The sequence below is a fragment of the Ochotona princeps genome, chromosome 15 (genome assembly GCF_030435755.1).
Source record: "Ochotona princeps isolate mOchPri1 chromosome 15, mOchPri1.hap1, whole genome shotgun sequence".
Taxonomy (NCBI): Eukaryota; Metazoa; Chordata; class Mammalia; order Lagomorpha; family Ochotonidae; genus Ochotona; species Ochotona princeps.
The window spans coordinates 2155969-2414192 of NC_080846.1; the positions used below are offsets into that span (position 1 = coordinate 2155969).

Consider the following 258224-nt stretch of genomic DNA (forward strand, 5'->3'; position numbering starts at 1 on the left):
ACGGTCCCCAGCCCTGTCCTTGGCTGCCCTGCCCCCCTACCTGAAACTCCCTTCCCCTCCTGCCCTCCTCCTTCTCCCATAATGCCTGCCGCCTGCCGGATGCTGGCCAGGGGCTGGGGGGGTTCTCCCCAGCCCCACTCTGAGCACACCCCCAGGCTGGACCACCGGCACTGTGCCCTTCCCAGAACACGGGCCCGCACTGGCTCCGCTTGACAGATGGGAAAGACCGAGATAGTTCCCTGAGATGACTGGTACCCCTGTGGTAAGCAAGGATGCCAGGAGAAAGGCTGGGTGCGGAAGCAACAGGCAAGATGTGGGTAAGACCTCGGGGAGAGGCGGTGAGGTTCGGAGGAAAGGGAGTGGGTGGACTGCTGTCAGACAACAGAGGGACAGGGGGTGTCCTGGGCCAGGACAGCCAGGTGGGGCAGGGCTGTGGCCTGGGAGGCTCAAAGGCCAGGAGGGAGGGACAGGAAGTGGCTTAGGTGACAGGAAGGGCCGAGCCCCCATCACTGCCCTCCGGGAGCCAGCCTCCACCTCGGCTGGTTTCCTTTCTGGGATCCTGCCCCGAGGAGAGACCCTGGGGTGGGCAGGTGGTTAACCAAGGGCACCGGGGAGTGAACTCCAGCTCGAGTCCCACTGTGGCCCACCCTGGGCCCCAGCAGTCACTGAATGTCTCCAGCTGGTTCTCACCCAAGTTCCCCATCTGGGGTCCCGGGGCCCTGGGAAGCTGTACCCTAGGAGGTTGGAGTGTCTGTCCGCATGCGACCAGGCCCTGCTGCTCAGGTGGGTCTCCAAGAGGGAGAGCAGGCTGCAGACCCCACATCCTCCTACTTCACCGTGGCTGGCAGGGCAAGCCTGGGGTGCCCTCCAGAAGCCAGACAGAGGGGTCTCTCCTGACGCCCCACTGGGTATCTCATCTGACCCCGAGATATAGCCTTGCCCTGCTAGGACCACCCGCAGGCTCTGCCCAGGGCCTTACGCAGCCCCACGGAAGGGAGAATACGGAAGATGAAGGAAGCAAAGCGAGGTGGGAGGCGGGGGTAGGGAGAACACCCAGGACCTGAGGGAGTGTGGTTTGGGGTGAATGGAGCTGCCTAAATTAACAGGGTTCCAGAAGATTCCAAAAAGTTCTTGCTCTTCAGCCCTAAGATGGCTGGCTTTGGGCAGGAGTTCTCACCACTTCCTGGCCAACACATTCCCAGCCAGCTTCCCTGTACCCAGACTGCCCACTAAGACCCTCAGAGCCAAGGGACTGTGAGAAGAGATGGGGGAGCAAGGGCTGGCATGGGGGTCCCTCCCAATTTGATTCCTGCTAGTCCTCTGCCAGGATGGGGGTGACTGTGCCTGTGTTGGATGACCAGGCTGAGCCAAGGGCCATTGCTGGCTCCAGGGCCAGGCTGGTGGGGGTACTGAGTAGGCTGCCCCCACAGCCTCTGGGCTGTCAAGGCTGATGCCATGGCTTCGAGGGGCCTGGCAGGACGGGGAGCACCCGCCTGGCCAGCTTAGCGATCGGCCCTGGCATGGACAAGATGACTAAGGCCGCCTCCTCCCGGGTTCCCAGGCCGCAGGGACCGATTACATCTCAACAGCAAACATACAGGGTTGGGGGAAGGCCGCCTGTGGGGACAGCAGTGAGTCAGAGGACTTGCTGGGGGCTCCCTGATGCAGGAAGGGGGACTGTGTGGCCTCCAGGGGTCACCTGGCTGCCCATCAAAGGGAGTCCCTGCCACTTGATTGTCACGCAGGGGGCAGGTGTGCAAAGCGCTCAGCCCTCATGGCTGCGCTCCCCATTGGGGTGCCAGGAGCCTCGGGTCTGATGGTGGAAGGTGTTCTGGGGAGGCCCGGCTCCCCAGGTTTCCACTGTGTTCTCCTAACCTGGCGGTTCCCAGAGGTTCCCTGGCTTCACTCCTGCCTGCCTGGTGGAGGAGCCTGAGGGCCAAGTTCTAGGCCAGAAGGGAGCCTGGCAGAGGACCAGGGTCGGGAGATGCCTGAACCAACCCTGGGAGGAGTCCAGCACAGGCGAGACAGGACGTGGGGAGAGAAGGGCTGTGAGCGCCACAGGGGTCAAGGACAATGTCAGAGTCAAGGCTGGGCAGCACAGGTTCCAGCTCCGGGGAAGCCCCAGGCCCCTCCACTAAGGCTGTGGGTGGAGTGGGGTGGGGATCAGGAACAGTCCTGGGAGGGCTTAGGGGTTGGGGCCAAGTCAGGAGATGATGAGAGCCCACTGTGGCAGCCCAAGTGGGGTGCACGCCCAGAATAAGCAATGGAATTTGGGATGCACTTCCCCAGCCCTGGCAGGTGTTAAGGCCAGGGCAGAGAAGCATGCCTGGTTCAGGCCAGGCATCCCGGAGTGAACAGGAGCCACCCCTCTGGCACGCCTAGGCTGGGGCAGGAGCCATCTCCCCCTCAAACGGAGGCTGGCTGTGCCTCAGTGTCCCCTCGCTGTTCTGGGGACCCAGGGAGCACTCAGCGCAGCCCCCGTCACTCCTCCCCACGCCCGGGCCCAGCAGGGGCAGCCCCCGACACTGGTGAGGACCCCGGAGGCCGGTGCGGTGGTAGAAGGTGCTCTTGGCTGGGCCGGGGGAGCCGTTGACTGTGAGGATGTCCTGAGGCCACTCAGTGTAAGTCGCACATCTCCGTGGCCTCTGTGACCGGCACCTGGATCAGGCTTGGGGCCCAGAAGCCCTGCATCCCAGTCTGTCCTTATGCTCGGGGAACCCCCAGCTGACGTCCCTGCCCCCTCCCCAGGCGCCTTTCACCCTTTGCTGGCCCCTGGCTGAGCCCAAGGTCTGATCATCCCACAATATACCACAGCCATCGACATCATGGCCTTGACCCCAAGTCTCTGGCTCCTTGGCCGGTGTGGCCAGCGACCTTCTGGATCCCCCAGCATTCATGAGTGTACCCCATCTCACGAAGCCACTGTCTCCCCAACTGCCCTTCTCCTGTGGGTCACTGAACTGCCCCCCAACCCTCATAGACCACCCCAATCCTCATAGACCACCCCCCTCAGGTTCACACTGAGCTGCAGACCCTGTGTCCTGTCCCAGGGCAGGCATGGGCATGGCCTGATGTGGCCGTCACCATCCCCTGTGCCCAGCTTCTCGCCCACTCCTCCCTCTCCAGCTGCTGGTTCTCCCCCCGGAGTCCCTGTCCTGAAACTGCCCCTGTCGGCCTCTGCTGGCCCCTCTGGCTGAGCCAGCGCCCCTCAGGCCCCAACGGGGAGGCTGCTTCCTCCGGGACAGCATTGCTGGGCCCTTGATGCTCCCCACCCAGCGTGGCCAGCCTGGTCCTGGGCTGCCTCTGGGAAAGTCTGGTCTCACAGTCACATTCTGGTAGCTTCCCTGCTCCTGTGCGGCTGCTGAGTCAGAACAGAGGGCCTGAGATGTGTGCACTTTCAGTCATAACACACGCTGACGGGCTGGGACAGCTCAGCCTGTCCTCATGTTGCCCCGCCACCTCCTCTCTCCTTGTGGGTCCCTACCAACACCCAGCAGAGAAAATCCCACAGTGAGTGAGCCAGTGAACGCACCAACCAATAAGTAGCTGTGTGGTCACACAGAACTATGGGAGCATGACAGTGAACCAGTGGGGAGAGAATGAGTGAGGCAGACAGTAAATGAATCAATGAATCAATGAAACGAGTGAATGACTCAGCAGGCCAGTAGCTGCATTCGCAGAGGAGCAGACCGGCCACTCCCTCTCCCACACCCCAGGGCCACCCTGGGGCACAGGCAGGATCAACCCTGCCTGGCCACTGGCCTCCACCCTGGCTACCGGGAGCCATAGAACCGCCAGGTGCCCTGCCCAAACCCACAGGAGTGCCGCCCTGGCAGAGCGGCTCCCCACTGGGCCCTGGGCTCCTGGGCTCTCGCCCAAAGTGAGCCCAGTCTCCTGTGCAAACTCTCAGCTGACCATGGAGAGGAGTCAGGGCCGTGCGGCCTAAAAGATGGGCTGGGCCTGCGAGAGCCTGTTGGGCGCCAGTCTGTCGGTCCGCCTGTAGTGGCCCACGGCGGAGTCTGTGTCCCTGAGGGTCCAGTGGGACGTCACACAGGGTGGGACTGGCATGGGCGACAGGATGTGACCCCCACATTCCTTCAGGTCCATGTCCCTGGAGGGTTGCAGAGACTCTGACAGTGGAATCCTGCAAGGATGTAGGGACCGAGCTGGTACCGCCAGCTGTGGTTGCTGACAGAAGGCTACCACCTCCTCCTTGGGCAGAAGCCCGGCAGGCAGACAGGGGCTGGTGCCCATGCCGTGGCAGGAGTGACCCTGGCTGACCCAGGCACGGTGTGCCCGAGGGCAGGGGCGCTGGATACTGGGGACCCTAGTTGCTGGAGCTAGTGTCTCAGTTTGATCTCTTGTAGGGTTTTGTGTCTTCCCCCTCAGAAATAGGGAGCCATCTACCTTGCTGAGTCCTGGGTGCTGCTGGGCATGGTGGGGAAGGGGCAGAGGGATGGTGGGAGCAGCTGGCAGGCTGGCTCAGGTCCTTGAGCCCCACATCACTTACTAAAATCTGCAGAGCCTGTCCACCGCCAAGGGACCACAGGGCAAGAAGCACCTGCTGGCAGGGGCCCCAGCAGATCGCATGGTCCCTGGGCACCCGAGTGGCCAGATCTGGGCACCTCGCATCTGCTGTCAGGCCTTGGAGTGGACAGCGTCCGAGTGCAGTGGGTTCCTCCGGTCGGGTGGGGAGGGAGACATGGGCTCCTGTGTGTGGCAGTGTCGGGGGTGGGGGTGGTTGGGCTTTCCTGGCCCACCCCCTCCCCCTTGGGTAAGGGAGACCCAGGCTTCCTTTTAATTGAAGTCCTGCCCAGCGCCCAGGAAAGCACAAGTGGGGATGCTGAGTAATTAGCCCGACAAAAGGCAGATCCCCTTGTTGGCTCCCGGGCCCAGTGCAGGTTAATTGGCTGACACTCTGGCTTTCCCGCGCCTCCCACTGCTCGCTGACCCCGGGGCCACACCTGCCCGCTGTCTGGCGTGGGAACCCAGCAGGGCGCCTGTGAGCCAGCCCTCTCTGCTCAGTCCCTGGCTCCTCCCTCGTTTGCCTCCATAAGCATCCTTGCAACCCTGTGTGCCAGCCTCCCAGCGCTGACCTAGGGATGGGGGAGGGGGCGGTCTGGGTCATGAGTTTCCCGCCCACCCCCGGCCCTGGATGCTTCTGCTCTCCTGCCCTGATACAGGAGGGCCCGGGCACTCCCTGAGGCATGGCCACTCTGCTTCCGTCGTCCACAGCCACCCATGGGGCACGAGGCACAGGGGCAGACCGTTGAGGCCTCTGGGGCCGGGAGCAGTCAGGGCCTGGCGGGAGGTCACACAGTAGCCAGAGGAGCCTGGATTGGGTCTCCCGAGCCCCTGGTGTGGGGCTCAGAGGTCACCACAGGGCTCCCAGGGCAGCTCCTGCCCGATGGAGGAGTCAGCCCCCGGCCAGCCTGAGCTGCGGCCGCTTCCAGGCTCACAGAGCCGGCCGGAGCAGCTGTTTATTTTTCTTGCAGTAAAGACTGGGTGGTGGGTGGAGAGGGGGCAGCCGGGACCAAGGAGCTGACCTTCGTGGTTCTCACACTGGCCCAGGCTCCCTTGGAGCCGCTGGAGGGAAAGCGGGGGCCTCTGGGCCCAGCTGTTACTGTGAGAGGATGAGGGGTGATGGGCCCGGGGCCTCCCTGCCACACTCCCGGGGCGTCCAGCCAAGGCAATGCGGCAGGCCAGTTCCTGGAGCGGGATGTTGGGGTTTCCGAGGTCGGGAAAGAACTGGCAAAGCTCGGTTCATGATGTCACCAGCCTGGTCTGGCCTGGCCCAGGCCCTGCCACCATGGAGCTGTGGGACAGGGCCTCGGGCAGCACTCAGGTGTCCATCCCGGCCTGGGGGGTGAGGGACGGACGAAGAGTCCCCGGCTGCCAGAGCCCTGGCCCCGAGAGTCCCACACCGGGGCGGGGGGAGCAAGCCCCTCTCAGAGCCCCCCCCCAGCCTGGATCCTCCTCGCAGCCTGCGCTCCACAGTCCTCGGTGGACACCTCAGCCCAGCCAGGCCCCGAGGTGTGGGGGCAGGTGCCGGTGCCAGTGACACCCTTCTCTGCAGCGGGCATGCACAGCAGGAAACACTGCCCCTCATCCTTTCCAGGATTTCCGGAACTTACTATCAGCCCTGTTTGCTCTGAAACGTCTTAACTAACAGGGCCTCCAAGGGGTGGGCTCAGCAGAGTGGGGCAGCCTGAGAGGGCGTCCGACCTGGAGCAGCTCTTAGGTACCCACAGGCTCCTGACCGGCTGCTGTGTTAGCCTGGCCTTACCCCGTCGGTAAAGGCCACAGGCCCCTGTCTGCACTCCCGCAATGGGGCCACACGGCCGACTCCAGGCCCTTGGGCTGAGCGCTGAGCCCGGAGTGGGGGTGTGTGTGCTGTTAACAGTCATGATTCACGCTTACTAAAGAGACTTTAGGGGCCAGTGCTGCAGGTGAAACCGCCACTCGCCATCCCAGCATCCCATACTGGCACTGGTTCTAGTTCTAGCTGCTCCACTTCCAGTCTGGCTCCATGGAAGCTGTAGCTCTATCCAGGTTTCCCACGTGGGGGCAGAGAAGCACTGGCCATCACGGCTCGCTCTCCAGCACGTCAGCAGGGAGCTGGATTGGAAGTGGAGCAGCCAAGACTTGAACTGGATCTTCCATTTTAAATGCAGATGTTGCAAGCCCCAGCTTGCTCTGCTGCTACGGCACCAGGTCCTGAACAGACTTCATGTTTTAGAGCAGAGTCTGTTTCCAGAAGGGTCCCCACAGAGCTCCACAACTTCCTTAGTCACCATCTCACGGGGGCGGGGACGCTCCCTGAAGTGTGTGGAACGCACTGCCGTGTGGGCGGCACAGCGCCCTCACCTGGTTGGATTTCCAAATAAACTAACACCGGGTGTTACAAGGAGGCAGGGGACCTTGCTGCTGTCTCCCCACAGTGACACACACCCACGTCCTCTGTCCCACCTGTGTTCCAAGCGGGCTGAATGGCCATCTGCTGTCCACACGCAGCACCTCGGGGGGCCGGAGTCACTCCCCAAGGATTCAGAGCTCTCTGAAAAATCAGAGAAGCGACCAGTGCCAGCGATGACATACAGGCTGGCACGGCTCTGCCCACATGGCTGCTGCATGCCAACGGCTCTCATGCTTGCCAGGTGGGCCTCAAAGCACCTGCTGAATCCCCGGCAGGCCTCCACTTGGTGGGCAGGACGGGGACACACAGCTCCTTGCCTGCGCCCTGTTCCTCACTGGCATACCACGGGCCAGGACTGCACCTCAGCCCTGGCCCAGCAAAATACAGAGTGCCAGGCCGGCCCTCAGGCTCCACAGTGGACAGAGAGAGGCTGCAGGATCCCCAGGAACTGGGGTACAAGATTTCAGACACAGGTACCTACACAGCCAGTCTGGAAACATCTAGGATGCCAGCACCCACCCACTGTCCAGGGCAACCAGGTGCCAGGGACCAGCGCCTCCCCCTGTGGCTCACAGACCCGAGGTGCTAACTCAGCAGCCCCTCGTGTGGGAGAGCCTGGGTTCAAGTCCCAGCTTTGCCTCAAAGTCCAGGCTCCTGCTAACGCGCACCCTGATGGGGAGGCAGATGACAGCTCAACTAACTGTCCCCGCCACCCCCAGAGGAGCTCCTGGCTCCTGGTGTCAGCCTGGGACAGCCAGGCCTCTGCAGGCTGTGAACAAGCAGGTGGAAGATCTCTCTGTCTCTTTCTGCCAGCTTTTCAGCTCAGCAGACACAAGTAAGTAAATGATTAAAAAAATAAAAAGAACTCTGAATGGGCCCCTGGGGAAAGCAGCTCTGTGGGTGTGGGGAAGGGGTTAATTAAGATGAAAACTGGACATTCAGGGACCTGCTGGGGCCTCACCAAGGTCACAAGGCCAGGCAGAGGGGTTGGGGCCAAGCTGGGGGCCTGACAGCACCTGACCCAGCCCCCCACCCGCCTTGGGCCTCCCAGGTCCCCCCGGGTAGGCCTCCCCACCCCAACCCAGTGAGGTCCCTCCATCAGTAACGCCACACCCAGCAGTGAGGCCACGCCCACCAATAAGCTCCTCCCACCAACAAGCTCCTCCCATCGGCGAGGCCATTCCCACTGGCCAGGCTAACCCATCCTTGAAGGGCCTGCTTGGTGCTGACTCAGCCCTGACTCAGCACGTGGTGCCAGGCTGGAGGGCCTGGGGAACTATGGGGGGCTGTCAGCAGTCATGGCCAAGGCCTTGTTTGTTGGGCTCAGAACGGGGCCGGAACCCCCTTCTTGGGGACAACCGGCACACAGTGCAGGGCTGGGAGGATCCCCCAGGTCCCTGGGGCCTGAACCCTACTCCAGGGAGCACGGAAGAACTGGCCCAACCGGGGCCCAACCCGGCTCACCAACCCAGGCAGCCGCTTCCCAAGGCCGTGGCAGGAGGCCTGGGTTCTTCACACTCCAGGAAGCACTCCAGCGGCTTGGGTTGAGGGGTTCTTTCCTCAGGACCCCTCTCCGGTCCTGTCCCCCAGTCCCACAGGGAATGGTATTAGTTAACCTTCCTGTGGCCCGCAGCAAGCCCTGTTCCATGCCCCAGTTTTCCTGTCTGCAAAACAGAGCCAGCAAGAACTAGCTCCACCAGGCCCCAGTGCCTCCTGCCCTGGCCAAGCAGCCCTGCCTGGGGTCCCAGAGAGACTTCCTGGAAAAGTGGCAAGGAACAGAGGGGCGCTAGGGAGTGGGGGCGGCTAGAGAAGGTGGTCCACAGTATCATCTCCTCTGGGTAGGGACCTTAGCATTGCATGGACCAGGTGTGGCCAGGCTGGGTGTGGCCAGGGTTGGGTGTGGCAATGTCGGGTGTGGCCGGGGTGGGTGTGGTCGGGTGGGTGTGGCCGGGGCGGGTGTGGCCGGGGCAGGCGGCAGAATAAGAAGCAATGAGCCTGCCTGTGGGCAGTGGTTGTGGCACTGACACCCCATGGCCTGGGTACTGGCGAGCCAGGCCGGGGGCAGCCGGGAAGGCGAGATGGGCGCCTGGCACTGCTTCTGGCTTCATTTCCCTCTCCTCACTCAGATTCCAAATTGCAGAGAGGCCTGTGCTGCCTGGGCAGGAGAGGTGCTGGGAGGGGTGGCGGTGAGGCAGAGGCCCCAGGGTGGGGATGCAGGCGGGATGGGGGTCCAGGCCTCAGGAAGGAGCTCCACAGGGGGCTGAGCCAGGGCAGGGCAGAGGAGTGGGGAGGGGGGCTGCTGGCAGAGCAGCAGGTGGGCCGGCACCTGGGCAGGCTGTGCCCCTCACGCAACATCTTAGGAGAACAAGGCACTCCAGAAGGTAGAGCCCAAAGATAACTGAAGTTATTTCTATGTAACTTATTTATTAAACAATGAATGTTTTATCCGTTTGGATGGATCTACCAAATGGTTTTACTCAAAACCTTTCGAAAAAAACTCTTACTTCTGAAATACTTTAAATGAACAATGTCAGCTTCCTGCTGCGTGGGTCCCCACCAGCCGTGTGGGAGCCCCGAATGAAGCTCCCAGCTTGGGCCAGCCCTACATGCATGTTGCAGGCATTTGGGGAGCGACCCAGGGAATAGATTCATGCTCTCTCTCTCTTCCCGCCCGCTGCTGCGGCTGCACGGTCAGGCCCTGCGGCTGCCTGCCCTGTGGGCCTCTCTCCTGCACCTCAGAGCCCTTGGAGTGACTGGCTCAGCTCGTAGGGTTCCGCAGAGCATGGTTTGGGAATGCTGGAGCCGGCACACAGGGCAAGGAGCCTCCTCGTTGTAGCTGCTTGTTTCCTGGCTCGAACAATTAGGGGTCCCGCAGGGTCCCCCTCCTTGTGTCTGCTGTCACTTGGCGGCTGCGTTGGGACTGAGTAAGGTCCTAGCTGGGTAGGCCGGAGGGAGAGAGGTCTGGGCCCGGCCTCCACCAGCATGAGGGGGAACGTGACCTGGGGCTGGGCCGGCTCCCCGGGGCCAGGCCCTTGTGTGCCCCACGCATAGGGGCATTTTCTCCCCTAGAAAGCCCTGAGGGGCCCAAGGGGGGGGCTGGGGGGCCTGCCTGGCGCTTTCTGCGGCAGGATTATCCAAACAGCGTGCCCAGGCAGCCGCGGAGAGGCCGGCTTTGTCAGCCCCGAGAGCCGCAGCGGCCAGGCCCAGACAAAGCGGACGCTGACGCGGCCATTTTCAGGCTGGGCAGGCACACAAAGGCGGCGGGGGTCCCACGTTAGTCACGGCTGCCCGCCTACCCTGAGGCCCCAGCCCCATGGGAATGGCTTGCAGCTGCACCCTGGCCCCAGTGCCGCCACCTGGCTTGGGTGTCAGCACCTTCAGCCACCACATACCTGGACAGCTGTGAGGGTGCCAGGCCGGCTGCTGTCACCAGGGATCCAACCCCCCACAAGTGCAGTGGGGCAGCTGAACCTGACTTTGAGGAACAGCAGTCGGCTGGGACACGAGCCGTGCCCAGGGGCTGCAGCCTGCAGGTTGAGGGTGTCAGGCGCCCAGGGTTGGGGAGCCCCTGACCTTGCCATGCCCCCAGAGGTGCTGCCTCCTGGGGCTGAGTGCTCGAGTGGCCACAGGTGCACCCCAGGGCCCTGCCTGGCTTTGTTCTGGCCCGGTGAGCAACCCCTACAGTGGGACCATCAGGGGAAGGGCTCAGTGCAGGTTGTCCGAGGAGCAGGCCTGTGCCTCCTGGTTGCCCCAGGGCAGGAGGGGGCAGAAGGAGCCCTAGCCGCATGGGGAGCCTGGATGTGATGCAGCTGGAAGGCAGTTCCCTCATGCCCAGCTTGGTGCCAGCCCAGGGGCCAGGACCACTGGCTCACTTGCGTGGTAGCAGCAACCAAATGGGGGTGCTTGGGTCCTAACTAGGATGGACCCCAAGGGCCACTGCTGGATGGGATCAGCCGGGGAAACTGAGACACAAGGACCTAGACCCCGGCTGTCCCCAGGACACTGGTAGTGTCCAGAGGGAGGCTCCCTGTCTCTGGTCTCCAGGGAGGAGCACGCGGGCCAACACCACGCCTTGGACACCGGGCCTGTCCCTGGGGAGTCTCCTGGCCTTTGGCCAGGGCTGGCTTCATCCTCTGCCAGGCAGAACGGGGCCCCCCAAACCAGAAGGTGGAGCCCCCAGCCTCACCCAGCCCTCCACCCTGCAAGGCTGCCCCAGTTCCCATCTGGGACCCATCAGCTCTGCCCTTGGCCAAGAGTGTGTGGCGTCCATGGCGCAGGAGCAGCTGCCGCAGGCCTGGCCACTGCCCAGCGGGGAGGGGGTTCCGATGCGGAAGCAGCTCAGCCCAGCAGCCTGTCAGGTGGTGCATGGGGAGGCCGGCTGTGCCAAGGGCCGGGAGTGTGTGTGGGTGTGTGTGGACATGTGGACCTACCGAGCAGTCAGGGATGAGGGCACCTCCTCATAGGCAATGCGGCTTCCTGGGAGCAGAGCCACTGGGGACCTGCCTGCTGCATTACAGGGGCACACGGATGCCCTTCTGGGCTCCCATAGTACCTCCCCAGGTTCTGCAGAGGACGCTGGGGCCAGCTGGGGCCACAGACCACAAAGTGACCTGGCCTGAAATCCAACCCATCTCTATGCTCTGTCTTGCTGGACTGGGTACAGTCAGGGAGGGCTTCATGGGGGAGGAAGTTGAGCAAATTGTGGGGAAGGAACACAGGTGAACCCAGCTTATAGCGAGGGAAGAGCCAGCTGGAGCAGGGCCAGAATGTGCAAAGGCCTGGGGTGGGGAGGTGTCAGAGGGTGTCCGGCCAGGAGGTGGCAGGGAGGCGAGTGAGGGTGCAGTAGACGTGGCCAGGGACACACCTGGGCAGGTTCCAGGTCACCCAGACAGGTCCCTTTGTGTCCTCCCCCACTGTAGCTCCCAACATCGAAAGTGTGGGTGGCCAAGGTCCCCAGGTCCCTGCCAGATGCACACGGCAGAGCCAGGCTCCCAGGGCTGGGGACCTGCCTGGATCTTGAATCAGACCAGTGGGTGTCTGAGCTGGACTGAAGCGCAGGAGCATGGCGTGCAAGGGAAGCTAAGGCCCTCTAGGGAGCGTGCAGCTGCCGTAGCAGCTTTGCGGCAGCCACCCCCACTCAGAGGACACACCTCCCGGGATGAGCCGGCCGGTGAGGGGTCGTGAGGACAGGAGGGTCTGTCTTACCTACCACTCCCCTGCCCTGCTCACTCTGAGCTCCTGTGGGCAGGGACAGGAACGGTCACTCCCTTGTGGCCTCTTAGGGGACAGCTGGCCTGGGTTCAGCCTCTCGCTCTGGCATCCACACTCCCCTGGCCCCCTGGCTGTTGTGCCCTCGCTGGCTTGTGAGGGTTGAATGCGAGCAGTGCAGTGACCAGCAAGGCCACCAAAGTCCCCTGGCTTGCCTCCCGTCCTCTAGGTCCTCGTGCATTCTTGTCCTGTCCGAGGCGAAGGTTTGGATGGCCTTGTATGTTGTGAGAGGCATGTAGGCAGCTTTCCCTCCTCCTGGGGCACCTGCCCTAGACTCCTGCATTCCTGGGCACAGTGGGCACGATCCCCATAGCCCCACCAGTGCTGCTCCGAGCCTCCCCGTGGCCGCCCAGACTGTGTCCAGAGTCCTGAGGGCCTGCTCTGCCCGTGTGCAGTGCCCATCCTGCGCCCTGCTCTCAGACACACGGCAAGCTCAGCTCTTGGGGGCAGTCAGGCACGGGGCCAGCTGGGCGTCCGTCTCAGGCGTCTGCTTGCGACTGGACATAGTGGCTGCTCTGCCCAGGACTTGGGGATGGACAAGGCCGGCGGTCAGGACGCCTCCAAGCTTGGAATTATGGTTCCCAAATATGTACTTAGTTGGGGTTGCCCTCGAAGAGGTTAGGATTTGAGTCTGGCCCGATAACATGCCCAGCTACACGTGAAATTACAGAGCAGCCTGTCCTGGGGTCTGGCCCATGCCCATGGCTCCGTAGGGAAATGTCCGGCAGGGCTGTGCCACTCTGGGCACTTGTCTTGGCATCCTTGTCATCCAGGCACGGGGGCGGCCTCCTTGGTCTTTCACATGTTCTGTGGGGCTGGGGCCGTCACAGGGAGTGGAGGAAATAGACAGAGACCCACCCTCCTCTTGGGCCCCCTGGCAGCAGGTGCCACACAGGAGCTTTGGGGATGAGGAAGGCAGAAGTGGGGCAGACCCAGGCCATGGGCATCTCTGCACAGGGGCCAGTACATGGCCTGGGGCTGGCAAGGGTGACAAAGGCCACTATTAACATCATCATCATCATCGCCATCACCAGGGAGTTTCCAGCGGGACTGGACTGGGGTGCTCCGCCATACACCCAACTGGGGCTGCAGCTCCTCCATGCGACATTGTCAGGTGACTGAGCCCTGGCCAGCCTGCAGCTCAAGACACAGAGTTCACTGGTCTCTGGGCCTGGGTGAGTTTGGCATTCCGGGAACAGCAGCAGCGGGCCAGGGTGGGGGCAGGTGTGTCTGCTGGGCTTGTGTCTGCCACCTTGACCGGCACTGCAGGTCAGATCTCCCACAGGCTCTGCCATGTGGGGTACGACAGACACCCGTGAGAGCTGGCTTGGAAGTGGCAGGCGCAGGAGAGGCTGTCCCACCCCGTGAGGCCCCAGTCTGGGGTAGTAGGCAGTGGCCACCAGGCATGTGGGGCTGTGCGGGTGCCTGGGCTTTCGCAGCCTCCTGCCCTCACCTGCCAGATGGACGTGGGAAGAGGAGCCAGCGAGGCCCAGGAGCCAGGCACATGGCCATCCCACGGGGCACTCAGGCTGGGTGGCCTGCTGGTGGCTGGGGAGCCCTCCAGCCTGCTGCAAACCCTATTGGGACGGACTGACCACGGCTGCTGGCAGCCACCAGGCGGTCAAGTTCAACCCCAGGCCTGTCTTGCTTCACTGACTTCGGCGTGAAAAACCCAAATCTGAACAAAGCATAGTAGCATCCGCCCCCCAGCGCCTTTGTGTGCCAGCACTTGGGGACATTCATGGCCGCCCGCTGTGGGAAGAAGGGCGAGCTTTGAATAGGATTCACGCCTAGCCTGCATTCACTAGGGGTCCGGGGTCTGGGCGGGGAGACAGGGGAAGGGGAGAAGGAGACGCTTCTTTCAGGCCCCACTGCCAGGAGTTGGTGGTCCGCAGCACTGTGGCCCCAGGGTGGTCCCCATGCCTGTCCTGCCCTTGCTGCTGTCCAGAGGGCCTGGGGCATTGCTGCTGTCCAGAGGGCCTGGGACACCTGCCCTCCACAAGGTCACAGCCATTCTGGTGCATTCTCTGGGGCCCAATAGGCATCCCCTCCACACATCCGCACCCCCCACCCCCCACCCCCCAAACTGTGCGTGGGAGGGGCCGGCCAGAGGCAAACAGTATTTTTTCTGTTCTCTCCTGCACAGATGAAATTTGGCTAGGAAAAAGGAAACCAGAGCCCTTTGAGAAATCCCTGCTGGGGAGCAGCATCCCCCGCCATATCCTGCTGGGACAGGAGTGTCTTCCTCCCTCAGGCCCAAGCGATGAGGGCAACGGGTCGACCTCCCCTGCACGGCAAGCGGGCTGAGCCAGTACTGGGAGGGCTGGGGAAGACGGAGGGGCTTCACCCTCCCAGTCCCATTCCCACACACACGCGGGGCTGGGAAAGCTGACCACCACAGAGCAGGCACAGACGGGCCCCGGTTAAGTGGTGATGCTGGGTGTCCCTGCCCCCACCTCCTTTGTGCCTCCCCAGCAGAGCCACCAGGGCAGGGCGGTCGTCACAGGTGGCTGGCTCGGGGCTGGGGGCAACAAGGGACTGGCCGCCCCCATGGCCTCTGTCCCCAGCTTCCTTCAGAGAAGCTGTCACTGCAAAGCCATCACTGAGATGTCAGGATGGGTAAGAGGAGGAGCAGGGGGAGGAGCAGGGGGAGGAGGCAGCGGCGGCTGATTCCCATTCCGCTCCCACTGCACTTGGCGTGGCCTCGCAGCCGTGGCCCCAGCCCGGGGAAGTGACCCAGAGCCGTCCCGACAGCCGAGCCTCCTCCTTCCTTTGTCACTGGGGTTGACGATTTGTCAAAACGTCCCGTCTCAGGGCAAAAAGCGATCTTGTCTGCAGGGACACATGCACTCCACCTGCAGCTGGTTGCCCCTGGGAGCACTGCAGGGAGGACAGAGGAGCTGGGCGAGAGAGAGAGAGAGAGAGAGAGAGAGAGAGAGAGAGAGAGAGAGAGGAGGAAGGGAGGGCGAGAGAGCAGAGCAGTGCATGGGGGGTAGAGAGCTTTGTGGCCTGAGCTGCAGGACACACAGCAAGGCTCCAGGCACCTGCTGGCTCCTGGGGATTCGGGCCAACCTGAAGCTGAGGGTCCGCTCCAGGAAATGGGCCGGGTGGGCTGAAAACAGAGGCTGGCTCTGAAGAGTCTATTTGCGCCCCCCCACCCCGCAGGCAGGGGAGCAAGGGGAGGAAGGTGGGTGTTAGCTGAGTGTGGTGATCATTGGCTGTGGCATCTGTGCCAGGGGGAGGCTGTGCAAGCAGGGTGCAGCTGGCAGCCAGTGCCCTGGGCCAGAGCTGGTGGTGGCAGCTGGCAGGAGTGCCCTTGTCCCCGTGTGGGCCTTCTCTGTCCCGTGCAGCCCCTTTGATGTTCGGGAACATCTTAGCAGCAGGCGACTCCTCTCACTAATTGGTGCTAATTATAATCTGAGGCGATCTGTCCTGGAGGGGAGGGGGAGTAACTTGGGGGTGGGGCACCAGGGCTGTGGGACCCCCATCAGCAGAGGAACAGGCATGCCTCTGCTGGCAGTGGGGGGAGGGACTTCAACAGGAGGCCCCTGGTTGCCATGGGAACACCTGGCAGGGGGAGATGACTTTCTAGGGGTGTGAAGGACTAAAGGTGGCACTCTGGTTCCTCCCTCCCTCCCCCTGCCCCACTTCCCACCCAGCTCCCTGCTTAAGGCCTGGGAAAGCACCAGAGGACAGCTCAAGGCCTTGGGACCCTGCACCTGGATAGGAAGCCCAGCGGAAGCTCTTGGCTTCTGATCAGCTTTGCTGCAGCAGCTGTGGCCACTTGGAGTGAATACTCACCCTACTTTCAAAGAAAAGTGAATAAACCACTTTGTTCTTTTTAAATGTTTATTCATTCATTACATAAAAGGCACAATGATGGGGATGGGATAGAGAGAAAGAGAAAGAGAGAGAATTTTCTCCTGTTGGTTCACCCTCCACGTGCCTGTAACGGACAGGGTTGGGCCAGGCTGAAGCCAGGAATCCAGAACTCCACCTGGGTCTCTGGGTGTGCAGCAGGAGCCCAAGCACTGGAGCTGTCCCTGCGGCCTCCCAGGGCCTGGGTGGCCAGGGGTGGAGAGCTTTTTGTTTTAATATTTAATTTAGAGAGTAGTAGAGACAAAGTTCTTTCACTTGCTGTTTCACTCCCCAAGTGGCCGCAGTGGCTGGAGCTGTTGATTTGAAGCCAGGAGCCAGAGGTTTCTTCTGGGTCTCTCACGTGGGTGCAGGGTCCCAAGAATTTGGGCCGTCCTCGACTGCCTTCCCAGGCCACAAGGAGGGAGCTGGGTGGGAAGTAGAGCAGCCGGGATTAGAACCGGCGCCCATATGGGATGCTTGCGTGCAGGCAGAGGATTAGCCACTTGAGCCAATGCATCTTCAATAAGGAACAGATATGAAAGCTTATTCAGACGCCCCTTGTGTGTATCTACTGAGATGATCATGGTGTGTGTGTGTGCGTGCGTGTGTGTGCGTGTGCGCGCGTGTGTGTGCGTGTGCGCGCGTGTGTGTGTGTGCGCGTGCATGTGCGCGTGTGTGCGTGTGTGTGTGTGCGTGTGTGTGCGTGTGCGCGTAAAGTGGGAAATCAACCTTGCATTCCTATGATAAGCCAAACTTTCTTTTTAAAAAAGTTTCATTGATTTCATTTGAAATGCAGAGTTATATAGAGAGAGGTGGCTTCCCTCTGTCCACTCCCAGGTTAGCTGCAAGGGCCAGAGCTGGGCGCGGCTGCAGCCAGGAGCTTCCGGGTCTACACGTGGGTGCAGCTGACATTTTTAAATATATTGTTGGGTTCAGATTGTTGAAGTTTGTGATGGACTTACGACTGTCTATGAGGAACTATGCTGTGAATGACATGGGAGAACTCAGTGTTGGGGGAGATTAAGGGAGGGGGCAGGGGAAATCCCAGAGCCTATGCAACTGTATCATAAAACAATATGATAGTAATAACCAAAACTTTAAAAATTTTGTGTCTGTTTATGAAAGGCACTGTTGGGCAGCCTTCTGGTCACGTGCTTGGTTTTGCCCTACGTGGCAAGTTGGGAAATTTTCTTCTTTACTACTCTGAGGGTTTGTGTGGAATTCTGTTTGTCCCATTGATTTCCTAATTATTCCATCAGTTATGGAGAGGGTGTGGTCAACCTGGACCACAGCTACAGCCTATTTCTCCACTCTTTTTGGGCCTTGCCCATTTTGAAGCCCACTTATTGTGTGCCTGAGTCTTTGAGATTGTCTGCCACCGCTATAACTCTGACAGAAGCTTCTTTTTTAAAAAATAAAAAACATCGATTTATTTGAAAGGCAGAATTAGAAACAAAGAGAGAGATCTTTTTTTTTTTTTTAAAAGATTTATTCATTCCATTACAGCCAGATATACACAGAGGAGGAGAGACAGAGAGGAAGATCTTCCGTCCGATGATTCACTCCCCAAGTGAGCCGCAACGGGCCGGTGCGCGCCGATCCAAAGCCGGGAACCTGGAACCTCTTCCGGGTCTCCCACACGGGTGCAGGGTCCCAAGGCATTGGGCCGTCCTCAACTGCTTTCCCAGGCCACAAGCAGGGAGCTGGATGGGAAGCGGAGCTGCTGGGATTAGAACTGGCGCCCATATGGGATCCCGGGGCTTTCAAGGCGAGGACTTTAGCCGCTAGGCCATGCCGCCAGGCCCAAAGAGAGAGATCTTGCACCTGCTGGTCCGCTCCTCAAACAGCCGCATCAGCTGGGTTAGGCCAGGCTGGAGCCAGGAGCCTGGAGCTTCATCCAGGTCTCCCATGAGGAGGGCAGGGGCTCAAGTCCCACCAGGCCTGTGTCCTTCCCCCGCTCTCTGTGTCTGCTCTGCCTCCTAGGGGTCCGTTTCACCCATTTGCTGTGCTGCTTTGAGTGCTTACTGCACACGTTTGGCTCATTGACTTCTACCTTCCCAGGGGGTCATGTCGCTGCCCGCCGCAGCCCAGCCTCAGGGACGGGCTGCCGAGCACGGTGAGGCCGAGCAGCTCTGCCCCCTGAGGAATGTGTGTGCGTACATGTGAGAGTGTGCGTTCATGTGCAGCGACAGGGCATGAGTGTGCATTTGTGCAAGCAATGTGTAGGAGTTCGTGTGGGCATGCATGGGGCACACGTGTGCACACATGCATGAGAATGCATTATACACACATGTGTTTCTATATGTAAGTGTGTGCACTCTGTGTGTGCCTATGGTGGAGGGCAGGGCCTCCAGGAGGGGCCTGGGCCCCACCACTCTGCAGCCCCACACGGTCACTGAATATGGCAGCCGGGGTTAAGCTGGTGAGCTAATCCAGCTTTGATGCTGACCCCTGGCTGTCCAGGGCATAGGGTCAGGACCACCTGCCCGGGCCTGGCTGAAGCCCCGGGCTGAGGCTGCAGCTGGTGGGCCCGACCAGCTGCCCCCATGCTGGCTGAGCCCTGGGCAAGGCCTGGCAGAAGGCAGATGGGGCTTGACTTGGGTTTAAACACAATGATGGGCAGGGGTGCTATGGTGGCCTCACCAGAGGCAGGAGGATGGGACTGGGTGAGTAGGTCCCATGGGTTTAGCCGAGGAGCGGCAGGGGCCAGCTAAGCTGAAGGATGAAGACCTGTGAGTGACTCAGGGTGCAACGCGAGCTGCGGAAACGGCAGCCAACACTCATGTGTTTGGCACCCTGTGTAGGGCACTGGGCACTGGGGTCCTGCTATGGCCGGCCCAGGAAGCATCCTAAGCCCATTGATGTGGAACACTGGGAACTTGGACAGAATCCCAAGGAATGTATGCAGACGCAAAAGACAGAAAACTGCTGGCCCCGCTTCTGGGGCTCTGGAGCCTGGGAGAGTCCAGGGAGGGGAGCCCAGCAGCAGCCGACTCCTAACCCTGCCTGGGGGAGGAGCTGCCGGGCTCCAGGGAGCTGGGGTAGGAGACAGGCAACACCACAGTGGTTCTCTGCAAACCCAGCTGAGGAATGAGATGGAGGGGAGGGGGTGTTCATCTTTACTTGAAAGGCAGAGAGCAAGAGAAAGAATCTTCCACCTGCTGGTTCACTCCCCAAATGCCAGTAACAGCCAGGGCTGGGCCTGGCAGAAGCCAGGAGCCTGGAGCACCAGCTAGGTCACCCACGTGAACGTGGGGACCCGAGCCCTCTGGCCATCATTGACTACCATCTCCCAGGATGCAGCAAGAAGTGGGGTAGGAAGTGGAATACTGGGATTCAAATCAGATGCAGGCGACTCAAGTGGTGGCTTAGTCTGCAGTGCCAGGACATCTGCGCTGACAAGGGGAAGGTTTGAAAAGGGAGAAGTGACAGCCCGGTGGGTGCAGGGAGGGGCTGGGGCCAATCAGGGGAAGGAGTGGGGGCGGGGGAGGGCTCGGCTGGCAGCCAGCTTGGCACAGCTGGAGAGGGGCCTCTGGGTGAAGGGAGGCCCTGGGCCAAGGGGCAGGGCAGGGCAGGGGCCAAGTCACCAGAGGTTGGGATTGTGCCAGGCCAGGATTGCTGGAGAAGATAGGCTGGGGGCTGGGGGGTGTGTGTATGTGTGGAAAGGCGAAGAGGTATGGGCAGAGGTGAGCAGATGAGGCCGCGTTCAGGCCCAGGGGGGTTGCTGGAGTCTTCCCTAACGCCACACGCACCCTGTGCATTCACGGCCTCCTCTGTGCCATGGAAGCCATCGTGGCCTTAGCCTCCTTGTCCTGCTCACCAAGGTTAACTGTGTGGTGCAGACAGGGGCTGGGCAGGGGCGGGGGCTGCATGCTCCTCCCTTGGCCAGGCCACCCCCCAGAAGGCACCACAAGTATGGAGCCCGTGGTGGCATGTGGAGGCCTGGCCCGGGGAGACCCGCTGGGAAACCCCTCATGCATTGTACCTTGTGACCAAAGTCACCAGTCCGAGAGGCCCGAAGCTGCCTGCTCATGGCCGGGGACCTCCACAGGACTTAAGGGAACCCGTGGGGTCTTCATCTGCCGGGGGTGCTCCCGGCTTCCCAGCCCATGGCCACCTGAGGCAGACTCCCACACTCTGTGACTCCAGGTAGGACCCTGGGCCAGGCCTCCACATGCCCCCAGGACCCACCCTTATGCTAGGGCAGAGCCTAGTGCCCAATGCCCAACGCCAGCCGTCCTCAGCAGGGCTCTGGCCCATGGAAGAAAGGTGGGGGGCGGGCAGGGTCCACGGGCACCCTGCCCCTTAAGTAACCTGGCTGGGAAGGGAACCCCATGCGTGTCAGATGCCTGTGTGGGAACCCTATCTGTGTGCGTGTGTGGCTCTGTGCAAGTCCCTCCCGAGGCACGGGCTCCCCAGCTGAGCTGTGGGACTGGAACGCCCGGTGCTGGTGGCAGCTCCAGCCCTCCGCAGCAAACATGACTCATCATGGCAGTACCTCGCGCAGGGTACCCGAGTCACCCCAATTACAGCATTACCCATCCCCGCACTGCCCCGGGACCCAACCCAGTGAAACTGGGGCCAAAGCCAGCTGGGCCGGGCCCCGGGGAGTCCAGCTCGCGGTGAGGGTGGCCTGCCTGGCCGAGCTCCCCCAGCCCCACCCTGGCCCCTGCCAAACCACAGACCTGTGCAGTTGGGGTGTCTGGAGGTGTCGGCCCCATTTGCAGCCACGGAGACTAAGGCTCCCCTGCAGCTTGGGTCCACTGCCGGAAACCCACAGGGCAGCCACTGGAAAGGAGAGCCAGGGCCGAGGGGCTTGGTGGGCTGCGTGCCACCATCTGGGCCCCTGGACTGTCCTGGGGAGGACCCACCTGACAACTGAAGGCCTCTTTCTAGGAACTCACCCCTGGCCAGTCACTCAAGGCAGAGCCCGCCGCTGTCCTGTCTCCTCCTGGTGACCGGCTGCCCTCAGTCCCCCTTCCCTGCCATGCACGCGCACCCGGCTGGGCCCCTCAGCCAAGTCCGCCTGGGGCAGGGCGGGGCAGGAGCCGGCTGCAGCTGGCCCACCCACGAGCCGGTAGTGCTCCCTGCGTTTAATCAGTAAGATATGTTTCTGGAATAGAAACCGCATCAGCATTTTTATTTTCAAGTTCAGACAAGGTTTTTTTCTCCCCCTCTTCCAATTTTCCCTGTACTTGGGCGAGGCTAATGCTCCCGCCCTGATTGACGGCTGCTCACACTCAGAGCTGCCTCCTGCACCCTCCTCCGGGCTATGCGTGGGGCACAGAAAAGGGCCCCTAATTACTAGGGCTCCACAACACACGTGTCCTGGCCCACCTGATGCCCACGGTGCTGCAGACTGCCCTCGCTGCCGTCCCCACACACACCCTCACCTTCCTTCTGGGGGGCCATGGGAGGGGTAGATGCCGGAGTCTGAGTGACCAAGGGCTACCAGGAGCGGGGTGGGGGTGGGAGCGGTGGGCAGCAGGGGCCAGGCAGGTGGGCAGTGGACAGTGGACAGCCGCTGCGTGCCTGCCTGCCCAGGTGCGAGCCAGCAGCTCCTGAGGCGAGAAGGAAAGGGAGCCGTCTCCGGAGTAGTGGAGGCTTCGTCATGGTTACAGAGTAAATATTAGAGTTCCCTCCCCTTGCCCGTCTGTGTCTCAGGGTGCGTTCAAATTAAAAGTCTCTGCTCCTGACACTGAACTTGACTTGTGTTCCTTGACAGGTGGGGGACGAGGGGCAGGGGAGGCTAACCCAGGGCCGTGGTGGGCTGGGATGTTTTCACACGCAGCATCCGGGCAGAGCCGGGCGGAGGCTGACAAGCGACAGCGCTACAGCCCCCATCTTGCCAGGGACAAGACCCAGGAGAGTCTGCGTGTGCTGAGCAGGCTACTCCTCCGCTGCAGGCAGGGAGGTGTGCTTGATCCCAGCCAGTGACCCACTGGGCCTCAGGGACACCCCCATCCTGACAGCTCCTGCTCCCAGGCGTCCCCAAGTGCCCCCTGGTGGGGGCAGGGAGTACTGCTGCTGGGGAACCTCCTGGGCAGGTAACCAGGTGTGCCAACTCACCCTGGGAGGGCCGGCAGCGAGGAGAGAGGGGCAGGAGGGCAGCTGGGCGGCCGGTGACAAATTCAACCAACAACTTTCTCAGGTCCCACTTTCCTTCACGGATGGTCTTCTGTCTCTGCGCCACTTGCGCCTTAACTGGCACCTTCCCTTCACTGCTTCACGCACTGTGCTGGTTTCGCATCTCTCCTCACAGGGCATTGGAAAGCTCCAGCTTCTATACAGAAGCGTCCACGCAGCGCCCCTTCCCCACGTGCGACTGGCAGTCCTTTTAGCCTGCAGAGGCCAGACCTTGCCCCAGTGGGTATCGGGGTCAGTGACGGGAAACCTGAATGCAGGGACACAGGGGCCGGGTGGCTCCAGGGAATGGAGTCCGTGTTGGGCACGCAGTCCTGTAATGCTGGCTGGCCATGGCGCTGAGGGCACCAGCCCTGAACGAAGAGTGCTGGGTCAAGCAGACATGGCCTAAGCTGCACCAAGCTCACAGCAGTCACTGCCCAAGTCCCTCACCTGAGCCGGTGAGAGTGGGAGCCGCCTGCACGGAGCCGTGCGCTGGGCTGCTGTTCCCTGGCTCAGGTCAGACTCCAGAAAACCCGATGTCTCTGTGGCCCCCATTGGGAAGGGGCTCAGGGGCTTGGCCATGTCCTTGTAGAGGGGTGCATACGTGGACACAGCTCAGGGGTGGCTCCCTGGGAGTGGGTGGTTTCAGGACTTGGGGCTTCCACTTGATGACATATACCTCCTGTGCTCTGTTGCCCAGCAGGCAGCTGTTACAGTGTGGGTGAGCACGGTAAGGACAGTCTGTCCAGAGCCCAGCAGTCCCCAGGCCAGCTCTCCCAGGCCCAGATACAGCTCATTCCACGGGGTCGGAGGTCGCTTGCCAGGGTTCTGCTCTGGTGCATAGATGATCCTTGGCCAGGTGGACTGGTGAGCAGGTGCAGTGGCCATTCTGCCCTTCCCAAGTGATAGTCCTGTACAAGAGGGGAAGAAACCGCATGCCTGACACTCTGGGGCTTCTAGAGCCCAGGGATGTGGGGCAGGGCGCAGTCACGTCCCCAGTGAGGGGCAGGCCATCATGGACAGGCAGCCGTCACTGGTGTTGGAGACCTGGGCCCACTCGCTGTGCGCTCTGTCACTGGGCCATGGGATCCTGGGGACCCACAAACCTGAGGAGGTGGCCGTTGTTGGCTGTGGCAGCCCAGGTCCTCAGAGCTCTGTCCTGCCACCCTCCACAGAAGTTTCCTCTCAAGACCTGCCGGGCTGCCCAGTTACCCCAAGTTGACTCCGTGAGGTCAGGGACGCATGACAGCAGCTTATCATCTGGGAGTGGCACACGTGTGTGACGCGACTCAAGTCGACCCCAAGAACACAAAGAACATGAAGAGCTGACTCAAAGGCCCATGGTGGGTCCCTGCATGATAGCCTAGTGGTTAACTCCTTGCCTTGTATGCACCAGGATCCCATATGTGTCCTGCTTTGTGTCCCAGGTGCTCCACTTCCCATCCAGCTCCCTGCTTGTGGCCTGGGAAAGCAGTAGAAGATGGCCCAAAGCCTTGGGACCCTGCACCCATATGAAACTTGAAAGCAGCTCCTGGCTCCTGGCTACAGATTGGCTCAGATCTGATTGACTACTTGGGGAGTGAACCATTGGATGGGAGATCTTTCTTTCCATTTTTCCTTCTCTCTGTAAATCTGACTTTCCAATGAAAATCAACAAACCAATGGGCCCATGGTGCCCATTCTTGCTACCTGGCCTCCCTTTGCCCATACCTACGACTTCCTGGACACTATGGAAGTATCACCCCCAAACCAACAGCTGGGCTACCACGGCTGTTTCCTGGGACAGCCCTTGCATCAGGAAGGGAAGGGGTCCCAGCAGCTCACTTTACTGGGCAGCAGAAATGGCCAGGAGCGCACCCATATGGCAGTTCAGTGGTGTGGCCACTCAAGACTCAGGAGGTCATAACTGAAATGACAAGGACCCATTCTGTGGAATGGCCAAGCTCTCTGAGCCCAGACTGCTATGGAAGGGCACACCAACATAGCGGCCATGGTGGTCAGCAGCTTGGCAATGCCAATGGCCGCTCACCAAGGCTGCCCTGACAGCACTGCACCCCCAGAAAGGTTCCAGTCTCGGGGTCATCAGTCGGCCACTGGGGGCAGGCCACTGCACACCTGCTTCTGCTGTGGTCCAGCCCCAGCTGTTGCAGCCGTCTGGGGCAGGAGCTACGGGATGGAGCCTTTCTTTAGCACCCTGCCATCCGGGCACTGCGGCACACAGAGCCTTTCTAACTCGTTTCTGTTACCAGTGCTTTTGATTTCCACACCAGTTTGCCTTGCTGCGTCCTAGTAGTCACGACCACTAACCAGGTTGGCTTTCTTGAGTGGGCTGACACTGCAAGGCAGCTGGGACAGGCCTACTCCAGGACACTGAGGTCACTGGCCTCAGGGAGGTGGCCTGCAGTCCAACCCTGGGAGCGGCCAGGACTTGACAGTGATCCCAGTGTCCAGGAGGGACTCCAGCTTGCTTCTCCTCATGTGGCCCTTTGGGGTCCCAGAGGGATGGAGGCTTGCCGCTGCAGCCCCCAGGCCCTTGGCTGCTCAGGGCTGTGCCCAGGCAGCCCAGCAGGCACGTCGCTGGGCCTGTCTGCTCTGAGGCCTGGCCTGCCACCCCCTCCTTGCATCGTCGGCTTCCCTGTTCCTTCTGAGATCTCCCCAGGGGCGTGGCTGGGAGAGCCTCATCAAGCAGTGCAGGCTCCTGAGGGGCCCTTTGCAAGGCCCTTCTCCTGTCCCCTGAGCCCACGGAGTAAACAAACTCAAGTCTCAGCTTTACACGCTCCAAGTTAATGGCAGCACCTCTGGCACCGAGCTGAAGGAACAGTGAGGGCTGTTATGGCACGTTTTAGAAAGTTATTTTATTTGAAAGGCAGAGAGAGAGAGAGAGAATGAGAATATGAATAAATAAATCTCCCATCTGCTGCTGCCTCCATGCTGGGCCAGGCCACAAAGCGGAGAGCCACGAGCCCCATGTGTGTCTGCTCTCCCCCAGGGTCCCCCTAGCGGAAGCTGGAGTGCCCGGACTTCCAGGCTGTCTGCATGTCTTGTTGTGGAGACCAACGGCTCATCCCACTGCTCACCTGCCCTGGATTTGTTCTGCAGCTGCAGTCCCTCTGAAACCATCTCCATGTGGGTGAGTCAAAAGCAGAAATGACTGTCCCCTCTCCCTGTCTTCCTTGTCCTCATCATGCCAACCAATCTTGGGGGTTGCTTCTTGATCAGCTATCCCTAAGCTGAGTCCACTGGTGACCCCATGGATTTGGCCTCTGGCACGCACAGCAAATTCCAATCTTTCTCTCCACGGCCACTGCACTTGTTGAAATCACCATCAACAATCCCACCAATCATTTTTCTTCTTCTTGTATCCTGCCTCTCTCCGATTTCCCATACAAGGGCAAGTGGCCATTCCCTACAGCACAGTCCAGCTTCCCAGCAGCTCTCAGGCAAGACCAACCTGCCCCATGGCCTTTTGGGCCTCACCTCGTGGCACAGTGCTCTTCCCAGTGCCTGGGTTCCAGTCCCATGGCCTGTCCCCAACTCCTGACCAGGCGCGGCCTGGGCAGCTTCTGGCCTTAGCACAGCCTGTGCCCTTTCCCCAGATGTGGCTGTCTCAGGAAGGACAACCGTCACCAGCCACTCAGACAAATGCAACACGCTTAGGTGTTTATCTCATGGAATCTTTTAAGTTAAAAAAAAGAGATTTCTTTCTTTTCTTTGAGAGACAGAGAGAGGCAGAGGGAGAGAGAGGGCTCATTGCCCGTCGCCGGCTCACCCTCAGCTGGGGCTGAGCCTGGTCTCCGCTGTGGGCCGTCCTCCACCGCTTCCCCTGGGTGTGTAAGCAAGGACCGGGATGGAATGTTGGTGTCAACTGCGGCAACTTGAACGGCTACACCAGGAGGCCAGGCACTGTCCCCTGAACCCTCCATCATTAGCACCAGAAGGAAGGGGCCACTCCTGTCTGGCATGTGGGCCAGTGCTGTGGTGCGGTTACAGCGTGCCTTGGCACCCTGTTCGGGCTCGCATGTGGCCACAGGTTCCTCCTGGCTCTAACCCCACAGTCACATGCCTGTGGGAAAAGCAGCTCTTCTTTCCTCACGGTCGTCTCTTTGATTAACTGTACAAATTAATCATTAGGCATTCACCACTGCGTGACCTTGGACACGCCGGCTGGGGCTCGCCTTCCTCTCCTACATGGCAGCACGCGGCCATCTCCCCTAGAGCACTCTCCTGAGGCAGGTGGTAGGACAAGGCTGCTGTCCAGGCACACTGGGGGTCCAAGGGCAGGCAGTGGAGCCCACGACCGGGGCTGCAGTGTGCATGCCCCAGGCCATGAACCGTCAGAGTGAGGGCAGTTCCATCCACTTCACACCACACAGGAAACTAGCGCAATGCCACTGCTCTCTGAGCATGTCAAAAACGTATCCAATCTTAGAGATAAAAGAGAACAATGTTTTAACTTAAGGTAAGATAAACAATCATCAGAAACCCCACAGAATTGTACGGCTGTGAGCGAGCTTCCTGTGACCACTGTGTCTAAGAGAGAAATAGCTAAGTTTTAAAAATATTGATTTGCATTATGGATGGCAATCAATTTCAGGTTGTGAAATATCATGCAACACGCGACCCATCCACTCCTAAAACTCAAAGACACAAAAAATGTGTAGAGAGGAGAGGTTGAACCCACTTCCAGACGACAGGGCCATGAACTGGGGCGATCAGAACCCTGGACAGCGCCCAGGCCCAGGGCCGGCGGGCCTCGAGGCTCAGGCTCCAGGCCTCTGCCTCAGCCCAAAAAGCCTCTCCTTTCTGAGCAGAATGTCTTGCTGATGGCATCAGTCCCCTGCAGACGGGTCCCTCTGTCCCAGCAGCCCCGCTGTCCTGAGAGGGCAGAAGCAGGAGCTGGATGCTGTCTGAGCGAAAGGCACAGCCACACTCACTCAGCAACAGGCTCCTCAACATCAGCTCTAAACGCAAAACAGCAGGACATGGTTCACCTGAACAAACCCTTACAGCATGAAAACAAGGAAAATACTTTTGAAATTTTAACATCCATTGCTAAGGCTTTTGTTTTGAAAGGAAGCAGGCTGCAGGGCTCCGCCGCTTGGCTCTGAAAGTGTTAACACAGTCTCCAGCCTTGCTCTGGCCATCCCGTCGGGGCAGCGACTTCATCCACTGCAGGTGTCAAACAAGGGTCTCAGGCTCCAAGTGCCCGGGGAGGGACAGGGACACCGTTGTGCTCAAGTGGGAGGCTGCTGAAGCCATCCCAGGCAGGGCGGGGCAGCGGCCACGTTTCCTCCTGCGACAATAGCCGGCCACCACCCCCTCTGTGTTCTCACAGGCTCCCCTTTATTGACCTGCCTTTGTTATGACTCGGCCCCCTCCACCTCTTGTGTGATGCCACGGGTGTGCACACAGCCATTGAGACAGGAAGAAAGGAGTCGGCCGCCCACTGCTGCTTCCCTGGGCCTCCAGTTTGGACCTTAACCCTTCAGGACCCACAGGGAACACCTTCTGGGTCTCTGCAGTCTCCCTGGGGCTTCTTTTCCTGCCAGACACCTTCACCTGGAAGATGAAGCTGCCACCAAAACTTCTGGGAACCTGTCTCACAGCACACAGCGCATGGGGGGGGGGGTATGCTTCCTGCCTGCCGGCTTTCCCAACATGCATCACAAAGCAATTCTGCGGAGGTGCAGGGTGTACCAGCCACAGCTCCCTCTGCAGCAGCAACTGCATTTCTCTACAACGTGGGGCTGGGTGTTCGCTGATTGGCAGTTACAACATGATTTGTACTGCTGGCCCAGGCGGCTGAGTGGCTCTATGCTCAGTGAATCCACACTGAGTCAGATGGAGAAATGACAGGTAACACACACACACAGACCGACGGGTGGACGGGTGGACAGGTGCTGGGCCATCCCTGAGCCATCCCTGCCGTTCCCGGGCACCTCAGCTATGTCAGCTGAGCGGCTGGGGGCTTGGCTGGGTTGGTGCTTTTTACCCTGAAGGAGGCCCAGGTGGTGCCTGGATCTGCAGCCTGGCAATGCCCGCCCCAGCAAGCAGCCCACTTGTAGGCTGGTCTGGAACAGGAAGAGTTAAGTGCCCGTGTTTCCTCTCCCTTCTCATTCTCTGCCACATTCCACAGGGACAGGGCCTGGGGACAACACAGCCCAGGACCTAAAGGAAAGAGAGAGTTCTCAAATTAATTAGCTGGAAACGAGTGTTGTCAATGTTTTGGAAAGGCAGAAGGGGTGAAAGGAAATGGCTAGAATTAATCACAGTGAGAAAGTGCTTCAATGCCCGCCAGTGCCCTGCGCGCCCAGCGAGAGGAGGAGGGGGCTGGGGCTCAGCCGCAATGTAAAGAAACACACACAAACCAAGCCGACGGCCACGGGAGGGGTCGCCCCCCAAGAGGGACGGTTTTATTCGCTGCCAGAGCTGCCAGCACTATGTAGGAAACTCACATTCCCCGCTGGACAAAGGCGAAGCACAGTGACACGAACACGAGAGAACGACAGGGCGGCTCGTCCACACCAGCTTATCGGCTCTCGGGGCTCCAGAGCCTGCACTTACAGCAATCTTCAAACACTTGCCATTTCACAAACCGCAGAGGACGAAAAAACCCATGAAAACAGCTTCTGAAAACCCAGGCACTTGGCCGGAGAGTTCACTCACTAAGAGGAAACAAACGAGAAGAGGCAGTCAGAGTCCGCCTGTGCACAGGACGCACCAGACAGGGCGACAAGCGAGAGCTCGGGTCCGGGGTGCCAAGCCGGAGAGAAACCTCACACGATCCCGGGGACACGCCGGGCACTTCTGGCTCCTCTGATCACAGTCACCATTAGCTACCTTTAAGGACAACCTAATTCCCACCAGAAACCTAACTGCAGACATGCATAAATTATGACATACCTCTGCCCCAGAACAGGTTTAAATTTTAACTCTTCAGAAAACGGCAATAATGAAGCTAGCACACAAACCGTCGGCAGCAGCATACAGGGGCACAGCGTGGCTGTGTGTGCGCACTCCACCCCATAGCCCACGGGGACATGGCGTGGCTGTGTGTGCACACTCCAGCCCACAGGGCAGAGGGACATGGCGTGGCTGTGTTTATACTCCAGTCCACAGCACTCAGGGGTATGGCATGGCTGTGTGTGCACACCCCAACCCACAGGGCAGAGGGGCACGGCGTGGCTGTGTGCGCACACTCCACCCCACAGGACAGACGGGCATGGCGTGGCTGTTTATACTCCAGCCCACAGCACACAGGGGCATGGTGTGGCTGTGCCCACACTCCAGCTCACAGCAGACCAAGGACATTCTCAGACATACAGGGACAGCTTCTCTGTTAGGCTGCTAGTGGGGACAACGTACACAGGGCGCTGCCACAACAGTATGCTGTGCAGTCGGGGCGGGGTCAAGGACGGTGTGGGTGCCCTGAACACGTGACAGCAGCTCAGGAAGGGCTGGAGTGCCTGCCACCTGCACAGCAGCCAGGGACGATGGAGAACCTCTCCAGCGGGCAGAATTCTCCCCAGGTCAGAGAAGGCCAGGGGGACTGGTGGAGACTACGTACCTCTGGGGTGCGTCACTGACGGGCTTCAGAATCAGCTTGTCGCCCCTCTTTTCAACTTCAAAACCCATTTTTTTGAGCAGGGAGGCATCTGCTAGCCCCTGGTCTTCCATTTTTGCAATCAAATCTTGGTTCTGGATATTGTCTTCGGTAAGATTTCGGATGGCATACACCACCCACTGGGTCAGAACTGGAGCCAGAGTGAAGGGACTGCCAACACATAGTTTTGTTACCAGCACCTGAGCAGTACAGGAAGAAGAGCAGGGCAGAGGAGGGCCCGGAAACACCAAGAGCCAGTGTCGGTACTGGTTCCTTGAGGACGTACCCAAGGGATATGCAAAGTGGGAAAAATCTGGAAAAAGAAAAAAAAAGTATGCACTGGGGCCAAGGTCTGCAAGTCAGATCCTTTGGAGGGAGGAAGCAGAGATTCAGTAGTTCAGTAGCTGGAGCTGCAGTTCTTACATTCACACAGACCCACACACACCTACAACCTCACACACACACACACACACACACACACACACACACCCTCCCTCCCACGTCCAGGCACACTCACTGGACAGCCATGCGGCCACTGGGAAAAGGCAGCCCAAGCACTGAGAACATCACACACACAGGTGAGGGTGACTCAGGACAGCACATGGGTCAAAGGTCCCCAGGGGTCACTGGGGAGGCACAGACCCACGGACATTTATCATCAAAACAGCAGGGACTGCCGGGGCCTGGCACATGGCCTGTGTGGCACGCTGTGTGCCCCGCGGGGAGACGGCCCCATCCTGTCACCCTCTGCAAAGTACAGTGCTTTTCATTCTCAGTTTTAACTTACATAAAGTGGGTAATCTTCCATTTTGCATGATACCGATTTAGAAGGTTAGGGTTTGCCCTCCCAAGCTCCCCCTCTATTTTTTTCCCCCAAATTACGATAAAGCCTATCTATTCACTCCACAATAACAAGCTTAACGTTTCAATATTTAAGGGTGCCATGACCTAGCGAGTAAGAAGAAATAAAAAGGATACATATAATAAAAATAAACTAAAATGAAAATCCCACTGCTCATCAATAGACTCTAGCCAAGCACAGCACCTCCTTGAACACACAGACCCCTTATCCACACCTTGGCCCCCCACCATGCAGGACAGCGGCCGGCTAGCCACCTGCATCTCACAGCTCCACTTTCTCAGTTCAGCCGGAAAACGGGGAGGTGGTGTCTACAGGGGAGATGATGGTGGAGCCAATTCAGACCAGAAAGCGTCTTCCTGGGGAAAGGTGTGTAAACAAAACACCTCATTTCTAAACACCAAGCTCCTCAGACCGCACCACGCTGGCGCCATCACCGTCATGGTCAGCGGCAGGCGCAGGCCTCGGCTCCAGGTTCCCAACACGGCCCCACGTGAGGGCCTGGGTGCTGCTGCTGGCTTCCTACAGGAAACACTGCCTGCAAGGGGCAGCCAGGACTGCCTATTCCTGGAAGCCTCCCGCCCCGCCCATCTACACCAGCCCCTCAGTTTGCTCATGTCCGCTGCCCTGCACACACCTGGTTAGGCTCTACCATCCTCTCCAGGGCAGGAGCCATGTGTCCCTTCCCTCATGGCTGTCCCTTGGATCTCCAGTGAGGGTCCCTGCAGCCCCAGTGAAATGCGCCGCCCCCTCCCCTGAGCTCCCTGTAGTAAGACCCAGACCTTGCTGTTTCTCCCTAGTGGGCATGGGTGTGCCACCTCCCACTTGTTTCTCCCTAGTGGGCATGGGTGTGCCACCTCCCACTTGTTTCTCCCTAGTGGGCATGGGTGTGCCACCTCCCACTTGTTTCTCCCTAGTGGGCATGGGTGTGCCACCTCCCACTTGTTTCTCCCTAGTGGGCATGGGTGTGCCACCTCCCACTCGCTTAAGTGCGAAGGGGCCACGGCAGGCGCCACTGGTCCCTCTTGTTCTCAGTGAGGGCCCCTGACCTGGGCTTTCAGGGGCTGAGAAATAAAAGCAGACTGCCATTAAGTGCAACGCAGGCAGGGGCTGTACTGCACTGCTGTGAAGTTTATGACGGCCAGGCGTCAGGCGGCCGGGCACCCTCGACCAGGCATCAGGTGGCCAGGCACCCTCAGCCAGGCGTCAGGCGGCCAGGCACCCTCAGCCAGGCACCCTCAGCCGGGCGTCAGGCGGCCAGGCACCCTCAGCCGGGTGTCAGGCGGCCAGGCACCCTCAGCCCTGCCCACTGCAGGAGGCACAGGCACAACTTCTTAACAGCAATTCATCCTTGCGTGTTTGGCACCTGATTTCTGTAGGACAGTAAAGATGGATGTGACATGCACCATCCTACATGGGGAAGGAGCAGAGAGGTGCCCAGGTGCCTCCCTGAAGCAGGGGCATCATTTGCCCCACCCCTCCCTCAGAAGCAAACCTCACCAACAACCTAATAAGCACCAAAGCCGAAAGCAGAAAAGGCATTTTTTAGTTTTTTTTTTTTTAAATATTTGAAAGGCAGAGCTGGAGAGAAAGGAAGGAGGTAGAGAGGGCAGGAGGGAGGGAGTCAGGGGAAGAGAGAGGCCCTTCATTTGCTGGTTCACTCTCCAAACGGCTGCAGTGGCCAGTCGGGCCAGCTCAGAGCCAAGGGCCAGGAGCGTCACCTTCACAGAGGGCTGCCATGTGGCTGCAGGCCCATCCTAGCTGCCTTCCCAGCGCACCAGCAGGGAGCTGGATCGGAAGTGGAGCAGCCGGGTCCTGAACCAGGGGTCAGGCACATTGCCAGTGCCACAGGCTCCTGTGTTACCAGCTATGACATGGTGCTGGCACCAGAAAACATAATTCTGTCTTCTCCAAAACTGAACATCTACATGTATGGAGACGCAGCAGGAAGGTGGAGCCACATGGGTGCGCGCCGTGTGAGCAGACACCTGCTGTGGGAAGCCAGGAGGGGTGCCTGCCCTCCGCAGGCCTCACGGGCGGACGCACATGCGTCCTCTCTCCACCTGAGCCTTGTGTTGTGGCGTCGGGCTTGTCCTGCCAGGAATCAAACGCTGCACAGAGCACTCTAACTGGTCCTTTTTCCAACGGGAAGATTTCTGCTGCACTGCTTAAGGTTTCAGACTGAGTAACGACAAAATCAATGTTGAAGAGTTGTTCTTCTCTCAGAGAACGTGAGCTGAAAGGAGAAACGTTGTGAAACACACCCGTAAGAACCGTGCCTAATCCGCCAGCAGGACCATGAATATGGATGCCGCCCCGTTGGTGTGCTGCGAAAGGCAGCCCTGGGCGGCGGGCACAGCCCTGCACAGTCCTCGTGGCACGGGGGAGATGAAAGCAGGACCCGGCTAACGCTCACACTGCCCTCTTGTTCCCGCTTGAAAGAGACAGAGAGCAGGAAGAGTGGGGAGAAAATTAAACAGCTTCCAGAGTCCCTAATCCTCCCCACACTTGAAGCTTTAGAAAGGGAGCTGCTAACGTTTCCATGGTGACTACAAACAGCAGGCGGGAGCCTGTTGCAAAACTGCCTTGAAAGACCCATACAATCAGCACTGGAGGCAGGACTCGATAAGGCCGCCCACCCCTGCCCCTTCGGCGGGCATCCTGGGGTCTTGACCCAGGCCACAAAGACCAGAGGGGCAAGGGGCATCGTGACACCCACAGGCAGGCAACAAAGGGCTCCACACGGGCAGGGTCCAGCCCCGAGCCCCGTGTCCCAGGCCCTGTTAGGGCAAGAGAAAGCAGGCTGGTCAAGAAGTGATACAGCAACGCAGAAGAGCCCAGGCAAGCACAGCTGTGTGCCAACAACCAGGAGGACCTCACCTCACCGAGGGGGACTCTCCTCCTTCCAGAAGGCAAAGGATAGCCCGAGGAGGATAACCACCGACAGCCGAGGGTAAGCCTGTGGTTTTGTAGGGCTGCAAACTGGAAACTGCTTTTACATATTTAAATGGCTGGGGAAAAAAATCAGAATAACAATATTACTGTGTGACACATGAAAACTGCAATCCCCACTGTGGGTAAGCAGAGCTGCACCAGCCCACAGCCACTGACACGCCGGCGGCGGCTGCCGGGGTGGGGCAGCGCAGGGCAGCAGTGACGAGGCGGTGTGATTCGCAGAGACAAAAATAGCCGCCATGTGGCCCTTTACCGACAAGGCTTGCCCATTTCTGGCCCAGATCACGGGAAATAGCAATAAATATTTGTTGAACGAACACACAAACCAACGGTGACGCAGCGAGTAAAGCCACTTCTGGTGACATCAGCATCCCATGTGGGCACCGGTTCAAGTCCCAGCTGCTCCACTTCCATCCAGCTCCCTGCTAATGGCCTGGGAGGGCAGCAGAGAAGGCCCCAAGCCTGGGCCGCCGAATCTACATGGGACACCTGTGTGCAGCTCCTGACGTCAACCTGGCCCAGCTCTGCTTGTTACCACCATGTGGGGAGTGAACCAACCAATGGAAGATCTCTCTCTGCTTCTACTTCCCTACAAGTACTGGAACTTGAAAAAAAAGAGAGAGAGAGAGAAAAGAAAAGAAACTTACAATATTTTAATTAAAACAATTCAAATGCACTAAAAGGTTTCTGCTGATTCTCAGGAAACACACGCTGAAGTGGTTTATGTAACAGACATTGACACCATCAGAGTAGTATCTGCTGCTGATGTTGGCTTCCAGGAGGTGCCTGGAAACTGTCTAAATGGCAGGCGCCCCACAGCACGGGTTGTGGGGTGCGCCTGACTTGCTTGGCCACAGGGCCCAGTGCACCCCGAGCACGTCACTGGGCTCTCACAGACCAAGCGGCTAGCTGCCACGCCGTGGAAAGTTCCTGCAATACAAGGATAAGTACTCCTGTGAGAGCCAAGCAAGTATCTTCTCACTCTACGGCAAAATTACAGACCATCTACAGTGCAAACCAGTTCTGTTTACAACCATCCTGAAACGTTTTACATTGCTGAAACCCAAAATGCTTCTACAAGTGCCGGCTGCTGTCACTCACATAGAAAAAGCAGCTGGGGTGGGAGCCCGAATGGAAGCGGCCTCCCCACGGCCCTGCAGCCCACTGGCCAACACCTGGGGAGGGGGTGCTCCTCACTCGCCTGCCTTCCCCATGGCGGCCCAGGAACCAAGGCACTTCCTGAGGTGTGTCAGGAGAAGAGGGGGGCAGGCAGAGGTCCTGGGGGAAGAAAGCATCTGGGAGCATTGCTGTGACTCGCAGCGGCCCAGAATCAGTCCCCCTCACTTCCGCCTGCGTCCACAGTAATTGCCTTTTGTTCTCAACTCTTGCTTCCATCACTGGCTCAACACGTGCTGCTCTCCCCCTGCCCCCCGCGCCCCCCCCACCGTCCAGGGGAGGTGTTGGCGGTGCAGGCCTGAGGCTGGGCTGCGGGCCTGGCGCTGGACGCAGCGTGTGCGCCCCACCGCAAACCACCCGTCCTGGCTCCCTCTTGCTTCTCCAAATTGTTGGTCTATCTGGTATCCAATTTCCCTCTGCATCCTGTATTTTAATATGAGGGCACATCTGTGCTTCCAGCATTTTCGTCCGGGGCCGCCTCATCTGTTATCTTGATAGCATTTAAAAATCCAAGTTAAATCAGGGCTTATGCATCTTCTAACAGCTGATGGCTAATTGCTAACAGTGCAAACAGCAGCTGGCTAACGGGAGGGCGGGCCAGCCAGGAACCTCCAGGTGGAGGCACGGACCCCTGCCGCTCACACAAGTGTAGAAGGCAGGAAGCAACAGGAAGCAACAGTTTACCTGGGGGAGTCTCCTAGAAACGCCACTGTGCTGCCCAAGACACACAGATGACAGCTGGCGGCACGTGGCCCAGGACACCAGCACCCCACCGCCACGGGAGACGCTGTGGCTGGTGCTGCACCCCAGGAGCACTTGTCCACATGGGCTCGAGTTCTTTCCCACGGCATGGCCTTGTGCACTGCTGGGCCTCGGCAAGGCTCGGGTGGGCGGTGGACCTCACCCGGGCTACACCTGCTCGAGCTAGTGGGCCAGCAGTGGTCACGGCAAGACGACAGGCCTGTCCCCAGATGATGAGTCGCGCACGCTCTCCCCACTCCAAAGCTCCCGCGGCCGAGCAGAGGCGTGCTCACAGGTACCCCACATTCGTGGGCTTTGGTGGCGAGGGATCCCATGGCACTGAAACTAATTCTGTACGTGACATGGGTTCTGGAAGCATTTTCCTCACCACTTCAAAGCTGTGCTGGTGCAAGGCTGTCACAGCCTGGCATCCCTATCTAGCACAGCAGGTTTCAGATCAAGAGCAACCAATACCACTTCTAACTTCACCCACACCACAGGCTTCGGGCAATGGAGTGCTTCCACTGGTATTTGGGGCAGCAATCCAATGTCACTTTGGGACTCCAGCGAGCCACTTCATGTGCTTTGTTCAGCAGAGCTGGCACCGGTGTGGCACGCAACGGACCCTGGCCCATGGTGCACTAACACCCCCTTGAGTTCAGCTGTAGGACTGTCTATGCTAGGCTACCCAATAGGGTCTGGTTCCCCAACTGTCTCAGCTCTAGGCTGAGATGGTACTAAATAAACACATGCAGATACCCAACCATTTTGGGGGGAGGCCTTCAAAGTGCAGGGGAGAGTTTGGGGGAGGGGCATTTGGGGGATAAGAAGCTTCCAGAGACATAGGAACACTGCTGGTAGCAAGCTACTTGACCACTGCCAGACAGGCAGCAGGAGAGGCCCTGAGCATGCCAGAGGTCTTTATGAGGGACCTGCACTGTCTGGGGTAAAACGTCCTCAGGTGGCATTCCCGCCCATGGAGCAGAGCTGTGGAGAGAGCCTAAAGATGGGGTGGCCAAGTTTACCTGCAATGTTTGGGGAGGAGAAACCCAAGCAATTCAAGGTGGTACAGCCTCAGTATGGATGCGGGGAGCCTGGTGCCAGCACGACCCTCCCACACCACTGCAACACAAGGCTGCTAGCCCAGGTCACTGACTACGGTCACCAGGATGGCAAGCGCCTGCACAGAGGAAGAAGAGGCCTGGGAGCCCACCAAGAAACCCCAATGCAACAATAAACGAGCAGACAGCAGCTGAGCAGCTCTACAGCACACCTTGGGAGCCAGCCGATGAGCTCATAGCTGAGCGAAATGGGAAGCATGAGCGGAAAATTCTATCAGATGAAGACTAGCATGGGCCGACATAATGCCTCAGGAGCAACGACCGACAGCCAAGGGTCCAGACAGCTCTCAACAGTCAAGGAGTAAATCAAAGAGACATACAAGATATGGCAGGCACTTTCGTCGGGAACCCCCAGGTCCAACACCTGCTCAGAAACAGGTAGCTGCGAGTTGTCAGTGTCTCTGTGGCACCACAGCCTTGCCAGCCCGCGGCCCCAGCATTCCCCAGGAAGCCAGGAGGGGACACTGATCTCGGTGGCACCACAGCCTTGCCAGCCCACGGCCCCAGCATTCCCCAGGAAGCCAGGAGGGGCGCAGACAGGAGCACTGCTCTGACAGCTCTCGGGGTGCTGTATAGCAGAGAACAGCACCTCACCCCTGGCACTGCTGGCTTCCACTTCCAGGAGTCAGCACACAGAGGCCGGTACTGGAGTGTAGCATCTTAACCCTGTGTCTGTGACAGCACAGCCATGTGCACTGGTTCAAGTCCCGGCTGCTCCATTTACGATCCAGTTCTGCTAACAAGCCTGGGAAAACAGAGAAGGATGGCCCAAGCCATCCATGTAAGAGACCTGAAAGAAGCTCTGGGCTCCTGGCTTCACCATGGCCCAGGCCTGGCCACTGTGGCCAGTTAGGGAATGAACCAGCAGATGGAAGATCTCTTTCTAACTCTGCCTTTCAAACACATTTTAAATAATTCCATGTATTCTGACGATTTCTCTCCACAGGAAGACCATGATTCTAGTTTGTTCTCATCAAGGAACAATACCACCACATCCGTGTTAGGACAGCCTTCAGGAGAAATTTCTAATGTGAAAATAACTCCAACATTTGCACTACAGAAATGCCAGCTTGGTTCTGGGAGACATTAGATTATAAAACGCTTTTCAGACACATGTATATTTTTAAAATTTTAAAAAATCTTGGGTGTTTTGCTTTCAGTATAAAATTCATTCAGTTGCAGAAGTTAATACTTTCTTCTAAAGATTTTTTTTTTTTCGAAAGTCAGATTTACAGAGAAGAGACAGAAGGATTTTACATTTTCTGGTTCACTTCCCAAGTGGCCTCAATGGTTGGAGCTGAGCCGATATGAAGCCAGGAACCCGGAGCTTCTTCCAGCTCTCCTACATGGGTGCAGAGTCCCAAGGCTTTGGGCTGTCCTCTACTGCTTTCCCAGGCCACAAGCAGGGAGAGCAGCCAGGACATGAACTGGCATCCACATGGAATCCCGGCATATGCAAGGCGAGGACTTTAGTCACTAGGTCGGGCCCAGACATACTTTGGACATGGTTTTCTTCACAGACTCCTCAGCAGTCTATGACTCCTAATTGTTGTAGTGGAATCAGAATAAGACGTGGATACAATCCAAAGCTTACATTGTTAATCACACATCTGAATGACTCTATAACTTAATGATGAAGGTCTTACGTGCAATGCTGGGAGGCGGGCTAATTGAGAGGAGCAGCAGTGGCCCTGGCCCTTGTGCCATGTTCATTCTAGCACAGAGGCCCTAACCACAGGAACACTGGGATACTGTGACAGTATGACCTGTGAGACGGGCCATTAGAGGCAAGCACCTCTGGGGATGAGCCCTGGAGCGAAGCCCCAAAGGATGGAGAGTGGTCAGCTGGGCAGTGAGTTCAGCCTTGCCGTGAAGGTGCCTGTGCTCTCTATCAGAGCCCTGGGTTTCATTCCTGGGTCTGGCTCCTGAATCGGGCTTCTTACTAACACAGACCCCGGCAGGAATGGTCTGCTCAAGCAGCTAGGTCCCTGCCACCTATGGGTATCCTGGATTATGCTCTCAGCTCTGGCTGTCGGGGAGGGCTGTCCACCCCCCAAGCTTGGAGTAAAAAGGGGAGCAGGTTGTGCTAAAGCCTGCTGAGCTGAGGAAGAGACAGGTGGCTTGGGGCGAGGCCACGGTGAGTGGAGGTCAGCTGAGAGTTTCTGGGCTACAGGAAGAAGACTGGATTCTAACACAAGGAGAATCCAGACAGTTCCCAGGGACACCTGTATGGAAGGGGATCCACGGAGTCAGAGGTAAGCAGTCCGGAGTCCACAGAGGTGAGAGGAAGACTCTAGAATAACAGTAACTCCGGCCAATGCACACAGGCTCACCAAGGACGGTTCCCTCCTTGGAAATGTGGGCAGGTCACACACAGGAAGAGCAGGAGGGGTCTGCCATGTGACCGGTGTGGCACTTTGAGCACCACACACCAGGGGCACTTTCAGGAATGTGTGTATTTGCTGTACCAGCCGGTCCCCTCCAAGGTTAACTCTTAAGTTTTGTATCCTTTTAGGTGTTATTATAAAAGGAATTCTTACTTTCGATATGGTTGCTCATCCTCGACACAGACTGACTCATGTTGGCTGTCCACCTGGTTCCCCTACTGACTTCGCTAGCTTTAACAGGGCTCTGGTGTAAGTCAAAGGGTCTCCTACAGGCACCATCACCTCCTCTGTAGAGACAGGGGTGCTACCTGATGAAGGAGTTGAGTGCTGCAAGGGGAGAGCGTCCTGGGGCCAGGGCCTGACACCTGCACCTGATGGCTGAGGAGGCAGCCCATCACAGGCATGGCAGCAGGTTCTGGTTCTCCCCTGCTGGCCTCATGTCTGGCCTGGAACATGAATGTGACAGCTGTTTGGGGTTGGAGCGTATCAGCAGGCAGGACACTCCATCTCCCAAACAGGGTTCTAAGGGCTCCTCGGTGAGACTGTGATGTGGGGTGGGGGTGGGGGGACCTTCCTAACTCGGTGGCTGCAGGGCTTGGCTCACGGCAGGCTCACCTGTGGCCAGCAGGCATCAGCAAGTGCCTGCTCTGAAGTCCCATGGACCTTTCTTCACAGAAGCCCTTATGAACCAAAAGCACGTCCCGTAGTTTTTTTTCCTTCAAATGTGCTGGTCTTAGACTATAGCACTTCCTGCTAAGAATGACAATCTCAAAATAAAGCAGCCAATAAGTGACTGTTCACCAGGTCTGAGGCGCTATGGACACCGATGCTTTGATGAGATCTTGTCGTCACTTTAGGCAAAAGTCCTCACTGAAACATGCTGTGCTATGTTAAACCTCAGACACTTGCTCTTTCAAGCTTCTGGCAAAATATATATTCTGTGTGGCAACTGCATTTAAGTACAGCAATAAAAGTTATTTATTAGCTTCATAAACACAGCCACAGCTTTTTATAACACTGAAAAGAAAGACTGGCTAATGAGAAAAAACACCTATCCGAAGAGCAGTGGCCAAAGCCCAAGCGAGGAGTGCAGCTGGCCCCGGGTGAGGGCAGGACTGTCCTGGGGAACACTGTGACCATGGCACCACCAGTGATGCGTCAATGACACAGCCTGAAGACACTGGGGAGAAACAAATACCAACTACTAAACGGACTTCCTTGGAAAAGGAAACTTTGTGATTCCTTTTTAAAGATTTATTTATTTGGGCCCGGCGGCGTGGCCTAGCAGCTAAAGTCCTCGCCTTGAATGCCCCGGGCTCCCATATGGGTGCCGGTTCTAATCCTGGCTGCTCCCATCCAGCTCCCTGCCCATGCCCTGGGAAAGCAGTCGAGGACGGCCCAAAGCTTTGGGACGCTGCACTTATGTGGGAGAGCCAGAAGGAGTTCCAGGTTCCCGGCTTCGGAGCATAGCACCGGCCGTGGTGGCTCACTTGGGGAGTGAATCATCGGACGGAAGATCTTCCTCTCTGTCTCTCCTCCTCTCTGTATATATGACTTCGTAATAAAAATAAATAAATCTTTAGAAAAAAGATTTATTTATTTGAAAGTTAGAGCTAGAGAGATAGACAGACTTTCTACATGCTGGGTCACTCCCCAGATGGCGGACATGGCTAGAGCTGGACCAGGCCAAAGCCAACAGTCAGTAGCTTTTTCCAGGTTTCTTAGTTGGGTGGCAGGGGCCCCAACACTTGGGGAATCCTGTGCTGCCTTCCACAGGCCATGAGCAGGGATCTGGAATAGCCAGGACATGAACCAGCACCCAGTCAGGGGATGGCAGCATTGCAGGTGGTAGCTTAACCCACAATGCCAACCTCACACTCAGTATGACTTAAAAAGGAATCTCAAGGGGCCAGGGTCATACATCAGCTTCTGATACCAGCATTCCGTCTTAGAGTGCTGGTGTGACTCCTGGCTGTTCTGCTTCCAGTTTAGCTTTCTGCTAAATGTGTCCGAGAAGCCAGCAAATGATGGTCCAAGTCCCTGGGCCCCTGACACTCACCCACACAGGAGACCAGGATGAAATTCCAGGCTTCCAGCTTTGGCTGAACTACTCTCTGGAATCAGACCACTCCCCAATACATGGTGCTTCCTGGAACCCAAAACCCAGGGACCATGGTTAGGGTGACAGTCAAGGAATGTTACTCCATGGCCTGACCTCACGGACCACATACATCATTTGTGAAGTACAAAGTCAAGTCTCTGCTTCCCCTGTACAGAGTGAGAAACAGGCGCAGGATGACTAGCCTGCAGGCCTCATGCAAGACGAGGCTCAAGTGACTCAGACTTCTCCATTTCTGCTGAAATTCAGGCTGCGTGAAGGAGGGCACGTCACCCAGCTGCAGGGAGCAGACCCTCAGGAGAGAAATCAAACAGAAGCATACACCCACTTCTGCTGAGTTTTCAAGTGAAGGCAGCTTCCCTCAGCTATTACCTGGGAAGACAGCACAGCAAAGCAAAACACAGAAACCATCCTGTGGGACCCCACTTGGTCAGGAGCAAGATCGCTCAGAGCCCGCCGGGAGCCGGGGTCTCCTGTCCGGCGCTCTGTGCTCAGGACAAAGGACAACGCAAACCATCACGACACGGAGGCACTCTGCCCAGCTGGGAGATCTCGGAAGACGTACGACTCAAGTCTCACAGGAGGAAGGGGCCGGAGTTAGGGGAGCTGTGTCTTTCCCAAGGAGGCTACGGTCTTAGTGATCACCCTTGATCACAGGATGGAAGAGCACAGCGACTGTGTTAGACACAGCCAGTGGGGTTAATTCAACAGGCGGTACACAACGCGGCTGTATCACCTACTTGTCTCTCAAAGTGCCGTTGAAAGAACTCTAAGGAATGCAGCAGAAGCCTGGACATTCAAATTAGAACAAAACCACAGGCCTGGAGTTGACCTACACAAGCTGGGGAAGCATGGGACAGTCACTTCAACTGTGACCTTTAGTTTCCTAATGTGCAAAATGGAAACAGTTGTAACAGAGGGAACTGCTGGGAAAACTCTGCAGGAATAAGCCACGGGTCGAAGACAGGATGTGGGGAGTGTGCTGTTTGGGAGGTCACCCGAGTGCAGCCGCTCCCGGCACCCTCCAGCAGGCAGTCTTTCCAGCATTTCAGAAAGACCTACCTCACACACTCCTTTGGAATCTGCCTCCTTTCGCTCCATCTCATGCTGGCAACATCCCCGAGTGCAACCTGGAAGAGCACCTGCTTCTGCACTGGCGCGTGGTATTCCTGGCACACACACACTGCCAGCTATCAACTTCCTCCAGCACCACGCAGCACCAAGAAGCAGGGCTGCCAGGGCTGTCCAGGCACTTCCTGTCTCAAGGACTTAGTTCTTCCAGGGACACACCTGGGGCACAAGTGCTGTCTGTGGGGTAGGCATTATAGGTTAGCTTCAGCAGGCACTGCCAAAAAACTTTCCTGCCACTGCTCCAACCTGCCCCTCCAGCAAGGTATTAAAGTTAGTTTAAGCTACTCTCAATGCTGGCCAGCACTTGGTGCTGTCAGTAAGGCATTCTGAGAGCCGAGCAGTTTCTAATTATGAATTTACTTAGTAATTAACTAGTGACAGTTAGTTATAAGAACTAATGATATTGGGTCCGGCGGCGTGGCCTAGCGGCTAAAGTCCTCGCCTTGAACGCCCTGGGATTCCATATGGGCGCCGGTTCTGATCCCGGCAGCTCTACTTCCCATCCAGCTCCCTGCTTGTGGCCTGGGAAGGCAGTTGAGGACGGCCCAAAGATTTGGGACCCTGCACCCACATGGGAAACCTAGAGGAAGTTCCAGGTTCCCGGCTTCGGATCAGCGCAGCATCAGCCGTTGTGGCTCACTTGGGGAGTGAATCATTGGATGGAAGATCTTCCTCTCTGTCTCTCCTCCTCTCTGTATATCTGGCTTTCCAATAAAAATGAATAAATCTTTAAAAAAAAAGAACTAATGATATTTAGTTCTATATGTTTATGAACTATTTAGATTTCCTCTTTTGTTAAGTGCCATGCAAGTCTCACACCCATCTTAAAAGCCAAACTGTTTATTTTTCCTGCTTTGTAGGAATCCTTAATCTGCATATTATGGATACGAGTCCTGTGGCAGATGTGTGCAGCGCAATGCTTTTGCTTTTCGTTGTTTGCTCTCTTCCTGTCTCGACTGAGAAAGCTTTGCCCAGCTGAACAGAACACCAGGTTCCCTTGTTCCCCTCGAGCAGCCGCTTCCTGACCCTGTGAGGCACCCTGACTGCCTGCCCATTTCTGCACAAGGTCACGTACGAGTTGCAGGTGAGAGTCCCCCATTACAGACACTGTAATGAGGAAGGAAGCAAAGAAGACACACAAAAGAAGTCCAAAGAACCCAATTTGGAATTCTGATCTCTCTCTGTCCCACCCATCTCCCCCAATAAAAACAATATGAAGAAGAAGCCCACATCAAGGGCAACCCATGAAAACATGGATCAAAAAAGAACGAAAGAAAAACACTTCAAATAAAGTTCAGCTGTTTCTATTTGGAAACAACAACAAAAACCCCCACTTGCCACAATAAACTGACAAATAAGAAATTGACTCTGTGGTAGTGGAACTGGAATTTTCCAATGGCATGGGCTGCTATGTCATTACTGTGGGTGACCCAGAAGTGAGCGGGGTGAACAAACAGCTGGGCTCACATCTCGGAAGAGAGAGACCTTCAGACTCGAGTTTCTCAAGCACTGGGAATCCCAAATGACCTCCAAAACCTACATCCTAACAGCCCAACAGGAACATTTCAGCCCATGAAACCTACATCCTGACAGGCCAACAGGTGCCATCCAGCCCATGAAACCTACATTCTGACAGCCCCATCCCACAGAGGGCCATTTCAGCTGTGGTTGGCTCCAACAGCCCAGCCTGGAGGTCCCAACCCCAGGGCAGCAGAGGAAGGCTCAACTCTCACCCAGTGCTGCAGACTCTGCTCACCAGGCCAGGTCAGAGGGCTCCTGGTGACTGTTGTCCAAGGGGCATGCTCTGCGCCCAGGACTGAAGCTTACCTGTAGTCACCAGCAAGCGGTGGTGTGGTCATGTGGTCATCAAGTGAAATTCAATGTCTGCACTCAAATCTAAAATGTCCAACGTTAGTGAACACAAAAGCACAGCTCATTACAGTTGTACTGCCATTAATGAAACAGCGGGTTAAACCAAACAAATGGGAAATAATACCACTGCTAAACCACAAATATTTAACTCACAAAAAAATCAAGGACTCCATGAGATCAATTTTTCTTGAATGCAGAGCCATCCTTCCCCCAGAATAACTAAATGCAGACATACGCGCGCACCAGCTGGTCTCTGCACAGGCACCTGTTCTTGCCTTTGACTCGTCACCACATTAACAGAGCACTTCCAGGGAACCACCACGTGCAAGACAGTGGGCTCTACGGAGGAGAAAACAAGGGTCCTTGCCTTCGGGGAACTTAGCTAGAGAGCAGGCTGGGGGAAACCTTTGTTGCTGTTGTTTATTTTTACTGGAAAGTCAGATTTAGAGAAGAGAGAGAGAGCAAGATCTTCCATCTGCTGGTTCACTCCCCAAGTGGCCATAATGGCCAGAGCTGATCTGATCCGAAGCCAGGAACCAGGAATTTCTGCAGGTCTTCCAGCAGTATATAGGGTCCCAAGGCTTTTGGTCATCCTCGACTGCTTTCCCAGGTCACAAGCAGGGAGCTGGATGGGAAGTGGAGCAGCCAGGACACAAACCAGCACCCATATGGAATTCCAGAGCATACAAGGTGAGGATTTAGCTGCTGGGCTATCGTGCTGGGCCCTGTAGGAACCTTTTTCCTGGACCATGTGGGTATCTGCAATATCATCTGTGGGCCAAACAAAATTACCACCTCAGTTGTGAGTCCTGGCCAGGCCAGACCAAATGGGTTAAGGGCCTTCTACCAGTCCACGGACAAGACATTTCCCATCTGGACAGGGTCATCAGAAGGCTTTTAGAGATAGACAGTTACACTCAAACGGTGACAGGGCCACTTCCCAGGACATTGGGAGCACCTCTGCCTCTACACAGGAGGCAGTGCTGTGGTACAGGAGGCTGGGCTGCTGCTGCTGCAGACACTGGCATCCCACCCTGGAGTGCCCACTGAAGTTACATCGCTCCCAATGCAGCTTCCTGCCGTGCGCCTGGAAAGGCCATAGGACACAGCCAAGTGCCTGGGCCGTCATCCAAGTGAGAGACCTGGAGGTACTGCCGGGCTCCTAGCTGCAGCCACGTGGGAGTGACCCAGCAGATGGAAATCTCTACCACCCCCTCCAAAGTTCTCTTTTTCAAGTGAATGAATCTCAAAAAATCAAAAAAGTCCATAAGGCTAAAAAGGGAAGTGGACGAGCCTGTAACCCCTTCTCTATAACTGACACATCACACAGTCATAAGCATCCACAGACACTTCAAGGTTTCAACGCCATTTCAGCCCATGACTTAATATATACGCAAGCTCCACTGTGCCACTTCCAGAGGGCGCCATGCTCTTCAGAATACAGGAACCCCAGTGCATCTTTCCTGTCTGGAAATTTCTTTCTAAATAATTGATGGGTCAAAGAAGAAACTATCATAAAAACTATGAAACACAAACTAACACAGCCGAGTCCAGCAATGGAGCTAAATCAGCACACAAGGAGGGAGGAAGGGAGGGAGGAGAAACTGACCAATCCACTGCACACTGACAGCCGCCAGACACCTGCGGGCTGTGTAACAGCTCTGCACAACTCTCCACATCATCACTCTAGTCACTGCAACTTCTGGACCCATTCGGCCGTGGGAGCTTCAAGCTGCCCTTCTGGGGTGATTTCTTCCATGTCTATGAGAGCATACAGGGGCAAGTACATGAGCGTGAGTAATAATAATAGCACTCTTACACAGAGATACATTGGGAAAACTGTCTTGATTAGATCAACACATGTTGGGGGTGGAGTCTGGCGCTGTGGCGTACAGGTAAAGCCATCTGCAACAAGTGCATCCCACACAGGCTGTGGTACTTCCAACCTAACTCCCTACTAATGGCCCGGGAAAAGAAAATGGCTCTAGGGCTTGGGCCCCAGTATCCGCACAGGAGACACCTAAGAACATGTCTGGCTGAGGTCTGGCCTAAACTGGCTATTGAGGTCTTCTGAGGAGCGAACCAGGAGACAGAAAAACGGAAGAATCTCTCCTTTTCTCCCTACCCCCCTCCCCACTTTATAACCTTCTCAAATAAGTAAATAAGCATTTAAAAAAGACAATTTGGGGCCTGGCACAGTAGCATAGTGGCTAAAATCCTCGCCTTGCATGTGGTGGGATTCCATATGGGCGCCGGTTCATGTCTGGCAGCTCCACTTCCCATCCAGCTCCCTGCTTGTGGCCTGGGAAGGCAGTGGGGGAGGACGGCCCAAAGCCTTGGGACCCTGCACCCGTGTGGGAGACCCAGCGGAGACTCCTGGCTCCTGGCTTCGGATCGGCTCAGCTCTGGCCGTTGTGGCCGCTTGGGGAGTGAATCAACGGACGGAAAAACTTCCTCTGTGTCTCTCCTCCTCTCTGTATATCTGACTTTCAACAAGAATAAAATCTTTTAAAAAAAAGTTTGGAAAGCCATTGCAATTAAGACAGGTATTGGCACAGGGATAATAAACTAATGAGAAAAAGAATCACGTAAGTGTTCAAACTCACACGGACGCTTTATGACAGAAGCGTACTAGAGGACAAAGGTATCTTCCTTCTAGTGACCAGGGCTCTGTACGGTGTTCATGTGGAAAGACCAGAAACAGATCCCTAACTCGCTCCACAGCCCCAAACAAACCAGTTATAAGCATATGCATAATAAGTAAACTTACACAGTGACTTCCGCATTATTAATTATCACGGCACTGGAAAACAGTTCGCAAAGACACACATACAAAAGAATGCTAACTACAAAAAGTATTAAGAATTTCTGTTATTCCAAAGTAAGCAAGAAAAACAAGTCACAGAATAGGAAAAAAGAAACCATGAGGAACACCAGGAGCCAGCGAAGAACTTCTGTCGAGAACATACGTGATCTATTACCAAACGTAGTCACTGCAGCCCAACGGAAAGAGCGGGCACAGGGCTCCTCCGAGCACATCTGCGCGTGCAAGTGCACAAACACACAAATTCAAAGTGCAAATCGACATTTTACAAGCTGCTCGGCCTCATTAGAGCGAATGTGGGCAGCAGGAAGTGGCCGGGCAGCTTTCAGTACAATGGAAACAGAAAGGCAAAGGTCAGGTGCTGGCATGGGTACCCTATGGCAGACGGGACCGTCAACACCAAAGAAACAGCAGTCAAGACGTCAGACACACACAAGCACCTACTGAGAGCAGAGAGACAAAGCACAGCAAGGGAATGGACTGAAACAGGCAGAAAGTGGAGCCAAAGGTAATATTTTCCCATTAAGAACCACTAACGAGGGTCCAGTACAGTGAACTAGCAGCTAAAGTCACTGCCTTGCATGCACTGGTATCCTGTATGGGTGCTGGTTCTAATCCCAGAAGCCCCACTTCCCATCCAGCTCCCTGCTTGTGGCCTGGGAAAGCAGTCAAGGACGGCCCAAAGCCTTGGGACCCTGCACGTGGGAGATCCAGAAGAGGCTCCTGGCTTCAGATCGGCACAGCTCTGGCTGCTGTGGCCACTTGGGCAATCAATTAGTGGGCAAAAGAGCTTCCTCTGTCTCTCCTGTCTATATATATGTCTTCCCAATAAAAAATAAGTAAATCTTTTTTAAAAAGCCACATAGAAATACTGCTTTCATGTTCCACACAGGCAGAAGGCTGGCAGCGAAGCAGAGGAGCTCAGGAGCGGACAGGAGCTTGAGAACACCTTTCCCTGAGCATCAGGCCCAGCAATGCAAGGAGCTGGGGCTGCCACAAACAAGGGGACTCGACCTCAGGGACCATGTCCCAGTCTGCTTTGGTTCTAGAAAGGCCAGTTTTTATGTCTTTTTTTTTTTTTTTAAATCTCACCTGCAGGTTATATATTCTGTCATTTCTGAACAATCCTCAGTCCTCCTTTTTGCTTTGATAACTCAGCAACTATGCTATCCATATATGCCTTTAAATAATACTGTTCATAAATAAAACGCTGAGAAACTGGTGAACACCCAACACTAGGCACAACTGTAATACTTGATCATGTCTTAGGATCCTGCAGCATTCCATTACTGTCATTTTCTTTTTTTTTTTTAAAGATTTATTCATTTTATTATTACAAAGTCAGATACACAGAGAGGAGGAGAGACAGAGAGGAAGATCTTCCATCTGATGATTCACTCCCCAAGTGAGCCGCAACAGCCGGTGCGTGCCAATCCGAAGCCGGGAACCTGAAACCTCTTCTGGGCCTCCCACGCGGGTGCAGGGTCCCAAAGCATTGGGCCGTCCTCGACTGCTTTCCCAGGCCACAAGCAGGGAGCTGGATGGGAAGTGGAGCTGCCGGGATTAGAACCGGCACCCATATGGGATCCGGGCGTTCAAGGCAAGGACTTTTAGCCACTAGGCCACGCTGCCGGGCCCCATTACTGTCATTTTTATGTAGAACTAGGACTTGGCAATTATTTTTCAGTATATGAATACGCTACAACAATTTCTCCTATGTGTTGTGTGCCTGCCCAGAGCCCAGAAAGCGGCCATCAGAGACAACAGCTAGACACTGGGCAGCCACAAGTTCACATTCGGGCACTAGTTTGATGCCAAGTCACTACACTTAGTGAAACTGCCCATCTAGGAAATGCTGATGACAAAAGAATTGATTCAGATATTGGGTAGAAATACAGAATAAGGACTAAAAAGCGAGTGGATAAAACAGAACATGCAAATGAATGATCTAAGTGAGCAAGTGAATTCTACCTGTCGGGACAGACAGCAAGGAAGGTATCAGTACAGATAACTTGGAAAACATCCACAATTATAAGACTCACACTGCACCTGTGTCCATCACCCACAGACCCACACGGCACCTGTGTCCATCACCTACACCCACACGGCACCTGTGTCCATCACCCACACCCACACTGCACCTGTGTCCATCACCCACACCAACACGGCACCTGTGTCCATCACCCACACCCACACTGCACCTGTGTCCATCACCCACAGACCCACACGGCACCTGTGTCCATCACCCACACCCACACTGCACCTGTGTCCATCACCCACACCCACACTGCACCTGTGTCCATCACCTACACCCACACTGCACCTGTGTCCATCACCTACACCCACACGGCACCTGTGTCCATCACCCACACCCACACGGCACCTGTGTCCATCACCTACACCCACACTGCACCTGTGTCCATCACCTACACCCACACTGTACCTGTGTCCATCACCTACACCCACACGGCACCTGTGTCCATCACCCACACCCACACTGCACCTGTGTCCATCACCCACAGACCCACACTGCACCTGTGTCCATCACCCACACCCACACTGCACCTGTGTCCATCACCCACACCCACACTGCACCTGTGTCCATCACCCACAGACCCACACTGCACCTGTGTCCATCACCCACAGACCCACACTGCACCTGTGTCCATCACCCACACCCACACTGCACCTGTGTCCATCACCTACACCCACACTGCACCTGTGTCCATCACCCACAGACCCACACTGCACCTGTGTCCATCACCCACAGACCCACACGGCACCTGTGTCCATCACCCACACCCACACTGCACCTGTGTCCATCACCTACACCCACACTGCACCTGTGTCCATCACCCACAGACCCACACTGCACCTGTGTCCATCACCCACAGACCCACACGGCACCTGTGTCCATCACCTACACCCACACAGCACCTGTGTCCATCACCCACTGACCCACACTGCACCTGTGTCCATCACCCACAGACCCACACGGCACCTGTGTCCATCACCCACACCCACACTGCACCTGTGTCCATCACCTACACCCACACTGCACCTGTGTCCATCACCCACAGACCCACACTGCACCTGTGTCCATCACCCACAGACCCACACGGCACCTGTGTCCATCACCCACAGACCCACACTGCACCTGTGTCCATCACCTAAAGACCCACACTGCACCTGTGTCCATCACCCACAGACCCACACTGCACCTGTGTCCATCACCCACAGACCCACACGGCACCTGTGTCCATCACCTACACCCACACTGCACCTGTGTCCATCACCCACAGATTTCCCATGCTTTTGCACCAATGAGCCTTTTAATATTTGGCTGTAGCCAAATTAGTGTTGAAAATTCTTCTTCACTATAGATGGTTTCAGAGAACACACAAGGTCAATAGGGATGTTTTTGCTTTACAACTTTTTTTTTTTCATCTACAACAATTTCTTGCAAGGCTTTCCTTTTCCTCAGAGGTTAACATCTGCCCAAACTCCACTAAGCATGGGCTGTGGTGCCTGGACAATGCTGTGCACAGTGCCTTCTCTGTCCCCTGGCAGGCAGGCTGTTGGTGCCATCCACCTTATGCTGACCGGTCTGTGAGCTACAACGCCTTAAAGGATCCCACTTTCTATTGCTAATCAGACTGATGTAAACATGTTTGGGAGAAGCAGGTGTGTTTCCAGCGTATTACTCTCAAATGCATGCTTCCCATCACGTACTGCAACAGAGGCCACTGTGAGGTGGCTGATGTATAAATTCCTCTCCCTGTTTTGGAGGCTCCTCACAACCTCCCAGGTCCACCTTCCCAAGCCTCACAGGCAACAAGCTCCAGGCCATGCAGTGATCTAAGACAGTGTTCACCTCAAGTGTCAGCAGGCCTGGGGACCCTGCAGGCCTCAGGGACCCTGCAAGGCCTGGGGGGGGACCCTGCAGGCCTCTGGGACCCTGCAGGTCTGGGTGGGGCCCTGCAGGCCTGGGAGGGGCCCTGCAGGCCTCCGGGACCCTGCAGGTCTGGGGAGGGACCCTGCAGGCCTGGGGGGGACCCTGCAGGCCTCGGGGACCCTGCAGGCCTGGTGGGGGGGGGGAACCCTGCAGGCCTCAGGGGACCCTGCAGACTCCCGCCCAGGTGAGCGTCATGCACATGAGTCTTAGGAGAGGAGGACAGTCCCTGCTGAACCCCTCCCAGCATGGGCAAAAGCAGGAGCCCCCAGCTTCTGGACGGTGGGCTCTAGGACAGGACCCTGAAACAAACTGTCCCTGTTGCCAGGGAGCCAAAATGTCCTTCATATTTCCACACTGTGAAACCAGCTCTTACGAGGGAGTAGACTCCACATCCCCACAGCCAACAGCAGCAGCAGCCTTTCTCAGATCCGCTCTCCCAGCACGGCAGCCACAGCCCAGGGCCCCGACGAATGCACCTCTGAGCACATGCTGGCTGAGAACGCCCATGACAACTGCCGGGCACGCACAGGAAGGATACAGGGGTTATCATTATCAATCCTGCAGCTGTCCAGGATCAATGGGATGCCATCCAGCTGGTTCACCTGCAGGGAAAGGACACAGAGCACACCGTGAGAACAGCCTGGCAGGGCCAGAGACCCCATCTGTCGGTTGTCTTCACATCTCTCAGTGTTGCAGCACGGCTCAAACCGTTATCTGAAACATGTGCAGCAATCCAGGAATATTTCAAGACTGACATATAAAGTGATTCTTCATTTTCTTTTCATTGTCTCAAAAAATGTCAGAGTAACTAGGTAGGAAGCCTTACAAAAAAGGATGTGACTTCCTAACATTGCTCACCAGGATAAAATCACACGATTCTGAGGCTTCTACTTGGAAGATGAAAATACTAGAAGAAAACTGGAGTTCTTTTTCTAAGCTGGAGACAGGAAAAGGTTTTCCAATTACAATTTAGAATCAAAATAATAGGGGAAATGTTTCAAAATTGACTTTTTTCTTTCAAACAAAGACTGGGCAAGTTGGCACACAAGGAGCATTTCCCAGGAGAGGCCTTCAGGGTGTAGAGCAGCACCATGTCCCAGGGGTCGGCTCACGTTACCGCATGTGCTGGAACTTCCTTTTTGTTCGGGCTGGTCGCAGAGAACACATCTCGGGCTTCCACTCACCAGTGCACGAGGCACAGTGCCGTGTGAACTGCCCCCCTCTTGTGTGTGTGCACGCTCAGTGTTCTTGCCCACATGCCCAGGAGGAAGTGCCAACCTGCTTTCCCGTGTGGCCGCAGCATTTTACATCCCCACAAGGGAAAGACAAGTGTTCAGGTTTGTTATAATGGCCCCGGTCTGCCTGTGACTTAGCCATCCAGGGTATGTGAAATGGAATGTCGCCTGATGCATTCCACAACATTCTGGCATTTCTCTGATGAACAATGAGGCTGAGTGTTGCACAGTTTACAAGTAACTCAAATGTCCAGTGACAGTTGAACAGCCTGAGGCACAACTACCACGGGCGACCGTATGGCTGCAAAGAATGAAGGGAGCTGGTTGTTGATGAAGTGCACGAAGACTGCAGGGTGGCTGGGTGAGAGGGGAGGAGAAAGTGCTTCTTCAAATGTGACGGGGAAGACAAAGGGCGAGCCAGCACTGACAGGGGAGAAACAAGAAGACAGACTGCCGACGGGTCTTGTACGATTCTGACTTTGGGACACTGCTCTGTATAATTTTTAAAATTCAAAGTTATAAAAATTTAAAGCCGACAAACTAATAGTATGTGAAATGAAGACGAATTATTTGAAAGCCCTGACAAATCCGTGACTTCCCATCCCCTGGGAGACACATTCTAAGATCAGTCCCCTGTGCGGAGAGCAGCCTGGGCTACTCTCACTGAGCCACCGAGCCACCGCTGACAGTGTGAATGCATCACTCATGTCATTGCCAACCAAGATTCTCAGCTTAAAAGAAGCATCAAAGTGAATTTTACATTTAAATTAGAAACATTAGCATGGACTCATGATACATTTTTCTGTCCTCCAAAGCTATAATTTCTAGCTTTGTTTTCTTTGCAGAAGGCCTCAGAGCCAAGACCAGCCAGCAGTGTGAGAGGGCCTCTTCTCCATCCCACCCTGCAGGCAGCCAGAGCAGCAGGTGGCTGGCACAGAACAGCACCGGCCTCTGCCATCCCCATCATGCCTTGGGGTCACTTGAGCCGAGACAGGCGAATGAATCAGGTGAGAATCATTTGATTTGATAAAAGACTTATTCACTTATTTATCTGAAAAGCAAGGTAACAGGCCGTGGGAGGGAAGGAGAACCTTTGGTCCGTAGGCTCACTCCCACGATGATGCCATGCTGGTCTCCCAAGCGGGGGGACAGGAGCCCATGTATGTGGGCAGTCTTCATTTCCCTTTCCAGGCAGTTCAACTGGGAGTCCAGGAGCCGGGACGGATGCCCACACTCTGATGGGGTGCCAGTGCGGCCAGTGGTGGTTTAAACTCCAGGGCTACAACGGCAGCCTTCAGCCACCACCTGCTCTATTTACTGTGCTCTCTGCACTGGAGGTAAGATGGGAATCGGACTTAACAGCCATGCAGCACACACCACAGAAAGCTCACTCCATGCTCCCTTTTATAAGCCATCAGTCAGGACCATTTCGACAAAGAGAAAAATCTTCCTTCACCTCTGGGGGCTGAGCTGCAGCAGCTTGGAGGACTAGGCTACCAGGAAGGGTTGGTCCTCGAAAGGACCAGAGTCGAGAAGCAGAAGGAAGGTCCGTGGCAAGCTAGTCAGAGCTCCACGTGGGAATGCACCCAACCTTACCAATGTAGTCCTCGCTGTCCTGCTTTCTCTAAGAGCCACCCTGCCTCTGTCAGCACACCAGGGTGCAGGTGAGCCTGTCTCCCAACCAGCAAGGGCAGCAGGTGTCTGGGCACAGGCCTTGTTGCTGATCACTCGCTCTGTGTGAGTGTGGGATCCTAAGCCCGGGGTGCAGGTGTGCACCTCCATGCCAGGCTGAGGCCCATGTCTGAGAGCACGCCGGCTTGGGTCAGCCAGGGCAGCACACAGCACAGGCTCACTGGGAACAGCAACCGGGAGAAATGGGATATGGGTCAAGATGAAAGAATGACCAGGAACTAAGGAAAACAAACATTGCCTGAGGTTTGGGGCAGGGAAGAGGGCAAATGGGGTGGCGAGGAGCAGCATGGACTGCACATGGACCTGGGACCCAGCACAGGAATGTGCAGTCGGTCGGTCCGTCGGTTGGTCTGGCTTGGACCAGTCAGAGTCACCAAGACCTACTTTGTCAGTCTCTTTCTCTGTAACAGTAGGATGGAAGCTGCCTGGTTTCCTGAGTGCTCAGCAGGGAGCCTGTTACTCAGCAGGCTCAAGGGCTGCAGCACAGCCTCAGGGTGGCTCCCGAAGGCGCAAGGGAACGGGAAGATGGCTCCAAAGGGCCAGATTTACACTTGCCCTCTGCATCAGGGCCAGCCATGCAGGTTCATTACTCAGTGCAAAACAGACAAAATTCACTGCCTTAAAATAAAATAAAGTACAATTCTGAGATATGCTGAGTGAAGAAGATAATCTTTGAAGGAAAATGAGTCATACGCTAACAAGTGAATTTTCCAAATCGCGAGTGTACTGGAGTTGTGGGTGAGTTGGAGATATGTGGCCTCGGGCATTTGTTTTCCCACTTGAGTGCTGCATTATGAAAGGAGACAGGAGAACTTTTTACAGAAGTTTATTAAATTACTTCTTTAGACAAGGATGAAAAAGCCAAGTATATGCTCCAGAATGAACCCAGGTGACGTCAGCAGGAAAAGCAGAGCCCACTGCCAGCCACGTGCTTATCAAGGCTCAAGGTCACTGCCGCAGCTGCCCACGTGGGCCTCATGTTCAGAGCACGGAAGAACATCAGAAAATTAGTAAGTTTCCTTCTGTTAGCACTTCATAAAACAAGAAAGTTGTTTGTTTCTTTACCCAACATGTTGGGAACTGATCCTAGAGCGCTAATAAATGAGTCACAAGTTGTAGTTGATATTGTCAACGGCACCCTGAGGTACTGTACCTCAGCAAGACAGGAAGCCCAGCTTAAACAAACTACCACCTGGCCCCTGGAAACAAGCTGTAAACAGGACAGCTAATTGACTTGCTAACTATTCTCCACAGCCAACAGTCACGGGAGGAAACACGAACAGCCCCAGAACCCGCCTCAAAGCCCGTGGGGGAAACAGCTCAGGTTCAGAGAACAGTGGCCGTGCAGCAGCTCTCAGGGAAGCGCGCACGGCACCAAGCCAGATCTGCTTAAACACACACTGGGCCACGTCTCCGGCACAAAGGGGCTCTTGCCACAGCCCCTCAGAGTGACATGGCCAGTGAGACTGTGGCAATGCCCAGCTGAGGTGTCCCTCTGGGAAGGTCACCGGGGTTGGGAGAGCCGACAGTCACCCCTTGCCACAAAACGCCGGGGTTGTGGAGTGGGGGCCGCAGAGCAGAAACACCAGCCTCCAGGAGAGCCTCTCTCAGTACCTTCCCCTTCTCCCCAGCACGCCCCCGCCAACGTGTGCCTAGGAGTGAGGCTCAGTCTTCCAGCCAGGTGTCCAGGGAGGCTCCTCACCTCCCTTCAGGTGGGATGTCTGAGCTGGAACGACTCACACACATGCAGAGCAACAGTGTGGACTACGCGAGGTGATCACAGAGACCATGTGATGGGCAGCTCCTGTCACGTGGCCCTGAGGCAGCCCAGGCTGCCCTTGTCATTCCTCCGTGAAGACAGTCAGCAACGTTCGAGCACAAGGATTGCAACAGGCACGAGTTCCTGCTGCTGCCATGCTGCCGACCATCACACTTTCCATCTGTACTGCTCCACGGCCTTTGGCCAACGCAGCGATTCCAAGGCCACAAACATGCAGTTCCATCCCGCCTTGCAATGCACTTGCTTTCCTGACGCTTTGTGCAGCTCAGCAGTGGGCAGCTCATGACCAAGCTGCTGCTGGTCGCCCCTGGAGGCATAGCAAAAGGGAAGCCAGTGGCATTCTCTGCAGGCACGCCTTCCCTGGGGATGGAACTCAGCGCCCTAGCCCTGATGTTTCAACCCTGGCTGCAGATAACAGTTGATTCTAGGGGTTTCATAAAGTATCTTCGTGTGGTCCCAACTCGAGAACAGATACATCAGTCATGAACATGCTTTCTTGGGACCCACGCTGGGTTGAGAGCATGAGATTTCCTCAAGCCTTGACATGCTGAGACCGACTGCTGTCCCAGAAGAAGAAACTTCTCCACCTAACACAGCACCCACTACACTCGTCCTCCGGTGCCACACTGCAACTCGAAAATGCACCCAGGATTCACAGTCAGCTGGACCCACGTCTGTGGAGCTACAAACACATTAAAACACGCACTATCTCCTCCACTCTGTGTGGGCCCGACACGCACGGTGCTGGTCTGTGTGGGCCCGACACGCACGGTGCTGGTCTGTGTGGGCCCGACACGCACGGTTCTGGTCTGTGTGGGCCCGACAAGCACGGTGCTGGTCTGTGTGGGCCCGACACGCACGGTGCTGGTCTGTGTGGGCCCAACATGCACGGTGCTAGTGTATGTGGCACCAACAGTATTCTTGTCTTATTTCCAGTATCAGGAGGAAAATACTCAGAGTGTAATGAACTCAACTCTTGTTTTTTTCTCTCTACCCCCTATAACTCTTTAAAAAAAAAAAAAAAAAAAAAAACTTGAAAAAGAAATGAAATCAGCTGTTGAATTTTTTTTTTTTTTTTTTTTTTTTTTAAAGATTTTATTCATTTTATTACAGCCAGATATATACAGAGGAGAGACAGAGAGGAAGATCTTCCGTCCGATGATTCACTCCCCAAGTGAGCCGCAACGGGCCGATGCGCGCCGATCCGAAGCCGGGAACCTGGAACCTCCTCCGGGTCTCCCACGCGGGTGCAGTGTCCCAATGCATTGGGCCGTCCTCAACTGCTTTCCCAGGCCACAAGCAGGGAGCTGGATGGGAAGTGGAGCTGCCGGGATTAGAACCGGCGCCCATATGGGATCCCGGGGCTTTCAAGGCGAGGACTTTAGCCGCTAGGCCACGCCGCCGGGCCCCAGCTGTTGAATTTTTAAAATAAATGTCCTTTATAGGGCACAGAAATTCCCTAAAACATTTTTGTATTTTAGCATATTTGCTGTGGAGACAGCACAAACTTTTGTATTTTACTACGACCAATTTTAAAATGTCTTATGGCCAGGGAGCACACCGGAGAACTGAATTCCTTTCAGTTTGTTCCGAGTTGCTTTAAGTGTTCCCTGGGGGGGGCGTTCCTGTGCTTTCTCCTGCTTGGTGGGTACTGGGTTCTTCAAACTTCAGTTCATCAAGGTGACTAATGAGCATGAAGTTTTCTACATTCTTTTTGTTCTAGAATGTACTAATTTTTAAAAATGTTTAAAATCCCTATGAACTTACATCTTTTGCCTTTCAGTGACCTAAGTTTTAGCACCGCAGATGAAATCATGGCTTTACTCATCTTGAAGTACTTCCACACGAACAGTGTTTTACTGATACTAGCACAGCAGGCCCAGCCCTCCCCTAAGAGCTGCAGGGTAAACCCTTCTCTCACTGACTTCTACTTACAGTCTCCATCATACAACTGAATCTTGTGTTTTAAAAACCAGTCTAACGGTCTCTGTTTCTTTAATTGTGTATTTACGTCATTTATATTTAATGTATTTACCAACATGCCTGGTTTATCATCTCACATCTATGTTAAATCTGTCCTATTCTTTATTCCGACTTTCATATTTTCCAGACTCCTTGTAGCTATTTTGTTAAATATTCTTTTTCTTCCTTTAGTATTGGCTTACTAGCTATCTTTCTCCCTTCAGAAAGCGTTTGCTCTAGGGTTCAGAGTATACAACCTTAATATGTTGCAACTTTGCACAAATACTGTCACACTACTTCACATACACTGTAAAGACTCTTACGCCTGAGTACTCCACTTGAAGTCTGGACAACAGAACTCCCAAACACACCATTGACTCCAAGACATACTGCATCATTTCCTTAGGGATCAACTACACCTTGGAGAAACCTAAGTTGACAGTAAGATAATTTCACTTTTAGCCACATGGCGACCTTTCCTGGATTCATGCAAACCAGGAGTCTGCAGGTCATCATTTCCCTTCCCCCACAAAACTTCCCTGGATAGTTTCCTATAGGCATGGCTCTGTTGGTGGCAAATTCTGTTTCACATTGTCTGAAAAGTCATTAAATTCTAGATTGACAGCTGTCTTTAAGATGTAAAGATGTCATGACACGGGCCCGGCGGCGTGGCCTGGCGGCTAAAGTCCTCGCCTTGAAAGCCCCGGGATCCCATATGGGTGCCGGTTCTAATCCCGGCAGCTCCACTTCCCATCCAGCTCCCTGCCTGTGGCCTGGGAAAGCAGTCGAGGACGGCCCAATGCATTGGGACCCTGCACCCGCGTGGGAGACCCGGAAGAGGTTCCAGGTTCCCGGCTTCGGATCAGCACAGCATCGACCCGTTGCGGCTCACTTGGGGAGTGAATCATAGGACGGAAGATCTTCCTCTCTGTCTCTCCTCCTCTCTGTGTATCTGACTGTAATAAAATGAATAAATCTTTAAAAAAAAAAAAGATGTCATGACACTGATTCCTGTCTTGTATTATTTTTGAGTGGGAAACCAGCTCTCACGCTCATTTTTACTCTTTTCTTTTTAAAACAGCACAGTGAATTAGTACAAACAGTCACAGTGAATTCTTCCAAGTAATTTCTATTCCCAGCTTCTGAGTATGGGAGTTTGGAGGGTGGCCAACATTGGTAGTCATGTCCAACGAAACGACACTAGATCAGCACTATGCTCCTATGTTACATTTTGCACAATATGTGTAAATACCAAGATTTGAATGCAAAACACAGACACACACTGCTACCAGACATAGATAAAAGCCATGCACACAACACAGCAGCCATTCATCTTTATTCTTCCAACAGATAGGCAGACGTCAATGAATGAGAGGGTAACAGTACTACAGAAGATTAACCAAAATGACGAAAAGCTGGTTCCTATAAACAGCAACACAATGGGAAAATTCTAGAAAGACCAAGAAGGAAAAAAACAGCTTAAAAAAAAGTAGGAAAAGGGGAAAAGGTAGACACAACAAAACATTCATTATTAAAAAAAGAAAAAACACCTTATATGGAATGGATATTTCTACATCAGGATTAAAAATACCAAAATTGGGCCCTCACCTTGCACTAGCTGGGATTCCATATGGGTGCCAGTTCGTGTCCAGGCTGCTCCATTTCCCATCCAGCTCCCTGCCTGTGGCCTTGGAGACCAGCAGAGGAAGGTCCAAAGCCTTGGGACCCTGCACCCACATGGGGGACCTGGAGGAGCTCCTGGCTCCTGGCTCCTGGCTCCGGATCAGCTCAGCTTTGACCATTTCAGGCATCTGGGGAATAAATCAGTGGATGGAAGGTTTTTCTCTCTCTGTATCTCCTTTTCTCTGTAAATCTACCTTTCCAATAGAAATAAATAAATCTTAAAGAAACCCCAAGAAATGAAAAGCTTGAATAAGATAATCTGATATTAAAATGATGACTTGTTGGCAAAAATAAAGATCCAAAGAGCTCTTCAAGTGAGTGCTCCCAACTCTGCAAGGAACAGTTCATCGTTCTTCACGTGAGCTGTCCAAAACAACCTAAAAACGGGAAACTTTCAACCTCGACTTTTGAGGCTGGTGTGCCTGTCCCAGTCAGGACAGCCCAGGCTCTTCAAGCAAAGACCCCCCCAGAGAATCCTAGAAATGACAGAGTGACTGCCCTGAAGACACTACACTAGTGTAACACATGAACAGACTAAAGTAAATCAGATACGTCATCATAATCCTCACTGATGTATTCTTGATTATCTCAAATGCAGAAAAACTGATCTATCTAGTCCCTATTTTTAGTTCTCAGAAAACTGAAGAAAAAAAATTTTTTTTTAAAGATTTATTCATTTTATTACAGTCAGATACACAGAGAGGAAGACCTTCCGTCCGATGATTCACTCCCCAAGTGAGCCGCAACGGGCCGCTGAGCGCCGATCCGAAGCCGGGAACCTGGAACCTCTTCCGGGTCTCCCACGCGGGTGCAGTGTCCCAAGGCATTGGGCCGTCCTCAACTGCTTTCCCAGGCCACAAGCAGGGAGCTGGATGGGAAGTGGAGCTGCCAGGATTAGAACCGGCGCCCATATGGGATCCCGGGGCTCTCAAGGCGAGGACTTTAGCCGCCAGGCCACGCCGCCGGGCCCTGAAGAAAATTTTAAAATAAAAACACTGAGTTTCAAAATAAGAGGTTAGGTGAACGGATATCACCACCCAGTACTAATGTAGAAAAATAAAGCCTCAGCAAGAGACGCACAGCATTTCCTCGCAGGAACCGGTCCTGTGATGGATGGCAGGATGAAGAAATGCCAGGGGAGACGGCTCCCAGCAGCCCCAGGAGTAGTGGAGCTTGTGGGAGCACACACGGATTCTGCCTGCCAATGCTTTCACACGGATCAGACTTCCTGCTACGGTCTGCCCTTTGGCAACCAATGCTGTACGCTGGATTCTGGGGACAGACATTTGCTTTGAGTAACTGCTAGAAGGCTGGGAACTGGTTTTTCTTTCTAACTTTGCAGCAGGGGCCAAGTATTTCAATATTCCTGTGCCCTGTTCACTTTTCTAAGAAGTAAGGCCTATCAGGGATGTAGTACTAGGTGTTCCTGTAAGAACCACATGTACTTCAGCAAGGGCCAGCCAAGCTGCACCTATGGGAGAGCACAGACCCTACACAGGCTTCTTTGGAGAGCACAGACCCTACACAGGCCTCTATGGAGAGCACAGACCCTACACAGGCCTCTATGGAGAGCACAGACCCTACACAGGCCTCTATGGAGAGCACAGACCCTACACAGGCTTCTTTGGAGAGCACAGACCCTACACAGGCAGCCATGGGAGAGCACAGACCCTGCACAGGCCTCTATGGAGAGCACAGACCCTACACAGGCAGCCATGGAGAGCACAGACCCTACACAGGCAGCAAGGGCCCCTCCAGCTGCAATGAGCAAAGTAATGGGAGGAGTAGATTTTAAATTTCAATTGCTTTGTGTTTTAACATATACTGGCAAGAGAATTTGACTTTAATACCTTTGGACATTAACTTAAAATGAAATGTAATCTTAGAATTCTAATATATACCTCACTGGGAACTTGATAATGAGATAAAATTAATAGTCAAATATGGGAGTGTCTCCTATGGGCATTTTATTATTACAATGAGTCTCTGAATATGTAATGAATTTCCTGCCCTGAGGGCAAAGTGACTTTGCAGTTAATTAGATCTGTGTCTTGTTCTGACCCACTTAAACACCTAGCCGGGGCAAAACCGGCGCTCCCACCTGCAGCCCAGGAGAAAGAAAAGGAATGGGCAAAGCGGCCAGCAGTGCCTGCCAAGCTGAGCTTCTCTGAAGGAGACTCCCACACGCCTGGTTACCCACAAACAAACCCAACCCGTCAGCTACAGCATCACACAGGGCGCAGGAGGGCTTCCCCGATGCCGGACTCTCCGGGGCTCCTTCCCACGGTGGGCACAGGCAGACTGGGGGTCTATTGCCTGTGCTAGGCTGTAGGACACCTGGCAGCTATTCACTCGTTTGACTTTCACTGAAGTGTGGACCACGTCTGACATATTCATTCTGTATCCCACACCTTGATCTTAGAAGACCAATAACCACTTGTTGCATATAAAGAAGGCACCACATACCTAATGACTGAGTCTAGCATGCCAGTTCCAACTAAGCAACTACCCGGCAGCGGTTACTTCATGGGCTGGAAGGCAAGTAAACACTCGACAAAATACACTTAAGACTGTAAGGATTCCCATTGCAGGCACACAGGGCATGATACCGGAGAGGAGCCGGGAGATTTTTTCCTAAAGAACATGGCGCTTATACCTGAACAACAGGATGGCTGTACGCCCCAGGCTGCAGGGACACTCGACCCAAAAAGAAAGGGGATAACCAGACTCTGGCTGGGAAGGGCCAGGTATGCCCCAGTTAAAGAAGTTCCAGCCCATCTGCGCACGCAGGCCCCAAGTGCAAGGGCAGTGCTGAGGCTGCAGCAGGGGGAAGAACCAAGTCCTGCAGAGCCCTCTGGGCCAGCAGCAGCCTCTGAAAGGGACCAGTCCTCCCCAGGGAGTTCAGGGCTCCCATCCAGGCTCACCGCGAGACACTCTGGTGTATTAACCAGGCGTTCGGATAACCAAGAAGCAGGCTAATTCCCAGGAGTCAGTGAGACAGAGTGGTGGTCGTCAGTCTTGACTGTAAATCTACAGCCCCCGGGAGCTGCAGGAGTAGCAGTGACTCCACCAACTGTCCGCTTGATCTGAACCACGGGAGCCACAGTCCTGGCACGCCACGGACACTCGTCCATTTACAACAAGGACACCTCTACACACCCCCTGAGCTCAGAGATGAATGGAGCCCATGTAACCCACCAAACACTGCAGCGCCAGCCAGAGAGCCCACACCTCAAAGTGTAGCTTCCACTCTGCTACAGTGAGCCGGCCCAAGCTGAGGACCACCTGCTCACTCACACTGAAAGCCCCCCTGGTGGCTCACAGTAAGGTGGCAGATGATTTAGGGAAAGAAGCAGAGAGAGAAAAATCCTCCCCCCTCTGCTTCAATCCTCAAAAGACCATAATGGCCAGAGATAAGCCAATCTGATGTCAGGAGCCTCTTGTTGGTCTCCCACAAGGGTGTAGGGTCCCAAGGCTTTGGGCCGTCCTCGACTGCTTTCCCAGGCCACAAGCAGGGAGCTGGATGGGAAGTGGACACAAACTGGTGCCCATATAGGGGGATCCAGTGCTTGCATGGTGAAGATTTAGTGACTGAACCATTGCACAGGGCCCAACAAATAAAGTCTTGAAGATTAGGAAATGACTTACATCTTATCCCTAAGGACCAATGCAGATGGATGAAATAATTCAATCTGGCCTCTAAAATAGATACTACGGGGCCCGGTGCAGTGGCCTAGAGGCTAAAGTCCTCGCCTTAAGCTAGCTCACTGGAATCCCATATGGGTGCCGGTTCTAATTCCGGACTAGAGCAAAGGGGGTGAGACCACTGTTTACACATTCTCTTTTCCTTCCTGTATCTGGGGAAGGGGAGAGACAACGGGAGAAGCCATACCCAGCCTCCCAACCATCCCAAGGTCCTGCTCAAGTGGTTTTAATAGTCAACAGTTCTGTATTGCTCTAAATCCCGCTACTCCAGTCACAATGAAATCTCTCCAGAACCCACAGGCTGACATAGTCCACCTTAGAGTCTCCGTTCGCCCAGGTATTCACTGTCAGAGGTTGGCTAAAGTAGCTGATCAATTTGTTCTGTTCTCCATCCTCTGTTATGGTACCAGGTGTCCTCTGCCGGCTTCAATATACTGCCATATCCTCCATGTGCATCTGGATATGCTGTCCACTGCTCTAAGCCATTGAAGAAGCTCAACTCTGTCACGTGCCCTCCATGGTCAGACCATGGAACCTGCAGTTCTCTCCATAGTTGGAGTTCTGAATCTGGTGGTTCACCTGGGGGGCGGGATTGCCAAAGAAATCTCATTTGAGCTGATCCCAGACCTGATTCTTGCGTGTGTTCGCTAATACAAGGGCTGGCACAGTCGTCACCCAAATCAGCCTATGCATACACTGGTAACTGCAACTGCTGGGTCAGTTCTGTCTCTAGCCCTGTCTTCTATGCAAACCAATGGGTGTTGGAGTCCAGCCCAATCCTGCCCACCACATATTCAGCCTTCACGCAAAGTACTGAGAGCTGCAGCACAGTCGGGGCAACCCACAATAACCCAACGCAATGAAAAAAAATCTACAATTTTTAACCTCATCACGGATTATTTCCTTTGTAGAAATTTCTAAAAGTAGTAGCACTGGATCAAGAATACACAGGTCTTTAAGATCTCTGGCACACACTTCTTCCTGCCCTCCAGTCTATGCCACCCCCAGGGCACTCGTGCCCATCCTCCCACAGAACAGCCTGGCGTCAGCTGCTTCTCTGGTGGGGGCGTTCCTAGGCCCTTTTGGCATTCCCGTGGGAAGCTGAGCTCTCTGCACCGGGCTCTGTGCTACAGAGAGGTGTTCCTTTACAGCAATTCTGGTGCCCACAGAGTGGGTATGAAACCAAGTGGGGAGAGGCAGTTGTCCTTCCAAGAAGGCTCCCACAGGCAGGAGGGGCAAGGTCATCGTGCCCAACTTCTCACATGCCAGCTCCGTGGCCGCACAGAGCATGCAGTCCACAAGCTGCCCTTGCTTCCAGGGCACCTGTGAGGGCAGGGCTCCTGACACCAAAGGGGCACAGAGGAAGGAAGTGTGCAGTAACAGACACGTGGCAGCGGCCACAGAAGGGACAGCATGTCCCAAGTGGGGGACAGGGAAGAGTCATGGGCAGACTCAACAGGGGAGCAGTCACAGCCGGATCTCTACCTGACCAAGAAGCAACACAACCAACCAGCCACCTGGTAACCGGTTCTGGGTGAGAAGGAAACACTTGACTGGGCCCGGCGGCTAAAGTCCTCGCCCTGAACGCCCCGGGATCCCATATGGGCGCCGGTTCTAATCCTGGCAGCTCCACTTCCCATCCAGCTCCTTGCTTGTGGCCTGGGAAAGCAGTCAAGGATGGTCTAATGCTTTGGGATCCTGCACCCATGTGGGAGACCTGAGGAAGTTCCTGGCTCCTGGCTTCAGATCGGCACAGCACGGGCTGTTGCATTCACTTAGGGAGTGAATAATCGGACAGAAGACTTTCCTCTCTATCTCTCCTCCTCTCTGTATATCTGACTCTGTAATAAAAATAAATAAATCTTAAAAAAAAAAAAAAGGAAACGCTTGACACCTGGTAGAACCACAATACATATTTGGGGAATGAATGTTCCATCACCGCAGAGCTAGAAAATGTGTCTTCTTCCACAATGACTAACAACAAAACAGCCAGAAATCTCGGGGCTGGATGTCAGAAGGGTATTTCCAACTGACCCAGAATACAAACTACCTTCCTGTGTTTGGTCAAGGAGGCTATCTCAGACACCTCCTCTGATCTTTACTAGCCTGGCGCAGGCAGGGGAGCCAGCCCAGCACTGGGCACTGAGGGAGGTGCAGGTAGGGGAGCCAGCCCTGGGCTGGGCACTGAGGGAGGCCTGGCGCAGGTAGGGGAGCCAGCCCTGGGCTGGGCACTGAGGCAAGCCTGGTGGTACCACCTGTAGCGTCCTACAAACACAGGTGATCATGACAGCCACATAGAAAAATCAGGCACACACAAAGAAGTTCTACTCCAAGCAGAGGGTGTCTCTTCAGTCAACAGTGAGAAAACACAGTCTTTCACAATACCCAGCTTCAAGAACTGCTCAATCAAATGGGGTATTAATATAATCTTTTTTACTTATCCTTCCACTTATGGCATTTTCATTGCATTCTTTGAAAAGAAGTTTAACCGGGCTGAATCCTAAGAAAAAAGTGCAAGTGCAGTTGTTCATTTTCCATGACTGTTATTCAAGACAGTTTAAGCAAAACATCAAAAGCTGACCAGTCAAGTATTTAAAAGCTAGATGAAAGACCTGTTTTTAAGCAGAAGCAAGAGAAAGTATGAATCAAGAAGGGAATTTCTCTCTAATGTAGCTGAGTGCCTATCACTTAAAACTCCACTGTATTTTGCAGGCTTCTTAACGCACTCCAAGAGCTGGCCTGAGAAAGCTGTACCGCCAGAAGGGTCAGTAAGGCATGGCAGGGCAGAGAAAACAAAGCTCTTCTGGGCACATTTGTGCTAGCACGCAGTTACATGGACAACAAAAATAACTCACAGAGCAAGTTTTTAAAAAAAGACACATTCCACCTCTGCCACTCAGGTGCAGTTCTCACCCACGATGCGTCACCCACGATGTCACACTTCGGAGCCTGAACAAACACAATTCTGTCCTAAACACATCAGTCTTTAATGTTTAACCCATGAACAGACTCTCAAGAGCTCACCGTATTATGATGAGCTCCTTGCCATTAAGAAAGTCCTGGAAATGAAAGATCAATTTGCCAAAGGGAATTTTTTTTTAACACAGTCTTGCTGGAGGCTCCTGTCTCCAGTCCACACTGGAAATCCAGCCCCAACAGCCACAGTACCCACTGGGCCCTGCTCTAACCTATATGTCCTTTGGATACAGGGAGGGACGAAGACTGTCAGGTGACCTGTGGGAGGGAGGCAGCATCAACCTCTGGCCCTCGCTCCTCTGCCTGCCACTGGCTCAGGTGCCCTAGGAGGGCAGAGCGGAGGTTCCACTGCCCCTGCAGGGGGATACTTGGGGTGTGGCTCTGCAAACCAAGCACGCACACCCTAAGAACCCATCAGGGGAAGGGGAAAGGAAACAAATGCCAAACATGTTCAGAACTTACAACGGTTTTGCAAATCAGGAGATGGTGTTCTTACATGACAGATAAAGAAAATAAACTTTTAAAGTCAGCTCACTTAGTGAAAGGCAAAATTAATACATTAAAACAAATCACACAAATTGCAGGAGAATATTTCTGGTCTTTCAAAAAGATAGAATGGCTAAATAACGTTAAACATGCTGGAAAAGCCCCAAGTATACACTGGGAACAACCAGGGTCTCCTGAGCAGACCTAGTGCGCCCGCCTGCTGGAGGGCAGGCTCCGGCTGGAATAGACGGCTGGCCGCTTCTCCGAGAGCCGCCACCACAGGGCGACACACGACAGGGCAGCCTGAGGTCCTCTTGTCAAGGCCTGACCGCTGTGTACTCACTGGCAAACACCGCCTTCTCACAGGGCCACACAGCCAGCGTGGCTCAACAAAGTGTTTAGTGAGACTGTACTTTTATTCAGCGTGCTAGCAGAAATGACCTGGACTAAGAGATGGCAAGCAAGTCTTAGCATTTAATGCAAGACTGGCACTGGAGTGGTGGCATGGCTGGCAGAGCGGCTGCCGGGAATGCAAACATCACACCTGGGCACCAGTTTGAGTCCCAGCTGCTTGACTTCCGATCCAACTCACATCTAGTGGCCTGGAAAAAGCAACAGAAGATGGTCCATACTTGGGCCCCTGCCACCGTGTGGGAGACTAGAAGCTCCTGGTTCCTGGCTTCGGTCTGGCCCAACCCCAGCAGTTGCAGCCATCCGGACAGCAAACAATCAACAAGGCCTCTCTCTCCCCCTCTCTCCCTCCCCCGCTCCCCCTCTCGGGTATGTCTCTTCATCTCTTTCAAACAGCACAGGACTGACAACAGACTCCTGTTTTAAAAGGAGGGTCGATGGGATCATAGAGATTTCCAGAAAGCTGAGTCAGTAGCAAGCGATACCAAAGAATCTGACCCAATCTTGAAACTTTGGAATCTGTACATTTATGTTTCGAGAGGGGAGATGATCCCATGACCTCTTTATAACCCACCCTCTTCTTCTCTCTGAGGACAAGGACAGGAGGCCAGGACAGGGGCCAGGCCTTGGCAGATGACAAGGACAGGGGCCAGGCCTCGGCAGATGACAAGGACAGGAGGCCAGGCCTCGGCAGTCCCCGGGCCCCAAGGCTTGGACGACAAGGACAGGAGGCCAGGCCTCGGCAGTCCCCGGGCCCCGAGGCTTGGACGACAAGGACAGGAGGCCAGGCCTCGGCAGTCCCTGACCCCGAGGCTTGGACGACAAGGACAGGAGGCCAGGCCTCGGCAGTCCCTGACCCCGAGGCTTGGACGACAAGGACAGGAGGCCAGGCCTCGGCAGTCCCTGACCCCGAGGCTTGGATGACAAGGACAGGAGGCCAGGCCTCGGCAGTCCCTGACCCCGAGGCTTGGACGACAAGGACAGGAGGCCAGGCCTCGGCAGTCCCCGGGCCCCAAGGCTTGGCTATGCTTCATTCCAGACTATCACCTTCTCCTGCAGTTCAGACACATGAATTTTCACTTCATCATCAAGGTCACTGGTTCTCTCCCTTTTCATCTTCTCTATTCTGCTACTGAGCCAATTTACTGAGCTATTTTTTCTTTCCTTTTTAAAAAGACTTATTTAATGTAAAGTAGGATATATACAGAGGAAGAAAGACAGAGAGGAAAATCTTACATTCACTGATTCACTCCCCACGCGACCGCAACGGCCTGAGCTGCGCTGAACCGAAGCCAGGAGCCTAGAGTTTCTTCAAGGTCTCCCTCGTGGGTGCAGGGTTGGGTCGTCCTCGACTGCTTTCCCAGGCCACAAGCAGGGAGCTGGATGGGAAGTGGGGCTGCCAGGATTAGAATGAGTGCCCATATGGGATCCTGGCGTGTACAACATGAGGACTTTCAGCCACTAAGCCACCTCGCCAGGCCCTCTTTCCTAATTTAAATGTTCATTTTAAAATGTTGCACAGATGAGCAGACTGCAGACGCCCGCAGGTCTCTGTAGGGTGAGAAGGGATGGTGGAGAAGGGAGGTAAGGGATACAACCTCGCCCTCCTGCCACCACCACGGGGAGGGGAGGGAAAGAGGTGCCCACCCCCACCTTGCCGCCACATCACATCAAGTCAAGGCTTTCGTCTTGACTCTGGGGAAGTATGCCCTGAGGGTGCGACTTGCTTAGTCACGACTGCTCTGAGATGCCCCTGGCTCTGCTGTGCCAGGTGCGGGGTCCCACCTTCCCACACTGGCTGGCTGTTCTCGTAAGTCCACAGCCTTAGACGCTTGGTGGAGAATCTGGCTGTAGCTCCTCTTCATGTCCCCTGCTGAACCAGAGAGGCTGGCTGTCCTGCCTCTGGCGTGCTTCCTTACAGGGTCAGGCCTTCTGTCAGAGGAAGACGAGACTGCACAAACGCACTAAGAAAGGACAGTCTGCTGGGGACCTGAGCTCTCCTGCTGACCGCGCTCTGCAGGTGGCCAGCACTCACCTGCAGCCATGGTCTTTCTCATCCTCCACCTGTGGCCCTGGCATCCCACACTGGCGTTGGTTCACACACTCACTGATCCACTTGTAATCCAGTTCCCTGCTTATAACCTGGGAACAGAGGAGGATGGCCCAAGGCCTTGGGCATCTGCACCTCCATGGGAGATGGGGGATGTGGAGAGGGCTGGGGAAACTCCTGCCTTCAGCCTGGCCTCCCTCTCCGGCTATTGCAGCCATTTGGGGAGTGAACCAGCAGATGGAAGATCTGTGTGTGTGCATGTGTGTGTGTGTATAATATATAAAAATGTCTGCCTTTCAAATAAAAATGAATAAATCTGTCAAAACAATGACAACAATCAAAACAGAAAACTAAAAGAACTCCCCGACCAAGAAGAACACGGCTCTCCTTCTTTGGTCTTCTGTACTATATTTGGGAATCGCAAAATGTCACCACTGGAAAATACCTTAGGAGACTGTGCAACAAATCCGACTTCCATATACACAGACGGACAATGAAGGGAAACCAGCCCAGGCAGGAAGCTGATCTTTCAAGGCGTGCACAGCCCTATGCTCCCCAAGGACACAGGCTGTCCTGAGGAACGAGCAGCCACGCTTGCCCTGTTGTATAAAACAAGCGCAAGAGGAGACTGTAAAGCTTTCCACTGGAGAATTTGAAATCTGGTCAAAGAGGAAATTTACACCTGAAGAGGAAGAGGTGATCCAATCTCCTGACTGTACAAATCAGACATGAGCAAAGCTGTCTGTTGTGAGTCCTGCTTACGGAGCCTGCGCAATGTGTCCTCCAGGCCAGGCAGCAGCACGCATCCTCTGGGCGGGGCCAAGGCTCAGGTCCAAACCGTCAGGGCGCAGGCGCTCTGCACAAGACAGCAGTTCACCCCGACGCTCCCTGTTTAAGGTGTCCAACAATTACCACCAAGAATTCCCTGATACCTAACGTTCCCCTTTCTGAGAACATCCGCAACACTTCAGAGAACAGCAACCCAGGTTGATCCATCCATGGATTAAGAACCTCTGACATCCATAGAATTCTGGGTTTATCCTAAACTTTAAAATGTAAAGCATAAAAATCCCAGGTGTTCACTCCATAAATAAACATTAACAAATTGGAGGTACTGGATTTTACTACGTTTGTTTTTTGTTGTTGTTGTTTTTGTTTTCAGGGGTATGATTTATTTATTTTATTGAAAAGGCAGATTGACAGAGAGGAGAGACAAACAGAAAGATCTTCCGTCTGCTGGTTCACTCCCCAAATAGCCACGATGGTCACAGCTGAGCAGATCCGAAGCCGGAGCCAGGAGCCTCATCTGGATCTCCCACATGGATACAGGCTCCCAAGGCAGTGGCTCTTCCTCTACTCCTTTCCCAGGCCACACGCAGGCAGCCAGATGGGCAGGGGAGCAGCTGGAACGCTAGTTGGTATCCATATGGGATCCCGCTTCCAAGGGAAGGATTAGCCATCTGAGCCATTGTACCAGCCCAGATTTTACTGCTTTTCTAGACCTTTCCTTCCCACTTCAACCACTCTCTGCATCATAATTTCCAACAGAACATCACTCTTATCTGGGCCCTATACCAATTTCACATGGAGCTAGCTACACCAGGAGGTAAAAACTGCAGAGGCAGTGCGCCTGGAGCGACAAGTGTGCCACACATCGGCCACCCGCAACTCTGCATAGCCTGCCAGTGACAGCACCGAGCACGGCTTCTGCCTCCAGCACCCTGTGCCCTGCCCAGGGAAGACCCAGGCGGGCCCGTCCTCCTTCCGGAAGACCAGCAGGACTACCATTGTACACAAGTTCCTGGAGGGCAACCACTGTGTCTGCCCTGTTCACTGCTCGATTTCTCAGCTTCAGTCAGTGCATGATACCTGCTAACACAGATTCTTGGAATACACAAATGGCACTGAGAGAAAAATATGGAATACAAAGAGGTTATGTAACATGATCACAAACAGACAGTTATCACATGATGGCCAGAATTCAACCTACAGGCTTTTTCTTCTTCTTCTTCTTCTTTGTTTTTTTTGTTCTAATGAGAGCAGAAAATGCCTAATTCAGATTTTACAAACTGTAAAGTCGTTGTCTAAACTATTCCAACTGTACTGTTGCAGAGCAATCATAAGAAAACACAAATGAGTGGACCCAGCCTTGTCCCAGCAGGATGATTTACATAAACGGACCCAGAGGCCAGGCGACAGCCCATGTGCTGCATCTGTACACTACTGAAACTCCTTCCCAGGCCTGTCCAGGCTGAGCTGCCCACCTACTGTGCGCTCCAGACTGTCCTTTGTGCTTCCGCTCCAGGGCAGAATCTCCACTTCTTTTACATCCTGAAACTAGTACCATGACCTCAGCAGGTTCTAGAACTCGCTCGAAGCGCCCAGGCAGGTGTGCAGGGGTGTGTGCAAGTGCAGAGTTAATCCAAAATCTGTTTTCACAAGAAAATCTGACCTTCCATTAAGCACCGTGATCTGGAAACAATGCAAAGACTCCACCTGGAAGACAGGCAGGGCACGGGATTGGCCGTTTCTGTACTCCCAAGGAAAACAGCCTAACCAAAACCAAACACTGCCCTGGTAAAGCGTGAGGCTGAACATAGCTGAAGGCATTAATCATCAGACCGGATAATAAAGGAAATTCGCACGCTTTCTCCCAACTGTTTACCACTTATATTTTTCTTGGAACAGAAATGCATTTTATATATTATATGAACCTGTAAAAAACACATACTTGCTAAAATATCTGAGCACATACCCTGCATCAAGAGTATTAAAACATGAAATATTCCATCATCACAAAAGAATGTTGAGTTCACAAAGGTTTAAACACCCACCCGACTCCAGCTATGGTAACAACTACATAACACAGCTACACAGCCCTCTACCTCCCCGGGTTATCTCACAGACTGTCCAGAGCAGAGGCAGATCCACCTCCCAAAGTGTCGCTCGGAAGTAACTGGGTAAAGCTTGAGTAGGGAAACCCTATTCAACTATTGTTTCAAAATAAAGGAACAACTTTCTGGTCACTTTTAAATTACCACTCAGACATATTAAACCTATTCAAACTCAGTAATTTCCTGCTCAAATGATAGGGATATTATTTGACTCAAGAAGTTCATTCAACTCCATACATTTACTACAAGATAATGTGTAAAATGATATGTGGAAATAGAAAGCTGAGAAAGACACAGTTGCCGTAACAGAAAAACCCTAACAACCCCGATGTCTTTCAGAACACTGGTGAAACCCTGACTCGGTGAGACCTCGGAGACAGCAGCCCGAGCACTCCGAATGACATGTGCAAGCATCGCTTTGGAAGACGAAGGGTCCCTCAAAACATGAAAACCAATGCAGGGGGCCTGGCAGCGTGGCCTAGCGGCTAAAGTCCTCGCCTTGAACGCCCCGGGATCCCATATGGGCGCCGGTTCTAATCCTGGCAGCTCCACTTCCCATCCAGCTCCCTGCTTGTGGCCTGGGAAAGCAGTCGAGGCCCAAAGCCTTGGGACCCTGCACCCATGTGGGAGACCCAGAGGAGGTTCCTGGCTCCGGATCAGCGCAGCACCAGCCGTTGTGCTCACTTGGGGAGTGAATCATCGGACGGAAGATCTTCCTCTCTGTCTCTCCTCCTCTCTGTATATCTGACTTTGTAATAAAAATCAATATTTAAAAAAAAAAAGAAAATCAATGCATGGATTTCAAAGTATTTTGCATCAAAATAAACATTTTAATTCCATTTTCTGTAGACTTTTTGAAGCACCCTTGCAACAGCTTTAATGAGCTCAGGAACTCTGCCAGGCACAATGTACACACTATTTTTCTCTGAGAAAATCAGGTTTAATTAACTCTTTTCTAAAATGACTGATCTGGGCCTGGCGCAGTGGCCTCGTGGCTAAAAGTCCTCACCTTGAATGCACCGGGATCCCATATGGGCGCCGGTTCTAATCCCGGCAGCTCCACTTCCCATCCAGTTCCCTGCTTGTGGCCTGGGAAAGTGGCTGACGGCCCAAAGCCTTGGGACCCTGCACCTGCATGAGAGACCTGGAGGGAGTTCCTGGCTCCTGGCTTCAGATCGGCGCAGCACCAGCTGTTGTGATCACTTGGGGAATGAATCATCAGATGGAAGATCTTCCTCTCTGTCTCTCCTTTTCTCTGTATATCTGACTTGGCAATAAAAATGAATAAATCTTAAAAAAAAAAGTGTTCATAGCCCTTTGCAAATTGTATAAAGAGCTTTGCATGACTGCAGACCTGTGACATTTTCTGAGAGGCAACACTATTACAAGGGAAAAGACAAACCTGCATGAGACCAGCCAAACAATCATCTTTGCTTCAGAAGCTTCTTCAGTGATGGGTACGTCAACTGCACTGTCGAATCCAAGAAGCATGAGAAGAGCTCGCACTAGCAACAATGCCAACACCAGGGTGGCTTAGGACATGGGCAAAACAGGGCTGGCATTCTGTTTCACCAGGAACATGGGAATGCTCGTGCCACACCCTTTCCAGCATGGGCAGTGCTGTCTCTGCGTGACGACCTCAGGGAGGAGGACTGGAGACTGAAGAGCACGCGCCCAGCTCCAGGCTCTCTGGCCCAGGGTGGCCGAGGGGCCGTGCAGTGGCCCGGGTGGGCGTCAGCGCTGTGGTGGCCCCACTCCATACCACCAGCTCCAGGTTTCTCAACAACACAGAGGGCCATCACTCCATCACTCTCTCCTCACAGGCTGAGGGTCTGGATGGGAGAAGAGATGTAGGCTGCCCAAGCAGTTACTGCCACGAGTCACTACACTGTCACGTGAACTGACGATCCAGGTCACGGATGATGTAACGGAAAAGTATAGACAATTCCAAAGTGCTCTGGTTTGCAGAAGCAAAATACTTCATATTCTATATTTATTATTAACAGACACTCTAAGGGGAGAAAAAGCGTTGTTGCACAGACTAAAACTACCCAAAGTCATTTTGGGCAATCATCAAATTCTAACCATATTTTCTAACATTAACTATATTTTAATAAAACTGAAACACTATAGAAAACTTCGGAATGAGTCAATAAGTAAGTCAATATTTGCACAGAATTAAGACAGTTGAATGTGGATTAAATATAAACTTTCAGCAAATGCACACCCCTTTTACAAACCCTCTCAATATTTGTGTTTTCCAACTTTAGTTTTAATTCCTCACAAAACCTCCAAAGCGTTTAACAGAGCAGCCAACAGGACCCGAGAGGCCAGGCTGTGGGCCCAGGGGCAGCGCACAGCCCTGCATCCAGGACAGGCCCCCAGAGGCCTCCAGGAGTAGCAGCACCACTGTCTCCCACTTGCCCGTGCACACCTTGTCTCCTCTCCCTGACAACAGCAGATTCCTCACCTCTGAAGGGGGGGCCAGCCCCCTGCAGGGCCATCAGCAGGAACATCATCAGGAACACACATCTTAACACCCTGGGGCGGAGTTGTAGGAGACACGGTGCAGCGCTTTCCTACCCAGCCTCCATTTTCCCTTCTTACTGAACTGCACACGCACCAGCCTAGTGGGCCGGGACGTCGGGAACAACCTGAACTTCACAAGCCCACCCTCCAACGAAGCTGTGGGTCTCCGCTTCTCCGAGGCCGCTCCGGTTTTCAGAGAAAGGCAGGAAGCTGGGAGCTCTCCCACTGGACCAGGATTCTACAATCCCTTGCTGGAAACCCACATGCTCCGAGGTGACAGGCATCCACCAGGTCACTACTTGCTTTCCTTCCTGGGTCTGCACCAACAGCCGTGACAAACAGTCAGGGTAGGGCAGTCAAGCATTTCTCCGAAGGCAGTTCTGAGGAGGCAAGTGACCCAGGCTGGGTGCCAGGGTGATGCCCTCAGCCTGCTGGTACCTGTGGGTGCCAGGGTAATGCCCTCAGCCTACTGGTAACTGTGACATGGGCCCTTAGCGGCTGGTGAGCCAAAGGACAGCGCAAGGGTAGCGGTTGTAGCTCAGGATCAGAGGGTCTTGTCTGTCTAAGACCTAGAAATGTTCGGTTGCCAGGGTTTCGCACTGCCTTACCTTACCCTCCAATTCTGCCGACCATTCTCTCAACCCAGACATCTCGGGTGAGAGCTCTCTATGGTTCCTACCTGAGAACAGAAAATCTTCACATAGAATCCTGGCTAACTATTTGCCCTCTTGGTCTCCCACTGGTTAAATCTACCCCACTCCCCCGACATGAACACATACAAGTTAGGTCTTTGAATTATTTTTCTTCTGGTGATTTTTTCCCCTTTTGTTTGTCCCTCACCCCCATGCCCCCCAGAGAAAGGGACAGAAATAAACAGCACAGCCTAATGCAACCAGGCTGAACAGACCACAAGACAAGAGCCCACAAGGCACACGGTGTGGCCGGAGGCGGCACTGGAGCTGCTGTACCTCAACTCGGAGTGTCCCGGCAGTGGACCCAGTGAGCCAAGCAAGGCCACAGGACAGTGACCCCTTCACAAAGGAAAAGCAGTGCCATGCACAGATAAGGAATAACTAGCAACTAAGTTTTTTTCTCAAACTATCATTTTCAGTAGATCCCCATTCCCAAGTTTAAAAAAAAAAAACCCAACCTACCAAGCTCTAACTCTAACAAAGCACGTGCAGGCTTTGCTGTGCAAACCACAAAACTTGGCGAGGGCAGCAAAGGAGATGGGCAGGACAAGCCGCCTGTGCCACCAGCATCCCTGCTAACGGCCTGGTCAGCAGCAGGAGATGACACAGTACGTGGGTCCCTGCCCCTCACAAGGCTGACTGACTGGCAGTCCTGGGCTCCAAGGGAACAAACCAGTACATGAACACGGATCTCTGTAACTATACTTTTACATAAATGAGTCAGTCCTCCAAAGAAAATATTTTTAAAATTCTGGCTGTTTCTGCCCATTTATTGATCACAGAAGTTCAGAATCCATTTATCTAGTCCTCCTCCCAAACCTGGGCTGTATTACTGCTATCACACTCACTTTATAAGCCACCATAGGGAGGTGTGATGGAACCGCAGCGGCCTTCCAGCACATGGCCTCCCCTTCAGGCTGCGTCACAAGAGCAGCTGATACTCTGAACAGCAACAGATAAAGTCTGCACTTTGCCTGGGGGGAAACGTTTGAGGAGTGAGCCTGGAGAGGTTTGTAGAGCCAGTGCAGGAAGATGTGCATAACCAACAGGAGAGGTGATGCCAGCGGGCATGTGGAGGGGGAGCAGATCCACCACCCCAGTCAGCTCCAAGGTCAGCCTTGCAGCTACGTCTTGCTGTTAGGACTGACCTAGTTCAGAGATGTAAAAATGCTGCCCAAGTCTTAGAAGATAAGCATGCACTGATGAGTTATGCCTCTCTGCTTGAAGACTGACAAACTGTGGATTTACTAAAGCCCAAGCGCCAGCTCCCCAGAATCCTCTGTCTCCCGTGTATCAGGCGGAAGCCGGGCCAGCCCCTGCTCATGCCGATGTGACCACAGCCCCAGGCCCGAGAGTGCGTGGAGCAGCTGAGGGTGAGAGCTCATCTCTCTGGATCCTCACGGTGCTTCTGTGGGCGCGTGCTGCCCACCACTTTCCTACCAGTGCATTTCTTCAGAAACACGTTGCCCTAGAATTCCTGGAAGGGATCTTTCACAGTTACCAAACAGGTTTATCATGCAGGACTGCTGGCAATGCATTGAGCACTCGCTCAACGCTGACTTGCTTGAAGCCTGCTGGGCTCCACTTTAACTAAATCATGCAATGGGTTGATATCCAGAAAGAGAAAAACTGTATTTTAGCTTAACTCTGTCCACGAAGGATGACAGGGGAGTCAACGACACTGCCACTGGGGGAGAAGCCGAGGCGGGCGCTGACGTGAGCGACAGGCAGGATCCCGCCTCCTTGCAGCCTCCCTCTCAGCTGCCTCTTGGACTGCTCCTTCCTCCAAACACACCAGTCCCAGCCTCGCCTCCACAGGCTCCAGCTGGCAGGTGCTTCCCACCACCATCCAACGTCCGGCATGTTTGATGCTGCCAGGTGAACCCAGCGAGCTGCCAAGGCTTAGCAAGGAGGGAGGGATATGGCCAGAGGCAAGGCCATTTTTCAGGCTTCCTCCCACTCCACCCATAACCTCTCACACCTGGAAAAATGGACCCTGCTACTTTCTGAATTTCCTTCCTTCCTTCCTTCCTCTTTCTTTCTTTCCTTCCTTCTTTCTCTCTATCTCTTTCTTTCTTTTTTTTTTTAACTTATTTTTACAAAGGAGTGCGGAGAATCTCCCACTCACTCACTGGTTGACTCCCCAGGTAGTAGCAACTGCAGGTGCTGGGCCAGGCCAGTTCAAACCTGTTAACCCAGAGGCTAAGACCTGTAAAAAGTACATCCTAAACTTGTCTGAAGATTCAAACTACTGGGCTCTTCTGATTCAAGACATCTTGGGGGCCTGGAGAGATGGCTCAATGGCTAAAGCCTTGCCTTACAAGCACTAGGATCTCATATGGGCGCCAGTTCGTGCCCATCCAGCTCCCTGCCTGTGGCCTGGGAAGGCAGCAAAGGACGGCCCAGAGCCTTGGGACCCTGCACCTGTGTGGGAGACCTGGCGGACGTTCCTGACTCCTGGCTTCAGCTCGCCCCAGCTCTGGCTACTGAAGTCATTTGGGGAGTAGGTTCAGCTGCTGTGCTTCCAATGCAACTTCTGCTAACACACCTAGGAGAGGTAGCAGAACACAGGCCCAGTGTCTGGGCTCCTGCCACACACACAGGGACTCAGGCGGTGTTCCAGGCTCCTGGCTTCAGCCCAGCTGTGGCAGCCATTTGGGAAATGAACCACCAGATAAAGATATCCCACCCCTCCATCCCAATAAATCTTTAGGAGAAAAAAAATCTGCATTCAAGCAAAGGCCACAGTTGAGGCTTCTCTGGCTGGTTTAGCGTCTAGTCTGGGCAGCGGGCACTACAACAGGAATAGAAACCTACTCACAAACTGACTTCTCATTTAGGATGTGAAGTCAAGAAAGACACTGAAGGGCCTGGCGTGGCACCCTAGTGGCTAAAGTCCTCACTCAGCTTGTATATATCCCAGCTGATTCATTTCCCTCCCAGCTTCCTGCTTGTGGCCTGGGAAGGCAGCAGAGGATGGCCTAAAGCCTTGGGACCCTGCATTCATGTGGGAAACCCGGAAGAAGCTTCTGGCTCCTGGCTTCTGATCAGCTCAGTTCTGGCCATTGTGTCCACTTGGGAAGTGAACCAGCAGATGGAAAATCTTTCTGTCCCTCTTTCTAATTCTTACTTTCCAATAAAAATGGATAATTTTTTTAAAAGGAAGAAAGGGAGGGAGGGAGGGAGGGAGGGAGAGCAGGCAGGCACTGAGTGAGACATTACCAAGAGCAGGCCACAGCAGAGTAAGAGTCAGTGTGACATCCAGGAGGCAAGACGAGAAGCTGGGTGGCCTCTGTGGGACCAGCGGCAGGTCAATGACCCTGCCCTTCCACCACGTCTTGGAGGGATTTATCCTGCTGTAGGATGCCATGTCCTCCCTACACACGGGGGCTAGAGACAGGGCACAGTAGGCTCAGCCTCCTCCTGCAGTGCCCAGCTTCGTGTCTCAGCTCCACTTCCTGCTACAGTTCCCTGCCTATAGCCTAGGAAAGCACAGAAGACAGCCCTGTGCACACGTGCGTGACCCAGAAGAAATCCTGGCTCTGGATTCGCTCAGCTCTGAGCTGCTGCTGCCATTTGGAGAGAGAACCAGTGGATAGCAGATTTCTCTCTCTTTCTAAATAAATAAATACATCTTTAAAAGAAAAAATTCACACTCAGGTCCAGCTGAACAGAGAGCCTTGATGAGACCAAGAGTGAGGCTGCAGCCCAGGGAGGCTTGGCGAGGTCACGCACGGCAGTCCATCCAAAGCCAAGAACTCACAGCGCTCCAAGAGCCTGCACAATGTGCTTCTGACTGTAATAATCTGCTTTATCTATTACCCATCACAGCAAAGATAAATTACCAGCCACTGCTTCCCTCTAGCAGCAGAAAGCGCCGGGCGCCTGCTCTGGATAGCACACAAACAACCTAAGGTGCCTGCCTCTAGGGAGAAGACACACAAAGGGGAAATCGTTACAAAACTGGCATCAGAAATGTCACAACAAAAGCCAGGGACAGAGAAGAGAGATATGCCTTCTCTCTGCAACTTAAAGCTTTTCACTTTTTCTCTAATTACTGGGAGTACAAACTGGTATTTCATGATTGATTGTTGTTGTTCAATTCACTTAGACTGTAAAGTGAAGACATAGCAACTACAACGGGAAAGTTTTCAAAACCCGGCCAAGGAGGTCAGCAGACCACAGCTTCCCGTCTTCTCCCGCTCCCGGAGAGCCCACACCTGTGGCTTTCTGAACAGGCAAACGATGCTTTGATCCACTTCAGTACAAACAGGTGCGGACCTACGACACTTAAACCAGCCGCTTCTGTTCCAGCCAGCATTTTAAAAATATCTATCGCCACAGCCTAAGTTTTTTTCAACCTTAATTAAAGGTCATTGAGACAAGCAACTAACTTTTGCTATTCCCTGGGGTGCAGCTTAAAACAGATTTTTATGTAATTACTAATAATGACCATGCAAAAGTTGGGAAGAGGTGTGTGATTAAAAAAATTAAAGAGCAAAGACTTGCATAAAATGTTCTCACTGGAGTCAGAAGGGCCCTCCCTCCGAAAAAAACCAGATAAATATTTTCCAGCACAAACTGTGTAATAATGCTAAATTAACCTGGTCTTTGCCTACCATGCTGTGTAACAATTCATTTAACCAGTTGTCACTGCTGTCCCCAGTCTATCAATCAAGGATAAAGGGAAATGAAACACAAGTGAATGCACCAGGACCTGAGGACTAACACATCAGCACAGGGCCCGGCGCAGAGGCCGAGTGGCTGAAGCCCTTGGTTGCATGCACCAGGATCCCATATGGGTTCTAGTTCACACCCTGGCCGCTCCACTTCCTTTCCGCTCCCTGCTTGTGGTCTGGGAAGGCTGAAAGGATGGCCCATAGCCTTGGGACCCTGCACCTGTGTGGGAGACCCGGAGGAAGTTTCCAGCTCCTGGCTTCGGATCCGCTCAGCTCTGGCCACTGCGTCCACTTGGGTAGTGAACCAATGGATGGAAAATCTTTCTGTCTCTCCCTCTCTCTGTAATTCTGACTTTCTAATTGAAAAAAAAAAAGAAGCACCAGCACAACAAAAAAAGTATGAACACATCTAAAAATACTGACTTTGCATTCTAAAAGCAAACAGAGCACTGTTTGTGGCCAGCCGCCAAGCGGGAAGCCAAGGGACTAGAGTGAGCAAACACATTCGGAGCTTCAGGCCAGGCTGGTGCGATTTCCACGGCCACACGGCCTTCACTCAGAGTCACAGGTGGCTGTAGCTGTGGGGTAGCAGGCAAGCTGCCCCCTGCAGCACCCACATCCTACATGCACCACTTCCCATCCAGTGCCCTACTAACGCGCCTGAGAGGGTGGTCTGGCTCCTTGGGCCCCTGCACCCATGTGGGACACCTGGACGTAGCTCCTGGCTCCTGGCTTCATATCAGCTCAGTTTTGGCTGATGCAGTCATTTAGGGAGTGAACCTGTGGGAGGGAGGTCTTTCCTCTCTCTAAAAACTCTGGCTTTCAAACAAATGTATCTTCAATAAAACAAGAAAAAGAAGCCATAAGGCCTCTTGGTCGGAACTGTGACGTGCAGATGGTGGAGACCTGTGGGTACGTAAGTTTTCTGAACCATGAACACAGCACTCCCAGGCCCATGGGGGCGGCCGCCCGGGAAATTCTTCGCTCTTTATCCCTGGGACAGGGCCACCCCACCCCTGCAGCAGGCTGCGCTGACTGTGCCAAGGCTTCTGAGGGCACGAAATGCTGCCCATCCACTGGGTGGCAGTTACTCAGGCATGAACCTGACCTTCACATCCCACTGTAATCAGAAAGAGCAAAGGAAGCAACCACAGACCTAGGAACTGCCGCACGCCACCCTGGGGTCCCCAGTTCACGGCACAGGAGGTGGGACCCAGTTCCCAGAACCCTATGAAGAGAAGGAGGATGTGAGAGAGGGAAGAATCCACCAACGGCTGGGTGACCTTGGCCCTGGGCTGTGACCTTGGCCCCGGGCTGTGACCTTGGCCCCGGGCTGTGACCTTGGCCCCGGGCTGCAGCGCTCACTGCTGTGCAGTGGGATTCCAGCACAGCCACAGAGCCCACACCTCTCCCATCTTACATGTCCCTTTGCTCCCTTCCACTCCTCTCCAGCAGCTCACACGGCACCCGGCACACAACACGCTCTCCACAAATGCTTGTATTTCTTTCTCCAACAATACGTTTTTAAAGTTACCTGTAAAAGTCTGTCATAGTCTGCCTTTAGAAAGAATGTTACTTCTAAGTAGGAATAATGTCTAAATTATACTAGATCTTGGACACTCTGTAGAGATTTAAATCCGTTCCTTTTTGGGATGGCATGAATCCTACTGCATGATTTATAAGTCCATAAAAGCCATATATTTCCTGGGCAGAACAGACAGTAAGCCAGGAATGCCTGCCGCAGCACCAGCCTTCTGGCTGTAAAGATCACTGATGCCTCAGGCTTTCACGGACAACATGTCACACGAAGCTGTACTTCAGCAGCTTGCCCTAAAGACACAAACATGTCACAGTGCTCTACAATTACAGCTCAGGCACCCTGCTGCATGCGCCAGTGCCGCTGTGCTTGTCAGAACACCTGGCAGCCCAGCACCTCTCAGGACACGAGACGCTACACCAAGCACATAAGCACACCGTCGCCTTATGAAGCAGCGGCTCTGCAGGCCACTGATTGAAGCCGCCACCTACCAACACGGGCACCCCTTACTGGAGCGCCCCACTTCTGACCAAGCTTCCTGTTAATGCACCTGGAGCAAGAGTGTGCCAGATGCTTCACTCCAGCCACCCAGGTGCAAGATCTGGATGGAATGACTGGCTCCTGGTTTCTGCCTGGCACAGCCTCTACCCCGCCCTACCCAGCCACCTTTAGTACAGTGAACCAGAGTGAGAGATCCCACTCTCTCTCTTCCCCTCCCTCCCTCTCAGTCACTCTAAAGTAAAGAGAGAGGGAGAGAGAGAGAAGTGAACCATACTAATTCTTTAGGAAGCTTCAGTTTCACAGGTCAGTAATATGAATCCAAGGTTTCAAGTCAACAATAATCTAGTATTTTGCTGCCGAGCACTGCACTACAGTGGACCTATCAAGCCATGAATGTGCAAAGCCCTGCAGGGCAGAGGGCCTCCTGTGGCCTTGAAGCAGCAGCAGGGACCAGGCGGAGCTCCTGTGGCACAGGCTGCTGCCCTAGGCCCTGGGCCTGAGTTTCCCACACAGAGCTGTAACCCAGCCTTGTTAGCACAGCCCCACTTGGGAACCTGCGGGTCTGCTCCCGGGTGGGCAGGCAGGGCAGCTGACAACGGCAGCGCTGTGACCCAGGGCTGACAGCAGAGGCACCATGTGCCTCCTGACCACTGATGCCCCTGCTCAAGCTAGCCGTGGCTGCCAGTCTGCCGTGCAAACGTCGGAGCACCAGCTTCGTGTATTTTATCGCAAGACACAGATTTTAATAAACATGTATACAGGAGTCCAGTAAATGTCTGTTTAATAAATGTACTCCAATATCATAGCTTGTTTTTCCAATAAACCCAAGTGGACTCACATATTGAAAACTACTAACTAGTGATTTTAATCCTTGAGTGAGAATTTTCAAATCACAACTTTGATCTAGTAACAAAAACTTCAAATCAATCTGACTGACCAAGCTTGACTGTGAGGGGCCAGTAGCACTGAGCAGCAGGCAAAGCATCCGCTTGCAACACTGGGTGCCAGCTCGTGTCCTGGGTAACCTAACCCACTCTAATCCAGTCCCCTATTAATGGTGTGGCAAAGACCTTGGCGGCCCTGCACCCACAGGAGAGACCTGGAATCAGCTCCTGGCTCTTGACTTCGGACTGGCCAGCCCTGGCTGCTGCAGCCACCTAGAGAGAGAGAGAACCAGCGGACAGAGGCAAACACAGAGATCTCCCAGCAGGTGGCTCATTTCCCAGGGACCGCGGCAATCAGGCCCAAGGCCAGGAAGACGCCAGGAGCCCTGAATCCCCAATCCTGGCGTAGCACTGTGAGCAGCCTCCCGGCGCCATCAGCAGGACACGCCTGTGGACACTCCAACAGCGGATGCGGCTACTGCAAGTGGTGTTAACAGCTGCATCACACCCCTGCCCCTCATCAGCTGCTGCTTTTTTAAAATCAAGATTTATTCATCTTTATGGGAAAGGTAGATCTACAGAAAGAAGGAGAGAGATAGATCTTCCATCTGCTGATTCACTCCCCAAGTGCCCCAAGGGCTGGAGCTGAGCTGCTCAAAAGCCAGGAGCCTCTTCCAGGTCTCCCACAAGGGTGCAGGGTCTCAAGGCTTTGGGCCGTCCCGGAGTGCTTTCCCAGGCCACAAGCAGGGAGCTGGATGGGAAGTGGAGCAGCAGGGATATGAATCAGAACCATATGGGATCTTGATGCTTGAAGGTGGAAGATTAGCCAATCAAGCCATCGCGCTGGGCCCCTCACCCTCATTTTTTAGATCAGCTGGCACTGCCCTTCTCCTCCTTAAATCTCTGAGGCATTTTTCTTTTGTTTTGTTTGAGGCTGTGGGAAGGAGGCGGGTGCAGCTCAAAGTTGCCTGGGTTGAAATTCCAACAGGCCAGGGCCACGCCCTCCCCCTCCTAGCTCCTGTCAACACTTCACCCCCCTCCCAGACCCCCTGCCCTCCCCCTCCACGCCCCAGCCTCCAGGCTGTCTGCCGGGAGCTGCAGGTGCAGAGCCAGGGCTGGCCTCAAAAGGTGGCGGCCAAGCTCTGCTTCAGGGAGTATCTGGAACTGTCTCTCCTGCGGGCTGCACCCTCGAGTCGGCTCCTGGGCCCTCAGTTCTCGTGCACTGGCCCATGTGAGATGGAGATGAAAATCAACTGCGAGCAACCCCCTTTGCCCCAACTGTGTCATGGAAGTGACTTAATTTAAAAGTTTCCACTGGTATTTTTCCAGTGGATAAATTCAACACTGTCACTAAAACATACCAAGTAAAGTAAATAGCAATGAATCATACCCAGAAATTAGTCTCATGTTAAACCAATTATTCAAATGTCCAAAAGTAAGAGCAGTTAAGTGCAGCTTGTGGAAGGATTTGTAACACGAGATGTGCAACAATGCAAATAACACAAACAGGGCAACCTGAAAAGGACAACTGCACGTCACCCCTGTTCCCCCACTCCAACTCAGAGCACCTGGGCCAGCAGGGGTGGGGCTTCTCCAAAGTCTCAGCAGGAGGACAGAAGACACCACCTGAAGGACCCCTAACAATAAACATGAAACTTTTAATTAATGCAGCTGTCTTCTTTAAGCACAATGGTTCACTTTTCCTTAAACGAGTAACGAACACACATTCTCTCAGCTCTTTTGAATATATGTTACCACCATGCTCATAAAAATTACCACCACCCGGGCCCGGCGGCGTGGTCTAGCGGCTAAAGTCCTCGCCTTGAAAGCCCCGGGATCCCATATGGGCGCCGGTTCTAATCCCGGCAGCTCCACTTCCCATCCAGCTCCCTGCTTGTGGCCTGGGAAAGCAGTTGAGGACGGCCCAATGCTTTGGGACACTGCACCCGCGTGGGAGACCCGGAAGAGGTTCCAGGTTCCCGGCATCGGATCGGCGCGCATCGGCCCGTTGCGGCTCACTTGGGGAGTGAATCATCGGACGGAAGATCTTCCTCTCTGTCTCTCCTCCTCTGTGTATATCTGGCTGTAATAAAATGAATAAATTAAAAAAAAAAAAATTACCACCACCCAACCTTTCAGCAATGTTAGTCTTTCAAGGCTTACCAAAATATTAATTATTTTAAGACAATCTAAATAACAAAAGCCACCTTATTTGAAAAACTGTGGATAATCTGTACAGATGCTGAAGCTGGGGTTGTAACAAAGAATTGGAAGAGAGGTGGCTCTGGCTGTCAGCCCGGCCTACAGAAGCACAGAACACAGCAGGGACCTGCAGGCAGCCCCGAGGTCATGTGGTTCTGTAGGCAGTCACGTGTGACCCTGGCAAACACCAGGACGATGACGCACCCATGTCCATGACGCTCAATGGCCTGCAGGACACAGTTGGCCCTGCCCAATGCTCACTTTGTTACTGTGATGGTTGTTAACATTATTCATTATGGAAGTAACTTGCTTTCAAACAGTCTTTAACAAGGTTTAAATTTTTATTTTTTCCAATCTGCACAGCCAAGTTAACAAATAACATTGCCCCCCCCAACATACTCCAAATATAGACAAGCTGTTGCTGATAGTAGCATAAAGTGCTGGATGACACCAGGGTTGAGGTCCTGCCAAGAGAGGCTCAGGGCAGCAGAGCCTGGGCCAGCCAGAGGGCACATGCGGCAGGGAAGCCCAGCCTCGCTTCTTTTTATTTCTTGATGTTCTTCAATATTTATTCAGATTTATTTGAAAGGCACAAAGAGGGCCGGGCATGTAAGCCAGGCATGTAAGCCTGGCCGCTAAAATCCTCGCCTTGTGTGTGCGGGGATCCCATTTGGGTGCCAGTTCATGTCCTCGCGGCCCTGCTTTCCATCCAGCTCCAGGCTTGTGGTCTGGGAAAGCAGTGAGGGACCGCCTAACACACTGGGGCCCTCCACCTGCATGGGAGACCTAGAGGAAGCTCCTGGCTCCTGGCTTCGGACTGGCTCAGCTCTGGCCGTTGCAGCCGCTTGGGGAGTGAACCAATGAAAGCTCTTCCTTGCTGCCTCTGTTCCTCTCTGTATATCTGCCTTTCAATAAAAATAAACCTTTTTTAAAAAGGCACAAAAAAAGATACCATCCATCAATTGGGTTTTTTTCTCTCCAAATGCTTGCAATAGCCAGGGATGGATTGGGACGCAGCCAGGAACCAGGAACTCCTTCCAGCTCTCTCCATTGGTGGTAGCCAGCCAGCCATGAGCCCTCACCTGCCGCCTGCCAAGGTGCAGGAAGCCGCACCAGAAGTGAGAGCAGGCCTTGAAGGCAGGCAATCTTATATGGGCTGCAGATGGCCAGTGTCTTAATCATTACACCAAATGCCCGCTCTGACCTTTTTTTTTTAAAACAGATTGTTACCAAAGCTAAAGGAGCATGCTTTTTATTTTTAAGCTCTAATTTATTTTATCTGAAATACAGACAGATCTTCCACACACTGGTTCATTTCCCAAATGCGTGTGGATGGCAGTGCTGGGCAAGCCGAGCGAGGAGCCTGCAACTCCATCCAGGTCTTCCAGGTCAACAGCAGGCACCATAAATGTAAACCATCACTCGCTGCCTTCCAGGTGCACACTAGCAGGAAGCTGCAACTGGGAGCAGAATCAGGATGGACACTCAGCTTGCCTCCTCCAGAATGTCAGCATCGCAACGGGCATCTGAAGCACCATGCCACATGCCTGCCTCCTTCCCTCCCAACACCTCTGCCATCCTGATATCTCCTAAACCTAATTAACTGGCACAGACAGGTGGAATGTGCCCCCTCCAACACAAACCCAAGCTGGTGCGAGTGCAGCGGCACGGACTGCGATGTCACCATGTCAACACTTCGTGCTGGAGACCTCAGGGCACAGCAGGCCCCAAGCAGAACCTGCAGGGCTGGAGGAGATCTGCTCTGGGGTGCAGACACGGCCTGGGAAGGGCCGCAAGAAGGTTTCTGCCAAAATGTAAGGATGCAGGCTCGCGAGGGGGCCAGCAGGACCTTTGCTTGGCAGGAGGCAAAGCTAACCTGGCAGCTCGCAAGCGAGAAGGAACCAGCAGGGATCACAGCCTGTGCTGCCTCTTTTTCCCTAAGATTTATTTATTTTTATTGTAAAGGCAGATTTACAGAAAAGAGAAGAAAAGACAGAAAGATCTTCATCTTCCGGTTCACTCCCTGAGCAGCTGCAATGGCTGGAGCTTAGCCGATCTGAAGCCAGCACTCGGGAGCTTCTTTTGGGTTTCCCACATGGGTGCAGGGTCCCAAGGCTCTGGGCCATCCTCCACTGCTTTCCCAGGCCACAAGTAGAGAGCTGGATGGGAAATGAAGTAGCTGGTACATGAACCTGCACCCATATGTGATCCCAGCACATGCAAGGTGAGGACTTGGCCACTGAGCCACCCTGTGCACAGTCCTGGCACCCCCAGGGCACTGCTGCTGCTCCACACTTGCTCACAGCACCGCGGCACAAGCTCCTCCTCCCAGGCGCACGGCTGGCCTCTCCGGCCCACTCGGCTCAGGCACGACACAGCAGAACATGGTGGTTGTTAGTGTCAATGACTTCCAACGTACAAAGGAAGAGAAATGACTTCCAGTTCATAGATGAAGAGTCAAACTCAGAAGTCAAAGTATGAGGGATTGCCTAGTGAAGTATGCGGAAACATTTGCAATTTAAAAGGACTTTTTTGTTTAAAAAAAGAAAGAAAGGAAAGGAAAAGAAAGGAGAGGAGAGGAGAGGGGAAGGGAGGGGAGGAGAGAAGGAAAGAGGGAGAGAAGGAGAGAGGGAGAGAGAGAGGGAGGGGGAGAGAGAGAGATAGAAAGAAAGAACAGAAAGAAAGAGAGAGAGAGAAGAGAGAGAGAGAGAGAGAAAGAAAGAAAGAAAGAAAGAAAGAAAGAAAGAAAGAAAGAAAGAAAGAAAGAAAGAAAGAAAGAAAAGAAGAAATTCCCTATGCAGCACATGGAGGAAGGCAGGCATGGGGCTACCACGACAGATGGCTGGGGAGGCTCCCCTCGCTTAGGGCCCCCGGCAGCTCCAGCTGGGGCCTTGGGAGTCATCCCCACCAGCAATGAGAAGCTGGAGGGGCAAGAGGCTGGGGTTTTCATAGCCCTGCAGCAACACCAACAAGGCAGGAGCAAGCAGCTCTGGCCCACGAAGAACAGTGGGTGACAGGCAAAAGGCTCCAGCTGCAGACAGAACCACCACAGACTGCCACTCCACAGCAACTACCCCCAGACACATGGCTAAGACCCTTCCCATGAACTGGCACAAAGTCCCAACTTGCACTGTCAGTGCGGTGGCAGAACCTTTGGCACAAGCCCTGTGAGAGGCAGCTGGGACCCCGTGGATGGAAACAAGACACAAACCCTGGGGTGGAGACAGCTCCACAGGCCAGGGCCACAGGACCTTCATGGGCAAAAGCCGTTCCTGGAAGACGAGGTCAAATTGAAAACATAATTTCTGGGAAAAAGAACAGCAAGAGAAAAGGGAGCAGGAGGCAGCAGGGTCAGGGAGGGTGAGAGGAGCCCCCGGGGCTTCAGGCCGACACACAGGGTGAGAGGAGCCCCCGGGGCTTCAGGCCGACACAGAGGGTGAGAGGAGCCAGCTCGGGGGCTTCAGGCCGACACAGAGGGTGAGAGGAGCCCCCGGGGCTTCAGGCCGACACAGAGGGTGAGAGGAGCCCCCGGGGGCTTCAGGCCGACACAGAGGGTGAGAGGAGCCCCCGGGGCTTCAGGCCGACACAGAGGGTGAGAGGAGCCCCCGGGGCTTCAGGCCGACACACAGGGTGAGAGGAGCCCCCGGGGCTTCAGGCCGACACACAGGGTGAGAGGAGCCCCCGGGGCTTCAGGCCGACACACAGGGTGAGAGGAGCCCCCGGGGCTTCAGGCCGACACAGAGGGTGAGAGGAGCCAGCTCGGGGGCTTCAGGCCGACACAGAGGGTGAGAGGAGCCAGCTCGGGGGCTTCAGGCCGACACAGAGGGTGAGAGGAGCCAGCTCGGGGGCTTCAGGCCGACACACAGGGTGAGAGGAGCCCCCGGGGGCTTCAGGCCGACACAGAGGGTGAGAGCAGCCAGCTGGGGGCTTCAGGCCGACACACACACAGGGTGAGAGGAGCCAGCTGGGGGCTTCAGGCCGACACACACACAGGGTGAGAGCAGCCAGCTGGGGGCTTCAGGCCGACACACAGGGTGAGAGCAGCCAGCTTGGGGGCTTCAGGCCGACACACACACAGGGTGAGAGGAGCCAGCTCGGGGGCTTCAGGCCGACACACACACAGGGTGAGAGCAGCCAGCTCGGGGGCTTCAGGCCGACACAGAGGGTGAGAGGAGCCAGCTCCGAGGCTTCAGGCCGACACACACACAGGGTGAGAGGAGCCAGCTCAGGGGCTTCAGGCCGACACAGAGGGTGAGAGGAGCCAGCTCGGGGGCTTCAGGCCGACACAGAGGGTGAGAGGAGCCAGCTCGGGGGCTTCAGGCCGACACACAGAGGGTGAGAGGAGCCAGCTCGGGGGCTTCAGGCCGACACAGAGGGTGAGAGGAGCCAGCTCGGGGGCTTCAGGCCCAGGAAGCAGCCTCCAAGGAGAGTTCATCTTCACCCATTAAAGACACAGAGAGGGTGAGAGAAGCCAGCTTGGGGGCTTCAGGCCCAGGAAGCAGCCTCCAAGGAGAGTTCGTCTTCACCCATTAAAGACACAGAGACAGCGCAGAGTGAGCCATTGCCTGTGAAACACCCGAAAGGACTTCTCGAAATCAGTTAAAACCAGGAGTGTGCTAAGGTGGCCTGGCCTCCGGCAAGGTGTGCACAGCCACCTCGCAGCCACTCTCCTGCAGGCAACCATTTTCGGCCCCCAGTCCCACACCTGGTCTCAGGAGTTGCACAGCCTGCAAGGTGGTCCTTCTCCTCCCCCTGCCGTACTCCTCACCCTTCCAGGCCTGATCCTGGGGCCCAGATCCTCTTTTGTAACAAGCACCTGGAGCACTCGCTTCAACTACCAGGTCAGGATACCTCTCACACATCACTGACCCTCTAGGCTCAAACAATAAATTTGCATGCCTTGTCTTCTTTATCGCACTATGAATCCCTAGAGAGAGCACTGGGTCAGATCTATCTGTGCACTCCCCAGGTCTAGAAAACCAGCTCATGTGCCATTTGGCAAACACGTACCAGCTGAAGCGAACGAGGCACTCTCGCCCCCTGCCAACGTAGCACACTTGCTGCTTTTTATCACTCTTGTTCTATTGGAATATGATGTGTTCAAAATCAATTCTACTAGAACAAGACAGCAAACAGTTTAAAAGAAAGAGGGCGGAGGAGCAATCAGACAACAGCTTCAAATGCTAAGGAAAAAAGTCTCACAAGAACATAACTTTCACCCATGTAACTTCAGCTGCTGCCAGGAAAAAAAAATATGCTAAAGATCAAAACTGTTTTAGATGTGTGACAGATAGTCCCACCTTTTTTAATAAAAGGAGAGTACTACTTTCCAACATTTGAAATCACAGCATTTTTCTTATTTAACCAAAGACATGAGGCCTGGGGAGACAGAGAGATCTCGCAGTGTCAGAAAACGTTGACTGCCATCAACCATGGGAGCGGCAGGGTTCTCAGGGACTCAGGCCCTCAGCAAAAGGGCGTCCGGCAGCCCCGGCCTCTGCAGGGCAAGGCACGCCAGCAGCCCCGGCCTCTGCAGGGCAAGGCACGCCGGCAGCCCAGGCCTCTGTAGAGGAAGGCACGCCGGCAGCCCCGGCCTCTGCAGGGCAAGGCACGCTGGCAGCCCTGGCCTCTGTAGGGGAAGGCATGCCGGCAGCCCTGGCCTCTGCAGGGCAAGGCACGCCGGCAGCCCTGAAAGCAGAGTCTATGGGTCTCTCTCTCTCTCTCTCTCTCTCTCTCTTTCTCACACACACACGGTCGTCCCAGAGACTGTATGATTTTAGTTAGTAAACCTCTCCACATCCTACCACTGTAACTGAAGGGATAGCTACAAAGGCTCACCAATGCTGGCCTGGGGCAGGCCTGGGATGGTGCAGAGACTCTGAAAGTGTAGCAAAAAGATCACTTTAGTCACCAACAAACAGAATATTCTCAAAGAGAAAAGCAGGAATTCTAGACCATTTTCCTTTTGCAAACATATTTTGTTAAACCAACTCTCCCAATTATTGTGTTTATTCTGGGTGGTCCCTGCCAGTGAAACTTCAATTGGCTAAGTAACAAAATAATGAACATCTTCACCAAACCCCATGTTTGCATCCAGGAACAGGGTCACTCTGCTTGTGAAGTGGCCATCCCTTCCTGAGTCTCTGTCAGGCGCTGCTACCTGGACATGGCCCATCAGGTTCTGCACAGCAGCCTGACAGCTGGAATGGGGCTCCACCAGGTGCCACGGTCAGGTCCCGCACAGCAGCCTGACAGCTGGAATGGGACTCCACCAGGTGCCATGGTCAGGCCCCACACAGCAGCCTGATAGCTGGAATGGGACTCCACCAGGTGCCACGGTCAGGCCCCACACAGCAGCCTGACAGCTGGAATGGGACTCCACCAGGTGCCACGGTCAGGCCCCACACAGCAGCCTGATAGCTGGAATGGGGCTCCACCAGGTGCCACAGTCAGGCCCCACATAGCAGCCTGACAGCCGGAAGGGCTCCACCAGGTGCCACGGTCAGGCCCCCACACAGCAGCCTGACAGCCGGAAGGGCTCCACCAGGTGCTATGGTCAAGTCCCGCACAGCAGCCTGACAGCCGGAAGGGGGCTCCATCAAGCAGTAGGCTCCTCCCCAGCATCTTCCTCTCTGTACAATGTGGGGCAAATGACGCTTTTGCAAGTGTGTGTCCTGACATGTGGCCTTCCCCACCAACACCAAGGAAACCATATTACCTCCTCTCCATACTACAATGAGGAATGCTGGGCAGGAATTGAGAGCCGGATCTGCATCTGCCAGGACTGACTGGGTTGGGAAGACACTCAGCAGAGTCACACAGAGCTGGCCACAGATCCCGAGGGACCTGTGGCAGGGATGTGGAGTAAGAACGGGAAGAACCAGACCTCTGCCTGCTGCCATCCATGCAAGCCACTGAAAGCAGGACAGGCACAAGCACCCCTCCCATGATTCCACTATGGCACATGCCAGGCGTAGCAGGCAGTGTGAAAGCAATGTGAAAGTGCTCTGGCTGCCTCCAGGGAGCCTGCAGCCTGTGGAGGAGGAACACACAGGGTGGGAATTCCACCAGGCAGGCGGAGTCAAGGGCCTGGCACCTGGCTAGCATGCAATAAACAGACAAAGGTACATCGCTACATTGTATTTATGTGATTAGCATAGTTCTTGCCTTGTGTTTCCTGCAAAGAACAGGCTGATACAAGGAGACACAGAAAAAAAAGGTTTTGGAGTCAAATGATAGAACATCTTTTAGGTCTTTAAAACAAAAATTTACAGCTGAAACAAACTAAACCATGATAGGTGTCCTGTAGACAGGAATTTTAGTTTCATTTACTGTAACAGGAACTGTACGTTCAGGAAACTAATGGTGACAGCTTGATTTATGGATTTTGACATATTTCTTGAACTGGGATTACATTACAAAGAAGTGGAATTCTAAGCAAGCCAGATCTTGCCTGCACATTCAATCTTGAAATCAATAAGCCAGGATTCCGTGAGACTTGCTTCTGTCAGAGGAAAAAAAAACACACGGTCGAACCAAGACAAGATATATGTCTGCAATTTAAAAGCTACTGAACCAACTCTCAGAACTGAGGTAGAACAGACTTTAGACTCCACACAAAACACTTAAGCTCTTTATACCGTAAAATAACCAAAAAGATACTGAACTCAAAACCATTTGTGGTCAAAATGACAAAAAAAAAAAAAACCCTGAAGTTCTGATACTTGCTTTAACTTCACTTCCTGCAAAAACCTACATTAAAGTAAGGTACCTGGGACAGACTACGGGGCCAAAACTTCATGAGGTGCTGCCTTCTGATTTGGTTCAAGACACACACTGGGGAAACACGGAAATGAAGCAGCTTTATGCATTTGCAGAGACCACTCATCTCTAACGAGGAAAAGATCCAAAAGCAAAAATGATTTCTTCTAAATGCAGAGGGTTTTCAAACTACGGTGAGGTCCGAGTCGTGCATCAAACAATCTGAGGTCAGGGACAAGCCCCGCCTGCCTCATCTCCTCAGCACCTAAATGCTATCTGACACACTGGGTGTCCAGCAAGAGTCCTTTACAATAAATTCTAACTCAAAACCATATCAAATGCCTATGCTGTGCCAGGCAGCATTTAGATGCCAGGGACAGTGCAATGTGTGAAACAGATCTAACGGAGTCTGTCTCCCTAAGTGATAATTCTGAATTGGAGGGGATTTTATCTTACATACACTACTGACATTTTAAAAATGCAGTCTGGGGTGCACAAACACTTTCCATGTTTACACAAGCGACACATGAGCTAATCATGCTGATGTGGGGGCGCTGGGACTTGTGTCTATCAGGACGACAGAGAGGAAGTGGACAGAACCAGGGCACTGCCACAAAAGGTGGGCAGACCCATGACTGCACGGTGCATTGCCCACGACAGTCATACAACGCTTGGCGGGAAACAAGGCAGATAAACCACATCACCCATCTGCCCAACCCGACTGGCACAGCCACTGTGGAAGTCAGCGTGGAGAACACTCAGACAAGCGAAAACTCACCTACCATAGGACCCAACTGCGCTTAGCTTTATGAAACAAAAGTCCTGACTGGTTCTGCTCATAACAGAGCGTCCACTTCAAGAAGTTATGACAACAGTGAAGTAAAGAAGAATGGGGAAGAAAGCAAACCACACACATTCCTTATCCTGAAAGAGACGCACCAAAGAATGCTTTATAACACGAATATCCACGTACATCCCACAACAGAAACCAAAACAGAACGTGCAGTGAGGCCCACAAGGTTTAGAATCAACTAATCGCGACAGCCACGCCAAGCAAATACTACGCAAGCTGAGCACAAAAAGCAAGGTAAGAAAAGAAGTCAGCAGGGGTTTACCAGCACCCCCAGCGCGCCTCAGTAAGGGAGACTGGCAGCGCCTCACAAGGCATAACAGCACACTCCACCACGCACTCAGGCCTCCTGGGAGGACACGCCAGGATGTATTTCCAAGCAGGTTTTCAGTCTGAAGTCAAGCACCTTGACGCTCTGAAGGCTATCTAGAGACATAAATCTTAAAGAACGACGATCATTGTCCGTTAACTCCAGACTCCTGTGTGTAGCAGGGGTGCTTTGACACCTTCAGCCAGAATCCCATAGCCCACGTCTCTGACCACAGGCTCCCCATGAGACTGTCCTCCCCAGCACACAGCAAGCCCCGAGTTCTAACTGCAGCCATGGAGGACTGTCCTCCCCAGCACACACAGCAAGCCCCAAGTTCTAACTGCAGCCACGGAGGACTGTCCTCCCCAGCACACACAGCAAGCCCCGAGTTCTAACTGCAGCCATGGGTTCTTCCTGTAGAAATTGATGAGGGTCCTTCCCACATTCCCGCCCTTTCCACTGAAGGGTCGTAAGGCTCTAACAGACTAACATAGATTGGAAAACCACTCGGTGATGGGAAGGCCCACATCCACCAGGCGGGCACCACACTAACTGCCCAGATGGGCGCAGAGACACATGGGCTCACACAACTTCTGTCTGGGGCTAGAGCTGGGCAGAGTGAGGAAGCTTGCAATGCCTGTGTTCCACTGCAGAGTGCATGGGAAAGCCTAGCAGCTCAAGCCTGCACTGCTGTCACCTATGAGGCCAGGATGGAGGTCCTGAGTCCTGGCTCCAGCCCAGTCAAGTCCTGCTTTCTGCAGCCACCTGGGAGTGAACCAGCAGGTGGGAGATTTCTCTATTTGTCTATGACTCTGCCTTTCAAATAAATAAATAAATATTTTTAACTGCACTTGAAAGAAACTGCACAGCACACAAAGGCTCTAGAAACATTTGTGTGGGAACCAGTTTTAGAATTCTGGCTCAAAAGGCTAGTATGGTGCACATGCGCTTCCCAGTAGATGCCTCACAGGAGGGACTGCCTCACCAGTCTACGCCGAAGACTCAGCATGTGCCAGCTCCCACCCAACAAGCTGGTGAAGGGGAGTAGAGAGGAGAGGAGCGCCGGAGCTCCAGGCTCCAATGATGAAGTCTCACGTGCTGGCTAGTCATGCGCCCTGGACCTGGGACCCACAGTCCTGAAGTCTTTTGGGGAGGTCTACTTTAAGGCTTTGCTTCCATTCTTGGAAAGCCCTCCAAGTAGAGGAGTCCTGGCACAGAATGAGGCCTGGGAATGCACAGGTAAACAAACCCACACTCCACACCGGGACCTGCCGTTCACTCCCTGCAAGGCCTCTCGTGAAAATGTGGTTAGCAGAACCTGCTTTGCAAGCCTGACACACAGATTAAAGTTGATAATACCTGTAACTCTCTAAGGAACACAAGAGACACGAAGCCGATCAATCATCACTCCCATTCTTTTGGGTGAAGGATGAACCCAAATTAGCCTAGATTTTACAAATACTAAAGTCCTGACTCAGATCTTTAGTCTTGGAGCAAAGACACAACCAAATTTCCCACTAGGTCCTAATTTGGGTGTCAGTGGGACAATCCACCCAGACAACACGGTGAGAAGTAATGATTCCCTGATGAAGATCTCTCCCTGTCGACTCCCCACCTTTCCCTAAACCTGAGTGTTAGGATGAACTCCATCCCTTGGGCAGCAATGACCTAAGCAAATAATCATAGCATCCAGCTGAAATTAGGAGTTGGCTACAAGAAAAAAGAAGCTTCTAGCACACTCAAAGTAAAATTTTAGTGTTGTCTCAGAGTCTGTGGAACAAGGGTGGGGGGTGGGGAGCCAAAGGTCATTCTTTTAGGTTTGGGTTTTGTTGGCACAAGTAAGAAAATGGGGGAAACAGGAATTCTCATAATCAAAGAATGAGCTCCTTCATAAGCACCTGAAGTGTTTGCTCAGAAATCAGTGGGGCTCTTAGTGACTGTCCGAGCAGACACAGCGCAGGCTTCCCGGGAGCCTAGTGGGCTCTCCACACCGGCACTTGGGCACCCTCTGTATTTACCCATGGTGCAATCCGATCCTGACTTCAGCGAATCATTTCATAAGCCTTTTAATGGTTACTACATTTTTTTTTCCCATAAGAAGGCAATCCAAATTGGCAACAATAGCATAGTTAAACACAAGAAAAACCACCTCTTCTGTGCTCCTCAAGAAATGCAAGCTTTGTCATTACCAAGGTGTAAGTGTTTCATTCTCTGTCATGTTTTACAAAAATCAGTCCAGTAGTTTTCCAAGGGGAATTAGCAGTCTTATCTTTACGTCTACATGTAACAATGAAAGAACTCATTTTCCAGCCTCCACAAGAACTATTCCAGTCACCACCTGCTCCACGGGCTACTCTCAGGAGCTCTGCCCACGTCTGCCCCACTCCCTGCCCAGCTCCTCTGTCCTTCCAGTGGACACACCAAACCACAGCCAGGCGAACCTGGGGATCTGCTGATCACAGATGCCAGCGACTAACAAGCAGCCAGAAACAGAAGCTCCAGCCTGGCTGAGGGCTGCACAGGGAGTGGGCCAGGATCACCCCTGCCCTGGATAATGTCTGTGGCAGTCCTAGCCCCTGCCTCCTTCCAGGGCACAGAGCACAGGATGCCAACCCTGGATATGGGAGTAGCGACATCAAAGTGAAAACAATGTGATATAACAAATATTTTTGCAGTTACCACGGAAAATACAATCTGCCAAAGATATATTTAATGAAATAAAATAAATGTAACCCAAAGTAAACTTCTGAGAAAACAAGAATGTCTGTCCCATGAGTATTTTATTGCTATCTTTTACAAACAGTCCCTCACATGATCAAGGTAATTGCTGCTAAGTTGTTCAAGAGGGTTCTAGATGCACACTCCTGAGTTCCTACAGCTCATACTCACACATTTTGCCCATTTGAAACACCTAGAACACAAGCAGGTGGTGCTGTCGCCCAGAGCACAGACACAAGCTGTTTTGCTTTCTTTCTTGTAGAGCTGGTGGTTATGAAATGCCTCTTACTTTCTCTCAACTTCTAAAGATCTGCGTTTACTGACACTCATCTCCATGACCTGAGACAGCTGAAATGCTCGAGCTCGGGCAGAAAATCAACCACCCACAAGAAAGGAGGCTGGTTCAGACACACTGAGGAAAAACACTCCACGGACACCAGTGACAAACCCAGAGAGCAGCAGGCATGAAGCGCTTACTTGGGAAAACAGGTAACACGAGTTTATGTGCTATGTTTATGTATGTATCATGTTTATGGTACATTAAACACATGTTATCTCTCTCAACCTACTTCCTAAGACCTCAGCTTTCACTCCAAAAACCTGAATACACTAAATAAACAAAGTCATGCATGTATGACACATTACCCACCACCTACCTTGTCTTGGTTATCTTTGTTTTTGTAACACAGATTCCCAATGAGACGTATGAGGTGAGACTTGAACCCATCAGCCGCACTGGAGACTTCGCCTGTGTCTACACTGCCAGAGGTACTGAAGAGGTCTCTGGTGTCTTTCCCAGCTACATGAACCAGTCGTAAAAGATCTATAACAAAAACAGAAACTTTGTTTTCCATGGAAAAATGTTTAGCATTTTGTGCTAACTTTCCAAAACAAATCTCACTTATTTTAATGGTCTAAAATTCAATTTATTTATTCAACAGATAGAGGTAGAATCCCTACGTGCTTGGCTCATTTTCCACAGGCCTGCGATGACTAGGACTGGGCTGAGGCTCAAGCTAGCAGTGAGGAATGCCATCCAGGGTCCCCCTGGGGGTGGCAGCAACCCAACCCAGGGAGCCACCATCGCTGCCTTGCAGGCACTGGCAGGCCACCAGTGTCAGAGCTGGAGCTGGGACGCAAACCCAGGACTCCAATGGGGGACAAAGACATTCGAATGCTCTCCTACACACGACACCAATGCTGGCCCTCAGAAACAAGCAGAAGGCCCTTCCACTTTTTCTTCAAACTTTCTGCCTCAGATTTGCAAGATGAGTCACAAATACCCTTATATGGATTTTCTACTTTTTTTCAAAAAGAAAAGTGAGGTAACAGTTCTACAGTTCTCCTGCATCTTTTTCCTTTAAAGATTTATTCTTTTTTTTTTTTTTATTGGAGAGTCAGATATACAGAAAGGAAGAAAGATGGAGAGGAAGATCTTCCGTATGTTGATGCACTCCCCAAGCGGCCGCAATGGCTGGAGCTGAGCCAATCCGAAGCCCGGAGCCTCCTCTTAATCTCCAACACGGGTGCAGGGTCCCAAGGCTTTGGGCCGTCCTCGACGCTTTCCCAGGCCACAAGCAGGGAGCTGGATGGGAGGCGGGGTCACCAGGATTAGAACCGGCGCCCATATGGGATTCCACCGCATACAAGGTAAGGACTCTAGCTGCTAGGCCACCGCGCCTTCAGCATCTTCTTCATGGTAAGGTTTCTAGTATTCCTTCTCCACGAAAGAGCTCATCTGGCAACCGCGGGCAGCTAAGCTGAACACAGGCCCATCTTGCTTTTCATTCCCTTCACTGGGCAAAAAGTCAGATGTCAGAGTGTGTCCTCCACACGTTTCAGCTGCACTCGGAAAACACACTGTCAAGCTTAGGGATCCTCTAGGCAGCCTGGGAAAGTACACCATCTCCCAGAGGTGCATCTAGGATGTCTACAGAATTTAACCTCAGCAAGCCTGTTGAACTGTCTGGTGAGACAGCTGGCTCACAGAACCAGGTAACTTGGTACCTGCCCAGCTCTGTCCTCCTGCAGCCCTCCACAGTGGCTAACAGCTGTTCAGGTCCACCGCTTGTGTTTCAATTTTAACTAAACGTGTCACATTCCAAACAGAACCTGACAGCATTCCCAAGAGCTCCTGGAGCTCACTGTGACTCATCTACAGCCCCTTCTTTCACATTCAGGCCTCGAGACGAAGTCCTTCCAGAGAGCATCCACGCCAGCAGGGAGGAGCGCACTCAGGCATGGCTCATGACAGGGATGCCGTCCTGAATCATTCTGCCAACAGCTCTTCAGCAAAGATGGAATATGACAACCAATGACTTCAAGTTTTCTTCCAAGAGTCAGATGTGTGAAGCCCTTGTCTAGGTGCTCAATGCATACAACTGGAGAAAACTTACCGATATGTGACCATCGTCAAGACCTGTCCTGCCCCCCTGCGACACCTTCTGCAAAGGAACACACCTCCCTGCGTGTCCTGCAGAGCAAGCCTGCTGAGCCCCACCTGCCTGCCAAGGGCCCCGCAGACCAACAGAAGGAAAGTGAAGAGACAGCCACAGCATCTCCATCCTGTGGCTCTCAGCCTGAGCTGCCCCCGAACACCACCGAGTCCTCTCGGAGGGTGTAGGACACACGGCAATTCAAGGACTCGTGCTGGAATTTGCACTACAACATGCCAAATCCAAGACTTCTTACCAAGAACCCTGCATGCCATGTTTGACTCACCAATCACTTTTTCCAGCAAGCCAGGGTAAACCTGCAGGTAGCCAACCAGCTCAGTGTTAGCAGTCATTTCACAGAGGACATCCAGGAGCCTAACGGTCGCCAGGACCTCCTAAAAAGAAGAGGAAATAGAACTTCTCAGTACATCTGAAGCTAATGATCTCCGTGGTATACACAACTTCAGAGAAATATCACAACAAATACTGTAAAACATCAGTGCTTGAAGCACAACTTGACAGGACACCAAATTTCAAAGACTGAAACTGAAATGTTAACTACAGCACAAATAATCATCTTGACAAACCATAGACATCTGCCACCAAGGACGTAAAATTATGTGTCATCATGTCTTCGTGGAATAAACAGAAAAGTCATCATCCCAGCAAAAATGCCTCCCACCAGTGACGTGAACATTCAAAACCACTAGCTCATAGCATCACATCTATGCAAATATTTTCTTTTTAAGACAATCCCAGCATATGCATTCTACTTCAAAGATGCAAGTATCCCCTGAATTACATTAATTTCTTACCAACAGGAATCCTGTAACGCACCATGGTTGAAATAACCATGACTTACTGGGAGGAGACCTGCTGGAGGAGCCTGGGGAAGTCCTCCATCCAGACACAGTCCCTGCAGGTGAGCGCAGGAATCAAAGCTAGGAGCAGCCCAGACCAGGCCAGGTTACAGTTCCTGCTCACATGCATCTGGGTCAGGTCTGGTGGCAGGACAGGCTGGGCCAGTCCATAGCACCCACCAGCAGATCAGAGAGAACCAGAACAGGGTATACGACAATCCAGGTTGGGCCTCAACACCAGCCAGCTCATGCTGGCGCTGAGCCTGGGGGTTGGCTGGGCTGGGCTAGGCTGCAGCATCCATCAGCAACAGGTGGAACTTGGGGTAGGCCAGGCTATAGCACCCACTGGCAAGGTGAGGCAGGCCATGCCAGACTGGGCTGCAGTGCCCACCAGCACATGTGAGACCCAGTGGGGGATGCGGGGGCAGGGAGGGGAATGGGAGCCTCGTAGGGAGGCTGGGGGGACTCCCCCCCTGGACCACTGCTCCCACTGGTGAGCGTGAGAGCTGGGATGGGGCAGACCAGCCCAGGCAAGGCTACAACACTTGTTGCCCTGCATGTGAGCTGGGTTAAGGGGAAGGGTCAGGCTGGGCTAACCAACCGTACCAACTGGTGCACACATAAGCCAGAGTGGATATAGCCCGGTTGGGCTTTGCCGCAGCAACAGCTGTCAAGTACAGGGAATGGGGGCAAATCCTGTCAAGCTGGATTGCAGAACCACCTAGAGAGTGCAAGATCTAAGACCAGGAATGGGCCCAGTAGGGAAACTGTGGGTACCTCTCTAACGGGCTGCAACTCTCACTGGTGGGCATGAGAACCAGGACTAGCAGGCCTGGCTAAACAGGCAATGACACCTGCCAGCACAAGTGTGGGCTGCACAGGGGATCAGTTGGGTTGAGTTCGACTTCAATGCCCACTGACATAAATTAGAGCTGAATGGGATATGGGACAAACTGGACCAGTCTACTGCACATACTGGCAAGCACAGGAACCAAGGCTGGGGTGGGCCTAATGGGAGTAACTGGGGGTCCCTCTGACTAGGCTGCAGCTCCTGCTGGTTTGTGATGATCGAGTGTGTGGTGGGCAGGGTTGGGTGGGCTGTAGCACCCATCAGTTTGTGTAGGAGATGGGGTTGGAGAAAGCACTGACCCAGCAATTGCAACCACCAGTGTGTAAAGGCTGATGTGATGGACAGACAGAGCCAGACCCTATAATGGCAAGCACACACAATAATCAAGTCTGGGATCACCACAGAGAAGGTTTCTATAGGGATCCCCTCCAACTAAACCACTGGACTCAAAACTCCAACCATGGGGAGAATTGCAGGATCTGTGGTATGACCTTGGACTGCATGTGTCAGAGCTGGGCTCCTCAGTGACACAGAGGAAGCAGTGGACAGCATATAGACACACATGGAGGATATGGCAGTCCATTGGGGCCTGCAGAGGAGACCTGGTACCTCAGCAGAGGATGGAGGGCAGAACAAATCGGTCGACTACTCCAGTGAGCATTGGCATCAAATCTCCGGATAAATGCAGACTCTAAGGTGGACTATATCAGCCAATGGACCTTGGAAAGATTTCCTTATCCTTGGACTGGCGAGATCAAGAGCATTTCAGAACTACTAAAATCATGTAAGCAGAGCCCTCAGAGCATGCTCCACACAAGGGACCCTGGGGTGACATTGGGTGGCTGTCCCCCACCTCCTCACACAGGGACCCTGGGGTGACATCGGGTGGCTGTCCTCCACCTCCTCACACAGGGACCCTGGGGTGACATCGGGTGGCTGTCCCCCACCTCCCGGTACTGAGGCAGTTGGGAGGCTGGATGCAGTTAATCCTCTTATCTCCTCCTTTCTGGAGTTTCTTCAGGGTCCCCCACATGGGTGCAGGGTCCCAAGGCTTTGGGCCGTCCTCAAAGGCTTTCCCAGGCTACAAGCAGGGGGCCAAATGAGAAGTGGGGCCGCTAGGATTAGAACCGGTGCTCATGCGGGATCCTGGTGTGTGCAGGGCGAGTACTTTAGTAGCTAGACTACTATGCCGGGCCCGCAGCTTAATTTTATGTGGCTAGATTTGCAAGTAATCATTGCTTTATGCCTACATCATTTTTTACATTTATTGGTACATTCATTTAAGCCTTCCTTTACTGCACATAAATGCATGGGTCTTTGATTCTTCAGTTTTTAATACTTGAACTGGTCCCCCTGTGAAAGCTCAAAACACAGAAATGGATCCACCTATTTAAATATATATGTATGTGTGATTACATATATATGTGTGTGTATGTATGTATGTATATGGTGTATACATGTGTGTGTGTACATATATATATATGAACCTAACAAATGATACAATTATTGATACCATAATTGTTAACATTTAAGGAAAAGTAGCTATGTAACACTTACTATACTTAATGCTTACAATTAAATACAATCCATTTTACAGGTAAAGAAACTGGACATGAGAGAGCATAAATAACTCTCCAGGGTTGCAGACTACTAAATAAAAAAGGCAAGTTTAAAACTCAGTTTTTCAGCAAAGATTTTACAGTTTATGCTCTTTTAACAAATCCGGAGGTTCTACAGGCTGGACTGCAACACCCTTGGTTCCAGTGCAAGTCGGGACTGAGAATGGAGCCAGCCCAGCGATTGCAACCACCAACTGATTGTGGCGATGGACTGTGCCGGAACCGGTACTAGCTGGAACATGCGGGAATCTGATCTGGGAATACCTCTAAGTCTCTTTGGTGATCTCCCCAATCGAACTGCTGGACTCAGAGCCCTGGCTAAGAGAGGACGGAGGACGGAACAGGTCAATCAACCACCTCAGCTAAACGTTGGGCAGCGAAATACTGGGCAAACAAAGACTCCATGATGGACTGTGACAATCAGTGGCTTCTTCAATGACCTAATCGAGCTGGGAGGGATGTGACTGGCAGCGATCCATAACTGGAAGACTATTAAGACCACTTGAGCAAGTATCTCAGCATGCCCCACATCTTGGACCTTGGGCGGGTGGGAGACTGGGTGGGGATTCTCCCTCAATATCCCCCTTCACCTCAGATACAGAAATAATATAATAAAAATATATATTAAAAAATAAATCAATCAATCAAAAAAAATCAAAGACTAATATAAAAGGCACGAAAACAAACAAACAAACAAACAAACAAAAAAACAAATCCGGAGGTTCTAAAAACAAAGTTAATTAAGTCTGGAGCCAGCACTGCAGTGTAGGAGGTCAAGATGACAACTCTAACGTCAGCATTCCTTTTGGGTGTCAGTTCAAGTCCCGGCTGTTCCACTTCCAGTCCAGCTTCCTGATAACACCCTGGGAAAGCAGTGGGAGGACGAGCAAGTGTCTAGGCCACCAGCACGGAGACCCACATGAAGCTGCTGGCTCCTAGTCAGCCTAGCACTGGCCATTACAGCCGTACGGGAAATGAACTAGTGAATGGAAAAATAGCTCTCTGTAACTTACAAAATTACATCTAAACAATTAAAAACAAAAGGCTTCTAAAATTCTAACAATACCAAAAACACATTCAAATAAAAAATCAGGGACCAGCACGTTGGCTCAATTACTTGATCCTCCACCTCCAAGCACTGGATCCCATATGGGCGCCGGTTTGTGCCCTATCTACCCCACTTCCCATCCAGCTCCCTGCCTGTGGCCTGGGAAAGCAATTGTGGACGGCCCCAAGCCCTGGGACCCTGCACCCGTGCGGGAGACCCGGAGGAGGCTCCTGGTGAGTTTAGTTCCAGCTGTTACAGTCATTTGGGAAATAAACCACTGGATGGTGGAAGGCGTATTACGTACAGCTATCTATCCTTCCCTCATTTTCTGTCACTCTGCCTGGCAAATAAATATATAACTTGTTCTTTTTTTTATTATTACTTCAGAGAGAAATGGTAATTAAATCCAATTTGTGCAGAATTATACCAAATACAGTCTTACACTGTACTGGGTGCTATTTACACATCTCTCCAAATGCTATAAATACATACTTTCTGTCACAGCAATTCAACTTCTGAAAATTTACAATCCCAGTTTACCTGTCTAAAATTGCAAAGGTAGCTGTATAATTTGTATCAGGATGCTTACTGTAATATTATTTGTAAAGATTAAAAAAAACCCTCAAAGCAAATAAACTGTCTGTAGGGAACAAATGAAAAAGTATGAATGTACTGATAGAGTGAAATGCCAGTCAACTATGAAAATGTTCAATACATCATCTAAATGTAACAGTTATATCCCAAGTAAATGAAAAAAGTTGAATGCTATATGCAGCGTGGCTAAGAAAGCAGACGAAATCATGTCTGTTGTGGATACACAGAGATGAAAGAACAAGCAGTGTACACAGACAGGAACAGGAGACAGCTGGAGGCAGAAAGAAGCAGTGTACGCAGACAGGAGCAGGAGACAGCTGGAGGCAGAAAGAACAAGCAGTGTACACAGACAGAGGAACAGGAGACAGCTGGAGGCAGAAAGAAGCAGTGTACACAGACAGGAACAGGAGACAGCTGGAGGCAGAAAGAAGCAGTGTACACAGACAGAGGAGCAGGAGACAGCTGGAGGCAGAAAGAAGCAGTGTACACAGACAGGAGCAGGAGACAGCTGGAGGCAGAAAGAAGCAGTGTACGCGGACAGAGGAGCAGGAGACAGCTGGAGGCAGAAAGAAGCAGTGTACGCGGACAGAGGAGCAGGAGACAGCTGGAGGCAGAAAGAAGCAGTGTACACAGACAGGAACAGGAGACAGCTGGAGGCAGAAAGAAGCAGTGTACGCGGACAGAGGAGCAGGAGACAGCTGGAGGCAGAAAGAAGCAGTGTACGCGGACAGAGGAGCAGGAGACAGCTGGAGGCAGAAAGAAGCAGTGTACGCGGACAGAGGAGCAGGAGACAGCTGGAGGCAGAAAGAAGCAGTGTACACAGACAGAGGAGCAGGAGACAGCTGGAGGCAGAAAGAAGCAGTGTACGCGGACAGAGGAACAGGAGACAGCTGGAGGCAGAAAGAAGCAGTGTACACAGACAGGAACAGGAGACAGCTGGAGGCAGAAAGAAGCAGTGTACACAGACAGAGGAGCAGGAGACAGCTGGAGGCAGAAAGAAGCAGTGTACACAGACAGGAGCAGGAGACAGCTGGAGGCAGAAAGAAGCAGTGTACGCGGACAGAGGAGCAGGAGACAGCTGGAGGCAGAAAGAAGCAGTGTACGCGGACAGAGGAGCAGGAGACAGCTGGAGGCAGAAAGAAGCAGTGTACACAGACAGGAACAGGAGACAGCTGGAGGCAGAAAGAAGCAGTGTACACAGACAGAGGAGCAGGAGACAGCTGGAGGCAGAAAGAAGCAGTGTACACAGACAGGAACAGGAGACAGCTGGAGGCAGAAAGAAGCAGTGTACACAGACAGAGGAGCAGGAGACAGCTGGAGGCAGAAAGAACAGAAGCAGTGTACGCGGACAGAGGAGCAGGAGACAGCTGGAGGCAGAAAGAAGCAGTGTACACAGACAGGAGCAGGAGACAGCTGGAGGCAGAAAGAACAAGCAGTGTACACAGACAGGAGCAGGAGACAGCTGGAGGCAGAAAGAAGCAGTGTACGCAGACAGGAGCAGGAGACAGCTGGAGGCAGAAAGAAGCAGTGTACGCAGACAGGAGCAGGAGACAGCTGGAGGCAGAAAGAAGCAGTGTACACAGACAGAGGAGCAGGAGACAGCTGGAGGCAGAAAGAAGCAGTGTACACAGACAGGAACAGGAGACAGCTGGAGGCAGAAAGAACAAGCAGTGTACGCAGACAGGAGCAGGAGACAGCTGGAGGCAGAAAGAAGCAGTGTACACAGACAGAGGAGCAGGAGACAGCTGGAGGCAGAAAGAACAGAAGCAGTGTACGCAGACAGGAGCAGGAGACAGCTGGAGGCAGAAAGAACAGAAGCAGTGTACGCGGACAGAGGAGCAGGAGACAGCTGGAGGCAGAAAGAAGCAGTGTACACAGACAGGAGCAGGAGACAGCTGGAGGCAGAAAGAAGCAGTGTACACAGACAGAGGAACAGGAGACAGCTGGAGGCAGAAAGAAGCAGTGTACACAGGCAGGAGACAGCTGGAGGCAGAAAGAAGCAGTGTACACAGACAGGAGCAGGAGACAGCTGGAGGCAGAAAGAAGCAGTGTACACAGACAGAGGAGCAGGAGACAGCTGGAGGCAGAAAGAAGCAGTGTACACAGACAGGAGCAGGAGACAGCTGGAGGCAGAAAGAAGCAGTGTACACAGACAGGAACAGGAGACAGCTGGAGGCAGAAAGAAGCAGTGTACACAGACAGAGGAGCAGGAGACAGCTGGAGGCAGAAAGAACAGAAGCAGTGTACGCAGACAGGAGCAGGAGACAGCTGGAGGCAGAAAGAACAGAAGCAGTGTACGCGGACAGAGGAGCAGGAGACAGCTGGAGGCAGAAAGAAGCAGTGTACACAGACAGGAGCAGGAGACAGCTGGAGGCAGAAAGAAGCAGTGTACACAGACAGAGGAACAGGAGACAGCTGGAGGCAGAAAGAAGCAGTGTACACAGGCAGGAGACAGCTGGAGGCAGAAAGAAGCAGTGTACACAGACAGGAGCAGGAGACAGCTGGAGGCAGAAAGAAGCAGTGTACACAGACAGAGGAACAGGAGACAGCTGGAGGCAGAAAGAAGCAGTGTACACAGACAGGAGCAGGAGACAGCTGGAGGCAGAAAGAAGCAGTGTACAGACAGAGGAGCAGGAGACAGCTGGAGGCAGAAAGAAGCAGTGTACACAGACAGGAACAGGAGACAGCTGGAGGCAGAAAGAAGCAGTGTACACAGACAGAGGAGCAGGAGACAGCTGGAGGCAGAAAGAAGCCGTGTACACAGACAGGAACAGGAGACAGCTGGAGGCACGGCTGCAAAAGAGCAACTGTTTACTCTTCATGCCTTGAACTGAACAAGAATGCTTTATTTACAACATGATTTGCACAATACAAAAATGTAAGTCTTTATCAGTAAGCAGAATGAAAGAATGCCATTTTCATGTATTCCACATAGTATTCCATATATTAAACAATCTATGGCATAACAGATGTTATAATGAGTATCAGAAAATGTAAGGCAAAAAAGTAATAGTTTACGCTTTCAGAGTAAAGGCCATATTCACAAAATAAAAAAATTCAGAAAACGGAATTTCAGGCATGCCAGACCTAATAAAAACACATCAAAACCTGAAAACAAGTAGTAGAAAAAAAATACATATCAAAGACAGAAAACAGTGCATTAATATAAGAATACAAAACTATCTTTATAAACAACTTATGAAAAAAAAACCCACAGACATCAAAGCTAACAACTATATAAACTACAAGCCAGGTGCTACGAACGCAGCTCTTTTCCCTCTGGTTTTCTAACCATGGCCTTATGAGAACGTGAGTGGAGACCCAGCACTCCTGTAAGCCAGCCTGGTAAGCCAGCCTGGTAAGCCAGCTGGGCGGGCACGGGAGGGCAGGCGGGCGAAGCCACGGTCTCTACCACCTGCTCACTTTCAGGGGATACTTCTTTTTACTGTGGATGACGTCAACACCAAGTCACTTGGAAGTCGCAAGACAGCTCCAACATACAGCTGAGGACATGGCACATTTAAACACTGACTTCAGAGGTTTCTTAAAAACCTCCATGGCTTTTTAAATAACTTTTAATGTTTTTACTAACTTTTTAAAAAAAGATGTATTTTTATTGAAAAGGCAGATTTATAGAGAGACAGAAAGACCTTCAATACACTGATTTCTTCCCCAAACATCTGCAACGGCCAGAACTGAGCCACTCCGAAGCCAAGAAGCCAGGAGCCTCTTCCAGCTCTGCCACATAGGCACGGGGGTCAGGAACGTGGGCCATCTTCTGTTGCTTTTCCAGGCTATGAGCAGGGAGCTGGAAGGGAAGTGGAGCAACCAGAGCTAGAACAGGCTCCCACATGTGATCCCGGTAACACAGACGGAAGATCAACTGTTGAGCCACAGCACTGGCCTCTCTTACTAACTTCTAAGACACACACACTAATATGCACAAGCCATGAATGTACAGGTAATAAATTTCCAAACGTGCAACCTTACGGTTTCCCTAAGAAATCTGCCTACTAGCTTCTATTTTGCTAGTACATAACAGTGCTTTCCATTTCAGATAAAAACTATCTGAAGGAAAAATACAAGTTTTCCGAAATACTGCCTCCCAGGGTCTGCATGAGCAGAAGGCTGGAGTCAGAAGCAGAGCTGGAACCGAGTGCAGGCACTCCACTACAGGGGCAACCCCTCCGCCATCCCAGCAGTCAGGACTGGACCCACCTCCAGGCAAAGGCTCCATGCCCTGACTAGTCTGAAGCTGTGACTTCCCGAGTACAGCATCTTTCCGCCCTTTCTCTGTCTCCTGCTTACTGCTTGTCCTGCTGGAAGCCAAGGCAGTCTCGGGAGAGGAGAGGCAAGCATCTGAGTGTGGCTTTCCCTCCTAGCAGAACTGGAAGACCTGCCTGGCCTGACAGAAGCACACTCCTGGGGAACAGCCACCCTCAAAACCTGCCTCTGCAGCAGCAGGGAATTCTGCCGGCCATGTAGACCTGTCCAGGCGAGAGCAGCCTTCATCCTGACTCCCACGCCTCCCCTGTGGAGTCCCAGCCTCCCACCCACTTCCCCATTAGCTGACTGTGACACCACCTTCAGGCACTCCCTCTCTGCTTGTTTGTTCCTATCAGCACAACAACCACCTCTTTTGTTATTGCTTAAAATGTCTGTGAATCAGTACTATGGAGGTATAACTGACATGCTCTAGCGTACATTTCCCATAAGTGCACAATTCACAGTTAAGCTTAACATTTTCATTATCCAGAAAGTTCCCTGCTGAGCCTCTGCAACCCAGCCACGCCTCCCCACCACACCCACAGGAAATCTGTCCCGAGGGATGGGGCTGGCAGCCCAGAACCCCACAGAAAGGCAGTCACACCACACTGCTGTCATTGTCCCGGCTCCTCTCCCTCACCCACTGTGTGAGTCCTCCCCCATGTTCCAGACATTCCTTTTCACTGCCTCGTTGTATTCCGAAGAAACAGCAATGCTATCCTGAAGACAGAGGGACGAAAAGGGAAGAGAAGATCCAAAGGAAAGCCAGGGAACAGGACGGACACAGAACACTCACTGAAAGCTGGCTGCTAAGCCCTCAGTGAGGAATAGGACTCAGGCCCAGCACTACGGTGCCTCCGGCTAAGCCTCCAGCTGCTTGTCCTCCCATCCAGCTCTTACTAATGCACCTGGGAGAGCAGCGGAGCTGGCCCTGCACGCGGGGACCTGGGAAACTGACCCTTCTGGCCACTGCAGCCTTCCGCAGAGGGAACCAGCACATGGAGAAGCTCTCTTTCTGTGTGTCTCCTCTAATTCTGCCTCTCAAATAAGAATAAAGCTATAAAACACCAGTAAGCACTCAGTGACCGAGGCCATGTTTGCTGCAGAAAGGTGCTGAACACCTGAGTAGGAAGGTGCATGACTGGAAATCTTCCCTAACAGAAGACAGACTTGACCGAAGGTGACTAGAAATGTGTACAAAAACCTTAAAAATGTATACACCCTATAACCGAATAAAATTATGCATCCGTTAAAAATAAAGCATGTGTCTGCAACCATTATACATACAGCTTCATAAATGCAACAGTCCATGTGGGCACCGATTCATGTCTCAGCAGCTCCACTTCCCACCCAGCTCCCAGCTTGCGGCCTGGGAAAGCAGCAGAGGGCGGCCCAAGCCCTAGAGACTCTGCACCTGTGTGGGAGACTCGGAAGAGGCTCTGGGCTCCTGGCTTCAGATAAGCGCAGTTTCGGGCGATGCAGCCGCCTGGGGAATGAATCAACGGAGGGAAGATCTTCCTCTCTGTATATCTGACTTTCCAATAAAAATAAAATAAATCTTGTAAAAAAAAAAAAAAAAAAAAAAAAAGATCACAGCCCAAATGCATGCCTGCCTGAACTCAGAGTCAGAGAGAAAATGAGAATCCAGAGAGGCCAGTGCCGCTCAAGGCCGCCCTCAGGGGTCCCTGTGTGCACGTGTCCAGGAGCACAGGCCATGACTAACACTGACCACTGGAGAAGGAGCCAGAATTCCAGCACACACTTTGGATGGCAGGAATATGGTGCTGCTGACCCTGACTGTATATTCTAAGAACATATTACTTATTTCCTTTTCTAAAATCTCTTACATAAGAATTCTCATAGGCGCCTGAATAAGAAGCTCTTCCTGTCCCCGGTGGAAGGATGGTGCGTACCTCATCCTCGGTGTCCGACTCAGACATCAGCTTCAGCACGGTCCTGCACTGGTCCACGAAGGAGCCAGCCAGCAACTCGGCATGGCGCAGAAACGCAGTGACCTCGTCCGGGGCCAGAAGCTCCTCAGCCATCAGCTTGGCCAAGACCACATCTAAGAACGTGACCCTGCAGAACACACAGGATTCTGTATGAACGCATGCAGCCTAAATGGTCCAAGTTAAAAACACGGGGACTGTTTTAAGGAAACATTGTTACCTTACAGTGCTCACTCTCACACACTTACCTGTGAAGGGCACGTCATGAATAAATATTGCCGTCATCAATTATTTCATAAATCCTGACTTCTCTGACGTGACCTGACTACAGAAACAGGAGCTATCTCAACATCCTTTCTATCCATTACTTGGAAAACTGAAATAATTCCACGTTTCATAATGTTCCCTAAATACATGCCCAACAGAAACCCAGGGGACTCCGTTATTCACTACTTGCTGCCTTAGGAAGCACTCTGGACACACATCTCCTTACTGGTCACCGATGCCCCTGGAGGCTCACCGTGAACCCAGCTCAGCACGGAATCATGAGGCTGGTAACGGCCCAGTGTCCTGCGGCCATGCAGAATCCAGTCAGGGCTCCAGCTCCGCGCCAGCTGCTAAAACCACTCATCTTATTACCTTTCCTTTCTGACATCCTTCTGTATTTACAGAAACACAAACTGAAAGACCAGCTTATTTGATTTTCAAATATTTATATATTTATATTTTCAAATACATATATAATTATACATACATATATATAATTAAGACTTATTTCTTTCTATGGGAAAGGCAGATTTTAGAGAGAGAAGGAGGGACAAAGAGAAAGCTCTTCCATCTGTTAGTTCACTCTCCAAGTGATTGCAATGGCCGGAGCAGAGCCACTCCACAGGCAGGAGCCAGGAGCTTCCCCCATGTCTCCCACGTGGGTGCAGGGTCCCAATGCATTGGGCCGTCCTCCACTGCTTTCCCAGGCCACAAGCAGGGAGCTGGAAGGGAAGTGGAGCAGTCAGGACATGAACCAGCGCCCACATGCGATGCTGAGGTGGAGGATTAGCTAGTTGAAATAATTCCACATTTGCTAGTCCTCACGTAGTTTTTAATATCAAAATGTGTAACTTAATGAATAAATGTCTCCAGACCAGTGATGTCAGGAAAAGCCACCACCTATAGCACCAGAGTTCAATTGGGTGCAGGTTTGTGTCATGGCTACTTCACCTGCAATCCTGCTCATGTGCCTGGAAAGGCAGCGGAGGGTGGACAAACGCTTAGCCTCTGCACCCTATGCGAGCCCCAAAAGAAGCTCCTGGACTTCAGACTGAACCATCTGCGAGAGATGATCTCTCAACAGACACAAGATCTCTCTCTGTGTGTAATTCTGCCTTTCAAACAAACAAATCTTGAAGTGTCTCTGCAACAATCCCTTTCCTTCTCCCCAAGGAAAATAGGTGAAACACAGAGAAATTTATCTCACTATTCATCAGAGAGGACATTTGCTCTAAAGCACATTTTAATTCAAAGGTACAATTCACATCTAGACCAGAAGGCTTCCGTTTGTGAGATGCTCGGCAAATGAGAAAACATCTTAAAGCCGCACACAGCATTTCTTTTTTTTTTTTAATATTTTTTTTGCATTTTTTGAATTAATTTATACATTAATTACATTGTATTACGTGACAGTTTCATAGGTACTGGGATTTTCCCCACCCCTCCCCAAACCCTCCCCCCATGGTGGATTCCTCCACCCCGTTGCATAACCACAGCTCAAGTTCATTTGGGATTCCCTCATTGCCAGCATATAACAAACATATAGTCCAGTGTCCCATTGTCCAGTCAAATTCAACACCTTCTCAGGGAGACCCCCTCTGGTCTGAAGGCAGAGCCAGCAGAGTATCATCCTGCTCCGTCAAAAGCTCCAACATACCATCAGCAGCAATCCAGGTGCAATGAGGCAGGTGCAGAGTCCACTGATTGACATAGTCCATCATAGAGTCTCCCCTTGCCCAGTGTTTCGCTGTCAACATATAGCTGAGGTGGTTGGTTGATCTACTCCATCTTCCATCTTTTCTTGGTTAATGTTCTGTTTCCTCCATTTTGATTGAAGGGATCCCCAAAGAGACTTTGAGCTGTTCCCAGATCAGGTTCCAGTGGATGACGCGAACCGACTCAGCCAGGTCCGCCCTCAACCCGAGCCAGATGTATGCCAGTGGGACACTTTCCATAGCCTCTTCTGGGTTGTTTACCTCCATGCTTCCTGCGCTTATTTGTAGGGTCAGTGTCCTGTCAGAGGAACTGTTCAGGTTGCTCCATCAGACCCCTCCTGGAGTCATGTTTCGCGCATACATGCAGCAGGTCCGTGGGCCAGCACCACTCCTTCCATCTCTTGCCCCAGCACGAGCAGCGGCCATTCTTAACTGGTCTTCAGCCCGTTCTGGTTCCTGCGGTTGGAAGTTTCAGCCCAGCCACGGCTCGCCCATACCCACGTATAGCTCATATATGGCTCATTTGGGGTTGAAACCTGGCCGAATCCGTCCCTCATCCACCCTGGTCCTCTGGAGCACCAAACTGTGCTGCGGTCTAACCCGGCACGGTGCGGCTTGTCCCAATCGGCACTTATGCCAAGGGAGATTGCAACTGTGACCCGGCCAGAACTCAGCCCCCTTCCAGCTCCTGTGCCCCTTATTGGGAAACTCCACCCAGCCAGGGCCTTCCCCTAGTTCCCCAACCAGGCCAGTTCCCGGCCAGTACTGAGCATGCCAGTGGTTGTTCTGGGTCAGCTTAGCACATCCCACAGCCTGTGGCGTCTCCTGCCTTGTCTCCAACAGCCCTCCTAAGCCATCCAGTGGGGTCAGAGTTCCCACGGGGTTTGGTCCACACATCCCCAACCTCTTCTACCACCAGGTATGGTTTTCGAATGCCAGTCAATGTCATGATCCTGCCTACTGTGACCCCTCTGCTGATCGCTCATCCGGTTAGGCAAGGGGGCATCCTGCTGGACAAGTCCAGATTTTGGTTCATGAATGAACTGGTGTTCGATAATCTGCATTATAAAGTGATTACAGGTTCTTCTGAGGATGATTTACTGCAATGGAAAATCTTTAGGACTCATTCACGCCCCAAAGCACTGTGGGTTCAGGAGGGAGCCTCCCAGGCAGAAGGTCAAAGAACCAAAAGTCCAAAGCTCTCTGGCCGGGCGGCCAGCAGGCGGAGCCTGGCGCCAAATGGCGCACTGGCCGCCCTGGAGTAGCTACCACGTACCTGGAGCAGCTCACCACGTGTACATGGTAGCTACTGTGTGTTCCCAGGCTTGAGGCGTGGCCATCCCAAGGCCCCCCCGCAGGCAGCAAGGTGGCTGCCTGCCGGAGGCTCAAGTCCTTAGGCCCCAGTCCCGCCCCTCCTGGCTCCTCCCCTAAGCTCCAGCCACATGGCGAGCAGTAGGGGAGGCCCAGACTCGCTACACAGACCCCCGGGACTCACCCAGAAAAGGGGTAGCCATCGAGGTTCCAGCAAATCTGGGAGCAGCTCACCACGTGTACGTGGTAGCTACTGTGTGTTCGCACACAACATTTCTTATGAAAACAAAGACACTCTCTGTCCTGCCTGCCCAGGGCGCTCTGTGACTCAGCCCTTCAGACGAATAAAACTTGGGTGGGGGGGCAGGGCCAACACTGTGGCCCAATAGGTTAAGTTGTCACCTGCCACACAATCCCATGTTGAGTCCGGCTGTTGCACTGCAGATCAGCTCCCTGCTGCTGTGGGCAATTGCTCCTACCACCTGATGAGCGTGGCCTAGAGCTTACCTGCCTATGACCTGAGGCACAGCTTCCATACCTACACGTGGAACATGACCCCTGACATGACCGGAAGGTCATCTAGCCAATTCAGTGTTTTTCGTGGGTGGGCGGGACCACTGCAATATTCCCTCCTGCCCTCCCCTTCTGTAACCTCTAAAACCCTGGGATTTATGTTAAACGCACATTCCTCACCAGCTTCTCTCTGGTGGTTCTTGGGGCTAAAGAACACCACTGCCTCACCCTGGTGACCTCGGGGCCTGCTGGCAGGCTTAGACCCTTAGACTAACGCCCCTGGGAAAGCAGAAGGCAGTCCAAGTCCTTTGGTCCCTAGCCCGAGTCATTGGCACTGCACTCCATTTGGGCAGCAACACCCCAATGGATGAAGCAGCTCTTCCTCTCCATCTCTATTTCAATTAAATCACAGATAAACCTTAAAATAGAAGACTGAAGGGCAAGGGTGAGGACAGAGAAAATACGAACTAGTTCCTGCTTTCAGCAAGCAATGAAGCGCCAGCTGCAGGATGGGAGATCCTCCCGGCCGCACCAGGAGGAGCTCAGAGTGCTCAGTCACGCTGACAAGCTGGCGAGTACCCTCATCTCAGGAATCCACTTCCTTCCCCTTTTTCATATGTATTCCGTAACAAAGAATGCAGTCCTGTCAAACCCACAGGCAGGCCTTTCACGTCCCCTAGGGAAGAAGCCACAATCAGTGTGTCCCCCAGGTCTGTGCAAGCTGTACTCTAAACTGCTTCGGATAATGCGGCGCCTGTGCCAGGAGTCGGTCCTGACCCAGGCTTCAGGGAACTTAGCACCAGCTGGCCATGTAACAGAAAATGATCATTTCACCACATGAAACCACAGGCAGCCACGACAGCACTGTGGAGGAAGGGACAAGACAGGCTGTAATGAGAGTCAAGCACCTGGAAGCACCTGCTGGCCAGGGGGGCAGAAGCCAAAGGCCACAGGGGAGGAGAGCAAAGCTGTCCTGTGGCCTAAGTCAGTGAGCCGCATCTGAAGGACGTAAACACCTTACAGACAGCAGGCTCTGCCTTCTCGACGCAGAAGGTGCCAGCTTCTGTCAGCCGCCTCCTGGGCTTGTTACCCGCACAGTCCTGTGCTGCGCAAGTGCTGCGAAGCATGAGACATGACAGGAGGTGGGCAGGGAGCGACAGCAAAGGGAAAACATGGAGGAAAAAAACAGAAAACTGCACGTGATGCTTGGTGTCACCTAAGGACACAGGACAGCTCGACGGCTTGGCTCCACCAGTCACCTGTCAGCAGCTCCCACTGCCAAGAGCTGGTCTAAACACTACTAGGTCTGGTTTTGGGACAACCCTGCCCATCTCTCCAACTCCTCAGACCTCTCACCATCAGTTAACCCTTAAATTAAACAAGTCACCCAGAGGACAACCTATCTAGTCATAACTCAAGTAAGAAATTTTGTTATGGGTGGCCCAGTGCCACAGCTCAATGGCTAAATTCTCCCCTAGCAAGTGCTGGGATCTCATATGGGTGCTGGTATGTGTCCCAGCTGTTCCACTTTCCATCCAGCTCCCTGCTTGTGGACTGGGAAAGCAGCAAAGGATGGCCCAAAGCCTTGGGACCCTGCATCCACGTGGGAGACCTGGAGGAGGCTCCTGGCTCCTGGCTTTGAATTGGCTCAGCTCCAGCAGCCATTGGAGCCATTTGGTGAGTGAACCAGAGGATGGAAGATCTTTCTCTCTTTCTTTCCTCTCCATAAATACTATGTCTTTTCACTAAAAATAAAAACAAATCTTTTATTAAAAAAATCGTTTATAGGGCCAGTGTCATGGCACTGCAGATCTAAGTTGCCTCTTGCAATACCAGCATCCCACAGAGGTGCCAGCTCAAGTCCTGGCTGCTCCACTTGCATTACAGCTTCCTGCTAATGAGCCCGGGAAAGCAGAGGATGGCCCAAGTGCTGGGGACCCCGCACCACGTGGGAGACGGCCCAAGTGCTGGGGACCCCGCACCACGTGGGAGACCTAAAAGATGCTTCTCCTAACATTGCAGCCATCTGCAAAGTGAATCAGCAGATGAAAGATCTAACTCTAAAATAAAATGAATTTATTATTTAAAAAAGGAAGCTCTAACACTGCCTTTCAAATACATCTTTAATAAGTAAATAATGATAATTTTATAGTCCTCTTTTGTCCCCACTCCCACATCAAAAAATGTGTACTAAATATACTGCACAGTTAGGGAAAATGAAATGGACTGTGGAGTATTCATTTCTTTCAGCTGAGAAGGAACCACCTGGAATAGTTCTTAGAAAATAGGACAAATAGTAGCATTCTACCTCCTGGGCACTTCTGATGAAACAGAATTCTACTTCAAAATTAGGGTATATTTTATTTTAAAAATTGCATGTGAAATAATTTGAGGGAATATATATATATTTTTTTAAAGGAAAGTCAGATACACAAAGAGGAGGAGAGACAGAGAGGAAGATCTTTCCTCCGTTGATTCACTCCCCAAGGGCTGCAGCAGCTGGAGCTGAGCCGATCTGAAGCCAGGAGTCCACCCTGCCCGGCCAGTGCCCCACCCTGCCCTGCCAGTGCCCCACCACCGCCTCCTCACCCCGACACCCTGCATCTCACTTAGTCTTGGCACCAATTTTTTGTGCCATTTGTATAACTCCCACTGCCCATGATAGTTAGCATCCATTACCTTAGGCCCACTCAGAAAACAGTGCACACACACAGGCTGCAGGCAGAGACCCTGAAACCCCGGCACAATGTTGGACCCAGCCACTGTCGGAAACAGTACAGAGACCCGCAAAAAGTGAGAAACGGAACTGTGGCATGATTCTGCAATTCTCCTTGGCTTAGTATCACCAAAGTACTGAAATCAGGGATAAGATAGCAAATCTTATATTGTGTGTTTTCTATTACAACTTTTTAAAACAACTGCACAGGAATACAGGCAGCATAGCAGCAATCTCCAAGCCAAGCACGGCCACTAAGTCAAGAACTGGGCCTCGCTCCACTGTCCCCACCAAGTCAGACCTGCTGCCCACTCACTCATTCTGTTGCCTGGCCCATCAAAAGAGGAATCTAAAAGACGTGTCAGCAGGATGGGCACCTATTCCGTTCCACTCCTGACTCTGGCAGGTGTTGAAGATAGTAAACTAGCAAAGTTCTTGTCCCTGAGTACACTACTTCAGTAGGAAAGCAAACACTTATGACACTTACACATGGGGTTACAATAAATTTTGCCTACAATCACCAGAAATAGCATAAAAAGCAGGCAACACCTGGTGTGGACCCACAAAGCATGCTTGTCTGCCAGCCAGGAGGGGCGGTGATGGGCAAGGCATGCCAGCAGAGAAGGGACAAACACACAGTGTCAAGCAAAGGACAGGACTGGAGAAGACTTAGGTGGCTCCACTATAGGGACTTGGCAAGAAGGGGAGCTGTCACAAGGGACCCCGAAAAGCTGCACTGTGATACAGCAGGTAAAGCCTCTGCCCACAATGCCAGCAATGCCATATGGACACCGGTTCACGTCCCGGCTGCTCCACTTCCAATCCAGCTCCCTGCCTGTGGCCTCGGAAAGCAGAGGAAAATGGCCCAAATGTGGAAGACTCAGATGAAGCTCCTGGCTGCTGGTCTCAGCAGCTGAGACCAGGGCTGCTGTTATAGCCCTAGGCATGTGGTCATCTGGAGAATGAACCCCAGGACAGACAACTCGGTCTCACTCCCTCTCTAGTGCCTTCAAATAAATACTAACATTTTTAAAAATTTCACGGAAATACATATTACACAATAACTATGTATGTGTCTCAAAACTTTTCTGTACCAAAATAAGTTTCTCTCTTAATCCTACATCTGTAAGTTTGTGGCCATACAACACAAGGTCACTGGGTCCTGTCCTGAGGTGGTGCTGACATGACAGGGTGAGACCCACACAGGCGGCAGACTAAGCTAACAGAGATGGTCAGAACAAAAGTTAGAGCATTCTGAACGCCAGCTTCTCCCCGTCGTGTTCAGAGCAGCGTTAGGACGGCCAAGAGGGAAGCACCCCAAGAAAACATCAACTCGGAACACCAGCTTCTCCCCGTCGTGTTCAGAGCAGCGTTAGGACGGCCAAGAGGAAAGCACCCCAAGCGAACATCAACAGAAGAACAGGCAGGCGCAGTGAGCGCCTAACCACTGCTGCACTGTGCGCGCACGTGCACAGCACACTCGCACGGTGACCATCAGGAACACTGCATTGAATGGACAGCGCGGGATTAATCCCCTTTAGGTGAGGCACCTAACGGCCACTGTGGAGACAGAGTAGAAAGAGACGTTAAACAGTCTCAGGAGGGGGAAAGAATTTCAGATTTGCAAGAAAAAAGAGTTCTGACAGGCCACACACTGCATACCACTAACCGCCTGAAAGTCCATCAGTGCGGTAGCACAGTGGCCTAAGTCCTCACCTTGCACACACTGGGATCCCAAACTGACGCTGGTTCATAGCCTGGCTACTCTACTTCCCACCCAGCTTCCTGCCTGTGGCCTGGGAAAGCAGTAGAAGACAGCCCAAGGCCTTGGGACCCTGCACCCATGCAGGAGGACCCGGAAGAAGCTCCTGGCTCCTGGCTTCAGGTCAGCTCACCTTCAGCCGTTGTGGCTACTTGGGGAGTAAATCAGCGAACAGACAATCTTCCTCTCTGTGTATTTGACTTTCCAATAAAAAAATAAACGAATCTTTTTTTAAAAGGTAATCACAGGAAAATTTTAGATCATGTGTGCATCACCATAATTTTTTATAAAGACTGTAGTGTCAAAGTCATGTTAAAGATGACACGAGGGCAAGTAATCTGGTGACAAGTGATGGAAAAGCGTGAGATGCTGAGACAGCGAAGGAGACAGGACTAGTCGGGAGCCACCGACCACCGGGGAGCAGCAGCAGAGGGACACTGAGGCTTTAACTCAGTGCCCGCCATCAATCTCTCCAAGGAGCTCCACTGAGCAGACAGACACCCACTCACTCATTCATGCTTTCTGAGCAGATGTACAGTGCTGTCTCAACTGTGGCCACATCAGAAAAGGGATCAAATCTTTGCCCTGTGGCACCAACCAAACAGCTCTGAGTGACAATAAGCAGGTGTGACGTATGTGATGCCAGCACCTCCACTCTGGAAAGCAAACACATGGGAGAAGAACCAAGCATAAAGAAGGGACCCATTCATCACAATATTTTTATAAATGAAAATGGAAACTTTCAGCCTATCCTTTTCATTTAGTTGTGTAATAGATCATTTGGTAGAAATACAAAAAACAATGACTGATCTTGTACCCACAGGCTAATCGCCCACCTGCAAAGGGGCAACCACAGTGCTAGTCTACTATGCCCTCAGTCCTGGGACACGTGTCAGCCACATGGGAGGCCTGGGTAGAGTTCCTGGCTCTGGCATCAGCTTGGCCCAGCCCTGGCTAGTGTGGCCATTCTGGAAGTGAGCCAGCAGATGACAAATCATCTTCTCTTTCTCCTTCCCGTTTTAGCAGACAGAAGATTCTCTCTCCCTGCACCCTCCACCTGTGTGTGTGTCTGTGTGTGTGTGTAACTTTCAGAGAAATTGATCTTACAAAATATAAACTTGAACAATGAAATGCAACTAAACTATGCATTCTCTTAGTATTCAGGTGTTCCGTACGACAAAGCAATTATTAAATTGTAGCACTGTACATCATGTTATTTATTTGATGTTTAAAAATCATTTACTCCCCACATTGGAATAAGCATATACTCGGGAAACTGGATTTTTAAACAAAATTTAAAATCACAAATTTTCCTTTTTGGTTGAATACACTAAATGAAAAAGTCCACTAAACAAAAGGCTACATACAAAGAAGCAAATACAGCTTAGCTGCCGCAGACCAGACCCACGAGAGCAATTCCAAAGACCACTGGCGTCTAAAAACCAGGGCCTACAACCAGAATGGAAGCACATTTAAGTCTCCGACTAGTACATCTGTGATTTCTGAATAATTTTGTTATAAGGCAACATCTCTGCAAAGGTTGGAAAGAATACACAGTATTGGAATGACAGGCATTCTCCAAATCGTTTTATTCGAGTCAAAAACCTCCAAGCCGGTGGGAGCACGGGCTGTGGTTACGTGAGGGAGCGGGGCACGCTGTCACGTGCTCCCTTGGCTTGCTCCTCTTCACACTCGGCAGTGTGAGACCATGGACAGACGTCTCAATGGCCGATCAGAAACAACAAGCCTAGCAGAGGTCATCCCAAATCATCACACCAGTGCTAAGAACAAATGCCTTAAACACAACTACCACGTCAACGTCACGCACAAGCATACATTTTGTTCTTAACATTTTTTTTAAAATATGCCTTTTACTGAATCATGGCACCAACCTGATCCTGCAATTGTACGTCCATCGCTGCCTGTTGTGGTTAAGATGTAATGTTAGCCAACCAATTTAAAACCATTACTGACATAGAAACATGTCCTGAGGGACGCTGTGCCAAGCAGGAAACCACACAGCTTCTCAGGCATGTGCACAGGCTACTCTATATGGAACACTAAACACTCAAAACCACACTGGTTTGGGGTTACCTTTCTTGATTGCTCAGTTTGGAGTACATGGCTTGTACCAATTCCGGACTTTTCAGAAAGTGGTCTGTAATAATCAAGAACCTAAGAGGAAAGGGAGAAAACAGCATGGTTACAGGAACACAGTGACACCACGCCACCCAGTGACACCACGCCACCCGGTGACACCACGCCACCCGGTGACACCACGCCACCCAGTGACACCACGCCACCCGGCCACCCGGCCGACCTTGCACACAGCAAGCTGCACTGCACCCCGCTGAGCTTTGGAGCTGCTGGCATCGTAAACATTTTAAGAGTGTCAAGTACCACTTTTCAAAACACTGAAAGGGAGAAAACTCAAGATATTTTTCTCCACTTTACTTTCAACCATCTATTGACTCAACTAGTAGGAAGGGCCTATCACAATTTTTATCTAAGAGCTAAAACTCGTTTTGTAGACTAACGTAAAATGAAATTCAATTATGAGTTCACATATACACAAGACATATCACACGTGTTAGTCAGAAGCTTAGTACTCCAATTAATCCGAAGAAATGAACATTCCAGGCCTTTTTAAACAAAAGCCAACAGGGCAGTGATGGATCCTGGCTTGATGATCCACTCTAAGAGTTCTAAAGTTACCAAAAAAAACATCCTCACTGTCAAGCGACGTGCTCACCTGAACTTAAGGCATCAACTTAGGAAAGCCCCAAGGCAGAGATTACAGGCATATTTCTTCAAAGTACCACCGTGACAGTTAAAAAGACAGAATAATATTAATTAATTCTGAATCCTATTTACCAGAAGCCATATGACAAAAAACTTTAAGAACTTAAAAGATACTATTTATACCCTAACAAAGTTACAGTAACAGAGTCTCCTGACAAACGGCTCATCACTTACACGTTTCCAGTATAATGGAAAGTCTTCCAGTATACTTAAAGAAGCAAAACATACTCACATCATACAGAAGACAAACTCAACATACATTCTATTTCTTCAATGATCTTTAAAACAGCTGATGAATACTTTGATGTAAAATGTTTCTAATAGTAAGAGATGATAAGAATTTCAAGCAGCTTCCCATAAGTCTAGGTAGTTCATCAAGCTGCAACATGTATCCATGCATCCCAAAGGGCACAAACTCAGCCTCCAGCTACATGGAACTCCTCCTCTGGCCCCCAGGAGAGTCACTCAAAAACCCAGGCCTCAAGGCTCCATCTGGATCCAGATGACACCCAGAGCACCTGCCTCTTCAGAGCATGTGCTGAGTGCAACAGAGTCAACCCCTACCCCAGGAGGACAGGAACAATCCGGGGCGTCTGGCTCCCCGAGGAGCACAGTTTTGCTGAACTCCAGGAACACCGCGGCAGCTCCCTGGGGACAAAATTCCATAACCATTCTAACATGACCTGGGAAAACTCTGGGTCTCTTCTCAAACTACATGAAAAGATGAATTAACTTCATCTTTATCTCTCCCTCACTCTGCCTTTAATAAGCAATCTTTAAAAAACAGTAAACCCCAGCTGTTGGCAATGGCTTAGGTTGTCTTGTGCCTAGGCAAGTGTTACACAGCTGGGAGAAAAACAGCCAAACGCTAGTGGGCACTCAGCCTGGTGAATGCCAACTCTGTGTTGATTACACCACTGTGCCAGCAGAGTCACCTACTGCATTTTTACTGTTTTTTTAAAAAAGATCTGGGGTCAAAGGGGAATAGCACCCGCCATGCCATCATGGGCACATGCCAGCCGGAGCCACCATACCACCATAAGTGTTGGGGCTGGGGGACTGGAGACAAGTTGGAATGGGGGTTATTTAAGGCTTGTTTGACATATATGATTTCTGGGGGTTTCCACGGACTGGGCCATTGCAGCTGCAGGAAACCCAGAGAGCTGAAACTGGGTGCATTAGAGCGGAAATCCAGAGGGCCTCCCTGGGTCAGGCTAAAGCACCCATCTGCACACACAACAGCCAGGGGCTGCAGCACCTGCCAGAGCTTGTGAGAGCAGTGTTTGGGAGAAGGTCGAGTAGGGGCTCTTTGGGACTGACATGACTAGACCACCGCACCCAACAGTACAAAAGCAGGTCTACAGGTGGGCCGAGCCAGACCACAGCAGCTACCAGTGCACAGATGAGCTGGGGCTGGAGTCAGGTCAGCTGGACTGGGGCTGGGGTATGCCTGAAAGGAATCCTCAGGGATCTCCCCAACCAGACCACAGCACCTGCAAATACAAACAGACCTGGGTCTGGGGAAGGTGGAGGCCGGCTGCAGTACCTACTGGTGCACTAGAGAGCCAGGTCTTGGGTCAGGTCAAGCCAGGCCAAAATACCCACCAGTTCATGCAGGAGATGAAGCTGGAGCTGGCCAGGCCAGGCTGGGCTACATCACCAGCTGGCATGTGTGAGGGCAGATCTGGGCAAAGGTTTCTCAGGGTCTCCCTGACCATGCTGTAGCACCTGCCAGTGCGCACCAGCCAGGGACAGGGACAGGGAGGGCCAGGCCAGGCTAGGCTACAGCACCTGCCAGTGCGCACCAGCCAGGGACAGGGACAGGGAGGGCCAGGCTAGGCTACAGCACCTGCCAGTGCGCACAAGCCAGGAACAGGGACAGGGAGGGCCAGGCCAGGCTACAGCACCTGCCAGTGCGCACCAGCCAGGGACAGGGACAGGGAGGGCCAGGCCAGGCTAGGCTACAGCACCTGCCAGTGCGCACCAGCCAGGAACAGGGACAGGGAGGGCCAGGCCAGGCTAGGCTACAGCACCTGCCAGTGCGCACCAGCCAGGGACAGGGCAGGCTAGGTTAGACCAGGTTGCAGTACCTGCCAGTGTGCAGGAACTGGAGCTGAGGGTAGGGTGAGCCTAGCAGGCATCCTCAGGATTCTCCCGACTTGGCCACAGCACTTGTAGCTTTGGAGCAGCCCAGATCTGGCCTCGTGGTCATTTTGGACACTGAACCATAAGATGAATGACCGCCTGATCTCTCTTTTTCTCTCTCCTTTCTCTGTAATTCTGCTTTTCAAATAAAAAGTAAATAACCCTATAAAAAATGTGAAACCAGGTATTTTACATAGCAGTTAGAGACTACTAGGGCCATATACCCTGCTGGAGTGCCTAGGTTCCAAGCCTGGCTCAGCTTCCGACTCCTGCCTCCTGCTGATGCAAGACCAAGGCGGGTCCCCCACCAACACGGGAGCCTTGAGTGATACACACAGATCCAGGGTTTGAGGCCAGGGCTGCTGCAGCCATCCGGGGAATAAAATAGCAGTGTTCCATGTTCATGTTCTTATTCCCTGCCTGTCTCTCAAAGCTTTGTTTATTTATTTCAAAGGCAGAGTTACAGAGAAAGAGCTCTTCCATCCACTGGTTCACTCCGCAAATGGCTGTAATAAAACCAGGGCTGCCACATGGGCATGCATCCCTTTCAACCATGTAAACAATATTAAAAATAAAATTAAAAAAATAAATAAATAACTAGGGCTGGGACAGGCCAAAGACAGAACCCAGGAGTCCCTTCCTGGTCTCTCATGTGGGCAGCAGGGGCCCAGGGATGTGGGTCATTTTTCACTGCTTTCCCAGGCACATCAACAGGGAGCTGGATCAAAGCAGAGCAGCCAGGACTCCAGTCAGTGCCCACATGGAATGCTGGCATTGCGACCTGTGGTTTAACTGACTGCATGGCAGCACCAACCCACAAATTATATTTTAAAATAAGAAAATAAGCTTTATCCTTTAAATAGTTAACCATGACCAATGGGTTAAATGCTTGCAACATTGCTACTATAGAAAAAATAAGTCTAGAGATTTGAGACAATGCCTCTTTCCCTGAAAAAAGGGTCATAACTTTGAAAATACATATATTGTGGCTGCAATCTCCCAAATACTAATATGCAAATACTAATATCTTTTTTAAAAAAGATTCCACTTATTTTTATTTCAAACGCAGATTTTTAGAGACAGAAGGAGAGACACAGAGATCTTCCACTGACTGGTTCACTCCCCCAAATGACTACCATGGCTGGAACTCGGCCACTCTGAAGCCAGGAACGAAGAGCTACTTCCAGGTCTCTGGGTAGTAAGATCTATTTTATTTTTATTTGAAAAGAAGAGAGGAAAGACAGAGAGAGAGAGAAAGAGAGAGAGAGATCTTCCACCTGCTGGCCAACTCATCAAATGGCCTCAACAGCCTGAACCGTGCCGATGCAAAGCCAGGAGCTTCTTCTGGGTCTCCCATGTGGGTGCACAGCCCCAAGAACTCCAACTTTCATCTGGCACATTAGCAGGGAGCTGGATCAGGATAAGAAGTTGAGCAGCTGGGATACAAACCAACGCCCACATGGGATGTTGGCACCACAGACAACACTGAGCCTACTATGGCATGGTGCCAGCCCTGCATGCACACATTTTAGCCACCCTTTAAAATTATATATTTCTTTATTTCATATGTGAAAGGCAGAGCCACTGAGAAGGAGAGCAAGAGGGAAGAGAGAGTGCATGCTCCTCCATTCACTGGTTCCCTCCCCAAATGCCTGCAATAGCCACAGCTGAAGTGATTCAAAGCCGAAGCCAGGAGCCTCTTCTGGGTCTCCCACTTGGGTGTGGGCCATCCTCCACTCTTTTCCCAGGCCATAGAAGAGAGCTGGGAAGTGCAGCAGCCGAGACATGAACCGGTGCCCATATGGGATCCCAGCACATTCAAGATGAGCATTTAGCCACTGAGCCATGGTGCCCAGACTGGAATTGCTAGTGTTCTCTGAGTTTCTGCCAATGTCTGACTCCTTTTGTCCCATGAGTAGCTTTTTCCTTCTTTGGATAACAGAATCCTGTTTCTTTCAAGAACACACCTAAACCTTCACTTGAGAACCTTGGTTCCACAGTTATGCTGGCCCGCCGCAGGAAGCAGCATGTGCCTCCCTGGAAGCAGGACTGGGGCAGGAAAGGATGACAGAGTGAGCGCAGAGGGCCATCAGCACTGCCTGCCAGCACCCAGCTGGTTAATACACCTGTGCTTCAGCTTGCAAAAGTACAAGGTGACTTTTGAAAAGGCCAAAGAAAAAGGTGGGCACTACAGCACAGCAGGCTAAGTCACCTCATCCGGGCACAGGTTTGAATTCCGGCTGCTCCACTTGCAATTAGCTCCCTGCTAACACGCCTAGGAAAGCAGTGAGGACGGTCCGCGCACCTGGGCCCTGGCCAAGCACATGGAAGAACCAGACCCAGTCCTGGGCTGCTGGCTCCCGCGTGGCTTAGTCCTGGCTGTTGCAGCCATTTGGGAACTAAACCAGCAGATGGAAGATCTCCTCCTGCCTCTCCTTTCAAACAGAAAAACAAACAAATAACAAGCAAGCAAACAAATTTTTTGGCCATGGAAAAATGAGATTAAGATATACATTTAAAGTTTATTTTGGTACTAAAAATATTTATAATTTTTAAAAATATACAAAAATACTTATTCAAAAATTGAAATTCAAGGTGTTTTTCCTACTATGGGTTTTCCATGAACCTTTCTGGAGAGCCCTTGTGCTCAGCCCCTGGAAAGACAGGAACCCAGTCAACACTATCACTTTAGGTTTTTCTTTTGCTTGTATTGTTTCCAACTAATGATCTTTGCTAGCTAGCCTGAGATAGCTCTTAAATGTTCCCTTTTATTCCATGCTGCCAAAATACAGACTCCAGTACTAGGGCTACAACTCACCTGCAGCAAATGTCTCTAAGTGAGCTGACTGGCTGGCTGACTCCGGCTGCCCTCTTACACGGAAACAAGAGAAGGAGGAGCAGGAGAAACAGTCAACAACTCGTTTCAAATACTGAAGATCAAGAAGGAAAGCCGAGGACTTGAAGACACACTCCAGACGACAGAGCAGCCTTTCCTAGGCCGCTACGACGAGCCTCAACACTGCCAAAGGCACACCGCAGTGCATTCTAATCACTGGGTAAAAATGGAAATCAGGGCCCGGCGGCGTGACCTAGCGGCTAAAGTCCTCGCTTTGAACGCCCCGGGATCCCACATGGGCACCGGTTCTAATCCCGGCAGCTCCGCTTCCCATCCAGCTCCCTGCTTGTGGCCTGGGAAAGCAGTCGAGGTCGGCCCAAAGCCTTGGGACCCTGCACCCGTGTAGGAGACCTGGAGGAGGTTCCTGGCTCCTGGCTTCGGATCAGCGCAGCACCGGCCATTGCACTCACTTGGGAAGTGAATCATCAGACGGAAGATCTTCCTCTCTGTCTCTCCTCCTCTCTGTATATCTGACTTTGTAATGAAAATAAAATAAATCTTTAAAAAAAATCGAAATCAATAATGAAAGGACACTTATGAAATAGAGATATGAACAAATTAAACAACAAACTCCTGAATAACCAAAAGAAAAATAACACTGAAAATCAAAATACAATTTGAGATGAAAATAAAAGCACAATATGCCCAAGAGTGTGAGACAGCACCTCACGGGAGACATGCTGCTTCCCGTCAGTCCCCGTGAACGCGGCCAGGAAAGCAATGAAGACGCCCTGCATCAAAACACAAGCCCCTTTAGAGCTCCATGCTCCTGGCATGGCCTGGCCCAGCCCCAGCCACCGCAACCACTGAGAGCCTAGCTGGAAATACCACAAAAATTCCAAAGGAACTAATAAATGAGAATGGGCAAGGCTGAAGGATATAGGGTATACTGATCAGTGGTATTCCTATTTACCAAACTGAAATTAGCCTAATAATCTCATTTGTAACAGCACAAAACCAACTTAGAACAAACTGTGCTAGATATGTAAATCTACCAAATATTAACAGAGAAATTAAAGTACAAATGTAAGGATAGGAATCTCCTGTTCACGGATCAAATACCCCTGGCTGACCTACAGAATAAGCAAACACTATCATCATTCTAGCTACTTTGCTCTGAACAAAATGAAAAGATCATGCTAAAATTAATATGGAAACACAAAGGACCCAAAACCATTACAAGACGTTAAACACAGCCAGAAGACTCCAACTTCCTAACTCGAAAACTTCCCACTACGTTGCAGTGATTAGGATAATGCAGTACTAACTTTGGAAAACAGACTGAAAAACAGAGTAACAAGGACACTCAACAAGATGCAGTGTTGTGGCACAGAGCTAACCTGCCAACTTAACGCATTCTTTATGTGCCTAGGTACAAGTCCTGGCTCCCACACTTCCGGCGCAGCTCCCTACTAATGGCCTGGGAAAGCAGCAGAGAACAGCATAGTGCTTGCAGCCCTGCACTCTGGGGACCCAGCTGGAGCTCCAGGCTCCTGCTTTCAGTCTGGCCCAGCCCCAGACACTAGAGCCATTTGAGGAGTTAACTAGTGATAGAAGATCAGGCGGTCTCTATGCCTTTCAAATTAATAAATCTACCTTAAAAAAAAAACAAAAAGAAAAGAAACAGGCCTAGCATCTCCAAGCCCTGACTACAGAACGGCAGACTTGTGTCTCCTGCCCTACATCGTCGGACACACTGGGGGGCGTCCCCTAGGCTGCCCCGGCACTCGCAGGACAACACGGAGGCTGCACATGCCCAAGCTTCACCAGTGGCTCATCTGACGGCGGGAACAGGGGAAGGCCAGAGGGTGGCTTGTGAACCCCCCTCTTCTTATGTCACCTGTTTCCCAGGCAGGCCATCCAGGCCATGCAGTGAGCTTCCTGCCCCATCCCCCAGAATACTGGGCAGCTACAGGCTGCCAGGAAGCAGCTCTGAGCCACAGAGCACCTCACATTCAACTGCAATCACCCAGGCCTTCCGGTGTGTGCAGCAAGGGCCACTGGGGCTGGCACTTAAAGGACAAGCTGTCCCACCCTAGAGGAGGGTTGTTTTCTGCAGCTTTCCTGGTCACCCTTGGTCTGTGTGTGTGCTTGACACGGCAACTCAGGAGAAGACAAAGTACACAAACCTGCAGCTGGGCCAAAGTTTGTGAGGTCAGAGAATCCGACAGTGCCAGCCAAGCCAACACACAGGGAACATCTCACAAGCCTGATGCCGGGGCAGGGGAGCAAGGAGAACCACTGTACCTTACCCACACGGGCCAACCTGCCAACTCCACCAGCTGTCACTGATGCTAATATTCGGGGGCCAGGCACTCCATACATTCTTTACACACTAAGAAAACCCTCTCTCTTCAGGACTACCTTGAGAAGTTCTTATCCTTCGAGGCCCAGTGCAAACCTGATTTCACGTCTCTTGACAAGTTCTACAGGTTCTGCTTCAAGACTCCGCTAACCAGGCCAACATGTTAGGCTGTCATGTAACTGCACAGCCACGACTAAAACATCCACCAGTACCAAGATGTCCCTCGGCAGCTACGTTTCTAACCAGATACTTACGGCCATTCTGACTCAGGCTGCTTCTGGTGAGCTTCTATGACATTGATGGCAATGTTGAGGTTTTCTTCCAGGTCGCTGATTCTTCCAGCATTGAGGGAGGTGAACAAGATCATGGAAGAATAGGCAACAATCTTTCTGTCTGGATGGTTTAAGCAAGAGCTTCCAAAGAAATGAGAGTGTTAGATCAACTTAACAGTGTGATAAAATCCGACCCGAACATGTCAATGACAGTAACTCTACCAGCAAATCCACTGCGCGGTGTTCTGAAGATTTCATGAAACGGAACAAGCATATTATTTCATTATTCCATATATTCAACAAGCACAATACTTCACTATTCTGTGTTCTAAACAAGAACATTACTCCTACACTCATAAGTTGACACAGGACTCAGAAGCAAAACTATAACAGAATACTAAAGCACAGGACAAAAACAACCACACGTCCAGAGCATCACAACATTCAGGCCAAAAATGACACCTTTTCAAAGACAAACGCATCCCTGCAGGGATCCTGAGGGATAGCACATCCAAGGAACACACAGTGTAGCGACAAGAGACACAGCTTTGAGTTGACAGTCTATCCCTGCGGGGTCATCTACACAGAAGGGGATGGGGGGAGACCAGGGCACCTACAACCTCGACTGTCCCTGCGGGGTCATCCACACAAGGGGCCCAGGCAGCTACAACCTCGACTGTCCCTGCGGGGTCATCCACACAAGGGGCCCAGGCAGCTGCAACCTCGGCTGTCCCTGCGGGGTCATCCACACAAGGGGCCCAGGCAGCTACAACCTCGGCTGTCCCTGCGGGGTCATCCATACAAGGGGCCCAGGCAGCTACAACCTCGACTGTCAATGACACCAAGGCTCAGGCAATCTGGCTTTCTCCCTTGAAACATTCCAACAGTCTTCTGCTGAAAGCTAACTACAACAGAGGATATGCTCACTCCACTTGCCCGATGGTAAAAAGCTAATAACTGCCAACACTGGCATTCAAATCTGGTTCTCTGTGTCAGAAAAACAGATTAACCACATAACCTCTTTAAGTACATTTTCTGATATAAAAACTGAAATACAGGGACCTGTGTTAGGGTACCCCATACTGAGTCTGCTGCCTCTACACCGGCATGCCACCTCTGTACCTCTCTTGGTAATCCTGACTTTCAAATAAGTAAACCTTTCTAAAAAAAAAAAAATAAAGCTTCAAATGAAACACAGGAGAGTGTTGTGCTGTAGCATAATAAGCTATCAAATGCTGGCAACCCATATAGGTTTCATGTCCTGGCTGTTACATTTCCAATCCAATTCCCTGCTTATGGCCTGGGAAAGCAGCGGAGGATGGCCCAAGTCCTTGGGTCCCTGAACCCATGTGGGAGACTCAGAAAAAGCTCCCGACTCCTGGCTTCGGCCCAACCCTGGCTCTTGCAGCCACCTGGGGAGTGAGCCAGCAGATGTGATGGAAGCCCTTCTCTCTTCCAAGGGCCTTAGTGAGGAAGAAGCAACACAAGGTACGGAGCGATGAGTCGGCTGGGGCTCCTCAGAGCCTCCTCTGAAGGCCACCCTGCTCCCCTCCGCCGCCAGGTGCTGCTCTGCTCCTCTGTCCCACTCGCCAAGCTCAGAATCTCTGTGAGTGATCAACGCAGCTGTGCCACTGCTGGCCACCAACCCTCCAGCTCACAACCTGGCACACAGCAGAGGCTGGGTGCCCAGAATGCTTCAAAGGAATAAATTCTCAAAAACAAACATCTACTTCTGCAGTTGCAATCTAATTCCCTTTCCTCATCAAAGCACAATTCCTGGCAAGTGCAAGCCTGACAGACAGCACACACTTTCAACCCGACGTATGGAAGCAGAAGACAGGCTCCGTGTGCTAGGCGTGAGTCACAGTGCAGCTCATGTGTTCCTAACATCACAGCCAAACTCAAACCACCCACAAAAACAAAGCAGACGGCATGGGATTGGTCCCCAGGAAGCAGCACTAGGCTCATAATCTAGCTATGAAATTTCCTGGCCATAAGCTTCAGGTCCCTATCTGTCCAAATGGGGATCGTAGCACTGTACGAGTGAGAGTAACAGCAGAGGTAACACAGGAACTACCCCACGAGGGGCATTTACACAGCCAGCTGCCCCTCTGCTCCTCACTGCCACAGGCACCAGGGCCTGGGTCCCATGCGGGCTTCTCCCAGTGTACCCCTCTGCTCCTCACTGCCACAGGCACCAGGGCCTGGGTCCCATGCGGGCTTCTCTCAGTGTATCCCTCAGCCTGGCACACCTTTAATTCCTGCTCACCTTTCTCCTTGATGCTCAACTCTTTTTAAAACCTATTAAGACTTAAACTCATTATCTAACCCGTACAATGAACTTTAACAAATAGACAGCAAGTATGCAGCCAGACAGCATTAACCGAGCATTAACTGACTGTCCGTATTTTGATGCTTTGTATTTTGTTTTCTTAGAAATTTCTGTGTCCACAAGATTACTTGCCTTAACCAGGGTTTTTGTTTTACCCAAAGTAAACTGAAGACTCAAATTTTCCATATGACTCAAAAAAAGCTTAGATTTGTACAAACGTGTGTACCCACCAGCCAGCTCGATCAAAACCTGGACTCTTTCAGCACTGCCTCCCGCTCCTCCCAGCTAGTCCCCACCCGCCACAACCAGCCTGTCCTGGGCGCTGTCCCGCGGGCAGTTTCCCCTTGGCCTTCACACTCACATGAAGAGCTCCGGGAAGGCGTGCATCCAGACAACAGCCTGGGAATCTTCGTTTCTCGAGGCAATGTTGCCTAAGAACTGTAGGCCACAGCGGAAAGCTAAGTACAGAAAAGTAAAAGACACCATTAAACACAACAAACGTTTTTCAAGAAAAATTCCCTGTGTTATTAAATAGGAAACTCCTTTTTCTGTTTTTCTGTTTTTTGTTCTTTTTAAAGAGCAAAGAGAGAGACAGACAGAAATTGATGTCTCACATGTTGGCTTACTCCCCACACAACTGTGATGGACAGGGCTGGGCCAAATCACGAGCCGGGAGCTCCATCCAGCTCTGCCAGGTCAGAGCGGGGGCCCGAGCACTCGAGCCGTCTTCCACGGCTTTCCAAGACGTCTTAACTGGGAGCAAGACCAGAAGTGAAGCAGCCAGGACTTGAACCCGTGCCCAGATGAGACATCAATGCTACAGGTGGCACCTCAACCCTCCAGACCACAATGCCAGCTCATAAATTTATTTTAAATATAAAACTTGAGCATGACATGAATATGACTTGCCAAAACAAAATGCTCTACACAAAATTAACTTCTTAAGAATTTTAAGTGCAAGCACAAACACGCCTGTAATTACATTAACTGTCCTGGAGTATGTGTCCGACCAACTTATAATTAGACTGGATTTCTCAAACATCAGCTATAGACTATTTAAAACAGTTAAGCAAAAACATGGTTACAGAATGCGAGAAAGACAGAAACAGTAAGTGATTATTGGGATGAGGCCAGCATCGCTATATAGCAGATTAATTAAGCCCCATTCGGGCTGAACTGGCATTCGGGTGCCAGTTCAAGTCCCAGCTGCTCCACTTCCAATCCAGCTTCCTGCTAATGGCCTGGGAAAGTAGAGGAGGATGGTGTGAGGGCTTGGGCAGCAACACTCATGTGCGAGACCCAAAAGAAGCTCCTGCCCCTAAATTTCAGATCAGCCCAGTTCTGACTGCTGCAGCCACTTGGGCAGTAAGCCAGCAGATGAAAGAGATCTCTTTCTCTCTTTGCTTCTTGCTATCTAATTGCCTTTAAAACTTAAATTTAAAAATCAAGCAAATGTTAGCCCAAAAAAAAGAAAGCTACAGATCCCTTAAAATCAAACATAATAAACTTTAACACAAAAAAGCATTACTAGAAACTGCTCTTTAAAAGTCATTATGAAATGGCTTTAACCAACCAGAAAGGCATAGCAATTTAGTATGGCCTCAAATACACACGGATGTAAAACCAATAAGAAGTAAGACTGAAGAACACAAGCAGTTCACAATTAAATTGGGCAACTACAATGTCATTTGCATGGGCTAAGCCCCAGGTTAAGATATCTACGTCCCCTAGCAGACAGCCTGAGCTCCACACTCGGCTCCTGCTCCTCACTCGCTGCCTGAGCTTGCAAACCCCCTTGGAGGCCGCAAACAACCAGGTTCCGCCACCCGCAGGGAGACTCCGCACGGTCCAGGCTCCAGCCTCAGGCTCCAGCCTCGGCCGGCCCACACTGGGCTGCCGCGTTCTGCAGTTACTCAGCAAACGGAAGTCTCTCCCCGTCTCTCCCTTATCTCCCCGTCTCTCCCCGTCTCTCCCCATCTCTCCCCGTCTCTCCCCGTATCTCCCCATCTCTCCCCATCTCTCCCCGTCTCTCCCGTCTCTCCCCGTCTCTCCCCATCTCTCCCCATCTCTCCCCCTCTCTCCCGTCTCTCCCCGTCTCTATCTCCTCCCACCTCTTGTTCTCCTCCTCCCCTCCCTTCCTTCTCTTTTCTATCACTGGCTTTCAAATAAATAAGTATTTATTAAAAACCTATAAGACAGGTATTTTCTTGCTTATTCTAGAAACCAGGGCCTGGGATGATGGGTAAGTAACTTGCCCAAAGTTTCTAATTTCAAGTACCACAATTCTGGCTTTAATTATAACTTAATCAACCCAATATGGCAAGTTCAGACTCTACCTACTGGTTAGGTATGAATATGATTAACAATAAATAAAAATATGTTTATGACCTGGGTCAGAGCTGGAACGCAGAGATGCAGTCCTAGGCTCCCGCATGGGGGCAGGGACACTCGGCTGGGGGAACAACTGCCTCCCAGGGTCTGCAGGATCAGGAAGCTCAGATCGAAGGCCTGGGCGCAAGCTGGGATGGAAGGCCACAACAGGGAATCTAACCCAAGCATTCCGGTATGGCAGGAGTGTCTCTTCACCAGTCACCTCAGCTGGTGTGCTACAAACCTACTCCTGCAGCCCCCATGAACAAGAGAAAAAGCAAAGGCTGTAACTGGGGCAGGCACTTAGCATCCCACATCAGGGTGCAAGGGCTCAGATGTCAGTTTCCTGCCAAGGCAGGCCCCACAAGGGAGGATGGACAGCTGAGTGTGGGTTTCCACCGTCCACCTGCGGGACGGGACCAGTTTCAGCAGAGCCCACCTCAGCAGCTGCACACACCTCAAGAGGGAATATGAATGAGAGCCCACTCACTCGCCACCTCTTTTGTCTAATAAAGATTTTTTAAGATATTTATTTATTTGTATTGGGAAGGCAGATCAGATTTATGGAGACAAGGGAAGACAGAGACAAAGATCTTCCATCCACTGGTTCACTCCCCCAGTGGTGCAACAGCGGGAGCTGAGCTGCTCCAAAGCCAGGAGCTTCTACCAGGTGTTCCACGTGGTGCAGGGTCCCAAGGTTTTCGGCCGCCCTCAACTGCTTTCCCAGGCCACAGGCAGGGGGCTGGAAGGGAAGTGGAGCAGCTGGGACAAGAACTGGCGTTCATGGGATGCCAGGTGAGGATTTAGCCTCTAATAAATACATTTTTTAAACACTCGCATTTTACAAAGAATCAACCATGGATCAAACAGGTAAATAATTTTTCCAAGATCACAGAGCCTGTAAGTGGTAAAACAGGATTGGCAAAAACAAGAGATAACTTCCCCCAGGACAGAAATCAGAGCTGATCAGGGCAGGTAAAAAGCAACAGAAGAATTGAGCTAAAATGCAAGGTTTTGCCTCATTCGAAGCAGCAGACAGACAGACTTGGGGGAGGCTGTCCAGCCAGGCTCTCAGATGCCCAGGTCTCTGCTCTCCAGATGGGGACGCAGCCAGCGGAGGCCAGCTCCTGCCTCTGCCTCTGCAACTGGTGGTCCTGCCTCTGCAGGACCCCGCCCTACCAGCTCCCACGCCGGACGGCCTGCCCCAAGCCTCAAGGACAGACCGGTTCTGAGCAGGACAGAGGACGAGGCCCGGGACAGGGCTACAGCACTCACAGATCACAGCAACTGAGCACTGCAAGACCAGAGGGCAGAGAGGCAAACACTTCACCTGATCCCAAACTGCAAGCATACCCACATGTCAGCCAGACATGTAAACTCAGGGAAATGACAGCCACAAAGACATCGAGCTTTTTGGCAGCCTGCATAGATGGTGATGTCTACCTTTGCTCTTCCTAGGTTTTTTTGTATTGCTTGTTTTTTAATTCTTATTGGAAAGTCAGGTCTACACAGATAAGGAGAAAGAGAGAAAAATCTCCTTCCACTGGCTCACTCCCCAAGTGACTGCATCGGCCAGAGCTGAGCAAATCTGAACCGAGGAGCCCGGAGCTTCTTCTGGGTCTCCCATGCGGGTGCAGGGTCCCAAGGCCATGGGCCATCCTCCTTGCTCTCCCAGCTCACCAGCAGAGGGCTGGGTGGGAAGAGGAGCAGCCAGGACATAAACCAAGAACATATGGGATCGCATTGAGTCGCCAGGCAATCCTGCCAAGCTCTCTTTCTACTTTTATAAGCCTTATCTTATAACAGTCAATGATGAACTTAGATGTTCATAACAAAAGAAAGCTAACTTTTTTTCAGCTGAGTTACAACTTTTAAAGACTGAAATCCAACTGGGGGCCAACACTGTGGCACAGTGGATTAAGCCACCTTGCGCTGTGCCAGCATCGCATTTGGCCAGCAGTACAGTCCCAGCTGCTCCACTTCTGATTCAGCTCCATGCAAACAGGCCTTTGAAAGTACAAGATGGCCCAAGTCATTGGGACCCCTCGCGGCCACACTGGAGACCTGGAGGAAGCTCCTGGTTTCGGGGGCAGCCTCACTCTGGCCCTTGCAGCCATTTTGGTGACAAACCAATGAAATAGGTCTTTCTCCCTCTGCCTTTCAGATATAAAAATAAATCTTTTTTTTTTTTATTGGAAAGTCATGTATACAGAGAAAAAGAGAGATACAAAGATCCTTCAACCACTGGTTCACTCCCCAAGTGGCTGCAATGGCCGGAGCTGAGCTGCTCCGAAGCCAGGAGCCAGGAGCTTCCTCTAGGTCTCCCATGCAGGTGCAGGGTCCCAAGGCTTTGGGCCGTCCTCAACTGCTTCCCAGGCTACAAGCAGGAAGCTAGATGGAAAGTAGGGCCATCAAGATTAGAACCGGAGCCCATGGGATCCTGGCGCATGCTAGGAGAGGACTTTAGCTGCTAAGCTACTATGCCAGGCTCAAAATAAAACTTTTTTTTTTTAAGATGTATTTATTTTTATTGGAAAGGCAGCTATACAGAGAGGAGGAGAGACAGAGAGGAAGATCTTCCGTCTGATGATTCACTCCCCAAGCAGCCGCAATGGCTGGAGCTGAGCCAATCTGAAGCCCGGAGCCAGGAGCTCTTCCGGGTCTCCCACGCAGGTGCAGGGTCCCAAAGCTTTGGGCTGTCCTCGACTGCTTTCCCAGGCCACAGGCAGGGAGCTGGATGGGAAGCAGGACCATCAGGATTAGAACCGGCGCCCACATGGGATCACAGCATGTGCACGGTGAGGACTTTAACCACTACGCTATTGCACCGGGCCTCAAAATGAATCTTAAAAAAAAAAAAAGCCAACACACTCAGCAATTCATCAGGAACTAAAATCTAGCACAATTCTGGAAGGGAAAAGGTTTAATGATATCGTAGACAGAAGAAAAAAACTCCAGACCAGCACAAAAGACAGTTTACTTTACCCAACAGCTTATCAACTGATCTCTGAGTAAATACTGCAAGCATTACAAGGTCCCTCAAAATCTCACTATTATTTTTACAGATTAGCAAAGAACAAAAGCCAAAAACAACAGCAATAACTCAATTAAAATAACTCATGCTCGTGTTTACATAAAATGTGATGAGCATAATATATTCATCATACTACCGTAATTATTCCTTGAAAAGAATACTCTAAATATTATTTTGACAATGTAATTACAGTTCTTAGCTGAAGAATGGTTAAAAAAAAACCTAACCTGGCACAGACGCCCTGCCAAAGCCTTCCTAAGAGCCCAGCTCTCAGCAAGCACGTCCAGTGGGCACGGCTGGCTTATCGGGAAGCGCAGCCTTGGGCCTGCCAGCTGCGGGCTGCACCAAGCCCGTCAAAGCGCCAGGTCTCCCTGCTGGACTCGTTTCCACGACAAAGAACACTGAGGCATTTCACCAGCTGTCTTTTTCAAGAAGGTGGCAAAAAATCAATCTCCATTTTCCACATCATCACTGAACACAAGTCATCTACAAAAAGGAACAGAACTGAAAACGGAGTCAGATCCAACAGAACAGACTGTCCACATTCACGGACTGGAAGACCTGACAGTCAAGATGCCAAGTTGCTAGATCATTCCACAGATCGAACATAGTCCCTCGCATCTACAATATCTAAGTAACTCCACCATGTCACAAATAGTCCAATTAAAAGCTAGGCAAAGGGGCCTGGCATGGTGGACTAGCAGCCAAAGTCCTTGCCTTGAACGCACCAAGATCCCATAATCCCAGCAGCCCCGCTTCCCATCCAGCTCCCTGCTTGTGGCCTGGGGAAGCAGTCAAGGACGGCCCAAAGCCTTAGACACTGCACCCGTGTGGGAGACCCAGAAGAGCTCCTGGCTCCAGGCTTTGGATCTGCACAGCTCTGGCCATTGCGGTCACTTGGGGGGGTGAATCATCACACGAAAGATCTTCCTTTCTGTCTTTCGTACTCTGTGTATATCAGACTTTCCAATAAAATTAAATCTTAAAAAAAGGAAAAACTAGGCAGATGATTCAAATCTTCTGAAAGAAGATTCACAAAGGGTGTGAAGCATACAAACCAACAGTCATTTGGAAAATGCAAGTCAAAGCCAGCCCGAGGTACCAGCCCTGCAGGCCCATCTGTAACCAGGGGACTGCGATCAGAAGAGCCAAGCGGGCATCAGCCAACAGAGAAGTGAAGGAGATGCTGGGGAAAAGTCACATGACTGGGCTCCCACTCTACAGGTGTACAGCTGACTACAAACAGGGACCCCATCCAACGTATGTGCTCCCATACACGGAGCAGCATGACTCACTCCAGCCAGCACCCAGCAAGGGACAACTGGGTAAGCCAACTCTGAAGTGTCCCTACAACAAAGGGCCAGCCCACGCAACACCACACCAGACCTCCCTGACAGTACGCAACGGGAAAGACATCGGACATGAGCAGCCACCTGAACCTGCAATTGCAGCAAGGAGGACATTGACGACAGGTCAGCTCAGGGAGGGAAAGCAGGGTGGTGGCTTCTGGGGGCCGCTGTGGGGCAGAGGAGCAGCAGCCCCACAGACGCAGGGTTCCTCTCAGGAGACAAGCACTCTCCTCTAGGGAGAGGCAGCAGGTGCCCGAGACTGTGAATGTACTAAATGCCCTAAAGTAGTCACTTCAAAATGGTTAATGCTACATTATATGACCCTGAACATTAATTTAAAAATTGAATTAAACTGACACAAGAGTAACTACCAAAACTGTGGATAACTCTTCACGCACTTGGCACAAAACAGGCTGTAGGGGCAGGTATGTGGCACTCGGGTGAAGGCCAAGGCGTAGGGAGACAGTGTGAGCACAAGGCCTGGGCACCCACGCACCCCCAGGGCAGACCCAGGGGCGACTCCAGGCTGCTGCTGAGGACCTAGAGCAGCTCCAGCTGTCGCAGGCAACTGCAGAGGAAGCCAGGGGATGTATGTCAGTACGTGTGTGTACATGGGTCTGCCTTTCAAACAAATTTAAAATTTTTAAAATATACAGACTAAAACAGAATCTGCTCCAACTGGTGGATATCAGTGATAGTTGGGCAACAAAGTTACTCCCCCAACTGGCTCCTCTCAAGAATTCCAGACGTCTGCTCCTGGGAGTTATCATTAGGCCATCTAACTGCTTCACTAAATCTGTGGGAGAAAGAAATGAAATAATCCTTTACCAATTATTGCAAAACTAAGTAAAATTCTTGTAGAAAATTTGGGATAGAGCAAGAAAAAAGGCTCCTGGAACTGGAGGGGACACACAGCCAAGAAGAGATTTCCTGGCAAAGAAAAGCAGGTGAGCACCTCGATGCTCTGGACTGTGCTGTGACGCAGCGGGTTAAGCCGCCACCTGCAACACTTGCATCCCACCTCATCCTAGCCTGGAGCAGCAGTTCCGATCCAGCTTCCTGCTAACACTCCCTGGATGGCAGATGAGGGCTCCAGTGCTCGGGTCCTGCCAATCTCATGCAAGACCCAGACAGAGCTCCTGGCTCATGGCTGCCGCATGGCTTCGTCACCACTACTAAAGAAATCTGGAGAATGAACCAGCGGACGGAAGCTCTCAGTCTCAGAGCTGTTGCCATTCCCTTCAAGTTCAATGAAAATAAGCATTTTTAAAGCTGCAGCTGAGACCGATACCCAAGACTACAAGGTTCTACCAGCAGAGAAGTCAGTGGGTACGAGGCCACTGCGCAAGTACAAGCTGGCTCCCTGTCACTGGGGTCACACTGCGTATGGGCTGCATGTCCACTGAGCTGCTTCATTTAGGAACACATCTTTAAGGAAGAAGCCTATTTTCTGCCCACCACTGCATGTCAGATCTGCCAATGACAACCGTACTCGCTAGCATTTTTCAACAATTAAAAACATGGCACACTCTGGAGTTTCTTACTGAATTACCATAGAGAAATTCACAGCCGAAATCTACACCGCATGTGCCGACACGGGGGGCTTTGGAGGTGGTAAGGCCTTGGCCTGGCACCTTACAAAGGTTCCTTTGTCCCTCTGTCCTTCTTCCATGTGAGGACCAACAGAAGGAGCCAGCTCTCAGCAGCACCAGATCCATGGGTGCCCAGGCATGGACTTCCTGGGCCCCAGGACTCCAGGCAATCAACTTGTACTGCTGACTGTCATGGCCATCCATCCTGTCAGCGCCCACACAGACAGACAGACAGCCCTCAATGTGCAAGTGGGCAGGTGGGCACCAGCAAGTCAGCCAACAGATGGGCAAGGAAGTGGCTCTAACTTTCTTTCCTGAGAATTCGTTAATATTTCACTGTTGATGTTTTTCCAATTCATGCAATTCACAGCATCCCCTTCAATGAATGACACGCAAGTCAAGGTATCCATTTTACATTTTTTCCAAAGTCACAAACAATCCACGAATTACACTCCAGGTTACCTGTCAGAAGGGCCTCCTGTTCCGCTCGCAGTTCTCGAAACAGAAGAACCAAATCAACAGCGACACGGATGGTATCCAAGTTTCTGCGTCAAGTTGTTAAAAAAAGGCAAATCAGATGGATGTTCCTGACAGTGCATTTCAACAGATGCTCAGAACACCAGTTAACAGATCCTGTTGCAGTAAAGAAAGTATGCCCCAGATCCAAATGCGGCATGTCTACCATGCACGGCAAAGGGCACTGTACCAATGAGTCTTACAACAGGAAGGTTTGCCTGGACGATGAGGGTCCAAAGCAGTAACAGAGAAAACCAGGCAGGCTAGAGTCTGGGGAAGGGCCCCAGGCCACGGAACAAGCATGACTCCCCTGACAGCGTGGGGAAGGAGCACAGCCCTAGTCCCCCACGAAGCCTTCCAAGTCCCAGAATTGTAAGACAATCTGAGTTTGCTGCTTAAACCACTACGTTTGTGGCAATCTATAACCCAGTCCTGGAAGATCCATTCGAAGCGGGGTAGCAGAAGCAGAGTTCTCCTCTTCTGGCTGGTTACTCCTTCCTAACAAACCAGCAACAGGAAGGAAACCAGCAAACCGAGCCTGAGGGGATCCACAGAACCCCTGAACCTGTGGACAGACAAGAAACCAGTGCTCTGGACACCCCACTCGCGGTCGCTGTCAGGAGAGGGGGCAGTCTCACCGAGCCTTGCCAGGCCCTGGGGCCACCAACTGCAGGCAGTGCCAGAGAGAGCCGAGTTCTCAAGAGACACGGCTGGTGTTGAAAGCCAGGAGAATTCAGCAATACCAGGAAACACGAGACTTTTGAAATGATGTTAAAATGTGTGATTTCCAGCCAGGGAGGTCATTGTGGGTTCTGTGAGGGGAACTGATGTCAGCATGAGTGTCCGTGAGGGAACCAGGGGGTCACAGCCAGCAAGCGGGAATGGCGGGTGCTGCGCCGATGGGGCCACAACCCACCGTTACAGGCAGCCGCTGCAGCCTAGAACAGACAAGCAAATGGATTTCCTTGACGGCAACCAGAAGCCAATCCTGCAGACTTCCGATTCAGCCCAGTAAGACCGACAGCAGAGCAAGCTTAAACTTTCTGTTGCCTTACACCCCTAAAGTTGTGGTGTTCCTAGAGGAACAACAGAAAGCGGACACAGCTGCCCGGATTCTTCACTTCATCTCAACATGAACCACAAATAAGGAAAGACATTCCCACCTAAAACAGGAACCCTAAGGGGAGTGAGTGAAACTTCCAGAACCCTGTGGGCAGCCCAACTCTAAAGAAAGAGCTTTCAGAGCAGGATCAGTCTGTCCACAGCTGGGGAGCCTCACCCCTACACACATTCCCTCATCACAAAAAAGAGGGGGGAAGGCAGCTCAGCACCCACTCCCAGGAAAGGTGCTGGCCGCTCCCACCCTGCCGGCTTCTGCACGGGCCACCCGGGCCAACAGGCCTGCTGGCCGCTCCCACCCTGCCGGCCTCTGCACGGGCCTCCCGGGCCAACAGGCCTGCTGGCCGCTCCCACCGTGCCGGCCTCTGCACGGGCCACCCGGGCCAACAGGCCTGCTGGCCGCTCCCACCCTGCCGGCCTCTGCACGGGCCTCCCGGGCCAACAGGCCTGCTGGCCGCTCCCACCGTGCCGGCCTCTGCACGGGCCACCCGGGCCAACAGGCCTGCTGGCCACCTCTCTCCAGCCAATAAAGCAAGAATGGCTTTTGCTTCAAGCAATTTTTTTTTTAATTCAAAGAATATAACTGTATATGTGAACATTTTTATGAAATTCAAATGTCAGGGTCCATAAATGAAGCTTCCATAGAATACAGGCATCTCATTAACATTTTTTCTCAAGGCAGTTTTGCTCTTTAGGTGGTCTCAAAAAGTCCACGGAAATTCATGTCACAGAATTCTATGTAGAATTTTAAAATGTGCATCACAATAAACTTGTCTTGGAGCTTCACTTTTCCACGGCAGTTTTTCAGCATCCTTGCACATGGAGGAGCTGAGGCGTCTAACAGGATCACGAAGCGGCCACAGCAGTGGGGGCTCCACCCCGCCACTCGGAGGGCAGGGCGCCTGGGACTCTCCTGGGACTCGGACTACACTCTGCTGAACTGCACTGCGTACATTCCTGGGCAAAATACAGTCCTCTGGCAGGAAAGTGCAACTTTTAGACAAGATGTGAAAAGATCTAAACCCTAATAATAACATACCTTCTAACACTATAGTAGATTAAATAATTTGCAACTAGATGGTCCTAACTAGAGACCATTATGCTCAGTGAAATAAGTCAATCCCAAAAGGACAAACACCATATGTTCTCTCTGATATAAGGAATCCATCATGCAAATTGGATTCTTCCATATCCAGATGTGAAGACACAATGCAACAGGCATCCCTACTTCCAAATCAAAGATGGTCTCCCAGTGAAACTGTTGGACATATCCAGACAATGGGATGCTGGACTGTCTGACACTGTCTGTACCAGCAATGTCAGGGCACACTTAAATAACAGACTGACGGAACTGTAACTCTAATCAAGGACTATACTATTGTAATGATATGGGGAAAATCAGTTGTGGGGTGGGAAGTGGTGTGGGGTAATCTCAGACTCTACAGAATTGTACCATAAAATTCAAATTTTTAAATAAAAATTTTTAAAAAGGAGAAAAAAACCACTTTAGTAGCTTAAAATTCAGTAGCTTTAAAAAATATTTAAAAATAGTAGCCAGAAAAACATGAAGTTTGCGATCTGAGTCTTGATTGCCTCACACACGCCAGCTTTAATTAAGGCTGACCACAAAGACCATTCTAGAATCTTTGTTGTATTTCTGACTACAGCCCAAAACCATCAGAATTTCCCTTTGAAAATCAACAGTGAATAATGCACTCCCGGAAGTAAAATGAGAACACCAGCACCCTCAGGTGTCCATTTGCATCTTGGGCCAACCCCAGGCCGCACCACCAGCACACAGCTCTTGCTAGGACAGCCCCGCCCCAAGTCCACAGGATCATGAACTTCACGCCTGGGCCTGTGACAGAGGCAGGGCCATTTAACACTCACTGGGCAGACCAGGTGTGTGGACATCAGCAGGGGCATGTGCAATGCCACTTTATGTAAACCTCGCCACCATCCAGCCCATTTCTCAAAGACGACATCCCGGAGCCAGGCTGACAGGGTCACACAGGGCCTGGAGCAGGCGGCCAAAGGCATGCATGAACAGTCGCACCAGGCGGCTCTGCCTGAAGCCTGCGTTTAGAATGAGATGCCTGGAGTTGGACTGTCCCCGGCTCCCCAACGCAATGAAGGACTCTCGTATTAGTCATTTAACCTAAGTCACAGTTTTGTCTTTCGCAAAGCGGATCTTAGGTTACTGTTTCTCCACTTTGTTCTAACAATTGAACAGCACACTCCTAGTCAGCCACATGGCACAGACCCTGGTGCTGAGAGTAGCTAAAGGCACGAAGGGCTCCCTTCCTCAGCCACAGAGCTCCTCGAGGTTTCCAGGGACAGGAGGGTATGCCACCCACAGCCCTCTCCTTGCCCTACTGACCCGCCAGGGCTCTCCACCAGCCAGGGCCAGATGCGCCTAGGACATGGCGGGTTATGGTAAGGACTATCAGCCTAGGACATGGCGGGTTATGGTAAGGACTATCAGCCTAGGACATGGCGGGGCATGGTAAGGACTATCAGCCAGGGCCAGATGCGCCTAGGACATGGCGGGGCATGGTAAGGACTATCAGCCTAGGACATGGCGGGGCATGGTAAGGACTATCAGCCTAGGACATGGCTGGGCATGGTAAGGACTATCAGCCTAGGACATGGCGGGGCATGGTAAGGACTATCAGCAGAAACACCCCTGTTTCCATCTATCTTCCTGCAAGCAGCTGGCAGGTTTGGTTTAGCACTGAAGTTAAACAACTTCAGCTTTTATCCCTCTCTCCTTTGATCTTGAAAACTTCATTAATCATCTCAAAGGCTCAGGTGGGAGACTGTCTGGCAGGGAAGGGAGTCCCTCCAGGGGCCCCTGAACCACCCCCCCTTCACCTGGGGCTCCGTCTACAGATGACGAAGGAGGGAAAAGGATGTACCCTTAGTGGCCTCATACCTCATTTCAACACAGTTTCGAATAAAAGCAGTTTCCAAAAAATCAGAAAAGTCCAGCAGGAGAAATTAACATGCCAAGAGCAGCACAGCACTGGTAATTCTGCTCTTTAAAATGTCTCATCAGGAGGTCACTTCAAAACGTTCAAGGGAAAGTGAACTGGAAGATGTTTCTTTCGGTGCAAAAAATTTTGGAAATACATGCTAATATGAATTTCGCACAAACTTTCTGAAGACTCTTCATATAAGACAGGGAGGAGTGGAGCCTTATATAATTACCTTAAGGAAAGACAGGTTGTCTTGGAAACTTACAAAACATTCAAAAGAATTAAAAATTGACAACAAGGAAAAGTGAGTTCAAGAATTGCACATGAACTTAAGCAGATATAATCTAGAAACCAAGAACCAAATTCAAGGTTCAAACTACCGTACTATGCACACAGCCAAGTATTTTGAAACACGTAAACATGCAAGCAATAAAAACCATCCTGAAGGGAAATGTCCCATCACCAGCTGTACAGTACACACTGGTCTAAAGAGACCCTCGGGGCAGGCCCCGCACAGGACTTCCCACAGACACAAAGGGCAACCTGGTACTAACAGAGGGCGGGCCAGCACGCACACAGCACAGCATCACTACCTGATGGAGTTCTGGTTCAAGGAGCACTCGATGCAGGCGTTGCGCAGGCACCGGAAGCACTCGGTGATGAGCTGCAGGCTGGAGGCCAGGTGCTCCACTTGGTCCGGGTCCCTGCAGGCCAGCTCCACGGCCTGAGAGGACTTCTTCAGGATATCCAGAACTCGCTGGAAGATGGTCCTCGGCGCTGTCTCCCTGCGAGAGGATAGAGCGTTACCAAGGGGGGAGGGCAACGTGTAAATGGACTGCGGGAAGCTGCTTGCATTGGCAGGTGAGCTGTGCTGGCTGCTCCAGCGCCTTCCTTTAACACAAAGAGCCACTGCGCACCAAGCCCTGACAGTGGCAGACACCATTCCTGGCCTTTCCATCTCTGATCCCATTTAACCTCGCAGCGAGGCAGCAGCCCGGCAATGAGTTCTCCCTTCAGATAAAGCAGCCGAGGTGGAGATCAGGCAAAGTAACTTGGGTCAGCCGGTAACTGGCAGTCACAATCCCAACTGGAACACTCCGACCACGTCACTTCCATGGTCCGAGAACACAAATCCCCATCACGCCGCAGGCGTAGCTCGGTCCTGAGGACAAACATGCTGTCCACTCAACACAGGGACACTGCAGCAAGTGTTCCTTGGATCCCACTGCAGGTATGTGAGCGAAGGAGGCGGCAGAAGAGGGGAGACAGGAGGGTGAAGGCAGAGGGAGAAGAACACACAGCATTCCAGAACTCCCAAGAGCGCACGTGCCCAGGCAAGGGGCAGGCCCGTGGCTGCCCTGTGTGCTCGCAGGCGGCACCTGCCGTTCCGGTGGGGAGGCCCGCCTCCACTGGCTGTCACTCCAGAGCGACGGGGCACCTAGAAGCTGGCCAGCCGCCTCATCCCACAAACCCCGACAGAAACAGAGGTCTGCCCGGCATGAGATGAGCAACCGCAGGGCTGGGCCATCTAGAAGATTCTTACAGACGACTCTGAGTATGGCTGCTGTCCCTAGCCCCTCCCGGCCGAATCCCAGCGCCCACACTTCAACCTAAGCGAAGCCAGCCTCAGAGGAGCTACAAACCCCTGACACCAAGTCGCCCCAGCATCTTATGACTGAGGAGGTTCCAGGGGACAGAGCAAACCATTCCCTCCTGTTCTCTGGTGCTGTGGTCTCATCTTACAGAAAACACAACTCACATCACAGCAGCTGGGCTCTCCTCCGCGGCCTCTAAGGCTGGAGGTGTGCATCAGGCAAGGCCACACCCCTCCCTCTAAGGCTGGACGTGTGCTTCAGGGAAGGCCACACTCCGCTCTAGCATGCCAGGTTCAACCCCAGCTCCAGCTCCCTGCAGATGCAGACCCTGGGAGGCAGCTGTGATGGCTGAGTCGTCTGGGTCCTACCACCCACCTGGGAGACATAAAGTGAGTTCCTTGCTCTGGCCATTTCAGGCATCTGGATAAGGTCTCCTGCTCACTCTCCACCCTACCCACACCACCCCACCCCCTCTCACATTTTTTTAGTTAAATAGAGAAAACAGAGTAGGCATCGGACTCAGCAGCTACGACACCAGCACCCCACAGCGTGACACTGGATTCAGGTTGGTGCTGCTTCCCCCAGAGCGCCCTGCACCGGGCACCCGGGGAGGCAGCGGCTGACGGCGCATGCGCTTGGGCCCCCGCCCCACATGGCAGACCCAGACGGAGTTCCGGGCTCCTGACTCTGACTTCAGCCTTGACCAGCCGTTAGCAAACGTGACCAGCAGACTTGAGCCTTATCGCTGCCTCATTCTCTCTCTCTCTCCACACACACACACACACACACACACACACACACCTCTGCTGCATCACAAGCCTCATTCTGAACTCCCAGCACTCCCTAACATTCGCTCTGAGTGGGCAGCAGGCCTGCCATGAGCAGTGACATTGGGCCGAGTGTTATAGCACAGGGTCTGGGTAACAACATTCCCTATCAGAGGACCTGGGTTCAAGTCCTGCCTTTGGTTCAATAGTTTCCTGCTAATACACACCCTGGCAGGCAGCCATGGATGGCTCAAGCACTTACGGCTCTGCCAGCCGTCGGGACACTGGGTCCAGCCTCGGCTTTGCCTGTGTGGGCATTCGGGGAGAGGGAACCAGCGGATGAAAAACTTTCCTTCTCTGTCACTCTTTCAGATAAATAAAACTTAAAAGCAACAGAAAGAACTGAAGAAAACAATGAAGCATCAGCTCAAAACCCTTCCTACCAGGAAATCCTCAAACCCAAAGCAGGGGCAGAGCCTTCGAGGTGGAGTGCAGGACCCTCAGGGCTGCTGCTAACAACCAGCCAACTCCTTCCCCGTTAGAGGATACAGTGGGTCAGCTTGCAGGGGGCGGGAGGAGTGTTGTCACCCAGTGAGCTATTACAACCTTCCGAGAGCAGGACATGTCCCAGCTGTCTCCTGCCTTCTGCGAGACAGCAGCGGCAAGTCAGTTCCTCATTGCAGTCTCTGCCCATCACATGGACAGTTTCACAGGAGCTTTTATTCACTGACAGCGAATGTATGAACGTGCCTCTCTGCCTGCTATCTGCCAGTGCAGATCCCAAGGGCTCCTGATGCGCGCCAGCTGCAGAAGCCACACTTGGTGTCAAGGCAAGGCACAAGTATGTGCAGCGCTTAATGACAACGAGACAGCGAGTCGGGATCAGTCAATCACTCCCACATCACAAGCGTGATTAATAACTGCTGTCATTTCTGCTTTAGCCAAACTGACAAAAAATATTCACAATGACTTTAAAAAGCTTAGCTGCTTCATTCAGACGCACAAAGTACTTACAAGGACAATTAAAATTCAACCGTTAGACATTCCTATTAGAGAGGAATGCATACCCTGAAGACAATGTATAAGAGAAATGTTACATTACAGAACAAACAAAGAGAAATGCTTTGAATTACACAAAAGGTAGAATTTCATTTCCTTCAAGTTTGAACACATCTGCAGGTTTAATTTTGGCAAGCCCTGTTTGAGTAAAATTAAAGAAAACCACCTGTGATTATATGTAACAGGTTAGGTCCAACACGCTTCACGCACACATACCTTACGGCTAATTCATCAGGCAGGCCTCCTACTGAAAAGGGCACATGCTTGGACCAAGCCCCCCACACTCGTTAAAAGATTTATACTAATACCTTCAATTTCATTAGAATCTGGCATGTGTGGGTTACAGTAGCTGAACCACTGTGGCTGAAAAGCACCATTAAAACGCACTCAAGTTCAGAGAGTCAGTGTCGCTTGCATTTAAAACCACAAACCTTGGTTACTGATTTGACCAAACTAGACTGAACAACAACAACCCCCCTCCGCAAAAAGAAAAAAAAGAAAAAAAAACAGAAAATAAAAACTATCTCCTGCCACAAACCACTTCGGGCAAACTTCCGGAAATTCACCTCTGCAGAATTCTGGCCTCTCCATTCACACACTTCTCCGGATTCCAGCATGTCCTGGCGAGGACTCCAAGCTGCCCGGCAGCCTGGCCCAACACATTCCAGTCTCAAGTCCTCTTTATAAAGAGCCTTTAATGGGGACCAGGGCAGTGGCACATCAGGTAAAGCCTCCACTCGCGCTACGAGCAACCCATGTATGCCAGTCCGTCTCCCAGCCTCTCCACTTCTTGCCCAAATCCCTGGTGATCACATAGGAAAAGCAAAATGGCCTGAGGGCTGGCCCTGGCACCCACACAGAGACGTGTAACGCTCCTGGCTCCGGCCCGGCGCAGCCCTGGCCACGCAGCCACTTGGGAAGTGAAATCATCAGCCGGAAGACCTCTGCCTCTCCCTAATTCTTTCAAGTAAATCAGTAAGTTGTTTTGTGTTTTGTTTTGCTTTGTTTTGTCTTGTTTTGAGTCAGCTTGTGGTAGCCTGAGAGTCTCTGTCACAATTCTTCACCTGCTCTGGTAACATCAAGCAGCCAGAGGCAATACCTAATCAGAATACAACAGGGGCCAATTTAGGGCCACAAAACTTAAAATTTATATACTTTTCACGTGCCATGGAATTTAATTTTTCTCTCAACTACTTCAAAAATGTAAAAATCATCATAATTCACAGGACATGAAGACCACAGGTGGCAGGCCAGGTTAGGAACCCTGGAGCCTGCAGATCCATCTGAAAGGGTGCCAGACACACAGGCCCCACCCCACCTGCAACACCACATCGCCCATGCTTCTCCACCAATTAAAATTCACCGTTCATAAGAACAGACAGACTCTAAAATGCATTAATCCTGAGAGCAGCTAAAAATGTGTGTGTCAGAGAGAGCGAGGGACAGAGATCTGCAGAGCCAAAAATAAGCTTCTGGAAAAGAACAAGCACTTGGGAATAGCACCGCAGGCACACATGGGGCAGTACTGCAGGCAGACGGGGACAGCACAGCAGGCAGACATGAGGCAGCACCACTGGCACACACAGGGCAGCACCACTGGCACACACGGCGCTGGCACACACAGGGTAGCACTGTTGGCAGACAGGGGGCAGCACCACTGGCACACACGGGGCAGCACCGCTGGCACACATGGGGTAGCACTGCTGGCATACAGGGGGCAGCACAGCTGGCACACACGGGGCAGCACTGCAGAGAGACACGGGGCAGCACCGCAGGCAGACAGGGGGCGGCACTGCTGGCACACACGGGGCAGCACCACAGACATGGGGCAGCACTGCTGGCACACACACAGAAATGCTGGCATTACAAATCAGCAGGGGAACGGGTATCCCGTCACAGGTGTGCCAACTATCTAGGGTTATCCGCAAGGAAAACTATGGACTCGGATCCTCCTGCCCTCAAGTTCCATGAGGTATTCCACAAGAATTCAGGAAGCAAAAACAAAACAACAGAACTCCGTGAGAAAACAGACTTGGGTCTGCCTCGGTGGCTCAACTGGCTGATTCTCCCCTACAAGCTGCCCAGAATCCCACATGGACACTGGTTCATGTCTTGGCTGCTCCACTTCCATCCAGTTCCTTGCTGTGGCCTGGGAAAGCAGTAAAGGATGGCCCAAAGCCTTGGGATCCTGCACCCACGTGGGAGACCCGGAAAGAAGCTCCTGGCTCCTGGATTTGGATTGGCTCAGTTCTGGCCATTGCGGCTACATGGGGAGTGAATCAACAGATGGAAGATCTGTCTCTCTTCTCTATAGATCTGCCTTTCCAATAAAAGTAAAAATACATCTAGAAAATAGAGACTATCTTTGTGCTATTAAACAAAGAGGTCCTGTTTTTAAGATTTATCTATGTATTTGAAAGTTAGAGAGACTCAGAGACTGCGTCCACTGATTCACCGCCCAGATGGCTGCAGTGGCCAGGGATGGGCCAGCAGCACAGGAGACCTGAGGTCTCCTACAACCCAACAGCATCTCACCAGGCACAGCTCCTTCAGTGGCTCTGCACAACTCTGTGACATCCTCAAGGAGCAACAGGCCTGCTCACCACACAGCAGCAGGGAGCCCCAGGCCGCAGGTGCCAGACACTGCTCTTAGCAACACGCGCATGAGCTCTCTGTGGCTGTGGCAGTATAAATCATGTTTTGAACTAAAATGTCACCTTCCCCAGACTTTGGCAGTACCTCGAGGCTCCGCCTAGGACTTGTCCCAGGGTTCCTCTGCCCACACAATCTACTGACCACACCTTTGGTCCAGTGAACATTACACAACTCTGAGAGAATGGAACCATTGAGAAACCACCCTGAGGGTACCTGTGGTCAAACGTCTAGTCTCATTTATCTGGATGCACTGCCTCAAAAGCTTTCCTGTCTGGTCGGTGTGCTCAAGATAACTGAATGGGGGGGCATGGCTCCCACAGACCACTCCTGTTTTCAAGTTGAGTCAGAACACCTTCCCAAACAGTCCCATGTGGTATTCCAAGTCATGGCATAGGTAAAAAGAAAACTGCCATCACACTCTAAAAAGAACTTAATTGATATTCTCGCTCAACACAGCTGCTGAATCATGGTGGAGTCAAAATGCCACATGGCATCCTCATGTGGCTTTTCTGTTTTGGGGTTTTGGTGGGGTTTTTGGGGTTTCTGCTTTGTTTTGGGGCGGACACTTGCTGGCCAGAGGCTCAGTACTGCCTGGGGAAAACCCACGTGTGATGGAGATTATTTTTTGCCCATGCAGTGCGCTGACCTCTGCTTGGGCTAGCTCCAGGAAGGCCCGTCAACATGTCGGTAGCAACAGATCACTTCCTACAGTCATCCATTATTTGACGTCTCTGTTCACTCAACAAGTCTTATTTTTCTTTTTTTTTTTTTTTTTTTATTTTTTATTTTTTTTATTTATTTTTTTTTAAAGATTTATTTTATTTTCATTACAAAGTCAGATACACTGAGAGGAGGAGAGATAGAGAGGAAGTGGAGCTGCCGGGATCAGAACCAGCGGCCATATGGGATCAAGGCAAGGACCTTGGCCACCAGGCCACGCCGCCGAGCCCTATTTTTCATTTTAAAGATTTTTTTTTTAATTTGAAAGGCAGATCTACAGAGGGAAGGAGAGACACACAGAACTTCCATCGACTGGTTCACTCCCCAAATGACAACAACCAGAGGTGATGTGACCCAAATCCAGACCCTGTATTCGCACGTGGGTACAGGGTTCCCAAGTACGTGGCCGCCCACCCCTGCGGGCCACCCTCCACCTCGGGCCGCCCTCCACCTCGGGCCGCCCTCCACCTCGGGCCGCCTCCCCCGCGGGCCGCCCTCCACCTCGCGCCACCCTCCACCTCGGGCCACCCTCCCCTGCGGGCCACCCTCCACCTTGGGCCGCCCTCCACCTCGGGACGCCCCCCCCACGGGCCACCCTCCACCTCTGGCCACCCTCCACCTCGGGCCACCCTCCACCTCTGGCCGCCTCCCCCGCGGGCCACCCTCCACCTCGGGCCACCCTCCACCTCGTGCCGCCCTCCCCTGCGGGCCACCCTCCACCTCGGGCCGCCCTCTCCTGCTTTCGCAGTCCACAGCAAGGAGCTGGGTTGGAAGTGAACAACCAGGATGAGGACAGCACCCATACAGCATGCCAGTGCTTGGCTCAACAAGTCCTCCATACTCTCCCTTTTCTTCCTAATTGGTCAAGAACATTAGAAAAGAGTGAAAATGGCTAGGTCTGAAATGCGCAGTGAGCACAAGGACAGGAGGCACCCTGGCCTAGGGCTGCCGTCACTCTAGCAGGAGTGCTGGGGAACGCTGTGATTAGAACGCACCTGTGTGAAGACAAGGTAAGGCAGAGGCTGCCAAAGGTCCCCCCGGAAGGTGACATGGTAACTGAGCTTTCAGGGAAAATCAATGAGATAAAAGGTACGTATTTATAAATTCGGCATTACAGCATTTGAGCTATGTGTATCCAAATTAGCAGTAAATGAAGTTCGCTTTACTCTGTCAACTACAGTTGTAACATCAAGCACAGCACTTGGCAAATACCACATGTCCAGGTGCTGAAGGAATGAAAATACGGTAAGCCAACAGGTTTCTGGTGATTGAGTGGTCACCATGCAGTAACTGTCAACACACCAGCTCACTGAGCCATCACTGTCCTACTCAGTTCAATGTCCATGGGCCACTCAAAACAGGCCAGGCAGTCCGCTGGGAGATGGTGGAAAGATACGGCAGTAATGATAAGCCAAACAGCTGTGAAGAGCTATTCCTATTCTTATCTTCACCTTTATTTATTTATTTTAAAGGCAGATTTACAAAGAGGGACAGAAACAGAGACCTCCCTCCCACTGGCTCACTTCCCAAATGTCAATGGGCAGGACTGCTCCAGGCCAAAGCCAGGAGCCAGGCACTCCATTCGGGTGTCTCACTTGGGTGGCAAGGACCCCCTTCTGCTGCCTTCCACAAGCACTCACAGGAGCTAGGTCAGAAGTGGAGCAGCCACAACCCAACAGGTGGTCCTATAGAGGACACTGGCCTTGAAAGCTGTAACTTCACCCACTGTGCAAAAATGCCGGCCCAGCAAAGTTCCACCATCAACACCCCCTCCATTCCAAACGGAGACTGGAGCCTGAACAGAAACGCTCAGCTATACCCAGACCTAAGGCTGAAGAACCCAGGATGCTCAGAAGGGTCCAAGGGAGTCTGCAATTCAACTCTGGCCAGCAGACAGGAGGCAAAGTTCCCTGCACCTGGTGGTGACCAAGGACATGATGTGAAACTCCCGGTCAGGACAGGGCGCCCAGCGTGTGTCAATGAGCTGCACCAAAGCCACAAGGACAGGTTGTTCAGCAGGCGGTGCATCCAACACCAGGAGACAGTGTCTGTTAGGACCCTGCCCAGGACACTAGCAGCTGGGTGACCAGATTCACAGGGCACCAATGTTACCACAAGAAAAAGAACACCAATAAAAGATCTGATTTAAGGTCGGGGTTAGTGGAAAACACACAAAGCCTTTACCCAGGGAGGAGTGAGGCCAGAGAGGGAAGATAACACAGCTGTCACTCACAGAGAGGCCACAACTCAACAGTCGAAGAGCCTGACCTGTGTCCTTACCACCCCAGCAGGGTCGGGTCCCAACCCTGCAACTCCAAGCTGTGGCCAGCTGTGGCCCAAGGCCCAGAGCAAGACCCCTCTGGGAGCAATGGGACTGGAGGAGCAAAGGAGAGCGGCTTTTCCTCCCGGACACCAGGGTGCTCCCAGGCTATGCCCTGGCCGAGGAGTCAGTGCAGCCTCAGACAGCGGCACAGAACGAGCAGAAAGGCAACGTGCAGCCGGCAGCCCTCAGCAGCAGAGCCCGCCTAAGCCGCTGAGGACAGGGAAGCTGGGACCAAGATGGCCCGCAGCACCTACAGGCTCGGGCTCAGTGGCAGCCATGTGACTGTGGCTTCTCTGAGGTGCCAACTGTTACCTGGAGGAGTCAGTGACCCGGCACAGTCGTAGGCCAAAGGAGATCTCCCCAGAGCAGACCAGCGTGACGTCCCACCCCCAGAGCCCCATCTATAACTGACTCAGCCAACAGGCTAAGGGGTGATACAGAAACACACGCTTCCGGACCGACTCAGAGCTGCACCCACTCAGGGCTGCAGGGCTCTCCAGCGGGGCCACGCCTGGCACCCTGTAAGGCAGCACCTTACCAAGGCATCCTTCCCTGGGCCGGCTCCTGCTCTAACCTACCCAATCCCACGCTCCCCATGCTGAGGTCCACCTCCAGGCAAATCACTTGTACCTGAATTCTTTGGGGGGAAGGGGGAGACCTGAAAGCTCATATGCTCTCTGTGAATCATCAAAAACCCAAGTCACTCCCAATATCCATGATAAGAAACAAGGCAGATCGACTGTTAGATATTGGTATGATCACATACTTTATACAACATTTAGTGTTAATCAGCTGGTTCTCTGATGTCCTGGAACACAGGATGCATACATGCACCCCACCACGCTGATGAGCAGAGCACCACAGCAGGTAGGACACACCACTGCCAAGGGCATCCCTTGGCACTCCAGCTACCACGAGAGTACACTCCGCACATTACACCAAGCTGGCGGCCAGGTCTTGAATATAGCAAGGGGTCCAGGCACCAAAAGTGACCCGCAAACTTTGCAAGCCGATCGTTTAGCCCAGTTTAGCCCAAGCAGACTGGAAATACGCAGACCTGGTCAACAACATGAAGGTAATTTCATGGACATCACCGGGCCAGAACCACCCAGAAAAGCTGCTCCCATCCCAACCGCATTCACGATGTGAGATAGCATGTCTGTGGTTCTACACTACCGGCTTGTGAGGCGATTTGCTCCAACAGAGGCCATTTGGTACTCTGAGGACAGGACAGACTCTTAACAGTATTGATTCTGGGCACTGTGCAACAGCTCAGTGGCTCAATCCTTGCCTTGCACGTTTCAGGACCCATATGGGGGCCTGTTCAAATCCCAGACGATCCACTTCCCATCCAGCTCCAGCTTCTAGCCTGGGAAAATAGCAGAGGACAGTCCAAAGCCTTGGGACCCTGCACCTGTTGTAGGAGATCTGGAAGAGGCTCCTGGCTCCTGGCTTCAGACAGGCTCAGCTCCAGCCATTACTGCCATTTGGGGAGTGAACCAGCAGATGAAGATCTTTCTGTCTCTCCTTCTCTTTGTAAGTCTGAACTTCCAATAAAGATAAATAAATCTTAACAAAAACAGTGTTGGTCTCATGAGAACACATCCATATTTGTTAGACTATCTGTAACATCAGCTTCATAAAGGCACTACATATCACACTTTCAATTTTTAACTTTTCAAGATGCTGTAAAAATACTAAAATGAAAAGCTAGTGAAAATCTATTTGCTTTCTCCTTAGAGAATACAAGCAGGTTTTTTTAAAAACACAGTTCCTGGGGCTGGCACGATGGTGTAATGAACAAATTATCCCCAGCAGAACTGGCATCCCATATGGGTGGCCAGTTCTAGCCTTGGCTGCTCCGCTTCCAATCCAGGTCCCTGCTAATGTACCTGGCAAAGCAGCAGAAAATGGGCCTAGTACTGCGGCCCCTGCAACCACACAAGAGGCCTGGAGGAAGCTCCTGGCTCCTGGCTTCGGAGTCACTGCAGATACTCAAGGAGTGAGGCAGAGGATAGATGACCCCTGTTTCTCCGTCTCTAACTTTGCCTTTAAATAGATACGTATTCTTAAAAGTAATAATAAATTAAAATGCAGTTCCCAGGGTTTGGCCTAGTAGCAGAACACCTGGGTGGGCTCTGACTCCAGCTCCCTGTCCCAGTGCACCCTGGGAGGCAGCGGCTGATTGCTCAGGTGTCCGGGTCACATCCAGAAAGGAGTGTCCAGCAGCAGGAGGCCGCCCCCCTTGAGTCCAGCAGTAGGAGGCTGACCCCCCAGCCCAGCAGCGGGAGGCTGACCCCCCAGCCCAGCAGGAAGCTGACCCCCCCAGCCCAGCAGCAAGAAGCTGACCCCCCTGAGCCCAGCAGCAGGAGGCCGCCCCCCTTGAGTCCAGCAGTAGGAGGCTGACCCCCCAGCCCAGCAGCAGGAGGCCGCCCCCAAGCCCAGCAGCAGGAGGCTGACCCCCCCAGCCCAGCAGGAGGAAGCTGACCCCCCTGAGCTCAGCAGCAGGAGGCCGACCCTCTTGAGTCCAGCAGCAGGAGGCCACCCCGCTATAATCAGGCACATTTCAGCAGATGGCAGTGCTAATTTTCTGTCTCTCCCCTCTCAAATAAATCATTTTAATTCACAATCATTAAATAGAAAATCATCTAAATTCTAAGTTACAACATTCAGTTACTTTAAAGGAATTCTTATAGCTTCACATTAATGCTGCAGGAATTCCTTTCTACTAAGGACTTTAAATTTTGGCAAGAAATTGTTGCCTGTATCTCTAGGATTTGAAAATCACTTCCAAGGGCAGTTTCAAAAGATGAAATTAAAGACTTTACAAGCACATTTGTTGAAAACTTATTCCTTATTTATTGAAAGGCAAAGCTCCAATGAGAGGATGGGAACAGAAAGAACAGCTCTTCCACCCACTGGTTCACTCTGAAGCACCTGCCCAGCCAGGGCCGGGAGCCCCACTCCTGACTTCCACACCAGCGGCAAGGGCCAAGCCCTGGGCTCACTCTCTCCTGCCTTCCAGGCATGTCAGCCAGGAACTGAACGCAGGGCAGCTAGAACCTGAACCAGTGCTCCCAGATGGAACAAGGGGAACGAGGGGAAGCTTAAGCCCGTGTCCCACGACACCAGCCACACCAGTGCTATTCTCAGAGTCAAGTCCTCAAGAAGTACCCTCCAACGTAAGCCTGCCATCACAGCGTCATCAGCATTTCCTGGGCACTAACCTTTAGTAGGCACCATCGGGATTCTTTACAAAGCCATACCAGCTAGTAACTACAACCTTCAAGGCGGGCATCATTAATAATACCCATTTTATCAGAGCAAATACAGAAGCTCAAGGAAGTTACAACACTGCCAGTTCACACAGCTGAAAAACTGTGACGCACATTTGAAAATAAGCCTGCCTAGGCCTTGCAAAACCCTTTTTACCCTGAAACCCAGTGCCTGAATCCAGCAAGGGACTCACAGTCCAGAGCCTGCATCTCACAGAAAGACCAGAGAGGAAGAAACCCCACCAACACCATGTGTCTCTTGCCGAGCCAGCGCAGCTGCCCTGAAGGAGACTTCAGGGACCCGCACTCCCTGAGGTCACAACACTCTGACATAAAGTGTCCCACCAAATAAGGTCACCTCAGGCCCTGACCTTCAGCCCGACACCTGGCCAGCCAGCGCCACCCACCCACAGTGAGATGTGCTGGGCCACGTCATCCACCCGCTCCTAACTCAACCTCTCAGGTAAATCAAAACTAAGTCTTCAAAAAAAACCCTGCTACACAACCAACAGCTGCCTGGGAGTGAGCAGAAAAGCCCCACAGCATTTCCTCCAAGACCTTCAACCTGCTCAGATGAGTCCCTATTCAGGGGTGGCATGAAAAAGGCTAACAACTTAGAGTGTGGAGCTGTGACACAGGTACACCCCAAGCACCCCATATCTCAACTGAGTGCATCACGTGCTCTTGACCCCCCACAAAATTCCCTCACGTCCCTTTCCAACCCATCCATCCTCCTCTGCCCCGCTGGGATGTCACCACTGACTAGCTTGAACCCGGGCAGAATTCCATGGCAACAAAGCCAACAGCACATGCTGCGTCTCCACCAGCAGTCTGAGACTCATCCGCGGGTGTGCGCTGCGGCTCGTCCTTCTAAGCAGGCATCCTGACGACAGACACCGATGTCCGGCTATCATGACTGACACTGAGCATTCTTTCACAAGTCTTCAGTGCACACACACTTTGTTTCTAAACCCTAAGACCAGATATTTGTCCAACTTTATTTCTTAAATATTAAATTTCCCAAATATTTCCCAGAATGCTTGCGCTGTTAATGCTCCCACCTACCGACCATCAGAGCTGCGCTTGCTCCTCGGCCTCGCCACCATTTGCTGTCAGTCAGGTCCATTTTAGCCATTCTGACAGGTGGACAGCAGTATCTTACTACACTTTGTAACAGCTCTACTAAGAAGTAATTCACACGGCACACAACTCACCCAGGAAGCACTCAATTCAATGGGTTTAGTATATTTATGTTCATTCTTAAATTGTGGTAAAGTACATACACGTAACATGAAATACAGAGCGCGCAAAATCCCCGCCGTTCTAACCACCCCTGACAAGGCAGGGGCTTCACAGCACAAGGCCGTGCCAACACCATGCTCTGTGCTCAAAACCTGGTAAACACTCATAGAAACCTGGTAGCCACAAAACTCTAACTGACCCTTCCCTTCTCCCCAGACCCTGGCCATCTCAACGTAACCTACATCCTATTAACCTGCCTATTGGGCCCACAGCACCCCGATGCAGCTCCCTGCTGGTGCCTCTGGGAAGGCAGTGCAAGACGGCCTGGGTCGCTGCACCCAAGGGGGAGGCCTGCATAAAGCTCGACTTTGGCTTGGCCTGGCCTTGGTCACTGTGGCCACCTGGGGAATCACTCAGCAGATAGAAGATGTCTCTCTCACCCTCTAACTCCTTCAAGTAAATAAATATAGCTTTTTCAAAAACATCTATTCTAGGATCTTCATGAAAAAAGACGAATCATCCGACACTTGTCCTGCTCTACTTCCTCTGGGCCCACACCCAGGAGTGGAATTTCTTTCTCCATCCCCTGCCTGGTGTCTGGAGGGTCTGCTGCTGTCCACAGTGACGGCATCGCCAGATTCCCACAAGCCACTCACAGGTTCCAATCTCTCCACATCCTGTCTACATGTTTTGGTTTTTTTTTTCTTTTGGATACTCGTCATCTTCAAAGGAGTGAAATGCTATCTCACGGGGAGTCTAACTGCACTTCCCTGATGGCTAAGGATGCTGAGGACTTAGCATGTCCTCTGCCTTCCCTCTTTTCTTACAAAGCACAGAGGTTCTTTTCACTAACATTTAACTGACTCGTTCATTGAGTTGGAGCAGCACTTTCTTTATACATCTTTAGAAGAGTATTTATCAGATGCTGGCATTAGAAATAATTTCAGTCACTGCATTTGTTTGTTTTATAAGATTTTATTTATTTGAAAGGCAGAGTTAGACACACACACACACCCCCCTTCCATCACTGCCCAAATGGCCACAATGGTCAGGCTGAGCCATACTGATAAAAGCCAGGAGCTGTACCACCACCCAGGTCCCTCACATGCGTGTAGGGGCTCATGCACTTGAACCATCTTCCACTGAAGCTTTCCCAGGCACTTCAGGAAGGAGCTGGAATGCATGTGGAACACAGGGACTCCGACCGCTGCCCCCAGGGATGCATGGCAGGCTAACCTCTGCACCTCCACGCCAGGTCTTATTTGCTATCTTAATGCCTTTGGACAGGAATTTTAATTTTGAGGACAGCCCAGGACCTTGGGATCCTGCACCTACGTGGGCAAACCAAAAAAAAAAAAAAAAAAGAATTCCTGGCTCCTGGCCTCGGATCAGCTTAGCTCTGACCACTGTGGCCATTTAGGGAGCGCACCAAAAGAAGGGAGATCTTTCTCTCTATAAATCTGTCTTTCCAATAAAAATAGTTAAATCTTAAAAAAAAAAAGAAAAAGAAAAAGAAAGACTGCTGGCATCCCATCTGGGCACTGGCTCAAGACCCAGCTGCTCCATTTCTCATCCCGCTGGCTGCTGATGAACCTGGAAGAGCAGTGGAGGACGGACCCGCACCACGTGGGAGACGCAGATACACAGCCCTGAGGGCGGGGGCAGCAGAGGTCTGGTCTCAGGGCTGCTCGGTGCCTGGGCCTGCCTGGGCCTGCCTGGGCCTGCCTGGGCCTGAGAGCATCTACTTCCAAGCCATTCCTCATGGCTGGGCTTTTACCACATGGATCCCCAGCCACGGGCACTCAAGTGTCCTCACCACAGGACAGCGGCTTTATCAGAAAGCAATCCAGTAGAGAAAAGGAGAGAAAGAGAGACAGCACAAAGAGACTGCAAAGAGGCTGCAATGCCCGATACAGCCTCATCTGAGTATCACTCGCCTCATGCAGAAGTGAGTCTCTAAATTCAAGGGGAAAAAGCAGAAGCTTGTCTGGAAGGATTCAACACCCCACACTGTGCTGACATATTTACAACCACTGAGGACCAATGCTGTGGCACAGCTAGTTAAGCAGCCACCTGCAGCATGGGCATCTCACAGCAGGTTGGATTCCCCTCGACCCCCACTTCCCGCTAATGCACCTGGAAGGCAGCAGAACTCGCCCAAACACTGGGCTCCCTCAACCCATGGGAAACAGGCTGGAACTCCTGCCCTCCAGCCTCAGCCTGGCCCAGCCTTGGCTCTTGTAGCCATTTGGGAAGTGTACCAGCAGGTGGAAGAGTTCTCTGTCCCTCCTTCAAATCAATCAATCAATAAATCATCAATGGAAAAGCAAAAACAAAAAAAGTGGAAGCACTTCTCTCACAGGCTGCTAACAACTATAACGAGAACCTAGGATCTCACTCAAAGTTAGAATAAATTACTATCTTCCTGAAAAGAGTCTAACGGTTTTCAACAACACAAGAAATTAAACAAGGCCGGGTTCCCAGTCACGTGCTGCTCAGTTCATTTTTAACAGAGGGTCCTAAACAAACAGCATCTATTCTGCATAAACCACCAAGCCAAGCATACGTCATCCAGGCTCCCAACAACCCTGCCAAGTGGCTATCACCACCCACTTTCAAAATGAGAACCCAAAACTTACTGAACCCACAGGGCGCCCCCTGCCCGCCACTGCTCTGCGCAGTACTCCGCACGCCGCGCATGGCGCTTTCACCGGGGCACCAAGGAGTCCCAGAGGACCACAACACACCAGTCCTGACAGGCTTCTTGCATCTTAGAACTCCTCTCCTACTACTCTACTGGCTACTGGCCACTCTGCCCTCGGCATCCACCAGGTCCCGCTGCACTCCTGCTCACGCAGGACAACAGCACCAGGCCTTCCCCAAGGACAATGTCCCCCTCCAGGCTCACTCCTCTCTTCACTGGGCAGCAAGGTCCCTGCCTCCAGCTTTACTATCTTACCCTGATTTTCCAGTGTTAGGCAGAGACTGTTCCACCACACAGATCTTATCACACCACTCCTCTGACTAATAGCCTACAGTGGAGAGCAATGAATACAGCCGTACCCACACCACAGAGCATGCTTCCAAGCCAGCTTCCTGGGAGCACACCCTGGGAGGCAAGGCAGCCCATGCAGCCCCGACATCTGGGTCCTAGCCACTCCAGTGGGACACCCAGAGGGTGTCATCTGGCCCACCCCTGGCTATTGCGGGAATTTAGGCAATAAACCAACCATTGGAAGATCTCTGTCTGTCCTCCCTCTGCCCTTCAAATAGTACAAAAACAGTTCTAAAGCGAGCAAGCACTGCACATCAGATGAAGCCACCTCCTGGGACCCCCCCACACACACCAGAGTCCCTGGCGTTGTGGCCCACCCACTTGACTCCCAGTCCAACTCCTGCCGGCATTCCCTTTCTCTGAGCTCTTTTAAATAAACCTTTATATTTTTTATTTTTATTGATTAATTTTTATTATGTAGAGAAAAGGAGAAACAGAAAGATCTTCCATCCACTGGTTCGCTCCTCAAATGGCCACAATGACCAGAGCTGAGCTGATCTGATGCCAGGAGCTTCCTCTGGGTTTCCCACACAGATGCAGGGTCCCAAGGCTTTGGGTTGTCCTCTGCCGCTTCCCCAGGCCACAAGCAGGGGGCTGGATGGGAAGTGGAGCAGCCAGAATATGAACTGGTGCCCGTACAGATCCCAGTGTTGTAGAGTCAAGATTTAGCCACTCAGGGCCCGGTGCGGTGGCCTAGTGGCTGAAGTCCTTGCCTTAAACCTGCCAGGATCCCATATGGGCGCCGGTTCTAATCCCAGCAGCTCCTCTTCCCATCCAGCTCCCTGCTTGTGGCCTGGGAAAGCAGTCAAGGATGGTCTAATGCTTTGGGATCCTGCACCCATGTGGGAGACCTGGTGGAAGTTCCTGGCTCCTGGGTCCAGATTGGCACAGCTCCGGCCGCTGCACTCACTTGGAGAGTGAATCATCGGACAGAAGATCTTCCTCTCTATGTCTCCTCCTTTCTGTATATCTGACTTTGTAACAAAAATAAGTAAATCTTTAAAAAAAAAAAAAAAAAAGATATAGCCACTGAGCCTTGGCACCAGGCCCTGAATCTTTTGTTTTTTTTAATATCTTCAAGGACGGCACTGTGGTGCAAGGAGCTAAGCCCCCACTTGCAACAGATACATCTCCTACCTCCTATCCAGTGCTGATTTGAGTCCCAGTTGCTACATTTCTAAGTCAGCTCCCTCCTCATGTGCCTGGGAAAGCAGCAGCATAGTTTGGGCTTGGGGCCCTGCATCCACGTGGGCGACCCCGAGGGAGCCTCTGGCTTCAGCCTGGCCAGGCTCTGACTACTGCGGCCATTTGGAGAGTAAGCCAAAAGATGGACAATAATTAACTCTTTCTGTCACTGCGTCTTTTGAGTACATAAGTCTTTTTTTTTTTTTAAAGATTTTATTATTATTGGAAAGCCGGATATACAGAGAGGAGGAGAGACAGAGAGGAAGATCTTCCATCCGATGATTCACTCCCCAAGTGAGGCGCAACGGGCCGGTGCGCGCCTATCCAAAGCCGGGAACCTGGAACCTCTTCCGGGTCTCCCACGCGGATGCAGGATCCCAATGCATTGGGCCGTCCTCGACTGCTTTCCCAGGCCACAAGCAGGGAGCTGGATGGGAAATGGAGCTGCCGGGATTAGAACCGGCACCCATATGGGATCCCGGGGCTTTCAAGGCGAGGACTTTAGCCGCTAGGCCATGCCGCCGGGCCCCTTGAGTACATAAGTCTTGTAATGAAACGTTTTTAAACCTTCAGTGGTCCCCTACAGCTCCCTTCATTACAGACCAAGTCAGGAAAGGCCTTGTAAACTGGCTCCAGTCCCCGTGACTGTCTCCCCTGGACCAGACACTAACATCTCAACAGGCCCAGAAACGCGCAGGGACCCAGTGCAGGCGCGAAGCCATGGCCGACGTGGTCGGAATCCTCTCCTAGCCAAGGCACACAACTGAGGCGATCCTCACACACTCCCCCTCGCATCCCCACCTCTCCTGGGCTCCACCTGCTTGGCAGTGCCACCCGCAGCAATACGCCACAGTGAAGGGGACCGAGCAGCCCTTCTCACTGGGCCACCATTGCACTCAGGCTCAACAGATGTCTGAGTTGGTGACCAAAGGGAGGGTCTGACACCGTACCAAGCTGACTCTGCACCCTAAGGGTTTATCTAGCACCCCACGGTAGGTATGTCCTAAGGACCTGACACGCTAATCCCCGAACAACCGCAGCAGGAAGGCACTGCTCAACCTCACTCCCACCAAACACAGCAGCCCCGGGGCAGACGACCCTAAATCCATCCGTCGCGCGCCGAGTCAGGCACCCCTCCGCGCCACCAGGCAAGGGGGCTGCGCCTGCCCGGAGCGCAGCCCGTACGCCCAGGAAGCGCCGGGGTGCCGGGCTCCGGGGAGGGAGCACTGCCTGACCCCGTCCTCGGCCCTCGGCGGCCCCGCTCCGCGCCCGGGGCCAGGGGGCCGCCCACCTCGCAGCCCGCGGGGTCCCGCCCGGGGCAGCCCCCCGGCCCGGCCCGTTACCGGTTCCGCGGCTCTTTGAAGAGCGCCGTGAGCGCGCGCAGGGCCTCCAGGTCCTGGATGGGCGCCGGCACCATGATCCCCGACAGCCGGGCAGGCGGCGGCCTGGGCGCCGCCATCTTGCCGCTCGCAGCTCGGCCGGGCGCAGTGAGGAGGAGGAGGCGGCGGCCGCGGAAGGCGGGGAGGGAGGCGTGAGGAGCAGGCCGTCCCGCACAGCTCCGCGGCCGAATCCCGCAGCGACCCCCGGGGCTGCCCGCGGCCGAGTCCGGGCGCGCCCGAAGCAGCCCTGCTCGCCTCAGGCGGGAGGAGGGGACGCCGCGGCGGGGGAGGGGGCGCCGGCGGAAGTCCCGCCTGAGGGGAGGGGGCGCGGGCGGAAGCTGGGAGTCGGCGAGCGGTGGGGGTGTCAGGGGCTCCCCGAAAGGAGTCGGGGTGGGGTCGTACACGGAGGCTCCCCTCTCGGGAGGGGGCTGGGACGGGCTCCCCCTGAGGAGAGGGGGCCCCGACCTCGGGAGGAGGTGTGGGAGACAGAGGGGCGCGAGGACCAGGGCGACCCTGCCCCTGCCCCCTCAGGGGAGAAGGTCCCGGCCTGAGGTGTCCCCATGGGAGAGGCTTGGGGGCCGTAGCTGTGGCCCCCTACAGAGGGGCCACAGTCCGCCTCACCCTCACCCCGCAGAGGCAAAGGAGGGGGTGTTAGCTGAGAGGTCCTGAGGCAGGGGCGGTGGGGCCGAGGCGTCCCCCCGCAGCAGAGCTGATGTCCCCCCACGCGACCCCCGGGAAGTTGGAGCCGTGTCTTCTCAGCTTGTCAACCCAGCCCCCAAAACTGCTGGTCAGTTGCTGGTCAGCACCAGGTCGCTTACCAGGCCTGATGGAGAATACAATGGACGAGTCCAGACGCTCCATGCTGCGGGGATAGACTACAAATTATTTTTTCCCCGTTGATATATGACAGCCGTGGGAGCAGATGTGTTGGTAATGCGTGTTTTCTTAACAGTAGTTGCTCTCCATTCTGTCCAGTACACTTTCCACAAGCGCGGTGGCCAAGCCCAGTGTTGGGTGCTGAAGAGAGTTGGTCCCCATCCTGAAGGGACCACATTCCACTGAGAAAGGCCCAGAGTTGACTGAGCCTGACAAACTGTCCGCGGGCCACTATCCCTTCTGCATTCCAACAGAACGATAAGAAGTCTGGCTGCAATGTGGCAGTTATGACATTCGCCAAATAAAAAGGAGAGGTGTGATGACGTCACCAGAGTGCAGGAGAAATGAACGCTGCACGTGCAAGTGTCTTGAAGACAGGTCGAGCACCCTGAACAGAAAAGTCTAGAATCCACAATATCATAGAATCCAAAACTGTGCATCAAAGTGACACCACAGTGGAAGGAGCCACATGGTGAGACCTGATGTCGTTCATTGAAAGATAGTAAGTTGGGCTCGGCAGTGTGGCCTAGTGGCTAAGGTCCTTTCCTTGATCCCATATGGCTGCTGGTTCTAATCCCGGCAGCTCCACTTCCTCCTCTCAGTATATCTGGCTTTGTAATAAAAAAAATAAAATAAATCTTTAAAAAAAAAAAAAGAAAGATATTAAGTTACTTTCAAGACATGTGAATAAGGTCTATTTGATATGAATTAATTTCAGCTGTAGACCGTATATGTATCAAGTGCATAGAAAACATAAGTGAATTTCATCTTTGCACTTGGGTCCAAGATAACCCATTATGACATATGCAAATGTTCCAATTTTTTTTTATTCCAAATTTTTTTTTTAAAAATCCTGAAATACTGTTTTTTTTCTTCAGGTAAGGGGTTGTCAACCTGTGGTGCCTTCAGTCTCATCATGAAATTGACTATTCTTCATGCTTTCCACTGATACCACTGTGTGCCAGCCATGTGCCAGTACCCAACCTGTTCAACATTCCCTGTGCCCCCGCCCTGTGTTCTTCCTGAGGGAAAGGGGCAGTGTGCTAAGTTCATCTTGCATCTGGGTCTTGAGCCTTAGTTTTTCTACCATGAATGCTCAGTCTTCCAGAACACATTCCCCATAATATTTAGACTTCTTGCCTGGAACATTGCAATATACTCCTCACTGATTTCTTCCCTACATACTAGATGCTTTAAAAACATACATCAAAAAATGAGAAGAATGGAAGACCGTTTTAATAGAGTTCTGCGTCGGAGTTTTTCGGCCACAAAGGCATCTGCTAGCTCTGCTTTGCTCCTCCACCCAACTCTGCCTGCCTCTGCCCACTCCCTCCTCCTCCTGCCCAGCTGTGCTCCCACTGTGCTGGCCTCTGGGCGCACCCCTGGAGGCTCGCCTCTGCCTGCTCACATCTCACAGACACCTGCACGACCTGCTGCCTTCCTTCCACTATCTCTTGGTAAGACCTCGATCAAGCTATTTAAAATAGTGATACTCAATTCCCATCCCCTGAAATTAATTTCCAAAGCTCTTGCTGTTTTCTGTATCTTCCAGTCTGCTCACGTACCTTGTGTATCACTAAGCTACAAACTTTAGGGGCAAGGAGTTGGCAGAGTCCTTGAATTGCTGTTGGGAATGCCTCACATCTCGGAGTGCCCAGGTGGGAGTCGGCCTGCTGACCCCAGCCTCATGCACATGCCACCCACGTTGGAGACTTCCGCTGAATTGCTGGCTCTCCGCTCCAGCCTGGCCCAGCCCTGGTTGGGGAGTCTGAGAAGTGAATCAGCAAAGGGCAGCTCTCTCTTTGTTTCAAACGCATGAAGTAAATAATTTTAAGAAAACGAATAGCCTGCCTCTAGAAGTACAGCAGTCCAAATTTGCAGGAAAGATGGGAAAGAGAGACAAACACGTGTAAGGGAGAATGTTTACCAAGTGAGAGAGAAACAGGCTCGAACAGAACAGAGCAGGGTGAGAGAACCCCAAGGAAAGCAGATGAGGCCGACGCTGGGTGTGAGTGGCTGCCGGAGGACTTGCAGCTTGACAGAACCTTGTGGCTCTGTCAGAGCTGCACACCTGTCTGCCCGAAACAGACAAGGAAGACATCACCACGTTGGTTACATGGTTAAACTTCAGATGGAGCTTGTGGTGTACATTTGTTTCTTGAGTCCACTCTACAAGAATTGAATCAGCAGAAGCTCAATAATCCAGAAAGAAGTAGTTGCATTAATTAAAAAGAAAGGAAGACGAGGGAGATTCGGTGAGTGTGGACGAAGTGGCCATGGCAGCGCGTGTCTGGACCTAAATGTGGTGATTTCCCGCAAGAAGAGAGAAGTGGACCCTCGATAGGTACGGCAGCCGGCCAGAATCCAGCATTCTGGCTCCTCCGTCTAAAGCTTTCTCCTTTGTTCCTCTTGCTGGAAAGCGTGGGGCACACAGCACCCCCTCCCCGAGATCGGCGGGAGGAGCTCTTGGAGAAGCACGACTCTCCTTTGGCACTGACTTTCCCCCAGAGCTGGACATGCTTTTCCTGGACGCCCTTCCTCCACACCTAATGGCTTCTTGCCTTCTTCATCCTGTTCTTGTGCCAGGACGTGGTGCAATAAAAAATATCTGTTGAAAAGAAAACCCTAAGGGTTGGGGCAGAGGAAGGGGGTAGGGGAAAGTCGTTCTGAGCCGGGCTTAGTCACCTCTTTCCCACTGCCTGTTTTCATACATAGAAGTCTCTTGGAAAGTGCCACCATTTGTTCACATATCGCCTCTGACTACTTTGCCCTCCTTGGTGGAGTGGAGGGGTCCGGGAGCCAGGCTGTGCTCCCACGGGGGGCCCGGGAGCCGGTCCGGGAGCCAGGCTGTGCTCCCACAGGGGGCCCGGGAGCCAGGCTGTGCTCCCACGGGGGGTGTCTGGGAGCCAGGCCGTGCTCCCGCTGGGGGGGTCCGGGAGTCAGGCTGTGATCCCACGGGGGGTGTCCGGGAGCCAGGCTGTGCTCCCACGGGGGGTGTCTGGGAGCCAGGCTGTGCTCCCGCTGGGGGGGTCCGGGAGTCAGGCTGTGCTCCCACGGGGGGTGTCCGGGAGCCAGGCTGTGCTCCCACGGCGGGTCCGGGAGTCAGGCCGTGCTCCCACAGCCTGCAGGCTGAGCCATTCGGCCCTCTGTACAAAGTTTATCTTTGAAGCTTGGGCGTCAGTCAGACCCAGAACTTGGGGCCCCAGCTTGTATCTTTTTGAAGATTCTTTAAAGGCCTAGGACAAGGAACCAACTCTAGACCTAGGACACGTAACCATCTCTTTAAGCCTTTGCTTGTTTACATCATGAAGTGAAGGAGCAGTGGTATTCTAACTGCTTCATTGAGCTGTTGGGGAGGATCCAAGTGATGCCATCCAGTCACTGCCCATAGTAGCTTGGACTCGATAAACGTTAATACTGAAGAGGCTAGTGCAGTGCGAGCTGAGCCTCTGCCTGTGGTGTCACATCCCATAGGGGCATTGATTCTAATCCCAGCGGCTCCACTGCATCTGTATGGGGGACCCGGAAGAAGCTCCTGGATCCTGGCTTCAGAGCAGCCCAGCTTTGGCCATTGTGGCCACTTGGGGAGTGAACCAGCAGACGTAAGATATCTCTTTCAGAAAGCTAGCTCACTTAGATGTGTGGCAGGAGCAATGAGAAATAGCCTTGGAGGTCATTGTTGTGGAGCCACCTGTGCCGCCAACTTCCTGCTTGCGCTCCTTCCTGGGAGCAGCGGCAGATGGCCAAGCGCTTGGGTCCTTGCCGTCCACGTGGGAGACCCACACGGAGTTCTGAACTCCTGACTGTGGGCTTGTCAAGTCCCAGACATTGCGGCGTCTGGGAGTGCACCAGTGACTAGGAGATCGATTTCCTCTAACTCTGCCTTGCCTATAAATAAATCCTTAAGAAAGACTCTCTGAAGAAAGTTGGCATGCCAGCCATCAGGTCCTGCCAGTGCTTCTCTGGTGCCATGCAGACAACCGTGACAAGGGAAGAAAATGTGCACTGTGTGCAGAAGAAGCAACGCAGAGCAGAGGCTGGCCCCACAGAAGACACTTCCTGGAGTGATCACACAGACAAGGGAACAGCATGTTCACATGTTCAGAAGCAAAATCCAAGTCAAAAGTCCAAGCAAGCAGCTGAGTGTAACAGATGACAGCCTGGTGGCTGGATCCTCGCCTTGGATGCCGGTTGGTGTCCCCGCTGCCCCACTTCCCATCCAGCTCCCTGCTTGTGACCTGGGAAAGCAGCGGAGGACGGCCCAAAGCCTTGGGGCGCTACACCTGGAAGAGGCTCCTGGCTTCAAATTGACTCAGCTCCACCCACTGCAGCCTCTTGGGGAGTAAACCAGCAGATGGAAGATCTTTCTTTCTGTCTCTCTGCTCTGTAAATCTGACTTTCCAATAAAAATAAATAAATCTTAAAAAAAATAAATTATTTGCCTGTAAAAGAAATCAACCGAAATGACTGAACTGTAAAAGAGATTCGCACACTAAGAACTCAAGGATGGGATTAGCAGCAGATTGGAGAGATCTAAAGAGAGAATAAACACACTAAATGGCAGAGGAGATCCAGGGACGAGCCTTGTGGTGCAAGAGGTAAAGCTGCCTCTTAGAACGCCGACAGTCCTGGAGGCCTGGGTTCGGGTCCTGCCTCTGCTGCTGATTTCACTACCTACTGAGAACATGCGTGGAGGCAGCAGGTGAATGTTCAAGGACTGTCACACACGTGGGACCCTAAGGAAGCCCCTCCTTGCAGCCTGGCCCATCCTGGTTGCTGTGGGGGGATGAATCAGCAGGTACAAGACTTCTGGCTCTCTCTTCACTCATCCTTAACATTCTGCCTTTCAAATAAATATGTTGGTGGTTTTTTTTTTAATCTGACACAAAAAAATAAAAATGTAGTGACTGGTGTGGTAGCACAGTGGCTGAAGCCACCAGCTGTAACGCCAGCACTCCCTCTGGGTGCCAGCTTGAGCCCCAGCTGCCCCACGTGTGAATCAGCTCCCCGCTCACGTGCCTGGGAAAGCAGCAGCAGACGGCTAGAGGACTTGCACTCCTGCACCTGTGTGAAGTGCCCAGCGGGTAGTCCTGGCTCCTGGCTGGCTGGGCCACTGCACCTGTGTTATGTGCCCAGCGGGTAGTCCTGGCTCCTGGCTGGCTGGGCCATTGCACCTGTGTGAAGTGCCCAGCAGGTAGTCCTGGCTCCTGGCTGGTTGGGCCATTGTGATCTGTGGAGACCAAGCCAGTGGATGCATGCTTGCTCGCTATTTCTCTGTGTTTCAAATAGACAGATATTTTTTAAAATAATAATAAAATATGAAACATATAGAAGAACTAAGAGACCAGAGTAGGTTGAGAAAGTTTGACACATGCACCAGGAGTCTCAAAAGAAGAAATCAATAAAAGGAATTCTGGAGTTGGTGTCCCGGCACCCAACTCTTAAACTTCCTGGTTTGGCACCAGCATCCCATATGGGCACCGGTTCATGTCCCGACTGCTTCACTTTCGATTCAGCTCTGTGCTTATGGCTTAGGAAAGCAGTGCAGGATAGCTCGAGTCTTTGGGACTCTGTACCTGCGTGGGAGACCTGGAGGAAGCTCCTGGCTCCTGGCTTCAGATTGGCTCAGCTTCAGCCATTGCAGCCATTTGAGGAGTGAGCCATCGGATGGAGGATCTCTCTCTGTCTCTCCTTCTCTCTGTAAATATGCCTTTCAAATAAAAAAAAAATAAATTTTTTAAGACGAGAAATGAGACGGGCAAGTAATGGCTTTGCCAAAGGACATGAAAAGAGAAGACAAACTTAAAATCAACAGAAAAGTTACATATCCGTGGCCAATAATGGGACAGCTCCGTCCTGCGCTGCTCTAGCCGCAGCCCCCAGCCTCCCAAAGGCCAGGTCTGTGGACACAGCCCCCCGCCACCGGGGTCTCTCCTGACAGAGGGCTGGATTCTCTGTGATGCGCTTCCCAGCAACTCTGATCACAGGAAGCCAAATGCCCGGGACAAGAGAAAATCCATCAGTCAGTAAGAGCCGGAACCGCCCCAGCTGAGGGAGTCCCATCAACGAATCTGTCCCAGTGTGGTGACAGCCTTTTGCCACAAGCCCTGGGTGCTCTGCTTCAGGTCCAGCATCCTGCTGCTGTGCCTGGGACCGCAGCGGGGGATGGCCAAGTGCTTGATGCAGTGCTAAACTCCTGGCTGTCACCTGCCTGGGCCTGGTTATCACAGCCATTTGGGCAGTAAGCCAGCAGATGGAGTGTCTCTCTCTCTCTCTGCGACCATTTAAATAAATAAATAGATCTCTTTTCAAAAAAAGATTTGTTTATTTTTATTGGAATGTGAGATATACAGGGAGGAGGAGAGACAGAGAAAGATCTTCAGTCCAATGATTCACTCCCCAAATGGCCACAATGGCCGGAGGAGCTGAGCCAATCTGAAGCCAGGAGCCAGGAGCCTCTTCCAGGTCTCCCACACAGGTGCAGGTTCCCAAGGCTTTGGGCTGTCCTTGACTACTTTGCCAGGCCACAAGCAGGGAGCTGGATGGGAAGTGGGGCTGCCAGTATTAGAACCAGCGCCTATATGGGATCCTGGCGCATGCAAGGTGAGAATTTTAGCTGCTAGGCTACTGCACCAGGCCCAAATAAACACATCTTTAAGAAAATATAAAGAGGGGAAAATGTTGTGATATAACAAGTTAAGCTGTCATCTGCAAGGTCGGCATCTCCTGAGGGTGCCAGTTCAAGTCCCAGCAGCTCTACTTCCAACACAGCTCCATACTGATGACCTGGGAGCAGCAGGGGGCTGTCCCGAGTGCTTGGGCCCCCTGCACCTGCACACAAGACCTAGGAAAAGCCCTGGTTGTTGCAGCCACTTGGGGAGTAAGCCAGAAGATGGAAGACCCCTATGTCTCTAACAATGATTTTCAAATAAATTTTTTTTAAAGATTTATTTTATTTTCATTACAAAGTCAGATATACTGAGAGGAGGAGAGATAGAGAGGAAGTGGAGCTGCCGGGATCAGAACCAGCGGCCATATGGGATCAAGGCGAGGACCTCAGCCACTAGGCCACGCCACCGAGCCCTCAAATAAATTTTCAAAAATCTATAGGAAACTGTAAGAAAGAAGGAAGGAAGCCAGATTGTGTTTCCACAATGCCCCTAAAAAAAAAAAAAGGCAGAAGCTACAAAGCCGGAAAGTGGGCCAATGCTGGCCTGGGTACGGGTGACAATATGGCCTGGGTACGGGTGACAATATGGCCTGGGTACGGGTGACAATAGGGCTGGGTACGGGTGACAATAGGGCTGGGTACGGGTGACAATAGGGCCTGGGTACGGGTGACAATAGGGCCTGGGTACGGGTGACAATAGGGCTGGGTACGGGTGACAATAGGGCCTGGGTACGGGTGACAATAGGGCCTGGGTACGGGTGACAATAGGGCTGGGTACGGGTGACAATAGGGCCTGGGTACGGGTGACAATAGGGCCTGGGTACGGGTGACAATAGGGCTGGGTACGGGTGACAATAGGGCCTGGGTACGGGTGACAATAGGGCCTGGGTACGGGTGACAATAGGGCTGGGTACGGGTGACAATAGGGCCTGGGTACGGGTGACAATAGGGCCTGGGTACGGGTGACAATAGGGCTGGGCACGGGTGACAATAGGGCTGGGTACGGGTGACAATAGGGCCTGGGTACGGGTGACAATAGGGCCTGGGTACGGGTGACAATAGGGCTGGGTACGGGTGACAATATGGCCTGGGTACGGGTGACAATAGGGCTGGGTACGGGTGACAATAGGCCTGGGTACGGGTGACAATAGGGCCTGGGTACGGGTGACAATAGGGCTGGGTACGGGTGACAATAGGGCTGGGTACGGGTGACAATAGGGCTGGGCTTGGAGGGGAAGCGAGGGACCGCCAGGGTATGAGACTGGAGTGAGCCCTCCAATCGGGAGATTGTGATGCTTTCCCAAACTTCACACTCCTACCAGGAGTTGTCAAATCTTTAAAATTCTGCTTGGAAATGTAGAAAGAGACAGAACGGTCCTCTGGTTCACACCCCAAAAGTCCACAGCAGCGGGGCTGAGCCAGGCTGCCGCCAAGAGCCCAAGCCTCAATCCAGGACTCTCCTGTGGATGGGAAGGGCTCAGCTATCTGAGCTGTGGTCACCTGCTGCCTCCCAGGTGCACAGCAGGGGCAGAGCTGGACCTGTCCTCCGGCATTCCTCCGCACACCTCGGGCATCTGCGAGATGGACCTCCCTCCGCACGCCTCAGGCATCATGAGCTGGACCTCCCTCCGCACGCCTCAGGCATCATGAGCTGGACCTCCCTCCGCACGCCTCAGGCGTCCGTGAGCTGCTGCTGCTGTCCAGGGCAGCTCCTGGGCCCTGGTGCTTACAGAACCCCTGGCCATGACACAAAGCACATGGCCAGGACCGTCCCTCGGGAGCTGGATCCTATCAGGTGCCCCAGCACCAGCGGGCATCCTCTGCCTCCCTCGGTTGTGCTGGCACACACCCCCAGCTTCTTGCCACCTAGGCCACACAGGTGGGAGTCCCTCTGGTCACAGCCCAGTGAGCCTGCTTCTGAGGCTGCTGTAACAAGCCTCAGTGAAAGCGGTGCCCTCCCGCCGGGCCTCACTGCCTGCCTCTCTCCCTTGTGAGGACCTTGGCCCCACTCCTACACTTCAAGATGAGCTGATTAACAACCTAAACCTCTTGATACGCAGCCAAACACCTTCCTGGGGTACGTGTTGGAAGACAAAGACCTTTGGGGATCACACAGCACTGCATGCCACCACCAACAGCAACGCCCAGGGAGCCAGGGAGACCTGGCCGTTACCTCGGGACAGGTGCTGTGCCCAGGCTGTGGGCTTGCACTCCCTATGGCTCGCCACTACAGAGTCCTGGGGTCGCCCTGTGGCTACACATCAAGCTGAGCCTGTAACGGAGACATCCCACGTGAGCACTTGTTGGAGTCCCTGCAGCTCCGCTTCCAATCCAGCTCCCTGCTAAGGAGCCTGGGAAAACGGCAGAAGACAGTCGTAGGGCCTGGGTCTCTGCACCCACATGGGAGACATGGACGAGGCTCCCAGCTTTGGCCTGGCCACATGTAGGCAGTTGGGGCCACTTGGAGGAATAAACCAGTTGACAGAAGAATCTTGTCTTTCCTGTCACTCTGTTTTTCAAATGAATAAAAAAGTTTGTTTACTTATTTGAAAACAGTCTCACTTCACTCACTTCCCACAGCTTCCTAAAAGCACTCTTCTCCCACCACTTCCCAGGAATCTCAACATTGGATGAGATGCCCCCCAAATTGTCCCCTGGCAGCTTGCTGAGTGCACCCCTCCGCGCTGATCCAGCCACCTCTGTGCTTGCAGGGAGTGGCTGACAGCTGAGGTACCTGTCCCAGGCAGTCAGGTGGCAGGTCTCCTCTCCGGGGGCCCGTTTGTTCCCTGGACAACAGGCTGACCTCAGACGCAGCCCCTCAGCCTCTCCACAGCGGGGGGCCTCCCTCACTCAGCCCCATAAGCTCGTCTGAGTATGGGCGAGTGTGTGGCTGGAGGTAACCCTTCCGGGACACGTGTCTCTTGGGAACTGGGTCCACCGACGTATCTGCCTTGGCTCAGCCAGCCTGCTCTGTGTCTGCCACTGAACTCCACGTGGTCCTGTGCTGGTGCTCACGCACGCTGTGATCACTGCGTAAGCCTGTCACTTCTCTCTTTATTGTCTGTCAGTCTGTCTAAAACCACAGAGGCCAGGAGACTGTCGAGCAACCTCCCAGCCCGTGACAGCCTTGGCCTGGAGCACCATGCCCAGGTCTGGCTCAAGCACACGGAAGGGTCTGGAGTCCCACAGCCCGCAGTCACCCCTCAGGGGCTGTCCGGGCTTTGCCACTGTTCCACTCTGGGCCCGCAGCTCCCTAGCTGGCAGTGCACGAGCTGGCACAGCAGCAGATGGCTGTGTGCACACACAGGACAACGTGCAAGCAGCCTGCCTTCCCGGCCTGCCTTCCTTGGTCCACTGGGAGAGAAGTTAGGCACTTGCAACAGACAGGAGGAGGCGGAGTTGACCTTGGTCTCCCTGGCTTGTGGGCCCCAGTGTCCTTGGTATGGACTATCCACCCTGCGAGTGTGGGGGTGGGGGGAACAGATGCCATGGAGCCCCGGGTTGTGCCGGATGAGGGGGTGGAAAGGACAAAGAGCTCTGGCAGCTGAGGGCGCCGGCCACTGAGCTGGGCTGGGCTGCTGCCCAGGTGGTCAGGAGGGGTGAGGAGCCCCAGCCAGAGGCCGTGAGGGTGGGGCCGGCCGGAAGCTGTGGTCTGGGAGTGGGAGATGGGGGTGCAGTGATGACCGGCCCTGGGTGTAGGCAGCCACAGGGGAGGAGCCCTGGGCCCCGGAGGTGTGGGCGGGGCTGGCAGACTGGGCCGCCCCCCAGGAAGCCTCTGAGCGCAGCTCCTGGGTCCCACCGCTCCTGACCTCACCTGCCCTGGCCTCTGTCACTCAGCCTTCCTCACACTGAGCTCCTTGGTGACCCTTCCTCAGCTTAGCCACCTCATCACTGTCCTCCCGAGCCCCTAGTTCCTATGTCATTCACTTCCGCTTCCTCCCACAAGGCTGGCCTGGAGCTCCCCACCCACCCAGGACCTCAACGGCTCATGTCCATCTTGGAGATCCAATCCTGCCTTGCGCCAGGGTCTTTGCAGGCCCAGGAAGTGGCCTGCAGGGGAAGTGGCATGGACCGCATGGCACAGCTGGGTATTCAGGCACATGGGCATGGAGGCCTGGCCCTACTCAACCTTGGCAAGGGACCACAGCCCAAACACACCTGTCAACCCCATAGGAGGGGAGTGCCCTGAAAGGGAGCCTGTACGCAGTGGGTGGAGTCAGCTGGCAGACCCTGCCTCCCAGGGTCCCTCCAAGACCCCAGGTGGAATGGGCTGTCCCCCCGTCCCCTCATAGTCCTGTGACAAGGTTCACTCTAGAAATGATTCACTTGGAGTGGCGATGAAAACACACTCCAGTAAAACCGTCATGAATGCTGTCCGGCTCCACAACGCCGTGCTGTGCTGCCTCGACCCTCTGGAACGGGGTGCCAGGGAGGCTGCAGCGACAGCAGGCTGCCCAGGGACTGGGACAGGCAGTGCTACTGGGCATGCATGCTGCACAAGGAACGGGTGAGTCATTGCTGGGGCGGGACTTCACACACGCACTCCAGAACACACAGCTTTGTTTCTGGGATTTTCCAAGTACACCTTCGAACCTTCCAGCGAAAGGAAACCAGAGAGTACAGGTCATGCCCTCATGCGACCACACCTGTACCAGGCCCACACCTTCCTGTACTCCCACCCTCCCAGGGGGCCTGGGCCACGCACCTGCTCAAGGGTACCCGTGGGTGGCCCTCCCCGCCCCAGGCTTTGACCAACCTCTTCTCTACTTTCTCGGCTACTTTCATGCCACAAAGACCCCCTTCCACCATGGCATAGCGTAGGTGAAGCTGCAGAAGGAGTGTCCCTCTGCAGCTGCCCATCAGCCTGCCTGGGCTCCTGAGGGAGAGCAGGGTGAGGAGGGCCCAGGGATCCCTGGCTGCCCACCCCCACCCTCCCCACAGGCGTCTCTCACACCTGCTTCCAGGGCCCACCCTGCCCCCCACGGCCCCCCAAGGCTGCGGCACCTCCTCCAGCGGCCTGAAGGTGTGCAAAGGCAGTCCACGGTGGCAGTGGCTGGGACCTTTCAGTTGTGTCCATGCCCCCTGGGTGTAGACACTGTCATTTTCCCCGCTTTTGGCCACCTTCGGTGGGAACACGCAGGTGAAAACGCGGCAGCCTTAAAGAGTGAGGCAGAGGAGGGGGCGAACACACATGGGACATCTGGGTGCCACGTGGTGGTGCGCAGCCTCCCCTGGGCTCTGGGGCACGTCCAGCGAGGGCCACACAGTGGGATGTGGCCACCCGGGAGCACACAGAGCAGAAGGAAGCTCGTGCTGGCGGGGGTCGGAAACAAAGGGGCCAGCCATTCAGCAGGAAGTGCTGCAGCCCACGGGAGAGCCGTGTTCCGGGGAAGGAGGTAGGTGCCAGGTTGGAAGGGGCTCACTGTCCAGGTCTCCCCAGCCGTCATTCGAGACGGCCGAGTGCCACCTGGTGGACATCGGTGGAAGTGCCTCCTGCCGGGCCGGATGCCAGTGGACACTCTCGGGTGGCAAACGTCCCAGAGCCAGCCACTCTCCTCTGCCCCACGCCTGGAAACCCATCGTGTGGTGACTGCGTCTCCATCCAGCCTCAGACACCGGCTACAGGACCATTTTCCCTTCTGCCTCCCCGTCTGTGACTTCCCCCAGCACCTGCCTTCCACCTCCACCCCCATTGGGAGACAACATTCAGGCAGGCTGTTCATCATCTCAGGCTTTGGTGCTGGTGGGTAAGTATCTCCAGGGACTGGGGGCTGAGCAGCTCTTCCGGAAAGATCTCCCTGCCCCTTGGTTCAAACCGGCTTCCTGGGGCGAGCATCTGGAGCAGTGGGGATGCCCGCCTACAACGCTTGTGCCCGCACGGGAGCATCCGGTGTGTCCGTGCGACACAGCAGGTGGCAGCTGCAGCAGTCAAGTCCCTGTCATTCACTTGTGGTCATGGATTGAGTTCCCAGCTCTTGACTTCCGCCCGGGCCGGGCCTGGCTATCGTGGGAAGTGAACTGGCTGATAGCAAATGTCCCCGTCTTCCTTCCTTCCAACTACATGAAACAAATGCAGCTTGCGCACTTGACATCTCTACGCTGGTGCCTCCCTCCCAGGTCCTTGTCCAGCCTTCCTTGTCCAGCCGGGCCTCCAAGCAGGCCTTTTCTTCCTGTGACAGCGTTTCAGGTTGAGTCTGTGTAGTTTTGGTCACCTGCAGAGCGGAGGTTCTCCCCAAAGAGGGTCCTTAGCATTGTCTGAAGTCCATGGGGCGGCCACACCCGGCGAGGGAGGCTGCAGCTGCCCAACATCCACAGGCCGCTTCACAGCCCAGTGAGAAATGAGGATGTGCCTCCATGTTTCTTTGTTTTAAAATATTTGTGTATTTTTTAATTGGAAAGGCAGAATTACAGAGAGAGAAGGGGAGACAGAAAGAGATCTTCCATCTGCTGGTTCAGTCCCCAAATGGCTGCAACAGTTGGAGCTGAGGTTATCTAAAGCCAGGAGCCAGGAGCTTCTTCCAGGTCTCCCATGCAGGTACAGAGTCTCAAAGCATCGGGCCATCCTCTGCTGCCTTCTTAGGCCATAAACAGGAAGCTGGATTGGAAGTGGAGTACCCAGGACATGAACCTGTGGCCATGTGGGATGTAGTGCTTGGAGGTGGAGGATTAGCCAGTTGAGCCATTGCGCTGGCCCCGTGGATGTTCCTCCTCCACGGCTCACGGGGAGGAGCTGCACCAGCCCTTGTCCATGTGGGCATCTTCCTGTCTGCGGAGCCGGAAGCTTGCACCAGCACCGAGCAACCCCTGCTAATGGCCTGGGAAAGTAACAGAAGATGGCTCAAGTCCTTGGGGCACTGCACCCACAAGGGAGACTCAGAGGAAGCTCCTGGCTCCTGGCTTTCGATAGGCTCAGGTCTGGCCATTTGGAAAGTGAACCAGAGGATGGAAGATCTCTCTGTGTCTCTCCTGTTCTATGACCTTGCCTTTCTTATTAAAAAAAAATAAAATTTATCTTCTTAAAACATTTTGTTTGTTTAAAAACATAGTGACAGGGCCAGGCGTAGTAGCCTAGTAGCTAAAGTTCTTGCCTTCCACCCTCCAGGATCCCATATGGGCTCTGGATCATGTGCTGACAGCCCTGATTCCCATCCAGCTCCCTGCTTGTGGCCTGGGAAAGCAGTCGAGGACGGCCCAAAGCCTTGGGACCCTGCACCTGCAGGGAAGAACCAGAAGAAGCTCCTGGCTCCTGGCTTCGGATCAGCTCAGCTCTGTCCATTGCAGTCACTTGAGGAGTGAATCAGCAGACAGAAGATCTTCCTCTCTGTCTCTCCTCCTCTCTGTATATCTGACTTTCTAACAAAAATAAATAAACCTAAAAAAAACACAAACCAACAGTGGCAGTTACACCCCAGCAGGAGAGAATAAAAGATCTGCCATCCATTGATTCACCTCCTGAATTGCATCAATAGCCTGGCCGATGCCGAGGAGCCTGGAACTCCACCTGGGTCTCCGGCACGGGTATAGAGGCCCGGGCCCTTGGACCGGCCGGGACTTGAACCAGAGCTCTGCCGTGGTCTGCCAGGGTTGTGGCCACTGGCTTCACCTGCTGTGCCTCCATTCAGCTTCTAGAACAGAAACTTCTAAATTGAATGTGGACTCCATAGGGGTAACAGCGTGGAGTCCCACTCAAGCTTCCAGAAATGGAGTGGAGGGTGGGGAAGACTGGGCAGCCTGCTGCTGTGGCGGAGCACGCATGTCTGCAGGCTGGGGTCCCAAGCAGTCCCCCCATTTCTGAGCAGTCGTCATGCCCGGGAGCAGGAGTGTCTGGCAAGGAGGGAGATGTTATAAATCAGCGCGTAGGGCGAGTGACAGCGCCTGCGAACCCTCGCCGGAGGGAACCTGTCCAATTTGTCAGTTAGAATTCAGCCTTCTGATAGAAAACGAGCCTCATCATGTCGGCCGAGGCCCAAGTCCCTGTGGGAGGAATCCGGAGTTGTCAGCGCGGAGGGGAACAGCTGCAGCCGGTGGCCCCCGCTGCCTGGCAGCCCTGTGGCGCTGCCTCGCTCCCCCAGTCCAGAGTCACACAGCCACCTGCTCGGGCTTCTGAAAACGCAGGGTGTGCGGGCAGGAGAGTCAGAGCCCAGCCAGTCCCAGGTGGGAAATGTGCTTCCCCCAGGGGAGAGGTCCAAGCTTAAGGTAGACTCACTCCCTCCTCGCCCTTTTGGGTTCAGAGCACCCTTCCCGGGCCAGAAAGAAGCCGTGGGATTTCGCTTGTTTAAGTTATTTTTTCAAAAATTGATTTTCATTTTTATTGGAAAGAGTTTGAGAGAGAGAGAATCTTCCATCCTCTGGTTCACCCCCCAAGTGGCCACAACAACCAGAGCTAAGCTGATCCAGAGCCAGGAGCCAGGAGCCTCTTCCAGGTCTCCCACGTGGGAGGGAGGGACCCGAGCACTCAGGCCATCCCCACTGCCTCCCGGCTCTGCATCCTTAGGAGCCACAGCCAGGATTCAGACAGAGCTCTTGTGGGCCCTGGGGGAAGGGGCCCAACCTGCCCCCAGGACCTGGTCAGAACTGGGGATTTGAGGTTCTGAAAGAGTTATGGGCGTGAGGACGCGTCTGTGTCCGTGAGCAAGTGCACCTTGGTGCCCAGTGGGCAGCTGATGGATGTGGCCTCTACCGGTACGTCGAGCAGGCGAGGCCTCCAGGCCGGCAGCTCCCAACAGTGTGCCTTTGGTGCTGAGGGCAAGCAGACCCCATGTCTGGCTCTGCACCCCACCTTGCCCCCGGGAGGGCATTTTTGGAGCCACCATTTAGGCCTGCTTGGCCAAAGTGAAGGGGCTCCCTGCAGGCCTCAGCAGGGTGCCAGGACCTGGAGCAGGTGCTGGGAAGCGGCCCAATGCTCCCTGTGGTGCATCCGGCCCTGCCTCTCTCACCAGTGGGATGTTGGTGGTGCCCACAGAGCCACAGTCGGGGCTCTGGCTGTCCTGCTGAAGGGAGGAGGGCCCCAGGGAGCCTGAGGCCTGGCCCGTCCCCCAGCAAGGCAGGTGCAGTTCTGGGCAGCTCACCAACACGGGACAAGGCAGACCCAGCCCGGGGTCAGGTGAGGTGGGCTCGCCCGGACTCAGAGCTGTGCTCCATCTGCACTTCTCTTTCATGGGTTTCCCAGCCTCTACAAAACCCGCAGCCCCGGGCAGCAGAAGGGAGAGCAGCAGAATGCGACGCACTTCTCCCATCCGGCTCCTGGCGCCTTTGATCCCGCGCGTCCCGGAGTGAGCCCACTTCATCTCTAGAGTGTGGGGACCGAGAAAGCTCCCAAGTGGTCCCCAAGTGTTTGCTTGGTGATGAAAGAAAACTTTCAAGAACTTGGCTGAAGGAGGCATATGTGCGTCTTCCTGCTGTTATTATCAGCAATAATATTAATGAATTAATGATTGACTTGAGTCTCCTCTGCCTGTTTGCTTTGCTCCTCGTGGACCCAGTGCGTTTCCTTGGTAACCTTGACATCGGCCCTAGCCTCCTGTCTCCGAGCACTGAAGAGCCCTTTGGGGAAGGCCCACACCGTCTCCCGCGTCTCCTCGTGTTTGCCCATGGCAGATGATGGATGAATATCTTCTAAGGGGACCTTTCCTTCCATCACCATCAAGATCTGACATCTGAAATACCTGCTGGACCAACCCCCAAGCCCGCCGCCTTCCTAAACAACAATGCCTCCAGTGCTGACCCAACAGCACCGCCTTCACCCCTGTGTGCCGTTCCCCTGCTCCCGTGTGCGCACATGCACTGGACGTGGCCATGACCCTGACGTTGCAAGGACAAACACAAATGCTGATTGAGCCTCTCGCTTGACTTCGAGCACCTCACGACTTCCTGCTCGCGGGAGCCGCAGGTGCCGAGCAGTGATGGACAAGCATGGAAAGCTTTGGATTGGCCAAGTTGAAAAGCCCATTTAGCCACAGTAGCTCCAACGGCAGCAAATCAAACCTGCCTTGGGACAAAATCTGGTGAGCCAGCCAGCCGGCCAGACCTCAGTAGACGGGAGGGGCTGGGTCCAGTTCAGACTCACCCCTGAGCAGAGTATTCTTCTTTTACAAGATCGATTGATTGAATTGAAAGTCACCGCGACACGAGAAAAGGCGAACAATTTGCCATTTGCTAGTTCACTCTGCAGATGGCTGCTAAGACCAGGGGTGAAGTTTCTCCAGGGTCTCCCACATGGGCGCAGGGGCCCAGGCACTTGGGCCATCCTCCACTGCTTTCCCAGGAGCATTAGAAGGGGGGCCGGGCTGGAGGTGGAGCAGCCAGGACTTGAACTGGCACCCATATGGGTAGCTGGCACTTGCAGGCAGAGGATTAGCCAATTGAGGCATCATGTCAGCCCCAGCAGACATGTTTCCGGAAGCCCAACGAGGAGTGAGTGGCTGTGAGCCTGCGGTGTCTCTGTAGGCTCACAGCCACAGCCCCAGGACGCAGCCTCTCCGTGCTCCGAGAGCACGTGGCTCAGAGATGCCCGCCAGTTGCAATGAGCTGGCACCACTCCCTGTGGGTGTGTCCCTGCCAGCAGTCCCAGTGTGCTGGTGGTGGCAGGACTCAGGCCTGTGAGGGGCGCAAGCCTGTGAGGTCCCTCAGGGACCTCACCTCTGAGCCTCACCTCGCTTCTGTGACTGGACATGACTTCTGGCTTAGAATTCGGAGCTCCAAAAGGGTCCTGGACGAGGGTCCTGGACGAGGCAGGGCTGGCCCAAGTCTTGGTGCGTCCCAAGGCTCCACTGCATGGAGTCGATAACCATATCTGCAGTCACCCAGCCCACGCCCACCTCACTGTGCCCACACACAAACAACCTGGGGGCACGTGATTCCACAGGGATCCAAGACGATCTTTTTAAGCTCAGGGACTCGAGGTCAGGAACAGGCAGCCACCAGTCTCCCAGAGCCCTCTTGCCCTTGGGGGTTATCTGCAGGGTCCAGCCCTGCCCGGCAGCCTCCACCGGGCCCTGCTGGCGGTCCGCGGTGTCCCAGCAGCTCCCAGGGCGATTAGCTGGCTCCTTGGCTCCTTCCTGGCTCCGAGGCCCTGATGCCGTCTCTGATTCCAGGGTCTGCCCGGACCACCCCGTTATCTTCTTAGGCCAAACAATGGTGGAAGTGCATTCCTGCCGTGCTGACCGGGGCGGGGAGGGGGCGGGGGGGTTCACCCTGGGCTAGCCATCAGTCAGGAAAACAGACAGTGCCCACCCGCCCAAGGCACCCACAGCACAAGGCCCACCTACTCCAGGGGATAGGAGAGGCAGGTCACAGGCAAAGAAGACCATCTTGCCCCTTGTCCTGCGGAGAAGAGGGTGGAGTCTGTGAGCTGTTGCCGCCTGGTCAGCCCCAGACTCACCAGGAACTGTCCCTAAGGGCCAGCTGGCCGGCCATGCCAGCAGACTGGGCTCCTGCGGCTTCCATGGCCCGGCCTTCCTTCTGTACCCCTGCTGTGCTCATCTGCTGCCTTTTTTCTTTAAGCAATAGCAGGGTACTCCCAACGCTAGTGGAAAATGGACCCTTTTTGGTGCCAGCACTTTTGACATCCACGCAGTTCCTCCTGGAACTTTCTGAAGAAGCTGTGCGCATGTATCCCTGTATGTCTCGCTGTGTTTCTCACTCCAGACCTGTTGGACTGTTTTCCAGCCTAGGAGTTCTGCTTTGGGGATTTTTGTGGGTGTTGTTTTGGAAGTTCTCGAACATTCTAGCAATTCTCTATAGTTTCAGGGATACCGTTTTTTAAAATTCAGAGGCATTTACTTATTGGAAAGACAGGATAGAAGGGAGGGAGGGGTCCCTGAGCCATCTTGTCCAGGGGAGCTAGATCAGAGTGCTGCTGGCATTGTGGCTGACGGCTTATCCCGAGGGGCCACGTCAGAGTGCTGCTGGCATTGTGGCTGACGGCTTATCCCGAGGGGCCACGTCAGAGTGCTGCTGGCATTGTGGCTGACGGCTTATCCCGAGGGGCCACGTCAGAGTGCTGCTGGCATTGTGGCTGACGGCTTATCCCGAGGGGCCACGTCAGAGTGCTGCTGGCATTGTGGCTGACGGCTTATCCCGAGGGGCCACGTTCCCACAGGGAGTCCTTTTGACCTTGCAGTCGGTGACAGACTTTCCTCCTGCCCAGGGGTGCCCGGATATCTCACGCTTTGTGGGGAGTACCAGGGGCAGCATTGCAGGGCCTGGGGGAGGTATCTGAGTCAGGAGCCGCTGGGTGGCAGTGGGTAGCAACTCCAGGTCATTACAACACAAGAGGTTTAGGGCAGGCATAGTGGCACAGCTAGCTGAGCTGCCGCTCAGAATGCTACATCCCATACGGAAGCACCGGTTCAAGTCCCAGCTGCTTCACTTCTAACCGAGCTTGCTAATGCTGGGCCCGGGAAGCCGCAGCTTTGGCACCTGTCACTCATGTGGGAGACCTGGGTGGACCTCCTGGCTCCTGGCTTCAGCCTGGTCCAGTCCTGAATGTTTGCTTGGGGAGTAAACCAGAGATGGACGATCTCTTTTTACACTTCTCTCTATCACTCTGCCTTTCAAACAAATAAGTAAATACATCTCTTTAAAAAGATACAGGAGGTTCATCTTTGGGGGAAATCTGTGCTGGGGCTGTGGGGACCAAGGCCTGGCAGCTGCTGGGCCTCATGTTCAGAGCCGCCCTGCCATGTCCAACCACGTGGGCATCACCTCCAATAAGCCTCTCTCAGAGCCGTCCGGTTGCTATGGTCGACCCTGCTCCCTCCAGATAGCCACAGGCCTGAAAGGGGCCAGGGGTCCCTCTGACCACCACCAAAGTTCCAGCCGGGGTGTGGGCTCCCCTAGGGCTGCAGGGCCTGGAGACTTCCGCACAGAAGTCTCCCGAGAACACCCCCAGTCACAGCCACTTCCCTTGCACGCGGCTCTGGAGTCCTCTGCTGGATGAGGGCTGTGCTGCCATGGCAACTGAGGGCCAGGTTGCACTCCCTGGCTGTCAGGGAGAAGCTGGTATGCCTGGGCCCTGGGTCTCCGGGCTCTTGAACCCTATCAATCCCCTCCCCCCCGGAATTGGCCGGCAGGTTCCCCTGCTGGTTCTGTCTCTCCAGGCTGTGGGTGGCCTTCTCCTGGCCGGAGTCCCGCTCCGCTTGGCCGCCTCCCTGTGCCTGTGTAACCCCCCCAGAGGGTCCCTCAGCCTTCAGCGTGGCACAGCTAGGGGCTCAGCAGTGTCCCTGCTGTCCAGCCTGGGGACTCACATCCGCATCGTGTGCCCGTGTTTCCCTGCACGTGAGCTCCTGCACTGTTGGTCTGCAGCCCTCTTTAAGCCCCTTGGGGAGCAGGAGTCTTAGGTGTGGTGATGGCAACAACGACATTGCCAGCTAAAGAAACATTTGAGGACCCTGCACACCCTGAGGGGCGGCCTGTGGCTGGGCCTGTGTGTCACGGTGTGGCCCAGGAACACTTGCGGGGGAGAGTTATGCAAGGCAGGGGGGAGGGAAGGAAGGGCATGGAGGGAGGGGAGGGAGAGAGGACTGAGTGTCCCCACCTCCGCTCCTTCCCCCGCCCCCGTCAACTATGAATCAGTTCTGGGGTCTCCATCAAGCCACTCACCGACCCCAGCCGCCTCCAACATCTGGCTTTCTCACTTCTCACCCAGAATCCAGGAGGCTCTCAGCAGGACTTATGGAGCTGAGCCTCATCCACGCTCAGCCACGAGGGTCTCCAGAGATTGCAGTTTTGGGGGACTGCGCCCGGCACCAGCCACCCTGCCATGCCTGACCGTCCCACAAGGCCTCTGATTCAGACTGGCCACAGCAGGTATCAGTCTTTCCACTTGACCCCCTAGGACACAGCCCGGGAGGCCCAAGTGACTCATCCCCACCCACACGATACACAACCCGGCAGCCTCACCCCAGCATCTGCTTCCAACCCTGGGGGTGACGTGCTCAGAACTACTTTGGGGGCGCTCCTCCCATCTCCCCAAAAGAGCTGCTTCAGGGTGTGGGGTTTTGGGACCGGTGACGAATATGCTGGCTTGAGACACCCAGTGTCTGTCTCTCCACTTCTTCTTGCAGCCCCTAGAGGCCACGAGTGGCAGCTCAGATAGTTGGGTCCCTGCCGCCCACGTGGGAGACCCCTATGTGGCGCTGGGCTCCCGGCTTAGGCCTGGCGAGGTAGCTGGGTCTGTTCCAAGTCTGGTGAGGTAGCTTGCAGCAGCTGCCACAGCACCACACGTGTGTGCCCCGAAGTCGGCTGGAACCTCAGACCCACTCACGTGGGTCAAGGCTAGCGCTGGCCGAGGCTGGAGCCGTCCACCATTCCGTGGGTCACAGGCTGCCTGGCTTCCTGCATGGCTTGTCCCATCCACCTCGTTAGAGGTTTGGGACTTGGTTTGCTTCCTACAGCTCCGGGAAAGGAATTCCGGGCTGCAATGCGGCCAGGGCAAGCCAAGCTTCCGAGGCAGCTGCCTCGTGGTGAAATGCACGTGGAAAACCTTGGTCATGATTTTACCCTGCTGGCAACCGGGAGTGCCAGGAAGGCTCTAGAATCTTCTGGTAAGGAAAGGTTGTTTAGCCATTTTGTTTCTCCCCTGACTGTTGGGAGGGCCTAGGGGTTCCCCAGGCCGGCTTCACCCAGGACTCACAGGGCTCATATGGGGGCCTCAGGGGACGCACAGCACAGGGAGTGGGATTCTCGCTCTGAAGGGGAGACACCCGTTGGGAACTCAGGTCTGGACGCAGTGCGGCAATGCGTGCCAGCAGGGGCTCTGCTGGAAGCTTCTAGAAAACATGTGGGCACAGAAAGTGTCCAACCACGCCCTCCGCCCCTGCCCCTGGGCATGCCTCAACCACAGGTTCCACCCTGGAGCCTGGTCACCTTTGCCAAGGATGAGTCAGCAAGCCCGCTATCACACGGGCCACAGGCTGCCCCGCCGCAACTGGACCGGTTCAGTCTTGCTGGTCTCACCTGTGTGGGCCCAAAAAGTCTGGCTTTTCCCACCGGGATCCAGACGGAAGAGTAGGGGGCAATAGGAAGGGGGCACAGGGGAAGAGGAGAGGGCCGTGGGCACAGACAGACGCTAACAGGACAGTGGCCAGCTGGCCGGGAGAGGGGCCGGAAATACAGCAGATGAGCCAGGCCTGTGAGGACACCACGCCCAGTACACAGATGGCAACCCTCGCTGTGTTTTCATGACAGCATGGGAGGCAGAAAAGGTAAGAGAGTAGACCACAGGGCACACTGCGAGGAGGAAGCAGACAGCGGACAGCCTCATGTATTTATTGAAAAGGTTTATTTATTTGAAAGGCAGGATTAACAAAAGGGGGCCCTTTCATCCTCTGGTTCACTCTCCAAATGGCTGTAATGGCCGGGCTGGGCCGGGCTGGAGCCAGGAACGTGGAACTCCGTTTGGCCCAAGCACTTGGGCCATCTTCTGCTTTTCCAGCAGGAAGCTGGATCAGAGGTGGAGCGGCTGGGACTTGAATCAACGCTGACATGGGATGGCAGTATTGCCGCTGGCGTTGACTCTGCCACAATGCCGGCCCTGGGAAGCAGACACCTTTCAAAGGAGCATTTGAACCAGGTCCTGCCGCAGGGGTTGTTGGCCAGGTGAAGAGGGAAAGGACTAAGGGAAAAGAATATTGAAGGACACAAAGAATCTGGAATGTTCTAGAAGCTAGCAGGAAACCAGGTACTTGAAATAGTGGGGTCAGGGGAGGCTCGATACTGTTAGTCTGTCCACATAAGTGACAGAGGTTTCAGTCATCACCGTGTCAGTTACCCTTGGTTAACCATGCTCCAAAAAACAGTAAATGGAAGGTTCCAGAAATAAGCAGTACATACATTTCCAATTGCACATCGTTCCAGACAGCCTGTTAGTCACACCGTAGTCAGCTGATGACACTGCTCAGGGGACCCTTAGAAAAATGACCTCAGCGCGCAAGGACAGAAGCAGGCATTGTGGCACAGTGGCCAAAGCCGATGCCTGTGACTCTGGCATCCCATATGGCATCAGTTGGAGTCCTGGCTGCCCCACTTCCAATCTAGCTTCCTGCTAATGCAGCAGAAAGGGCAGCGGAAGACGGCCCAAGGGTTTGGGACCCTGCACCCACTGGCAGACCCAGTGAAGCTCCTGGCTGTGGCCTGGCTCAGGTCTGGCCACTGTGGCCTCTCAGAAGTGAACCAGCAGATGGAAGATCTCTTCTGTCGTCCTCTGAAGAAGTACAAGAGCAGTGACGTTGACAATTTGGACAAGCCAGCAAGAATCTGCCAAGTGCCTCTTGTAAGTGACAAGGTAAAAATTCTCCATTTAAGAAGGAAACAAACAAATCAATGAAATGTTGAGCTGACCAAGATCTACGCCATAGCACTGCGTGGGGGAGACAGAATTACAGGGCTGTCGTTGCGACCCGTTCTGGTCATTGTTGCGCTTTGTTTTCGCTGTTGCTAATCTCCTACTGTTCATTAGTGGCTAAGTTAACTGTGTCATAGTTTCCTGCATAGCACGCACATGGGTATTCACGGTCCACACACGAATATCTCAGGCTCCAGGCAGCAGGGGCAGCTTCACATAAGAAATTCAGCCCTGCTCCCCAAAGCCTTAGAATTCTGATCTGGATGCAGCAAGCGTGATGAGAAGAGTGCCTGGGTGCCCGATGTGCCAGGTGGAGTTGGGAGCCCTAGAGCTCCATGTGCGCCGAGAGGCTGTAAGCCACGCCAGGGTGGTGTCCAGGCCGGGGTGGGCTTCCTCAAAGGGCAGCTGCTGCCCTCACTGCTGATCCTCACCCCACTGGGACCCCGAACCAGGAGCAGCCTGGGATTGTGCTCAGTGGCTGTTCCGGCTGTTGCTGGCTCAGAACTGCGGGATGCAGTACCTTTAGGGCCCCCCGGAACCTGACATCAAGGAGCCTGGCTTGGGGCAGGGGAGTGGGAAGGAGAGGTTGTGTCTGTGACGACGTCCCCACACAGCCAGAGCTGGACTGCGCACCTGTCGGAAGCACAGCCCCAAGCAGGACCTGCTCAGGATGACATACATGGTTCACACTTCCAGGGCGCAGGATAGGGGAGCAGTCATTGAAGAACTGAGTGGGGAGGGGCCCGGCGGCATGGCCTAGTGGCTAAAGTCCTCGCCTTGAACGCCCCAGGATCTCATATGGGCGCCGGTTCTAATCCCGGCAGCTCCACTTCCCATCCAGCTCCCTGCTTGCGTCCTGGGAAAGCAGTCGAGCACAAAAAAGCCTCAGGACCCTGCACCTGCATGGGAAACCTGGAGGAGGTTCCTGGTTCCCGGCTTCAGACTGGCGCGCTCCGTCCATTGCAGTCATTTGGGGAGTGAATCATCGGACGGAAGATCTTCCTCTCCTCTCTCTATATCTGACTTTGTAATAAAATGAATAAATCTTTGAAAAAAAAAAAAAAGAACTGAGAGGGGAAACAAAACAAACTTTGGAGGGAGACATTCTTCAGAAATAAAGGCAAAACAGACGTGTGGCCAAGCAAAACTCAAAAAATTTATCTGGGCGGAGCAGGGGGAGTGAGTGGTCCACTCGGGAGACCTCAGCTAGGGGTCTGTGCACTCCCAGACCCCAGAGCAAGTTTCTGGGGGCTGCAGGAAGAATGCAGGGCACAGGGAAGGAGCTAGTGAACAGAGGCCCCATTATATTATCTTTTATTAAAGCAATCACAAGTCCCAGAGAAAGCGACCCTGACGTGCCAAGGGCAGGCGAAGGATCCGTGGGACTGGGGAACATCGGCCCAAATCACCCACCGCGGGACCTCAGAGCAAGTCACAGCAGATTTCAAAGGGCTGGCATCTCACAGGAGTGAGTTCTTTGACCACAGTGTAATTAGACCCAGGCTGACTAACATAGGGACCATGGGAGAACCACCAAGTGTTTGGAAATGCAGCAATGCGCTTTGGAACAACCCAGGGGTCAGAGAGGACATCACAATGGAAATGGCCGTGAATTCGAAAGCAGATGGATTGAGACTTGCAGCCAGCTGTGAGCTCCCAAGGCAAGGGTCAGACTGGAAACCAGTGAGATGAGCGCCTGCTCAGGAGAGCTCAGGCGCGAACTCACACAGCAAGAGAGAGCAGGCGAGGCAGTGGCTGCAGGAGAGCGCAAATGCTGAGTCCCAGAATGATGACCCCGAGGAGCCGGGCACGCTGAGTCAGGGCTTTACACAGTGGGTAAAACTGACAGTCCCATCCATACGCATCCGGGGAGGGAGGAACAAACCCCAACACTGCATCTGTTCCTGCCGACAGCGCAAATGTGAAGAAACCACACGCTGGAGACGCTGGTGACGTGTCCGTGTAACAGGAGAACGTGCTCCAGAAACAGGACAACCTTGTGCAGCGACTGTGTTCTTGGAACGTCCCCTTCAGCCAAGGTGCAACAGAGATGTCCAAGAGTCATTGGCCAGCAATGACCCCGCCTCACACCAAGTCATTGGCCAGCAATGACCCCGCCTCACACTAGCTGCTAGACAGAACAGAGAAAGAACGCCGCCCAACCCCACAAACCCCACGCTTCCACGTTGACAAGGACACTACCAAAGCAGAATCCTTCAAGCCTCTGTATGTTAGATACATAGATGGAAAATTCTAGACAGAGGACGAGAGAACTCAAGCACACTGCTTCCCTCTGCCAGTTCACTCCTCAGATGCCCACAGGGCTGGATGGGTGCAGCTAGGAGCCTGGGACCCAACTAGAGTCTCCCATCATGTGTGGTGGCAAGTCAAGGACCTGAGCCATCACCTCCTGCCGCCCAGGGTGCTGGATGGGGAGCCGAGCTAGAACCAGGCCCTCCGGCATGAGGCAAGGGCTCCGAGCCTGTTGAGATACGGCACCAGTTCTCCCACTATCCATTTCTAAAGCTTTCTTCAGTTTTCCAAGTGGAAGCTCCGTCTCCATCAAACGCAAACTCCCCCGTCCGCACCCCACGATGTGTGGGTGTCCTGTCTTATGAAATGAATGTGGCACAGTTAGGCTCTGCCACACCCGCGGGCTTCCGTCTCGTGCTCACCCAGGGCGCCCAGTCCCCAGGGTGCTCACGCACCCAGCTAGGCCCTCGCCCTGGCTGAAGACCCATTGAAGCTGTGTGTGTCCTGCGTGCCGGCGGCCTCGTTGGTGTCACACTAGAAACATGGGCACTGCCAGGACAGCCATACATCTGCCTCTCGTGGGCCCCTAGGTGAGGAGACCCCAGCATACTTTAGGGCACAGAAGGAAAGGAAAGACATCCCCTTTGTCCTCACCCCAGCCTTGGTATGTGGGCCCTGTGCAGGCCTGGAATGCCCAGGCAGGCCAGTCACACAGAAGGCGACTTCTCCTGTGCCTGAGGACCACGGACCCCTCAGTACAGGCCCGGGGTGGTCCCCAGGGGCCAGAGGACCCCTCAGTACAGGCCAGGGGGTGGTCCCCGGGGGCCAGAGGACCCCTCAGTACAGGCCAGGGGGTGGTCCCCGGGGGCCAGAGGCTTGCTCTGCTGTGATCTGGGCTGGGGGTCAGTGTGCTCCAGTGTCCTGGGCGTTGCTTCTGGAAGGATTTCTGGAGTTCCTAGCAGGAAGACTTAGGAGAGGCCTGTTTGCCTGTGAGCTGGATGCCTTGTTTTCTAGAACAAGCAGGAAGCGCCTGCCGTATGCTCAGCAGGGAGCCAGCCCACCAGGCAAGGGTTCCACACTGGATCTGACTCTGCCTGTAAGACAGACCGGGCACTGTGGCATAGTGAGTGAGGCTGCCACCTGCGCCACAAGCATCCCACGTGGGCACCAGTTCTAGTCCAGGCTGCTCCACTTGTGATCCGCTCCATCCTGACGCACCTGGGAGGGCAGCAGAGGACGGTCCACGGGCTCGGGAGAGGCGCATGGGTGGCCGTCTGGTGAGTGGGAGTCAGCAGGTGGGCGATCCCTCTCTACATCCCTCTGCCTTCCAGGTGAATAAATACATCTTGAGGAAGTACAGACTGGGCTCTCCCCTTCCAGGAATGTTCTGGGACCACGGCAGACTCCACACGTGCATGGGGCAGGGGCAGTGCAGGGCTGATGTCGCCACCATGGCGGCCTCTGGCGCCTGCCTGGGCTTCTCATCCAGGGCGCTGGAGCTGGGCTTTGGGGCACTCAGTGGCCGTTTGCTCTGAGACCCTCCAGCAGCCTCCAGGACTCATCTGCCTCGGCCTGGTTTCCAGTCCTTGTGCTGGGTCACATGGACACTCCCTTCCCTACCTGTGACCCCTGCTTCCCCCTTTCTTGCCCCAAATCAGGGCTCCAGCCCCATATGGGGTAGGGGTGCTGGCTTTTGGACAGACAGCCAGGGGCCGTGCACAGACAGACACTGTGCATTTGTCATGTGGAAGACAGAAGGCCAGAAGGTGGAGGAGACAGCTGCAGGACGTGTGGTAGCTGTTGCCCTGCCCCTGGCTGCCAGGCCAACGCCTCTGCTCCCCCTGCCCCAGCAGCTGCACCTGCCTAGACCCTGGCAGGGCAGCAGGAGAGAGGGGAACCTGGGAAATCTGCAGGTGGTGGCGGCAGTGGCTGCAGGACTAAAATAAACAAGGCTGGTGTTCTGGGCCATGACCTGGCTCCCTGGGAGCTCAGGGCTCCCCAGCGTGGGGCTGTGGAGCTAAGCCAGGGGCTCAGGGAACCAGCTGAGCTGTGGGCATAGGGTGGGTACAGGGAGAAAGCCCAACCCTGGCTTTCCAGAACTTTCCCAAACTCAAAAGAAGGCATGGCCAGAGTCCCTGGGGCAGGCCATGGCTCAGTCCAGACCCTTGCCCCTACCCTGCCACAGCCTCTGCTCCAGCAATGGCCAGCAGAACAAGCAGGCAGTGGCTAAGGCCACTAAGCATCTGTGTGCAGCTGCTGCTGGGCCAGCCGTGTGCGCCCAGGGCCCCACGGGGGCAGGTGCGCCAGCTGGCAGGCTCACCACGCCAGAACCTGGCAGTCCCCCAGGGGAGTGGGTGTCAGCTCCCCACTCCCCATAACCACCTTCTCCGGATGAATTACCTGCCCTGCAATTAATTATGCAATTATCCAGGTTGGCTCGTGAGGAGCGGCGATCAGATTGCGGCGATGGGCCACAGGATAAAAGTGTTTCCACTCGGCATGATGGAAAACATCTCCAGGTGGGAGCTGCGGTGGCAGGCGCCACAAGTCCCTGGCATGTGTCCTTCCTTTCCCAAGCCCAAACTGCCGCTGGGGAGGCATCTGCCCAGTGACACCAGCATGGACATGACCAGGGCCTGCGGGGGCTGCTTCTCTGGAATGTGGTGGCCTGGGCGCCAGCAAGAGGGCAGGGATTCCTGGATGGGAACTGGGCGTCAGGCAGGCACAAGGGCTGAGGCTGGGTCTCGCACTGTGAGGTCTCCGGGCTTCCAAGAGGACTCTTTCCTGGCAAGACTCTGCACTCCTCACGGGAAGAGGAAGGGAACCGAGTAGGGGTAGATGTGGGCTGCATCTCAGCAAGAACTTCCAAGAGCAATGGCCGCCAACATCCAGGACATCTGGACTCCGGGGTGATCAAGGAGCCTCAGGGAACCTCCTCAGCTCCGCTGCCCACGCCAGGGATCCCCAGGCGGGCCCAGGTGGCATGGGCCACCAGGCCACGGGGTGGTTTGATGTCCTGGAGGTGCTGTGGTTTTTGCTACCTCCTCAACCACGTCCAGGACACTAGTCTGTGCGTGACATTGGGCGAGATGGCAGGGAGAGGGCCCTGCCCTGCGGATGGACACTGGTAATGCCAGTTAATAACATTAGGAGTGGTAGTCATGACGTCAGGATTACTGGGGACAGAACTTTGTACAGCAGGTTAAGATACCACCTGTGATGCTGGCATCCCACATGGGCGCTGGTGTGAGTCCCAACTGCTCCACTTCCCATCCAGCTCCCTGCTTATGGCCTGGGAGAGCAGTGGAGGAGGGCTCAAGTTTTTGGGCCCCTGCCACCTGTGAGAGAGACTCCTGGCTCCTGGCTTCAGGCCGGCCTCAGCTCTGGCCAGCATGGCCACCTAGAGGGTAAGCCAGCAAATAGACGGAATCTCTCTACACATAACTTTCAAAATAATTAAATAAATCGTTTTTTGAAGTTAGTGTTATTAGCGATGCTAATCACAAGGTTAGCAATATTAGTAGTGTTAAGTTAGCTTTATTAGTAATACTGATCACAGTATTAGTAATAATATCAATGTTAATAACAGTATTTTTAAAAGATTTGTTTGTATTTGAAAGGTAGATGTTTACAGAGAAAAGGAGAGACAGATCTTCTACCTGCTGGTTCACCCTCCAAATGGCCACAACAGCCTGAGCTGAGCTAGTCCAAAACCAGGAGCTGCTTCGGGTCTCCCACGCAGGTGCAGGGTGCCAAGGCTTTGGGCCGTCCTCGACTGCTTTCCCAGGCCACAGGCAGGGAGCCGGATGGGAAGCGGAGCAGGCTACATGCCCTTGGCATCATGAAGGTTGTATGTCTGGCAGTCATGCAGCAGCCATGCAGTTGGTTGAACCAAGTTGGCAGTTGGCAAAGGACTCAATCCAGCTGGTAAAAGCTGTGCCAAATCTGGAGCTGGCATGGTGGCTCAGCTAGGTAACCTTCCACCTCCAAGCACTGGGATCCCACATGTGTGCTGGCTTGTGTCCTGACTGCTCCACTTCCCATCCAGCTCCCTGCTGGTGGCCTGGGAAGGCAGTCAAGGATGGCCCAAGTCCTTGGGACCCTACGCCCATGTAGGAGACCCGGAAGAAGTTCCTGGCTCCTGGCTTCAGTTTGACTCAGCTCCAGTCACATGGTCATTCAGTGAGTAAACCAGAAGGAAGATCTTTGTCTCTTCTTCTCTCTGTTAAATCTGCCTTTCCAGGAAAAAATGAATAAATTAAAAAAAAAGATGCGCCAAAGCTGACAAAAGAATTCCAGGAGATCGCCATGGCAACAGCGCCGGGCCTTGCTGTAGCAGGATGCGTCGTCCTCATATGATTGACCCATATCCCTCTTAGGGACATCACCGTGGTGCTGATACTTGCTGGAAGTCTTCATCTTGGAGACTGAAGACTTGAGAAGCTCATGGAGTAAGTCTTCTGTGTGTCTGGGCTTTTTTTTTTCCATTTCAAGACTTTTTTTTACTAAAAAAAATTGAGCAACTGGAACATGAACTGACAATCACGGGATTGCAGGATGATGGCACCACAGGGCGGAGGATTAGCCTGCTGTGCCACAGTGCCAGACCCTAATTATCACATTCATTAATAACTTTAGTAATGGAAATCACTTTACCAGTTAGGACTACTGGTAGCATTAATCATAACATTAGGAGTGTTAATTAGTAGTGTTAACCATATTAGTATTATTAGTCATGTGAATTATATTATTAGCAATGCTGATCCAGTACTAGGAGTTAAGCATTTGTCACGTGGTCTCAGCAGCCCTTCTTTGTTTTTCCTCTTGGAAGCAGAACCAGGCAGGGCTTGTCTGTTGGCGGCATGCTGTCCTCCGGGTCCATGCGTGCACTGTCCGCCCTCAGTGGGGCGGAGAAACATCCACGGCAGGCGTCGGCCACGCCACGTTTGTCTGTACACCCCTCCGGGCATGCGGCTGCACCTGCTCATACTTCAGCAGTGAGTAGCACGGCCCTGTCGGTGGCTGTGTTCCTTTTTTAAAAAGATTTACTTGTTTTTATTGGAAAGGCAGAGTTAAAAAGAGAAGGGACACAGAGATTGAGCTTCTATCCGCTGATTCACTCCCCAAATGGCCACAATGGCCAGGAACGTTCTCATCTCCCACATAGGTGCAGCGGCCCAAAGTGTGTGCAAGGGACAAGCCCTTACCCAGAAGCACCCACTCCCGGTCCACCCAGCCCCGGCCAGGAGGCTGCCCAACTGCTGGCCTGCGCCTGGCTCAGAACTGCCTGGTTCTGCCCAACCTGCTGGCCTGCGCCTGGCTCAGAACTGCCTGGTTCTGCCCAACCTGCTGGCCTGCGCCTGGCTCAGAACTGCCTGGTTCTGGCAGACTTGTCCCCAGGCTGCATACGACCCTGATGGACTGTGTCCTCACCAAGGGGTTTATCCTCCAAGTGCCCCCTCGCGAGGGGGGAATATTTTGCCATTCTGTTTCTGGAAGAATTGGTGATCCATTTCCATGCTTGTACGTAGCACAGCATCCTGAGAGCTTACACAATCAGACCAGAACCAGAAAGGGTGAACTTCAAACAAGCAGGAGACAAACTGATCCTTTCTCATCACAGTTCCCTGGATGCTTTGCCTTTGTGTTCTTGATCCAGGCAGACAAAACAAACAAACAAAACAAAAACAAGGCTTTCAAACAGTTGAGCAACTGAACTTATTATTTATTTTAACATCAAAATACATCAGATGGGCTTAGTCATCTGGCTCAGCTTAATATGCAGTGGCCTAACACTACAAACCCATACATAACATTAAGACAGTCCTTGGAGGTACAGAACAGACTTGGTGGTGGCAATGAGTTGGCCTGGAGGCACAGCCTTGGCTGCACCACAGAAGCCCCTCAGAACCAGTACTCAGAAACAAAGATGTGGACGTTGACGACGTTTCGGTGGGAGACCACACCCCCGACCACGTAGTTCATCTCCAGCTTCAGGACGGCGTGAAACGGGCCCACAATGGGGCGCACTTGGCGCACGACACCTGGAGAGAGAGAAGGTGTGCTGCAGGCTACCTGGGGTCCTGGGGCTAGGAGGGGCCTCGGGCGCCTCGGGGTCTCACGGGAGCCAGAGAGGCTGCCCCTCCGCATGGTCACTGCTGCCGTCTCTAAAGACCAACGATAGTTACTCCTTTTGCACACAGCCTCTCTCAGACAGGGTCAAGGCTGTGAGCGTGGGATCTGGGGCCAGTGCCAGCCTCTAACCCCCAAGGAGTCTGGGACTCCTGTTCTATCGTCATCAGCTACCTGACAGGACAGAAAGAGCCGCCAAAAAGGCCTGGCATGGAGCGGATGGGTCTTCTCCCTCTTACCCACTGTGCCCAGCTCTGGGCCGGGGGAGGAACGAAGCAGGTGGCCATTCTTTCCTGGGATGTCTGTCCTGGAGCCCCCTCCCACCCCTGGCAATCCCCATGGGACACACTCCCTCCACTCGCACCCCAGGCTTTCTGCACACCACCCGGTTGCCCCAGAGAAGCTGCCAGGACTGAAAGCAGCAAAGTGCCCTGAGCTGGCCTGGGTCAGTGTGTTGCCCAACAGGCGTGAGAGAGGAAGAGGAGGAGCCTGGGGGTCAGGACTGGCTTCCTGGAGGAGGTGTGCTTCTCAAGCCAGCACAAAACTTCCAACTTGCCACTGACACACAAGGAGTGGCCTCTGCTGTGTCTAGCCATAGCATAGTCACAGACCTAGGAAATATGCTGGGGATATAGGTGTGAGGCCCTGGTGTCCGGCACATGGCAAAGGCTCGGCAACAACGGATGGGTAGGGAAGGCCTTCCTTTCTGCACCAGTGGCTGCTACTTCCGGGTCAGGGCGGGTGTGGGCGTGACATGCTCTCTGGGCTTTCAAAAAGCAAAATGCCCGCATGGGGGTGGAATTCCAGACCATGCGCTAAGCAAACAGGCTCCACGGGCTGTCAGCTTTCTTTCTCCACTCGCCTGCTCTCTGGCGGGGTCACGGCAGCTTTGTCTTATCCCATACCATGGCAGGATGCAGGCTTGTCACCAGCCCAGGGCTGCCCAAGGGCCCTGATGGCCGGAATGGGGACTCCTGCACCTGCCCCTCCCTGGACTGGGTCTGCTGGCTGGGGTCGAGAGAGCTCACAGTGCCAAATCCAGCTGCACACCCATGGTCCCCTGAGGCCTCCCTCATGTCCCTTTGACCCCTCTGCACCTGGGAGTGTGGGGGTCAAGTTCAGTGGATCCTGTAGGTGCTTCAGTACAAACCCAGTGGGGAGTGTGAACTGTGGGAGACTATGTGAACAGTAGGGGTGTGGGAGTGTGAATTGTGGGAGACTGTGGAGTGTGAACTATAGGACTGTGGGGGGTGTGAGCTGTGGGCCTGTGAGGAAGTGTGAACTGGGGGTGTGTGAGGAGTGTGAGTATGAACTATGGGCTGTGAGTATGAACTATGAAAGACTGTGGGAAGTGTGAACTGTGGGAGACTGGAGTGTGAACTATACACTGTGGGAGTGTGAACTGTGGGTGTGTGAGGAGTGTGAACTGTGGGCTGTGAGTATGAACTATGAAAGACTGTGGGAGTGTGAACTGTGGGAGACTGTGGAGTGTGAACTGTGGGGACTGTGTAAAGTGTGAACTGCAGGAGTGTGGGGAATGTGACCTTTGGGGGCCTGTGGCTACCTGGGATGTCCTGGGATATAGAGAGTAGGTTTGGGGCTATGCTCACAAGCCACAGCTCCAGTTTACAGAGGCAGTACCCTGGCCCACTGGTGAGCTGCTCCTGTGGGGGCAGGGCAGCAATCTCATGATATGGTCACCACACAGTACTGAGGGTGCACTGGCAGCATCAGGTGGCTCCAGACTACCTAGAGGTCCCGCCTCTGCGTCCTGCCCTAGGGCCCCTAGGGGCGGAGACACAAGGCCCCGCTTGGCATTCCAGGGCTGTTCAGGCCAACGGGCAGGGGGCAGGAACCACATGAGAAGTCATGTGCATGGGCACACACATCCCAGCCCAGCCGCACCCCACGCTCGCACCCACACGGATTCAGACACAAGGACTGGCCCAGCAGCCACAGGAAGGGGTAGCGGCCTGAGTGTCCTTCCAGAGGGGCAGGTGGAAATAAAGCCTGTTTCCAGCCAGGGCGGGCCCTGCCCCTCCTCCCTAAACTCACCCACTTGGTGCTGTATGGCTGGACAACACATGGGGAACCAGCCCAGCTTGGTGAGGCTCCTGGAGGCCTGGCAGAAGGGAGGAGGTCCCTGGTGGCCTCTGGCCTAGCTGCCTGAGTGAGCAGGTGCACGGGGCCTGGCAGGTGACGCGCCAGAGTGGGTGCTGGCTTGCATGCAGCATTCGACGCTCACTCTGGACCCCAGGAGCAGTATGGGGATCTTTGAGCAGAAAGGGCCAGAGCAGGGTGGAGATCCCACAGCCAGGGGCAGGCCTCTGTTGGCTCCTTGTGGGTGTCACCAAGTCCCAGCTGCTGCTGGCAGGGCTGTGAGAATGGGACCCCCAGGAGCTGGTCCCCTCCCCAAGTTTGCTCTCTCGGCCTCCGCCTTCTCATCTGCTCAGTGGGGACAGGGTCACTTAGTGCGTGTGGCCAAGTGGGCTAAAGGAAGCAGCAGGACCCAGTAGCTCTGGCGGGAGCAGCAGGTCTGGCCCTGCCACCCCCTTTGCCTACCTTCCTGCCCCAGCCCTGCACACCCCCTGACAGCACAGCGCAGTGCCCTGGCAGCTCCCTGCCCGTTCCCACGCTGCCCGCAGCCAGCAGCATCTCATCTTGCTCATTGCGATGAGGCTACAGAGACCCAGCACATGTGCTACCTCTTCCAAGCAGCCCTCCGTGACTGCGCCGTCACAGCAGCCTCACACATTTAAAAAAGAGACACGACATCTGCCCTGCGGGGACCCACAGGCCACATCCCCAGCCCATCCCCCCAAACACCTTCCCCTGCCTCATCTTAGCCTTGGGGAGGTTTGAACAGAAGGCCTGGCAGGGCTGAGCCTCATCATAAACAGATGAAAGAAGAGAGTTAAAAAGCAGCGGTGAGCAGGCAGGGCGGAGGGGGCCGGAGGCTCAGATCCCAGCTACTCCCTGGCAGCGCACGGAGCCTGGGGGCGCCAGGGGCGGGGCGGGCATCTGTACGTCCGCAGGCCGGTAACATACGACCAGTGCCCCCTCCCCGCCTGCCATCAGTCATCGCTCAGGAGTTACTACGTGGAAGAGCCCTTGTCGGAGTGGCCGCTGCAGCCAGCGGGGCTAAGAATGCGCTCGGAGCGCACAGGGCAGGCTCCAGCGGTGGGGCCGGGCGCTCCGGAGCGCGAGAGGAATGCGGAGGGATTTGCGGAGACAGCCCGGCCCCTGCGCAGACTCTCGCTGATCCCCACTAAGAACCAGTCTTTAAAGCCACATTAGAGGGAGGCCTGCCCTTGCCGACTCTTCCCCTCCCTTTTCTCTACTCTCCCAGGGCTCAATCCCTGAGGCCCGCGGTGGGGGCCTTGCATCACCCCACTGGGCACGGCCGGCGCCAGCCTGGGGCAGCCCGGTGTCTAGGGGGAGCTGGCTCCAGGCCAGCCCCGCACCAGCCTCCCCGGCCCTGCTCCCTCCACTGGGTGACCCATCACCAGCCCCTGGCATGTCACAGGCTCCCTAACTGGTTGCCTCACAGCCTTGAGGACCAGCTCAGCCCTGCCCCTCCGAGGACACCTTCCTGACCTGGATGTCCATCCAGGGCACAGCCTGCCTGGGGTAGGTGCTCAGCATACATCCCTTGCTGTTAGCGTCCTGCAGACACTGGCTCCCATCCTCTGACAGGAAGGACCTGGCACCTAAAACATCTCCTGCAGGAAGAACTACGCGGCTAAAAACTAGCCGGGAGCCATCCCTGGTTCTGCAGCCCTGGTTCTGCAGCCTTCGGTTGGTCACTCCCGTCTCTCATCTGCCCTGGGAGGCATCACATCCCAGCCCTGGCAGGTGCACTAGGGAGTGGGAGGATGGGTGGGGAGGGACGTGAGAGGCGCTGAGTGCCCTGGGCAGCGGGGCAACCTCCTGTTTTTAGGAAGTGAACCCAGCACAGGGCAAACCGTTCCAGGCCCAGAGCCACGTGCCAGAGTGGCTGCCAGGGTGGGGAGTCCAGGGAGTGATCCCCAGCAGAGTGAGGGACAGCAGGCAGCGGCTGCGGGGCCAAGGGCACCAGGACAAGCATGGTTCCCGTCTTATACCTGGGAGATGACGTGGGCACCATGCGCTCATCAGGTGCCCCAGCAGCTGGGACAGCCCGGCCAGGGGAAGGGCCAGGCCTGGCAGGGAGGCTGGGATCCAGGCAGGATGAATTCCTGAGCGCCCTATCCATAGATTCCAGCCCAGAGTTCCAAGGATCACGGCATCCCATGTGGTCCTCGCAGTTTCCATTCCTGGGGAAGTTGCTGTAGGGGACCATGTCCATGGGGACCCTCTCATACCTGGGGTTTGCTCTGTGGCCCTCTGCGCCCCGAGGCCCTGGTGGGGGAGCCAGCACACCCTCACCCCGCTGGGAGCTGAAGGTGCAAATGCAGCAGAGAGCCGAGCTTGAGCCAGCCCTGCCTGTTCACGATGGCACCTGCCCTCCCCTGACTTGTCATGTCCTGATGGAACGTAGTTCTTGGGGGCTGCCATCTCTCAACCTGCAGGCCCATCCCAAAAGAAAGCAGGGCCCAGGAAGGGCTCAGACCTGAAGCTGTGAACGAGCAAATGAGTTAGGGTCCAGGATTCCAGACTCCAGGAGCTCTCAGTCCTGGGGGTCACCCCTAGCCGGGGCCCAGGGCAGGCCCACGGTGGGCTTCTGTGGAGCAGGGTCAGGCGCTAACCTCATGCCCACCTATTGAGGCCGGACAACTTCTGGACCCCTGCCCCCTCGTCCCATCTGCCCTCGCCCACACAGGAGATCACAAAGGATCTCTTCATCGAAACTTGCATTTTACAGTGGGCAAGACCAAAGTCGAGCACCGCAGCAAGGGTAAGTGTGTCCTCCCCGTTGGGGTCCCCGCGAGGGTGAGTGCGCCATTAATTGTAATTAACTCATTATTCCTGTTGCCAGCTAGTGGAGGAGGAGGCCGGGGGTGTGGAGTCCCCCGTGACTAAGTGATGTTTACAACACGCACACCCATTTAAGAGCTTGTAAAGCGGCTATAAATGGCGCTTTGGCAACTGGCGGGTAACGATTCCCCAGCCGCAGCAGCCAGTGAACAACCGTTGGGCCCTGGCGGCAGACTGGCTTCCGAGAGCCAACAGTGCCACCTGGAGGCTGCACCGCCGCCTAGACCTGGCCACTCTGGAGCCCAGGGCAGGACACAGGGAGGCCACCATCCAGCAAATGACAGAGGGGCTGAGATTCCTCAAGGTCCCTCCTGGAGCTCTGGGGCCCAAAGTGGTCCCCTGGGGCCCAAAGTCGCCCCCCCCCGGAGCTGGCCAGGCTCAAAACCGGGCTCTGGGCACAAAGGGGTCCCCCGGGGAGCTGGCCAGGCTTGGAGCCCAAGGGAGAGGGGCACCGTGAGGGGCAGGCTGGCCCCAGGGAGGAGCACAGGGGAGGGGGGCACAGTGAGGGGCAGGCTGGCCCCAGGGAGGAGCACAGGGGAGGTGGCGGGGACACTCACCCACAGTCATGCCGTCCATGTAGCGCTTGATGATGTCAAAGGAGTCCCGCAGATTCCCTTCGGTGATGTCGAAGATTATGTCGGCCTGGTTGGCGGGGTAGAGCGGTGTGATGGCCCGCAGGAAGACGATTTCTGTGGTAAGAGGGCACAGTGTTGGGGGAGGGCAGAGGGGCCATGGGGACCTAACAGGTGCCGCCCTTCAGGAGGTGGCATCCCAGGAGCCACAGACCCCCTGAGCTCCACACAGCCTAGCTGAGGTCGGGCCAGACCAAGGCCCAGAGAAATTCTGGGAGCTATTGCCATTCCCTCCCCTGGCTCCTGGGGTGGGCTGGGCTGATGTGGGTGTGGGGGAGGGCGGGCCCCTAGTCCAGACCACCTCAGGTGGGTAGCAGAGCCAGCTCACTGGGGAGCTCTGTACAGCAGGCAGCTGGCCATGCCCACTCAGCTCCTAGAGCTGGGCCCACTCAGCTCCTTGCAGGGGACTGAGCCACAGAGCAGTCGTGGGCATGTGGGAGTAGTGTGTGCCTTGACAAAAGCCCATCCTGTACCCAAAGCAGACACCTGCGAGAGGCTCCTCCTACACGAGTCAACAATGGGGGAGGGAGAGGAACAGGGCTCCCCTCCTGCCCTCCCTGCTGCCACCACCCTGTGCCCAAGTAGGCAGCTCGGCCAGCATCTGCTGAGCCTTCGAAGGCTCCTCCAAAGGCGGGGTAACGGAGACTTCACCGGGCAAGAGGGCGGTTGGGGAACCCTGTCACCTGGGGTGGCAAGGCTGTGGTCCCCGGACAGAGTCCCTGCCCTGGCTGTGACGGCCCTGCTAGGCAGCATGCCCATAGGCAGCTGACCTGGGGTGGAAAGCGCCTCCCATGTTGCTCGTGGCCAACCCAGATCAAGCTGTCCCTCCTTGGTCCTTCCTGTGTTCCCTCCAGACCCCTTGGCCCAGCCTGGCCAGCCCTTCACTCGGGCTCCAGTGAGGCCGTCACTTCCTCATGGGGCCTTCCTGCCCTCCAACTCCCCAGTGCATGGCACAGAATGAATGCCTGAGGCTGCTGGCATGATAGTCATGCCCTGGGTGAGCCCCAGGCTGAAGGCCACTGTGGGTGCCTGGCTCCTGCACATTCGGCTACAGCAGGCAGGACGCCCCACTATCCCCGCTCACCTTCAGGTTGGGTGAACTCGCGGAAGGTGGGCAGCGAGATGACAGTGTGGGATATGGTGTGCACCGGGTCCAGCATGCAGGCCACGTGGTTGGGGCGGCAGGATTTGATGCAGCGCACGGTGTCCGTCTTCTCCTGGCGGGGCCTGTGGGCAGCCACAGCACATGGCACTGACGGACACTAAGCAGCAGCAGGTGGCCAGTCCCGCCCCAAGGGGTAGGGGACCCACCTCTGGCTTCCTGTGTGTGCTGGGTGCCGGGTGCCAAGATGCCCCGTTGGCATTCACAGGCTGGCTCAAGTGCCAGCACAAAGCCAGAGCCACATCCCCGTGCCACAGTGGGGCAAGTAGAAGCTAAAGTTTAGCACAGGTGCGTGCTGTGGGTGCCACACTACATGGGGCTTTAGATTGTCTGCATCGTAAAATATAGGAGAAAGCTACCCAGCTTCACACTCCTAGCTATAGCTACCCACATCCCAGCATGGCACAACATGGAAGATTGCAGAATAAACAGCTCACACCTGTGTGACTTCACAACCCTGTGGACTGTGCACCAACCCGTTCTGGGCTGCCCTGTGTCCAGTGTATCCGCGCTGTGGGCACGGTCAGCCCAGTCACGGCCACGTCACAGCCTCAGCCATCCGACTGCCACAGACAGAATTGCAGGCCCAGCATGCAAGGTGTGTGTCACTATGACACTCCCGGTGTATTTGTTGGGGGCACCTGCTTTTGTAATCACCACCCAGACCCCCAAAAAAGAACTCTGCCAGCGGCTCAGAGCTGCCCCACATGCACCAGAAGGTGGTCACTCGCTGAGTGACCCCAAGCCCCAGACCCACAGCAATCCACAGCCCGGGGCTCTTCAGAAGTGCCTTAACCAATCACTGGGACTTGCCCAATGAGGAACTCTTTGGGGGCCAAGTTAAACCTCTGCCAACGACGCCTGCATTCCAGGTGAATGCTGGTTGGAGTCCCGGCTGCTCCATTTCCCACCCAGCTCCCTGCTGACGTGCCTGGGAAGGTAACAGAGGATGGCCAAGTGCTTGGGCCCTGCACCCACATGGGAGACGGGAAGAAGCCCCTGGCTCTTGGATCTGGCCTGAATGGTTGCAGCCATCCATGTACCATGGCACAAGTCTCCCAGCAGGGGCCTGGGCTGTGTGCTTGGCTCCACGCTGGCTGCTGCGGCTGCTGCCCAGCCCTTACCCACGGATGGCAAGGTACTAGCAGAATGACTGTAACGCTCACTTCCAGTTCTGAGCCGGCGGAATTCCATCAAAAACCACTTCTCTCCTGGCACTGTTGCCACCTGATTCCCAGGAAATCGGCTCCCACAAGGGACACAGATCAACATGAGCCCATTCCACGGCATCTGCCAGGTTTAGAATGAACCAGCTCTGCGTCTCCATAAGGAATTCTTAATTTATTCATCTGAGAGGGAGAGAGAGTGCTCCCACTTTGTGATCACTCCCCACATGGCCACAGCAGCTCCGGCTGGGCCAGGCTACAGCTGAGAGCCTGGGAGGCAGGGACCCCAGCGCTTGAGTCACACCCACCACTCTGCACCCTTGCGGTATGAAAGTTGAAATTTTGGGGGAAGTTACGGCAGGCCTCCCTGGGCCGGCATTTGTAGACTTTTCCCCAGGCTTTGCGTTTCAAGATTCGTCTTCTCCAGATGTGGGATCGTCCTTGCATATTTGAAATACTTGTCACTTTTGCTGCAAGTCCTACACTCTCTTTTCTGTCTTTTTTCTCCCCACAAAAGCCCAAGCCCAGGTACAGACATTGTATGCAGGTCTCCCTTGTGGGTGGCAGGAGTCGAAGCACGTGGGGTCTTCTGTGGCCTTTCTTCAGTCACTAGAAGGATGCTGGAGCAGAGCAGGGGTGGACGCAGTGCCATCGTGGGCAAAGCTGCTGCCTGCTGTGCCCGTGTCCCACATGGGTGCAGGCTCCGGCCCCGTGTGCCCCATTTCCAATCCTGCTCCCTGCCGATGTACCTGAGAAGGCAGTGCAGGATGGCCCAGTGCCCAGACCTCAGCTCCTGGCTTTGGACCAGCTCAGTTCTGGCCATGTGGCCATTTGGAGCATGAATGAATATGAAAGATCTCATTCTGTGTAAGTCTGCCTTTCAAAATAATAAGCAGCAGCAGCGGCATCCAGGACTGAAACTGACACTTGCCCCGGTATTCAGGAAGCCAGCGTTCCAAGCAGTAGCCCACGTGTGTGCAGGGCATCCTGGGTACCCATGTGCTCTCGGGTGGGTCCAAACCGGTTGTACGCAGGTGTGCCTGCTGCCTTGCTGTGTTGTAGCTGTTTCCCACAGGCCTTTTCTTCCCCTTTCTGTTTTTTTATGTTTTCTAGCTGGGGTCCAGAGAGCTGTAAGAACTCGGTCGCAGCCGCTCCAGGGCCCCGGCTCTGCTGACTGCTTTCCCAGGTTCCTGTCCGTCACAGCACCTCCCTCCATGTCACCCCCACCTTCAGCCATGACACCTGCTGTCACTGAAAGGCCAGCCTCCAGGGTTCTCTGCGAAGATCTAGAGCAATGACCTAATCCCAGGGACAGCAGAGGGCAGGGCTGCAGGCACACCCAGGACCAGGCTGCCTGGGTTTGAACGCTGGCCCCACCAGGTGCTGGCTGTGGGACTTCAACCAAGTGACCCAACCTCTGTGCTACCATGTTCTCCTTGTGGTCCAGGGCTGTTCCCAGAACTTGCCTGCCTCCCAGTAAGCACCCCAAAAGGAAACACGCATATGTGTTATCTTCAAAAAGCTCATGCAAAAACACTTATGGGGAAAAAAAAAAACTACTTGTGGATTCTCATTGTTTTGCACCAAAATAACCCTAGCAGTACAGTCACCTGGTGCGCACATCCCATGTCAGGGCGGCTCGGGTTCAAGTCCAGTGCCACAGGACACCAGCTTCCTGATAATTCATATCATAGGAGCCAACAGAGGATGACAGCTCAAGTCATTGGGTCCCTAGCACCCACATGGACACCCAGATGGAGTCTGGGACTCCTGGCTTTGGTTTGGCTCAGTTTCACCTCTTGCAGTGACGTGAAAGGCAGACAGCTGGGATCAGAAGTGAGGGTGGCTCCATGCATCAGAGACCCTTGACTAAAGTGCATGTGTCGTTTAAGCCAAGGGATACCCAGCTACTTTCCCACAACCAAAGTCCCCCATGCTCACACTCATGGCCGCCTTCCCTCTCCCCCACTGCCAGGTGCCAGGCACTCCTTGAAGTCATCCGGGCAACGGGTTGAGAGGCTCTGAGGGGTGCACAACTTGCCAAGGGCCCTGAGGAGACACGAGCACCTGCCTGTCTGTTTTCTCTGCACAGCAGCCTCTTGGTGGTATAGTCTGAGGACACGGCATTGACCGTCCAGAGAGGCGGACACTTAGGCTGCTCAGGCGCTATCCTCCCCACACACAGCACAGCCCCCGCCCGGGCCAGGAGTGCCACAGACAAGGCAGCTGCAGTTCCTGCGAGAGAGGGCACTGGACGGCCTCCAGAGCCCCTCTCAGCTCTCCCAAGTGCACAAAGGCCAGACTGTTGCCCCGTATGACTTGGGCAATGACAAACAGTAACTAAACAGGACAACAGAATCCTTGCTGTACGGTGCTGTTCTCACAGAGGAGATATTTAAAGGAAGCCTTGAAAACACTGCCCTTCCTTCCACCCAGGCACACAAGGATCTTTCCAATCACCACCCACTTCCCATCCATGTATCAGCTATTCCCCCTTCCATCCACCTACTCAACCTTCATCTAGTCCAGCTTGCTCTCCCCCCATCCTCCCTCTACCCACGCACCCATCGGTCCATCTACCCACCCACTACCCACCTACCCACCCATCCATCCCTCCCTCCATCCACCCACCCACCCACCTGTCCACCCATTTATCCACCCATCCACCATCTGTGGCGACCACATGGAGCATCTTGCCTGCGGATTGCAGGTCAGAGCTGTTGGCATCTCTGTCCAGTGTCTGGCTCTGAACTGACTTCTCTGGCCTGGCCACCCACTACAGGCTGCGTCCCGCCCACCACAGGCCCCGCCCCACCCCATGTCTGGGTTCCAGCTTCCACCTTTGTAAAAAGAGGTTGACTGAGCTCAGTGTAGTCTCAGGGGCCTCCTAGGCCAACACCTCCATCCTTCGATGAAGAGAGCACGTGTCGGCAATGCCCAGCCCTCACCTGCCTCACCAGCTGCTCACCCAGGAGCCCTGGGACACACACCCCTGCCCTGGGTCTCCGGCTGGTCCCGATCACAACCGCACCAAAGAAAAGCAGGGCACGCAGGGCAGGTGGGGTGGCTGCGGAGACTTTATTCACATCCCCAAGGAGGGTTAGAAAAGCAACAAGAGGGAGCCCCACCCCGCCCCCCACCCCGACCCCGCTCCCGGCTGAAGCAAGCGCTCAGAGCTCTGCTGATACAAAGATGAAAAGCTTGGCCACAAAGGAGCTGACGGCGCCGTGGCGATAGAGATCCATCTTGACGGTGAGAAGCAAGTCCCGGGGCTCAGGCACCGGCTTGGTGAGGGCCACCACCCCGCTGTGGTGGCTCACCTTGCGGGTGGTGAAAAAGCCCTCCTCGTTGCCGCCGGTGATGGCCAGCTGCATGCTGTCCCCGGGCACGGCGCTGGAGGGGCCCATGCGGAAAACCACCGCGGGCACTTGGATGTTGGTGGGGAAAGAGAGGTGGTAGTAGGTTATGCGGAGAGGCAGCTTGACGCACTCCTGGTTCTCATGGCAAGGCAAGCGCTCGCAGCGGCTGCAAGTGGACAGAGAGACAAGGAGAGGGTTAGCGCGGATGCAGAAGCGGGGCCGCCACAGCACGGGGCCTGCTCGGCCAGCGTCAAGAGCACCCTGACTCACCTAGGGGAGGTACCTTGGACCTCCAGGTCACGACTTGGCACTAGCCTCTTGCAGCACCCTCGGGGGCGCTGGACGGCTGGGGGAGGGAGGGACAAGGGGAAGGTGTGCCCCTATCTCTCAGCAGCGTCCACCCCGGACACACTCAGCAGGCACACCTGGCCCTCGGAGTGTGCTCCAGGTACCCTATGCCCAGACAGCGCCAGGGCTCTTGGGACTCCTGGGAGGTCCTTGGAAGCGACCCCTGAAGTTACAGGCTGCTGTCATTTCTGTTCCCTGCCACACACCATTTTGCAGCTGGGGAGCCCAAGGTGTGGACACGGGGCTGTGCAGGAGCAAGGGTCCAGTCACACCCCAGTGCCCACCCCTTGGTCCCGGCTCCAGGCCCACGTCCCTCTTGGCAGCCACAGGGCAGGCTCAGGGCTCGGAATAGACAGGGCAACAGACTCCAACTTCCAGGGACCAGCAGAGGAAATATTCCGCCTTCCTAAGATGGGGCTAGAGATGCGATTTCCAGTCCTGTGACAGGACAGGGGCAGATTCCACTGCCCTTGAGGGAGGGAGGGACAGGTGCTGAATTTCCGGCCTCAACACGAGTGCAGGGATCTGATTCCCACACCTGAATGGGGACAGGGACGAACTTCCTGTGACAGCATCAGGACTAACTAATGCCGTGCTCCAGGTTCTAACTGTCCATGGCAGGACAGGGCAAAGTTCCAACTTCCTACAACAAGATGGAGACAGAGTGGGATTGGTGCGATAGCTCAATTGGCTAATCTTCTCCCCTACAAGCACCGGGATTCTGTGTGGTTATCGGTTCATATCCCGGCTGCTTCACTTCCCATCCAGCTCCCTACTTGTGACCTGAGGAATCAGTGGAAGACAGCCCAAAGGATTTGGACCCTGTACCTGTGTGGGAAACCCAAAAGAAGCTCCTGGCTCCTGACTTTGGATCTCCTCAGTTTTGGCAATTGTGGCCTTTTGAGGAGTGGACCAGCAGATGGAAAATCTTTCTCTCTGTAAATCTGCCTTTCCAGTAAAAATGGATCTTTTAAAAGAAGAAGAAGATGGAGACAGGCTCTAACTGCTGGTGACAGGGTGACATCAGGGACCATCTCTTGCCCCCTTGACCCCGGCCCGTCCCCTCAGAATCACAGCTCTGGAGAGCCTGGCGCATCGCAGTCCACTCTGCCACCTTGCCTGAGCTTGGATTTCCTAATCTGAGACGACCCAGGCCCCGCTCTCCCGTGGCGTTCCTCCTTCAGCAATTACACATCCTTATCCCATGTCACATACCAGAGTATGCTCACCTCTGGCACCTGCCGGCAGTGGGGTCACCCATTTACAGGCTGCTGGTCAGGGCTGAGAGGACAGGAGCCCTCCACGCTGCCAGCTGTCCACGCCTCCGAGGGCTTACAAAGTGCAGCCTGGACAATGAGAGGTGTGGGAGGAGCCGAGAAGGGAGCCAGGCAAGAAAGGAGGTGTGGAACAGGCCACGTGAGGAGAGGCGGCCCTGACCCCTGAGAGATTGGCCCGGAGGAGGGCCATGGGGAGGCAGGGCCACTAGTGGGGCAGCCTGGGTGTGCATGGGGGCTTTCCTCTTGCTCGCTCTCCACAGGAAGGCACAGGCCCCAGGATGACCCACCCCACGGCCTGGGCATAGAGTCAGCCTGTCTCACTTCAAGCCCTTCCACACACAAACGTACATGAGCAGACACACACAGAAATGCATGCAGGCATGCTTGCCTCAGCAGCTACAGAAATGGCCTGGCCAGCAGGTGGCGCTGGGGTCTCCCTCATGCAGAAAACGACACGCCATGCTGTGCGGGCACCGCTCCAGCAACCACGGACAGCCAGACACTTCCTGCTCCTCGGTGACTTCACCCTCACATCCCACAGTCACCCACCAGAGGTCCCAGGACCCTTCTTAATGCAAGGTGTTTCTGGGCTGTGCTAGCCAGTCCCTTCGTGACTCAGCACCCTCTCTTAGCGCCTAACACGTGCTCACTGAAGGATCACTGACCCCGTCTCAAGCAGCCTGGACCTCAGAAACCCGAGCCTGCCCTGCTGTACACGCACCCAAATGGCCAGCAAATCCTAACTGCCCATCACACGGGACCGGCCGGCCAGTGTGGCTGGACCTGAGCTTGGCTGCTGTTATCAACTCTGGCACAGGGCCCTCACCCTTGCCAGGCGCCAGCACCATAGACAGACGCGACCCCCGTAGAATGCCACACGTCCTAGGCCAAGCCACACGTGGGACAACAGTGCGGCCCAACACTGAGTCCACGCATGACCGTGACACCGCGTTCTGACATCACACACTAGAGACGCACGGCGCCAGGGTGCAGCCGTCTTGCCTGAGACGCCTGGTGTTTTGCACACACTCAGGCTTCTGAAGACAAGCCCAGGAACCAGCCATGGCCAGGCAGCCTTGGAGGAGGGTCCTGCGCCCCGGAACCCCACCCCGGCTTCACCGCTCACTGGTGCCCAAGTACACCCGGCCACGCTCTGGGTTGAGACGGCGCATCATCAGAGGTCAGTCCCACTGGGAGGGAGCAGAGGACATTCCAAGACCTGCCAAAGGCCTGCTGCTGGGAGCGGCCAGGGAGGCGGTGGCCATGCTCCAGTTACCCCCCTCAGCCACTCGAGACAATACCCGGAAGGAAGCCAGGTGGGGAGAGGGAGAAGGCAGGGCCCCTGAGAGAGAATGAGGTGAAGGATCAGGCCAGAGAGAGTGAACCAGCCATCCAAGGAAGGCGCAGAAGGGACGGTTGGCCCTCAGTGGGGTACAAGTCGCCTCCTAAGGTCAGACAGCGAGTCCTTTAGGGGTTCCCGGTGGTCAGCAGGCTGAGAAGATAGGCCCTCCTGGCCTGCGTCCCACCCACACCAGTTCTGGGCTCAGCACAGAATGGATCCACTTGCGACTGACTTGTCACCACAGCTCTCTCTGGTTCCAGAGCAACCCCCAATTCCCCCACTTGACTGGGATGGCACAGCCAGACCCGGCCCCCACTTCCATGCTGGGCCCCGGCTGGTCCAGACACCCCAACATAAGCCAGTCTTGTGCATGGAGAGTGACGGCCCAGGACCTCGCTACTGCTCCAAGCCCAGTCCTCCCTCGAGAGCTAGACAACATGGGCTGCAGCTCGGGGCTTCTCCCTCTGCGTGTCCCGGGGCAGACACATAGGCTGGCAGAGGACTGGCTCCACTGCTGGCCCGGGCTGGGATCCTCAACACGGATCCCCAACACGGTAAAGACACAGGCAGACCATCCGAGGCCACCAGCACCCAGAAAGGCCAGGCCCAGGAGAGGCTCACACATCCCAAGTTCAGCGCTCATCCTCCTTTTCCTCGGTGCCTCTCTCAGATCCCCCAAAGCTCACCTTCCCACCAGCTGGACAATACTGGCACGGATGTCTGTCTGTGCCCCACCAGGTCTGAACCCTGGCTTTATGGAGAACGGGGCCATGCCTGTCTACAACACTGGAAACCTCCAGTATCCACGAAGAACAGGGAAACTCTTGAGACGCACAGGCCCCGCCCAAGGCTGGGAGTGTTGTGCAGAGCTGCCCTACAAGCAATGCCCTTCTCCAGCACTGGTAGGAGGTTCCCAGCAGGTGCCAACTAGAGGGAGGGGGCAGGGCTTGCTTGCCTGATGTTAGCCACCCTAGAAACCCAAGACCAGTGCCCCCCCCAGCTCAGGCTTAGGAAGCGTCAAGCCCTGTGCAGGCACACCAGTTAGAAGTCCAGCCCACAGGCCTCTGGGACCCTCATGTCCAAAGGCCTGGCAGCGAGGGCCTTACAGTGACACATGGCTGCACTGCCCAAATGCGGGCGCAGAGAGAAGCAGGAGCTTCTGTCATGGATGAGCTGGTCCTCTGCTTCCCCCCAGCCCCTCACCAGGGCCCCTGACGTCACAACTCGGGACCCAGCCAGGCCCCCAGGCAGGCCAGCACCCACAGACAACAGCGATGACGGCGCAGTACAAGAGGCGCGGGGCGAGGACTCACGTGTCCGCGGAGCGCCGGTAGTTCTCAGGGCACTCGAAGGCCAGGCAGCGGAAGCCGCCCTGGATGTTGAAGCAGGTCTCGTTGACGGAGCAGTTATGGATGCCGGTCACACACTCATCAATATCTGTGAGAGGACAGAGGGCTGAGGCCAAGGTCGAGGCTGCACAGACCCAGCACCTCACCAGCCGCCACGGCCCGGCTCTGAGTCCACTGCCAGCCCCTCTGCTTACAGCATACCTACACTTTAAACATTTTATTTGGCAGAGCAAGGGAGAGACAGCAAGCTCTCCCATCTGCTTGCTCATTCCCCCAAGTGCCCGCAACAGCCCAGGCTGGGCCAGGCAAGGGAAGCAGGAGCCAAGAGCTCCATCTGGGTCTCCCACCCCAAAGTAGCAGGCACCCAACGCCCTGAGAGCCATGGCTGCCGGCTCCCCGGGTGTGTGTTAGCAGGAAGCCAGACTGGAAGCAGACAACCAGCTCTGCAGCCAGGTGCTGTGCTATAGAGTGCAAGCGTCCAACGTGGCCCTCGGCCCCAGGCCAACGTCCCACAGGGCCCTCGGCCCCAGGCCAGAATCCCACATGGACCCTCGGCCCCGGGTCATTGTCCCACATGGCCTTCAGCCCCGGTCAGCGTCCCACATGGCCCTCGGCCCCAGGCCAGCGTCCCACACGGCCCCTCTGCCCCCGGGCCAGTTCCCAGTTCCACCCCATTCTACAGGACCCCTGGGCTGAGCAGGGCTAGGGTGAGGCCAGCATGCTAGGTGGGGTAGCCCTGAGTGCCCCCCTTCACTAAAGGGGGCCGAGGGTACTCCGGAGTCACAGGCTGGGCAAGTGGCAAAGCTGAGCTTTGAGCCCAGCATTGGGCTCTACACAGCACTGCTCTATAGCTCTGGGCCCCACTTAACCCATGGGACCCCTGACATGCTGGGAGGGGACGGGCAGAGGCTCCTAACCCATCCCCTCATGTTACAGACGAGGAGGCCGGTCTTAATGGAATGCCACACCTCACCCTGAGACCAGACTAGGCTGTCCAAGCCCTAGCAGAACCAGGCTGGGGACTCCTACCGAGGGCCCCAGGGAAGCCCCAGGCCGCAGGGACTAAAGTCACCTGCCGTGGCAGACATGGGACATTGAGGCACTTACACCAGGGCCTGCAGAGGGGCTGGGCAGGCCCCTCCCAGGGAAGGGAGCGGTGCCTGAGGAAGGGGCTGCACAGAGCTGGGGCAGCTCCAGGTGGGAGCCCGCATGTTCACCCCGACATCATCCACTCACACCCACCGAGCACACCCACGGGCACAGGGACCCCAAGGGTCTTGGAAATGCAGGTAGAGACCATCTGGGGTGTGACAGCCCCTCCCCACAGCATCCAACCCATGCTGGGGCAGCTCTAGCCCCAGTGGACTCTCACTCCACAAGGAGGCCCATGGGACACAGGAAGGCTCTTGATGGGATAGTGACTGGCACCCAGGGACAGAGGCCTCGGCCACATGCTCACTGCTCCCAGAGAAGGCTGGACAGCTGAACCAGCAAGCATTAGGCTAAAGAACACAGTCATTTGGGTACTGCACCCCCAGGGCACCTTCCTAGAGGCTGGCAGCCCCGTTCCAGTCTCTGAGTTAGGGTTACTGAGGGCAAGCAGGAGGGCCTGGACGACCCCCAAGGATGCGTGGACACGCCTTGGATGTGGGGACTTCCCAGCCCCAAGCGAACCCCACATGTGATATGACGCTTGGGTCGGGCAGCCCCACGCCTAGCCCACCTGGCCACACCCCATGGTGCGGGGCCAGGGTGCACACTGCTCACGTACCTTGGCAGTTGCGGCCGTTGGGGGCCAGCCTGTAGCCGGTGGAGGGGCAGCTACATTGGAAGCTTCCAGGGATGTTGATGCAGCGGTAAGAGCAGATGTGGCCCCCGGTGGGCAGGGCACACTCGTCAATGTCTGCAAGGACAAAGCCACCTCAGCCTTCACAGCAGCCAGCAGGGACGGGGTGCCCAGAGCTGTCCCCGGCAAAGAATGACGGGGGAGCTGACGTAAAATACCTAGGCGTCAGCGTCAGCAGCCGCACCCTGTAGCTGGGGTTGACAAGGCAGGCAGCAGCCCAGGCACACAGGGAGAGCCTGGCATCAGGGCGCGGAGAGCCCCTGGAGCCCTCCTCACTTCCCAGCCCCACGCCAGTCAAGTGGCTCCAACGTCCAGTCTAGTCAATGGCCATCGCACTCACAGGTGCAGGAGAGAATAACAGGGGGTTCAAGGCCTACTCCCCAACAACCTCGCTCTCTATGATGGTTGAAGTGGATAAGTAAACTTTGGCTGCTGGGGAAGCCTGCATGGCCGCCAGCCTCGCTTGGGGCAGTTGGCAGGCTGGCCGGGTGGACCCCGCAGTGAACAGCCCGCCCACCTGCCAGGGGATGGCAAGGCAGGCAGCCCACCTTCACAGGTGACGCCGTCCACGTCGCTGAGCTGGTAGCCCCGGCGGCAGTAACACTGGTAGGAGCCGTAGACGTTGGCACACTCCTGGCTGCAGGGGTTGCTGCTGCACTCATTCACATCTGAGAGGACAAGGAAGGGAGGCAGGGAGGGAACAGAGCCACGTCACACGGCGCTGCTCACACGGGGCGCTGGCAGGGGCAGCCACCCCTCCTCCTCCCTCAAGCTCATCCGCACAGGTGGGACCCCGACGCCACCCACCCCTTGTGGCTGATGGGCCTGGGGTCTCTGTCTCTGCCCCTGTGAGCTTCAGGCTGCCATCCCTGTGTCAGGTACCAGTCAATCCTATCCCATCTTCCCCTGCGGTGACAGGTGGCACAGGGACCCAGCACAGGGGAGGACACTCTGGGTGTTCCAGTGCTGGGAGCTCACAGGAACCTACAGCAGCTCGGAGCTGTGCTTCAGCTGTGCCCTTGCCTGCAGAAGCCAGCAACCTACAGCTGTCCACTGGACCTGGCCCACCATCTGTTCTCACAAATAGTTTTATTGGAGCACGGCCGTGCTTGCTCTCATCCCCATGGGCCTGGTTACTTTAGTGCTGTGGCAGCAGAGTGGAGGAGGTGCGACAGAGGAGGCCACCCAGTGCCTCGGCAGCGTTCAGAGGGAGTCGGCCAAGCCCTGGCCTGGTGTGCCTTCCCATGTTTATGTATCTACTGCTGGTTCTCAGCAGGCAACCCACCAGCATCCATGAGCCTCTTGGCCCATGCATCACCTGCTTGCCATGGCCCAGGACGGCATCTCCCCGTGTCCCAGAGCTATGTCCTGACACAGGAACTGAGTTCTTGTCCCACAGCCAGGCAAGTGCCTGGTAAGGTGGCAAAGCTAGCCAGGGCCTGGTCCTGTGTCCACAACGCTGCCCGCTAACAGGTTTTTCAGTAATTTATTCCCATTGCATTTGAAAGACACACAGAGAGATCTTCCATCTGTTGGTTCACCCTCTCAAATGCACACAGCAGCTGGGATTGGGCCAGGCTGACGCCAGGAGCCCGGGCTCTGGGCCACTGTCTTCCACCTCTGAGGGCTTACCTCCACAGGAAGTTACAATCAGAAACAGGGCTGAGACCGAACCCAAGCACCCTGATATGGGGTGCCCATCTGCCTTGCAGCAAACTGGCCACAGCACCCCTGTCACCAACCATGCGGCTTGCTCTCTGTGACCTGTCTACCCATCACTCCCTCCATGGACTGTGGGCAGAGGGAGAGCAGAGTCCCCAGAGCCACAGATAATGGGGTCGGATAGCTTCAAGTCGAACGCTCCCAGCCGTCCTACCAAGCCCCCTCACTCCCAGGGTGAGCAGCTGTGCTCCCACCAAACCCCCCACCTGCTGAGACCGTGGAGGACAGGGCCCCTCACCTTCACATGAGCGGCCATCCACAGAGAGCCGGAAGCCTGTGGAGCAGCTGCAGAGGTAGGAGCCTGGCGTGTTCTCACACTTGTGGCCACACAGGCGCCCAGGGTAGCGCTGGCACTCATTGATATCTGCAGGGGGAACAGGTAGCTCAGGGACAAGTGACCGCTGGTGACACCACGCCCGCCCACCTCCCTGCCTCCTGCAGCCTCAGCTTTCAAATGGGAGAGCCTGGGGCTGAGTCACCACCGGCATGCCTGTCCACCGTTCCAGCCTCTGGGGAGAAGGGGCCACTGAGATGTGGCAAAGGGGCAATGTGGGGTGGGGAAGCAGGTGCTGGCTGTCCCAAGCACCCTCTGGGCATCAGCATCCAAGCCCAGTCCCAGCCAGCCTGGGTCACAGCATGTCCTAGCCCTTTGTCTCTACAGGCCACTGTGAATCCTCGGGAAATGGCTCCCACTTCTGGTGTTTGCAGAACACTGGGAAGCCCTGGGACATGCACACCTGCTCCACCAGGGGCTGTGGGGCTGGGCAGCTAGGGAAGGGGTCTCCAATTTGGGTCTTCTCTCTGGGAGCCCACACCAGGGACTCAGACAAGCATCAGACCCGGTCACTCCGGCTGTTTGGAGCCACTCAGCCAGATCCCGGGGGACCACCACCACACACCCACGCAGCTGGATCCCGGAGGACCTCCACCACACACCCACGCAGCTGGATCCCGGGGGACCACCACCACACACCCACGCAGCTGGATCCCAGGGGACCACCACCACATATCCACTCAGCCAGATCCCGGGGGACCACCACCACACACCCACGCAGCTGGATCCCAGGGGACCACCACCACATATCCACTCAGCCAGATCCCGGGGGACCACCACCACACACCCACGCAGCTGGATCCCGGAGGACCACCACCACATATCCACTCAGCTGGATCCCGGGGGACCACCACCACATACCCACACACGTCCTGCTGATGCCATCAAAGTAGTAGCCAGGCTTGCACTCGCAGCGGAAGCTGCCGGGGGAGTTGATGCAGCGGTGCCCCGGGCCACAGGGCTCCGACGGTGGTGAGCACTCGTCCACATCTTGCCAAGGGAGAGAGGTTGGAGAAGCATCAGGGTAGGACTGGCAAAGCAGCCCCCCTCCTCCTGCTGCTCAGAGCACCTGCTAAGGGCTGGGTCCACCCAGGGACACCACCCACCCAGCTGTAGCCCCACCCTCAGGGACACCTGCTGTGGCCAGGGCAGCCCCTTCTTAAGGCAGTTTACGGTGATGCCGACAGCCATGGAGATGGGCTCATGGGATCATGGAGGGGTGGGGCACAGGAAGAAGCAGCTGATGGGGTGGGTTGCTCCTGCACTGGTCCAGCCAGGCAGGGAAGGCTGTGCCCGGGTACTGGCAATGGGCTGGAGGGACACGAGGGGACAGCTTCACTGTGGGACCAGCTCTCCTCCTCCGGAGGGCTGCATGTGTGCCTATGAGAGTGCTATATGTGCGTACGTTCATGTGCGTATACATGTATGTGATCGTCCACGTGTTCGACGTGTGTGCACACATATCGCAAACGTGTGTTCATGCACGTATGTGCCTGTACTAAGAGCAGAAAAGTCACCCTCAGATTGTTCTCTGGCGGAATACCAACCGATACATCGCGTGCCCTCCTCGTTGAGGTGGTAGCCGCGGCCACAGTTGGGCACGTTCTTCTGGCACGTGTAGGAGCCCTCTGTGTTGATGCATGTCTGCCCCACGGGGCACGGGGCACTGGTGCTTAAGCACTCATTGATATCTACAGCAGGAAGATGGAGACAGTACTGTGAGCCTGTGGGAGCGCCTGCTGACCGACCGGCTCTCCCAGGAGCCCTGGCCCGCTCCTCCCAGGCCAGCGGAGACCGCGGCCCTCCCACAGACCAACGCAGCCCAGAGAGCGGCTGCTGCACCCAGCACGCTCCGCCTGTACGTCGCCCGCCTCTTCCTGCTCCATCAACCCCCTGCCTCCATCCCTCACACACCTAATCCATACGTGTTGCCCCCGCAAGCGTGTCCTCCACCCAGGCCTATCTCCCGGCCAGGGCACTAAGGGTGTCCCCTGGGTGCAGCCCCTGGCTGGCTACTCAAAGACATGATTCTGAAGTCACTCATCCCCCTCGCCCATCTGACCACTACCTCCTTGGCGATGCCCTTCAGCCGGCACCCCATCAGGGCCACTGAGGTCACCACATAGTGGTCTCCTGTCTCGCCTGGACACGCTCCTGCGTGGTGTCCACAGGACACTGTGACCCAGGGATGAGCCTGGGACTGCATCTCTCACACACACACACACCCCAGCCTCGAATCACAGAAGGGATCCCACTGGTAGTTGTCTCCTGAAAAGGCCCCAGGCCACCCACCTGCCCACTACCCATGGCCCATCATTGTAAATAAAGCTTTATTAGCACAAGGCAGGCCCACAGTACCATGTGTGGCCTAGGGTCCAGACAGTCCCAGATGCTGGGGTCCTGTGCTGCCTCCACAGGGCACAGCCTCCACTGGCCCTGGACCCCTGATCTTCCCCACACAGGTTGCACACGAGGGAGCCTTTCTCTGACCAATGCCACCTCCCTCCTGACCAGGGAGTGGGAGGGACTCAGGGAGGAAGAACCTGAAGAAGGCCCTCAATGTTCTGGGAGGTTCTGGAAAATTCCAGTGAAAAGGCATCTGTTCTGCAAACCCCAGCCAGCAGCCAGGGCTGGCTGACGCATAGCTGAAGGAGGGACAGGCAGGCTCTGGATGCCTGGGGATGGTTCTAGAGAGGGAGAAGCTGGGTTTGGGCTACACAGAGGGTCAGCGCTCCCCAGCTGAGGGTGTGGTCAGCAGGCACGCAGGGAAACACCCAGGAGGCCTGCCAAGACTGAAGTCCCCTCCTGGACAGAGCTATTTGCCGACACAGTCATTTCTTGGCAGATGACATGAGAGTGCTGACCTAAGATTTCTAAACATGCTGTCAAGTGGGTAAAAAAACCAGCCGGGAACTGTCTGGTCTCGTTTTCATAAAATACCAAAGAGACTCAGGGAGCGGAGCACGGCAGGGTGCTTGGGGACTGCCCAGCCGGGGGTGCAGATGGGGCCAGGCAGGCAGGGTGCTTGGGGACTGCCCAGCCGGGGGGCAGATGGGGCCAGACAGAGAGCAGTGAGGCTGAGTGCTGCCCGCTTGCAAGCCAGAAGTAGCAGGGCCCTTCCCAGAGGGCACCGCCAAGTAGAATGTTAAGACAAGCTTCTCCCGGTGCCCAAGATGCCACCCAGCTCTTCCACAACACAACTTTTCCAGGGACTATCTGAGGAGCCCTCACATAGAAATTCCGGAATAAAAAGATACTCTTGCCACAAAGGTGCTCCTCCTGGTCGCCCTGCACCCACAGAGCTGCAGGGCTGAGTCAGGAGCTCACAGTGGGACCCACAGGGACACCCCCAGAGCTGTGCTGCCAGGTCAGCCTAGCGGGGGACACAGCTGCCAAGCCGTGCCCCTCACACATGGGGACAGGGGGGCCAAGGCACCCCGCAGAGGGGACAATGAGCCGAGACTTGCCAAGGGCTCGTCTCTGGGCTGATTTGGCCCTGAATCAGGGTTTCCAGCCCCACCAGCTGTCGCCTCTTCCCAGATCCCTCCTTGTTGCAGCCCGCAAGTCTGAACAGGACTGTCCCTGCTCAGGGCCCCCATGCCGTTCACGGGAGGCTGGCACAGGGCCAGCTGGCAGCCCGGTGAGGTCCCCATGGCTCAGTCCCCCCACAGCGTGGGATGGGAGAGCTGGCTGCGAGGCCAGGAGGCCTGGATGGGGTTTAGAATTTAAATATGGTGGGGGAGAAGCAGGGGTGGGGAACAGCTTTCCACGGATTGCATTGGCACAGATTTATCTGAACTGAGCTGAGGGAACTTTGCGGACCTTGCTCCTGCAGCCTGCAGAGGGAAGGGTGCTGCGGCCAGCCAGGTGGGGAGGGGCTGCGATGGACGGTGCTTACGGCTCAGGGCAGGCAGGGACAAAGGCCCTCTGGCCCCCGAAGAAGGACCCAGAAGACGCAGCGGCCAAAGGCCAACAGCGACAGAGCTGGTGGCTCGCCTGCAGCCTCCACTCCGGCACGGGCAGTCTGAGCTGACCACTGACGCTATTCTCCCTTCAGCCAGGCCTCCCTCCTTGGCCGCTGGCCCTCCTCTCAGGCCAACATGGACCTTTTTAAAGAAAATCATGATCATGGCATGAAGCCTGCTGCCCTCCGTGTTTCTGAGTGTATGGTCGCGGGTACCCAGGACATCCTCCCTGCTGGGCCTCCATCACCACCATGCACTGTCAGGATGCCTCTTACAAACTCAGCCTCTCTCCCCAACTGCTGCTGACTCCCCAGTCCCACCTGCTCCCTGCCAGGCGCTGGCACCTGCTGTTACGTGCTGCCTCTTCACCGAAACAGTGGGCCAAGGAACTGCAGTGGGCACTTCCACAGCACCTGCTCACCCCTGGCTTCCAGCCCACAGCCCGGGGTTACGACTGCGTGGAGGAGGAAGTGAGTCAATTTGCTAAAGCCATTCAGCTGAAAACCAGGTATCTCTGACTTCAACAGCCAAGCTCTTTTTGTCTAAATCACGGGTCTCGGAGCCGAGACCAGCGTGTCACTGTTTTTGCAAATCAAGATCCCTCAGGACGTGGTCACTCCCATTTGTCTGCCGAGTGTCTGGGGGTGCTTGCCCTTCACAGTGGATGGACAATGCGCACATGACACTGACCACAGAGCCCACAGCGAGGTGGCTGATAAGCGGGGTTGGCTGCGTTCACTCCCCGCAGCCGGCAGCTGAAGGGCGTGCGTGCGCACACGGCCTGCCTGGCAGAGCCCGGGCACCTGGATGGCAGCGTGTCTTACCAATACAGCTGCCTAGAGCATCTTGTATAAAGCCACTCTTGCACTGTAGCTTGGGTCTGCAGCGGAAGGATCCCAGAGTATTCTGACAGATAAAATCGGGGAGGCAGTTATGAATACCACTCTCACACTCGTCAATATCTGGTATATCATAAAAAAAGGAGATGGTTAGCGAGGGTCCCGCCGGGCAGCCGACAACACTTCAACATCACAACAGTCACTTTCTCTTTTTAAATGCCCATTACTCAGACTACAATCCCCAAACGTCCCAACAGCGAGGTCACACCTCAGCAGGGCCGGAAGCTGCCAAACGGCGCTCTTGTTGCTAAATGCTGACTTTCTCTCCCCACCCGTCACTCTGACAAGGCCAACCTGCTGTGACGTAGTAAATAACCCAGGCATTTTTCTGGTGCATACACCTACAGCTATTTATTCAGGCCAAGTGCATGTTTACTTGCGATATGAAAACAATTATCTTAATGGCCATAAACAGTCTCTACAAACATGCCCAATCCCGAAGCGCTCACCAACCCCCAAACACTAGCAACTAGCATGTCACGACAAGACTTTCTGGAAGTTCATGGCCGTCAGTTGCTCAAGCGTGTGTGTACACTCAGTTGGCCGGGTCCCCTGGGCAGCTCAGGGCTGGACTGCCCAACCTGGGTGCGGGGCAGAGGGTGCCACCCTGGTCCCAAAGCGCACAGGTGACCGGAAGTGGTGCCTTGCTTCTGAGGCTCCCTCCAAGTCCACTAGTGGTCATGTCCCCCTCCAGGAAACCATGCCCTCAACCTGCCCAACAACACCTCCAGCCAGGCTGGGCGACAGCAGCAGCCACAGCAGGGCATTCTGAACTTCAAGGAAGCCTGGTGTCAGACGGGAGCCGCTGCTGTGTAAAACTCTCTCTCTCTCTCTCTCCCTCTCCCTCTCTCTTTCTCGCTGTTTGCAGAAGGCACATGCAGGAGCACGTGACATTCGAATCTGCCAGGGCAAAGGTGAACCTCCACTAACCCCAGGACTAGCAGGGTCATGCATGCCTGCCCACCTCACTGCCAGCCCTGTGACGTCTCATCGCCCTGCCCCTGCCTGCCCCGGCCCCGGGCACACTTGGCGAGGTCTCACCTTTGCAGTTGTTGTCCTCCGTGAGCTCATAGCCCGTGCCGCAGCTGCTGTCCCGCTGGCAGCGGAAGGAGCCCACCGTGTTGATGCAGGACTCGCCCAGCCGGCAGTTGTGGCTGCTGGTGATGCACTCGTTGACATCTGCAAGAAACCAGAGTGACCGTGGGAGGGACACAAGGACAACAGAAGGTGTGGACCAGGCCTCGCGTGGTGCCTGGGAGTGGGCTTCCCTACAGGCAGCTTCCCTCTGCTGCTCTCTGGTCTCCCCACCCTGAGGCGTAGGTCTCACGGCCAGCTCCAGGGGGCACCAGAGAGCCCAAGAGCCTGCTCAGACCCTGCTGACCACAGCCCAATACCCCTACCTTCACAGGAGACGCCGTCTGGCAGCAACTGGTATCCCACAAAACAGGAGCAGACCACCTCCTCTCCCGTGTCACGGCATTGCTGCTTGCAGGGCCCACCGCCTGCGGGCAAGAGTGCACGTGAGTCAGGTGCTGGCCTTGGCTGGAAACCACTGGGCCTTGCAGTGCAGACTGGGTCCGGGCAGAGGTCCCTGGGGCAGGCTCCTGGGAAGGTGGGCTCCCGGCTTGGCACCTGCGGCCTCACACAGCTCTTGCCCCCACGGAAGAGTCCCACTCTGGGCAGCAGCAGGACCAGGAGGTCTTGGCAGGGGTGGGGTGGGGGGTCTGAGTCACTCCCCTCCTTCCCCTCCTGGGCCTCAACCTGTCACATTGCCCCCCCCGATTACCCTTCCAGCTGCAGCCTGAGGCACAGCCCTGCTGGCCCAGACTTGTCATGTGAAAGCAGCAAAGTCTCATTTCAGAGAAACCTGCCAGCCACCGCCCCAACCGCAGCCCACTAGCTTCAAGTCCATGACCCACGGCTATAGCTACAGCACCAGGCACACAGCCGAGCCCCCCCACTCCGCAAGGAACTCCCCCAAAGCAAGCAGTCCCACTGTGTGCTCACAGGCCTGCAAACCTGGTGAGCTTCAGGCCACACTGCCATGGGAGAACCTTCCTGGGCAGCCCCTTGGCATGGCCCCTCCACACCCTCTCCTCACCACGGCAGAAGCGGCTCCCAGCCAACAACTGGCCACGCCTATGCAGACTGCCCTTCGGGCTCAGGAGCCCCCGAATGGCCAGCGGGGGACCCCAGCTCACCTCGGCAGCGGTCGTTCAGGTAGGGGTCCTCTTGCTCCTCCTCCTCGGAGAGCTTAGCTAAGGGAAGAGAAAGGCAAGATGGGCATCTGTCACAGGGTGGACGTACCCAGCTGGCCACATCTGTAACCTGGCAGGGCACCGAGCTGGCCCTTCTAGAAACAGCCACTCACCCAGGTGGGTTTCTTGGCATGCCCATGAGCCAAGCAAGTGACTTCTACATGTGAGCCGTCACTCGGCCCTGCAGCCGCGCGCATGGCAAAGGCTGCCAGAGGCGACAGGTTGGATGACGTCCACCAGCTGACCCTGTGACATGGTCACACTGGGCCTGAACAGCTCACCCTTCATTTCTGGACTTCCTTTGTCATAGGCCAGGGCTGGTGTGTGGACACTCTGGGTGGCCCCCGGCAGGCCCACGACAAGGTCAGTGGAAATTAAGAAGGCTGTGATGGTGATGGGAAAGGAGGAAGAGAAGACAGTGGGCTCCTTGGGGAGGAGGGAGCCTGGAAGGGGGTCCCTCGAGAGAAGCCCAGAGCCCAGGGCACAACCAGCCACCGACCAGGGACACAGTGGGGATCGGGAGGGTGAGCTTGCTATGAAAATGTCACCTCTGACCCCAGAGGCTAGGGAAAGACGTGTGCTGTGGTCCTGATCCCCAAGTCCAAAAAATCAAAAATTAAAACAACAGGTGCATTTGGCCCAAGAGCCCCAAGTCTCAGGGACTACAGTGCCACCAAATGGCTGGCGTGACTGACAGCTCTAAGTCCTCCCTTTTGATCCCTCACTGCTCAACTTTTTAGAATGTATTGATCAGACAGAGCCAGAGTTTCCATCCAGCTACGCACCACCCCAGTGCCAGAACAGCCAGGGTTGGGGGCTCATGGTCTCCTTTGTTGTTTAAACAGAGGACGATGATGTCCAAAGCCACCCAGCAAGTGTGGGCAGGAAGACCTCTGCGTTTCTCCAGGGAAATTTTCACAAGGGCTCAGGAAATCACAGCCTGAGCCTGCCCCCCTGGCCCATGTCACTCAGCCGTGGCCAAAGCTCCAGGCTGACCCAGCTTGGTCACTGTGGGGGAGGGCAGAGAGGCAGAACAGGCAGGTGCATGGCTGGGGGTGCCCAGGAAGCCGCTCGTGGGCGCCCATGCCCTCCAGCTTAAGCAGGTGGCCATTAGCAGAAAGCAGGGCCTCGTCATAACCAGTGGAGCCCCCCAACCTCTCGCCTATCTCTCACCTCCAGAGATAGGCATTAGCCAGGACAAGGGGGGCCAGTGTCCTCTCCCCACCCACTTGCACTGTGCCCTCGAGCACCAGGTCCTCGTTGGAGAGACCAGCCATCTGTGCTGGCCAGCGTTGTTGGAGAGTGGGAGGGAAGGTGAGGACACGCAGCCACCCAGGACCCCATCTCCACCCCTCCCAGTCACTGACACACTGGGGCTGTGGTGACGTGGGAACGAACCCCCAGGACGAGGACTCACGTGACACTGAACTCCAAGCCCATGGCTCTCAGGTGAGGCCACGAACAGGAAGCGGGTCCAACCCTGGACTCAGCTATGTTGGGTAGAGGCAGCAGGAACGGCGCACACTCATGCCATCTGCTGCCGTGAATGTCAAGTGTCCCCTTGGCTGGCCATGGACACTGCTGGGACACAGTGTGGACGTGGCTGGGAAGGCATTTCTTTTATTTGTTTTTAAAAATGTGTTTATTTGGCTCTTTTTGAAGTATCTTGTAGTGCTTTTGGAAGAAGGCATTTTTTTAAAAACATATATTTATTTGTTAGGCAGAGAGAGTGCCAGAGAGCTTCCATCTGCTGACTCACTCCCCGTGACGCCCCCGCAAGCAGGGCCAGGCCGAGCCAAAAACAGGAGCCCAGAATTCCACCTGGTCATCCGTGCAGATGGTAGAGGCCCAAGCACTTGGATCATCTTCTGCTGCTTTCCCACGTGTGTTAGTAAGGAGCTGGATCGCCAGTGGAGCAGCCAAAACTTGAGCTGACATTCAAGTATGGGATGCCAGTCTGCGGGCAATGGTTTAACATGCTGCGCCACCACACTGGCCTCTGGGAAGGCTTTGTTTTTAATGAGATTGATCTGTAAGCCAAGCAGATGACCGTCCACCGTGTGGAAGGCTCTGTCCCAGCAGTCAAAGCCCTGACCGGAAGCAGCGTGACCTCTCCCAGGCGGAGAGAATTGAGCAGCCAGACTCATCAGGCCTCGGGGCTGCTGTGCAGCACTGGAACTTGCTGGCTGCTCAACACGGGGTCCTTCAGCATCCTCGGGGGACTCACCATGAGTACCTCTTGTGGACTTTAAACCATCATCCGTGAAACAGCCATTGCTAGAGTCTAGAGTTAAGGGATCAGCAACTAGAGCATACTGCCAAGGGTGGGTGCTGGGCCCAAAAGCTAACAGCTAACACCCATGGGTATCAGTCCCTGCTCTGCTCTCAGTCCAAGCTCCCTGCAAACACAGACCCTGGGAGGCAGCGGGCACTGGCTCGCACTTAGGTCCCAGCCACCCACCGAGGAGACCCGGGCAGCGTTCCTGGCAGCCCTGGCTGTTGCAGGCATCTGGGTGCCAGCCAGAGACGGATGGCTGTCTTCCTGCCTTGCAAACCAACAGATGTTTCGAGACATCTGTAACTGCTCTGTGATTGTTGCTTGTTTTTTCATGTTTTCGATCTGTGGTCGTGGCACCTGCAGATGAGGGCTTGGGGGAGGGCTGTCCACACATGTGCAGGAAGCCCCAGCACAGAGCCTGGGAGTGAAGAAGAGGGAGCTTACCTGTTTGTTTTAGGTCCCCGACGCTGCCAGGCACGAGCTCAGCTGTCTCCTGGCCCTTCACGCAGCACGCCCTGAAGACCTGGCCGCACTGGTAGCCGACCATGAGGTTGTACTCGCAGCTCTGGCCCTGGGCCTGGGCCGCCCGCCCCAGCAGGCAGCAGTGACAGCACCTCTGGGAACACACGGCCAGCGCCTGAGCATGCGCACACGGGACAGGGGCCACCCACACCTGGCCTAGGTCTCACTCAACCTCAGCCATCAATGACAAGGGCTGCCCAGAGAGGAGACTCATGGCCCTTGACCTTGGCACGAAGACCTCTCTGACACTCATTGCGACCACGCTGGCAGCCTCATGGCAGCCACCCTGAGCTCCCGGCCCTGCAGAGAAGCCTGGAGCCCTCCGGGCACGGGGCATGGCTCCCCATCCCACACCCCTCTACTTCTCCAGCACTGGGTGGGGAAAGTGGGGGACATGTGAACGGTCTCTGCTCCCCGTCATGAGCAAAGAGCCTGTGGCTGCTGCTGACCAGCATGGGGTGTGGGGCAGCCTCCCCATGTAGGCGGGAGAGGACCCGGGTCCTCACCTTTACAAACATGGCCTCAAGGCCAGCACTGTCCTCGCGGGGCGCAGCGCAGCTCTCCTGCTCGCTGGCAAGGTTGATGCCCGTGGTGCAGTACAGCTCCTCCAGCTGGCTGTGGCAGCACTGCTCCTGGACCATCCTGCGGGCAGGGGCGGGGGTTGGTTAGCACACAGGCCCTGGCAGTGGGACCCACACCCCCACTCCCACAGGCAGGGACGACATGAAGCTGTCCTCACGGAGGCTCACCGGGTATACTCAGTGGGAGAGGCCGGTTGCAGACAGGTGATTGGTGTGAGAACTGGAGACCCACAGGTGTGGCTAGAGCAGGGCCTCGCCGGAGGCTCTCACACCTGTGGGTCATGGGGGCCGGGTTCACAGGAAACGGCTCCAGGCAACAGTGTGCCACATGGCTTGCTCAGACCCAGGAGGGCAGAGCAGCTGCGGTGGCAGTGCTGGCCATGGCCCTGCCCAGACTCCCAGGAGGGCATCCACAGCAGCCAAGGTCTGAGGCAGGCAGGAGGACTGTGACTGCCGAGACCTCTCTCCGACACAGCCACAGGGCAGTGTTAGCTCGAGGCCTGGTGTGGGAGGTCTGAGTTTCACAGGTGGCTCCCTCCCAGACCCAAAATAACCCCAGCGTCAGCCAAGGCCAGCAAGGCCAGGAAGGGCTACCTGCCCTGCTCCAGCTCAGAGAGAGTGGGGTCCAGCTGGGCTGCCTGCCCCTGTCTGCTGTGGTGCTGGGGGCCTGCACTGGCTCTCTGGAGCTAGGTTGGGACTTTAGGATGGCTTTGCCCACATTGTACAACAGCACACATCATGCTTTCCATAGATTTGCAAAGGACAGGAATTCCACTCAGAGATGGACGTGCCTGGTTCACAACATTGTTTGATAATCCACTTAGCTGGGACATACTAGCTAGACATGCGTGTGATAACCAGATCACCCCAGACACACCAGCTCAACACATGTGTAATAACTGCTCACCCCAAGACACGCCAGCTGCACACGTGTATAATAACGCGCTCACCCCAGACATGCCGGCCACCTGTAGCCAGCAAGGCTGCGAGCAGCCCTATGCCCTGCCAGCAGCAACACCAACTGCTCGCTCCTCTGAAAGCCAGCACAGGGTTATGCCCTGAGCTCGCACGCCCATGTGTGGGACTGACTCAACCAGGGCAAGCAAGGGCTGGGTGCAGCATCTGCACGCTCCCTTCACATTCACCAGGACGTGGTGCAAACAGCCCAGAAGCCTATCAGCACAGAAAGGGGCGAGCAAACAATGAGTGGGGGAGGCATTGGGACACAGCGGGGCAAGCCGCTGCTGGGGACTCCAGCATCCTGTATCCCATCAGAGCACCAGGCAGTCCCAGCTCATCTACTTGTGCCCCAGCTCCCACGGTGTCCTTGGAAAGGAGCAGCCGACTGTTCCCAGTGATGGAGAGCAGGAGGGTGCTTGCCAGGGCAACTGGGGAGACGAAACATGAGGGACACTGATTTCCACTTCTACGAGATGGAAAGTTCTGGAGAAAGAGGGTAGTAACAGCTGCACACAACGGGAATGCAGAGATGAAGGGGGCGGGAGCACCACTAGTTAAAACGTGGCTCAAGGGTGAAGGTACCCACAGCCCGCACTGGAGGGCCTGGGTTCGAGTCCCAGCTGCAGCACCTGACAGTGCAGACCCGGCAGGCGGGTTCAAGTTGCTGGGTTCTTGACACTATGAGGGAGGGGGCCTGAACTGAGTCCCATCCCCTGCCAGGAAGAGCAGCACTGGGAATGTCAGGCAGCGAATGCTAGCTGTGTGTGTGTGTGTGTGTGTGCGTGTGTGCGCGCGCGTGTGTGTGTGTGTGTGTGTGTCTCGATCTCTCTACTTCTCAAATCTCCTGCAAAAAAAATGGCCAAAATAGTCAATTTTATGTTGTGGGCTTTTTGCTGTAATTCTGCACAGGCTCCAGGGCGATCTGGGCTCTGGGCTCTACGAGGAGACCAGCTCTGACTCCTCGGGTGCTGATGTCTATCCCAGGATGCAGGATGCCATGCCAGGGTCCCCAGGGCTGGGAGCAGAGCCGGCAGAGCTTCCTGCCCAGCTGACTGGCACTGTCCTGCTGGGCTTGCTGTCACACCTGTGGGGCATGGCGACAATGCCCCCAGGGGTTGCACCACAGCCCACAGCAGCCATGGCATAGCAGTGACTTTGCAGTCACCAAGTTCCACCAACATCAGGGAGCCCTCCTGGGGATAAATTCCCCAGCAGCATTTACAGGTTCACAAATGCCAGGCCTCGCATAAGAGGAGCACCTGGAGCCTGCTCTGCCCGCAACCCCTCTGCCTAGCCCAGCCAGGAGACTGGATGATTGGTGGTTTTCAAATATAGACCAGGCTCCAGGAAAGCCAGTCTGCGCTGTGAAGGTCCAGCCAGTGTTCATGAGCCCTTGGGGCAGGAGGGAGGGACTCCTGGAGCTGGGCACGCATGCCCTGGCTGGCCCCCTCAGGCTCTCCCCCTGGCCAGCAGCTCCCGGAGTTTTCAGAGCTGTCCTCCCCGTCCACAGCCAGAGATGTCCTCCCCGTCCACAGCCAGAGCTCTTGCAGGCCTGTCCACAACAGCCCTCTTCCCACCACGTCTCCACCAGGTACTTGGCCAGACACCAAACACCCAGCTCCCAGTGACACGCTGCCACCTTGACACTCCTGGCACCAAGCTTGACTCAATTTGGGTTGACTCAACTTGCCCTCATCAGACACTCCCCCAATCTTGACCACATAGCCCTTAGAGCTCCCTGTCTGGGACGCCACTGACCTTAGTGGCAGGCGGCACCCTGCCCCCGCCCCCGGTGTCAGTACAAGCGCCAGCATCCTGGAGGGGTGTCCACCACATCCCTAACGTCCTTTCCTTGTCAGCCTCCTGCCAGCTGACCGCAGGGTCAAGGTGGGAGTGAAGGCAGAGGAATTCCACAGGAATGATTCCAGAGCCCCAGCAGCCTGGGGCATGCCCTGACATCATCACTAAACGGCTGTGTGCAAGGGGCGGCCCATCTCCTCGTCAACAGGATGGAGCTGTAATCACAGCTAAATGAAAAGACGCAGGGTTGGCATGGTCGGGTACCACGCCAGGGATCCATCTGCAGCAGGTATCTCATGCGGGCACTGGTTCCAGTCCCAGCTGCTCCACTTCTAATTCAGCTCCCTGCTTGTGGCCTGGGAAAGCAGTCGAGGACGGCCCAAAGCTTTAGGACCCTGCATCCACGTGGGAGATCCGGAAGAGGTTCCAGGTTCCCGGCTTCGGATCGGTGCAGCACCGGCCGTTGTGGCTCACTTGGGGAGTGAATCATCAGCGGGAAGATCTTCCTCTCTGTCTCTCCTCTCTGTATATATGACTTTGTAATAAAAATAAATAAATCTTTAAAAAAAAAAAAGATGGTGGTTCTGAGCTTTGTGCCAAAACACTGAGGTGACATGAGGGTACGGGGAGGAGCAGCGTGCCAGCAGTCCAGTCCAATGCTGGCTGCCACATACGGGGCTCGCCCGTTGTGAGACGTCTCAGTTCAGGCCTGGCTCACCCCCACCCTGGCGGGGGTCACAGGTGGCCCCATTTCTGTCCCCACAGTGCCAGTGGATCCCCACTCAACCCCCCACCCCGTTCTTTGGGAGGAAACCACTTGCCCGTGCCTGCTTCATACCCATCTCCTGTACCCCATTCACCACTGAGAGCCCAGCAGCGGGGCCTGAGCCCTGGGTGAGGGTTGAGGGCAAACACGGGAGAGCGTGAAGAGAGCCACGAAGGCAGGGGCGGATCGTCATCCTGACAAACACACCATCCCTCCCTCCCCTCGCTCTGCTCCAGGCAGCGGCCGCCACCAGACCCACCTGCACTCCTTGGAGTCGGCAGAGTAGGACAGTGAGCAGTCCCGGTGCTGGGTGGCCATGCGCTGTCCGTCGGCACAGCAGGCCTCCATGGAGACATCCGTGGCCCCTACACAGGAGAGAGAAGGCAGCTGGTGATTTGTCACTTGCCCACGCTGGGGGCCCATGCCCAAGCTACCCACCAGGCACCCACAGCCTGAGTCCCAGCTACAGCCACAGATCCAGCCTGGAAGAGACAAGCAACAAACGAACACCAAAGGCCAGACTCTCCAGCTTGCACCTGCTGAACCCAACCCTGATGGCGGTGCCCAGTTCAGCATAAACAGCCTGTGGGCACGCAGCCGCATCGCTACTTCTGACAGGTCTCTGCCCTTATGGCCTGCCGGGCAAAACCGACAGGTGCAGCCCTGTGGCCAAATACCTTGGTGCCCAGCATCTGGGGGAGCTGGGAGGAGGGGACCCAAGGCTCCACCGGAACACAGATTGAGCATGGGGGTCTCAAATGCAGGAATCCATGTTTCTTGAGCAGCTTCTGGGACCCGCAGAAGTAATTTTATCTTTGAGTATGGAATGGCCAGCCTGTGGACCACATGATGCCCACGAAATCGCTTGATCTGGCCCTGCCCAGACAACTGCAGGCAAGACTGGAGACTCAATACACTTATACAGCAGGCTGACTTTTAACTTGACAAGTCTGCACAGCCCCCCAAATGATGTGACCAGCATTTGGTGTAACCAATATTCAGTGTGATCAATATCCACCCAGCCTCTGCCAAGGAAGTCTCCCTGCCCTGGACGCAGCAACTAAGGCTCTCTGCCCTCCCTCTCCCACAAGAGGGCTCAGGAGCTCGTGGGCCCCAAAGCAAGGGCAATGTGGCCCCTAGGCCTCTCACAGGAAGTTTCCTGAGCCTTGGGGTGAATCCAGGTAGGGGTGCTGTTTTCTGCTCCCCGACTGGGCTCTCAGGGTGGCCCCCAGACAGAAGCCAGCCCTGGGGTGAAGCCCAGATGGCTTAAACCCCAGGCTGAGACCAGCCACACTGACCACAGCGCTGATCCCTACAACCAGGCACACGTCGAAGGAGAAAACAGAAGCTCCCAGGGCAGGGTGTGGTCAGGGCATGGCAGAACTGAAGCCAGGAAGAGGGGACACCCCCCCAGGACATCTCCAGGGCTTCCTCCCTACTTCCTAACATCCCGCCCACTGGCCTCACTTCCATAACCACAGATGGACTGCCTCCTGTTCCCGGGCACACTGGTGCCCACAGCTGCAGCCTCAGCCTCTCTCAGACTCAGGCAGATGCACGTGGGGTGAGCGCCGGTGCCCCCGCCATGGGTAGGTTGAACCTCGTTCTCTGCAGGACATGGGATGCCCGGGAAGGACAGTCCCGGAGCTGGAACTCCCGAAAGCGGGGCTGTCTGGCGGCTGCTTCAGGGCGGTTCAGTGCACAGCCTGGGGCCTGGGGTTCCCCATCAGTGCAGGGCAAGTGTCTACAGAGCCCCAGTCAGCGTCCCTCCTCCCATGTGGTGCCCACTCCCAGCCCTGCCTGACACTTGCTGACACCTAGGCTCCTCCCCTTCCTCTAGGGCCAGGGACAGTCTCCCCATCCTCTCTGTGACCCTGCGGCACCAACCAACCTCAGCACAAGCATCAGGGCTCGCCGAGTGACAACAAGGAACCGGAAGGACCACCCCGAAGGCCTCTCGGACAGGACAGGACACCGGGCCTGGCAAACAGTGAGGTGGGAGGCCAGTGCCAGGCTGGAGGGAACCATGGCAAAGCTCAGGGTTAGCCGGCATTCCAGTCAGAGCTGGGACATGTCCTTGGGTTGGGTTTGACACTGTGGAACCAAGTCAGGTCCAATCGAACAAGTCAAAGTCACTGGGAGAGAAAAAACAGTGGAATGGGGTGGGGCAGGAATAGAAGCCGGTGTGCACTGAGGGACAGTGTCCGTGGGGGACAGGAGGTGCTCTGCATGTGGAGGTGGTGAGGGGTGTGCACTGAAGTGATCGTCTCCGTCACCGAATGGGGCCTTGAGGGTGGCTAATGCGAGGAGAGACATGCTCACCCCACGTCACTGAGGCAGGACTCCACGCCCGGTGCAGGCTCCGGTTCATGCTGGGGTCGGCAGCAGACAGCTCATGTAAATGGATTCCTGCCACTCGTGCCCCGGGTTGGGCTCCTGGCCCCTGGCACTGGCCTCAGCCCAGCCTCAGGCACTGTGGGCATCTGAAGAAGGAGCCAGCAGCCCGTGTCTCTCACTATCTCTTTCTACTTCTCAAATAAATGGATGCTTATGGCTGGCACAGAAGCTCAGCAAGCTAATCCCGCACATGCAGTATCAGCATCCCATTTAGGCACCACTTCAATCCAGTGCCAGCTGTCCACTGCCCTTTCGTCTCCCTGCTTACGGCCTGGGAAAGCAGCCAAGGAAGTACCAAGTCCTTGGAACGCTGCACCTGTGTGGGAGACCCGGAAGAAGCCCCCGGCTATGGATCTGCTGAGTTTCGGCTGTTGCAGCCATTTGGGGGAGCGAACCAGCAGATGGAAGATCTTTCTGTCTCTCTTCTCTCTGTAAATCTGCCTTTCAAATAAATAAATAAATCTTGCTTTAAAAAAATCCATCGTTGCAGGCTATCTTGCACCATATCTCATCAAGAAAAGAGTGGGATGTTTTGCTCACACACTCCCTTGTCTTTTTCAACCACCACTGCTTTCCACACTAACGTGAACGCCCTAAACAAGTGGCAATTGCCTAACTACATCTAGAATGTTCTTGAATAGCAGTGGGACAGTGCATGCAATGGCAAGACTTCAAACGGGAGGAGTTCAAACGCTTGGTAACAAATTGTACCTTGGTCCATCAAAAATAACGAGGACTTTAAAAGTTTTTATAAACAAAAACAAGAACATACCCCGGGGAGTGCAGAGAGGCGGCCAGCAGAGGGGCCGGCAGCCACCCAAAGCCCACCGCACCTGTACCCCGCTGCAGGGCTGCTCTCTGCTCGTCTGCAACACAGTGCTCAGAGCTCTCCTGCCGCGGCACTAAAGCGGGGCCTTCAGAGGCCGCAGAGGCATCCCCGCCTCCAATCCCTCATCCTTGTCTGACTCCTTTGTGCCTCCCAGGACAGGAGAAGCTGATGTAAGAAACCTCCCACCACTACCCCACGTCTCACGGGAACCACATGCTGGCAAGTGGCTCCCAGCATCCAGAGGTCACGTCACAAAATAGAGAGGCCTGTGTCGGGGCAGGCCGCTGGAACCCCTCATTCGGGTCCTGAGGCTTGGGTCTGGCTCCAGAGCCACCTGTGGGTCTTCACATCCTGACCTCAGTGTCTCATCTATCAGTGAGGTGAAGCGTGGGGCTCCCGGCCACAGAGCCAGCGCAGCTCCACACTGCAGAGGCGTCCAGTCAGACCACGGGGCATGAAGACGGCCTACGCATGAACGCGCTGTGAGGACAGCACGCGGTGGCTGGCCGGACTCTTCAATGTCCTTAACTGACCGGAGTGAGCAAAGGGTGGGCATCAGGGCGCAGGGACGCCCCATATCAGGGTGCTGGGTTGAGTCCAAGCTGCTTCCCTTCACAGACACTCTCTTTGGTCCCAGAACTCTCCACAAAGAATTAGCTGTGCAGTTGGCACACTGGCTCTGCCGCCTGTGCATTGCCCAGGCCTGCCCCGAGCTGCCACTCAATCACTGTGAGCGACTGAGCAGCCGGGAACATGGCACCTGTGGCAAGGGAAGAGGGTGAAGAGAGCTACAAGTGGCACGATGTCCCCAAACCAGAGGCACTTTCAGATCCGATTCTGGCTCACACTCACCGCCCCGCACACACACACACACACACACACACACACACACACACACAGTTAACCTTACTCCCTGCTGCCCAACCAGGAAACCCTGGCTTCCCCCAGCAGGACTTTAAGTCAAGGGGCCCACCCAGCTCAGCTCCGCTGCTGCGACAGTTTAAGCAGTGGACTAGCAGGTGGAGGACCTCCCTAGCTCTCCTCTTTCTGTAAATCTGTCTCTCAAATAAAAACAACAATGCCCTGAACAGAAGTGGTGACCTGCCTAGGAGCCTGTAGTTACAGCCAAGCCAGCAGGGTTTGAATTTTGGTGCAGTTTTGCATGCATACGACGCAGGTAAGGACAGGGCCCCCCTCAAGGCTGGGCTGAGGGTGCAGGGAGGCAGCACAGGCGCCCTGCACAGGGCTTCCACTTGCGTCTTCCGATGCCCAGGAGCAGCCCCAAGGACGTCCCAGGAGCAGCTGCAGGTCAGATCTGGGACTGGCAGCAAGCCTCCCATCCCGCAGGGACGCGGACTCAAGAGGAAAAACAGGTTCAGGAGAAGTCCGAGGGGTGGGTGGGGGATTCACGTGAAACATTCCAGTCGGGAGAACTGCCCAGAGCAGCGGCGCCCTTACGTCATAGCACACGTTACAGGAATCTCGCCTCTCCAGAGCTGGCCCCAGCGCAGCCTTCCCACCCCATGGTGCAGGACCCTCAGCAGGCCAGGCACCTGGAGCAGCAGGAAACCCACCCTCTTCTGGCCCAGTCTGAGTTGGAACAAGGAGTGAAGGGGTGGGGGACGGGGAGGAGGGGCAGCCCTGCTTCTGGCCCTGCTCTGGCGGCTCCCAGCTGGCTGACCGGACGGACGGCCCAGCCAGACCCCCAGCCCCCACACAGCCTGGAAGTCTCTAATCCCACGTAGGTTGACGCAACAGGCGCCTGTCTGCCTTTTTGTGTGTGTGTGTGATCCCACATCTACAATTACTACAAGAACCTGGATCTGTGCAGCGGTGCCTGCGAAAGCCCATATTAATCAAATTGTTGTGATTTGACATTTTGCAAAACGAAAGCCTTTTATTGTATAAAATACACTGGCAAAAGCCCTAGGCATCTCGTGGCAGCTGACTTCATAGGACTTTGTAACGCTGCCCACAGTACTGTACCACCACCTGGGGGACATCCCAGGAAGGCAGGGGAGCAGGGGTCTCCCCTGGCTGGAGGAGGGGTTACCCCTCCTGGAGTCTCTGCTGCCCTCTGGGTCGCTGCCCGCACCACCGTGCCTGTGCCAGCAACACCCTCCCACCGTCCTCCCAGCCCATGCCCCTCCTCTCCCAAGCTCCTAGCCCTGCCAGCAGGGCGTCTCTATATTATTCCCTAACCCGTGGAGGGTCCCCCAGACCCAGAGTACAGTGAATGAATGACTGAATGTTGCCCAAAGACGCAACTGGCCAAGGCCTGTGCCAACCCAGGGTTGGCACTCAGAGGCTGCCGGTTCCAGGGCCTCCATCTCAACTCCTGGCTAGGGAAATGGGGAGTCAGAAAGTTTTCAGGTGACTCTTGGGGAAAACAGCGGTGGGTGTCCTGGGCCTGGGAAAGGGTTAGCATACGGGCCCCAAGGGTTTCCACCACACCCACCCCCCACACCAGTCCAGCAGGGGAGCTTTGTTGGGGGAGGAAGAAGAGGGGGCTGTGAGCCCTGGACTCGGTGAGGGGAGGCCCCACAGCTGTCCCCTGCCTCGCAAGTCTGGTCTTCATGCTTTCAGAACCCTGGGCCCCACCGCCCAACTGGGAAGCTTCCAGAAGGGCAGCAGCCCAGGCCACATGTTTTTACGCCAAGTCCTCTCGGCTTTGTTCTTTCTCCCAGCGCGACTCCCTTTTAATCAGTCCAAACCAGAAAGTTTTGGAGAAAAGGCCAAGAAAGTTTTGGAGAAAACACATTTGGCCATCCCGAACCTCCCCTCTCCTCCCCTCCTCCCGCCCCAGCCCTCGGCAAATGCCCCAACAGGGATGCAGTGGCCCTCGGCAAAGGGCCACAGGCGCCCTTGGACCGGTCAGCAGCCCAGGCAGCGAGTCATTCCCATCTGACTGCGAAAGCAGGGGGTAGGTCACCCATGACCTTGTGTGGGGCTGCAGGGACTGTGGCTGCAGCCGCACAGAAAGTGCCCAGGGCTACCCAGACCTCACCATGCTCTGACAAAATGAAGAGAGGGTGTATGCCCTTCGGGGCGTGGCTTCGCCCAGGGTGCCCCTGGAAGCCAAAATTACCTAGGACACTAGGCACAAAAGAATGTGGGGGAGATGGCCTGGGGAGGATCTCTGGGGGGGCAGAGGTGAATCCAGCTTTCTCACCCAAATCAGCTTCCTGTCCTAGATGCCCCCTTGCTGGCCGTGAGCCCCCACACTGGGTCTCTCTCCTAGCCCAGTTCCCCACTGGCCACCTGCCTCCCCAGCTCTTGCCCAGGAAGCTTCCTAGGGAGCCCTGTGTCTGCCTCCCTCCTCACCCCAGAAGTGACCCAGGACAGGGCCAGAAGTCCACAGAGGTCCAGCCCCTGCGCGCTCCTCCAGCCTCCTCTGGAATCCTTTCCACCCCACCCCCCACCGGGACAAGTGACCTTTTGACCAAGGAGATGGTGGCCACCAGTAGGGTGTCCAAAACAAAATAAACCAGGGATAAAGACACCGAAGTCCCAGGGGGGTTCTGGGAACAAAAGACTCCAGCAGGGCTAGGCCGGCTAATGGCCCAGAAGAGCCAGGGGGTCGGCTAGGAGGGCAGGGGTCAGGGCTCTGCTGCCCTCAGCACTTGATGCAGAGGACTGGCAGCCACCCCTCCTCCCAGGAGAGCCAGAAGCCTCAGCCTGGGTGGCCCGTACTGCCCGCCTCCGCTCTGGCTGGCCAGGACCTGCCAGGGGAGACGCCATCCCCAGGCTCCGGGTGGGGAGGTTTGGAAGAAACGGCCTAGCTCAACTGGAGCCTGGCAGAATCGCTGGCTGGGGCCCTGCCCAATCCAGAAAGGCGGCCAAGTCTGCAGCCCCCTCCTCTCCATCTGCACCCCTACTTTCTGATCTGTCCCAGCTGCGCCCGACTCCTCCATCCCCTTTCCCCAGCAGCAAGCCGGCAAAACCGCTCCCACCTGGCCAGGGGTGGGGGCGGCAAAAGGTACACGCAGCGCACTCCGGGGCCAAAGCCTGGGGGCTCAGTGACTCGCAGCTAGCGCTCCCCATCCCAACCCGAGAAGACCATCCGACTTTCAGGGCTGGGTGGGTGAGCACGAGAGGGTCTCATGGGTAGGGGTCGCCCAAAGAGGGCAGCGTTGGGGCTGCCAGGAGTTAGGGGAGGGAAGGAGACGTCGCCCCGGCTCTAGACCGCACCGCAACGACCCCGGGGGCGCAGGCGGGGCGGCGCACGGGCTCCGGCGGCTCCACGACCCCCAAGCGCGGCGGAGCCGGGGCAGGGACGCCCTACCTCGGGCCGCCAGCAGCGAGAGGCCGCCGAGCAGCAGCAGCGGCAGCGGGACCCGGCGCGACGGCGAGGCGCGCTCCATGGGGCTGGCAGGGACAAAGGCGCGGGCGGCTCCTGGCTCGCGGGCGCGGCGGGCAGCGCGCTCCACGCTCGGCCCCAGGCTCCGCGGCCGTGCCGGGCCCGGGCGCGCCTTTCAATTATCCCGCCCGGAGGAGGGCGCGGCGGAGGCGGGGCCGACGGGACCCTCCCTCCCCTGCTCTGGGCCTCGCCGGGGGTGGGGAGCGGGGACCCGGGCTTCCCTGGAGAGGCAGAGATGGGGAGCGGGGAGGCGCCCTAGGGCCGGATCCGCCTCCTTCTACCCCCATCTGCCCCTCTCCGAGCGCGCGTGAAACCCGATCCTCTAAGCCCCAGCGAGCCCGACTCTGGAGCCGGATCAGAGGTTAGCTCCGCCCGACCTGCAGAACCTAACCGGGCCTCCAAAGTCTGCCCCCGTTGGCGAGGGATTCCTGCGGACAGGCTCGCCGGCAAGCCCCGCACCCCACCCCTTCTGCTCCGTTCCTGCCTTTGCCGCCTGCCCCAGGAGGTCTCAGGCACTACCAGCCCCAGAGAGCTGACAGATTGAGGCGGGCACGTGAACCCCAGGGAAGGCAGCCTGGACTGGGCCTGCAGCACACTAGTTACTGCAAGAATTCCTGGCTGCAGACAGGCGGAGTGACTGATGGTGGGCTGGGCTGTTGGCCCCAAGAGAAGAGGGGGATGAGGCGATCCAGCGTGGGTGAAGGTGGGGGTATAGGAATGAGGACCGCCCTCCCCAGGGGTTTTATGGAGCAGCCAGCCCTTCGACTTCTAGGTTTCTGCCTAGCCAGAAGCATCCACCTGCTTTGCAGAGACTGGCAGGCGTCCACCGACACCATCACAACCAAACCGTCACGGGGGTCCTGCAGCCCCCTGAACCCCGGAGCATGCGCACCTGCAGCTCATCCAGCAGACACGAGCTTGGGCCAACGCAAAGTTTGCTGGAAGCCCAGGAGAGCTCTTGCAGAAGGTCCCCGGGACTGGCTGTTGACAGGGAAGCAGAAAAGTGGGAAGGTTGTGGGGAATGCCCCCCCGCGCCCCCAGGCAACTCAGGAAGAGGACTTGGGGGCAGGGGGAGGAGAGGGCACAGAGAGAATTTGGAATTTTGGTTTCATTTGGTGTGAATGTTTAAGGGTGTCTTGGAGAGGTTGCTGGGGAGAGAGTGATTGAGGGAGGGGGGAGGACCGACCAGGGAGAGACCTTGGGGCCTGTGAAAGGAGATAGGAGACCATGGCGGCCCTGTGGGGAGGGGGCGTCTGGGCTGTGGGCAGAGTTGGGGGAAGCGGAGGAGCAGCTGGGGTGACTCCCAGGCGTTCATCCATTCATTCCAGAGTGTGTAGGTGACTCAGTCACTCAGCTGGGCACCTGGTAATTAAAGGGACACCCCTGGCAGGGGTGGGGAGGTGAGAGAGGTGGGGCCCCTCCTGACCTCTCACCTTGGAGCTACTCTGCAGCCTGGCCATGTCTCCCTGCCCCAGTACCAACTGACAACCGGCCACAGGTGTTGGGCAGTGGGGAGTGGGGAACACTCAGCTTCCTGTCCAGCTGGGCCACTCCCTGCTCTGTGGACCAGCAATGATCCCCGTGACCGTGACAGCATCCATGACAGCCCAGTGCAGTGTCCCCACGCAAGGACCCATGCAGCCGCCTGGTCACAAGGCCAGAGGGGATGTGATGTGTCCTCGGGGCCTGGACGTGGGGGAGTGCCAGCCCTGACCCCAGCCCTACCGCCTTGCTCTGCTGGGGCAGGCTCTCTGTGAGCCTCAGGGTCGCATGTGCAATGCCAACAGCATGGCTGCTTTCCCAGGCCTGCATCCCCCAGCTCTGCTCTGAGCCACAGGAAGTGCAGGAGCCTGAGGCTCTCGCGTACCTGGTGAGCTCAACCAGGGGTGACCCATGCTTGGCCCTGGACGTCACTGCCGGCTCTGCCTGCTTAGGCCAAAGCCTTGGGGGCTGGGTGTCTTGACACATCAGGTTAAGCCTCTGATACCCCTGCTCTGCTCCGGATCCAGCTTCCTGCTGATGCACCCAGGAAGGCAGTGTGTGATGGCCCAAGTCCTTGGGCCCCTGCCCCCACCTGGGAGACCCAGACAGAATTCCTGGCAGCTGACGCTGGCCTGGTTCAGCCCTGGCTGTTGCGGCCATCTGTGGAATGAATCAACAGACAGAAGACATCTCCCTTCCTGTATCTCTTGCTCTGCCTTTCAAACAGTAAGTCAACAGATCTGTGGAAAAGGATTGAATGCCCTGGACCTGCCCCTGGTTGCCGTATGAAGAGTTCCATTTTCCTTTGCACATTCCCAAGGCTCAGTGATGTCAGAACTCTCGGTTGCACACACAGGCAGACCGTGTACATGTAACCTCTCAGCTGCTTTCCTTGGCTGGGGCAGCTGTTGAACTTGAGCAGACTCGCAGTTGCATGTACGGCAGGCTCGCTCAGGTCCCTGGCCTCCTGGCCTCCACACCCTGCGAGAACCTGTGTGTGGTTGGACTGTGGGTCATCGGCTGGCAGAGCAACCCACAGTCCTCCCCTTCGGAGGTGTGTTCTCGATCTGCCCCCAAGCGGAGCCCCTCACTTATAGCCCCAAGCTAGCATCCACTGCTGGGGGGACCTTCCACATACTTTATCCAGTTAATATTGCAACAGCAGAATCATTTGGGACTGAAAATGTAGGGGGGAGAAGGTAGCCTCCCGCAAGAGCGCATTCACTGGATGCAAGATTGGATTCTGTTAAACTGCCAGTCAGTGACGTGACGGGGCCATTATGTCCCTGCCAGAAAGGCAGAGAACACTGGAGACCTACAGCATCTGTAGAAGCTGCGATCATGGAACTGATGATTAAAAGGAAGCTGAGGGCCTGATTGGGACCCTCTATAGGTGCTGGTTCGTGTCCTGGTTGCTCCACTTCCCTTCCAGCTCCCTGCTTGTGGCCTGGGAAAGCAGCAGAGGACGGCCCAAAGCCTTGGGACCCTGCACCTGCATGGGAGACCCGGAAGAAGCTCCTGGCTTCAGACTGGCTCAGCTTCAGCCATTGAGGCCATTTGGGGAGTGAACCAACAGATGGAAGATCTATTTTCTCTGTCTCTCCTTCTCTCTGTAAAGTTGCCTTTCCAATAAAAATAAATAAATCTCAAAACAACACCAAAAGGAAGCTGAATGGAAGCAGGCAGAGTGCGTGACGAGTCGGTCTGAAGGGACAAAGCCCCTACAGCAAACTGAACCTTGGCTTTCCTTGGCAACCAGACCCCCAGTAAAGGACAGTTGCTGTTTTCGGACCCCTGTGCCCTCAGTGCACCGTTGCCTCAGGACAAGGTGGTTTCTGGCTTACATTCTAACCACTTTCCCTCTGGATCTTTGTGGAAGAGCTCAGAAGCTTACTGAGCAGTGCTTGTAGTTTGCAAAAAAATAAAAAAAAAAAAAAGACAGACCTTCTGGAGAAGTTCCATCTGAAGCATTAGGGGCCAGGCAGGCCCACTCGCACCCCCACTCTGGCGGCTGGGCCTCCTGGAATCCACTCCAAGCAGGAAGTCATTCATTATGTCCTGCAGTGACAGCCCAGCTTGCTCCCATCTCACGGGGCGGACAGCAGCTCCTGATAGCAAACAGAGCTTCATTTGCCGGAGAGGTCATTGCTGGCACTCGTGGGCTGTTTTCCCCAAGTTAGGAGACAGATGGCTACAGGGTGGCGCATCCCTGGCGCCCGGCCCTACTACGAGGTTGGATGTGTGCGGGGACGCAGGGAGCCCCTGACTGGCGGTGGGCATGCAGCGTGCGGGTACCTTGGGGGAGCAGCCACATCCCCAGAGACGCCCTGGGCAACTGCCCTCTGCCGGCGACCAGCAGCTCTGAATTCCTCCTCTCCTGTTCCCCAGTGTGTGTGTGGCCTTGGTCTCCTGTCCACCTGCACGGCCAACCGCAAGGGGAATGTGCCTTTCCCACTGCAGAGTGAGGGATATGGGGCTGTTGAGGGGCCTGAGGGCAGAGCCCGGATGCAGCTTGATTATCCAGGACCACATCTCCACCACGCCCTACCTAGCTGGGTCCCAGTAGTCTGCTAAGAGTCAAGGATTCAGCCTTGTTGCCCCACACCAGGATGAAGTCCTGAGCCCAGGCCCCGGGGACATGGCTGTATTAGAGATGATGTAAAGGGATCATTAGGGTTGGCCTTCAGCCAACGAGAGTGAGGGCCATGTAAGGGATGGATGCAGTGGCATAGCAAGCTAATCCATTGCTGGTGGTGCAGGCAACCTATATAGCACTGGTTTGAGTCCAAGCTGCTCTACTTCCCATCTAGCTCCCCGTTGATGGCCTGGGAAAGCAGCAGAGGATGGCCCAAAGCCTTGGGACCCTGCACCCATGTGGAAGATCTGGGTGAGGCTCCTGGCTCCTGCCTGCGGATCTGCTCGGCTGTTGCCAATGTGGCTATGTGGGGAGTGAACCAGCAGATGGAGGACCTCTCTCTCTGTAACTCTGACTTTCAAGTCAAATGGAGAAGGATGGCCAGATGAGGACACACAGGGAGAGGACTGCACCCACGCACCCGGGACAGTGCTTGAAGCCATGTTGTTTCTGACTTCCACCGCAGAACCCTGGGAGAATGCATATCTGGTGTTCCGGCTGTCAGATGTCAGCCCTGGGTGAAGGACTCCAGGAAGAGAGAGGGGCACTAGGAGGAAATGCAGGGCCGTGTGACCTGGGAGCTGCAACCAGGAATTGCAACCAGAGAAGGAAGGATGGGGTGGGGGATGGGGCCACAGCATTCCAGGAGCTCCTGCCTCAGCTGTGCAGAGGCCAGTTCCTGAGCTCCTGTACTGGGCTTTGAAGATCAAAGCTCCCAGGCACGTGGAGCCAGGCTCAGCCTGAGCCTGAAGCTGGCCAGGAGGGGCAGAACGCGGGAGAAGTGGAACCTCACAAAGATGAAAGGTGAGTGCTGGAAATCAGGATGAAAGCCTTGGCCTGCGTGCTGTGCTAAAAGCGAAAAACAGCAAACAAAAAGCCACGGCAAGCCAGCCCCAGCGAATGAGCTTCCAGAACAACCCAGCCTGTGCCTGTGGCCTGGGCTTTGAGGTCCCGTTCACCCACCCACACCCACAAGTGCCCAGAGAGGGAGGAGTGGAGAAGGTGCGTGGACCCCACACTCACTCCCACGCAAAGCCCAGCCTGACACAGACTGGGCGCTGGGCCCTTCACTGGGATGCCTGCCCGCCCACACTACCTGGTCCCCATCACTCCTACCTCCTATTTGGAGAGTGAATCAGTGGATGCAAGAACGCTCTCTCTCTCTCCTCTCTATAAATCTGCCTTTCCAATAAAAACAGAGAAATCTTTTTATAAAGGAAAATGACAGCTTACATGATGCTGTGATTGAACATCTAGATCTATTCTGCAAGTAAATGGTCAAAACTCCCTTTTTCAAACCAAATTGAAGAGGAGATTGGAGGGTTACTGATGACCTCCAAATTCACTGCCAGGCTTTGTAAGGTGGTCAACCATGGTCAGCCTTACCCGGAAGGATAGGTTCCCCTTACTTTTTTAAAAAAAGATTTTATTGGAAAGGCCTATACACAGAGAGGAAGAGAGACATAGAGAAAGTTCTTCCATGCATTGATTCACTCCCCAAGTGGTCACAACAGCCAGAACTGAGCCAATCCGAAACCAGGAGCCTGAAGCTTCTTCCGGGTCTCCCACGCAGGTGCAGGGTCCCAAGGCTTTGGGCCGTCCTCCACTGCTTTCCCAGACCACAGGCAGCAGGTCCTTGGGATTAGAACCTCGTCCATATGGGATCCCAGTGTGTGCAAGGTTAGGACTTTAGCCGCTAGGCTACCGTGCTTGGTCCACAGCTACTATTTTAACAGGGATAAAAACTGGTTGGAGCAAGCCCATACTGCAGGGTGGAAGATTAGTGTGCTGTGCCACCAGCCCCGCAGAACTCTTGAAATATATCAATGTGAAGAGGACCCTGTGTGATGGCTCAGCGGTTAAATCTCACCTCGCATCCGCCGAGATCCACTGGGCGCCGGTTCATATCCCGGCTGCTCCATGTCCCATCCAGCTCCCTGCTTATGGCCTGAGAAAGCAGCAGAGGACGGCCCAAAGCCTTGGGACCCTACACCTACATGGGAGACCACATGGAGTTCCTGCAGGCCCTGCAGCCACTTGGAGAATATCAATGTGAAGATCATCGAAACATATGTACCTATTTTTAAAGATCTGTTTATTTTTATTGGAAAGGCAGATTCACAGAGAGGAGGAGAGACAGAGAGGAAGATCTTCTGCCTGCTGGTTCACTCTCCAAGTGGCCACAACAGCCAGAGTTGAGCCGACCCGAAGCCAGGAGCTTCTTTCAGGTCTCCCATGTAGGTACGGGGCCCAAGGCTTTGGACCATTCTCTGCTTTTCCAGGCCACAAGCAGGGAGCTGGAAGGGAAGTGGAGCAACCAGGACACAAATTGGCACCCATATGGGATTCTGGAGGCTATGAGGTGAGGATTTAGCCACCAGGCTACCACACTGAGACCAATGTATCTATTTTATACATATATATCTATATATATTAAATGGAAAGTAGAAACTACAATTGCACAGCTGCTGGGCTTTGTTAGAATATATACACACGTGGACAAAATATTGGAAGATGATAGTTTTGTTAACCTAGTGGCTTTTGTGTCTCTTTCTGCTAGGAACATTTTTCACCCCACCCATGTGTTATTTTCCACGCTGGAAAAACAAAATCCAACATCGGCCATAGCAGCGGTCCTGCGGAATTTGGTTTTCCTGAGTCAGGCGTGCTGACCAGGCCCTGAGAAAACAGTCGTTGTTTTCTTTCGCTTTCAAAGATGCCCAAGATCTGGAGCCTGCACCGTGTTCCAGCGAATCGGGAGAGTGGAGGCACTTACCCGGCGTCCCGCACTCTGAGCATTGCTAGATGTGTTCAGCATTTTGCATGAGTAGTTCAGGTGGTTACTGCTGGGCCACAGGCGTGTGTCCCTCTCAAATGGCTTTACCCAGCTTTCTATCTCAAACACACTCCCACCCTGTTCTTTCTGGTGGCAAACTGGAGCAGCATGATCAGAGAGGCACACACCTGCACACAGCATGATGACCCTGCCCCGAAAGGGGGCTCCTCCTCCATATCTGCATTGGTCTCGTCTGAATGTGAAATCAGCCATGTTGACTTCTGAACAGCAAGGAGCGAGCCTGGCACTCGGATTTCTGCAATGCGCACAGCTCATGTCACTGCCTCTGACTTCCGCTGGGTTTTCTGGACCTGATGGTGTGACATGCGTGAAGCTGTGAGGTGTAGGCTGCCTCTCCCCTCGGCCAGCTCTGGGTCCCACGGGTCCTCACCCAGGTGTTAGCATCGATACCCCCCACCACCCTGCCCCAATTCTTCCTCTTTCCTTGGAGTCCACAGCTCGGGACTCAACCTGAGAGAATGTTCCCTTTGTAGCACCTGCCCCCATGTGCAGCGTCCCGTGCGAGGCTGGGAGGGCCTGACTTGTGGCTGTACTACATGAGATTGTCCCAGGATGTCCTGGGCTGTGTGTGACCCTGGGCCTCTGCAGCCATTGTCCCTCAGGCCTAGGACTCCTCCCACTAGCCCCTTGGTACAGGCGCCACGTGCATTTTGTGTCTTCCATCAAGTGTGATTGATTTTTTTAAAGATTTATTTATTTTGATTTCTAAGTCAAAGTTAGGAAAAAAGAAACAGAGAGATCTTCCGCCTGCTGGTTCATGCTCCAAATAGCTGCAATGGCCAGAGCCGAGCTGATCCAAAGCCAGGAGTTTCACCTGGGTTTCCTGTGTGACTGCAAGGACCCAAGCGCTTGGGCCAGCCTACACTGCTTCCCCAGACCATTAGCAAGGAGCTGGATGGAAAGTGGAGCAGCTGGGACTGGAGGAACGAGCTGGAACTACAACCAGCACCCATCTGAGACAGTGGTGCCGCAGGCAGAGGCTGAGCCTCATGGCCCCGTGACTGCTCTTTAAAGCAAATATGTGGATGAGCTATGTGGGAGATGTTCTTTTGCTACTTTCTAAATTGCTGCAGCACCGCAGGCCAATGTTCCCACTGTGACATTAGAAAAAGCTGCACACATTACACAAATATTTTGGAAGACATCAATCAACGCTGAAAGCCATGAGGCTTGGCTTGGATCGAATTCCAGCGCTGGGAGACCCCAGCAGGAGCTGCCAACCTCCAGCCTGAGGGTGAGGACGGAGCCTCTCTGCCAGGGGAAAGAGAAACAGACGAATACTTGAGCAACCGCAGGGGTGAATGTGCCCCAAATGTCCTGCCTTCCTGGGTGGTATCCAGGAAGCTACAGAACTGGGGGGATGTCTTACAATGTGCGCTGTGTACAGAGGCCAGCCCGGGAGGAGGGCTGCCTCTAGGCACTGCAGGTATGCCCGCAGTAGGGGGTCTTTGTCAGATTTCCCACTGCGGGGGTAGGACAGGGCAGCTCACCTGGCCCCTGGAGACAGATCCCACCGGGTTCCCAGGAGGGTACAAACTGGGAACAGGCCCACCCTGAGATGGGCTGAGGATACCCGGACTTGCAACTCACTCAATTTCCAGTTGGATTGGGGTGAAGTCTCCTGCAGAGACAGCTTTGTTCTTGGCTTCTAGAACACCTTGATGCATGAATGCTTTCTAGAGGGGAGGAGGGAGCATCCCTGGGGGGATGACTTCACCCACAAGTCCCCGCATTCCATCAGCATTACCAGACGCGAGAGGGGCTGAGGAAAGAGGCCAAATAGCGAAGACATGAGGCAGGCTGACGGGGCAGAGCCAGAGGCGATGCAGGGAGGGAGAGTCACAAGCAAGAACCTTGAAATCACGGTGGGGAAAAGGTGGCCACATGCAAGGGAGATGCTGAATGCAAGTCGGGATACTAATGTTTCAGGATTAAATCAAGAACTTAATTATTTCACACATTAAGGAAATGAGAGGAAAAGTGAGGACTCTTGGGGAGTACTGGTAATGCTTCGCTCTGATTTCGGGTATTGGATATAGGTGCGATCAGATAACCAAAACACGCCCTTATTTGTACACTTCTATATATTTCCGGGTACGTATCTTGTGTTGCCATGTAGTGTTAAAGAAAGAACTTAGTGAGAGGGTTTTACAATAGACTAGACACAGCAAAGCACACGAAACATGACGGTAGAAATGTAGAAATGACGTCAATTGAAAAGTGGAGATAAGGAGGGATGAAGCAATCGAGCATGAAAGATCCAAGGGACACGACCAAAGGGCGTAAAACGCGCCGTCCAGGTTCTGGATGCCAAAGAAAAATCGGAAACGCAGCAGCGAGTGGCGGCGGCTGAGGAGGGGAAACACCTACTCCTCTCCTCCAAGGGCACTGGCGATGTGGGGAGCCGGAGAGCAGCCTTCGTGGAGCAGAAACAGAGACACACTGGACACGGCCTCTTCCCACAGCTCTCAGGATGGACGAGCCCATGGGGTCCAGTCCTGACAGATGTGTGCGTGGGTGCACAGACACCTTAAGGCCAGGAAACAGGTGCCCCCAGGGGAGTCAGCACCAGGCTTTCTGCAAGGGGGGTGTCCCACCCAGTGCCAAGGGCTGAGGGCTAGGGATTCCCTGGGGGAGAGAGAAAAGACGACTTAGAACTGGGTAGCTGCTGCTGTCCACCCCTCCAGCCCTCAGCCCTGGGAGGAGGAATGGGGTCCAATGCAGGCCTACCCAGAACGCAAAGATGGTGTCTATGCTCTGGGTTCCACAGTCCGTTTTGCAAGCAGAGCTTGGTGGAGCAGCCTGTGTCCTAAGCACGCGTGATTCTCACTTCTGGGGATCCAGCCCATGTCCCCCAGGCACAAGCATCTCCCCTCGGCCATACGTTGTGCCTCTGTTAGGTCCCTCACACTGCTGGCTCCAAGCTGGGGGCTGACGGGGGAGGCAAGATTCCGATGAGAAGCACCCAAAGGCCCCTACGCAGTGAAAGTGCTCCGACACCATCTGCTTGTCCCCTAATGGGACGAAGCTAAGCAGTGAGGGGATAAACATTTTCTTTTTAAGATTCTATTTATTTTCAGTAAAAAGGCAGATCAGATTTACAGCAAGATGCCCATCCACTGGTTCACTCCCCAAATGGCTGGATTTTGCACAACCTGCCTCCCAGCTCATGTCCACGATTGGGGGCAAGAGGCTTTGGAACCAGGGCTGTGCACAACACCAGGGGAGGTCTGGAGATCCACTTTGTCTCATAGTCGATCTCAAATGCCAGTTCTCTAGGTTCAAGTTTCGGCAAATCAGAATCACATAGGTCGAATAAACAAAACAGCAAGCCCAAACTAACAAAGAAAAAAAAAAAACAACAGGGTAGGGAGGATGGTTTTCAAGGCGGTTGTTATCCAGCCAGGACTGAGCCCCCAAAATCCAGACCGAGGCCTTCCCCATGTTACGACCAGTGTGTCTGCTCCATGCCTCATCTGCATACGAAGGCCCCTGGTGAGTGCCCCCCACTGCCCCCATAGGCTCCTGGTGAGTGCCCCACTCAGCCCCTGTAGGCCCCTGGTGAGTGCCCCCTACTGCCCCTGTAGGCCCCTGTGAGTGCCCCCCACTGCCCCTGTAGGCCCCTGGTGAGTGCCCCCCACTCAGCCGCCTGCGCAACTCCATGTTGGCCACAGCCGCAGCATACGCCAATACATGGAGTCGCACAGGCGGCTGAGCTGGACGCCAGTGGGTTTCGCTGAAGATTGGGACACACGTTGGGAGGGAAGGCGGCAGCAGGGCCAGCCCGCGAGGTCTCCAGTACCCAGCAGTGAGGCCACAGCCCTAGCTGCCGTGCCAGTTGGCACCTGACCCTGGCCTGCTGGCTCTGGGGGTCCTTGGTGGGGCCAGCTGGCCAGCAGGCTCCATGTTGGGCTCCACACTGCAGCAGAAGGCAGCAGCATCTAGGAAGCGTCACTGGCCTGGGCCCATGGCGGGCTGAAGACCTGTCACTGTGAACCCAGGCTGTCTGGGAGTTCCTTTTTGCTCCTTCCCACCAGAAGCATCCATCGGGAGACCCTTCGTAGCCCAGGCATGAACCTCCCTCACTCAGAGGCAGCACCTGCCTTGCTTGCTTCCAGACAACACGTGTGAACGCCTGTAAACAGAATGGCACACCTGCTCAGGGGACAGTGAAGCCCTGCCCTAGGCTGCTTGCTTGAGTGACAGGCAGCAAAGAGGCTCCACCCACTAGAGGAGGCCACGCCCTCCTCCTTGGGGCAGTCCTCTCCCTCCCGGGACTCCGTCCTCCTTCCCTGGGTCCTCCTGCCTGGTGGGCCACAGAGCCCACCTGCCTCTTCCATGTTGGGGGTCCTGGGCACTGGGCCCTTCTCCTCCCTCTGTTCGTGTTCTCAGCTCGGATCTTCCTGCCTGTGGTTCCTACCACCCTCCTTCTGCCCTCATGGCCAAGTTGACAGCCAAGTTGTTCTTGGAGGCGGTGGGTGGGCTCCATTGCACAGGGGCGTGGAGATGGCCAGGAAGGGAGGCCTCAGAGGAAGAACAGGCTACCAACAGTTACCTCAGTCCAGTAGCCCGTGAACTGCAAGGAGTGGGTGATCTGTTATGGCAGTTCTGGCAACCTTGCGCCTTGAACCTGGTAAGTCGCCCCGTGCACACAGCCAGGCCCGGCTCTCCACCGTTATGTGACTAAGGCTGACACCCAGACATGACTCAACCTGTGGACAGCATCCCAAGTCATTGCAGGGCTGCAGGCTGGGTGCGGAACCCAGGCCAGGCGACTCCGCCAGGCATTTGGGTGACCCTGCCAGGCACTTGCAGAGTGGGCTCACTCGGGATGCTATGCCAGTCGATCACGCACCCCCATCTGGACAGTTTCTGGGTGCTTTGCTGAAAACCTGGCCTCAGGGCAGTGCCTGTGAGGTTGATGCCTCCTGAGTCATCCACGAGGAGCTCCACAGGGTGGCATGAGTGACAAGGCCTGGGTGGCCTGGGCAGGGGTCAAAGGTTCACAGAGCAGGCAGCATGGACCAGGGTCCTGGCAGGATGCAGAGGACAGATGACCTCCACAGTGGCCAGGAGCCTGCCTTCCCAGTGGGGTGGAGAGGGAACAGAGGGGAGTCACACAGTGCCATGACAGGTGTACACTGGGGCACATCAGGGCCCAGAGGAAGGAAGATACCACACTTCAAAAGAACCAGTAAGTGAGGAGAGGTGGAGCAGGTGTGAGGATGGGCACAGAGGGCACTACTGGGCAGCTCATGTGGCAGAGCAGAGCGCCTGGGTTCAAACCCCCTCCCTGCCCATGACGGGTGCCAGCAGCAGGCGCCAGGTCTCTGCCACCCACGTGGGAGGCCTGGGCTACACAGTGGGCCCATGAGCAGAGCCTGGCTCAGCCCCGGCTGGGATAGGGCTGAGGGAGTGAAGCAGTGGATGAGCGATCTCTTTCCGACCAAGTTAAAACAATCTTTTACTTAAAATGAAGACATGAATGCCAGGTGGAAGGACGGTCCTGGGGGTGAGACAGCCTGTCTGAGATTCTGCAGCACACAGAGACTTTGAGAGCATGGCGGAGAGGAAGCCCTGGAGGAGCCACGACTGGAGAGAGTTTTGGGGTGCACACCCGTCTACTGCAACATTATGTGGAAGGATGCCCAGCGGGTTCAAGAGAGCGATGAGGTCAGGTGTGTTTCTCATAAGAACCTCCTGTTGTGGTGAAGGGGTTGAGCCTCTCCCTGCCGCATGGGCATGCCATGTGTGCACCAGTTCAACTCTCGCTGCTCCACATCCGATTCCGCTCTCTGCTCACACAACCGGGAAGGTAGCAGGGGATTGGCCAAGTGCTGGGGCCCTGATCCCCGTGTAGGAGACCCAAGGGGAGCTCTGGGCCCCTGGTTTTAGCTTAGCCCAACTCCAGGTGGTACAACCATTTGGGGAGTGAGCCAGTGGATGGAGACCCCAAACCTCGGCCTCCTCAGATGATAACCTGAGCTTCCTCACCTGCCAAGCCGAGGGCGGCAGAGTCCACCTCCCGGGGGTGCAGGTTCATGTGCCACACACTCAAGACTTGCTGTCCCTTGTGATGGAGGCTCCTGTTCAGGCTGGCACCGTGGGCAGCCGCTCATTGCCTTGGGATACCAGGTCAAGGGGCAGCCTGGTTGGTGCCCTCTATGAGCTGGCCAGGCTCTGTGCTGGGCAGGGGCCCAGGGCAGCTCAGGGAGCCTCGACCTGCATGACACATGAATGCCAGGTGCTCCTGGGAACAGTGGGTGCATTCCCTGGTTTTGGAGGAACAGGGCTGGAAACTAAAAGCAGAGTGGGAGTGGAGAGGGGGTTATTGGTGGGAGGTCTGCCCCCGACCCCTCTCCCCTTCCATGGAACACACTCCCTGAGTGCCTGGGCAGAGGCCATGGAAGGGAGGTAGGAAGGCCCCAGACTTGTCCAACTTCCACTCGGACCAGAACACCACACAGGGAGACCATTTGGTGTCGTGTCCACCCCACAGAGCTGAGGGCCAAAGTGCCCTAGATGGGGATCGCACATCCCTGGGCCCTGGGCAGGGGCGGCTGTGGGCTTGTGGGTGGCTGGCTTGACCTCCGCGGGTGTTGGCTTCCCAGCTACCATGTGGTTTACAGATGTCTGTGCCCACCACGCAGGGGCGTCTGCCTGGCATGGGTCAGGCATGCAGGGCCTGGCATGCAGTAGGTGCCCACCAAGCACAGAAGCTAGCCACAGGAGGCAGGACTTTCCACTGCCCCGGCGTTCCAGCCCCAGGTCATCACTGGGCCAGCAGTTAATGGTCATTAGCAAGCGGCAGGAAAAGTGAATACAGAGATGCCAATGCTTGATGATTTCTGCAGGCAGTAGGAAAAAATGTTAAACGACAAAAACAAACTCTGACGCCTTCTTGGGGCTGGAGCTGGTGGGTGAGGGGGCAGTAAGGACCTGTGAACAGCTCGGCCTGGACAGAGCCCAGGACGTGTCCACTGTGGATGGCCAAAGTAGTGCCCATGGCTCAGGAGCAGACATCGCCTCTTCCTGGCCACCCAACTGCTCTCTTGGGTCAGGACCACCAGCGACAGAGGTGCCAGCTGGAAGGGTGGCAGCCCCATCCATTGGAGCCTGGCACCCGGGCAAGGCTGACCTGCAGCTGCCCACCCCGTCTGACGTCACATTCTCACCTCCACAGGGGTTGTATCTGTAAGAACTGTGGCTGCAATTGGGCGGACAGGCAGAGTTCACACAGCAAGCTACACAAGCAGCCCAAACACGAGGCCAGAGCCCCCCTCAGGTCCCCCTGCCGGGCCCCTAATTAGGACCAGGCTGGTGGAGACAGGGCGCTCCCCCACCCGCAGTAAGCATAATAAACGCCATGCAGAATCGACTACATGGCTTCCCGCGCAGGGGCCCCCTGCTGCAGTTGCGGTGGCTGGAAGCCCGTCCTTGAACACAGGTCACTCCACCGTCAGTTCCTTGACCCTCTGGCACCCAAAGCCTCAGCTGCCTTCCCAAAGGAAAACCACACGCAGATTGCTCACAAACTCAGGGAAACGTTTGACCGTGGTATGCAGACTTACACCAACATTTGGGAAGATGGTTTGTTGTGAGTTACGATATCAACTTACAGCTGCCCCAGGGTCTCAGCACTGTACTGCCAAGGTGGGCAGGCTGTGCCTGGGGGGCTCGCTGGGTTGGGGGCTGCTTGGTGTCTGGCATCTGGCAGTGAAGTGCTGCTGCCTGCTGTCTTTGTTCTGGGCTCCAGCGGAACCAAGTCCCTTCCATTCTGCTCCAGGGGCTGGGGGGCAGGGAGCGGGGAGAGGGGCAGGAGAGCTGGCAGCAGTCATGGGCACTGGGAAGGCCAGAGTCAACACTGCCCGGCCTCATGCCGTGTGGCTTCTCAGAGTGGCACGGCCTGGGTTCAAATCCTCTCCAAGGGCCCTGATTTCTCATCCACAGAAGGGGGGCATCAGAGCGCGCTGTGACTTGCTGCAGGACATGAAATCACCTGAGCCAACCATACAGAGCGGAGCAGAACCCTGCAAGTGTGGGCTGCTGTCACTCTCTTACTAGGGGGACCTGCCAGTTCAGGATGCCCTTGCTAGCCTTCCCGGCGTGTCTGGGCCAGGCGGTGGAGCTGTGCTGGTCAAGCAGCATGTTTATTTCCTGGCTGCCTTCTGCAAACAAAGGGAATGCAGCCACAGTCCCACAGCCAACCACTGGCAGGCCTCCCAACTCCCTGGAGATGCCCGTCCCAGGCCCGGGATGCCAACTCTGTGTGAGGAGGAAGGGTGGGACCCAAGTGGTCCCTGACCCCCATCCCCAGAGGTAAAGCCCACGTGAGAGGCCTGTAGGATTTGGGAAGGAGGCAGAGAGCTTGTGCCTCAGCACCTGAAAGCCCAGCACTGGCCATCCACTGTTCTGCTAATGTTTGGGCCAGCGCTGGAGGTCCTACCAAAGCAGGCCATGCCCCCTCCAGCCCTTCCTTTGAGAACCTGCCAGTCATTCTCATGGGTTGGGTTTGTGTCACCTCTGTGTCCTGGGCCCTGCACAGCTCAGCTGCCATTTTTGCTTATAGCTGGCCAGGTCCAATGTGGAGACGGGGTGAGTGGGCAGAGCCTGCACTTTGATGAACTAGCCTCAGAGAAGTTTCTAGAACGCCCTGTGAACTCTCAGAAGCAAGTTTCCACTGTGTGATTTGCCGTTTTCTTTAAAGGTGCAACCCCAGTGCAGGAAGCTGATTCATGCTCCAATTTCATTCTCCCAAAGGGCCACCACCCGTTGGGAGTGGGTTTTCCCCAAGAAAATGCACTTCAGAGCGAGGCAGGGGCAGGGGATCAGAAGTTGGTCCCGGGCTGTCCAACAGCATGGGGTGCTGTGCGTCTCCCAGCGGGGTCTGCATAGATTTGGGGAAGCCAGTGAGTCTCTGGGGACCCAGCCTTGGGCTGGCAGGTGGAAGATTCCAGTTTCAGCGAAGGAGCTTGGGACGAGGCGGGGCCCAGCTCTCCCTGGGAGGCGCCCTCCCCGTCTTGAGGGTGCTGGGACAGCAGGAGGCGCAGCCCCGCCAGTTGCAACATCCCCAGTGATGCACAGGCCGGTATCTTCCAAGAGGGAATCTAAAACCCGCATCCTGACCTCCAGTGTAATTTCCAGTCATTTCCACGGGCGACATGTGGTTCTTATTATTAAGAGATACAACACGGATGTAGCGTCCAGCTCTTGGCAGCCACAGACAAAGCAAACAAGATAGCGCAAGTATTGCAGCAACCCTCAGACGGTTATGGTTCCAAGAAACACTGCTGGGCGAGGCTCCAGCACAGCCATTCCCCAGCCAGCCCTGAGTCAGCCTGTGTGAACTTTGACCTGGGAAGGCTGTGGGCACCAACCCTGGGGTTCAAGGACCCCGAGCCCTGTCCTCGCCGTGACTAGCCCCAAGGTGGGTAGCACACACACAGTGCTCCCTCAGGGTCTGTGGCGCGAGGAAAGAGCAGCACCACAAAGCTGTCACATGCCAGGTTCTCTTCTTGGATGGGTTTCCCTGAAGGGTCCCGAGGCCTCTCAGGGCCAGGAAAGGCTGCTCTAAGGCAGAAATGGGGGAAAAAATATTGACACAGAACTCATATTTTGGACTTTGATGGAGAACTTGATCCTGTAGAATTCCCTTAGGTTCTACACAAGTGAGCTCGGGTCTTCCAAAAGCCATTCCCACATGGCACGCCCCACCCCTGAACCCTGGAGAGCCCCGAACTATACCATTATTATTAACTTTTGCATAATTATTATCTATTTGGCAGAACCCAAGCGCCTGGCTCCCTTCATGAATCATGTCACTTAATTCTCAGAATAACCCTGGATGATGGAATGCTTATACCTCTTTTTTACGGATGTGGATGGCAGCCTTGGGGGTGCAGACCACCCTGTGAAGCTCACGGCCAGGGCTGGCACTCGCATCCAAGGACAGTGACCGCCACGGCTTACTTTTTCACGGTTTCTGAACCCCAAGCACAGGACTGGGCGGGGTGGGCCTTCTCACACTTTCAGCTGCTTATTCTTGCTGGTGGCTCTAACGGGTCAGTTGGCAGCGGGGTTTCCATTTTACAGCCCCACAAGCTGGGTCTCGCAGGGGTGAGGGCAGCTTCCCCGAGGTGGCACAAAGTGCAGGAGCCTGGACCCAGGGGGCTCTGTCACCCCCACCCAGGCCTGGAAAACAGGTGTCTGTCAGGTCCCTCGGGGTGCAGCCTGGTCACCTGGGTGCCTGGGTGCAGGTGGTGGACCATGCAGGGACAATGTGCAGAGCCAAACACAAGGGCGCTCTGACAGCTGCCACACAGCCACGTGACTTCCTTCACTCCCTCCTCCAGGGCTTGCTTGGCTGCGAGGTCCAGGTCAAGGCCGGGGGGCGGGGGAGAGCCTCTTACAGCACCGGGCCCAGTGCTGGAACTCCATCCAGGCCTCCCATGTGGACGGCAGGAGCCCAAGCCCTTGGGCCATCTGCCACTGCCTTCCTGGGTACATCAGCAGGCAGCTGGATCAGAAGCAGGGCAGCAAGCGTGGGAACCAGCACAATGAGATTCTGGCATGCAGAGCAGCGGCTGAACCTGCTCGGCCGCAAGTGGTGCGGGTTCCAACAAGACGGCATTCACTGTGTCACCGTCATGCTGGGCTCCTGGGCAGAGCTAGAAGTGCCCTAAGCAGGTTATTCTGGACATGCGTACTGCAAGGCCAGTGTCCACCTTGCCCAGGCCTTACCCTCAGAGCCACAAGACCCTCCCCAGGGAAGATGGGGCCAGGAACGGGGTGCAGTGACCTCCATATGCTAAGAATTACTGACTTGGGAAAGGAGGAGACAGGGCCAGCTATTGGATGAAGAGGCCATTTCCGGCCACTTGCCTGCCCAAGGACACTAAGTAACCTTGGGTGAGGTGCAGTGGTGACAGCCTGGCCCCTGTAGGCCCCAGACCAACAAGGAATGTCCTGTGGGGCCGCCCGTCATCATGCTGTTTTGTTTTTTTTTAAGATTTTATTGTTATTGGAAAGCCGGATATACAGAGAGGAGGAGAGACAGAGAGGAAGATCTTCCATCCGATGTTTCACTCCCCAAGTGAGCCGCAACGGGCCGGTACGCGCCGATCCAATGCCAGGAGCCAGGAACCTTTTCCGGGTCTCCCACGCGGGTGTAGGGTCCCAAAGCATTGGGCCGTCCTCTGCCGCTTTCCCAGCCCACAAGCAGGGAGCTGGACGGGAAGTGGAGCTGCCGGGATTAGAACTGGCGCCCATATGGGATCCTGGGGCTTTCAAGGCGAGGACTTTAGCCGCTAGGCCACGCCGCTGGGCCCCATCATGCTGTTTTGAGAGCCTTGGAAGGTCTGGATCCCACTGTTGTAAACAGTGGCAATGTGGGCCTGGGTCTCTTCCCATCCAGAGAGATGAGAATTCCCAGCAGAGGCCCCCACATGCACACTGCAGGAGTGGAAACAGGGAGGGAGGGAGACGCATGCAGGCTAGGCGCAAGCCATCCTGCTGCAGGCCACCCCACGCGGACCGTGGCAGAGTGAGTACTTCCCAGGCCTCTGCCTCTTTCATAAGGGGGTCGGGGTCTGGGGTCTGAGCATGCGCCCCCATTCCCCATAAGGCAGATGTATCCTGTGAAGGCGGGTATACCAGGCTGGCCAGTAGCAAGGTAAGCACTGCACAGGAGGCTGTCAGGGGTTCCAGGTCCCTCCACGAGAACTGCATACAGATCCCAAATCAACAGTATCAGGCCTCCTGGCAGTGTGCTCACAGCAAAGCCTTCTAGAATGGTCTGAAGGAAAGAGACAACCCTCCACTCGGAACTCAGGCAACTCCATCACCGATGGCTGCGTCTAGGACTGTGGATTCCCATTCCTCCTTCATCCGGCTTGGCCAGGCTCGGCACAGGTAAAAGTGACTTTGTTGGGTCCAGGGACGTAGCACAGTAGCTTAAGCTTCAGCCTGCAGTGCTTGCATCCTGTATGGGCACCGGTTCAAGTCCCAGCTGCTCCGTTTCTGCTTTAGCTTCTTGCTAATGGCCTGGAAAAGCAATGGAAGATGGGTGCTTAGGGCCCTGCGTCCTCCTGGGAGACTTGGATGAAGCTCCTGGTTTCATACCGGGCCAGCTCTAGCCATCGTGGCCATTTGGGGAGTGAATCATCTCTCTCTCTCCCTGATTCTGCCTTTCAAATAAATGTAAATCATTTTTAAGTCATTTTCCCACGTCTGGGCAGAGGGAGACGTCTTAAGAGCAGCAAGCAAGAGGGCCATGAGCCTGGGGGACAGGGCTACAGCGGATCATGGGGGTGGGAGGCAAACAGACCGTGCGGCTCTGGGCCCGGCTCCTTTGGCTCAACTCTGAACCCCAGGGAGACACATTCTACGTGGCTGATAAGATGCCCCCTTTGGAAGATGTGTCTAGGAGCATCAGGGAGGGCTGCTCCGTGTTCCCCCAGCCACCATCCGGCTCGGGGCTGATGCTCAGTCATGGGGCACAGACTGCTTCCCACCCCGCACCCCAGCCAGCCACCGGCCTGCCGCAGGAGACCAGAGGCACATGTGCTGGGGTGGAGTGGGCGAGGCCGAAGCGCCACCTGCTGTTGGCCATCGTGCGGACTGCCTGGTCCCGGCTGGGGCCGGGTACAACTGGGCAGCCCTGAACGGTCCTGTTGCTGAAGTGGGTGTGGCTGTGAACAACTCCATCTTACCAAAAAAAGGCGGCTCCCAGCCCTCGAGCCCTCGGCAGACAGCCCCCATGGCACGGTTGCAACAAACCCTGGCACTTTTTCTGTTTCACAACCAGGTCTGTTCAGCCAGTTGGCTGAGCAAATCAGCCATTTGTTTCTTAAGTCTTTGCTTGTTTGTTTTAAAGATTTATTTTTACTGGAAAGACAGATATACACAGAGAGGAGGAGAGACAAAGATCTTCCGTTTGCTGGTTCACTCCACAAGTAGCTGCAATGGCCAGAGCTGAGCCAATCCAAAGCCATGAGCCAGGAGCCTCTTCTGGGTCTCCCATGCAGGTGCAGGGTGCCAAGGCTTTGGACAGTCCTCCGCTGCTTTCCAGGCCACAAGCACGGAGCTGGAAGGGAAGTGAAGCAGCCAGAACACGAACCTGTGTGGAAGGAGCTACTAATGTAAATGCAAGTGATTTTCTAGATACAGACACACTGAGCTCCTACTGACTGGCTCATTCCCAAACGCAATGGCCAGGACTGGGCCAGGAGGAGGCAGGGTGTCCAGAGCTCACCTGGGTCTCCCATGTGGGTGGCAGCACCACAGTTAGTTCAGCCATTACCCACTGCCTCCTAGAGTCCGCATCACTCAGGAGTAGGAATCAGGAATGGCCAGAGATAAGCCGATCCAAAACCAGCAGCCAGGAACCTCTTCCAGGTCTCCCACGCGGGTGCAGGGTCCCACAGCTTTGGACCATCCTCTGCTGCTTTCCCAGGCCACAAGCAGGGAGCTGGATGGGAAGTGGAGCAGCCGGGATTAGAACCGGTGCCCATATGGGATCTGAGTGCGTGCAAAGCAAGGATTTTAGCAATTGAGCCATTATGCCAGGCCCATCTTTGAACATTTTGATAAAACTTTAGGGGGACCTAAACTGGAGTAAGGGAGGCATAATCCCTTCAGAGTGCTGTCACTGTGTCAAGCCTCGGGCGATGGTAGCGAGCCAGGCCATGCCCCAGTCCCTGGCTCTGCCTCCCAATGGGGTTGGCCACTGAGCCACTTTCATCCGCTTTTCCCCTGGCAGGAGCTGGTCACCACATCTGGCCAGGTGTGGCAGGTGTTCCAGGCACTTGTGCAGCCTGGGGTGGGAGTCCTGTAGTGCTGATGGGCGCCAGCAGAGGGCGCGTCTCCCTGAAGTCGTGGAGTCCCTCGGCGGGCAGGGAGTGGACACTGAGCCCACAACTGCAGGCCTGTGGAATGCTAACCGTCCGTTCCTGCGGCCTGCCTGTACCAGCCCTCCTCGCGTTCTTCTGCCAGTCTGCAGCTCCCCATGGGGCTGTGGGACAGCAAGGCACAGGGAGCGTGCCTGCTGCTCACCACCGAAGCCCACACTCAGCCACAGGGAGACACACGGTCCAGGCACCCCTCGGGAGGAGCCAGCCCTGCCCCCACCGTCCTCCTGGGTCTCTGGCCTGTGACGCCTTCAGGTGTGTTGTCCTTTGTGAGGTTACCCAGGGAAACCTGGCCCTGCCCACAGCCAGTACCTTGTCACTGTCCAGCCCCAAGAACTGCAGTTGCTCAGGACCCAAGGGCTGGACAGTGGCTTGAGCTGCAAGGCCCTGGGTACTGCCAGGGTACCATGGGGCTCCCTCCAGCCTAGCAGCCAGGCAGGGGGCGCCCTGGTGCCCAGGTGGACAGGCACAGTCTGCTGTGCCTGCAGCCAGGGGTCAGGGTACAGAGTCCAGAGAAACACTGCTTGGCTCGGGGGCCAGGTGGTGAGCATCCTGGTCTGGGCGGCAGTGTAGACGCTGTCAGTGCCAAGGGCTGCCCCAGGCTGAGGCCCAGGTTCAAGCTGGGTCAGGACCCAGAAAGG

At 54.6% G+C, this 258224-nt stretch overlaps 2 protein-coding genes and 1 non-coding gene across 4 annotated transcripts; all 3 read right to left on the reverse strand.

Annotated features, from left to right (window-relative positions):
• Nucleotides 1-28738: 28738 nt before the first annotated feature.
• ATXN10 (ataxin 10) lies at nt 28739-163626 on the reverse strand. The gene is made up of 12 exons (XM_004589717.3): nt 163283-163626; nt 144657-144848; nt 139913-139995; nt 131467-131563; nt 128756-128914; nt 120448-120528; nt 110034-110199; nt 99170-99278; nt 97105-97271; nt 51450-51513; nt 29736-29922; nt 28739-28833 (listed from the first exon to the last, which is right to left on the reverse strand). The coding sequence occupies exons 1-12, from the start codon at nt 163396-163398 to the stop codon at nt 28827-28829; spliced, it is 1428 nt and encodes a 475-aa protein (XP_004589774.3). The 5' UTR covers nt 163399-163626; the 3' UTR covers nt 28739-28826.
• On the reverse strand, nt 58723-58903 carry LOC118760635 (small nucleolar RNA SNORA23). Its single transcript, XR_004996900.2, has one exon. It is a non-coding gene; the product is annotated as a small nucleolar RNA SNORA23 (small nucleolar RNA).
• Nucleotides 163627-195166: 31540 nt separating the features above from the next.
• FBLN1 (fibulin 1) lies at nt 195167-236812 on the reverse strand. 2 transcript variants are annotated; one of them, XM_004589424.4, is made up of 17 exons: nt 236628-236811; nt 229376-229481; nt 225516-225651; nt 224932-225103; nt 222153-222209; nt 221352-221453; nt 220993-221130; nt 219877-220014; nt 216635-216778; nt 215949-216077; nt 214992-215117; nt 213580-213699; nt 212957-213088; nt 211150-211273; nt 202267-202409; nt 201108-201239; nt 195167-195506 (listed from the first exon to the last, which is right to left on the reverse strand). In XM_004589424.4, exons 1-17 carry the CDS (start codon nt 236704-236706, stop codon nt 195367-195369), a joined length of 2118 nt encoding a protein of 705 aa, XP_004589481.2. In that variant the 5' UTR covers nt 236707-236811; the 3' UTR covers nt 195167-195366. The 2 variants fall into 2 exon arrangements, with proteins under 2 accessions (XP_004589481.2, XP_004589482.2); XM_004589425.2 differs by lacking the exons at nt 195167-195506; nt 201108-201239; nt 202267-202409 and adding an exon at nt 206664-207035 and having other exon boundaries at nt 236628-236812.
• Between the last annotated feature and the right edge of the window lie 21412 nt (nt 236813-258224).

Coding starts and splice junctions, on each gene's coding strand:
- ATXN10 (XM_004589717.3), bottom strand. CDS start 163,398: ATGGCGGCGCCCAGGCCGCCGCCTGCCCGGCTGTCGGGGATCATGGTG. Junction 139,996..144,656: donor TTGAACCAGAACTCCATCAG/GTAGTGATGCTG, acceptor AACTTGACGCAG/AAACTTGGATACCATCCGTG. Junction 131,564..139,912: donor ACAGGAGGCCCTTCTGACAG/GTAACCTGGAGT, acceptor TTCTGTACTTAG/CTTTCCGCTGTGGCCTACAG.
- FBLN1 (XM_004589424.4), bottom strand. CDS start 236,706: ATGGAGCGCGCCTCGCCGTCGCGCCGGGTCCCGCTGCCGCTGCTGCTG. Junction 221,454..222,152: donor CCTGAACGACCGCTGCCGAG/GTGAGCTGGGGT, acceptor TCTTGCCCGCAG/GCGGTGGGCCCTGCAAGCAG. Junction 201,240..202,266: donor CGAGTTCACCCAACCTGAAG/GTGAGCGGGGAT, acceptor CTCTTACCACAG/AAATCGTCTTCCTGCGGGCC.